At 39.2% G+C, this 213,765-nt stretch overlaps 1 protein-coding gene and 1 pseudogene across 5 annotated transcripts; one reads left to right on the top strand and one right to left on the bottom strand.

Moving 5' to 3' along the window:
- Positions 1-29,024: 29,024 nt before the first annotated feature.
- Positions 29,025-153,234, bottom strand: ADD3 (adducin 3). Of its 5 annotated transcripts, none has more exons than XM_029244755.1 (15): positions 152,887-153,234; positions 56,137-56,360; positions 45,670-45,808; positions 43,534-43,685; positions 42,467-42,547; positions 41,488-41,637; positions 40,864-41,007; positions 40,653-40,751; positions 39,345-39,527; positions 38,526-38,783; positions 37,107-37,226; positions 36,583-36,669; positions 33,634-33,757; positions 31,898-31,993; positions 29,025-31,293 (listed from the first exon to the last, which is right to left on the bottom strand). In XM_029244755.1, exons 2-15 carry the CDS (start codon positions 56,329-56,331, stop codon positions 31,001-31,003), a joined length of 2,121 nt encoding a protein of 706 aa, XP_029100588.1. In that variant the 5' UTR covers positions 56,332-56,360; positions 152,887-153,234; the 3' UTR covers positions 29,025-31,000. The 5 variants fall into 5 exon arrangements, with proteins under 5 accessions (XP_029100588.1, XP_029100585.1, XP_029100590.1 ...); XM_029244752.1 differs by lacking the exon at positions 152,887-153,234 and adding an exon at positions 150,758-151,112; XM_029244757.1 differs by lacking the exon at positions 31,898-31,993.
- LOC114908511 lies at positions 132,834-134,375 on the top strand (annotated as a pseudogene).
- Positions 153,235-213,765: the final 60,531 nt, after the last annotated feature.

Here is a 213,765-nt window from a genome sequence, read left to right as displayed (position 1 = left end):
ACCTGGCTGCAAGTCCACAATTTTTTTTTTTTTTTTTTGTGGTACGCGGGCCTCTCACTGTTGTGGCCTCTCCCGTTGCGGAGCACAGGCTCCGGACGCGCAGGCTCAGCGGCCATGGCTCACGGGCCCAGCCGCTCCGCGGCATGTGGGATCCTCCCGGATCGGGGCACGAACCCGTGTCCCGTGCATCGGCAGGCGGACTCTCAACCACCGCACCACCAGGGAAGCCCGCAAGTCCACACTCTTAACCTTTAAGTCCATCCTCTTCCCCACCCTCTAGAGGTGATGGTGTGCTCCCCGTTCCCAGAGGTATTCCAGAGATGCTGTAACTTGCCTGATCACAGGAATCATCCTAGATGTTCCTCAACATACAGCCGCCCAGGCCTCACCCTGGAACCACAGCTGAACCTCCCGGGAGGGCCCCAGAGTTTGTTTTTAACAGGCACTAAGCCAGCACTGAGGAAGCTGGACCAGATGCCCCTCAGGGCTCCCAACTCCTGTGTGGGCTGAGATTTTGTGATGCTATTTTTAGGCAGGTCTTTCCTGAATCAAAATGTCAGACTTTCTGGCACCTTGTGATGGCTCTCGGGCACCTGAGCTGTCTTCAGAGCTGCCCTGATGCCCCAGAGATACAAGGAGCCGGGCTGGGAGGGACTCTGGGCGCCAGCAGAAAGCAGAGGGAAGCCACATTTGCCGAGTGGAAGGGGGGTGGGGGAGGTGAGAGGGAGAAGACCTTTCATTTCCAGCTCTGAGGGGGATTCTTGGTTCTTTCCACACTGAGGCCAACAGCTGAGAGCCTGTCCTTGCTGTAACCCTCCCTTGCAGAGAAGTTATCCCTTATCAGAAAGCCTGGATGGAGGGAGGGAGGTTTCCATGGACCGTTTTCCTGACTGCTTTGGTGGGATGGAAGATGGCTTTTGGGAAATGAGTAGAAGGGACATTGTAGAGAAGTCCTGTTTCTAGGAACTTCTGCAGCACCAAAATGATGGGTGGGGATGGTTGCTGAACCTCCCTGAGTGCCTGTTTTGTGCCAGACACTATGCTGATCCCCGTATAGGGCAGCCTCTCAGTTAACCCTCATGAAAACCTCAGGAAGCGAGTACCACGACTGCTCCCATTTTACAGATGAGTTAATAACCTTAGAGAGGTAAGATTACTTGTCCCCAGCCCCCAGTACCTGGCAGAGCCTTCAGATTTCACTGGTGGGGATACTGCACTCCTAACCACACCACATGCTGCCTCTCAGGCCCCCAGAGAACCTCAATGTTTCTTAACCTACCTTTGGATCACTGACTTTTGAAGAAGTGCCAAAAGCTATTATTTTGTTGTCACAGCTAGGGATCAGTAATATTTGCCATGGCCCAAGTACTATGCTAGGTGCTTGGCAGGTACTGATTCATTTCATCCTGGCAACAACCCTATAGTGTATCACCATTTAACAGATGAGAAAACAGAGCCTCAGAGAGGTTGAGTAGCTTGTGTCAACGGTTGTAAACTGGCATAGCCAGGCTTCAAATTCGGTGAGTTTGACCCCAAAGTCTATACCATTAATCATTATTCTATACTGCTTTACCCCAGGAAAGCACGCACTCCCCTGCCATGCAATACACATACTACTGTGTACTTAATTTCAAGGGATATAAGGCTCTTCTGAAGTCCTCTGTTGGGGTCCAATTCTAGAGGGTCCAATTAATTGGGGTCCAATTAACAATAACTATGGATTAATGTTACCTGTCCAGGAAGACCACGTACTGGAGGAGGGGTGCACAGGCCTGGAGTCTTCAGCCCGGCTGCTCTGAAGCTCTCTTTCCCCTTTCACCAATCCTAGATCCTGGAGTCTACCTCCAGCCTGGTGAAAAGGTCAGCTCTAGCCACGCCTTTCTTTCTGAAAGGCCATGCTATTGGGCAACTCCATCTCACGCCTGTCCCCTTGCCCTGAAACGACTGGGCCTACATTTGCCTTCCTGCAAGGGTATGAGCCAGTGGTCAAGTCCAGAAAGGTGGGGCAGGTGAAGAAAGTTCTACAACTAGATCACAGGTATCTTAAATTTTAGTATATATCAGCATCACTTGCTCAAAAGCAGATTCCTGGGCTCCACCCCCCAAAGATTCTGATTGAGTCCATTTGAGATGTTTTTAATAAAGGTCTCAAGTATTTCTGATGAGATGGCCCAGTGACCAAGCCTCTGATCAAGGTCAGAGTCCACATTACCCTCCCTGTAGGCAGTTGCACTTAAGAGGAGGACTCTTGGTTAATTCTACTCATGCTTGGGGCAGGGCGGGGGCTCCTGGGTTTGTACACTGAGCAGGGAGGGAAGGAAGGGGCGGTCCTAGAACTTCTTCCTGGTTCTGCCTCCCAGAGTTTGCCCAACATCAGTCACTTTCCCTTTCTTCCTCTCTCCCCGTCACCAGTCGCTGGCCTTTATCAGGCCTTCACCTGAGTCCCTGCTCTGAGCTGTGAAAGCTGCTGAGGGATACAAGACTGAATCTGATAGGATGAGACATAGTTCCTGGCCTCAAGGGACCAAAGTCTCGTAGAGAAGGTGAATAAGTCAAGCGAGAAATGTCAGTGAACCTGGGGCTTTTGAAATCAGGGGACGGTGGGAGCCAGAGCCCAGCCCAGGGGCAGGAAAGCAGAGTGTTAGAGAAGGGAGGTGATTCCCAGTGAGAGGCTGCAGTGAACGCTGTTTGGGGGCATAGAGGCGAACGGTGGGGAACCTGGGAAGTAGGGTAAATAACTCTTTTTTTCTGGGGACGGAGGGGCTTCCCAGGACGCAGAACTTTCGGTGGAAAGTCCTGGGCAGACTCTATAGGGAATGCAGGTTGAGGTCACCTTCAGAAGGCCCCAAGTGTTCCCCCAAGACACACGAGAGCCCACCTGAACTCTTCATGGCACTCTCCATCCAGGGAGGAGGTGAAAGAAAGCTGGGGTATCTGGAGATTTGGGGACCCACTTCTGAATATGCTAGACTGTTTTACAAACCTTGAACGGTCCCTTGAAAGACACAGAGGCTGGACCAGTTCACCTCAAGTTTCAAGTAAACAGATGAATTACACTCCAAGAAACAGGAGGAGGAGTGGCAACTAAATTAGTTCTTAATTGAGCTCTTACTATGCGTCAGGACTGTTTTAAGTGTCTAATAGAGGCTGTCCCATCTAATCCCCATAACTTCCTGGTGAGGAAGATTTCATTACCCCCATTGGACAGATGAGAAGAAAGAGGCACAAAGGGAGCAGGTCACCTGCCCAAAGTCACACAGCTGGCCAGTCGCTGAGCTGGGACTTGGACAAAGCACACCTTAACTGAGGAATAAATTAAGATCCACAGGATATTTGCTCTAACTGGTCAACGTGAAACACCCCAACGTTTTAAATGATACTCACCTGTCACAGAGGATTAGAACCAGCATGAAGAAATGACTTAGGTCAAGGAACAGCATTTTTTTAAAAAAAGGAAAATCTAACAACTAGAGACATCAAGGTGAGTCTTCAGAGTTTAAGCTGCATTCTGAATGGCTAAGTTGAAGCAAGAAGCGAGAGCTTCAATAAACCTGTTTTTCTAGACAGAAAGGTGCTTTCTGGTTGGGGAGGATAAGCAGCGTTTGGAAAAGGAACGATCTTTCGGTTGAATTTCTGGAGCATGGTGAATAACAAAAGGGGCCTCTGTCATTCTCTGGGTCCGGCAAGGTGACACTGCTAATCCTAAAATCTATCCCACAATCGCACAGCCAGGGAGAGGCCCCTGTCCCAGGAGTCCTCACCAGATAGTCGAACAGGTTGAGTCAGGAGATGAGGCTACTCCTCACACGACAGTTTCCTTCTATCTGGAAGAGGAGGAACTCTATAGCAGTGTTTTTCAAACTTTCTGACCACAACCCACAGTAAGAAATATATTTTCTGGTATAACCCAGCATGTACATACGTGTACATGTGTTTCAGAAAAACAATACTCACCGTATTAAATGCAGTGTGCTCTGTTATTTTCCATTGTAACCAGATTCATTTGTTTGAAAGCTGGCTGCAACCCACTAAACTGATTTCACTACCCACAAATTGTTTATGATCCACAGTTAAAAAAAAAACTCCTCGCATTGTGAGCAGGGCCAGGGAAACTGAATAGGGGGTGTTAATGACAGGAATTTATACTGGAGTCATTATCTCTACCATTGTGCCTATGTGTTTACCCTACTTTTATCTAAACAGCATTTGTCAAACTGTGTTCCATGGATTACCTTTATTCCGGGAGATTTTAATAGGTATTTTCCTCCAAAGTGGTTCTGTGGTCAGAAAAGTTTGGGAAATTATACATACTATAGCCACATGTGAATGTCACAACGTAGTTAGCATGTTCAAGGCTCTGAGAAGGTCTGCAGTGAAGGACCTGATTAACTCTGTTTACCCAGGCTTTCCTAGACTTTTTTTTTTAATCACGCAGAGCCCTTTGTTCCTTCAAGGAGCACGGGTGTCCTCAGAAACCAGTCAGGGTCTGGCTGCTTCACACTCTCCTTTGTGATCCTTACCCTGTCCCTGTGAAGCTGGCGAGATAGGTATTATGGGATACTGTTGGAACAGGCAGTTCGCCTACTTATCTGCTCTCCCACATCAAGTTGGAGCCAGAGCTGGGACAGAGCCAGACCTCCTGACTCTCAATCAGATGGGGGAGCCCTGGGGCAGACCTAGGGCTCCTGAAGGACCGCTTTCCCAAAGGGCCACCCTGAGCTGCATCCGGGGCCAGTGGAAGGGTGCCAAGTGTCCCAGGAGTTCAAAGCTCAGCCTGAAGAACCTTGAGCTGCTCCACATCCCTGAACAACAGGAGCTAAAAGTCAGGGGAGTGGGTGGCTAATTTGTCTGCATAATTGCTGTGTGAGTTACTTAACCCCTGTTCAGGGGTGAAGGGGAGGCGATGACAAGGCTCACATCCCCTTCTTGTCTTCAGGGCAAAATGAACATACTCTGCACCCTGTCTGCAACTTACTTTTTAACTTAATGATGGATCTTGGAAATTGTTCCCTATTAGGACACAAGGAGGTTTCTAACTCTTTTCGTTGCTGTATATATTGTGGCCCTTTATGGGTGCATCATAATGTATTTAACTAGCCTCCCACTGATGAACACGGACCAACTCCAGTGCTTTCTACCAGAAGCGATGCTGCAGTGGGTACTTGTGTACCTAAGTTGTGCACACCAGTGTGAGCGTGTGTAGGATAAAGTCCTAGAAGTGGAACTGCTGGCTCAAGATACAGAGGCTTCTTTAGGTGATGTTGGAGGCTGCCTTGCAACGTTGCTCTGGCAGGGGGATCCCAGGAGGAGACCTGGGGTTTCCTTTTCTCATGTTTAATGTTTAATCCTGGCCAAATTCACACATTGACACTGGGCTTAGGAAACATGCGGTGTAGTTCTGCCCTGTCTCAGACCAGCTGTGTGATCTTAGGTCAGTCACATGCCTAACCCAAGTCTTTTCCCCTCCTTTGTAAAATCAAGGTGTTGGAGCACATGATATGAGGGCCTACCAGCTCCTTATTCTTTGTGATTCTGGTAGGTGTTCTTGCTGAGTTTTCCAGGAATGGGTAAGGGCAGCACGAAGTGTTCTTACCTTCTTATCTTATCTCTGTTCTGAAGACATTTCTCATTTATAAAATAGCTGGTTGGAACCAGGTTTTTGGCCTTATTCTTTGGAAGAAGCCAACTAGGCTGTCCTTCAGTAGGTAAATGGATCTATAAACAGTGGTACATTCAGACAATGGAATATTATTCAACACTGAAAAGAAATGACCTATCAAGCCACGAAAAGACATGGGGGAGCCTTAAATGCACATTACCAAGCGGAATAAGACAGTTTGAAAAGGCTACATACTGTATTATTTCAACTATATGACATACTGGAAAAGGCAAAACCATGGAGGTAGTGAAAAGATCAGCGGTTGCCAGGGGTGAGGGGGATGGGAAGGATGAGTAGGTGTAGCACGGAGGATTTTTAGCGCAGTGAAACTACTCTGTGTAACACCATAATGGTGGATACATGTCCTTATGCATTTGTCAAAGCTGATAGAATGTACCACATCAAGAATGAACGAAATCTAATGTAAACTATGGATTTGGGGTGATAATGATTTGTCAGTGTGGGATATTTGTAGCGGGGGAGGCTGTGGGGGGCACAGAGTATATGGGAATCCTCTGCACCTTCCATTCAATTTTACTCTGAACCTAAAACACTCTAAAAAGTAAAGTCCATTAAAAAATGTGAGGCACGTATGTATTTTTTCCATCAAAAAGTTAAGATAGAAGTCACATAACAGAAAATTACTTCCTTTAGTGGGTACAGTGGTTTTTAGTATATTCAAATGGTTGTGTAGCCATCACCACTATCTAATTCTAGAACATTCTCATTATCCCCCAAAAGTTTGAAACCCTATATCTGTGAGCAGTTGCTCTCCTTTCCTCCCTCTCCCCAGTGCCCTTACAACCTCTAACCTACTTTCCTTCTTTTTTTAAAAAAATTTATTTATTTTATTTATTTATTTTTGGCTGCGTTGGGTTTTCATTGCTGCGTGCAGGCTTTCTCTAGCTGCGGTGAGCGGGGGCTACTCTCTGTTGTGGTGCGCGGGCTTCTCATTGCAGTGGCTTCTCTTGTTGCGGAGCACAGGCTCTAGGCTCGTGGGCTTCAGTGGTTGTAGCACGTGGGCTCAGTAGTGGCTCACGGGCTTAGTTGCTCCGCGGCATGTGGGATCTTCCTGGACCAGGGCTCGAACCCGTGTCCCCTGCATTGGCAGGCGGATTCTTAACCACTGCGCCACCAGAGAAGCCCCTAACCTACTTTCTGTCTCCATAGATTTTATATGCTTTCATTTGTCTTGGGTGTATACCTAGAACTGACATCGTCAGATCAGATGGTAACTATATTTAACTTTTTGAGGAACTGCCATACTGTTTTCCAAAGTGGCTGCACCATGTTATTATTTCTACCAGCAGTGTATGAACTTCTCCATATCCTTGCCAACACTCACCTGCTTTTAGTTTTAGTTTTTGTTTTGTTTTGTTTTCAGCAGTCATCCTACCAGCGTGAAGTGGCATCTCATTGTGGTTTTGCTGTGTATTTCCCTGATGATTAATGATGGTGAACAACTTTTCATGTGCTTTCATGTGCATTGGCCATTTGTATATCTTCTTTGGATACCTTCTGTTCAGATCCTTTGCTCATTTAAAAAAATGGGTTACTTATCTTTTTATTATTGAGTTGTGATAGTTCTTTATATGTATTTAGAGACAAGTCCTTGGTTGATGAGATACATAATTTGAAAAGCCTTTCTCCCGTCTGTGGGTTGTCTTTTCACTGTCTTGATGGTGTCCTCTGCAGCCCAACAGGTTTTAATTTTGACGATGTGCCGTTTATCTATTTTTGTTTTGTTGCTTGCTCTTTTGGTGCCATATCTAAGAAACCCCTACCAAATTCAAGGTCACAAAGATTTATCCATATGTTTTCTTTTGAGGGTTTTTAGAGTTTTAGCTCTTACATTTAGATCTTTTGTCCATATTTGAGTCAAATTTTGTAGATCGTGCAAGGTTAGAGGACAATTTCATTCTTTTGCATGTGAGTCTCTATTTGCATCAGCACCATTTTAAAAAAAATTTTTATTTTATATTGGAGTATAGCCAATTAACAATGTTGTGATAGTTTCAGGATCAGTACTACTTGTTTAAAAGACTTCATTTCCCCACTGAATGGTCTTGACACCCTTGTTGAACCAATTGACCATAAGTGTGAGGGTTTCTTTCTGGACTTTCAGTTCTATTCCATTGATTTATATGCTTATCTTTAGGCCAGTACTACACTGTCCTCATTTCTGTAGCTTTGTAACAAGTTTTGAAACTGGGGGTGTGAGTCCTCCACATATGAATTTTAGGATCAGCTTACCAACTTCTGCAAAGAACCCATATGGAATTCTGATAGGGAATGCACTGAATCTGCAGATCAATTTAGGAAATATTGCTGTCTTCACAACATTAAGTCTTCCAATTCACAAATATAAGCTGTCTTTCCATTTATTTAGGTGTTCTTTAATTTCTTTCAACAATATATTGCAGGGACTTCCCTGGTGGTGCAGTGGTTAGGAATCTACCTGCCAATGCAGAGGACACAGGTTCAAGCCCTTGTCCGCGAAGATCCCACGTGCCGCGGAGGAATTAAGCCCGCGTGCCACAACTACTGAAGCCCACACGCCTAGAGCCCGTGCTCCGCAACAAGAGAAGCCACTACAATTAGAAGCCCGCACACCACAACAAAGACCCAATGCAGCCAGAAATAAATAAATAAACAATTTTTTAAAAAAGTTTAAAAAAATGTATTGCAGTTTCAATGTACAAATCTTGCACTCCTTCTGTTAAACTTATTCCTGAGTGTTTTATTTTTGACACTATTGTAAACGCAACTGCTTCTAAATTTCATTTTCAGACTGTTCATTGCTAGTGTATAGAAATACAACTGATTTTTGTATATAGATATTTTAAAATTTTAATTAATTAATTAATATTTTATCTGTGTTGGGTCTTTGCCGCTGCATGTGGGCTTTCTCCAGTAGTGGCGAGCAGGGGCCACTCCTTGCTGTGGTGCGCAGGCCTCTCGTTGCAGTGGCCTCTCTTGTTGCGGAGCACGGGCTCCAGGCGTGTGGGCTTCAGTAGCTGCGGCACGCGGGCTCAGCAGCCGTGGCTCACGAGCTCTAGAGCACAGGTTCAGCAGATGTGGCGCACAGGCCCAGTTTCTCTGCGGCATGTGGGATCTTCCTGGACCAGGGCTCGAACCCGCGTCCCCTGCACAGGCAGGCAGATTCCCAACCACTGTGCAACCAGGGAAGTCCCTGTATACAGATCTTATATTCTGAAAACTTGATTTGTTTATTAGCTCTAAAAGTAATTTTTTGTAGGTTCCATAGAGCTTTCTGTGTAAAAGATCATCTGCCAATAGAGATAGTTTTACCTCTTCCTTTCCAGTTTGGATGTCTTTTATTTCTTGTTCCTCCTAAGTTCTCTGGCTAGAACCTCCAACACAATGTTGAACAATGGTAAGAATGGACATCCTCGTCTCACTCTTGATCTTAGGGGAAGCATTCAGTCTTTTATCACTGATTATGATGTGAGTTGTGCACTAATTTAAAATTGGTGGTCTAGTAGCCACATTAAAAAAAGAAAAGGGTAAAATTAATTTTACTAATCTATTTCATTCAACCCAATATATAAAAAATACTATTTCAGGAGTTCCCTGGTGGCCTAGTGTTTGGGATTCCGGGCTTCCACTGCCATGGCCTGGGTTCAGTCCCTGGTCAGGGAACAGATCCTGCAAGCTGTGTGACATGGACAAAAAACAACAACATGTTATTTCAACATGGAATCAATATCAAAATTATTAATGAGATATTTTATTTTGTTTGCATACTAAGCCTTTGAAATTTGGTATGTATTTTGTACGTTTAGCGCATCTCAATTCAGAGTGGCTAAATTTTAAGTGCTAGTAGCTACCATAGTGAGCAGCACAGGTCTGGAATATGCCTGGATCAAAGCAATAATAGCTAAGAGTTACTGACTACTCACCACAGGCCAGATACTCTTCTGAGATATTTCATGTATTAACTCAATTTATCTTTACAGTAACCACGTGAGTTAATGAAGGCATAGAGAGGTTATGTTACTTGTCCCAAATTGCCTAGCTGGAGAATGACAGAGATGGGATTCCAGCCTGGGGAGCTAGATTTTTTATTTTTTATATCAGATTTACCATGGTCTGATTCACATAATATATAATTCACTCACTTCAAAGTGTAAAACTGGACGGTTTTTAGTACATTCACAGAGTTCTGCAATCATCACAATCAATTTTAGAGCATTTCGTCACCCCAGAAGGAAAGCCCATACCCATTAGCAGTCATTCCCTAGGTAACCACCAATTTACTTTCTATCTCTATAGATTTGCCTATGGACATTTCATATAACTGGAATCATACAACATGTGGTCCTCTGTGACTAGTTTCTTTTATTTAGCATAATGTTTTCAAGGTTCATCGGTGTTGTAATATGTGTCAGTACTTCATTTCCTTTTATTGCCAAATAATATTCCATTGCATATGTATACCACATTTTATTTACTCTTTCATCTGCTGATGGACATTTGAGTTGTTTTCACTTTTTGGGTATTACGGATAATGCTGCTCTGACCATTCATGAGCAAGTGTTTGTGTGGACATATGTTTTCATTTCTCTTGGGCATATATCTAGGAGTGGAATTAATGGACCATATGGTAACTCTGTATTTTTTTTTTTTTTTTTTGCAGTACGCGGGCCTCTCACTGCTGTGGCCTCTCCCGTTGCGGAGCACAGGCTCCAGACACGCAGGCTCAGCGGCCATGGCTCACGGGCCCAGACGCTACGCGGCATGTGGGATCTTCCCAGACCGGGGCACGAACCCGTGTCCCCTGCATCGGCAGGCGGACTTTCAACCACTGCGCCACCAGGGAAACCCGGTAACTCTGTATTTAAGTTTTTGAGGAACTGCCAAAGTGACTGCACCATGTTACATTCCCACCAGCAGTGTATGAGGGGTCCAGTTTCTCTATATCCTCACCGATATTTGTTATTATCTTTTTGTTTCTAATCATCCTAATGGGTGTGAAGTGGCCCAATGCCTAAACTCTTAATTATTATTCTACACAGGAGAAAGTCAATGAATATTTTTTAAATTAATGAAGAAATAAACACATCTTGTCATTGTCAGTTATGTGTTCTGAATCATAGAACAAATGGCTCAAAGCTCACTAAAAAAGAGCTTTAACAGAAGAGAAGAGTGTTTTCCTCTAAAATAGTGATCTCCTGGTTATATCTGAGTCACCCGAGGAGAGTTTTAAATGTGCCGATTCCCAGGCCCCATTCCCACAGATTGATTTGGTAGGTAAGAGGAGGGCCCTGGGAATCTGTATTTTTAAAAAGCTTCTGCAGGTGATTCTGAATGCAGCCGGGTTTGGGTGGGGCCCAGTAAGCTAAGAGGCCATTTAGAGTATAGGGTTTACATTTGCAATAAACCAGTCTCTGGAGTGCCTTTCAGAAAGGCAAGGTTGTGGGAAGGGCAGGAATTGACCTGGCTGAGGTTTGGGAGCTGAGGCCCTGCTCAGGGCCGTATCGCACATGCCAGAGGAAGAAAGAAAAACAATAACGAAGGCTCATTGAAAGCTTACCTCGTTCTGCCTAAGTCTTGATGTGGAACACCTCATTTAATCTTCCAACCAAGATCTTAGGAGGAAGGTGCTCTTAATTATTCCTCCGTTATAGGTGAACAAACTGAGGCTCAGAGAGATTGAGTTGCCCGAGGTCTCACAGCTCGGTAGAGCCAGGCCTCCAGCAAGGTCTGTTTGACTCCACTCTGCTTCCCTCCCAGGCCGTTTCTCTACCCTGGATGCACTCCAGCATTCTGGCAGAGTCAGGACACAAATTCAAACACGTGGTAGCTAGACAGGCCAACAAAGAAAGGAGCGAGATGCTTGGGGGGAGTGCATGGAGTGGTTCTGGGTGACATGTCGGTGTGAGGAAGGGCAGGGTGGTAACAAACAGGAAAAAGAAGTGGTTCTTGGTGGCACTGCCTCTGTACAGTTTATGAGCCCTACAACCGACCCCATTCCTTCCTGCAGCATTGCATCCTTGCCCCAGAATGCCCTCCCACCTCTCCAGAGAGACTCGGATACAGCACATATTCCTTAGCATCTAAGAATCAGTAGCAGACGCTTTCAAATGCTATAGCTCACTTAGACATCATTTCTAGATGAGGAAACCAAGGCTCAGAAACATTGAATCATTTGCCTAAACTCACACAGCAAGTAAGTTTGCAAAGCAGAGGTTCAGGCTTTGTTTTCCACTCCCAGTTCATGCTCTCTTCCTTTTAGTAGTGATCATTTTTTTTAATTGAGCTATAGTTGATGTATTACATTATGTTAGTTTCAGGTGTACAGGATAATGATTCTATATTTGTACACACTGCAAAATGATCACCACAGTAAGTCTAGTTAACATCTGTCACCATATATAGTTACAATTGTTTTTTCTTGTGATGAGAACTTTTAAGATCTACTCTCTTAGCAACTTTCAAATATGCAGTACAGTATTATTAACTATAGTCACTATGCAGTGGTTCTTAATTTGGGGCAGATTGTGGGTCCCTTGGAGAGTCTGAAGAAAGCTTATCTTCCCAATGTTGTGAGTGATCATCCTGCATGCGTGTGTGTACTGGGGGCTCATTCACAATGCTTCAGTTCTAGGACAATACCCAGACCCTGGTTAACATGCTCTGCTTTGCTCATGCTTTGAGGGACCCCCTCCCAGGAGCAGCAGTTTCACAAGAACATATTAACACCTCTCAAAGACAAAGGCAACTTAAAAGAGCTGGTTCATCACAGAGCTGAGTCCCTTCTTCACAGACCCAAGGAGACCCGGAAACCATCAAAAGCTGAGGCTGGGAAACCCGGCTTCCTGCTTCTGGCCTCAATTTCTCACCACAATTACCACCATGACCACTAAAAATAAGACTAAACCCTACACACGCCCTCCCCAAGTCATTCTCCTTGTGATTTATCTCCTTGCTTCCTGTTGATTTTGAAGGTTGTTTTATTTCACAGCCTCTGACTTCTGTTCACAGCCCACTGGGCACTCCCCCAGCTTGAGAAGAAACAACATTAAAAAAAGAAAAAAGACCGAGAGAAGGTGAAAGGTGGGAAACAGCAGGGTAATGAGTGTCGATGTCCTGCCTCTGTTCATCCACTTTGCTGGGAAAGTGGGAATCCCCCTCCGACCTGCCAGTGTGGCTGCTCCCAGGAACCCTGGTCCAGACCCAACTCAAAGGCTGCCAGGGCCAACCTGGATGAATCTTGGTTACTGGTTTCACAAATGTCCCCACTGTCCCACCAGTTGTTGTGGAGATATGGAAGGCATGAACTCTAGGTGAAATTATTCCACAAGCTTCGGGGAGGACTAGGTTACAAGACATAGGATTTGGGGGACAGTTGATGAAAAATGCCCTTTGCCCCTCTCCATTTGTCCCCTAGAAAACCACAGACCATTGGCCGAGTTTTCTGATTTGCCCCCCCAAATGCTTCTTCCAGCCACGATTTCAAAGTTCGTCCCTTCCAGGAGATCTCCCTGAGGCCCCTCAGTAAGACTAACTCTGCCCTCTCCCAATCTCTTAGCCTCCCCTTTGCAACGTTCATATCTGTGAGCACTTGCAAGGGCATGTGTGACCTCTTAAACACTGTTTTTAGAAATTACACAACTAGTAAATGTTTGTTGTGTGGAAATATCAGAAAATCCAGAGAGACTTCATCTCCAAAAAAAAAAAAAGACAAAATTTATCCACAAAGGCTTGTAACATTTTGGTGATCTTTCCATTTTCCTATGCAGACACACACACACACACACACACACACACACACACACACACACCACATTTACTTAGAGCTTGGAGTGGAATCATATATTCTATTTCGAGTTCTGTAACTCCTTTTATGCCCGCTCAATAATCTTAAGACATTTTCATATCAACATTTTATACTATTGGAAATCACTGCAGAGTATTCCATCCGACAGGTGTAACACAGTCTTCTCAACCAGTCTTATATTGCTGGACATTTAAGTTGTATCTAGTTTTTTTTTAACAGCTTTATTAAGATATAATCCACATGCCATAAAATTCATCCTCGTAAGGTGAACAATTCAGTGGTTTTTAGTACACTTACAGGGTTCTGCCACCATTACCACTAACTAATTTTGAACATTCTCTTCACCCCCAAAAGAAACTCCATAGCCATTAGCAGTCACTAGACCCCTAGACCCTGGAAACCTCTAATTTACATTCTGCCTTTATGGATTTGACTATTCTCGACATTTCATATAAATGGAATCATACAATATGTGGCTTCCTTCATTTAGCATGGTGTTACCAAGGTTCATCCGTACTGTGTCGTGTATGAGTACTGCCTTTCTGCTGCTGCCGAGTAATATCCCATTGTACATATAACACCACATTTTGTTTATGCATTCGTCAGTTGATGGACATTTGAGTTGTTATACTTTTTGGCCGTTACGAATAATGCTGCTCTGAACATTTGTGTACAAGGTTTTATGGGAAAGTATTTTTCAGTTATCTGGGGGATATATTGAGGAGTAGAATTGCTGGCTCATAGGTTCACTCTATGTTTAACTTTTTGAAAAACTCCAGACTGTTTTCCAAAGTGGTTGTACCGTTTTACATTCCCATTAGCAATGTATGGAGACTCAGATTTCTCCACATCCTTGCCAGCGCTTGTTTTTGTTTACCTTTTTTTTTTTTTTAAACCAATTGGTTTTTAACCCCACACAGCACCCAGACCCGTTCCTTGAATATAGGAACTGCCGAATCCATGTTTGCTTGGCTGATCATGTGCTTTTCCTGAAGCAATTTTTGCTTCTTCGAAACTCATCTACACACCTTGTCCCCCAAACACTGAGCCAGATCCAGCCTCCATCCCTGGAGATGGGGAAGGCTTTGTGGAGGAGGAAGAGTTTAATCTGGAAGACAGTTGTAACAAAGAGCGTGGATTTGGGAACAGGATCAACCGCTTGAGGCTTTAGTTCCATCACCTGTTAAGTGGGGGATGATAATAGCACCTACCTCACGAGATGACGCAAATCAAATGCTCAGCACAGTGCCTGGGAGGATGAGGAGCTGGTTCTCCAGTTCGAGCTGGGGAAGGACACGCCACTCTGAGGAAAGAGCACTTGCAATGACACGCGTGTGAAAGCAAGTGTCTAGAGCCAGGTGAGCAGCTGAAGTGTGGAAATAAAGCCAGGCTGGTTCCCCAAAGGGCTCCTGGAATGCAAAGGAAGTTGGATTTCATCTTTGCCGTAAGTCATAGATTCTGGGCCGCGTGTGACAGGACCACGATTTGCTCCCTCTCCAGGAGTGTGAGGCTGGAGCAGAGAAACCAGTAAGGACACTGTTTAAATGAATTTAGGTGAAAAATGAAGAGCCTAGACTAGGGCCATGACAATGGGAATAGAAAGAGGGGCCAAAAGGGGGAGAGATTTAGGAGGTAGCACCAATGGATACAATGGCCATGTGGCCTCTGTTATAGCAGAGCGCTCTACAGATATCACCTTACTAAATCCTCACAAGTCTGCAAGGAGGTACCCACTTTCCCAGTTACAGATTAGGAAACTGAGGCTTGAAGAAAGTAAGTGACTGGCTCAAAGTTGTAGCACAGGTATAAAATCTGAACCCAGCTCGGCCTACTCTCTTTGTCTTTGTGTCTCTCTGGGCAGGACTTAGCTGTATGGTAAAGCCTGGGGCACAGTGGAAGGGTTGGGAGAGCAGCGAGAGGACAGTTCTTCTCCTTGAGAGGCTTGGCTTGATTGGCAGCTCAATCAAGAGAGAGGGTGAAATAAGAGGATTTGCCCAAAAGGAACTGAGATGTTTCTGATCCCCTCTCTTCCCCTGGGGGCTGGGCACAGCATGAAGCCTTGGAAACGAAGTGTGTTCAAGGTAGACCATGACCCAGCCTGCCCACGTCTGGAGTAAGGGTGATGGCGTGTGGGCCCGGGAGGAGGGCAGGCAACCCCTACTTCCTCCCACGTTTAGAACCCCATCCTGGAGTGAGACCTAGATCCTCTGGGCTTGGGGCCATGCTGGGAAGTCACAGGGCTGGTGGCTGAGGCCAGGCTCTCCCAGATAGCCTGGGGCCTCTTCCTGAATGCTGCCAGCAGCAGGGGGGCAGAGACCCCATCCCCTTGCAGGAAAAATGAACACTCCCAGTGTGTGGAGCTGTCCCAGGCCTGCCTCATAGGAGCAGGTGAGCTGAGGGGCCGTGTGGACATGGCACAAGATGCCCTGCTCACTGAGTCGGGAATGAGGGAGGGGCACCTGGAGGGGGGTCCCAAGCTGCCAGGCCTCACACAGAACGGGGAGCCCTTTGCTTCCTCTTTCCCCCAGGCCCTACTCCCCATGGCCCCCTTCATGTGTGCATCAGCCTTTGTCCACGAGGCCCTGATCACTCAGCCTGAAGTTAGTGGAGGCCCAGATGGGGACATGGCAGGGAGCCATCTGGTCTTCTCCCAAGACCCTCAGCCCCCACCCCCAGTGCCTCGCCTGCCTCATCCCAAAACCACCCCCTGCTTCTCTGCCCCAGGGTCTTTATCCCTGTTTACTATCTTTCAACTAGGCGGCCTCAATACCCTGCACACAGAAAGCCAGCCAGCCGAGCGTGGCGATCCCAGGGCCCCCTCTCCTGCCTCTCTTTCCCTCTGGGTTCAGGGACTGGGGCGGCAGGGGGAGAGAGAAAGGCAGTCTGCAGTCTCCCCTCCAGCTAAAAGTGACCATGGCCGTGGTCTCTTTGCAGTCAGCTGTTTCCGCTGGACCACAGCTGGAACTCCTGGGGTGGCGGTCGGTGGCAAGCAGGTGCCTGTGAGTGAGGGGCGGGGTGGTGGGTCGGAGGCCCGGGGTACGGCTGTCATGGGACACGTGTCCTCTGATTGACTCCGGGCCTGGCTCAGTTAACCCTTCCGCTTGGAAGTGTTCTAGGTCACCAACAGGTGTGTCCAGTGACCCCTCCCAGAGTGTCACTGGACACTCAGCCACATCTCTCTGGCCACACGGAGGCCCCCAGCCACAAAGAAGGGAGGGGGAGGCAAAGAGTGAAGAAGGAGGAAGAGGAAGGAGACAGAGTAGGAGAGGCACAGTCGGGGTGGCCGTGTCCCAGGAGGAGCCTCACAGGCCCTGCAGTGACACGCGGATGCCTGGAGCGCCCCAGTGGGCTCACACTTGCTTAATCCCCAGCATCAGCCCTACACGGCAAACATGCTCACGCTCACTTTAGAGCTGAGAGAACTAAGCTTGGAGAAGAAATCTGCCTAAGGTCATTCAGCTGGTCCTCGGCAGAGCTTCCGGCTCCAGAGTTCACATGTTTGCTTCCTTCTCGGCCGCTCAGCCTCTGCCTCGCCTTGTTCCCTCCCCCAGAGTGGAGTCCACGATCACGGCCCTGCACACCCACGACCCAGCGCCTCCTCACCAGGCTGGGCCCTGCCCTCTCCAGGGACGCACTTGGCCCGGTTTCAGGCCCCAGATCTGTTCTGGAAAGGCCTGCCTCACAGCAGGGATCACAGGAGCTTCCCAGCGTGACAGGGCCCAGCCTCCGTCCTCGGAGGAAGCTAGAGCAGAACAGATGGCTTCAGAGAGGCAAGACTTGGGGGTCCCATGCATGGAAGAGGTGACTTCTCTCAGGAGGGACCTAGGAGCTCGAAAGGGTCGGGAGTCAGAGACACCAGCCTTTGAATCCTGATCCCCACTTACCACTGTCTTGGGCAAGTAGTTTAGCCTCCACTGGTCTGAGGTTCCTTACTCAGAACAGGGTGAGTAATATTGCAGCCTGTCCCCAGGGGCATTGTTGGGAACACAACCGTCTTTATAAAGCACCCAGAGCGCTGCCTTGGACATGGTGGGGGCACCACGCATACTAGCAGAGGTTATCATTCCTGTACTTTCTACCCCCAGACTGACCTCTCCCGGGGCCACACCACACACTCGTGGGCTCTCAGGACAACATGGCAGGGTTTTGTTCACCTGCACACAGCATGGTCTGGCACTGATCTGAAGCTGCCCTCCTGGCAGGGTTGTGGGCTCACCTGCTTCATTCATCAGTGTCAGATGTCCTGGGGGCTTCCACGTGAGGGATCAGCCTTAGCTATAAAGAAAGGGAAACTTCAACCTAATTGCTGACCAAGGTGGACAGCCAGCGCTAGTTTATGGGTTCGGTGCCTCCCAGAGTCTCCCTCTATCCCAGCGAGGGCAGCTCTGGTCCTCTGCAGAGGCCCTGCTCTGTGTCCCAGGCACACACTGCTCCAACCAGGGCAGACAAGCCCTGGGTCCTTGTCCATGAGCCGACAGCTTGGTGACGGTACCCTGCCGATAACCTCTCAGTATTTGTTGCTCCTTTTCTTGGAGAGGAGGCTGAGCACAGAGAGAAGGGTGGAAAACCAAGTGGGGTGGGGTGGGGGCAGCACCGGGCTTCAAATGCACAGACCACACCCAACGAAAAAGCCCTGCTGTCCACCAGATCTGCACCTTTGGCAATAAATTGATGCAAGAGGTCTCAATGCCTTCCCCTACCTCGAAGTATTTCCTCACAGTATTCTTTCAGTCACAAGTGGTTGAAAGATACTTCCTAAGAAGTTGACATTCTTCTTCCTTTTTACCTGAAAGGATGGTTTTGAGTGCCCCTATGGACTGGAGCCCCGGTTAATGGCCCGACTGACCTACATCTCACTCCAGCTCTGCCTCTGATGACAGCACTGGTTCCTTAGCTTCCAAACCAAGGAGAATTCTCTGTACAAGGAAATATGCCTTAGGAGACGAGATACCCGTGGAGCAGAGTTCCAGGGATTCCCCAGGCATGAATTCTCAGCAGAAAGGACAGTGTTGACCAGAGAATCCATCAGAAGTTTGTTTCCGAAGAGGAATGGAATGGCTAAGGCTGAAACGGAGAGTGGGGTAGGAGAGGTAGGGATTCAGTGCTTTCTCCTCTAACCCCAGCCGGTAAACCTGGCACGCCAAAGAGCTGGTCCTGCCCTGGATCAGGTCCCATCTCGCAGCAGTGAGGAGGCCACCAGCTACCTTTGGAGAAAAGTACTCATGTGACAATCAACGGCTGGGAGGGCAGCATCGGGAGAAATCTATATTTGGAAGAGGACACTGAACTGGGTGGGTGACTCCCTGGCTTATCAGGGCCCCACAGTCCAGCATGGCACCAGGGCAGATGGGCTGTCTGATCTCCACCCGATTGGGCTCGGTTCAGTCCCCATAAGAAGGAGGGCCTTGTCCTCACACACCCCTGTGCTGTGTCATCTTACTCCATTGACCCCACTGGCCTCCGTATCACAGCCAGCTGCAATGGGAAGAGAAGTTGGCTGGCTTTCAAAGTCAGGGGTGAGCAGAGGCATGGCCCGGCCCGGACTGGGCACATACTGGCAATGGCAAAAGGCAGAGGAGGTGCTTCTGCAGGAGAATTAACACATTTGATTCCAGGGGATTTAAAAGTGAGTTAAACAGCTCTGTAAGAATTCATTCAACTTGGAGTATTAATCACATTTCTCTCTGGTGAAAAAATAGCCATGGCTTAGATAAGTCAAGGTAGCAAATAGTTGAGAAAGCTTTCCATCCCCCATGGAGATGGCACAGCTGTGACCTCAGGCTGACATGTGCTTGACATGCACCTCTGACACTTACTAGCTACTACGTGACCTTGGACAAGTTATACATCCTCCTTGGGTCTCACTTTGCTCATATGTAAAACGGAGAATAAGTTTTGATGAAATTAAACACAATCATGTATGGGAAGGACAGAACCTAGGACATAGCAGGTGCTGAATGGGTGTGTCCTTCTTCTAAAAGCGACCTTCCCTTATTTCTCATTGTCTTTACCATCTCATTTAACTAATTTGATATTGATTGACTAATTCTGATGATTTATTATACCCTGTGGTGGTTTTTAAATACGACGACAAATTCTTTGACACCCCTCTCTTCAAAAGGTGAAGCTGAATAGCCCTCCCCCTGAAGACTGGCTGGACTTGGTGACTCACTTCTAATGAAGAGGCTATGGCAGAAGTGAAGGTGTATGACTTCCCGGGCGAAGTCATAAAAGGCATTGTGTCTTCTGCCTTGTTCTCTCTTGGATTGTCTGCTCCATGGGCCACCCTGTCCTGAGGCAGCCTGTGGAGAGGCCCATGTGGGGAGGATCGAAGGCCTCCCACCAATAGCCAGCACCAGCTTGCCGACCCTCCTGGAAGCAGGGTCTCCAGTCCCAGTCGAGCCCTCAGAAGACAGCAGCTCTGGCTGACATCTTAGCTACAACCTCTTGAAAGATCTCAAGCCAGAATGCTCCTGAATTTCTGACCCAAAGAAATATAATCTGTGAGATACAATAAATGTATATTGTTGTTTTAAGCCTCTACATTTTAGAGTAACTTGTTACCTAGCAATAGCTAACTAATACATATCCATTGCCTTCCAAAGAGGTTTTGAAACTGCATCTAGGGCAAGGCATAGCTATAACTAAATGGAAAGCTATTAGAACAAGATTTGAAAGATGAGAGCGGAGTAATAAATGGGGTGGGTTTAGTTACGAGTCTGACTGTCCCCTTTAACCAGACAATCTGGTTGAAGACAAAACATAGCTCAAGCCTTCTTGGAAGCCAAGGCAAAAGTGGAAATTTGATGGGTCATATTAAGACTAATTTTTTTTTCTTTTGGCTCTAAATGAGGATCCGCATTTGACATGTGGGCCTTTAGATAAACAGCCCCACACAGTGTGGTGGATGGTATCGTGGTATCTTGCAGACATTCTACCTACTGTAGATCACACAGAGCATGTTTGAAATGGTGAGCATATAGTTCACTTATAATGATGTGTTTTCTGACAGTTTTCAGGAACACTTGACATTACAAAAATAGGGGAAAATATACTGTATTTAAAAAACTTTTTACCAAAAAAAAAAAAAAGTAAAAGGGTTTATAGTGAAAAGTCTCCCATCCCTGTCTCCTACAGGGCAATTCCCCTTCCCATGGTCAATCCTCTGTGACTGATTTCTGGCTTAATTTTCCTGGGATATTTTATATACATACAAATAATGTATATTGTTTGCTTCGTTTATTACATGACTGGTAGCATACAATAGGCACTGTCCTGCTCTGTGCTTATCATTCAATATTGAGATATGACTTGAAAATAACATTTACCCTAATTATCGTAATTTTTGATTTTCTGAGTTTTTAATATTTTAGTCAAAATTTGGAAATATAAAAGAGTCAAAAAAAATAAAAAGCACACGTAATCCCAGTACCAAGTTATCACCACTGTTAGACTCACAGATACAGAGAACAGATTTGTGGTTGCCAAGGGGGAGCGGGAGTGGGGGAGGGATGGATTGGGAGTTTGGGATTAGCAGATACAAACCATTATATACAGAATGGATAAACAACAAGGTCCTACTGTATAGCACAGGGAACTATATTCAATATCCTGTGACAAACCATAATGGAAAAGAATATGAAAAAGAATGTATATATATGTATAACTGAATCACTTTGCTGTATAGCAGAAATTAACACAACATTGTAAATCAACTATAAAGATAAATTAAAAAAAAAAGATATCACCACCGTTAAATATATTCTGTTTGGGTGTATTCTTTCCTGTCTTTCCCCTATGAATACGAAAGTGTATAATGTGTTTTATTATTCAAACTGTAGAAAGAATTTTACATTCTGGGCTCCCTTCCCATTTACTTTTACGTAACCCCTTTCCCTCTCCCTCATGTTAACAATTATATTGTGAGCATATGCAGGTTTTTCTCATGAAGCATCTTTATTTTCTTACTAATGTTTTGCCCAGCCCAGGATTGATATGAACCTGCCTTTTCTGGGATTTCTCCATGGTGCTCTGAGAACAGTTCAGACTAACCTCTGTCACCAGAGCATCCCCAAGATGCTGAAAACTGAAAATTGTGAAGCATCATTTAAGCTTGTTCATAAAGGACTTTCTTCGATTTCCAAGATCAGACAGTTAGGGCCACAAAGGCTGCAGATAACCAACCCCCTATGTGATGGCACTCGGCTTTCAAGGGACAAAGAGAGCTAGGAAATGTAATCCTTTCCAGCAAAAGCCCCAAAGTCACTTGCTTCCACGAATACACCTTAGAACCTACAGGATTCTCCCTCCCCCACTGTAGATTAGTGATTGCAGTGGCGCTGCCCAGGCAGTCTGCCTTGGGTAAACTCTTCGTCACTTAGAAGCCACTCTAGCCATGAGAGAGACAGGTTGGGGAAGGCTCCTCTGACATTGCTGCAAGTTCTAACGCCTGAATTTTCTACCAACTGACAAGAGGGTTGCATTTGGTGAATAACCTGACAAAGAGTAAGAAACAGACTTGGGCTTTGAATCCTGGATTTGCCACTTAATATGTAGCGGTATGAGACAATTTATTAGCTTCTCCCTTAACCTCAGGTTCCTGTCACTGCGGGAATGGGGATTAAATGAGATAATGTAATTCAAACATGTAGTACAATGCCTACGAGTGGTAGGCACTTGATAAATTGTAGCAATTATTATTATTATTTGCTGTGCAGATCAAACTAGGAACTCCAATCAGGATTTTCACCTCAAGCCACTTCCTGACTTTGGCCATTTAAGGTATATGAGAACATCTTTTTGCTATGTACATATCGTTAACTTGTACAGTAGTGTCCGTCATAAGCAACAAAAATGTAGCCTCTATGTTTGACCAAGCATGGTGGAAGACAAAAGGATGAACAAGGTGTAGTCTCTGCCTTCCCGGAGTTCACAGTCTTGTAGGGGAGACAGATAATCAACAATGGTAATTTAAGACAGGCTGAGATAAGTTTGACCCTAAAGTGCCATTGGAGTTTGGTAAAGAAGGAAGTCATTTTGGTGAGAGTAACATCTTTCATCAATGGGGCCAGGTGGAGGATGCCTGGAGAGCTGGGAAGCTACCTGAGAGGCTGCAAGCCCTCTGCGGGGTAAGCAGGTTAAGGGAGATGGGTGTAAAGAGGTTCTGTTTGTCAGGGAGTGGGAACAGGTGCTCTGTGGACAACTACTGGAGTAGAGGACAGAATGATTCAAAGAGAGGATGATGACCAATCTGAGCTTTGACAGGTAAGGGCCCGAGGAAGCCATCCTCTCTAGTAGCAGGCTGGAGGAGTGGACTGAGGGGTCATTATGTGGGCAAGTGTGGCAAGACAAATCAGTGAGGCCTTCTGACTCAGGGGCAAAAGGCTGTAACCACAGCCGGAGGGTCTGGAGGACGTGCCACGTGGAATCAAAGCTGTTTCGGGGCTTCCCTGGTGTCGCAGTGGTTGGCAGTCCGCCTGCCGATGCAGGGGACACGGGTTCGTGCCCCGGTCTGGGAAGATCCCACATGCCGCGGAGCGGCTGGGCCCGTGAGCCATGGCCGCTGAGCCTGCACGTCCGGAGCCTGTGCTCCACAATGGGAGAGGCCACAGCAGTGAGAGGCCCGCGTACCGCAAAAAAAAAAAAAAAAGCTGTTTCGCCAGCCTAAAGTCAGAGCCTCACTTATTCCAGCAGCAGCGGCAGGAGGAGGAAACGCAGACCACACGCTGATCCTCTTCTATCCAGGTAGTACTCTTGAGGAGCACCTCTCCTAGTGACCCCCAGAAGAGGGGCCAGACTCGTCACTAGAGCTCATTTTTCTGGGGTGAAGCTGTGCCTTCAGATAGAGAAAACAGGAGTTCCCAAGGAACACAGGGCCATTTTCACAGCTAGTGTTTCAGTAGCACTTGGCCCTTGTCCTCCCAGGTAGGTTCTGGTGTGAAATATTAATAACCCATTCTGGCTGCCCTGCTGAGTCTTGCTGTCACATGGGGCTGCCTCCATTGTGAGAGTCAGGCCAGGCCCCTGCCTGTCTCTGCAGCACTCCCCTCCCTGCTTCGGCCGGAGCCACTTGACCCCCTCCCGTGGGTGTGGGCTCCAGGACGAGTCCTGATGAGGCAGGAGCAACTAAGGTAGCTCTAGTTCCAGGCTCTGGGACTCACTCACAAGAAGCCACAGCTGTCTCCAGGCCCCTCATGACCTTGTGTCTTGGCTCCGAACCCTGCTTTGCTCCTGGGATCCTGAGCAGTATCACGTACCTCAGCTCTGATAACAGGATCCCCATCTGTCATTCTCCTTCCTTCTGAGTTTCTGTCCTGAAGCCTGAACTGTACTCAGGCCCCATAAGCCCGAGGTCCTGCCTTGATCTTGCCCTTGCCCCACAGGAAGTGGAGGAAGCGTTGCTCTTGAAGCTTAGGCTGGGGCTGGGGCTCCTACACGTGCTACAAGACTTCTGCAGTCCTGCTCTCCTGCTCCGGTGTCTGACGGGGACTTACATTTCCCAGGTGCGACCACTTTACCGGATTGTGCTCTTGGTTAACTGCCACGTCTCCAGATTCCATGCTTCACCTGCCGGGATGGACTTCCTACTAGCTGGTTCAGCTTAAGCTGTTGCCCCAACGCCTGACTTGGCTCGGTGACTGGGTGGAATTCCGGAGCTTGCCCCACCCAGTCTGCCCTGCTCTGCAGTTAACCGAGCCATGCTCAGCTTGACTTTAGCAAGTACATGTGCATGTACTCTTGCTCAATACCCACGTAAAGGTCAAAATGGAGACATGAGACCATACTTACACAAAATCATTTCCCAGACATGCTTCTACAATATAAAATTACTTAAAAGATATTTTAAAAAAGAAACATCTCGGGCTTCCCTGGTGGCGCAGTGGTTGAGAGTCTGCCTGCCGATACAGGGGACACGGGTTTGTGCCCCGGTCTGGGAAGATCCCACATGCCGCGGAGCGGCTGAGCCCGTGAGCCATGGCCGCTGAGCCTGCGCGTCCGGAGCTTGTGCTCCGCAACGGGAGAGGCCACAACAGTGAGAGGCCTGCGTACCGCAAAAAACAAAACCAAAACCAAACAGAAAAGAAACATCTCAATTACCACACAACATATTTTAAAGGGCTTAATACAGCCAAGCATCCAGTTGCAGTGGGAGCCTCACCCCTCCCTCTCCCCCTCTTCCTCTCAGCACCGAGGCCCGGTAGATAATATTTGGAATACATTTTTAGTTGTCTGAATAGCCTCAAATGACCTTTATTTCAGCTGAAACAATTGAAGCCAACATTTCCAAAATAGAAATCAGGTAGGAAGTAATGTTTAACCTTAACTTGTTAGTCCAGTAAACACCTTTGGAAGAGTAGGCCTGTGCCTGCCAGCAAGTTGTCTGTATCTCCATGTTGTCTCATAAAACCGAGGAGGTCATCTACTCTGAAGTCAAAGTCTACCAAACCAGTCCCCACTGAAATCCAGCCCCTAGAGCATTACTCACCAGGAAAGGGCTGAGTTATAGAGTGCAGCAACGACTTCCTCCAGAGCTCCTGCTCAGTAAGAATCTTCAGAAGCTATTGCTTTTGGAAAAAACAATTAGTTTAGATCCTGCTTATGAAGGAAAGTGCTCTTACGTTAAGGAAGGACACATGCTAGTCTGGCAAATCGTTGAAAGGCGTCTAGCAGCACTGCAGCTCCAGGTCCAGGCTGGGACTGTCACTACCACTTTTTTTTTAAACCCAGGAAGTATCATTTAAGTCAAGAGGACCAGTGGGAAATCCACAGAACAGTCTACCTCTTCTAACCAAACCACTTCCTCATTTCCATCCCCATCGGTTAGGATATTACTGCTTTGGGAAATCCAAGTTTTTTTCTCGAAAAATCTCAAGTCTAAATATCAACCTGATAGGACATTCTTTGGTCTAAGAAGTCCAATAATTAACACAACAGATTGGTCCTTCCATAGGGCTCACATACTTACTGGCCTTTCGAGGGACAGTCTAATATAAGTAGACAGATAATGAGGAAAAATCTTGTCTATAAGATTTTGTGCTACAAATTGTTTCAAAAGCATATTAAAAAATTTAGAATCATTTCTTAGAAATTTATTATTTGCGTGTGTGTGTGTGTGTGTGTGTGTGTGAAAGCAAGTTTATTTAGAGAGATACACATTCCACAGGCAGAATGCGGTCCGTCTCAGAAGGCAAGAGACTGAATGATTTCTTAGAAATTTGATATTCTTCAGTGAACATCCAAATTGGATTAATAAAATCAATGCTATTAATTTTAAGGTATAGAGTTTAGTGAGGAACTAGTATCTTGTCTAGTGACAGGAGTTACCTGGGACTGAAAATAAGGAATTTTTTTTTTTTTTTTTTTACTATTATAAGCAAGGTCAATGCTGGCCTGAGAATGACAAAACCTAAAGTAGTCTGTGTAGGAGTAAAACAAAAGCTAGCTTAATCAATAACCTTCACCATTGCTTCAATATCAAGACTTAACCAACCAGAAATTATATAGGCCTTAAAAATAATTGTTGACCGGAGACATATCCATCTATCTGCTAGCTAAGACATATAACATTTTTTGCTATGGAAGGAATATCTAAAGGTATCAGTTTGTCATTTAACGTATAAATGGCATTTGAAATATTACAAGCTGTAGCGCTAAAGAAAACATCATCTTGAGGGGAAACATAGAAGACTGTAACAGAGCATCTAACAGACTTGAAATTTTAGGAAAAACAATTATTGATAAATAATATACAGCCTCCATTCTACAATGTTTCTCTTAACTATTCCCATAATAAAGTTTTAAACATTAATTTGCAGGGAATTTTAGATAACTGTGTATCTGTTCCTAGGTTACGATCCAATGGGCTTCCAAGAGAGACTGTAGCATAGCAGACAAGTGTGAGACGCAGACTTGAAGACCTTTGCTTGAATCCTGGCTAAGCCATCTCTGAACTGTATGTCAGGCAAGCACAACTTCTCTGGAGGACTGATTCTTCCTAAGTCAGAGCAAGATAACTAGGCTGTAAGCATGAATGAAGTAATTTGGTATGTATAAACTTTCCTCAACCTTATTCTGCCTCTAGTAATGCATAATCAGAAAAAAGTTGCAAATCCAAGCTCATCGATATTTTGAAGGAATTTCCCTCAATTAACTAAAACTAAATATAGACCCAGGATTGCCCCCTAATGGTCATCTCTTAGAAATGAAATCTCTTTGAAAACTACTGAATTTGCAAATTGTTTTTTCTATCCAGATTTCTCCCAAAGTCTTGCTTATCCTTGTTCCGATCTCCAGCATGTACACTAGATTTTTCTCCAAGAAAGGTCATCTCCAAGTATGTTCATCGGAATAAAATTGTAAGTAGGTACAGTATATTTCTTATCTTTAAAACTGCTTCATTAAGCAGCCTTTTCAGGTTTTTAAAGTAACTTTCCTTAGAATGTCTCTCCTTGCCCCCAACATTGGAAATTAAAAAAAAAGCAAAAGAGCGTCTACCCAAGCCTTTTTTGCGTCTTACGCAAGAGTATAGATATCTTATCTTCCAGGTATTATGGTGAAGGTTCAAGAGCTGGTTCTTTATCCTAAAGGATGATGTTACCACAGGTTGTTCCCACTTTCCAGGTATTCATCAATTTCTTCATTCTTGGGGTCATTTGTTAAAAAAAAGTCTTCCAAATCAAAAGTTAATGTTTTATCCCAAATCTATATCCCATCTTATATCAAAACATGAATTCACCATGGCTGGACTTATAGTCCACATTAAGTAAACTGCCTCTCCCCCCAGAAAACGTACACTGGAGGCACATAGGGTCTGGCACTAGCAATTTTAGAAATCTGAATCTCTGAGTGAAATACTAGCACCCCCTTTTAGTTTTCTGCAAGCCTTAGTCTCTATCATCTACAAAATGAGGATAATATCATCTACTTTCTTAAGATGTTGGGAAGGCCAAATGAGGTAATACATGAAAAGCATTTAGCATAATCTTTGATAAACAGAAGGCATCAAAAAATGACAGATATTATCAGTTATCTCCCCCCCAAAATGTCAGTTATTGAAGCAGGCATTATATTACCACTCACAGGCACGAAAACTCCTCTGAGGAGTTATATTCTACCGTGGTTTCTTTCTGAGACCACACCTCAACAATTTTCAACGTGTTCTCCAGAGGCACTGAGTCCCTGCTGGTGGTATTGGTATTGGTGAAATGGGACCTGCTGAGACAACTAGGTTGAGAACAGTCTAGAGAGGAGAATGATAAGCAACAAAGTCTTCTAAGTTCTGGGTATTTCACAACAAACATGCTGGTGCCTAGCAATTAAGAAAAGGGAAGTTAAGTTCAAGGACTAGAAACATACAGGATTGTTAGGTCTATTCCACCCTCTAGTGGCCACAAAGAAGATTGTTCTTTTTAAAATCCTAGTTTGGTCAAGATTGCAACTTTGATGTATATACTTCATCCTGGAGTGTAAAAAATAACCCACTTGCCTTTATGTGTTTTCTGCCTGTGTCAAAAAAGAAAAAATGCTGATGTTAAGAAAAACCAATGCTGTCACAATTTGATCCATTTGCTTCTCTTTATTCCCTGCTGAATGAAAATACTAATCAATAGAGGAAAAGACACAGGCAACATTACCTTTCATGCTATATGGACTCTCAAGGGAGAACTGAAGATAATTGCCTTTGTTGCTTTATGAAAGGGAATTTTGAAATGAGCATCTTTCTAAAACAGCAGTTTTTCACCAAAGGATTATTTACAAGCCAAGGTAATACTTAAATATGTCCAAGACTATGAATCTACCCTCTGCCCAAACCCTTCATTTTTTTAACGGGTAATTATAGTAAAAACTTCAATTAACCAGAACCCTCAATTAACATGATTTCCCCTCTTGCACTCTATTTTTAGGACAAAGTTGTGGAAAAAAATCACAAGAAATCACTCATGTGAGGGATTTGGTTTGAAAATCTTCTAGGACAGATTATGCTATGTTTAAGTAGAAAAAAAATCTTGAATAAAATGACACTCACCCCATGATAACCAATACACAGGAAATACATACAGAGCTGAACAAGAGCTAGAAGGGAGTGAAATATTTTGTGGAATGTTAATGTGGTGGAACTGTAACCTTTCTATTCTCTCTACTATCTTCTTTATTGTTACATTGTTACATAAATAAAAATCAAAGAGAAGTAATCTATAAACTCAACACATATTCTGCAACATTTTCTATTCTACATCCATAGATTCTGAGACTGAGAATCAGAATCCTAAGTCCTTCAAAGATCTCTAGATGTCAGAGAAATAGTTAAGGTTGCCATAGCCTATCAAGAAACAAAAGTGGGTAACCTGGGGAATATTTCCTCCAAAATGCGCTGAAACAAGAAGGGTTTTATATAGTTGATTTTCAACTAATTTGAAAATAAATGTATTAGGACATTCGTTATTCAGAAGTGTCAGTCAGTCTTACTCAAAATCTCACTGCAGCACAAAACTCAACAGTCCACAAAGCAATTCAGGATAAGTAACCACCCTTGAACTGAAAGCTCTTGATACCACGTCCATCTATTTAAAATACTGTTTATTTGTGATTTTACATTAATTAGCATTACATCTAAGAGCAATATCAGATAACATTTATACATTTTTCCACATGACACAGAGGTTCACTGGCTCATTCTTTATGCCAAAGCAAGTAAATAGAGGCATTAGCAAAAGGTGCAAATAGTTCACTGTTGCATTTAAAAAATATTTATGCACATTGCATTCATTTTATATATATTTTTTAAAAGTTATGGAAAAGCATAGTTCACAGGTTACTGTTTCTACATACGTTGCAATACAACATAAATGATGTAGAACATAAAAGAATCCTCAAATACAGAATTAAGCAACTGAAAGTTTCCGCTAAGATTAAAACACTGATTCCAGTAGTTAGTGAGATCTAGAATGAACTTTCCAGGCTCCGTTTCAACTTTGCATCATCATACACTCACAGTCTAACAGAACCAGCCCCAGAGCACACTATCATCAGTGTAATTTTTTTACACGCCAACTCACCCTTCAGAAATACTTTGGATTATTTTTACCCACTGACTATTTTGGATCACTGATTTTACATTGATTTGTGACATGACTTGGGTGAAAGGGAAATAAAACTATATTAAGCCTAGGTTTAAATTTGTATTTACATTAGAAAGAAAGTTAACTGAAAAGATAAGAAAAATTGGTAAAAATTAAGAAGTGGTAGTTTTCTCACGGTGGGGGTGGGATTAGACCCACTGATTTCTTCTTGTGCTGCCTTCTGAAGATACGCAAGCTAAAAGGAGGATCTGACCCTTTTTAAAACCCAAATATCAACTAAGAAATAGAATGATTTTGGCAGAGAAGCAGAATTTTAGAAATTTGGGACAGGCGTCAAATAAATGACACTTCAAATCCTATCATGACTATGAATCATTATCGAACTAGAATTCTTCTTCTCATGACACCTCTCTTGTTCCCTTCATTTTTCACTTTCTCTCTCATTCTTTTCCCTTCCGTTTGGTTACCTTATGAGGGCTTCTTCATTCATTAGTGATACTAAGAGAAAAATACATTATAAGGTTCAAATATGAATCCTGTTATGCCTTTAAATGCTCTAATCCCCTTTTGATACCAAGTCCCTGGATTCTTTAATTATATTTAAGTATACTTAGTACCAAGCAGCCTCAAATGTGCTCTACTGTTAAATGATTGGCTAATATGCTCAGACACTTTTATACTGAATGGTATACAAACATCTCAACATACAAAAATCGTTTTTGCCAGAGTTAAAGTAAATAACCCATGTTATGTGTATAAAATCCCCTTTGTTGAAAAATAAGGGGCTTTCTAAACTAATAAAAAAGGAATTTTTCAAAAATTATAGTTTACTAAAATGATGTGTTTTTTTTGCAAACAAAGTTACTTCAGGTGAGGAAATTTTATACTATGAATAAAATTCCAAATGAATCTTTTCTTAAATTTAAAAAAACAATTATGTGCCAGTGTATACTAATGCTATAGATTCTTATCTTAGAAGCTTTTAAAGCATTCTGTTAATGCCCATTTTAACAATGGGAACCCAAAAGGGACAGTCAATAATAATGATAAAAAACTATAATCTGCTTACCAAGTGAAGCAGGTTTTGAGAAACAAAAATTCTCTCGCTTGTTCGCTGGCAATTTGTTTCCAACAGATATTATGTAGAAGGCCTGAAGTAATTCAGACAGATATCTGTTTGTGGTGATTATAATAACACTTCATGAGGGCAGAGCTAATCAAAACTAGCAATTGTTTAAAAATTCAAAACCTTTTTTGGACATACAAAATGAGAGATGAATTTGAAAGTGTTTTTCATAATATGTTTTTCTTTTAGTAAAACCTCTTTCCAGTTCTTAAAGTCCAGTTTGCTACATACCCCCAATCTGATCTACCACTGCATATTAATGATCAACTTAAATGTGGTTTTTAAATGTGCAACGTCACATTGTAATAATAATAATTACAAAAAGACTTTATTTAGGCTTCAACTTTCTCCTTTTTTTTGTTCTTTTTCAGAAAAGAAGGAGTGCGGAATTTCTTCTTTTTCTTGGATGGTGATTTTGAAGGTGAGCCTTCAGGTGACAGGACTTCTTCAATTTTTTCTGGAGACTTAATGGTAATCTCGACGTTTTCTATGGCGGTGCTTGTAGTTAACCTGCTCACTCGCTCAGCAAGCTCGTCTTCAACACCATGCACGTCATCCTTGCCATTCACTATCAGGACAGGCATGTCCATGGAGATGAAGCTCTTGGAAAACAGCTCATGGTTTTCTACAAAAGGGGAGGATTTTTAAATTTTATATAGTCAACATCCTTGCTTTATTTTACAAAACTGAAATGTTTAAGCAATGTACTTTAATTCCAATAAAGATAGATCATTATTTTAATAGACTATGGGCCTATTAACATAAAGCTAATGCTCTTAAGTGGTATAAAGAGGACAAAGTTGTTAGACCAAAGAATGAAGGCTGGATAAGTCCAGTTTGATGACTTGACAGTTTCATTGTAAAGCAAGTCAGTATAAATGAGGAAGACAACATACATATATTTTTCTTTAATTTTGGGGTCACTGGGCAATCAAAACTGAAAAAGATTTCATGCTTCTGTTTGGAAGACATACGACAAAACAAATTTAATTTCACAAATTCTTAAGAACTATAGGTTGCCAATATCCAGATTAAGGTAAGTCAATAGAAATGTTGAACAAAAGTAGCACCCCATTTAATAAAAAATATAAAATTATTGGGAGCTTTAAGTAAAATCCATGGTAAACTTACTGTATCAGGTGTTCAATTTCTTTATATGAAGACAAATGACAGAGGGACAGACTCTAAAGATTAAGTCGGTGAAGGCTATGGGAAATTACATTGAATACCTTCTAATTTTTCAGGGATATTTTGCGGTGACTGAGTTTGAGACTGAATTTGTGAAACAGATGAAGCGTCATCTGAGAGTAATTCCTGCTCAGCATCTGTTGGATAAGAGTTTAGTTAAAAGCCATGCAAAACAAAGAAGCATAAGATTTCAGGGAGGTTAGTGCATACGTCAAATACCTGCATACCCAGGGATGATAAACTCTTCAGCAATGAGCTGAGCATGCTACCAGTTATCCCACATATCGATAACTATGCAGTAAGAGGAGGTTAATGTGTTAACATTTCTGGCTGCTACTGGTAATTTTATACACATGCTTTATGGAAGCATGGCTACTGGAAGCCCAGGCAAATAATATGTATGCATTTAACTTTTGCTAGAGTGTTAGAAAATCAAAACACATTGAGCAGCCAAATGAAAAGAAATATGAAAGCTTCACCAATGATGCTACATTAATGAGGCAGAATGCCTCACTGAATTTTTGATCAATATCCAATTAGTGATTCCTGTCAGCAATATTAGTGAGCTAATACAGGTCGTAATGAATGTGGAAGAAACTACAAAGTTATATATAAAAGGTGATGGTTCTATTGTGCAATATTTGTTACCTGGCATCTTTAGGCTTTCAAAAAATAAGAGATTAAAGAGGGACATTTTACAAAATACAAAATCAGAGAAAGTTTCCAACCTTATGTTAGAATAAACAAGTTGAATAGTATCACCTAACATTTAGTGTGATTACATTAATGAGTCAGGTTGACTTCCTTTTGTGACAAAGACACTAACACACTTATAAAAACTGTTCCCTGGATGATCCAGATGTCATTAGTTCTTTCTACATGATATCTAACTGGGACAAAGATTCTTTAACTACTGGTTCTGTTTTGCATAAAAATTTCAACTGTACGTTGAAGACGCTCTAAAGCAGAGGCTCTTACCCACTTTTGGGGGTTACAGACTTCTTGCCCTCCACCTTGCACCCTTGCCTTCCTCAAATCTGTGTTGCACAAAATTAAGCATATATTTTTCAGATGACTCATGGACTGTCTAAAGCTTATCCAAAGACCCAAGATTGAGAACACTTGCTATAAAGAATCTCTTATTCTTGAGAAAAAGGGAGCTAATATTCAATTGGCATTTTCATGAACAATTCTTAGATACAACCCTTGCTTAGGGTTCTGAAGTCAGATAAAAGCGACCTCACTAGAGTGCCCATGTACTTAAGGAAAGTCACATAAAAATTCTAGCAGTTTGTTTTATATTTTGATTTTGACATTAAATATTGACATCTTGAGACATCCAGTAACAATAGAGATTCTATAAAGCATTAAAGCCACATACTTGTTAATCTATAATTATGTCAAAGTAGAAAGTTTTTTTTAAAAAAGCCACATATTCTGAATGTTTAAATCTATTAATGTATCTACATTTACTCTAGCTAGTGAGTCTTTACTCATCCGGGGATTTCACTTTACTATAGAAGACTTTTTGCTAGCAATCCGATTGCTTTCTGAGGAAAACAGTCTTCTCTACGTGTTAACATAGATGGTGTGTGGTAGCTATTTGCATTTCAGTCCTACTTATTACTCAAGTAAGGACCGGGAGAGAGGATATGGAACAACTGATTGTAAAAGGAACATTAAAAAAAAACAACACCCTGACTGCCCTCTATCATCCAACTCAAGAGGCTCTGTTAGCAGTGTGGTTATCCTGGGCTTAATCTCAAAACGAACTGACCTTCCAGTCCTTGCTGTTTACGTTCAATTGCCTTCTTATACTCTTCAAGTTCTCCTTCTGTGAGATGACTGAAGGGGTTGGGAGGAGCTGGTGGGGCATGATCGTCATCTTCAAACTGCATGGTCTTGCAAAGAAAAGCACTGACTTGTTACCAAGAGCTTTACTTATATCTATATATTTATTTATATATATTTACATATATACACAATTTCACACACACACTTAAATGTATATATGATGTTTGTGACACCCCACCTCACAACAATCATTAGAAATGATAAAGTAACATGCTTTGTTTAAAATATTCATATCAGATTAATGCTTTTAGACTACTGATCCAATAGGCTAAAATTGCCAGTGATGGTTCCTCAATAAGCCTGCATAGGTCAATTTTAATAACTCTGAAAAAAAAACTAAGCCAAGTTCTAGAAAGCTTCATATAACTAAGAAATATCTTAAAAACCAAGAATTTCAAAAAGCCTTTGAAAAAAGTCTTAGAAAAATGAAACTGTACCAAAAGAACTTTAAATTTGCTACGAAAATAAACTTGTACCTATTTGCTCTAGAAGAGAAATTAATGAGACTTACAGCTAAACCTGGCAGATTGAACCCATGCATTTTAAAAAATTCCTCCCCAAACCCCACTAAAATGGTAGTAAAAGAACAACAACAAAAAAGTATAAACTTTTAAGGACAAAAGAATGGAAGATGAGACAACAGAGGATGAGAAGTCATAACACATTGTTGGAAGATAGAAAGCAGGTGGAAGAATGGGTGGAAGAGCTGAGAAAGTTGAAGCCTTAGCCTTGCAAAGGAGAAACCTGCTCATTTGCCCTGTGGAGGCCTGGTAAGGCTCAGGTATCACAGAAGGTGCTGTGAAGAAAAGCTGAAAAGCGGGGACAAGTTAGAAGTGTAAATAAGGAACAGATAGATTCTCAGGTCCCCTTCCCTGTTCCACACAGCTGAGCATTTACTTCTCTCTCATCTCTGCAGAAGATCAGAGGCTTATTCTTCAGAACAACTGATTAGGGGACACAAAACATAGCTGAGGGTTCCCAGGATGATGGTGGGAGACTGGCAAGAGACTAGAGAATTCTCTGGATAAATTAAATGACCCTAGATAAAACAACTACAGATACTAACATCTGGGCATTCCTGAAAGAATCAACCTGGTCCACATCCAGTCACCCTACGGTGGAGCTCGCCAGTTCCCAAGCTCTGCACACATCTGAAGCTTCTGACTGGCTTTCAGTGCCTCATTCTTAAATACAGACAGACTACCACGGATTTCCAGACACTTGAGGAAAGTTTCCAACATGGAGGAAACCAGAATTAAAAAGAAAAAGGGAACTCAGAAGAAACAGACAATAAAGGCAGCCAAAGAAAATTTAAAATTGATTCCCTTACAGCAATAAGAGAAAATACTGTATCCAGAAAGACCAGGATGTTATATAAAAAGAAAAAAAAAAAAAAAAAAAAGGAACATTCAGGGAATAAGAAGTCTTAAAAAGTAAAAAAAAAAAATCAAAATAGAAAATTAAATAGAAGGCTTAGAAAATAAAGTCAAGCAAATCTCCCAGAAAGTAGGATTAAAAGACAAAGAGATATAAAATAGGAAAGAAAAAAATCAGAGGCTTAGTCAAAGAAATCCAACTAACAGTATATATATCCTGACAGAAAAAGAAATTGAAGGGAAAAGGACTACTTACCTGAGAAATACTTTAGAAAATTCCCAGGACGTGACTTTGCAGATTAAAAAGGGTTACTACATGCTAAAAGTGGAGACTAAATAGAAATTACTACAAAGCACACCATCATAAAATTTCAGAATAGCAGGAATGTAGCAAAGGTCTTTAAAAAAAAAGCCTACACAAAGGTACACGAATCACAATACTCTCCTACTTCTTAACAATGATATGGAGTTAGGGGATAATACGGTGATGCTTTTCATTTTATTTGTAAACTAGAATTCTGTATCTATTACATGCACATTTGAAGGTAGAATACAGGTTTTCAGACTGTTACCTCCTATGTATCCTTTCCCAGAAAGCTATTAGAGGATGCGCTCAATGATAAAGGAGTAAGAAAGGAGTCTCCTTTCTTCAGTAGGAGACATACGCTGCAGGAAACAGGACTACATGGTGAGAAGCACAGGGATCCTCAGGATGGGCCTGTACATCTGGCCTGAAGAGCACCTAGTCCAGATCTGGACCAGAAGGACAATGACAAAGGGCCAGAACTGAGAGATTACCTGTTACCTCTGACCCCATGGAAAATAATATTAAGAAAAGTTCGGGATGAACTAAGCCCAATGTATCCTAAGTACTAAGCCAATGAAAAAAGGAGGCAACTTTTTCTCCAAGGGGAGAAAAGTTGTATAAGAAAGGAAATGTCATCATGGGATACTACCTGGCTCAGCAGTAAGCGTTTAAAAATATAAACACTGAAAGCTGACTAGACAAAACATTGTGGAACAACCTTACTGGGAGAATGAAAAAGGGAAGAGCCTTGTGTAAACAGGCTAGATCCTCACAGTCCATAAAAGAAGTCACTACTGTCTTTCATTAATTCTAAGATGCACTTTTCTCCCACATTTTCTGATCCTGAAATTGGCATTCATCTTATAATTAGGTTTTTTTCTCTTTTAGTGATACATAAAATAATGGTACTTCTCATAGTTGATGAAATAGATTTGATGAAATAAAGTTGACATCTAAAACTGATAAACCAAGAAAAAGCAGAATAAAGATGCTCTTTAGAAACAAAGGTATACGCTAGAATAAAGTCCATGCCCCTAGAAATTGGGAATTGAAGGTGACATTTTAAGTCTTGTGGATTCTTTGACTTTTTAACTTGTGTTTGTATTAACTTTAGTAAAGACAGATATTCATATTTAAAAAGCAAATAAATTAATGTGAAAACAAAGATCATATTGCTTTATGGACTTACAGAAGGAGGCTTATCCACAACAATTCCAGCAAGCAACTGAGATTGTGGTCCTGCTGTTTTCAAGTCATATCGATTTTGTTCTCGAATCTGAATTGAAACACAGTAACAAGTTCTTGGGGGCAACTCTGCAGGTGACCTTTGGCTTACTATTTGACCACCCCAGGGTAAGAGCCTCTTTAATTCCCACCTCCACAAAGCCCTCTTTTACCATCATAACAACTCACATTAATCTCCACTCTTCTTGATGTGCGATTTCCTATTGCGTTACATTATCAGAGGACTACATTTTTCACTAATACAGCAGAAATATGTCTAATACTTCTTCCCCGTATAGCCCGCTCACCAGAAGCTAGAACAGAGCTGGAGGTACTCAATACAAGCTAAAATTATACAGAATTCAATTTCAAATTCTTCTGTATTTAAACCTCTAAGCGTAGCATTAATCAGATTCAGTCACCAGTGATTTAAACATAAAACAGCATAAAAAGGCCTCCTCTAGTCATAGAAGATCGACCATGTCTTACCTTATTTCTCTTTTCTAGTACCTCATTCGGGTTTGTGTTTAAAGGAACAAACTGATTTGGATCTTCAATTTTGATAGGTGTTCCACTACTAACTTTTGAAGAGTCCTCTGCTTTCATCCACTAAAGAATCAAAAATTTTCTAGAATGAAGCTTTGTGTTAAGGAAATATGGTAGGTTCTTGACAACTGTTTATTGACTCCAGTGGGTGGGTGCATACACTGCTAATATGTTAAAGAATTTCACTGAGTAGTTTTTAGTGGTCAATTAGTGTACCTCCCATACTAGTTAGAATCAGCATTCACTTAAAAAACAAACAAATGTCATTACTATTCACATGAATATTAAATTATGCCTATTTAAATTTTTTCCTTTTGGCATTTTAAATATGTTGGTGAAAATATTTCAAGCATATAGAGCTTGATCTCACATTAACTCACATTCAGAGTTGCCACCTGCATTCAAGTTTTAAGTGATGATGGTTAAGAAGTCATCAAAAAGGACTCAAGAAATCTCTTAAGATTTAGTTTTCCAGATTTCATTTTTATTTTTGGCTGACAGAATGGGCCAAGCCCCTGACCAGCATTTTACAAAGGGGATAAGCTTGTAGTAATCTATAGTATAATGGCACCACAGGGGTGGAAGAGCCTTAAATAATTCTTCTCATTTACCCGTTATATCCCTTAAAGAAAGCTAATATTCATCAAGATTAATGATGACTGGCCATTAGTTTCTGTCAATAAGATTAACTCTGGGAAACTTATGTTCTTTTACTAGGAGATAAGAAATCAATATAGACTAGGGGAAAAAAAAAACTTTGATGCCTAGGTATTTCCATATTGAATACTACTGATTTATACGATAGGATGAACCAATTTTGAGTATCTATAGAATATTTAGTGATAAACACTCCAAAATTAAACCAAATCTGAGACAAAATGCTGAAAAATTTAAGATAACCTGTTTCTTTATCTACAAGATCTTGCCTATGTGCAGTAATTCACAAAATCTGGCACCGTTAGGTGTTGATAACTTTTATAGTTCTGATTCACAAGTACAATATAAACTACAGAGCAGTATCATGCAATGGGCAACACTGGGCTCCAGAGTCAGACTGCCTGCATTCAAACCCTGATTCTACCATTCACAAATGATTAATTAATCCCTCTGTGCCTCCGTTTTCTCATCTATAAAATGGAGGAGGAAAACAGCATCCTTTCCATATTAGGAGAAGTAAATGAGATAATTCATGTACGGCACTTAGAACAAAGTGCCTTGCACAAAGGTTACCTGATAAGTTATAGTGATGTTATTGTTAATGTTATATTCTACTTCCCCAATATTTCAACATAGACCATTCAATTCATCAGTAAACTAGGCAAAATATTTAGTAAAGGCAAACCACGTAAAGTAGGGGCATACTGTGATTTTGGTCCTGGGACTGGTCTCCCCATTCCGAGACTCCTCAGGCACGTTCACTTTCATGTAGGTATTTGGTGAGTTCAGCCATCTCGTTTTTTCACGCTGCTGCCTCTGTGCCATGTATTTGAGAGGAGAGAGTGGCACTGTATCATCTTCAAAGGAAAAGGCAGTCACAGTTGCTGGGATCTCCACATCACTCTTGTGCCTAGGCTTTTCTCGAATGAGAGGATGCCTGTAAGCATAGCCTGTTCTATATCCCTAGGGGAGGGAAAAACCACATTTGAAGCTATCAAACTTGTACCAAACACAGCATTTAGAGTCTAATTCTTTAAACAAATGATTCAATAAGACCCTTTTACCGAAAAACAAATAAAGGGAAGATCCTTCCAAACTCCATATAACCTCCACATAACACTGGAGTTGAAAATTAAGCAAATTTCAAGATCTGGTTAAAACTGATTTCAGCTGACAAAGCAATTTCCACTCACACAACTGTTCCTGACAAAGGTAATTTCAAAACTGCTCACCAGAAACATGTTCCTAGATATAAACTGGTTTTCTGGAGGCCAAATCTCAGTGCTCATTTAAGTATTTTTTCCTGGGTCTGAAGGCAATCTGCCTTCTGACTCTTAGTGCAAGAGGCTAATAACTAAGATAAGACGACAGTTGCATGTTTCACTGATTCTTAAAATACACTGAATTCCTTACTAGGGTCACACTCTGGAGTAAGGAGCATGTTCCAAAACCAAAGGGAGATGGAAACATCTGCTCTTGAATCTGGAAACATGAAATCAAGGTTATGTTCAATTTTTCACCTACCAAATTGTCCAGAGTCCTCATCAGCCCTTCAAACTCAATCTCGCCAACCTTCCATTTTTGATGGGCACCCATATTCACTCCTCCTCCTCCAGATGCTGCCACAGCGTGAGTGGAAGCTTTATACTTCTGAAGATCCAGTACAAGCAGATTGTCTACTCCACCTGCCCCTGCTAATGCCCGCACCTGTAATCAATGGCAAAATACAGAGGCACAGGACTGTAAAGACTAGAATGAGTAATTTCACTTTTAAAGAGGCATAAGGTTGATTCAGCAAATATCTGTAACACTTTCCTCCGGGCTGCCAACAAAGAAATACACTTGTGAAAGCAGGCAGCTGAAGTATCTTTTCCATCTATCTATACCTTCCAGGACTCTGACCCTCCCTGATGGAAAACACATTTAGAGCCATACCTTTTAATATATTTCAAGAAACTGAATTCTCTTGCCAAATTTTAAAGTTCTTTCCTTGCAGTTTTCCCATGGCAATCCAGTTAATACTTTTGTTGACAGTTATAATTTTAAAGGAATATAAACAGTATACTGTGAATTTAAGAATATTTAGGCAGAAGTCAGCTCATTATCTCAATATAATTAAGCTTTTCATAGCCTCATTTGAGAAGAAGAGCGACCATTAAAGCAAAAAAAAAAAAAAAAAAAGGTGGTTGTTAAGACAAGTTGGTAGAAAAAGTTTTTTCCCCCTTTTTTGCAGCCTTTCCAATAAATTCAGATTATTACCATTTGCTTCAAGAGAATCTGCTTGATTTTTCTTAAAGGGGGAAATTAGGGCCATTAAATGCATTCAGCTTCTCTGGGGAAAAAGTGGTTAATAAGTAATCCATTATAATAATGAGGCTGAGGCTGTGGCACCACTGGAAACCGCATAAGTTCATAAAACTTCTGGCACTGCTCTTACACTTTTTATAAAAGTGTCCACAACACAGCTGGTCTATTTTGATAACTGTTAGTCACCTTTCTCAATTAGCACCATATCACTAGAGGGTGAAAATGGAGAAATGTGCAATTATACCATCTTAAAAAGTAGGATTATGAGGAAAATGATGCTTATGAAGCACTTAGATTTGGTGTGTGTGTCTGTATATGAATTTTAATTTTCTTTCCTCCTGTTTTCAATTCAAGAGATACCTCAGTTGACCCTTTTTTACTCAAATGAAGCAGAACTTCTCTTAAAAGACAAAACAAAACAAGAAGCCACCAACTGATAGAACTCTGGAAATAAGTAAACACAATACCCAACATAACAAAGCAAAAAAAAAAAAAAAAAAGAGGGGGGTAAACAATTTTTCTTACCTGAATCTCACAGGCTATCTGCACATTAAAAATGTAATGAAAAGCCTCCTCAATTGTTTCTCCAAGTGCTACCACACCATGATTTCTGAGTACCAGCACCTAAAATAGAATCCCAAAGCAATCACTTTAAATAACTGGCATAGCTCACACTGCTTTCATCAACAGTAACAGCAACAAAAATAGCTCCTTAGATAGAAACTCTACTACATACCTTACAACTTGGCCCCAGAACTTTCTGCAGTTGAATTCTCTCCTCCTGTTCATCAAGTGACCCTTGGTAGTCATAATAGGCGACATCTCCCAGGATCAGGGACTCTTGAGAAATTGGAAGGATCCCACACTTCATGGAGGATACCTATTTGGTTGGGTTCATGCCAAGATAACACAGTTACTAACTACACCTTCATAGGAACTGGATTCTTCAGTCAGCTCAGGGAGCGCTGGCCTATTCACTGTGTTCACCATTCCAGCCCACCTCCCACTTTAGTTCTTCACTTCTTCAAGAGAAAAAAAAAAGACCTTTTGGGGATACTATTCAATTTACATGCTGTGCCAGATATTAGGAAAGAAGGCTTGCTCTAAAGAACTCAATGACCCCATTATTAAACTGATGAGTTCAAAAATGCAAATGCTATCTCTCCAGTTGTTTCCTAGAACAGGAGCATTTACTCCAAAGGGACTTTTGCTTTCTGGATATGCAGAGGATTAATACTTTGAAAATAACTTCAAATGGTGGGGTCTGAAAGAATGAAGATTATAAAGTATCATGTAAGGAAAGCCATGAAAAAATACACTTCCCAGGGTCATTGTTGATTTTGGCCCTTCAGTGACTTACAGCTGCCGTTGCAAGGGTATGGATGTGTATCACACACTTAACATCAGGACGTGTTGAATAGATTGCGGCATGGGGACTGAAGCCTGTGTGGTCAATTTTCAAATTAGTACTTCCCTGATCAACCACTTCTCCTATTATATTGACTTTCACCTGGAAAAATCAGAAAGACACAGTTAACTGGCACACATGCATCAAAGTTTCCTGTGTTTCGTGAGCTAAACCAGGGGGTGGCAAACTTTTTGTCAAAAGCCGGATAGCAAATATTTTAGATTTTGTGGGCCTCTGCTGCAACTACTCAACTCTGCCACTGTAGTATAAAAGCAGCCACAAACTACTGTGAAAGAATGGGTGTGACTTTGCTCCCATAAAATTTTATTTACAAAAACAGGTAGTCTGCAACAAAACTTAGCATTTAGCAAGAAGCACAGTTTCCAAGAAACTGAATAACTTAAGCTCTTCACTGAAGGTCTGGATAAGTCTGGCATTTACTGAACTGGCTGGAAAATGTTCATTTGCTAATTAACACTATAGCACCGGAACCAACGTAGTTCCTACTCTTCTAGAGGCCAATGACAGTGGCTCGGGGTACAATCATCGAAAAATAAAATGCTAGAATGTCAGACCCTATACTCACACCAACTGAACTTTGTTTAAATCTAGCTATAAAATATACAGACTTTGTTTGTTTTTTGAAAAAACAAATTACAGAGTACAGGGTGAAAAAAATCAAGATTCTCTTCAAAACATAAATAGGTTAACTGATTTGACCAATTCATTTATAAGGCTCTTCAACTACCGTTTTTCTTGAACGCTAAAGTTTTTCTTAAAAATCAACATTAGCTTTCCAAATTCTTCCCTGTTCACTAGTAAATGTTCTTCCATCCATACCTTTTCTTGTTCTGTCCTGTATTAAAAGCTAAAATCTGTCAGAAAAGTACAAGGAAGCACAGAAAAAGTAACATAGGAATGAAAATTGTACCAAATTGGAGGCTGTGGCTTCAGAAAAAGACAGGCCTCTGGGAATTATTATTATGTGGTCTTGCTCCTTACTTATTCTTACCTGGGAGAAAGAAAAAAAAACCAAAACAATACAGATTTACTATGAGGTGTTCATATTTTGCAGTGTAAACATGACTAGGAATATATTTACAATGAATAACTGTAAGATATCTGGGGGGAAAAACAAAGCAGAAATTAAAGCTGTGCAGCATGAAACTTTCCTTGAAAAGTTTTCTTCCCTCAAGCCCTCAAGTACTTGCTAAAAAATTCTGACATTAGTTTCTCATTTACTGGACTTACCTAAAAGTGTTATTTTGGGGGTTCTGAGGTTATTTAGGGTCAGCTACATGCAGGAGAAACGAATGCCAGTATTGTTCAACCCAATACAATATGGAAATTAAGGGGAAATGGGCAAAGGAAAGAGAATAGATTCTCTTCCTAGGAACGAATTAAGGTGGAAATGGAAGGGGAAACCAAGGAATAGCTGGAGGAAGGGATGAAAAGTTGTAGGAAGACTGCACCTCACATCTGTGCCATTTTCATCACACAATATTTTCATACATTTTGCTTCCAAATATTGTCTTGTGTCCAAGTGGGGCAACATGAAAACAAGATGATGATGAATGGGAAAAATATATTAAAAAAATAAAGACGAGAGAGGAAACTTCCCTGGCCCCCTCTATTTTCCCTGCCCCAAGTGGTTTTTAAAGCATTTTTTAATATCACTGACTCTCAGATATAATTATTTTTTAATATCACTGACTCTCAGATATAATTAACACAGAGAGAGAAAATTCTGCCAGGAGGATTTCTTCCTGGATAGGTTCTGCGACTGGTCTGAATTAAGGAAACGACACAGATAACAAATGGAGAAGAACGTTGGGGTAACTGCAGCCTCTCCCTTAAACATAAGGTTTATATCAGGATGAGGTTGTGGTCCAGCGTGCTAGGTTCAGAGAATACCAGACTTCTGAGTAAAGGTGAGGAGAGTATAGTTGCCTTTAAGTTGGGATTTTAAAAAAAGGAACTGAAAGACGAAGGACTCACTGAAATATATGTATTTGCCAGGTGGGCCCATCCAAACAAATCTGCAAGTCTGTATAGGCTGGCAAGTTTACAACGAGTAAGCTTTTCTCCCTTCACGTACGAGGACGTATCTGTCCCAGGAAGGTCATTGATGGGTGTGACCATGCCGAGACCTAAAAGAGGAAAAACTGTGGATAAAGAACCAGTTCAAATAATTCCTTACCTGAAAATTAGTTGCCAGGAAGCAGCCTGAGTCCGAGAGTATCCCAGCCTGTAAATGATGATCTGAAACCTATCAGCCCACACAATGTTGCATTAGCTTATCTTGCTTCAGAGAAGTACACTGAGAGTAAAAATACGTATCAGCTATCGCCTTGCTGTTTCATCTAGTACTTGTTCGAGAGTGATGTTAGGGAGTCAGGCTCACACCACTGGGGAAAAATGGTCACAGGATCCCAATGGTAAAAGTGTGATTAACACTGAGGTTATTGCTAATTTTATGATGAAAAGATCTCAACAGAAAGCTATTGTACCTTTCTAATACCTCTTTTGACTTTTATTCAAACAAAAAATATTTAAGAATGCAGTCAAACAGCAGTCTGGTTTCTGCCCTCACCAAGCAACAAAAACGAGTCTTAATCTCTAATGACCCAATTGCTGAATTCAACTTTCGCTCAGTCTTCATTCTCCTGGACACCATTTCCCACCTCTTTCCTAGACTTCTTTTCCAGGCCTGTGTGGTACTATCGTGGACCTCTTATCCCTTAGCCCTTATGGACTCTTGTTAGGATGCATGGCACACGACAGATAATCAATGTTATAGAAAAAGTGAAGAAAACTAGCTCAACATTTTAACTTTCCTGTTGATTCTGACAGAATGTTTCTCCCAAGCTGGAAGAGTGAGTGATTTTGGCACTCATCATTCTTCTCACCATCCATCTGCCACCCCCACCATCACCACATTCAAACCTGTTGCTAAGTCTTCTCTCCTCTTCCTTGGCTATGCCTTTCTCACTGATCTCTTCCTTCTTTTACCCACAACCACTACTTTAGTTCAAGCACTTATAATTCACTTTGGGACTCTTTCAAAGATTCTTTAACCAGTATGTATGTCCCAACATACTGATCCACTTAGGAGTTCTACCCTCATCTGGCACGTTCCCACCATCATGTCTCTTTTCATACCATTCCTCTATTTGGGAAGTATTTGAATTCGTTGAACTCCTGTTTGTAAATCTTTAACCAAAAAGAAAAAAAAGGAAGTAACAAAGGAAGAAAGAGAAGGAAAAGAAAAGTCCCTGATGGTCTGGGACTCTGTGTACTGCCCTGGTACAGCAGTGAGTTCTCTGAGATGTAAAGTGCTTGGACTCAACGCCTTATGATTCTTGGTATCCTTAGTGTTCAGTCCACCAAATTGGTGCTCTCACTAAAGAACTGTTGAATGAATAAAATGTCCTAAACCCTTTTACACCAAGCTCTAACTGCTCCATCCTTTAAAGTCTGGTTAGTTGAGGCCTCTCTGCTTCCACAAAGTTCTCTCAGTCCACTTCAGCCAATAATCAATTCCAACTCTGAGTTCATAGCTAGATGACTTAGAAAAGGTCATTAGACAACTTCTTACCAGCTGCTTTGTAATTTTTTCCTCTACAGTTACCTTGCAGTTTTTTTTTCTTTCTTTTTGCAGTACGCGGGCCTCTCACTGTTGCGGCCTCTCCTGTTGCGGAGCACAGGCTCCGGACGCACAGGCTCAGCGGCCATGGCTCACGGGCCCAGCCCCTCCGCGGCAGGTGGGATCCTCCCGGACCGGGGCACGAACCCACGTCTCCTGCATCGGCAGGTGGACTCAACCACTGCGCCACCAGGGAAGCCCTACCTTGCAGTTTTAATCTTTTGTGCATTCACTGTATGTCTCCTCAATTCAAATATGCATTTATCTGGGGGCAGGGACCACATTTTATAACTATTTTGTAATCCTCACAAAGTGTAATAAATGTCTGGTTGGTATGAAAAAGTAAGAGATCCTAACACTATGTTACTCTAACTATTAGATGTTATAAACTTAAGGACTGAACCAGATCAGAACATGCTGCTAGAAATGTGCAGTGTACAAATTAGAGATGAAATTACTGTCTTTTAAACTTTACGAAACTGACGTACTGAGGGGAGGTGAAGTAAAGCCCGAGAAAGAATTGGCCATGATGTAATCTGCAATCTGTTGTAATGCTAGTAATCCAGTTGGATTGTGGCCTTTCTTCATCTGTTCTTGAATAAGGCATTCCAGGTCTTCCCGAAAGGCCTGTAATACACAAAAATAATCACTGAGCACATGCCTCTCGCTTGGAGCAGAACGACCCAAACATAACTTGCTCTGATGTAACCAGTCTTCTTCCCCCATCCCTCTCTTGAATAGCTTTCATGTACATTATTTTAAAACAAATATAAAACACAAAATAATAAAATTAAAACACTGGAGGAAGAAGCAAGAAGCTTGCTTTCAGGGGAGGGAAAATCATCAGGCATTCTTAATCTCAAAGCAAATGAGCTATACTACAACATCTATAATAGACAGGTATAGGTAAAAGCAACTTTGTTAATAATATGCAACTAGAGCACCAAGTACAGACTGATGTAAAAAGAGACCCATTCCTTGCCCAGCAGCTCATTATCTAGGTTAGGATAGAGTTCTTATCTGAATGAGGCATGACTCTGACTATAGCAACTCCCAGCAAAAGTTTTCACTAAGACATAGTAAATCATGGCTTCCATTTTACGATTTCCATGGCAATTCCGTAGCTCTATAAACTCTGCAAGCAAACTTATAAAAGCTGAGAGTTGATTACTCCCCTTATGCAACACTGTGCTAAAGAAAGAACTTTTCCCCCCAACTTCGGGTACTGTATGTTCCTGTTCTGGAGTGCTGCTTTTCTTTCTTTTCTTTTTCTTTTTTTTTTTTTGCGGGGTGGGGGGGGGTATGTGTGGCAGAAGCAGTATTTATATAAATAAAAATACTGAACATTAAGAGAAAATTTTCTATTCCAGTAACCCTTGAGTTGCTAATATGATTCATCATTTGAAACATCTCCCAATCCTTCACATTAGTTGAAATAGCTGGTTTTGTATTTCTATCACACTCAACCAACACTTATTTTATTAAATTCGTCATTTATTCTCTTGCTCATGTTTATATTCATTCATCCATCTTAAACATGAAGGCTCTTGCAATATAAACCATCTAGACCTCGCTCTTCTGTTTGAGATTGGTTACATGTATAGCAGAATGCACTGCTGGAAATTAAATTCAGTTTGTTCCCACCTCACCTAAGAGGGAGAAGGCAGAAAACTGCTTTGGAAACATTACCTCCAAGAGGGGTAGATATAAACACCATGGAGATAATTGGGAAATCCTCCTTAGAAGAGTGACTCTCCTTCAAGTCGCTGAGAATAGCCCTCCTCAGAAGGCTGGGAATAAGATCTCCTGGAGCAGTTGCTTAGATGTAGCTTTGCTTAGAGGATGGCTGAACACCTCTGAGGTTTTCAGAAGGGAGAACTTTTTAAAAAAATTTAAATAATGGCAGCGAAGCCCATGGTGAAAGTGGAAATGTGGTTGTGAGGCTATGAGGTGGTAGTACATATTACAACCAGTACTGACTCATGCTTGTGTTGCTTTTAGAAAACTTTCTGCTCATACAGCAAATGGATGTTTGAATGATTAATTTTAAAAATACTAGCTGTGACTTTATTTGAATTCTGAGTTCATAGAGAAGTTTATACCAGTTAAACATGGTTTTTCTTTCACAAATTCAAGGCTTATTAAATATAAATCCTTAGCATAATTATAAAAAAAATTCTAAACATCTAATTCCGTTGACTTTTATCTAGTTCATTTAAATACATGATTTAAACCGGAGAAACTATCGTATAAAATATTCTCTACAAAGACACGTTATATCTATCAGAAAACTCCATTAGTACATTTCTAAGACCTTGTGAACACAAAATGGTTGTGAGCTGCATATAAGATGGATGGACGCATTCATACTGATGAGTAACATGAGTGTTTTACCATATTTAAGGCTGAAAGGAAAAGAATCTTCCAGATATACTCATTTATCTTTACATAAACTACAGAAAACTTCTAGATACCTGACAATGGGCCAAAATGCTTTTCTGAAACTTTATCTTCCCTTCAAAATCAAACTCTAAACTTTCCACAGTTCAAAGCAGCTATAACCAATATTCTGTGATTTAGTGTAAAAAAAAAAATTTACACCTACTGTATGTATCACAATAGCTCTGAGAAGTAGGCATAATTTATTTTATTGAATGCACCTTATGTTATTCCAGGAAGAATTTAAGGCAGATTCCATAGATTAACATGACACAAAAATAAATTAAATATAGGTAAGAAAAATCAAGCTAATGAGAAAATAGGCATATGAAGGTAAGATAGAGCCAGGAATGAGGTTAAGATACAAAGAGCATACTATAAAATTGTATCATTTGCTAGAGATGGGCCAACTTTTATCTAAAGTCTCCAGCAGCCAACATGAATCAACACAATCGCTCAATATGCTGGTTTACGAGGGTTTTAAGAAATAAAAAAAAACCCCAACTAGTTGCTCAAGAGAATCACAACTATTTATGACCCTGATGAGAAATTTTTTCTGGGTGAATTGACAAAGCTAAATGAGAAAGGTTGAAAAATTCGTTCACAGAGGTCACAGAGCTGGTAAATGTCAGAGGCAAGGACTCAGGTCAAATGCTTTTTTTATCAGTGAAAATGCTTTTTTTACTTCCATTTATCCCATAGTATGATGAGTACCATCCTAAAGCTTTGAGATGATCCATGGTGTCACAGAGGAATGTGAAGGAAAGCCCTTCTGTAATTAATTAAGAAAAAAATAATGAATTTCCCCTTTAAGACTAGTGAATTGCTTCTATGCAGTATAGAAGAAGAAAATAATTTTCAAAGTAAATGAAATGTCCCCAGCCTTTTTATATAGTTGACAGTGCTTCAACAGATATGAATTCTTCTATTCCAAAAGATTTAATATTTTTTGTCATGAACATTTATAACTCAGTTATTATGTTCCAAATATTTCTGAAATATTGTTCAGATAATTACCTAAGCCATAAAACAGTCAGTATAAAATTTACTAATGATATAAAGTTGTTTCAGCTGGTTTTTAAAATTTATCAGTAAACTTAAGCTTTCGTTAAAATAATAAAAATTTTGTTTGTCTTTATGGTGGATAGTTAATCATATTCCTACTAAAATTCAATGTTGATAAAATAATCCTTTACAGTTGACTCATTTGAATCTCACAACCAAGTCCTGAAATAGGCAATGACTTGCTCACGGTTACACAGCTAACAAGTAAATGGAATAAAGATTCAAATCTCGAACTCTCAGTTGGGCACAGATATTTGCCTAATTTTATCAGAGATGGGTTGTATCACTGAAACCAAACACAGGCATACCTTGTTTTACTGCACTTTGCAGATATGGCGTTTTTTACAAATTGAAGGTTTGTGGCAACTCTGCCGAGCAAGTCTATCAGTGCCATTTTTCCAACAGCATTATTTTAAAATTAAGGTATGTACATTGTTTTTCTAGACACAATGCTACTGCACACTTAATAGACTACAGTATAGTGTAAATATAACTTTAACATGCACTGGGAAACCAAAAAATTCGTGTGACTCACTTTATTGCAACGTTTGTCTTATTACAGTGGTCTGCAACTGAACCTGAAATATCCCTTAGGTATGCCTGTACAACTAATAAGGCAGCAGGTGTGCTGTGATCAGAAATATGAGTAAACCTCTTAGGCTAGATTAGAGCATTAGGTTATAATGATAGATAAAGCGAAAAAAATTACTCAGCAGATCTTGGAGTACCAAAACTTGCCCTCTTATAGCTAGGAATTCTCCCACCAAAGCAGAATGAGAAACTCAGTTATAAGCAGGGCAGCAAGATCACATGCTGGGGCTTCTGAAGTCAGATTAAACCAACAATTCCCTAGGGTCTCTACTAGAGAAGAGTCAGGTTAAAATATCAAACAACACATACACATATGTGGTTTTACAGCATAAACCGTCTTCCTTCTCAGATAGAGAAGAACAGAGAAGAGAAGGCAGTCCCTGAATACATGAATACATGAACATGAATAAGGCAGAGTGCCATCGGGGTGATAGATTCCTTAAGGCCTTCAAAAACCAAAATACAGTCCAATGAATTATGATTATAATCTTCAAAGTGTTGTCACAAAAGCATAAAAATGCTTTAAGTTAGCGATATTGTATTTAACCCTATGTATATATTTCCACAGAAACAGTTGTCTACTATGTGCTAGGCACTGCACTACATGCTTTTATGTTATTTCATTAAACTGTCACAACCACCATGTGAGGTCCATTTTTACCAACAAGGAAAAGTGAAGCTCAAGTTAAGTGAGTTTCCTAATGTCACATAGCTATTAAGTGGTGCTGAGCCAAGATCCAAAACAAACACTATATGCATACATGCATGTATAAAACATTTATATAAACAGATTAAAACTGGTAATGATGAGAAAATGGGCTGACCTCTAACTTAGGTCACAATAGTCTGGCACTCCAGGATCTCTACAATCTGTTAGGTCAATTTTTGGCTCTATCTCCCATTACTACCTCATGCTCTGGTAGCCTATGAGGTTTGCTGAGCATTCTCTGATCACAACTTGTACTTTTCTATCCTTGCTCACTGTATTTCGTCAAATGGAAATGCTGGCTTCTACTGTTCCTCTAGCAGATGAATTCTTACCCTTTACTCAACACTCATCTTAAAATGTCACCTTCTCCTTGAAGTCTCTCCTTTAATCACCACAGTTAGGAGGGATCTCCATATTTCTTCTCTTCTCACCCCACTTTGAATTATTTTAACATTTGCCTATACTACATTTAGGGTAGCTACCATGATTGTGATTTATTTTTCATACTCTACTATACAGTAATATCTGATGGCTGGGACTGTGTCTTTCACACTTCTAGAGTCTCCTGGACACAATTATTCAGTGCTCAATTATTATAATCGTAAGTTAGAGCTTCTTTTCTATATTTTCCTAGATAGAAGGAAAGAATGCGAAGAACCTGATCTCCTCTTGAGTTAATGATAGCAAAGATCCATTTCATAGGTTATTAGCACTGGAATCTGAAGTTCTAGAATACAGTCTTATCAGTCTGTCACTTGAATGAGAAATTCCTCCTGTGTAATAAGGCTTGTCCATCATCTAATGGGAGAAATTCAGTTTTTTAAAGTAAGAAATGAATCTTCACAGAAGTTTATACATTTTTGAAAAGTCATTTAATTCTTCAACTCAAACAAAATCCTACTTGAAAACTTGGTTTGTCCTCAGAACATTATAGTTTGGACAGCTCTCTCATCAAACACATGTCCAAAAAAGTGTGGTTAAAAAAAAAAAATCACTAGGTGAAAAACAAAATGTTTAGCTTAGAGAGAGGGTGCCTGCCTTTAAAGCCTTCTCTGAATCTCCCCCGTTTCATTTGATACTTCTCCTGTCAATGTTGAAGGAGTGATCCTGTAAACTTTGAATTCATAAAGGTATGGATAAAAATAAACTTGTAAAAACACAAAAGATTCAGAGATTTGAGATTCAGGTAAGGTCAGAGTATACTTTAAGTATACTCTTAAAGTATATACTTTAAGTATATACATATTCACGTATACTATACACCAAAAGTAGGAGTAATTTGAAACATCAGCTCTTAAGGCTTCTGCATCTAAGATCAGAACTTTCAGGAGAAAGTGGCAATAGATGAAAGATTTTTTATTTTTAAATCACAGCAAAGAGAACCAATTTGATAAAAGAAACTGACTTGATATGATTATTTTGGTTAAGGCTAAAAAAAATTACATAGACTGACCTATAAGTAATGTCTAACTTAATGAAAATCAGTTAACAGAATACTGGTAAGTATCAGAACTGGATTTTAAATATCCACATCTGGATGTTCTACCTCATAATAATTACTAGAAAGAAAAACTGGAGCAAAAAGAAAAACAGATTACAGACTTGCTGCTCCCAAGGCACCCTGCAATTATGCTATTAGATCTCTCCTAAAGTGGGATTAGGAGCATAACAAACTTACTTAGAATTTTTCCATTAAGAAATGTATGCATTTGGAAATAGATTACCACTGGTCCTGTTGAAAGGAGAAAACACAAATCAACCAAATCTTCTTCTGGATGATCTTTCTCCTGTATCTATGTGTCTTAATTAATATAAAGCTAAAAGTTAGAATAATATCTTTTCTTAAAGCTGGTATAAAATAAAAATGCAAACAAAGTTAATGAAGAATACTTGTATCTGAAACTTCTGAAGTGACCGGATAAATCATGGTAATTTTGACCAACTATTCTAACTGAGGTGATCTGTTAACATTTTAGGCCTTGATTACAGCGAGATTCTAACATGTATATGGCTTTGAAGTTTCTCCTATCTTTAAAATAAGTTTGAAGCATTACACACTGCCCTTTTATTAAGAAATGTTAGTGTGTCATGTGCCTGACCAATCACCACCTACACTCCTGTTGTCCTATCTTTCAGAGTAACATTGCACACTTCTGTTAACAAGTCTAAATTGCTTCTTATAGTGATATGGCTTAAGAACGTTCAGTCTTTTTCTGAAACCCACCAACTGATTGTCATTTAAGCAGTCAAGTTCAGTAGGAGCTTGTTGGACAACATTAAAGTGTTTAATGACTCAAAGCCCACTCAGCTATTCATATATCCATCCATCCATGTATTCAGAATTTACTAAATATCTACTATGCACAATGCGCTATTAGTTTTCAACTTACATGATTCTTTAACTTTGATGAGGTCCATCATTTAATTCTAACAGTTTGCCCTGGGCACTTCATTCCGAGACAAGGGCAATCATATATATGTCATCAGAGACATATATATGAGGAATATATTGGTCAAAGAAAACTTATGGATTCTCCCGAGTGCATTAACAAAATCTCTAGCTAAACAAGTTTACTCACCAGCTCTTAATTTCTAAGACAAATACTTTCTTAAATTAAAAAAAAAAATGACAAAAGTATGTGAAATTCCTAGAAAGAAGTAATAACTTGGAGTTAGGATGAGACAAATTGCTCTTATTTTCTCAGCTCAAGGCAAGAAGGTGTCAAGTTTGTTATCCAAATTTACAGACACCAAAATGTCTTATGATTCGAAACTCTTCTTGAGTTGGGTTGAATTAACTTGAGCAAGAGAATTTCAAGAAGAATGAAACAATAATATATGAGTGGAATTTTTTCATAGTTATTGAATGCTTTAAGTGGTACAGCCTAGTGTGTAAGGGTGTGAGCTTTGGAGTTTACATCCAGACCCCACCATTTAACTAAGCTTGTAAAAACTTCTGCAAGTTATTTAACGCCTCTAAGTTTCAGTCTATTCCACTGTAAACTTGGGATAGTAATACTTCTTTGATTGAGTTGTTTTGAGGATTAAATAGGATTTGGTACATAATAGGTGCCTGGTACATAGTAAGTGCTTTAAAAAAAAGCATTATACTTTGCTTTTATTAGTTTTTCTCCTGATTTCCTTTCTTCCCAAATGAACTCAGCAATTAAAACAGAAGGATTACAAATTTGTTTCTTACGAACATGAATTAGTAATACCTTTGATTTTGATCTTTATTGGTTATGGGTTTTGTCCAACAGAGTGAACCCCAAAATTCACAGGAGACACACAAAGGTTTTAAGAAAATTATATTCACAGAAACATTACAAGCTTGGACTTAAAGAAACAAAGAGAGTACAAAAAGGAAAGAGGTCTTTGAACTCTTAAGACCTCTACAAGTGGAACCAAAAGCTCAGAGGGCAGAGCCAAGAACTAGGGAGACTCATTCCTACTAAGTAGAAGGACTGAATCTTCATCAAGGGAACTGCCAAACATTTGCCCAGGTGAATTTCAGAATTGCTATGGACCAGTGACTTCTTTGTACCCCCAATTTTCTCCCTTTTTGAACAGGAATGTCTATAGCAGTTATCTTTGCCTGTCCCACCACTGGGTGTGTGTGGGGCAGACAACTTGTCTCTTTAGTTCTCCGGTCTATAGATTGAGAGGAACTGTACTTAAGAAATTACACTTGAGGAGTATCATCTATACCTGGACCATATTTAGATGATGATATTCTGGATTCAGGCTAATGTTGTAATAGGATGAAACTTTTGCAGGGGTGTTAGGAGATGGTGAATGTATTTTGCATGTGGAAGGAGGAGATGGTGAGTGTATTTTGCATGTGGAAGGAAGGTAAATAAATTGTGGCAGACTGTGATACTTTTAAAATAAATTGTCATCAGAGAGTGGACAATCCTCCCCTCAAAAGGTGGAGCTTAATTCCTCTCCCCTTGAGTATGGGCTGAACTTAGTGACTCACTTCTAACTAATAAATATGGTGGAAGTGATGGTGTTTAATTTCTGAGATTAGGTCATAAAAGGCACTGCAGGCTCCTCTTTGCTCTCAGATACTTCCTCTGGGGGAGAACACTCAAGCAGCCTCAGGTTAAGGTCCATGTGGCAAGGAACTGTAGCCTTTTGCTGACAGTCATGTGAGTGACCCATCTTAAGATCAGAAACTTCCACCCCAGTCAAGCCTTCAGATGCAGCATCCTTGACTGATGTCTTGACTGCAACTTTATGAGAGACCTTAAGCCAGATCCACTCAGTTAAGCTGCTCCTGAATTCCTGACCCACAGAAATGACAAGCTAATAAAAGCTTGTTGTTTTAAGCTGCTAGGTTTTGTTATTTAGCGATACAGGCCACCATGTATCATTTCCTGTGGTGAAAAGTTTGTTGTATTAAAAGAAATTTGAAAGCCATTGTCCTAAAACATGGCAGAAAGACAAAATGTATACACTTTTCCAAGTCTTTCACAAACAAGATTTTAAATTCACTAGCAAAGATCTAGGGGAAAAATGATCAATCCACAATTCTTTTAAATTTTCTTTGTTTCTCTCTGGGCTAAAAATTATCACTCTTGCTATATGAACATGGAAATGACAATCTATATACCTGCCCTTTCCCATTCTTTCATTAAATTCCCCTGGGCATAAGTAAAATTGATACTTTTAAGCCAATCTGCAAGTAGCAATACACAAGTAAAAACATTAGGTAATCTCCTCACTGTTATACTGTCATTAGTTTAGTGGAGAAATTATTTTAAAAAAACCCTGGCATAGAAATGTAGTTTGGTACTTTTTCCTTTTAAACTTTAGTTAGAATTGAATGATCCTCTTTGGAGCACTTCCCAAAGAAATCTCAATATTTAATAATCTTGAACAAAATCTGAACTTCATCTCATTCTTTCAGTTACTTTATTCTATATATTACCATAATCCTTTGGCTAATGAGTTTGTTCTTCAAAGTGGAGTTTCTGTATAGAAGGAAATATATCTATATAATTAGCATGCTCTTCAAGTATTTATAAACATAGAAACTAGTCTGCATAAAAGAAGGCACTGAACATTTAGTCCCTCATGATGACTTTTCTGGTTAGTCTCCTTTTCATTGGGAAAAGGTTTCTTTAAGGGTTTATTTAAAGGACAGCTTTACATTTAAGCTATACTTAAATTCCTCAAAGCTTGCCTTGCTTTTATAACTTGTACTTGCTTTTATCTAGGCCACTGTTATATAAGAATTACTCAGGAGTGGAATTCCCCTTTGGCTTTGGACTCAGCCTCTGTGATTAAATCCACAAGGGCGCAACAAAAATGATGCACCAGGGCCACCTCAGGCAGTTCTATGTCTTGGTGTTTATTTTAGTACCTAAGTTGGAAATCTAATAGAACCCCAACCTGGGCATCGTGTGTCTATGTATGCTGAACTCTGTCTTGAGGGGCCCATGATCTTCATTATACATAAAGCTATGAATTCATTTTGCATGTTAAATCAAGCTGTTCACTCATTTTCTAAAACTTATATGTGACCTTTACAATTCCACTAAAGGTTTGTAAGAAACTTAACAAATCACTTGAATATGATTTACAAAGTCTGGATATTACTGTGCAGACAGAATTTTCAGCTTGAGTTAAGGTTAGAATCCATGTTTAATCTAGTTAGTTTGGTGCGTATGCATGTATGTGTGCCTACATTAGGTGTATGTAACATTAGGCTGCCAAATCACAGACATCCTCATGAACCTTAAGTCTTCCTGTGCTGCTCTGAGTGTCAAGATACCCAGAGGAAGAAGAAAGTATGTTCATGGGGTGTATCTATTTCTTGGTTCCTAACACTTCACTCATACCTTTATTTTCTTCACAGATATTCAGTCTGCAGTGGGGATCCCTGAGTTCAGTAGCATCTTCTGTCCTCCTTTAATGAAACATTACACTCAGAAATCACTCAAGAAAATTTATCCTACCAAGACGATACCAGTTTATTATTAAAGCCTTGCAAATTAAATTTATAAATTAGGTGCTTATTTTGCCTCTGAAAGACTGGGGACAACTAGTCACTCTTCCTCCACCCCTCTTCTAACCTGAGAGCATCACTGTATCAAGGTTTCCAAAGAGGAAGAAAAATTATAGCCTTCAAATTATTTTGACTCACCGGACTTTGCAAGATCTGAGTAACTCGTTTCCTCTGCTCCATCATATTGAAGTCTTGCCGTAGATCAGGAGACATGTTCCTCTCCCTTATGTATTCTGGGTCATTTTCATTGATGCGGTCAAAATACCTCTCTTTGTGAGGCACGCTGGGAGGAGGAGAAGTAGTGACCACGCCTTGGCTAGCATCTGAACTCATGCTTCAAGTCTGCCAATTCTCCTTGCTATCTGCATTAATAAACACAAAGTAGGACATTCATAATAAATTCATTATTAAATTCAAATTTTACACAGGTCATGCAGCACTTTTTTTTTTTTTTTGCCCTCAGAGTAACAGTGGCGACTTTCTTTAAAAAGTAGCTTTTGAAAAATATTAGAACAATTTTTTATTAAGGTAAAAACATCTTAGATTACAATGCTAAATTGGAAATTGATATTTTCAGAGCTAGTGGCAACTTCTGGTTCAATTATAATAATGTCATCAACTGCTATATGAATTTTTTAAAGAAGCAGTGATCAAAATGTCCAATAGTAAAATGCCACACCTAAGACAGCAAATTTTCACAATTGGTGATTACTGTTAGTGGAGATTCTCTTTCCTCTCTTACTCATGCTTTTACGTTAGACCAAACTCTGGCCATATTTAATGATCATTATTTTATAGTGAATGTAGTTTTAGTTTATTAACACGTGAGAGAAACACAGTTGTAAGCTTTTCAAGTTCCAGGGAAAATGTAGGAATTATTAAGGTTGCCAGACTATATAACTTTAGCAGATAGTGCTTCAAATGCAAGTAAGAAAAAATAAAAAGCCGTTCAGAAAGCACAGGAACAGCTGATTCATTTAATTATTACTGACACTTAGGATAACCCTTGACTTTATGCCAGGGAAACAAATTCATTTGGGCTTTGCTACAGCTGAGCACCTAATCAACCAACTGTAGCTAGATCAACAGGACAGTTATTTAACATGCATCCCCAGCCCCAGGCTGTGATGGCTTGTGCTAGAAGTTGATGAAGTCATCTAACCCGGTGCTTCTCAGATTGTCTGTGGTGAAGGACTTTCTCCAATTTGCCGTAAACCAGTATTTTTGTAAAATACAAAATAATGCATTTAGGTGTCACGGCAATGTCAAACTGCATGAAGTTTCTAAATGCTTAATATTATATTCTGTACTTGTCACGGACTGCAGTCTGCAGACTGGCACCGGATCCTGGACCACACTTAGAGTATCACTGACCTAGCAGAGAGTAACAGTCACTGCACACTGAAGGAATGCTTCCTCTAACTTTTAGATGCGATTTGGCAAAAGCCTAAATCAAGAGAACAGGACACCACTGATTAGTGTATCCCTTTACATAGTTGTTCTTTTGAACTGAATGTAGAAAGTGCAAAAAATGTGCAACAAGGAAGAAAAAAAGGAAGCGAATTTTAAATAAGAAATTGTAAAGAGGGCTTTGCTTAACACAGTTTTCTCTACAGGTGGTAACAAATGCAACCTGTTCCATATAAATGACTGGGTAACAGAAAAAAACATTCTCACTACAAAATGGTATTTATTCAACTGATTATTTGCCTAGTAAGAAGAATCACTTCATAATAAGGGAAATTAAATGTGAAAAATTCCAAGTATTCTTTTTCTATTTACGTAGAAAACTAAGGGGAGAGAAATATCTGTGGACCTGAAACTCTGAAGATTCTTCACAGCCTTGGATTCCTTCTCAGCAGAACAGTTTCTAGGTAGATCCAGAAGGGAAAAGGCAAGGGCCACCTTTTTTCTTAGGGATCTAAATCCCTGATAAAGACCAGAGATACCTGATCTCATCTTTTAAACACAATAACAACCGGTGAGGTTACTATATTTGTCTCTAATAATAGTCTTCTCTGATAGAATTCATTTCTAAAGCTGCCTTGACTCAGCCCAAGCAAACTCATTGCAAGACATTAAACATTCTTGCATTAATTCTGGTCCTGGAAATGTAAACTTATTCTGTTAAATAATTTTTGCAAAACAATGTTGAAACTGTTTTCTTTTACTTGCCAACAACAATCTCATGAGAACATTCTAAAAGCTACCTAAATTATTTTAGTGTACTACCCCAAAAATTCATGAAATATGGTTAAAAACACTTTATATCATATGGCTTTAATGAAATTCTGATTTTATGACTAGAAAGCAACTAATCAGTGAAGGAAATGTGAAAAATGAACTTTTCTATAACTGAGTCTTCCACATCTTAATTCATTAATTTAAAAATTGGGAGAAAACACTCAACTAAAGGATGAATATCTGATCATTATATGTGTTCTCCACAGGATAAATGGCCATTTTTTCTTCTTTTTGTATAACATCCACTGTTAAGGAATGATCCTGGACATATTATATTCTTCCAAAAATTAGGTTTTGCTACACTGTTATTAGACTGGCACTAGCCTATGGTATTTTATGTATGTATGTATGTATTTATGGCTGCCTTGGGTCTTCGTTGCTGCGCGCGGGCTTTCTCTAGTTGTGGCAAGCGGGGGCTACTCTTCGTTGTGGTGCACGGGCTTTAGGCGCAGGGGTTTCAGTAGCTGTGGCTCAAAGGCTCTAGAGCACAGGCTCAGTAGTTGTGGTGCACGGGCTTAGTTGCTCAGCGGCATGTGGGATCTTCCTGGACCAGGGCTCGAACCCGTGTCTCCTGCATTGGCAAGTGGATTCTTAACCACTGCACCACCAAGGAAACCCTAGCCTATGGTATTTATCATCATCTTGCTATTAACCAAAACTGTGGTGCACAGAGCACCAACTGTAAGAGGCTTTTTTTCGTATCCAGCTGGGTTATCAGCAGTCTAAAGGTCTAATCAATCTTTGGAACGTAGTTTTCTTAGAAGCTTTTTATAATAGGTCATTTGAACTCCTTAAAATAGTTTACTGCTAGCAGATAAAAATTTCAAGGAGAATGAAAGTTTTTTAAAAAGCAAACAAACAAACTCACACATATTAGTAAATGTCATGCTGCTCTGGCCAAGTACAGACTAAGTGGGTACTCAATAAATGGGACATCAATTAATAAAGAAATCAATTCTGTTTAGTTTACCACACTAGGTCACTGGCTATGAATAAGTCACTTTTAAAAAAGAAATTCCACAAATATTGCCTTCAGTTGGATTTTAACCTATTCCTCAACCGCAAAAAGCTCTGTTAAGCCTAATGGAGGAACAGAGTTAGATAATGAGCTTATGTCTAACTGAATTTGCTGATGCTTATAAACTAATTTTATTAAAACACAGCAAAAAGCAAGGAACTGTTGTAGTAGATTCATTTTGTTGTCTCAGCACTGGTTTAAGAAACCGATAATAGAAACATTGATAAGTAAAAGCTTAGAGTTTAAAGAACTCTTGATGAATGCATTTTTAGATGAGTAAGGTAAAGAGGAAAATATATCTAACCACCCATTTTAATAATAAAAGAACGTATTATATACGTGTAACACTTTATATGGTTTATACCATGCTCTTACACCTTTCTATCTTATTTTACCTTTGCAACTACACAATGAGATAGAGGTTAATAATCTGGAGGTTCAGGGGGTTAAACATCCTGCCAAAAATCACACGGCTTGTGTCACAGGCAATATTCAAAGTCACAATTTCTGTCTCCTAGTCCACTTACAATGAAACATATCATAAAACATAAGAGGGCTACAAAATTTTGAGACTTTTAGTCGACATTCTGTCCTAAATATTAAACAATTCAGAGTTTATAGAATCTGTCAAAATTGAGGAAATGACACCAAAAAGGGGAAATAGGATTAGAAATGACTCAAAACACTCAGACCTTTTTAAAACTTCAAAAGCTCATTATTGAGCAGACTTGTGGTTGCCAAGGGGGAGAGGGGTGGGGGAGGGATGGATTAGGAGTTTGGGATTAGCAGATGCAAACTATTATATATCAAATGGATAAACAACAAGGTCCTACTGTATAGCACAGGGAACTGTATTCAATGTCCTGTGATAAACCATAATGGAAAAGAATATGACAAAGAATGTATATATATGTATAACTGAATCACTTTGCTGTACAATAGAAATTAACACAACATTGTAAATCAACTATACTTCAATAAATTTTTTTTAAAAAAGCTCATTATTTAGCATGGCTTTTTAATACAAGAAGTTTCAAAGTTTTATGTACTTGGAATAAGAATTGAGAATTTATAAGAAGGATATAGAAATAAAGAATAAGAACACTAGCTTGCCATTTTGGTGCTCTTCTATACCTAGATACTCAACACTAAGAGCTTTACACAGATTTTTAAGCCAATCATAAGCAACAACTGATTATTTGCAATTTTACATACCAAATACTACAGACCAAAGTGTTATTTCAAGCCTGGAAAAAACTTAGGATCCACAAGATTATCTGAAATAACAGAATTCAGAAAAGAAAATAAGGGAAGCTTTAAGCATTATTTACAACAACCAAGACATGGAAACAACCTAAGTGTCCATCCACAGACAGATGGGTAAAGAAAATGTGATATACACACACAATGAAATATTACTCAGCCATAAAAAAGAAGGCAATTCTGCCACTTGCAACAACATGGATGGACCTTGATGGCATTATGCTAAGTCAAGTAAGTCATATAAAACAAAGAGAAATACCATATGATATCACTTATATGTAGAATTTAAAAACATCAGACTTATAGAAACAGAGTAGAACGGTGGTTGCCAAGGGCTGAGGGGTGGGGGTAATGGGGAGATGTAGGTCAAAGGGTACAAACTTTCAGTTATAAGTTCCAGGGACCTAAGGTACAGCAGGATGACTATAGTAACAATACTGTATTATATATTTGAAAGCTGTTATGAAAGTAGAACTTTAATGTTCTCACCATAACAACAACAAAATAAGTATGTGATGTAAGGCTGTGTTAACTAACCTTATTATGGTATTTCACTATACATGTATCAAATCATCACATTGTATACCTTAAACATATACAATGTTATGTCAATTATATCTCAATTATATAGTTACCCATAAGACACATATCACCAAATACCATTCTGGAAGATTAGCATACCAAAAGGAAAAGACTTTTTACTCAACCTAATAAATTTGCTTATACAATATAAAAATAAGTGGTTTCTATGCTTAGAGAGAACTCCTAAATTAGTCTGAAATAATGATAAATGGGCCACAGTTAACTAACGTGCTGTATATAAATATATGTCAGAGGTCCTCCTTCCTTCCTTCCAAAATATTTATTGAGCATCTACTATGTGCCAGGCTTTGTACTAAAGGTATGGCTGGAATGTTGAATCAAATCCTTCTGGGAGCTCCTAGAGTAGTTCAGAGGTTTCTATAACCCAGTGAAAAGGACTCTACCCATCATAAGGGGACGCTTCCTAGAGAACATAACATTTTCTTACACTAAGGAAGGTACAGGCCCAGGGAAACAGCAATGTGCCAGGGAATAAAGTTGGCAACGGGATAAACAGCACATCTTACAGAAGCAATTGCTTAAAGATTTGGTTAAAAATCAGTCCTACAGGTAACTTAAAGCATTTAAATACATTATTGTTATAATAAAAATTACATGAGTTTTAAAGAAACAGGTGAATTTCACACTTGCTTAGAAGGCAATGCAAACTTACTAACAGACTGATAATGCAAGCCAAGTAGTAATTTCCCACCATTTCTCAGAATTTTGTACAATATCAAGTGAAAAATTGGGTTGTCAAAGTGAAAACTTTACACTTAATGATTACTCTAGTAATCACTACTTATTAATGCATACACTCTATTCTCCTTCACTAAAAAGTTGACCCAGAAGTTTTTTCATAGCATTTTGTAATAAAGTTCAGTGGTTTTACTAAGACTAGGAAATCAAGCCTATTTCACCCACTACTGTTAAAATATTCTTTTCTGGGAGCAGGGGAATAAAGTAGTCTAAGGAAAATAACAATATTAATAGGCCCCTAAAGATAGCAGCTAAGTAGACTTCTTTAAATAGAAGTTTTCTCCTCAAGCTAGTTTCAGGAGTAAGATTTTAGGTCCTTGAGCTTAAAAAAATTCAACAAAAACTAACAAGTCATAAGCAATATATGTAAAGTAGTGCCAGCTTTATTAGTCTGAGGCTGATTTTTCTCAAGTTGTTTTTCAAGCTTCTAAGTCAGAAATGCCGCAGAAAATGCACGTGAGTTCACTTAAACCGGGTGTGAAAACCTTTCTACACATTTGTGTCAGTCTTGCCTGACCAGAGCCCTTATTCCATCCTACCAAGAGTTGTCGTTCTTAAATTCCATCTTTTAATTTGATCTGATTACGTCTGTCTTTCTTATAACCTTAAATGGCTTCCTGTCATCCATGGGATAAAACTATTCGTGGCTCACTTGTTTTCTCTTTCCCTCATCACCTCAATACATAGAAAATACAATTGCTTTGTCTGTAATAGAAACATCCAAGCTTAAACTTTCACAAATATAATGTAAAGAAAACCCCAGTAAAACCCACCAAACTATCTTTACAATGCTCCATTTCAAATTCTTTTGCTTTTCTTCAAAATTACTGTATACATACAGAAATTCTAGTGATTCTCCAAAAGCTTTACAATATTCTTTAAAATGGCCCTTGCAAGAGAGCCTTCTCAAAAAAAATGGTGAAGAAAGTGTACATCCATAGGTAAAGAAAAAAAGAGAAACAGAACCTCAACCTAAGTCTTATACCTTATTAAAAAATTAACTCACTTCTAAATATGAACCCAAAAGAACTGAAGACAGGTATTCAAACAAAAACTTGTACGTGAAATGTTCATAGCTGCACTATTCACAAAAGCCAAAAGGTGGAAACAACCCAAGTGTCCATCAACTGATGAACGGATAAACAATAAATATGGTGTTGCCACATAATGGAATATATATCCATAAAAGAAGTGAAGCACAGATACATCTACAACATGAATGAACCTCAAAAACATTAGCTAAGTGAAAGAAGCCAGACACAAAAGGCCACACATATTATACGATTTCATTTACATGAAATATCCAGAACAGGCAAATCCATGGTACAGAAAGCAGACTGATGGTTGCCAGGGGCTGGGTTGTGCGGGGGGCAGAAATGGGGGAATGACTGCTTAATGGGTACTGGGTTTCTGTCTGAGATGATGAAAAAGTTCTGGATCTAGATAGTGGTGATGGCTGTACAGCATTGTGAATGTACTTAAGGCCACTGAATCATACACTTCAAAATGGTAAATTTTATGTTATATGTATTTTACCATGATAAAAAATGAACTCAAACTAGATCAAATTAACTCAAAATAGAAACTATAAAGCTTCCAGAAAAAAAAAAGAAAATCTTCAGGATTAAGTCCCAGGCAGTGTTAAAACATGGTCCATAAAAGGAAAACTGATAAATTGAACTTCCCCTAAATTTTAAATGTTTATCTGCAAAAGACCCTGTTAAGAGGATGAAAAGACAAGCCATAGACCATGAGAAAATATTTGCAAACCGTACATCTGACAAAGGACTAGTATGTATAATATATAACAAACTCTCAAAACTCAACAGTAAAAAAAAACCAAACAATTCAATTAGAAAATGGGCAAAAGACATGAACAGCCATTTCACTGAAAAGGATACATGGTAGAAAAGCATATGAAAAGATGTTTAACATCATTAGTCATTAGGGAAACACAAATTAAAATCACAAGATACTACTACACAGGTCCCAGGATGGCTAAAACAAACAAAAAATAATGATAATCTCAGACGCTGGAGAGGATGCAGAGAAACTGGATCCCTCATACCTTGCTACTGGGAATGTAAAATGGTACAGCAACTCCAGTAAATAGTTTGGCATTTTATAAAACGAAATATGCAACTATGAAATGACCCAACAATTGCTCTCCTGGTCATTTAATCCAGAAAAAAGAAAACATATGTTCACACAATCTGTATACAAATAAAGCTACTATGGACATTTGTAACAGTCAAACACTGGAAATAATCTAGATGTCCTTCAACAGGTGAACGATGAAACAAACTGTGGTATACCCATCCTATGGAACATTATAAATATAATAAAATGGAATGAATTACTGATACACAACAGCCTGAATAAATCTCCAGTGAATTACACTGAGTAAAAAAGCCAATACCAAAAGATTATATACAGCATGATTCCATTTATATAATATTCTTCAAGTGACAAAATTATAGAAGTGGGGGATAGATTAGTGGTTGCCAGGGGTTGGGAAGGAGTATGCTCTGGAGAGAGGGAGGGAGGGAAGGAGGGAGGCAGGTATGGTTATAAAAGGAGGTATGGCTATCCTTGTGGTGATGGAATTCTTCTATGTCTTGACTACGGTAGTGGATACATGAACATACACATGTGATAAAATTGCACAGAACTACCACACAAACATACATCCATACAAGTGACTTACAAGCAAAACTGGGAAAATGTGAATAAGACCAGTGGATTACCACAATGTCAGTATCCTGACTGTGACATTACACTATGGTTTTACAAGATGTTACCATTGGGGGAAAGTGGCTGAAGGGTACAGAATCTCTCTGTATTAATTCTTATAATTGCATGCAAATCTACAATAATCTCAAACTTTAAAAGTTTAATTTTAAAAAAGGCCATTCCATAAGAATGTGATCAACTATAGAGCAGAATAAAGCTTATATTGTAGTTATTTTTAGATATCTTTTGTACCAGAATGTATTTTAAAAGCAGTTCCGTCAATACAACTAAATTGCATCTGAATAAAAATGCATATTCTATTAGTGTCGACTGGTCACTGCAAAATACTTCTCATCATGATTGGTCTAGAGCAACTTTGGAACTTAACATCTGCTTACATAGCAGTTTACTCAAGTTAAGGACAATTAGAACATGAAGCCCCCGGGAGACAAAATAAAATACTGTAAAAAAGCATTTAACGGATACTGTTCAGATTTCAGTACTAGGCTTTATAACCCAGGGCACACAGCAAGGGGAAACATTAACTCAACTGTTGGCTTTGTAAAGGAACTTTAAAAAATCTTGCTGTGGTCAGATCAATTTAAATATGATTGTTTTCTATCAGAAATTTTCACTTAGTTGAAAATAGTTAAAATGTTCTAGGAGCCTTAGCTGATTATCAGACTAAAAAACTTCTAATTATATTCTAAAAATTTCCTTGTATGTAATCCTGTCAAGAAGAAAGCAGAATGGTGCAGAGTACTGGACTGAGGACAAAGAGACCAGGACTCAAGTCTCTGCACGTCCACCAAGTACTGTGTGACTTTAGAGTAGCCATGGCACATTCAATCAATAAGTGTCTGAGCATCTACTACGTGCCAAGGTCCTACTATGTGGAGATAAAAATGGCAAATAAGACACAGTTCTTCCTGAGGTTTGCAGTCTAGTGAGGAATACGAAGAAGTAAGTAAGCAATTACATCATAAAGTTCCCAAGATTAACTGTAAAATAAAAGGGCTATCTCAAAAGACCCTTTAGATTTTCCTAGCTCTAACATCCTATGGTCCTACTGGTATCCCCTGATCTAGTCCCATAATGAGGCAGATAAGGAACCCTGATATAGCTTGATATTCATAACGGCTAGAGATTTTCCAACAATAACTAGAAATTCCTTACTTTAGAGATGGGTCATCACAGCATTTAGAAACAACTGTCAGTGCTGAGCTCTTGCTATGTGCTAGCGGCTGGAATTTAAAGGCATTAGCTCATTTGCTCCACATAATTCTATGAGGTAGGTATTATTATCTCCATTTTACTGATGAGGAAATAAAGTCACTGAGAAGTAACTTGTTTCAGGTCCAAGAGCTAGCAAGTGGTGGACCAGGGATTTCAATCTAGTCTGTTGATCTCTAAAGCTCATGGACTTAATCACAACTCAGACCCAGGCAGGGGTAACTAGTAGTTTCTTTTCAAATGCCAATTCCAGCTATTCGGTGGCACTGAGGGGTTGAAAAGGTTTTACTCAGGCCCCAGAAGAAAAAGTACCAGAATTACCATGGCTTAGAAGGGAGTCAGGCATCTTCACTACGGCCCCCTAAGGAAGGATGTTTTAAGGGAAGTAAGTGGTAGATTCTAGTTCCTCTTAACCCTGAACAACTAATTCTAAGCATAAATATTCCTGCTTCCAGGTGATATTTGGAACAACTCAGTTCCAGGACTCCTTCTCTTTAAAATTAACCAACCCTATTTTTTAATACCACATATACACAGTCATGCTTTCTACTAGTTCAGAACAATATAAACACCAGTGCAAACCAGTATGAACTACAGTAGGGGAAAAAAATTAGTCTTTCAACAATGTTCTCTGAATTGAAAATGATGCAGAAGACAGATTTTTTAAAAAAATAATGTTATAAAACTTGTTAATACTATGGGTTTTCCTCTGGCCATGCAGATTAGAAACAAGATACCAAGCATAAACAAAATTCTAGCTTTAAAAACACTATCCAAATATTTATGCAGTAACTATACAATATGCATGTTTAAAGAACATTAGGTTCAAGACAAAATTAGATAAAACACTTTAGAATGATGGCTTTTGAACTTTTTAAAAATGGTAATCCACAGTAAGAAATACATTTTATATTGTAATCACATACAAATACATGAGATGTATACCTGAAACAAATTCAGGACATGATACTTTCCCTTACTATGTAGTATATTCTGGTATTTTCTATTTTAATCTCTTCCTTTTTTAAAAAAATTCTCATCAAATTGACTTATGATCTATTAATAAGCTGTTATAATCTACAGTTTGAAAAACACTGCCCTAGGAACTCTAAGTCATGGTCAGATGGGAAATAGAAAGGAAAAGAAGAACGTGTGTGTGCATGTGCGTGTACGTGTGTGTGTGTGCGTGTGTGTGTGTGTGTGTGAAAGAAAGAGAGAGAGAGAGAGATGGGGGAATGAACATGTGCTAGAGCGATGGAAGGGAATAAGAAATGATTCTTTTTTTTTTAAATATTTATGGCAGATTATAGCAATAAGATCCTAGTGCTTTGTGGGATAACTAGATTTTCCTCCATCTGGGCACTTAGAAAGTACCATCTGTACTACCCGACATCAGGTTTTTTTTTTTTTTTCCTTCATTTTTCTTGACTCATATCTACTTCTAGCTCAATTTTCAAGACCTCTTTGCTTATGTTTGTAGTCCCCACAACAGCAGAATACTCCACAGCAGCGGCTGAATTGAATTATTTTACTATATCACAACTCTTTCCAAAACAACCTTGTTTGTGTTACTTCTAGACTGGGAATGGTAAAAACAATCCTATGAAAAGTTATTACTTATAAAAAGTCTTTCCAAACTTGAAATTCTTGGTAGTTTTAACAGCTTTCTCTAGAACATAAGCAAAAAGATGGCTGTACTCTCAAGTACCAGGCCCATTGTTTGATATTTAAAACAATAATCAAAGATATGCCGAGACTTCAAAGCAGCATATTTGGTTAAAAACAACAACAACAAATGCTAGTTTATTTAGTTTTTCTTGATGAAAGTTACTATAAAATTTTGAAGGTATTTAAAGTTCTAGAAAACAACTTGCACTCTGCATAAACGATGACAAGCCACATCAGATCGACCACTGAAATTTTATTCATTTTAAACTGCAAAATACATGAACTACTTTCAACTGCTAGCCAAAATTTTATATACAGCTGACATAGAAATTGATAGATATGGAAAATTGAACAGAAGTAGATAAAAGTCAAGAAAAATGAAAAAAGAAAAACAGGCATTGAGTGGCAATGAGTAATACAGATGGCACTTTCTAAGTGCCCAAACGGAAGAAGATTTAATTATCCCACAAAGCACTAGGATCTCATTGCTATAACGGCTACTGATTCTATGAGAGCTCTCTTGGAATTTTTCAGACTAGATTCAAGGAACACATTTTACTGATGAGAGGAAACTATAATCAGAGGTGTTGAGTAATTTTTCTAAAGCTACAATTTTTCTAAAGCTCAAGTATCAGATATTGCTATAAAATCATAATAATGACATTTATTAGTATTACCATATCATTCACAGACTGCCCCATGGCCATAATTTACCCTCAAATGAAATATAAGAAAAAAACAAGGCCCACCACACACAGTTTATGCAGGTAATTTATAAATAGTATTGACTGAGAAGAATAGGCTATAAGGAAAGCCTAAAAATCCTAGTGCTTCTAAATAGACTTAATGTTATGATTGTCTTTCTGTCTAGCATGCACAGAAAAGTAGATGTACAAATGAGGTAGTTGTATAGTGGTGGTTTGCATGACTTAAATACCTAAGGAATACACTTTCTTTAAGTAACTAGATTTTTAAAGATTAAGAAGTATCTACTAACATATTACCAGTAAATTAAGGATCTGTCCTTTCACTTAAATTCTTTGAAGGCTTTGAAGCAAAAATTAAGAGAACAACCAGTCCAAATCTCTTGTTTTCTAGATTAGATAACTAATGAAAGAGGTCTTCACACAGAGACATGCCCAATATCATACACCTAACATCATCAGGGTGATCTAAGTTCTCCTAGCTCTTTATGCAACACAATATTGCCTCCTCATAATTGGCCTTCTTTTCTATCAGTACTTAGCAAACCAGATAAATAAGATACATAAGGACAAGGAGTATTAGGACATGGGCAGACCAAGAAGCTTAATGAAGTAGGCAAAGATGAGTAGTATCATAAAACATCATGGAACATTCCACAAAATTTTGAGTTCCAAACAAAGAGGAACTAAATACATGCAGGGTAAGGGCCCTTAAACTGGTTCAAGTCCATCTGAAAACACCACCACATGGGCAATGATCAGTATGTTGGAAGTCGTAACTGTTAATCTAGCAGATAACTGCTATGTCTTAATTAGAAGTTATCAGAATGACATTGACTGTGCCCTGGGTAAGAGTAAATTATGTTCAAGTTTACATTTTTATCTCTAAAGTTAATTTAGCATCATTTTGAAAAGAGTTGAGGGCCTTTAACTATTTATAATGAAACAAATCAACCCTCAGAAAAAGATTATGTTGGCAATAATTCCACTGTACAGATTAAAAAAACTGAGATTTAATCATTTGCCTCGGACTACCAAATATTCTTCACCAAACAAGGAATTATTCATGGTTATAGATCTTAATTAGGTGTGGAAGAGTTGACCAAAAAAGATGGAACGGCTCAAAGGACTGTTATTTCCTAGTATACACAGCTATTACAAACTTAATTACTGTCTTTCTTTACTGGGGCACCTGAAAATATATTATAGGATCACAATATTCAGCACCAAAACAGAAATGGTAAATATTATCAAAGTAGTAAAATAAAAAAATCTTGTATGGCTACCAAACTGGTATAAATGTGAAAATTTAACTCTCTGTGGTCTATTGCCAGAATCCTAAAATTGATCCAAATGGTCCTTAAATTTCTGAATACTTTTTTTTCTCTTCTGAAATGACTTCTGTTGAGTATATCTTTAAAATAAAACTATAAACTCTAAGCTTCAATACAAAAGTCTAGGAAAAAATGAATCTATAGTTGATTAGCAAAAGATACCATTAATCTGGGCCTGAGTCAAAAATGCAACTTAACTCAAAAAACTAAAAGTAGAATAACAGGGCTTCCCTGCTGGTGCAGTGGTTGAGAGTCTGCCTGCCAACGCAGGGGACATGGGTTTGAGCCCTGGTCCGGGAGGATCCCTCATGCCACGGAGCAACTAGGCCCGGGCGCCACAACTACTGAGCCTGTGCTCTAAAGCCGGTGAGCCACAACTACTGAGCCCATGTGCCACAACTACTGAAGCCCATGCGCCGTACTCCGCAACAAGAGAATCCACCGCATTGAGAAGCCCACGCACTGCAACGAAGAGTAGCCCCCGCTTGCCACAACTAGAGAAAGCCTGCGTGCAGCAATGAAGACCCAACGCAGCCAAAAAAAAAAAAAAAGTAGAATATCATGTGATCCAGCAATTCCACTCCTGGGTATATATCCAGAAAAACGAAAACACTAACTTGAAAAGACACATGCACCCCAATGTTCATAGCAGCACTATTTATAATAGCCATGATATGGAAGCAACCCAAGTGCCCAGCAACAGACAAATGAATAAAGAAGATGTGGTGTATATATATATATACAATGAAATATTACTCAGCCATAAGAAAAAATGAAATTCTGCCATTCGCAGCAATGTGGATGGACCTAGAGAATATTATGCTTAGTGAAATAAGTCAGACAGAGAAAGACAAATACTGTGTGATAACACTTGTATGTGGAATCTAAAAAAATACAAATGTATATGCAAAACAGAAACATACTCAGATATAGAAAACAAACTAGTGCTTACCAAAGGGGAGAGGGAAGAGGAGAGGAGCAAATTAGGGGAATGGGATTAAGAGATATAAACTGCTATGTATAAAATAAACAACAAGGATGTATTGTACAGCACAGGGAATTATAGCCATTATCTTCTAATAACTTTTAATGGAGTATAATCTGTAAAAATAGGGAATCACTATGTTCTACACCTGAAATTAATATAATATTGTAAATCAACTATACTTCAATAAAAAAAATCTGACAAAGTCAAGGAAAAAATGCCAACAATAATAAAACAAACTAGTAACAGTAACAGCAACCCTTTATGTTTCTAAGGGTCTTGTACTTTTAATGGAAGTTGATAGCTGGCTCAGCATTTACTAAAAAAACAGATATAAGAAAAGTATCAACTGGAGGGCACAGCTATGAGAGCATTTTGGTCTCAAACTGTTTTAATAATAAAAGCAATGCTGCTAATTAACATAAACTACTTTAGCAAACATGAAAAATACATCCTGTGCTAGTATAATTGGAACATAGTAGTAGTTCAGTATAACCATAACACACATTGTTTAAGTAGGTGCTTGCTAGGTCACACTGAGCAGGGTGATCCGAAGACCAAAGGCATTCACTGCTGGATAAGGCAGAAAATGAATCTAACTTCTTTCTCACTAAGGTATCAGTAGTTGATGAAGAATATTTTATTGATCAACACTACCTGTTGCAAGGAACAGAGAGCTGGACTTCTGTACGTGAAGAGTAGGGGCTGGGGAGAAGAGAGTCAGTCACTTGCTTAGACATTGGTAGGAATGGAAATAATGTTCACCGGTGACTTGGAAAAAACTTTCATTATAAATAGGTCAAATTTACCAGTTGTAATGGCCATGCGAGGGACAGAGTTATAAACTTGAAAACATGTACAAGAAGTTCAGAAGAAGTGTATTTTCTTGAAGCCTAAACTCAATCACTTTTTAGACTTAGCTCAAATTGTTCCCAACGTGAATCATTCGGAAAAGCAAAGACTGATTTTATATATATATATATATATATATATATATATATACATATATACATATATATATATCTCTCTTATAAAATGATGAGTAAAACAATCAACCAGAGAGAGAGGCAATCTCTCAAGTATCCTGCAGAATCCAAAAACACATGGCCTCAGTGCCTTTACCCTCCTTTCTACAAAACATGATGAACGTTCTGTATATATTCCCTTAGTCATCATTTGTCTTCAACATGGAGTGTATTGGAAATGGTTGGGAAAAAACCAAAAGGTGGGGTATTTTGGTTTTTGTTTTTTTCCCCCTGAGAGAAAGTTGACAGAGACCAGTGGATTGATTACTCAGATGTGCCTCCAAGACATTTAGTTTCTGTTATTATGTCCCCTGGTATCAGTGAAAAATTTTAAATTGAAATCCAGGAAACTATCCAGAACTTGACAGCTCATGATAAATGAGAGGTTTAAACAAGTGGAATTAGTGGAGATTATGATTTTTAAAGAAAGATTCATTGCTCTCAATTTCTGGAGATACCTTAAATCGTTGGCTCTTTACTATTTAGTAGTCCTGGAAAAAAGCTTTTTTAAAAAAAGAAAATTACATGTGCAACATTGAGCTTGAAAAATTTAAAGCCATTGCTTTTGACATTTTCTTGAGAGCAATGTTTGAGGAAAAATCACTCTTACCTATTACTGCATGTCTACTCTGAAACCTCAGGAAACTTTTTCCAAAGTGAGTATCAGAATACAAGTAATATAGAAAACTTAACTCCCTCAAATTCCAATCTTACATATACCTATTTTTCAAAATTTCTGAACTCAAGAAATTCTAGTTCCTCATTCTGAAAAAATGCAAATGATCCTACAAAAGCTCATTATTAAAAATGAGTTGAGTTTTCAAATCAAAACATTCACCCAAAAGGCTGGTCTAGAAAACTGATTTGTTATAGTGGATGGTACTTCTAATGGTCCATTCCTAACGTGATTGTTGTGACCAGTGAGGGACAGTAGGGAGGCTGGCACAAAAAATATGAGGCAAAGCTCCTTATGTTAAAAATTGGAGGAAAATATACAAAAAAATCTTAAAGAACACAAGGTATGAGTACGTTCCAAGAGTTCATTTTGATCTACTATCAGGTATCCCAACTAAAGACTTCTGGCTTTCATGATTATAACTTATAAAATACAGCTGCAAAAGCCAATCCAAAAGCTGTAGGTAACTTGTTACTGCAAAGAAGTCATTTGAAGGAGTTCCTACCTCTAGATTTGGCTGGTAAGGAGGATTTCGAGATCATCACAACCTCATCTGTTTTCTTTCTATGGAAAGTCTAATACTGAGTCATGAAAATGCAATTTTATTAAGCATAGGTAATAGTACTTGAAAATTATTTCCAAAAATACTGGTCATAACCCGCCATTTAAAACTCTGATAACAGTTTTAAGTGGAAATCCATGCAAAGAGATGTTTATCAACCTTGAAAATCTGTTTTTATAATAAAAAAAACTGTTTTGGGGAAACTAGCTTTTTCAAATGAATTATCCTTTAAATCTAAAGTTTGATATTACATCCTGTACTGGGGTTGAATAGTGTCCCCTAAAATTCATATCATTACCTCAGAATAGGACCTTATTTGAAAATAGGCTCTTGGGACTTCCTTGGCGGCACAGCGGTTAAGAATCTGCCTGCCAATGCAGGGGACATGGGTTCGAGCCCTGGTCCGGGAAGATCCCACATGCCGCGGAGCAACTAAACCCATGCGCCACAACTACTGAGGCTGCACTCTAGAGCCCACGAGCCACAACTACTGAAGCCCATGTGCCTGGGGTCTGTGCTCTGCAACAAGAGAAGCCACCGCAATGAGAAGCCCACACACTGCAATGAAGAGTAGCCCCAGCTCGCCACAACTAAGAGTAAAGCCTGTGCGCAGCAACGAAGACCCAACGCAGCCAAAAATAAATAAATAAATATATTTTAAAAAAAAAGAAGAAAATAGTGTCTTAATTTGTAATTAAATTAAGATGAGGTCATATTGGATTATGGTAGGCCCTAAATCTGATGACTAGTGTCTTCATAAGAGAAAAGTAAGAGAGAGGTGGATACAGAGACACACAAGGGAAAAAGCCATGTGATGATGGACAGAGGCACAGGCTGACCTGATGCAGCCACAAGCCTAGGAACACCAAGGATTGCTACCAACTACCAGAAGCTGGGAGAGAGACAAAACAGATTTTCCTCAGGGCAGCCAAAAGAAACCAACCCTGCTGACACCCTAATTTTAGACTTCTGGACTCAAGAACTGTACGAGAATAAATTTCTGCTGTCTTCAGTCACTCATTTTGTGGTACTTTGTTATGGTAGCCCTAGAAAACTAATATACATACTGTTCCAATGGAATTTCCATCTTAATAATACCTATTTTAGGAGGCATTTCACCATCACAGCAGTGTAGATAGATAGCACACCTTTGCAAAATCAAAGTCAGCTCTTTGGGAATAACAGAAATCAAAATAGCAACCTGAATGACATTAAAAAAAAAATTTATTTATTTTTGGCTGCATTGCGTCTTCTTTGCTGTGCACGGGCTTTCCCTAGTTGCAGTGAGTGGGGGCTACTTTTGTTGCAGTGCACGAGCTTCTCACTGCAGTGGCCTATCTTGTTCCCGAGCACAGGCTCTAAGCCGGCGGACTTCAGTAGTTGTGGCTTGTGGGCTCTAGAGCACAGGCTCAGTAGTTGTGGCGCACGGGCTTAGTTGCTCTGCAGCATGTGGGATCCTACCGGACCAGGGCTCGAACCTGTGTCCCCTGCACTGGCAGGCAGATTCTTAACCACTGCGCCACCAGGGAAGACTCCTGAATGACACTTGATATACCATTTGATATACGTAAGGGCAACGCAACATAGATGTCTTGCACAATGGTATGACTTTTGCAAACTATTACCATGTTAGATCAAGAAACAATGTTTCCAAGAAAATATGAAGATGATATGAATGTTCTTGTCACATCAGATTCTGAACAGAAATTTCTTTGTAAAACTCCATGAAGATTCACAATGAACATCAACCACAAATTAAAGATGCAGTGAGTTCTACTGGTTCTATCATAGTTGAAACACTTAAAGCAGTTATCAAATTTTAAAATATTCCAGTCTGATGGAATGTCTTTTCATTAAGCAAGAGTGGATTTAAAAAGCCATTCACTCTGTTTATCAGGTTTCTTGCCATGTGTACATACAAGCTGCATTTCTGCCCTTCTCCCCACATTAGGGACCACTAAACCCTAGCCTGCAGATTCAGCATCATGCCAGGCTCTGGGCCCCCAGGATTATGAGAAACCTTAAGAAACTAGTTTAGCAGCTCAGCATCAAGTTAGTCTTGCTGCTGTTCCTCCCATTCTGATGTCTGACTTTCACTTTAGCAATACTTTTATCTGATTGTTAATAATCAAACTCTGCTAATCTCTTAGCCACTCCACTCACTCTAAAGCAGCCTAAATCCTTTTCTTGTTTTTCTATCAGGTAACTCCAAATACTTTCAAAACTGAAGATCTATGCCTGAACCCTCTTTCCCAGGTCTCAGTCTTAGACCCTTCTATCCGTTTCTACCATTCCCTAAGGTAACCTGATGGCTCACACCCTGGCTTACAGTAGGGGATTTCTGATGCCATGCAAACTTCCCTGGTATTAATTCCCCATCTAGGCTTCTACCAATTGCCACCCTTTGCCAAAACACCCTGTTCCTACGCACTGCCTACAGGCCAGGGCTTGAAACCTACTGCCCAACCTCCCTGACAGTCCATACACCTGGGCTTTTTCCTACTGCCTGTTGCTAGGAATCTGCCCTGTCCTCAAGGGTCTGCCTGGATTCCAAATCTTTGTCAGGCATTCAGCCACTCCGACTCTGTTACTGACACCATCCTTCTTAGTAATTTAGCTTTTGTGTTTTTCTATTAAACAAATTACATCAGAATTTTTAAAAACACAATTTTTGATGAAAGTATGTTTTTATGGGGAGAGAGGATTAATGGCCAGTAGTCAACATTTCCTGAGCATCTACTATTACCTAACATTGTTTTAAGAAGGCAGCATGTTTTAACTCATTTAATCCTCATAATAACCTTAGACAGGTAGGTGCTATTACCATACTCATTTTACAGACAAAGAAACAGCATTACAGAAGTTACGTGTACAAGGTCACATACCAATATGTGTGCAGCTATGATATAAATTCAAGTAGATGGGCTCCAGAACCTGTGTTCTTAACCACTACACTATATTGCTTCTCTACCTTCTGCTACCCTATCCCCATCCCTAAACTCCAATGATGTTTTCAAATTTTAAGTCATTTCAAATTTATACCTGTTAAGATCCTCCAGTAAATGTTTCCAACTCCTCCCCTACCCAGCCCCAAATCTAAGTTCCCAACTTAGATATATGTTTTCATAGGCTGTATTTTCTTACGATGAAGCTTACCTGAATGTAAAAGCATGAAGTACAGGGTGTGACACTCAGGAATTTGATGATTAAATCAGTAATAAATAAGTAAAATCCCCTGGCCATTCATCAAATTTCATCTTCTACAAAGTGTAATCTAAATTACAACTATAATTGTGAGCTTTAGAAAGAGGTGAGGAGGGGAGTCCTCTGGATCCTACTACCTAGATTATATATGCCCCATTATTTCATCTAGAACTGTGTTGGACATTTACTGCCATACAGGTTTGTCGATTCATTTAAAGAGGTCTAGGCTCTGACCTGGTATAAAATAAGATTTAGCCTTCCAAAGTAGGCCTAGTCAATATAAATAACAATCCTGAAAATGTGAGCAGACATTTTGATATTTTATGACAATTCATATAAGAGAAACGAGATCAAGATTCTTTTCTGACATGAATAGTGAGGAGACTGAAGATAATAAAGAGACAACCACCCAAGCCTCTAATCCACAGGTGGAAACTGGTCTTAATAAAAAGTAAAAAAAAATCTGAAAGAAGACCTAAAAAGGCTAACTGTCCAATTCACGCGAAAAGAGAAAGCATTAAAAGAACTCATTGTTTAATTTATGGAGGAAAGTTTATCAAAAACAGCTGGCTGAAAAATACCTTTGTAAGAATAACAGAGAAACAAAACATTTATAAGTCCATATAACAACTCTTCCAAGAAATAAATACTGCCTTCCTTAATATTATCTAATTACAGCCAAAAGAGGAATAGCATCTTTAGAATTTAAAGGTGTTAGAGCTTAATAGGATATAAGGTATTATTACATCTAGTACTACCCCTCATTTCTCCACATGAAGAAACAGGTCCCAGGAGAGAATCTGACTTGTCCAAGTCCCTCACTTTATCTTACTCAAGATTTTTCATATTATCTAGAGCAGCATATGATACATAGAATGTAGATCATATGATCTATCAATGTAAGAAAAGATTTAAATATGAACTACATTAAAAAAATTCCTTTAACTAAAGGTTTTGGCAATAAACTAATTTCAAAAGCTACTGTACGTTAAATAAAATGTTAACTTTCATGAAAAAGGAAAATCACCTAATGCCTCAAGTACCGGTTTCTTGATTTTAAGGGGTTTGTAGGTATGCATTCAGAGTTAAAAACACACAAAACAAATTTTCTTAATGTGTGCTTTCATAAGAATTTAGAGTCATTTATACCATTTTAAAATAATGAGAACACTTCTCTGTTAAGCTTTCATGGTAATTCACTAGAGAGAGTAAATTTTATGACTCAGCTTTTTGTGCTCACTCACACATGCCTGAATGGTCCACTTAAATTGCTTGCTATATTTTAAATTCAGGCCTGGAGTAGGATTCTTGTTTCTCTGAGGCTCACAAAGACTAGACTCACAGCTTAGTTCTACAGTGCCTATTTAGCTGGACTTAAAGCCTACATCAAGTAGTTTATTGTCAAAAGAAAAAGCAATCTTCATGGAGCTTAGTAACTTAAGTAGCTCTCCAGAGTTTGGTAAATATTTTGTGTCTACTTTTTATCTCTATTGTCAAGGAAGGGTTCTATAGAGTGGTGAAGTATTATTTTACACATCTAAAAGGTACTATGGATACTACAATCCTTCAGGTTCATGGTTACAACTGAGAAGCACAAAGCCACCTACCATAATTTTCCAAACACACAATTTTCTTAGTCATTCCCAAGGTTTTCTGTTTTGTTTTTTAAGCATCCTGGAGTCCCATCTTAATCAGTCTGGGGTTTTTAAAATTCAGGCTCTGAAAATAGCATGGAAAAGGCTTTTAAGTATACCCCACAGACTGAGAGGAAAATGATGACCCTCCCAAACAGAAGCCATTTCTCTAACTAATGCTTTGCTCACCTTATTTCTCACACACTTGGACTGTTTTCCCTGCTCACCTCCATCCATTCAAGTCTTCCACACTTTGTGGTGTGTTCAAAAACCAACTCCTTCCACCATGGCTTCCCAATCTCCTCTATCAGAATTAGCCCCCCCCCCCACCCCTCTTAGTGTTCCCAAAGCACTTTGTCATAGTCTGTGTTGCTTTTGAATTATCTGAGTATGTCTTTCTGCCCCAGTATCTGGGCCAACATCTTTTTCCTTTCTTCACTGTCTACTAACAGTAATACTCAATAAGGGTTTATTAAACTGAGTGAGGTGAGTAGGGCTATTGACTCATAATATCCCATTCTCTAGTCTTAGAGTAAACTAGGGCAGAGAATCTACAGCAACTCTTGAAAAGTGGGCTAATCATGGTTTGATCAGAATGGCCAGCTACCCAAGATGGTTGAGGTAATGAAAAAGTAATCACAAAATAGTATGAAGGTATAAAAAGAGCAATTAAAAAAATCTATACCTACTGCTGTGTTCTGAGACCAGATACAAATGGTGCTACAAAATGTCATCTTAAAATAAACAAAAAACTACTTATCCAGTCAATCAGTAAACACTAATACAGCTGTTAGGTGAAGAATATAAAGAGATATAAAGCACAGATCTAGGTTCTGCCCTTAAAGACTTCCCAGTTTTAACTATTAAGAACTAAAATTCTCTACTAAAACTCTCTATTGACCTCATGGAAAGAAAACTGATAATAAAAAACAGTTTATGGGACTTCCCTGGTGGCACAGTGGTTAAGAATCTGCCTGCAAATGCAGGGGCCACAGGTTCAAGCCCTGGTCTGGGAAGATCCCACATTCCGCAGAGCAACTAAGCCCGTGCACTACAACTACTGAGCCTGCGCTCTAGAGCCCGCAAGCCACAACTACTGAGCCCACACGCCACAACTACTGAAGCCCGCGCACCTAGAGCCCATGCTCCTCAACAAGAAAGGCCACTGCAATGAGAAACCCACGCCCGACAACAAAGAGTAGCCCCCGCTCACCGCAACTAGGGAAAGCCCGTGCACAGCAACCAAGACCCAACACAGCCATAAATAAATAAACAAATTTATTAAAAAAACAGTTTATGATAAATGCTAAATGAAAGATAAATATAAGATATCCAAGAGTTGTTGAGGATTGCTGATAAACAGAATTATGGATTAAGATAGTAAGGGAAGATTTCAATGAAGAGGTAAGGTCTGAGTTTCGCGACGTATAAAATGAGGTGGTTTGAAATAGATGACCTCTGGGCTTACCTTCCAAATCTGAAATTTTATTGTAGTCTTATCACATAATTATATCAATAATAGTGACTTGATATTAACTAACAACCCCCTGAATAGAGTTTTCTTCTTAATCATTATGAAAGTAACAGCTTTTAAAAAGCTGTCAGTCCTCAAGTAAGCAGTTTTATCGAATCATTTTAAATATAAATATCCAAAACTGAATGTGATATATCTCACAAGAAGGTTTGGTATTTTGTAAGAGAACTTGAGTTGGAGGCTTTTTTTCTTTATACCAGTTTCTTGGTGTGGCTTCCAAAATTCAAAACAGGCTTTTAAGTGCACACTTTTTCATACCCAAAAGTTGTATTTGAAATCATTTAAATTATTCTTGTCTCTCTGTGGATAGGAAGTGAATAGAGTAAACCTGCAAAAGTTCATCACCACTATTAAAGCACTTTTTTCTTTGTTCTTTTTGACTGTCATGGCTTTTGTACCCAGCAGTTACTGATGATCAAATGTATTCTGAAGTTCAGCCAAAGTTTTTTTTTTTTTTCTTTTTTTTTTTAGGGCAACACTCAAAACAAAGCAAATATTGGCTTAGTTATGACACTTGTTGTTCTAATACATTAATAGCCTATTGTCCACTGTGGTTGTCTCAACAAGATAATACATTGAAAAACAGCATTTCCTGATAGGAAGTGAATTCCCACTGTGTGTCACAGGACCCTAGCCAAAAGCTGGGCTCTAAAGGAGAAAAAGCAGTCCCTTCTGAGATTGCATACATAACAGACCAGAGTAACGATTAGACTTTTTCTTCCCTCTTGTTTAAAAAGGCTTTCTGCTTCAGCTCAAACTACAGTCTATTTGACTGATTTTGCTATCATAGGACTGTTTTTCTAAAATGGTTTCAAATATTTCAGACAAAGTTTGTTCAACATCCTGTAGGCAGCAGTATCCTGCATATTTCTGACTCTAGAGAATTTCCTTAGTCGTAAATGCCACAATGGATAAGGTAACATGACAAAGAAGATATTGGGATGTGTCATAAAGACACAGTGTGACCATTTTCAAGCTTAGTTTCATACAAGCAATTGTTTAAGCCATTATAATATACGAGGTACAATAATTGCAACGGTACGCAAAAATTGGGGCTCAATTAATCCACACATCACAAATGTGTTTATTTCATTTAGAATTTGATTAGTGAGAAACTGATGTCACTAGCAGATCCACACACAGAAGAGTAACTGATACTGCCCTAACAAGGCATTAGTACCCCTTTTTAAATACTGAAAATGTACTTTTTTTCCATCTATTTTCACAGACTCAAACTTGGAGAACTTTCTCTGCCCAGTTCCACTTACCAGTGGATACTGGAAAACTCCAACAATAGAAGAACTAGGAACAGTTGTCATTTTGGTACATTCCAGTGAGACTGTCTCTGTCATCTAGGTACTCCCACCCTTTAATGCAGTGCTTGCCTCTTAGAAGGTCCTCAACACATTTTGCTAAACTGAACTATGTCAAACAATTGATATGAAAATTAACACAGAATTCTAGCATTATTTGGATAACAAATAATCTCTCGGGTTTTAGGGAAGTATACTTATTCAAGGTATGTCAAGCCTTCTGCTAAGAAGCTACGGACACCAGCATGAAAACACACAGACTCCCCTACCTCCAGGCCAAGAAAATGTCTTTTTATCTTCCTGTTGTAATTATATAAATCAAACGATGAATTCTTATTCCATGTTGCTTTCAGGATAGTTGTCGTTTGATGGAATTATAACAATAAAATTGTGAAACAGGTAATGTTAAACAACCTACATGTGATGCAGCAAAAATTCCTGCTTCGGTTACTTTATAACTTTGCTGTGTAACTTGATAACTTTGCTGGCAGGGTGGTAGTGCACAGTTCACCTCTAAGGCTGCTTCCTCAGCACCAAGTCAGAAAACTTTAGCTATGTCAAGCAACATCAATTTTAGCATTCAGTGAAACAGAGAGATGGATCAGAGGGCTAGAATGTGAAAACAATTTAAACAAGGGGACTGAAGCCAAGTTTCAAAGCCCTCAGGATTAACTCTGAAGGGCTGGATTCATTGAAAATTACAAAGATCCATTTTAAAAACAAACATCACCTCAGAATCTTCTCCTCAAGTATTCAAGCTTGATAAAAAGATTTGCTTTTACTTCTGGAATGGATTTTACACTTTTGAAAGTGATTTTTTTAGAAAAGGAGAGTTTATGTAAAATATAGTATAATATTTAACTTCTCTCTCTCTCTCTCTTTTTTTTTTCCACATTCTTAAACTTTCAAATAGCTCAGGCCATATGGCAGGTCAAACAAATTACAGACCACACAATATACACAAAAGATGTTTTTAATTTAAATAACAGAAACTTCATACAATTTGGGCTATAATAGCTTAAGTCAATATTAAAAATAATACTATGTAACTATTACAGCTGGAAGGGACATTAAAACTCATCTATTCCAATCTTTCATTTTATACTCAATAGATGGTAAAACTGAGGATCAAGGGGGTTAAGTGACAGGCTCACAATCTCACACTCCAGTTACCAGACTTTGAACACAATGTTATTTCATTAATCTGCTGAAAAATGACTCCTAGGGCAGTCTTACCCACTCATGAATGGCTGGGACAGTGGGGCCTACTTTTGGTGTTCTAGCCAGAGGAAGAGAAGTTGGTGAGGGGTTTTTCCATTTCCACACAGCACTATCACCCCTTTCCAGTAGCACCTAGGTTCTGGGTTCTGTCCCAAAATGGAGGTAGGAGGGAAGGCTGATAGCCTAAGTATATCTGATGGGGAGAAAGGGAACAACTTGGAAATAATCCAGATACCTATCAAAAGATGAATGATTAAAAAAATTATAGTATACCCATCCATACACTGAAGTACCATACAACCATTAAAAAGAATGAGGCAGATACATAATGGTGTGTGTAGTATAATTTTATTTGGATTTTTAAAAAAGATGTCCACTCATATTCACAGAAATTTTCCGGAAAAATAGAGAAGAAACTCCCCACTGGGGCACAGCGTTCAAAGATTAGGGTAAGAAAGAGACGTTTTGTCATATGCCCTTTATATTGTTTCATCTTTTTACCATGTGCATTCTTTAAGTTATAAAATTAATACTTTTTAGAAGTACATTAAAGCAGAGAGGGGAACTTCTCTAGAGCCCTGGGAAAGCCCTGAGGAAGACAAAGATGGGGTCTATCAAGGGTAATTTGATACTCTGTATCTAATCTATGTGACACACAGTTTATTTCTCTAGAAAAGACTTCCTAACCCTTTTCATGTCACTTTAGTTTTCACTAATACAGTGTGCATAAATAAAATTTGTATAGCATACTGGAGTAAAGAGGAGGGGGTTTGGGGGCAGCCATATGATAGGGCTAAGTAAAAAAAAAACCCACTCCATTTTCTCTGTATTACATAATTATTACAAGAAAAAAATAAGATAGAGTATTATTAGATATTGGCTATTGACTTTCTACAAAATTTCCCAATAAAAATCTATCTAGAAAATCTTCTAATTTCAGTATTTAACAGCAAACTAGTTGGCAAGCTTTGCTCTGGAGCAACTATAAAAGTCTAGGAGTAACTATATTCTCCTAGAGTTCAAAGGGACAGTAGAGGTCATCTAGCTCAGTGGATTGAAACACATTTTAAAAAAATAAACCAGAACAGAAAATATAGCAGTATGTTTTTTGCACTGTTAAGAGAAATTTATTTTAGAGATTAAGTGGTGTGTATGTGGTACATGTATTGGGTCGTGACGCAAAATATATTAAAAAAAAAAAGATTGAAAGCCACTTACCCAAGGCTATACAACTAATAATTGTACACTGAGTATAATAGGCAATGTTTAATAAATGTCTACACAACACCTGTGGCAAGAGGTTCACCTAGTTCCTGCTTGAAAATTTATTTTCTTGTTGAGGACATCACTTATATACTAATTCTACTGCTCAGATATTAAACAGTAAATTTCCAAAATTTCTGATATACACAATTTATTTGAAGCAAAGCTTTAGTTTTCATGTCATTTGTAAGAATGATTCTGGGTTAACATCTAAACATTTTTTCTCAAATCTAATACGTTCCCTTTAGCATCTCTGGAATAGGCATGAGTCTTTTACCAAGAAAATTAGGGTATTCTAAGCTGGAAAAGGTCTTAGAGAGCTAACCCAAATTCCTAATTTTACAGATGTAGAAACTAGTGTCCAAAGTAAAAGCCTCTTAATTCCCAGGCTAGTGCTTTTTTCTATTATATCAGGCTTTTACTTTATTCTTATATCCTTGTGATGTTAGAAAATAGCTAAACACATTACTACTACCAAAGAGTAGTAGTTCAGCCAAGAGGAAGCTGAAGCAAGGAAATGATAGGATGTTTAAGTCCAGAAAGGATGACACAATGCCACCCCTGCAAGCTTTACAGAAATCTGCCATTTTCAACCCGCAGCTTTAGATTTCAACTAAGGCAAATGATTCAACTTGCTTGTACTGAATGGGTGTGTCTGCCCCACAAGGGGACACAATGAACATGCAAGAGAGGAAGACAACAGTACAGACATCACAAAGCACAACCTCTCTCTCAACGTGCCCACTTTGATCAGTGCATAATCAAACACTTCACAGGCATTTAAAACCCAACTACAAAAAGAACTCCAATATGCGAGAAGGTTAGACCCCACTTGCAAAGAAATATTGCTGAATGTGGACCTCACTGAATAACAATCAATCTCCTATAGTTCAACTTACCGTTCACGTCACAAACTCTAGAAAGAACACAGAGGCACAGACAAGGCACAGAGCAGAACTCTGGGCTGCAGCCTTCCCCAACTCCTCTGACAAATACCCAACAGCAGAAGGACAAAGCATCATTATGACAGAAATAAAGGCTCTTTAGATGCTGCCTTTTTTTAATTCAATGAACCCACTCTTACACACAGAGTTCATGCCACGATGTCTCGAAATACAGTATTGCCAGATTATGCTATTAATGAGTCCAATAAATTCAGTGCAATATTTTTAAGCATTTTTATCTTAAATAATTAGCACATTTGAGAGACTACCAGTATTTTCCTTAGTCAATGTCATCCCCCAAACAATTAAGAACAATTCAGTAAACAGTTCAAGAGGGGTAAAAAGCAAACTAACAGGAAAAAATTTAATTGAGTGATAAAGCCACAAGCTCCTCCCCAAGAAGAATATTGCACATTGCTAGCAGCTGGCACAAAATTAACCATCTATCTTATCTATGCTTCTCCCTAAGCTGTGAGCTATCGGTATTACAATAGACAATTTTGTACTTACTTATTAAAAAGAATGGAAGCTGCTGCACATATCTTAAGCTGGTTTTTGTGTAGCAATTCTGATGCAATGCTGCCCTAAAAATGAACTTTGTTTTAAACAGTGAGATATCCACACAGTGCGGTTAGAGCAGGGGTGGAGCCCACTCTGGGGGAAACAACACACCCAGGCCGACTTCAGTGAGAGCAAACGGCACGTTAATGTTGCCACAACGTTTTTCAGTGCCTCAGAGTCAAAATTAATTGGGTTAAACCCTCTTCATAGAAATGGGGGGAAAGTTCAGCTTTCCTGCCATGGAATGAAATATAGACATTTCTTTTTCATGAGGAAAGTAAAGATAAAATGCAAGGTAGATCACGCAGCTCAGCCAACAGAATGTTAGGTGGAAGTGGACTACTGTAAAGGAAGTCCAACCATGCCAACTGCTAAGTTTAGCAACAGCAGCTTCTGCATATCTCAAGGTGTCAGCAACACTGCTCTAGAACTTGACTTTGGCCTAGGTGGCCAAGACAGGGGACCTGAACATTATCAAGCATTACTTATCCTTCTCTACCAATGCTCTAGTTCTTCTGGCAATACAGAAACAATAAAAGCATTTTCTTATCAACTAATTAGCAAGAATTGCCTTCAAAAATAAGGGATTTGACTGATGCTTTAATATTGAAATAAACACATAAAAGGGGAAATTATTTTGATGAAAATCATTAATATGAATACTATGCTTTAAAAAATTTGCAATCACCCACTTTTGCAAATAATTCCATAAGTTTTGATTTTTAATTTTTTTCTGATTTATTTCCAAACAAGATATTCAGGAGGATGTATACGTACTGTCTAAAAATCTTTAATAGCGTTTAAAATTTCAGTTATTGAAACTATTATTAAACATCCGATTATTGTTCAAAATGATTTTAATCAATACTACTTTCTGTATGCACATTCAGAGACGCACCAACAGTTACTTTTAACGGAACTCCTATAACCCATGAAATTAAAAAATAGGTTTCTCAGTAGAATACCCAAGCATGTAAAAAATAAGCTATATAATCATTTACATAGAATTTAAAACAAATAATGGAAATAGCTTTGGGAGAAGACTAGGAAAATATTTTTAATGATACATGTTGTCACATTACCCTCTCCAACTGCTACTCCCTCACACTGGAACAATAAATCAGTCTGGAGTATTGAATATTTCAATATTTTGAGAGATGGCCTAGAACACCCTCTTTCAGGATCCTGCGGGTAGGTGCTAACTGATTTCGTCTGTTGTTGGATTATGAGGTCACTCTTGCCATGATAAGTTAACCCATTCCAAAATCCTCCTTTCATAGTCCAAGTGCCTGATATAATTATGTTTTTCATCCATATATACATCATTATGAATTGCCTGCTGCTATCCCTTGCTCTTCCCCACCTAACCCCCAAACTGAACAACTCAAAGGTAGCAGTTGGATATTACATTTGAAGAGTCCCGTCTTGATACTTTCTGGATTTGCACTGCTGGAAATGTCTGTTTTCAAGTCAAACTTCACTTTCACAGCTGCAAAGGAAATGACAAGAGAAGAAAAACACAGCCAATACATATCAGCAATTAATTCCATCCACAACTGCCCAGCTGTTTGTGCATGGAAGAATCAGTCTGTTTCCTTTTGGGGCTTTCACCACTGAAAATTGATACTGCATATTCAGAGACACAAGCTGTTTGTAACATGTCAGGAATGTGCGCAAGATCACACAGAGTTGAAGAGACAAAATGAAATCCAGATCTAGTTTTCTTGGGACTTGCCAGTATTATTTCATAGCTAAGAAAGAAAAGAAAAAGAAACCATAAAAACACCTCCATCACAGAGAGAGGAAAATACACACAAAAAAATTATCCTGTCTGAATATCACCCTACCAATAAGGAGGAAAATCTGCCAATGACATCAGATTTAGTAACAAGAATAGACACTCTGATTTATTGGCATAGACAAGGTGTGACATTGCTCGGAATCCACATGCCCGTAGTACACTAAATCCAGCCAATACTTTCTGGACTACACAGCTGCTTGCCCAATGTGTAGTTAGTCCTCAAAACAAAATCCTTGTAAACGTGAAAGTTGTTGGGAACCAATGCTTTCACCAGTCATGCAGAAAAGCAAGTTTTTCTTGGTTAGTTCAGACATTATTTGGCACTTACAAATACCTGCCCGTTTCAGGGATTCAGGTAAATTTACAGATCCAATCTTCTAGTGTAACAGTCAAGTAATCAAATTTCTCCTTTCCTCTCCCATTCAGTTTTGTGGGTTTTAAATAAAAATACTCTCTACTGAGTGCCAGAGACTCATGTGCAACTCAAGAAGTATTCTATCCCCTTCTCTCCCTGCACTCCAACTCCAATTTTATCTCAAAATGTCTGTTTCACTTAAGTCTTGTAAAATGTCATTTTGTTACATTGTATTTTCAAACATACAGTGAGTCAAATAACTTGTGTTTTCAGTATGTAAAATGACTTGTGGTTAATTATTGTCATGAAAGTTAGAGAAAAGAAAAAGATGACATTTTTAGAACAAAATAATTCAAAACATATTTAAGCTATTTTACTTTTTTTTTTATATGAAACTAGGTATCCTATGATTGAATTCATTGTTCTAAGCACCTCCCCTCTCCCCTTTTGCTGCACAAGAGTTCATGTACTCCTAATGCCAGTATATTTTCAAGCACATCTTGGATGGCACACTCAATTTGGGCACCACTAGGGGATAGGGCTTAACCAGTGAAAAGAAGAAAAGCTCTCTGCTGCAAGTATGAGAGAGACATTCTGTAATCTTCAGAATGAAGATGCTCTCAAGTGCCAGAACTCAAACCAGCACAATGAGAAGCTGTCTCCAACTAAAGTGCTGTGAAAGCACGAAGTGTGATTTGTTAAAGAAATAGAAGGCATCTCAAACAAGTGGTAGACTGAAAACAAAGCACAAAACCAAAAAAAGGGTTTTTTCCTTAACAAACACCATCTGATCGAGGATATATCTGGGGTAGGAAAGGGGAGGAGAAGAAAAGTTTAACCTTTGGCTGATGGTGACACTAACTTATAGAAATATGGTATAACTATTAGTGACTCAAACAGCCACAGAGACGAGCTTTGCTTGGCAAACTTCAGCTCTGTGGGACACAGACTAGTTTGAAATGTCTAAGGGAAGGAACTTCCCCACCTACAAGGCTGGCTGAGGAAAGAAAAGGTCTCTCTGAGCTGTTGAAATCAGGTCACTTAAACTCATGATAGTCTAACTAGAGCCTTGGGTAGCGTTAACAAAGACCGTTCAGCAGAGGAGGCTGGAGATACGAAATTGTCAGCTCATATTTAAAGTGATTTTTTTCCCTCAACAATTTATTAGGATAATATTTAATACTAATATATATGGATTTACTATTTTAGTCTTAAAAATTTTACATATACAGCAAATTTGAAAGAATTTTACAGCAAGCACCATGTATGCACTAGCTAGATTCTATCATTAACACTGTTCTATACTTATTTTATCACGTATCTCTTCAACTACCCATTCCTCTTTCCATCCATTAATCTATCTCACCTTTCGTGCATTTAAAGTAAATTACAAGCATTAGTATACTTCCCCCAAATACTTCAGCATACATATCATTACCTAGAGTTCAGTATTTGCTTATCGCTTTTTTCTTTTATGTAAAACGTACATCCGATGAAATACAGAAATGTAAGTGTACACTTGTATAACCCCAACTAATGTCAAAATACAGAATGTTACCTTCACCCCAGAAAAGTTCTCTCATGCCTCTTCCCAGGCAATCCCCTTCTCCCACATTCCCAGAGGCAATCACTATTTTGATCTTAAAAGTGATTTTAAACAACTCCAAGTAGTCATGCCTTCGCAACCTGTGCAGCAGAACATTCTCCACTACATCACATAACTTACACTTGGCTGAACAAAATGATCAGATATGAACCAAATAGATGGAAGGAGCCAAAGAAGAAATCATAAAGTTAAGAGGAAGTGTAGACTCATCTGCTCCAATTACTCAATTTCTTAGGTGAAGGAAACAAAACTTAGAAAGCTTTGGCTGCCTGTACCAGTCATCCAACTACTCAGTAATTTACTGGGTGGGCCTAGTCTAAGGCTTTTAGGCAGCAGCTCTACACTTCATTTTAGGGTGAAGAGAACAAACTTTGGAGATAATGCTGGTTCAGAGGAAGAGCTCAACCACTTACAGGCTATACATCTTAAACAAGTTTTTTGGTTTTGTTTTTTTTAAACTCCTTTGAGTCTCAAGTTTTCTCATCTGCAAAACAAGGAAAAGCTTAATTCATAAAGTTTTATGGATTAAAAGAGATAACATTTGTAAAGTGCCCGGCATATTGTAAATGATCAAAGGAAGGAAACACAGGAAGTGGAGGGAAAATTGACAGTACGAAGCACAGTTCAAGAATATGCACTTTCACATATTGCTTCTAAGTCCTTGTGCTACCCCGACATTTGCTCTCATTTTGCATATACATGCAAAGAAAATAACAGCACTGAGGCAAGCCGTTTTTCACATCTAAAAAAAAAAAACAAAGGCTACTCCTTTTCTGTTTGCGTTTATGACAGAACTGGAGTGGTGGGGGGAGAGAAGCACAGACTTTTGACTTCATAGTGACCATATGTACCTTATATCCTTATCTGTCTTTGTATAAACAGCTCCCTTTTCCTGGACTGATCTTCCTTTTATCCACCAAATGAGAAGGTCCAGTTAAAATCTAACGTGCTTTCCTGATCTACTCAGAACAAATTTAAAGCTCCTTCATCTGTGTTTCCATAACGCTTTAAAGAACAGTATTACAGAACTCCTCATCCCAGCTGGCTGCTTCCATGTGTTTCCCCTACTTGAATGGCAGCGCCGCTGCATCCCAAAGCCTAGCACAGAGCTTAGCACACTGAAACCATCCATAAGTATTTGCTGAATGGATATGCCTGGTTATGGTCAAAGTAGCAAAACAACTAAGTCTGAACACTCACCAAAAAAGGAAAGCAAAGTGCCAGAAAAATGGGGGGCAGGGAGATGATCACAGGGCATATTAAAAGGCATGAAATTTAGAAAAGATTAAAAGCCAATTGTGTGTAAACTTTTGTGTTCTCAAAGAAGTGACTGCCACTAAGCAGCTGAAGTGCCACTGGAATAATTCAGTGTGCTGTGTGTTTTATATACTTATCCCATGCACCACCCACGACAACCCTATCAGGCAGTACTATTACGTTCCTTTTATAGATGAGAATACTGAGACTCAAGGAGGTTAAGCAAATAAGGTCACACAGCTAGTGGCAATGGAGATAAAAAGCAGAGTAGTGATGTTTCATTACAAGCCATTTTCATATTAGGCCTACTTCACACACCGCGTGGGGAGGCTATGCATTAAAGAAGACCCAAACAGTTGAGGGGCAACCAAATAGTACAAGAGATTCAACAGAGGGAGCAAAAATCAATGGCAGAAAAAAAGGCGTAGACAAAAAACAAACCAAAGCTGTGGTGATAAGAGGCGTGTGACTTCTACGTAGGAGTTATCTTCACAGAACAGCTCGCCGCCCGGAGTCATGAAACATAAGCCAGAGATGGCCCTAGAACACGTAGGAGTGCGAAAGAGTAGCTCTTACTCTCGGCATGGTTTTTTTTCCCCCAAACTAATTGTTCTCAGAAGTGATAATACAACATGGATAAAAATGCTGACCATGGTGTTCATGCTTCAGAAGATAATGAGAGCCTCACCAAGTTGATGAAATGAACTCTTGTCTGCAGGCATCTCTGGCTACATTCTGTAGTTTCTCCTTGAGGAATACCCTGGTTTTGCCTCCCTTGCAAAGATGGATTTATGAAGGAAAGCTTCCTAGAAGCCTCCACCTTGAAGTTTAAAGCCTCAAGTCCCACAGCCCTCTGGCTTACCTCCAACATAGCACTCATTACACTGGCTCACAATTGGCTGTTCATGGATATAGTTCTCACATGTGCTGTGAGAACCTGCAAGAGAGGGTCCCTCAGGACCTAGCACAGGGCAAGTTCAAAAAATATTATGGATGGTAAATGAATAATGTCCTTTGCCTATTTAATATTTGATAGATGGTTATCTGTCAAAAGAGGTAATACAGGATTTAAAGAGGAAGCAATTATAAAAAAGTCATATTATAGAAAAGGTTGGGGATAACTGAGACTTGGTTAATGTTCAAAACAGGTCTTTTTTTTCTGGATTAAAAAGAAATGTATTCAACATAACATACAACGATTGGCGAGTTAAGTCTAACGGAGCTGAGGCTGAAATTCAGTAAAACATTGGGTCTAAAGATTAGGCATGATTCCAATTTAAAACAAAAATTAACCGAACTAGTGAGCTTATATTGTATCTGAAGGTTGCCAAACTCCAAGTGGAAAAACATGTGACTTTGACTCAACTATGGCATAATACTTCCAAAAACAATGCATTTCATTAACCACCTCTTAAAAGATGGCAAAGACTACACGAAAAGAAAAAAAAAAAACAGCCACAGAAAAAAGTGAAGAATAAATATTTACGTGCTATTAAAAAACGTGCATTCACAAATAATTTTTGCTTTGAGAAAAAGTCCAAAAACAGAACAGATGACAAGCAAAAATAAAATGTAATATGGCCATGCAACATACGAAACATTCATGACACATGCAATTTCTTGTTAAAAGTATTACTTTTGTTTTGATCTGCACCATCTAAGGGTACGGGACTATGCAGCCATTTTTTAATTGTTGCTTTTTCTAAATATGAGGAAAAAACTCTTTAGTTGGAAAAATATGCGTCATATTTCAAATGACTTACCCAGTAAAAAAAGACATACCAAATTTTTTTTTTTAATCTTGGGGCATTTAAGTATTCTCTTCCTTCCAGATTCAAGTACTTAGCTTCAAAGACTGCTAATAAGATAGGTAGGAGGCCAAGCTGACAAATCACAGGATTTACAGGACTAACAATCTTACTTCTCCAAGATCAAGCTCTGGAGCAGGGGTCTAGCATCCGTGGCCTGTTAGGAACCAGGCCTCACAGCAGGGGGTGAGCGGTGGGCGAGTGAGCAAAGCTTCATCTGCTGCTCCCCATCTCTGGCATTACTGCCTGAATCATCCCCCTCCCCCAACCCCAAGGTCCGTGGAAAAATTGTCTTCCAGGAAACCAGCCCCTGGTGCCACAAAGGTTGGGGACTGCTGCTCTAGAGCACGTGCTGCCCATCCATGACAAGAACCACATCCCATCCTCTAAAACTAAAACAGCTTTGAGTCACCAAATCCCATCATGAGCTCTTTCCAAGACAGGGCAAGAGACAGGTTTAGGAATTTTCTCCCCATCTTCACTCCCATTCCTCAATGCCTCAGTGAAAGTATCCATGGATGGTTGGTGGATTTGCCAAATTTCTATTTCCTCAGGCAAACTGACAGCATGATAGGAGGTTTAATTAAAATAAAAACAAACACAAAACCAAAAGTAGCCTATAAACACATCTCTTCTTTGCATCTGGAGACACTTCAGTTTACTGCATCATACTTCCTGCCGCCAAATATTACTAAAGGTGGAGAATATCAACTTGTTCTGTGCCAAATCTATACTATACTGATTTAAATCTACTCTGATTTTAGATTTTAAAAAATTATCTTTAAATTCTAAGTTGGTTAGTCAATTCATCAACTAATTTCTCTACTTTTCTGCTTATATTCATTTATTCTTTGAACAACAACTCATTCAACACCTATCATGTGCTACAACTGAGGAGGTGGTACAGTTGGAGAACGCAAGGCATGAATGAGACATGATCCCTGATTCTAAAATACTAGCAACTTAGTGGGTTCGGGGAGGAAGAAGGGAGAGACAGCTTCTTAAAAATTTATATAGTACACTGTATTATTATAGATGTATTACAAACTCAAAAAGGAGCCAATATGAAAGATTCCTGAGAAGTTACACTGGAGTCTGGTCTTAAAAGGATGAGTAGGTATGAGGGGTAGGGGGCAGACAGGTATGCAAAGCAGCATACTTAATAAACCTGTCCTTTATCACATGGTTTTACTTTAAATAAAAGTATTACAGATCCATTAATACAAAAAGGAAATCAAAATTGTCACTAGTTAACAGCTTAACAGTGGTTCGTATAATTTAAGCTAGAGGAACCCTACAATCTACTAGCAAACCATACAGTTTTGTACCATGTGCTTTTGCTTCCACGCTAATCTTTTGATTTGCATGCTAAGAAAAGAAATTCAAAAGCCATTTATATCCTTTCTTGGAACAATGCTTGTTCTTACACTGCACTAACCAATGACTTAGAAATAATTAAGACCAATTATCTTGAAGCCAGTCCAACTGCAATCTGCCACCGTATCATCATGAAAGGAGGCTTAAGAATGCCCTAGGTTAACACAAAGGTCAGTAAATAAAGACTTGGTCAACCTGGCACAGATATACCACACCCTATGAGCTCAAAGCCTTAATGGTTATCAAGCATAAAGCATGGTTGATTCAATGGGAGGGGCTAGGAAAAAAAAGAAAAACACAACTGATCACAAGCATTGTGTTTGTAAGGCACCTAAATGCTCAAGTTCGCTGGACCAGAAAGATGCTGATACATACGTGGTTGGAAAATTTGGCTAATCTGATGAAAGGTGAAAAGAATGCCATGTTAAATTGCTGAGAATAGACCACCCATTTTGATCAAGTTACTATTGATGTGAAAATGCCGCAAAGTTAAAATTTAAGATATGTTTCCACATCAAAGTACACATAAGTAACAAATCTCCCATTTTTATGGAGAGTATTATGAAGATCATTTACAACGCACACTATATGACAGCCTGAGTGAAAAAAATCTAAAACAGAAAAATTAAAGTAGGATTACTTATATTATGTGACTTCTTTATTCTAAAGATTCCTTTGCCAGGTTCTTTTAAATAGTAATCTCCCCCGCATTTAATATATTATATTAGGATACAGCCAATTTTTTAGAGCACATATTTTACATAAAGCAAGCACTATCTGTACTTTATATTCATGAATTCACACATATAATACCTAAGCTCTGACAAAAAAGAAAATAAAGACCTCCTGCAAAATGTTTGAACTAAGAGGTTTAATCCTAGTGTAGGAGTTTCGCAGTGAAACATGTATCTTTGGACAGTGTGTAAGTAACTTCCTCAAAATATTGAGAGAAAAGGGAAAAACAAAACCTTATGAGAACTGCTCTTGAGCCTTTGAGAAGGGAGGTGACTAGAGCAGTATAAAAACTGGGTGGAAGAGGAAAAAGGAGGAGCTAAGACAGTAGATGAAGAGACAACTATGGAGCCAAGAGATAAGGAGGATCATGTAACTGTCGCAGCAGTCTGAGGCCGGCACACCCACATGGAGCTATGCGGCTTATTTCAAGGGGGTGGAACACTGAGCAAGTGAACAATTTTGGTTTTATTTAACTGAAAGGTTGAGCAATCCTACAAATGGGAGAAGGAAAAAGGGGTGTTTTTCTAATATAGAAAAAGGTAGGATATAATAAATGGCTATCATTTTTAAAACTATTAAAAGAAAAAGAGAAGTAACTACCTTATATATGAAAATGAAAAATTGAGACCTTTGAGGAAAAACACTATAAAGTCCATGTAAATCCAGGGCCACGTCATTTATTGATTGTCACGATAAAGCTTTTTATCCTGTGGACTACACCATCCTTCAGACAACAAGATGCCGGCAAAGTATACTGATGAGAATTTGGGGGGATGTGGATCAGTGTAGTTTTTCTTCAATCCAACTTTTGATTTGGCAGCTTACAGAAACAATTCTCAATGGCTGAGTTTTAAAAACTTACTCCAAGATAAGCAGGACTGTGACTCCAGTGGGCTATTTCCAAGTTGCCAAGCCATTAATCTAAAACAGCTCTCAAGTCCTTTAAACTGATTCCTGCTGGTCCAATATAATAAATGACATGATGTTTTAAATAAAAAGGGGAGAGGGAGGGGAAAAAGAAGGTCCAAACAGTACCTTTGGAGTTGCTGTTAAGTTAAAAAAAAAAAAAAAAAAAAAAACTGGAAGTGGGAAGCAATAAGATAATACACATTTACTGCTATATTTTTCAATCATGTGGCTACAAATTACAGAACGGATTTTGGATAGGCCTTCTACCACAAGCAAATTACTCTCTTCAATTTAAAGTTTAACAGCTATTCATTACATTTGCTACACTCTCAGAAATGAAAGCTGAAAACAACCCCCATAAGAGATATTTCAAGCTTTTTGCAGATGATTTACTCCATTAATCACATCTCTTCGTTCGTCTAGGCATCAATGAACACCTTCCTACAGGAATCGGAAAAGGGATACTGTATAGTCAAGTGTTTGCCTTTGTCATGACACAAAAGATGTACCTGATAAACCAGTTAAGCCATCAGTGCACCCAGACCAGTGTTTTTAGTACAGTCAGAACAGAGCTACCAGCTGCAGCTTTAGCATTCTGACTCGGTTGAACAACAAAAATTTGTAGATAGGGCTCAAAGGAGCAAACCTCTCTCAATATAAAGTCATTACATAGATCATACCACTATTAAGAAATACTCATGGAAATACACTTTTATTTCAATAATTTCAAAAAAACTAGACATTTAATTACATCACAAAGCAATACAAACAGCTTAAAACTTATGAAAGAATTCCTAATCATAGTCAATCAATTTACCAGGGTAAATTGGATCAAAGGGAAAAAGTAGAAGTTGCCTAGTCTTCTGAAAATGGTGTTATGAAGAAAAAACTGCTAAATTAGAAATCAGGTTTTCTTCAAGTCACAACTTACAGGGGTAGACAGAAATAGAGTTCTTTCCAGAAAGTAGGGAGGTGTTATTAGACCGCCCTGCCACCACCCTCCCCTCAGAAGTCAGAATCCTGAAGGGTAATACCCTCAGTTAAAAGGTAGACCAAAACAACAACAACAACAAAAAAACAATCTGTCCACAAACAGAGGGAATTAAAAACACACACACACACACACAACCACCAAAAAGCCTTATCTGTCTTCTCCAGAGCACTGAGTGGGAAAAGAAAAACCTCTCCTGAGAATCTGTAACAACAGATCTATCCTCCCAAGAGCTCGGGATTTGAATTTACACACCATCATGGGCCACAAAACCCCACGCCAAGAGAATAACCTGAAATGGTCTTACACCCCCCACCAGACACCTGGCGAAAAGGAAGCAGATGTATTTGGAGAAAGGTGCTCTCAAAAGTGGGCCACCTAAGGATTCCCACAGATAAAATCCTGCCAAGTTCAAAATTCAGAATTACAAAGCACATGCGTAAACGAACCACATTAAACAAAAGTCAGCAGAAACAACAGAATAGAATTTGACACCTCCCCCATGCCCAGAACTGCAGACAATAGAATACTGAGACATAGACTGTAAAATGAGTATTTTTACCATGTTCAAAATCCTTAAAGATAGAATTAGAAGCATGAGAAAGAAACAAGTTGTTATAAAGACCAATAGATTTGAAAAACTACTGAATTAATTGAAAAAAACGTAATGAATGGAATAAACAGTAGACTAGACCCAAGTGGAAAGAGAATAAGCTGGAATACAGATTTGAAAAAACTAGCCAGACTGAAGCACAGAGAGACGGAATATGTAAAAGAGAGGCTAAGAAACATAGAAAATAAAGAAGCCCAACGTACTGGAATTCCTAAAGAGGAAATAGGACAGAGGTAATGTTCGAGGAGATCATGCCTAGAAGTTTTCCACAGCTGTCCAGAGACAAATCATCTGAAGGACTGACAATTAGATTTGCAGTGGATGTCAAAAGAAAAACTAAATATATGTCATGAGACAGAAATAATATTTACAAAGCGCTGAGAGAAGATAACTGTCAGTCTAGAACTGCATATCGAACAAAACTATCAAGAGTAAGTAAAATAAAACACTGTCTCACTAAAGTGTTCGATAAGCTCATTAAAGGAACTTTCAAAGGATTAATTTCAGAAAGAAATTAAAACTGGAAGGAAGAGCTGAGATGGAAGAAAGAGTGAGGGAAGAAACTGGTAAACAAGTGAGTAATTTCAAAAATGTTATATAAAACAATTCCAACAACAAATGTAGGGGGTTAAAAACAAGAACTAAAACCCCATCACATAAGATTGGAATGGAGAATAAGAGTTAAACTGTTTTAAGATCCTTATATTGGTCAGAAGGGGAGAGCTATTACCTTTGTCTAGAATATTTTCAAAACCACTAAAACCAGTACTAATAAAACATGACACCCTAATTCTGCCTATTAGTAAAAGATCTGAACAGGCACTTCACAAAAGAGAGTATCTAAATGACCAACAAATACATAAAGAAGTGCCCAACATCATTAGTCATCAGGGAAATACAAATTAGAATCATAATGAGATACTGCTATCTACCAATAAGGTTAAAATGAAAACAAACACAATAGGCTGTTAATATCAAGTATTGCCAAGGATGTGGAGCATCTGGGACTCCTGAACACTACAAGTCCTTGTGCAATTAGTACAGATATTTTAGAAAATTGTTTGGCATTATCTACAAAAGCTGGACACACACCTGCCCTGTAATCCAGCCACTCCTCTCCCAGGAACAGATTCAACAGAAAAACATACATAGGAACACCAAAAACAACACAAAAATGTTCATGGCAGAATTGTTTTTAATAGCTAAAAACTGGAAGCAATCTGAATGGCCATCAACAAAATGGGTAGATTATTGTATGTTCATGTAATGGAATACACACAATGAGAATGAACTATTGTTACATGCAACAACATGGGGAAAAAAATGTTGAGCAAAAGAAGCCAGATACAAAAGAGTAGACAGTGAGTGATTCCGTTTATACAAAACTCAGAAGGAAGCAACGCTAAGCTATGGTACGTCAGGATTACAGCTACCTTGCAGGGAGGAGGAAACGCCTGAGAAGGCATATCAGGGTGTTCCTGGTGTTCCGTTTCTTGATCTAGGTGAGGTTACACAGGGTTCACTTTGTGTATATTCACCAAGCTGTAGTATCTTATGATTTGTGCATTTTTCTATGTTATGTTTAACTTATACTTGAAAAAATTAAAACAATTTAAAAGAGAGAAAAGCCTCCTCTCTGTAGCAAAAAAAGCATATACAAATATTGAATCATTATGCTGTATACCTAAAACTAACACAGTGTTGTATGTCAATTATATCTCAATAAAATAAATAACTATATATATTTTAAAAAAGCAAACAGTTCATCCTTCATTATTCCAGTCTATTTGCTATGGTAGATCTCCATACAAATGGATATTCCTTATTTCTCTACAAGCACCTGGATTTCATCTGTGTATTACAGCAACTATGTGCATTACAGGAAGTTTACTCTGTGTGAAGTATAGCACCAATTTGCTTCACTCCTTATAAAAATACTTCTTGAAGATGCTCTCATTCTGTGTTCCCAAAGGAAGGCTTAACTCCAGTCAATTCTCTCACTTAAGACTTCCCCAAGGCCAACTAGCAGTAAGAGAAAAAGAAGACAATCCTTTTCTGCAATGTCCTACTCCAATAAAAGTGAGTGTCACTGAATAAGTCAATCCATTAGCCCCTACCACCAGTCCACTACCTACACTGTCAGGAGGCCATCAGCCTTACCTGTGTCTACTTTGGCTGTAGTTTGTGGCTCTGCTGGATGGGCCTAACCATCTGGAACACTGTGGCTTCCTCCTTCTAAATCAAAAAGCTCAACTGGCTTACCTTCTTTTCATCTTTCATATGATATAGTGGGTGTTTGGAGAAATAGCCATTAACATAATGAGAGAGACAGCTGCACTTTGTTCTAGCAGAGAACTCATGCTCCAAAAATGTAAAATACACCTGAAGGGACCTTTAAGGTCATCTAGTCCAATTCTCTCTTTTCACCTGTGAGAATTCAGGGCCCTAAGGCTGCTACCTAAGGTCACACAGAGTACTCATCTCCTGACTTCAGGCCAGTACTCTTTCCACTCTTACCATAAAAGTTAAAGTTGCCATTAAGGAAAGAATGCTCAAATTGGAATCCTCTTTCCTATGGAACTTGTTGATTGTCATTCTGCTGAATCATCAATGAACCATTCCATCCCAACTGAGATGAGATACTGAAAAACATTTCCAAGCTATCTGTTTAATGTCAAAAAATGAATTTGCACTGTTGAGAGCAACTTATCAGTGTAACAGACATTAGAATATAAATCCCAAAGAAGGAAGGAGCTCTGGGTAATTAGCATTGTTCCAGTGGCAATCAAAGATTTTTAGGATGGTAAGATGAAAGGTGTAATATCCTGAGGTTGTTCTGAGGCTTTAAGAGAGAATAAAGTGGTAGAATAGTTACAATACAGAGCAAGTATTTAGTTCTTTGTAAAGGAATTATCTGGTTTATAAAAGAAATAGAACTGCTTCAATTATAGCATGAAAACTTCTAAATGTTCTTGGGACCTTCTTTAAAAAATTTATTCAGTCTTTGCAGCACACATATTCCATATTTAATTCACTCTCTGCCTCTAACCCAGTATTTTACTAATGTTCACATTCTAATCTGGGCATATATCCAACCCCTTGCTCCATGCGACACTGGAATAAACTTTAATATATTAGGAAATTAGAAAAATGAACAGGAGGGAAAGCAAATATATTTTCACACAAAGTACAGGATACAGCTGTGATCTGTCAAGCTTACGGGACTATCTCCTTAGCTAACAGTAAAGTTATAGGACTCTCCTTAGCTGAACAGGAAGTAGCAATCGAAAAAGTATAAATATTCCCAAGCCCCAATTCTATTCCCTTCCCTTCACATATCCAGCACACACTCACCCTTTGACCAGGCCTGTGTTGAACACATCCATTCAAATAGCCTTGATGAAGTGTCAGTAGTCTATGGATGACAAGTATTTTTGAGAGTCCACAAGAATAACCTTTAACCATGACGTCCCCAAATAAAAAACCTATGTTGGTTGTACTCCTCTGAGGAAAGAGGTTGTAGTAAGAATGACAAAACCAGCCTTGGCTCTTAAGAAATTCATATTTGTATGAATGATCTTTAGTTTCCCATTTCTGAAAGTTGTTTCCATGGCATCAAAATATAACTTAAAAAAATAGAATTTCCTTTCATATCCTTTGCAGGACACTATGTAAGCTCACAAACAAGACACCTAACCCAGGTCCAGGGCAACAGAGGTGGAAAGGGAGCATTTCATAGTGGAGCTAACATGTGATTATAATATATACAATGTTTATGAGACTTATAAATTATATATATTTGATTTATAAACTATAATTTAAAAGGATAAGAGTTAGCCAAGCAAAGAAGCAGTGAGAGAGTGTTCTAGGCACTAGCAGCAGCATGAGCAAAAGCAACGGTATATCTGGGACCAATGATAATTTAGCTGTAGTACAGCAGATCCTTCCTATAGCTCCACTTGATTTTTTTTTAGTTAATTTTATTGGAGTATAGTTGCTTTACAATGTTGTGTTAGTTTCTACTGTACAGCAAAATGAAATAGCCATACATATACATATATCCCCTCCCTTTTGGACTTCCTTCCCATTCAGGTCACCACAGTGCATTAAGTAGAGTTCCCTGTGCTATACAGTATGCTCTCATTAGTTATCTATTTTATACATAGCTGCACTTTAGAATGGGTTTGATACTGAAAAAGTCAGTTAGCTGGATACTTGGATGCTGATTAGAGGTGCTCAGGTGAATCAACAGGAGATCATATTCCAAATGGCAATTCTGCGTATATAAATAAGACAGGCTCAAAACAAAGGAAATAGGGATATGCTCAAATGGGTGTGCTTAGAGAAGGGAGGAAGCGGTGAGCATTTTAACCAAGAAAACACTATAGAATTACTTTCAAAAGAATACCCCTTTTAATTGCTTGATTTTCCCAGCTTACCTTTTAAATCAACAGGAGGAGAGCACACCAGTGTTGCCACAATCCTTACAAAGTGTTATCACCATGGGCCTGACACACAAAAACAGAGCTCACTCTCAAACAGGAAGTCAAACAGGAAGTCACCATCTTGTCAATTAGATGGTACACATTAGAAATGAAAAGATCAGCTGTATGGAAAAAGCAATAAAAAAAACATGTGGAATGGAGAGAAGGAACTCTTTCTGAGATTTTGCCCTCTGCCACCACAGGCTCCACAATTTATGAACAGCTGGGAAATTTCCTTTTCACAGGAAAAGGATGACTTCTTAGTTCACATTAAAGTGGAAATGACAAAAACTGACTGTATCACACAGAAAAAAAGGTGTTTCCTGAAGAAAGGAGACAGAGCACAGCCTTTATTAAAACACACACATGCATGCACACACACACACACACACACACACACACACGAGAAGCAAAATACATGAATACAGCAAGCAGAAAAAAATCTCTTTCAAGAGATAAAGGAGAAAACAACTAAACCATGGAAATGTTTCACATGGTAGGAGTTAGCCTTAGTGGGATAATCATTTTGCCCCAGTGGGTTATCTCAAGTGCAAATAGGCTTAAGGGGAATGATAAGAACCTATTTGCACTTTATATTCATGCAGGGATTTTTATATATATTAAAAAAAATAAATGTCTAGTTTCAGTTTTTCTTCCACACACACACACAAAAAGGATCCATGTTTTATCACTAACTTATCACAAGTTCTTATAGTTCAGATTGTTTCAAAGAATTGATGCTTAAATGGTTTGTTCTTTAAATAAATTACACTAATTCTTAAGCATATTCTTTCATTCAGCAAAAAGTATTCTCTGAGTGCCTACCCTGCACTAGATACCAGTTTACATGTTTGAGACACAGTGGAGTACAAGCTTCCTGCCCTCTCTGAACTTAAACTAGTCACAACTGTGAAGGATATATTTTAAAAATTGCTTTGTCTAGTTTTGTTGTACTGAATAGTAGCAGTGATTTTAAAACTTTACTGCAAAACAGAATCACATGAGGAGATTTTAAAAATCCCAGGCTGCATCCCATTCCATTTAAATCAGAATCTTGGGGGTGAGACCCAAACATCAGTATTTTTTTAAGCTTCCTAGATGACTTCAAAGAAAAGTCATATTTGAGTACCAGTGAACTGGCACATCAGTTCTCATTGAAGAAATGAAGATAAAAATAAAGAATCCCTAGAAATAGATTCCTCTATGTTCTTCTCCCAATCCTACCAACCCAAAGTAAGAAGATTCATTGGGCGTACAGGACAATTTTCTTAGTGGGGAGGTGAGATTTACTTGCTATCCACATCAGCAACTCCCCCACCCCTCACCCTAGTCAAAATACAATTCCTGCGGGGGGGGGGCTACCAAGCGTGCCTTTTCTGCCTTCTGCTAGGACATCTGGGATAAGTGGGGACAAAAGAGTCATCTTGGAATATGCTGACACACATGAAGCATATAGAGGTGCTTCTATAATATGATAATCATAACATAAGAACTTAATTGTTTAAAAAATTCTGCTTATTGGATCATTTTCTTAAATCTTAGGATCAAAAAGTCACACTGAGGTTCAAATTAGCAAGAAGGGGTTAGGCACCATTAACTCAAGTATATGTTTGATAAAACAAAATAATCCAAAATCAAGATGTTTTGGTTCTCAATGGGAAGAATACAGGTAAAATCATTAGGAAATGCCCAAATCCAAAGGTAGGTATTATTAATAATGTTGTGGAATTAAAGGGAACAAAAGACAGACAAAATTAGTCCTTTATAAAGCAAAATATAGTCCCTTTTTCATATTTCTATATGTTTATTTAAAAAGCAATTTAAATTAACTAGTAAGAGCAAAATGGAACTAAATTTTTCACCATGAAAGGTCATTCCCTGCACTTAAATATCTCATAAAAGCTGATTTATAAAATTCTGAAGAGTTCCCATTCTAGACCTGCACAGATCTTTCTAGAGAATATACTTGATGATATCTTAAAAGTTCCATCTAGAAAGTCTGTCATCACCTAGTTTACAAACCCTTGTGCTCCTCCAGTTCACTATATCCATCAGACTTTACAGCCAAATCCTTCAGGCATGTCACTGATCCCTTCCTGGTTGTTTTCATTTCACGTGTGAGTCACAGGCATTTCTCAATATTTATACCATGTGTTGTAATATCCACCACACTCAGTTTTTAGTATACATCTTTTCTCTTCGAAGTAAATATTCTAAATGCTTTAAGCATGTCCCATTAGTATGTCCCAAGAATGTACTTGGTAATAGTCCATGATTTAAAAATAGCTATTGGAAAAGTAACATCATACACAGACACCACAAAAATCACCATTTCTAAGATGGTAGAACCATTCATTATAGTATATTGCCTGTTAACCAAACAATATATTTAACCTCTTTTGACATGTTTATGTACAAAGTTCAACCGACGTTACACAGAATACATTCCAAGTTGAAGACATCTTTCTTTAATCTGTGAGTAGAGAGATAAAGAGGTCTAGTGGCAAAAAACAAAGACACCTTTTGGTTAAGTAAAAATGCTTTCCCACATCTTTTCAAAGGAAGAAGTTTCCAGAGCAAGCTATTAGGGAAAATTACTGGCAATTATTTTTGGCTACATAACAACAATGTAATACACAGAGAAAGGTTAGTTGTCACATAATAACCAATTAGAAAAGTGTTGGGTGGGATGGGGTAGTGAAGGGGAGAGCTAGGGGTGTAAGGGAAGAATATGCAAGTATCACAGATTTCTTAAGAGTCTGTGTCACTGAGTGTCTACCCTCACCCCACCTCTTATCAATAAAGGCATCAAAGGATTTTGCCACCAAAGAAACTCTTGAGGAAATCATTGGAAATAACCTATTAACCACTGTTAATAACCTAGTGTTTCCTTATAACACTGACCACAGGAATCCAAACAACTTTCTAATAAAGACATGGGTCTGGAAAGAACCAAAATAATCTGATTATAATTCTATCTTCCCATTAGTATCGCCACTGTCCAAACAGTCCTTTTGGAAGCTGAAGAAAACCAATCAAAAGAAAGAGTTCTCCATTTGTTCTAGATACATGATGAGGGTACCTCTGAGGAAGGTGAGCTATAAAGTAACTTCATCAAGTTTCACTTGGGAGGGGTTGGAGGGTTGGATTTTAAATTTATGCCAGTGTTTTAAATTCAACACTTTTGTGAATCTATTCAGTGTTGACTGGATGAAAAATCTGATTTGTCCATTTCCCATTGCCTCTGTTAACTCTTGGTCAGAACAAATTAACACCCTAAACCACAAAGTGCATTTTTCACTTTCTATACCAAATCCTGGAATTATTTTGCAAAAAATTATATTTCTTCCCAAAGCATAAGGAAAGGTATTCTCCTACTTCTAAAAATTGTATCTACTATTGTTTGTGAAGGGGGGAAAAATCCTCAACTTCAGCTGGGCTGTAACCTTCAAAATAATTTTAATTCCCAATATAAAAGGAGGTCAAGACTAATTTTTTTTTTTTTTCGGTACGCGGGCCTCTCACTGTTGTTGCCTCTCCCGTTGCGGAGCACAGGCCCCGGACGCGCAGGCCCAGCGGCCATGGCCCACGGGCCCAGCCGCTCCGCGGCATGCGGGATCCTCCCGGACCGGGACACGAACCCGCGTCCCCCGCATCGGTAGGCGGGCTCTCAACCACTGCGCCACCAGGGAAGCCCCCGAGACTAATTTTTTTAAACCTTGCTAGGTCTCACCTGTACTTTCCTGCTTTTTATAAGTATTACTGTTTGTGCCTGAAATTGATCATTAAAGGAAACAGCTGATTAGAAAACATACCATTCAATCCAGGAACAGAAAGTCTGGAAATGCAAAATGGAAGTCACTCTGGTATGCAATTTATTCATGGAACTAATTATTTGAGGCTCATCAGAACCCTTTTGAATTATGTCAGCTCAAGGATTAAGGCTTTCCCTCCAGGTCTAAGCCTTGGAACAGAGGGAGGGTGACAGTTATGCAGCTAGTCATCTCATTAAGAACATTTGGGGTTGTGATGTGATTTTTGGATTAATGTCTTTGTTGATGTATAAAAACCTGTTTGCAATTCAACAGCCTTCCGGTCATAAGCTCGTATGCTACCACAGGCACTATAATAGTCTGCATGTTTAGCTAGGCCAAAAGATTTCTTAGTGGTTAGCTTGGATTTACAATAAGTGTTCCATTTTACCATTACTGTCTAATTCCATTAAGAAAATTGGTATGATGAGCTTTTATGTCATCTAATAAAACATACTGTGCAAAGAAAGTCTAGATTGCAAAAAGATTACATAGCCCCTTTTATGTATAGTGCCTTCTAGTTTACAATACACTTTCATATCTATTGTTTCATTTTATGCTCAAAACAACTCTAAAATTATACCTCCATTACACAGATGAAAATCTATCAAGGACACAGAGTTAATAAATAGCATGATTAGGACTGGAATCCAAGTCTTCTGATGCCTGCCTCTTTATTCTTAGGCATACTTTAGAAACTTAAACTTTCAGCATATCAGTTTTTTAAATTAAGGTTTCCTTAGACTTACAATATGAAAAATCAAGTAAAAATAATAAGTTATTAACATTGTAAATATTTATAAAGACTTGAACCTTAGATAATCCCATCACCCCAATAATTTATATTGTGAAATTTTTTCAGTTTTGTTTTATTGTGATAAAATACACGTAACACATAATTAACCCTCCTAACCATTTTTAAGTGTACAGTTCACTGGTATTAAATACATTCATAATGTTATGCAACCATCACTACCATCCATCTCCATAGCTCTTTTTGTCTTATAAAACTGAAACTCTATCCCAATTAAGAAATAACTTCTCGAGCTTCCCTGGTGGCGCAGTGGTTGAGAGTCCGCCTGCCGATGCAGGGGACACAGGTTCGTGCCCCGGTCCGGGAAGATCTCACATGCCGCGGAGCGGCTGGGCCCGTGAGCCATGGCCGCTGGGGCTGCGCGTCCGGAGCCTGTGCTCCGCAACGGGAGAGGCCACAACAGTGAGAGGCCCTCGTACCGCAAAAAAAAAAAAAAAAAAAAAAACTTCTCATTTCCCCTCCCCAACCCCTGGTAACCACCATTCTACTTTCTGTCACTTCAAGTGAAAATTGTAGAATCTCATATAAGTGGCGTCATAGAGTACTGGCCTTTTTTTGACTGGCTTATTTCACTTAGCATAATGTCCTTAAGGTTCATCCATGTTATAGCATATGTCAGAATTTTCTTCCTTTTAAAGGGTGAATAATAGTCTATTGTAAGAATATGCCATATTATGTTTATCCATTCATCCACTGATGGACACTTAGGGGCAAACCAGATTTTTGATTGACTCTGCCAAATATGGAACACTGTACTCAGCACTTAGCCCAAAAAACATGTATTTTAAAGCAAAGTAACGTTCAGGAAGTACCACATGTAGTATCTCTGAAATTAAGGGTAAGAGTGATAAGCAGCTGAGTGGTCTATGTAAAGACACTGATTTATCACTATTTTCTACATCCACACAATGCCAAAATAATTCAGAACACTTGGGCAAGAAGTTCAACAGTTCAATCAAATACTGTGAATACATCTGCCTGGATGTTTTTATCACTACAGCTTTCTCCTGTTTCTTGTCTTTCTGGTATTTTTTCCAGTTTGACATCATGTCAATCAAGGAAGATTTCAGCAGCATTTTAACAATTAATACTATTGGGAACTCACTAGATGCTAAGCACTTTACTTGGATTTCATTAAAGAATGAGAAAATTAGCTCCTAAAGACTGGCTTTCTTCAAAGTTTTGTCACAAGTTGGGTGGCAGTTCCAGAATATGAATCTAGGACCTCTAACTCTAAATCCAGTGCTCCATCCATTACACACAAATAATATTAGCATTATCTATCTGATAGTACTAAAATATTTTGTGACTAAGAGTTACAGCTCTTACATTTTATACTACATTCTTGAGTTCTGAAAATGTATTATTATGAAAACCATACTCATATTTACATACCATTCCCCAGAAATAAATTTAATCACAGTTTCTGAGGTTTCCTTTCATACATTTTCTCAGCATATAGAAACAGAAACATTCTTGTTCACACTTTTTTTAAAGAAAACCTCATATTATATTGTATATTCTGTTCTACACCTTAGTTTTTAAATTAATAATTATGTAATGGACATTATATTCTAAATCAGTATAAACAGAATGATGCCATTCTTTAATAGTTACGGTGAATGATTATGTCATCGTCATCCCCCATTTTCAGGTTTTTTGTTTTTGTTTTTTTAATCATAACCAACTCTGCAGTAACAGACATCCTTGTACATATAACTTTGCACACGTTTTGGAAGTAAAATGTAAGGTAAATTCCTAGAAATGTCATTGATGGGTCAAGGGTTAGGGACATTTAACCTCTGATAAATATTGACAAATAACCTTTCATGAAATTTGGACTTATTAACAGTCTCATCACCACTGTATACATTAGAATTAAAGTTTCACTCATAATTTCTGTTCCAGGGGAATCTTACTCATTTCTTTACTCAGTGAAAACATTAATGCTCAAGGAAAAGGAATCAGTGGTTCTATTAACTTTCCTGCAAGATTAGACTACTAATTATCAGTGAAGGTTCCATTTGCTGTTTTTAAGTTAAAAAAAAATCAAGCTAAAAAAACAAATAATTCAAGTACATTATGTGATATAAACTTTGCTACTTTAAATTTGTAGAAAAAGAATAGTCTTGGTATTAGACCATAGCACTTGATTCTAATAGAGTATTACTAGAAATGCTGACATAAAATACATCTAAACACCCAACAGTGACCTTATAAAATCCAGAGAGACATTTTCTAATAGTAATAACCAAAAAGATAATATATTAAGGAGTGCTCACTGAAAAGTGAAAAGCTTTCATATACCATATTATTTGCCATAAAAAAGAAATATTCACATTAAGTCCAAACAGAAACTGGCATTATTTAAATTCACCTACCTTAAAGGGAATCTAAAAGCATCCTTTTTATTACTATTGAACTAAATGGGAAAATGTAGAAAGACGACTAATGGTAAATTGTTGAGTTTAGTTTTCCCCCTTCTGCTATGATCTTATGCTCTCAGCCATCTGGATTGTATTTACTGTCCTATTGGGAAGCTATATTTGCTCACTAACAAAAGTAAAAGCTCTATCTTTCCTATTGTGTTTGCACAGTTATTCCCATATGCCAGGCCAGGTATTCTGCCCACCTCAGAATGGATTCTTTAAGGCCTCATGATTATTTATTAATGCAACAGAATATGCTATACTTCCTTACAATATTGTTGTTTCTGCACTACAGTTGAACAACGGTTTCTCTAAGCTGTAAGGAAATTCCTTTGTCCTACTCCACCTTCTCCAGCAACCCTGTCACTGTAAGGGCCTTAGTGCCTGTGATAGTTAATTTTATGTGTCAGCTTGACTGGCCACAGATGTCCAGATTAAATGTTATTTCTGGGTGTGCCTGTGAGGGTGTTTCTGGATGAGATTAGTATTTTAATCGGTGGATTTAGTAGACTGCCCTCCCCAATGTGGATGGGCATCATCCAGTCCTGTGAAGGCCTGAATAGAACAAAAGGTGGAGGAAGGAGGAACTCGCTTCTCTTTCTGCCTTATTGTTTGAGCTGGGACATCTCATCTCACCTCCTGCTCTCAGACTGAGATTTACAGCATGGGCTACCCTGAGAATTTTAAAATTAAAAATTAACTTATTTTTAAAATAACTATACTTCAAGAACACTGCTCCTGCCATAAAATTCCATTCCCCAACACCCCTCTGTCTGTTCTCTGTATTTATGACTCTGTTTCTGTTTTATCTTTGTTCATTTGTTTTGTTTTTTAGAGTCCACATATAAGTGAAATCATTGGTATTTGTCTTTCTCTGTTTGACTTATTTCACTTAGCATAATACCCTCTAGGTCCAACCATGTTGCTACAAAGGCAAGATTTCATTCATTTTTATGGCTGAGTAATATTCCATTATATAAACATTTTATATATATATGTGTGTGTGTATGTGTGTGTGTATGTGTGTGTGTGTGTGTGTGTATATATATATATCAATATACCAATCACATCTTCTTTATCCATTCATCTATTGATGGGCACTTAGGCTTCTTCCATATTGGCTATTGTAAATAATGCTGCAATGAACATAGGGCTGTATATATATTTTGGAATTAGCGTTTTCATTTTCTTTGGGTCTTTACCCAGGATTCCACTGTCTTTAGGATGACAAATACTTCATCTCAGTGGTCATAATTTGTGACCTATGGACAAGCGTTATGACATATGGTAAATATTACTTCAGAATCATAACGGATCTCAGCAGTGCTTGGATACAAACTCCATAAAACAAATGAAAAAAGGGACACATTATCCTGGATTATGACAGTATTTCAGGTTTTACTCTTTTCCAATTTTAAACCAATATTTTCAAATGAGTATTTTATAATGCTTCATCAAGCGTTATATGTATGAAGTTCTGGAAGCACAAACATAAAAATATATGATTCTTACTGTCAAGAAGCCAATGGTCTAATAGGCCAGAAGACACAATAATACAAAATGATAAATTCCCGCATAAGGTCTCCCATAGGATATACTCAAACTATGAAGTCTAATTTCTATAACCATAAGTTTCCTTTTTCTACTAAGTATTTAGCAAATTTTCTTATAAAAGATACATAAGAATATGTTCTCTAATTCTCATTCCTTCCAAACCAGAAAAATCAATCCTTCCTTTGAACTACCACAGCTGTTGAGCTGTACCTTCTCACCACTTTGTACTTTATACCATAATTACTTAAGTACACAGCATGTCCTCTCCAAGCGACTTGATATTCCTTGAGGAAAGGATCTATTTCTGATTTATCTTTGTATCCTGTTTAAAATATTTTAAAGAATTAAAATATTTATTGAATGAAGAATTCAGAACCCCATGAAATAATTTGAAAAAAAATCTTAGTTTCAAGGGATTAATGTAGCTTTTAAAATTTCCCCTAGTCTACTCTTGAGAGAACTTATTCAGGGGAAAAATGTGGCTTCCAACGGTGATATTTTTCCCCCCCTCAAAGAAAGGTAGGTTCTTTTCACCCTGTCATTCTTCCCAGGCTATTCATCCTTGGTTGAAACATAAAAATAAAAAATCGGACTAATTTAACCATAAAAAGAGTAACAGCAAATGGGTAAGTAAAATATCTAAACACACTCAAATATAACTTACACAGTAAAGGTAGAAAGTCATAAGGAAAGACTAGCTATACTTTAAAAATAGGGTTGTTAGAAAATACTAAGGTGGGGGATCAATTTCTTTACATGATAATGTTATAGCTTTCTCTGAAAACATTAATTCAGATACAGTTGAAAATAAATCCTCCTTCTTTCAAAAATATACATGCACAGATTTGAAAAGTTTCTACTGCATGATTTTAAAATATCAAAAAACTTGATGAATATATTAATCTTATTTTTTTTCGTGCTTAAAGTTATTTCAGGAAAAAAAAATTCATCTGGATTTAAAGGCTAAGACAACCTCAAGTAAAGTTACAGTTACTACAAGAGCAGAAAGTGATGTCCACCTGTAAAGAGCAAGCAGATTGACTAAAAACTGAACTGGCCCAACAATCATACAGACCAAGGTCTCCAGCACACAACTGAAGTGCAAACAAAATTACTATGTCCTCTCTAGGCTATTCCACAGCCTGGAAATAAGTTTTTTAAATCAACATTCTTGACCACTGAACCAGGATTAATCATTACTGGCCCAGTGCATGTAATTTGCCGAAAAGCTTAAATACATGATAATTCATGAAAAACAAAATAAAAAGTGACCCATTAAAACTCTGAAGTAAAAAAAAAATGCATTCTACTTTTTTTTCTCAAAGTTTTAATAACTAGTTTAGATCAAAATTAATTTAAATTTTCTTTGGTAGGTATACAATTTTAGACAAAGAACAAAATCAAGTTGTTTTACCATTAGTGGAAACCTTCTTATGAAATAACCGGATGATGGAAATTGTTGAAGAAGTACTTATTTGTAATTACCAGGATAATTAGATTTTCCTGAGTTTAAGACATGAAAAAATTGATGGAAAAAATTACCAGACAAAATAAGTTATGAGTAAGATTATTATTAATATTGTATTACTGTGTTAAATCTAAATTAAAATCCACATTACATGTAATTCCAGAATATTCCCTGACTAATAATAGCATTATTTTAATTGAAATGAATTATTTTTTCTCCTTTTAAAACATGAGGTTTTTCTGTAAAAATATTTGTAGGATTATTTCTCACATAGGATTTCTCTTATAGGATTATTTTATTTATAGGATTTTTTTCTAGTTCACCTAACATATATTCCTAAACACCTCCAAGTCACTTGGGCAAGACCGAATTTGACAAACACGTTGCCATGAACAAGCAAAACACTTTTGTACTAGTCAAACCTCTTGAATGCCTGGGCTCTTTGTAACCTTCTGGCTCTGCCTGCCTCCCGAGATGATAATATAGAATGTTAGTATAAACTAACTAATAGTTATTTTAATATAGTTGTGTTTTTAATCACCTTATTCTTCTTAATGTTAATGTGGTTTCTAGTTCGCCCACAGAATAGGCAACTGTTTTCTAATTATGACAAGCTCTGATACAAACAATAATGCCTTTAAGAAACAACGTTGTTCGAAAACTACGACAGAATTCCTTACCTACAATTATCTAATCACAAAGTATATTTTCAAAAAGAATGAGGCCTCCTTTTGCAACATATAAAGTCATAAAATCTTCGAGGAGAAGATTTTTCTAAGATAAGGAATTTAATACAGGGCTCATGGATCCCAAGAGCTTCCATGGATAAACTTCAGAAAAATTAATTTGGATTCTCTCAAATTAAATACAAAATTATATGTGTACTTTTCTGGGGAGAGTCCATAGCTTTCATCAGATTCTCAAAGTAGCCTGTGACCTCAGAAGAGTTTAGGAAGTGATCTAACTAGATTGGGAGTTTTAAGTATGGTTTCTTTGGTACATGCCTATCAGCTGTGAGGTTATCTATCACGAGTAACTTCTTGCTGATTTAAGTACTCAAGTTTGTGAAATATTTGCTTTTTGAAATATATAATGGAGCAGACCTAAAATTATCTTTATATTAACATAACTCTCATTTACTTGCATTTCTTATATGATAGAGAGACTCAGAGCAATGAATTTGCCCATAATTCTGAACACACTTGTAGAAATGTGCTGTGCATGTGAACATCCTACGTTACACATAATCCTGCAGAAAAAAGCTTGAGAATATCTGATTTGAAGCAATGTCCTCATTTTATAGATGAAGAAACTTAGGCTCAGAGATTTTAAGTGATTTGTTCAAAGTCACAGAGGAGTCCTGGTACTTGTACCTATGTAACCTCAAGTAGGGCTGGGATTAGAACGGATCCCTACAATGGTACTTTTTAGTCTGGATTGTAGCTATAAAAAGAATGACTTTAGACCTTGGTATCTGACAAAGTTCCATCCTGGGCATACTTCTTTCACTCTCACCTTCACCTTGGACAACCTCATCTGCCTCCCATGACTTCAACTATCACTCTCCTCTCTCACTCACAAATCTCTATTCCCAGTCCTGTCAAACTCCTTGCTTGCGCTCCAGATCTATATGTCTAACTGCTCACTTTATATCTCCTACTGCTGTCCAACTCTCAACCTTCACATGTTGAAAAATCAAACTCCTATTTCCCACACATCCTTCTACAGAGACAGAAGAGATCTTTGCCACAGTTTTCTTTCTCTATGCCAGAAACCCCAGAGTTTCTTTAACTGGACCATTACCTCCTACCTCTGGGTAATAACCAACTCCTTTTGATTTTACCATTTTTCCTCTCAAGGCTTTTCCTCTCTCTCCTTCTCTATCCCTGAGACTGCTGATGTATTTCAGGCACTCGTTCTCTCTCTCCTGGAATACTGTAATAATTTCTCTGCCTTCAAACTTTCATTCCTCAATCTACTTTCAATATTGCTGCCAACATGAGATTTTTTAACCAATCTGACCACATCACTCCTTTTCCCATAAATTCTTCAATGGCTCCCCATTTTCCAAAGAATAAAGTCCAAATTCCTTAACATGGTAAGTAAATTTCTCCATGATATAATCTTTGCCATAAATTACTATCTGCTTTATACTGCAATGAAATAATGAGTACTTAAATTTGCAGTTAACTCCTAATTATGGACAACCATTAAAAAATTACTGTAGAAGTATACATATATTAATTGGTTGTAGATGTGTGCTATATAATGCTGCCAGTGTGAATTTGTTCAATCATGTTTCAGGTAAGCTGGCCCATTAATCACCTCTCAATCTTGGCAAAAGTGTTACATGATCTATCTTCACTAGGTAGAGAAAAAAGCTATATCACATTTTCCCACTGAGTGTATTCTCATCCAAAGCTCACTCAAACAAGCATCGCTGGCAATGTCTAACATCTCTTTATAAGATAAAGGTTGGAAATCTGTGAAAATATTAACTTCCCTAGTGATTTACCTAAAACCACCATTAGTATTTGTGGTGGGCAGCCTCTAAAATGGCCCCCAGTGAGTTCACCCTCCTGGTGTGTAGTATAGTCCACTCTCACACTGTATTATGATTGGCCTGAGAAAGCAATAATAGCATATGACAAGTGATGGTATGCCTGCAAGATCAGGTTATAAAAAGACTGTGGCTTCCATCTTAGATCCTCCCTGCCCCCACTTACACCCCACCCATTCATTCTGGGGGAAGCCAGCTGCCATGTCTTAAGGACACTCAGACAGCCCTGTGGCAAGACTCACGTGGCAAGGAACTGAGGCTCCAGGCTTGAGGAACTCAGGTGTGCCAACAACCAAGTGCATGAGGCTGGAAGGAGATTCTCCAGCCCCAGACAAGTCTTGAGATGGCTGAAGTCCCAGCCAGCAGCCTGACCGCAACCTCAAGAAAGGGCCTGAGACAGAACCACCCAGCTAAGCTGTTCTTGAATTCCTGACCCACAGAAACCATGCAATAATAAATGTTGTCTTGAACTGCTAAGTTTTGAGGCGATTTGTTACATGGCAGTAGGTAACTAATATATAGTATTTTGGGTTTTGCTTATTTTAACATCAGAGAGTGCTCATGTATGCTTTCCTCTTGGAAGCAATGAGGCACACAAATTCTTTACCCATCTCTAATATTTTACCAGAAATTCCTTAAAGCAGCATTTGTCAAACTTGAATAATACACCAACTTTTAAAGGAAAAAACCCAAACACTAAAAAAACAGAACCAAACATGTGACCTTATGATTTTGTCCCATAATGACTAGAAATGTATAACTTTCAGCCTCAAAACATACAATAGGGAATGTTGAGTAAATCAATATATAAATAACTCTGGCCATATTTTATCTTCTAAGAATAACTTTACTAATTTTATTGATTTTATAAAAATGATTCATGCACAATGTTAAAATTAAAAACTACTAAAACATTTCTGAAAAATTGATAAAAATCACAAATCTAACAACTCAGAGATAAATTACTGTTAACATTTTGGTAAACATCCTTCAAGCACACATAAGGACATCTATCTCTTCTTATACACATACACATTCATATATTCAGTTTTACATACTATATATGCTACCCTGAAACCTAGCAGTCTCATTTGTTGTGACATTTTTCTAAGCAAATAAAGATCATCATTGTTAACAGCAGCACTGTATTCCAATGTCATATGTACTTATCAAAAGTTATTTGAGGGCTTCCCTGGTGGTGCAGTGGTTGAGAGGCCGCCTGCCGATGCAGGGGACACGGGTTCGTGCCCGGGTCTGGGAAGATCCCTCATGCCGCAGAGCGGCTAGGCCCGTGAGCCATGGCCGCTGAGCCTGCACGTCCGGAGCCTGTGCTCCACAAGGGGAGAGGCCACAACAGTGAGAGGCCCACGTACCGCAAAAGAAAAAAAAAAAAGTTATTTGATCAGTTCTTTTCAAACAAATTCAGGTTTTTTTCCAATTTTTCACTATTTTACAGATATAATTTTCATCCGTATGCATACAACTTTTTACATGTTTCGTCTGCTCCTGAATTCTTTGGAGTAGGATTTAGTCAAAGAGCATAAAACATTTTAACACACACACAAACCTTCAGAAAGGGTACATCAAGACCATGTGCTTTTAAAGAGCATCTAGAGTACAGCAGCTATCTTTCACATCTGTTTTAAAACAACACTTAATAATGGGACAGTTTGTAAGGGCTGCATAATATTCCAGTAGTACTTAATGACTAGGGGCAAATGATAAGCAAATGTTTTAATAAACAAGATACAAAATTGTTTTTACACTGCTGTCCCAGGTTTGAACACTAGTTCTTAAAAGCTACTATGGGTTCCTTCATTGTCTCTCTCTTCCCTCACTTACTGGTCAGTTGCAAAAGATCCAAGATCCAGTGTGGGATCCAAAGGCCCTGAGGGATGGAGCCACTGTTTGGATGGGCCTGGATCTCAGAACCACCCCTCTCCCCATTTACAGTGAACTACACATAGTGAAAAGTAAACCACTGCATTAAGTCACTGAATTTTGGAGATGTTTATAAGCACCGATAGCCTACTGTAATATATTAGGCTCTTTCTGTGGGATGATTTATTCCTGGTTTTTATTTACTAACTTGTATCTGTAGTTCCTAAACATTTTACAATGGGCTTGTATTATTTTTACAGTCAGAAACAAACATTATTTAAAAAAATAAAATACACACATGCACACAATATATGCTATGATATGGCAGCAATTTCTCTGGATTTACATAATTTTTAAATCACCAAAAACATTATGATTTTAAAAATAAATATTATATGCCATTAATCTCTTAAGAAGCTGAACTATGTGGCTAGTTACTATCTCAGTATGCCACAAAATTTCCCTTCATGCCAGTGGCAAAGAGCAGCAGAAGCCCTGCAGCAAGACGGAAACAGTGGTCAAGTGATTTGTAAATGGCTGGCTATATGACTATGACCTTGGGAAAGTCTGGGAAACATTCCACTTCCTACCATGTCAAGTGAGAAAGCTGAACTAGATGACCTTTAACATCTACGAACAGTTCCTGGCACGTAGCATTTTCTTACTTTCTTATGATGCACCTAGTGCTCCTATAACTCTCCGTCCCCCAGAAACCCACCTGCTCGTTCTCAGAACTCAGTACCTGGCCATTTCTGGAAAGCAAAAAGCACTAGTCCAATTAACCATGGGCCAGGAAGGGACTGAGATAACAAAAGAATCTGTCTTGTTCGCAGCTAAAGCAACAGTTGCTTGAAGAGGGATAATTTGATTCTCCTTACCTAAATTCTCACTCCAGCAGGCTAGTCGTGACACTACTTTTGATTGCTGGGCAATGACCTGCACACCCCTCTATGAAACACTATCCTCCTGCCTTAAAATGCCAAAATGAATTTAGAAGATCACATATATGACAGTACCACAGAGAGTGGGAATCATCTATTTAAAAGCTGAAATGAATGGTAACTACACTTATGGTGATCACCTTGTAGTATATTCAGATGTCAAATTATAATGCTGTACACCTGAAACATATAAAAAAAGAAATATAGGTCTTTCTGGAAAGGACAAGGAGTATGGAGTTGAAGCAGCACAGGTGATCTGAAGCTGCTCACGAATTTCGTGAAGTCTATGGTAGAAGTTAAGAATGACAAGGCTGTCCCTGAAGCTTGAAGCCTGGACATGGCAGTGCAAGCTGAGGCCCCTGTGCCAGTGCTACAGAGCCCTTCCCTAGCAGTGAAAGTAACACCAATCTCCTCGGACACACCCAGTGGCAACTGCCTAACAAGTCATTCCTACAGCTATTACTACACCTCTATGGAATTACCTTTTGTTGCACACACAGTCACGCTTCCCAGCATGGCCCAACCCTGGAGGCTGGGCAGGATCCACTCCCGGCAACCAGCTCACAGACCCAGAAGCTCAATCCCACCTCTCAACGATGAACTTTTTTGCCTTTTCTCAAGCAGGGGCAAAGCACCTTTCTTATTAATCTCTCTAAACCATAAAGGACCCTGTTGATGCTGCATATACATGACTCAGGAAGGCTACTTACATGACTTTGCCTAAAGACTTTCTGGTAGAGCCTATGCTGAGGAGCAGCGCGAGCTTTCTATGGGTGGAGCCTTCTCTGGGGTAAGCCTTCTCTAGCCAGGGGGTTTTAACGTTCCCCTGAAATAAAGAGTCTGACCCCATTTTTGATTGACTAATTTTTCCTCCCAGTTTTATTGAGTTATAATTCTTATTTTAAAAACCTGCACATAACTAATGAATACAATTAGATGAATGTGGATGTATGTATATACTCATTTTCCCCATAGCCAAGGCCTTGTTCTTTCTTTTTTCCTTTTCCTTCTTTTAGGTTGGGGTTCTGTTTTACCTTGCTGTTGTTGATTCATTTATATTTTTGAATTCTTTTTTTTTATACAGCAGGTTCTTCTTCTTCTTCTTCTTATTATTATTTATTTTTGGTACGTGGGCCTCTCACTGTTGTGGCCTCTCCCGTTGTGGAGCACAGGCTCCAGACGCGCAGGCTCAGCGGCCATGGCTCACGGGCCCAGCCGCTCCGCGGCATGTGGGATCCTCCCCGACCGGGGCACGAACCCATGTCCCCTGCATCGGCAGGCAGACTCTCAACCACTGCGCCACCAGGGAAGCCCCCTAATATATTTTTTTTATCTCTTTAATTTAATTTAATTTTTTATTCTTTGTTATTGTACCGCTCCTTTTTTTCCTTTTCTTTCTTTCCTTTTTTTTTTTTTTTTTGCTGTGCCACACAGCTTGCAGGATCTTGGTTCCCAGGCTGGAGGTTGGGCCCGAGCTCCTGTGGTGAGAGCGTCGAGTCCAAACTGCTGGACTAACAGAGAACCTCAGACCCCAGGGAATATTAATCAGAGTGAGACCTCCTGGAGGTCCTCATCTCAGCACCAAGACCCAGCTCTACCCAACTGTCTGCAAACTCCAGTGCTGGATGCCTCAGGCCAAACAACCAGTAAGACAGGAATACAGCCCCACCTACCAAAAAAAAAAAAAAAAAATGAAATGACAAAAAGTATGTTACAGATGAAGGAGCAAGGTAAAAACCTACAAGACCAAATACATGAAGACGAAATAGGCAACCTACCTGAAAAAGAATTCAGAATAATGATAGTAAAGGTGATCCAAAATCTTGGAAACAGAATGGAGAAAATACAAGAAACGTTTAACAAGGATCTAGAAGAACTAACAAGCAAAGAAACAGTGATGAACAAAACAATAACTGAAATTAAAAATACTCTAGAAGGAATCAATAGCAGAATAACTGAGGCAGAAGAACAGATAAGTGAGCTGGAAGATAAAAGGGTGGAAATAAGTGCCGGAGAGCAGAATAAAGAAAAAAGAATGAAAAGGATTGAGGAAAATCTCAGAGACCTCTGGGACAACATTAGACGCACCAACATTTTAATTATAAGGGGTCCCAGAAGAAGAGAAAAGGAAAGGATCTGAGAAAATATTTGAAGAGATCATAGTTGAAAACTTCCTTAATGTGGGAAAGGAAATAGTCAATCAAGTCCAAGAAGCGCAGAGAGTCCCATACAGGATAAACCCAAAGAGAAACATGCCGAGACACATATTAATCAAACTATCAAAAATTAAATACAAAGAAAAATTATTAAAAGCAGCAAGGGAAAAGCAACAAATAACATACAAGGGAATTCCCATAGGGTTAACAGCTGATCTTTCAGCAGAAACTCTGCAAGCCAGAAGGGAGTGGCAGGACATATTCAAAGTGATGAAAGGGAAAAACCTACAACCAAGATTAGTCTACCTGGCAAGGATCTCGTTCAGATTCGACGGAGAAATCAAAAGCTTTACAGACAAGCAAAAGCTAAGATAATTCAGCACCACCAAACCAGCTTTACAACAAATGCTAAAGGAACTTCTCTGAGCAGGAAACACAGAGAAACCCACTTTCTACATGAAACCCACTTCAGACCCAGGGACACATACAGACTGAAAGTGAGGGGATGGAAAAAGATATTCCATGCAAATGGAAATCAAAAGAAAGCTGGAGTAGCAATACTCATATCAGATAAAATAGACTTTAAAATAAAGATAGTTACAAGAGATAAGGAAGGACACTACATAATTATCAAGGGATCAATCAATCCAAGGAGAAAACATAACAATTATAAATATTTATGCCCCGAAAATAGGAGCACCTCAATACATAAGGCAAATGCTAACAGCCATAAAAGGAGAAATCGACAGTAAGACAATAATAGTGGGGGACTTTAACACCCCAGTGACACCAACAGACAGATCAACCAGACAGAAAAGGAATAAGGAAACACAAGCTTTAAATGGCACAACAGACCAGATAGACTTAATTGATATTTTTAGGACATTCCACCTGAAAGTGGAAGAATACACTTTCCTTCATGAAACGTTCTCCAGAATAGATCACATCTTAGGTCACAAATCAAGCCTTGGAAAATTTAAGAAAACTGAAATCATATCAAGCATCTTTTCTGACCACAACACTATGAGATTAGAAATCAATTACAGGAAAAAAAACAGTAAAAAACACAAATACATGGAGGCTAAACAGTGCGCTGCTAAATAACCAAGAGATCACTGAAGAAATCAAAGAAGAACTCAAAAAATACTTAGAAACAAATGACAACGAAAATACGATGATCCAAAATCTATGGGATGCAGCAAAAGCAGTTCTAAGAGGGAAGTTCATAGCAATTCAAGCTCACCTCAAGAAACAAGAAAAATCTCACATAAACAATCTAACCTTACACCTAAAGCAACTATAAAAAGAAGAACAAAGAAACCCCAAAGTTAGTAGAAGGAAAGAAATCATAAAGATCAGAGCAGAGATAAATGAAATAGAAATGAACAAAACAATAGCAAAGATCAATAAAACTAAAAGTTGGTTCTTTGAGAAGATAAACAAAACTGATAAACCTTTAGTCAGACTCATCAAGAAAAAAAGGGAGAGGACTCAAATCAATAAAATTAGAAGCGAAAAAGGAGAGATTACAACTGACATCGCAGAAATACAAAAGATCCTAAGAGACTACTATAAGCAACTAGACACCAATAAAATGGACAACCTGGAAGAAATGGGCAAATTCTTGGAAAAGTACAACTTTGCAAGACTGAACCAGGAAGAATTAGAAAATATAAACAGATCACTCACAGGTAATGAAATTGAAACTGTAATCAAAAATCTTCCAACAAACAGAAGTCCAGGACCAGATGGCTTCACAGGTGAATTCTTTCAAACATTTACAGAAGAGTTAACACCTATCCTTCTCAAACTCTTCCAAAAAATTGTGGAGGGAGGAACACTCCCAAACTCATTCTACGAGGCCACCATCACCCTGATACCAAAACCAGACAAAGATATCACAAAAAAAGAAAATCATAGACCAATATCACTGATGAACACAGATGCAAAAATCCTCAACAAAATACTAGCAACCAGAATCCAACAACACATTAAAAGGATCATACACCATGATCAAGTGGGATTTATTCCAGGGATACAAGGATTCTTTAATATATGCAAATCAATCAATGTGATACACCATATTAACCAACTGAAGAATAAAAACCACATGATCATCTCAATAGATGCAGAAAAAGCTTTTGACAAAATTCAACACCTATTTATGATAAAAACTCTCCAGAAAGTAGGCATAGAGGGAACCTACCTCAACATAATAAAAGCCATATATGACAAACCCACAGCAAACATCATTCTCAATAGTAAAAAACTGAAAGCATTTCCTCTAAGATCAGGAACAAAACAAGGATGTCCACTCTCACCACTATTATTCAACACAGTACTGCAAGTCCTAGCCACGGCCATCAGAGAAGAAAAAGAAATAAAAAGAATACAAATTGGAAAAGAAGAAGTAGAACTGTCACTGTTTGCCGATGACATGATACTATACATAGAAAATCCTAAAGATGCCACCAGAAAACTACTAGAACTAATCAATGAATTTGGTAAGGTTACAGGATACAAAATTAATACACAGAAATCTCTTGCATTCCTATACACTAACAACGAGAGATCAGAAAGAGAAATTAAGGAAACAATACCATTTACCATCGCAACAAAAAGAATAAAATACCTAGGAACAAACCTACCTAAGGAGGCAAAAGACCTGTACTCTGAAAACTATAAAACACTGATGAAAGAAATCAAACATAACATAAACAGATGAAGAGATATACCATGCTCCTGGATTGGAAGAATCAATATTGGGAAAATGACTATACTACCCAAAGCAATCTACAGGTTCAATGCAATCCCTATCAAATTACCAATGGCATTTTTCACAGAACTAGAACAAGAAATTTTACAATTTGTATGTTAACACAAAAGACCCCGAATAGCCAAAGCAATCTTAAGAAAGAAAACTGGAGCTGGAGGAATCAGGCTCCCTGACTTCATACTATACTACAAAGCTACAGTAATCAAGACAATGTTACCGGCACAAAAACAGAAATATAGATCAATGGAGCAGGATAGAAAGCCCAGAGATAAATCCACACACATATGGTCACTTTATCTGTGACAAAGGAGGCAGGAATATAAAATGGAGAAAAGGCAGCCTCTTCTATAAGTGGTGCTGGGAAAAATGGATAGATACATCAAAAGAATGAAATTAGAACACTTCCTAACACAATACACAAAAATAAACTCAAAATGGATTAAGACCTAAATGTAAGGTCAGATACTATAAAACTCTTGGAGGAAAACCTAGGCAGAACACTCTATGACATAAATCACAGCAAGATCTTTATTGACCCACCTCCTAGAGTAAGGGAAATAAAAACAAAAATAAACAAATGGGACCTAATGAAGCTCAAAAGCTTTTGCACAGCAAAGGAAACCATAAACAAGACGAAAAGACAAACCTCAGAATGGGAGAAAATATATGCAAACGAAGCAACTGACAAAGGATCAATCTCCAAAATATAAAAGGAGCTCATGCAGTGCAATATCACAAAAACAAACAACCCAATCAAAAAATGGGCGGAAGACCTAAATAGACATTTCTCTAAAGAAGACACAGAGATGGCCAACAAATACATGAAAAGATGCTCAACATCACTAATCATCAGAGAAATGCTAATCAAAACCACAATGAGGTAATACCTCACACCAGTCAGAATGGCCATCATCAAAAAATCTAGAAACAATAAATGCTGGAGACGGTGTGGAGAAAAGGGAACGCTCCTGCACTGTTGGTGGGAATGTAAACTGATACAGCCACTAGGGAGAAGAGTATGGAGGTTCCTTAAAAAACTAAAAAGGGAACTACCATATGACCCAACAATCCCACTACTGGGCATATATCCTGAGAAAACCATAATTCAGAAAGAGACATGTACTACAATATTCACTGCAGCACTATTTACAATTGCCAGGACATGGAAGCAACCTAAATGTCCATCAACAGATGAATAGATAAAGAAGATGTGGCACATATATACAATGGAATATTACTCAGCCATAAAAAGGAACAAAACTGAATTATTTGTAGTGAGGTGGATGGACATAGAGTCTGTCATACAGAGTGAAGTAAGTCAGAAAGAGAAAAACAAATACTGTATGCTAACACATATATATGGAATCTAAAAAAAACAAATTGGTTGTGAAGAACCTAGGGGCAGGACAGGAATAAAGATGCAGACATAGAGAATGGACTTGAGGACACAGGGAGGGGGAAGGGTAAGCTGGAACGAAGTGAGAGAGTGGCATGGACATAAATACACTGCCAAATGTAAAATAGATAGCTAGTGGGAATCAGCCGCATAGCACAGGGAGATCAGCTTGGTGCTTTGTGACCACCTAGAGGGGAGGGTGGGAGGGAGATGCAAGAGGGAGGAGATATGGGGATATATGTATATGTATAGCTGACTCACTCTGTTGTAAAGCAGAAACTAACACAGCATTGTAAAAGCAATTATATTCCAATAAAGATGTGAAAAAACAATGTGGCTTCCAATGGTGATATTTTTTTCCCCCTCAAAGAAAGATAGGTACTCCAATAAAGATGTGAAAAAAAAAATTGAACATAATTAATGAGTACAATTAGATGAATTTGGATGTATGTATATACTCATTTTACCAACACCACTGTCCAGGTAATAAACACATCCACCACCTCTCCCCAAAAATGCAACAAGACTTTAAACTTTAAAAGGAAGATGTGTTTTCTAAACTATGAAAGGGGATGTTTACATGAGAAATATCAAGGCTTGGAGAAAGTATAAAGAATTCCAAGACTGGTAAAAACATTGTACAGTTATAAATTGACTCCACTGTACAATGCTGTCTCACTGTAGATGGTTAAAAAACATAAAGGAAACCAATGTAAAAAAAAGCTAATAAGAAAAGAGGGCTTCTGGAACAGTTCCATAACAGAAGACAGCTGGCTTTGTTGGGGACAGCGGGTGGCATGAGGGAGGAAAAGGAACGAAAGGAAAAGAGAAGATTCAGAAAGATTTCCTAGTCTAGGAAAAAAACAGTGGTTCTCAAATTTGGTCTCCGAACAGCAACATCACCTGAAAATTTATTAGAAATTCAAATTATTGGGCCTTACTCCAAACTGCTGAACCAGGAAGTGTGGGGTGCAGTCCAGCAATCTATGGCTTAACAAGCCCACCGGCTGCTTCTGATGCAGGCTGATGTCTGAGAACCACCAGTCTAAAAGGCTTCACACTATCACTGGCAGTAAGAGAGCCGGTCCCTCTACAGGTAACTGGGAAAGTTAGTTCCACACATGCAGTTTCTCTTTCGTCAGCTCATCTAACTTGGCGGTAAAATTTTTGATCCTGTTTCTGTTGCTGAGCAGCTCCTTTCTGGTGGAGTTAGTTATCACTATAATCTTTAGGCTTCCTCACTAAGCAATCCTATGGATGAAAGGAAACTGTGTGGATAAGATATTTACTTTATCATCCATAAGAGAGCAAGTTTAAGGATCTTGTACTGTCTAACATAACACTAAAGGGAAAAAAATTTTTATATTTCAGTAAAAGAATCTCTCCCTCAATTCCATTTGGGGTTTGATGGTCTAGTCATTAAATACTACTTAGTTTTAAACATGCCATTTTTAGTTATTCAGCAAATGGCAAGCCAAAGCTAACAGAAACATGGTCTTCCAAATACAACTGAAAATAAAATATGGTTTAGTTTGGTGGTTAATGGGTAAGACAGCTATTTCTTTCTTTTTTTTTTTTTTCTTGCTGTACACGGGCCTCTCACTGTTGTGGCCTCTCCCGCTGCGGAGCACAGGCTCCGGACGCGCAGGCTCAGCGGCCATGGCTCACGGACCCAGCCGCTCCGCGGCAAGTGGGATCTTCCCGGACCGGGGCACGAACCCGCGTCCCCTGCATCGGCAGGCGGACTCTCAACCACTGCGCCACCAGGGAAGCCCAGCTATTTCTTTTCTTGTAGGAGGTTATATTTATACATTACATATCCCAAAACCTGAAACATGGCTGGTTAAGCTTTTTTGGTTTAACTTAATGTATGCACTGGCTCACACTAAGCTTGAATATATTTAGTATTTTTTATTACTCACAATACGACACAACTTTCCAGTTTTCCAACCTGGGGATGATTCAAAATCCATATTTAGCTGTAACATTTTAAAAAATTCTCAGATGTCATTTTTAAGGAATTCATGAAAAGCAAGAAATGCTTAAAATCCATGATGCATATTCAGGTTAGAGAATATAAATAGGAGGCTTTGATATAGATAAGTAATTTGTTCATCTGTAGAGTGTCATTGTCTAAGTTGACAGTCTCAAAACCTCATTTCATAGAACAAATTTCATAGCAGTATCTTGGGTTACTGAAATCTTTGATTTTCCTTCCAGTTCAGGTAAAAACAATTACAGACTAGTTTAATTGCTACTAAAATGTCTCTTTACCTGAGAGTTGAATTTAAAACAATTACATTTTATTTTATTCTTGAAACAATATATAATTAGAAAATAGCTTGCTAAAGAAATTATCTGGCCTATCAAAAGTAAATGTAAATTTTAAGGTATAAGAAAAATTACATTTACAAAAAACATCAAAATGCCCCCAAAAGATATGAATATCAATGTAAAGACATACCTCATAGAAATGAACATTTCTATGTAAAATTATAAAATTTCTATGTAAAGTTGTCTTATAATTTTAAAACAAAAGTTTTAAACACAAGCATTCTATCCCCCAGGCTAAGATATCTATAACTGCCAAATATAATTTTAATTGTGATTTTTTTAAAAAAAGAGTAATCACAAAAATAAGCTCTGAGATCTGCTAACACATTACTACTTAAGGGCATTATTTCCCCCCAGTATATTCTAAGAAACAAGAGTTCCATGGGATATTAATACATTTTATTAGAGAGACTGATTGATTTCCCTGGTCTATGTGACATATTTAATTCCCGATACACTGAGGTTTTTTTTTTTTTTTTTTAAGGTCAACCCAGTACTTAGCAATACTTCTCAGTCTTTGCTATGCTAATATTCATTATGAGCCTTTAAGAGAAAGAGTGCAGAAAATAGTTTCCCAAACATATTTGGAACTATTTTTCCTGGGAAATCTTTTAGAACTAATGATCTACAGAACATACTGTGGGAAATGCTACTCTGGGGCATGAGGTTTCTAATGTGAACATGAAAGTGTATATTAACACTTATACAGGTTAACTTTGAGGATAAAAAGGAGTCATATTAGTTCTTCAGGTCTAATCCCCATGTATGTTGTTTGAATTCTTTTTCATTTGTGCCAAGTTGTCTTTCACTAAGCCTATCTACCACCTCACCTTAAACAGAGTATTAGTTTAAAGCTAATTCTACACAGAAAGTGAGTTGCCTACCTTTACTAGGTTTAACCCATCTGCACTTCAGTATCTTTCTTGTTCATAGAGATTAAGGGGAAGCAAGTTATGATCCCAGGAACTCAAAATAGAAATTAAAAACAAATGAATACAATACAATGAACCTACTGTTCCTGCTGTTTATTACTTATAAAAATGCATGAAGTATCTGCACTACATATATTACAATGTTTATACTACATACATTTCAATACAGCACATGAGAATTTTAAAATTAAAATTTAATTTATTTAAAAAATAACTATACTTCAAGAATACTGCTCCTGCTATGAAATTCCATTCCCCAGAAATGGGCTCATCTGATTAGCACAACTGATCTGCCAGCTGGATGGATCCCAAGTAAATTTCAAACTGGCATTTGGCAAAATATCCCTGTAGCCAGCATTTTACATGGAATACAAACTAAAGATGCATTCCGGGATTGCCCTGAGAACCAAACAATTGCATGGTAAGATGAATATATACAACTTATCCTCTTTATGCTAAATTTACAAGATAATCAGTTTAAATAATACTTCAAATTCTGTGCTTCAATTCTGCTTACATTCATTCTGTGTAAGTCTGTTGGTGTCTAACACTGGATTAAGAAAGACTGCCATCTGGTAGTTATAGCAACCCTTTACTAACTTGGTCAGAAGTTGAAGACCATGAGCCTCAAAGAAATGCAAACCAGGTTTATTACTATGAATATATCAAAATCTTTTTTAAAATAGTCATGGAATAGCGCTTTTCACTTAAAGAGAAACATCGTGTGTGCTTTCACACTCATGCATTATATAATCGACCTACAAAAGTCAAGTTTTAAAAGGGGTTAAAAGGATGAGTGAATTAAATAAGCAATTAGGTCCACATTCCCTTCACCCACAAGGCTGCCACTGTCCCTTTTATAAAGCCTAGGGATGTGAGCCAAATTAGTCCTACTTGTTGGCCGTTTAACTCTAACTTCCCTTAATCGTGTGTGTTCTTGGGTACCCATTTTCTCCTCTCAATGAAGTTTCACAGGTAAGCAACACTTCAGATGAAGAGTAAATAACAGTATAAAAACACTAAAAACATGCATACAGCACATGAGCATACCCAAAGCGTTTTCAAACTCATCACAATCTTATTAAACCATGAAGGAAAGTCGGAGAGGTAGAAAGACAATGAGTATCTCAGATTCTATAATTTCCTAGGGTTACACAGTTAGGGATGGTAGAGCTGGGAAAATTGAATCTACACCACCTAGTTAGAAATGTTTTCTTTCTAGTATATCACAGTTCCTTTCCTGAAATAACAGTATTTTACAGTTTACACAGCTTTTAGTATTATCAATATAATGTGTGTACATGTATAAAAGGGCTTTGCATTTTTGAATTTGCCCAAACCTCTCTGTGGCCCACCTCCAGTCTAGTTTCACTCCTTGAACCTCTTCGATCTTCCTTTTCTCCCCTTATTTTTATTTTCAAAGTCAATACCACTTGCTTGATCCTAAGTGAAGGCAGCAGAGTAAATGCAGCATCCAGCCTTCCAGAGCACTCATGAGTTATGACTATATCTACTCTAATTTATAGACAAGCATGCCAACACATGGACTATTTCCCTTGCTCTCATTCTTAATGCAACAATGTCAAGGACACAGCCATTAAACGATGGCCTAGGATTATACAAGACTTATCCAGCTCAATACGCTTATTCTATCCCATTATTTTACTTCACCCCCTTTGTCTATAAAAAGCCCCTTCCTTATATGGCCAGTCTCTGAAGTCTAAGATTTGATATTCCTGGCATTCAGAGTTCTCTTCTTGTATCTCTTCCTGAAGACATCTGAAACATTCTTTGTTGATTGACTTTAGAAGGGATGCTCTTTCACAAGAGGCTTTTAGATTATCTGTCCTGCTCAACAGGCTGTCAATAAGCTTAAGTCTCTCCATTAATGTCTGGGCCACTCACTAGGTACTAGACAGGGGAGGAAAGTGACCTGGAGTGAGGAGCACTGAAGTCATTCACCAAGACAAAGGAAATCAACTTAAAGATCAGTCAACACCATTTGGCAAGAGACCCCTTTATAGAGAGCACTCTGTTTCAGACTAAAGTACACACATAGTTAATGGAAAACATGAGTAGAGCATAATAAAGCAGAAAGAACAATGGCTCTGGAATCAGAGAGATTTGGGATGGGATCCTGATTTTGCCACATAGCTGCCACTAGCTGACCCAGGGCAAAGTCACAATGTATCTGAATCTCTTTTGTCATTTATAATTATCAATCTTGAAGAAGTGATGTTAGGATTCAAGATTTTATGTAAAGTACCTAGCACAGTGTCTGGTACATGGCCAGTGCCCAATAAATAGTAGCTATAAATTAATCTTTTTAATCACCTACCTTCAAGAAGAAGCTAGTCCGGAGATAACAACCATTAGAGGTTGTGGGCAGAGTAATTTTTTTTTTAATTCCTCATGAAAATAAATAAATACATACATACATACTTCATGAATTGGGAGAGTTAGAGAACAAGGAGAGACAGTGGCTGCTTGTAGGCAACAGCTCTCAAAACAGCACTGTAATACAAAGTGGTCCAGCCAAGTCAGCTGGAATAGCTGTAGCTAAGGCATCCTGAGGGAGCATTTCCCTGAACCTCTGCAAGCTCCCAACAGTAAGAACACAACATAAACTTTCTTGTCCTTATAATAGCATTGTCCAATAGAAATAAAATGTGAGCCATAACTGCTTTTATTTTATCTATTTATTTTTTAAAATAAATTTATATACTTATTTATTTTGGCTGTGTTGGGTCTTTGTTGCTGCACGTGGGCTTTCTCTAGTTGCAGCGAGTGGGGGCTACTCTTCGTTGCAGTGTGCACGCTTCTCACTGCGGTGGCTTCTCTTGTTGTGGAGCATGGGCTCTAGGTGTGCGGGCTTCAGTAGTTGTGGCATGCGGGCTCAGTAGTTGTGGCGCACGGGCTCAGTAGTTGTGGTGCACGGGCTTAGTTGCTCCATGGCATGTGGGATCTTCCCAGACCAGGGTTCAAACCCTTGTCCCCTGCATGGGCAGGCAGATTCTTAACCACTGCGCCACCAGGGAAGTCCCCATAACTGCTTTTAAATTTTCTAGTAGTCACATTAAAAACGTAAAAAGAAACAGGGTAAATTAATTTTAATAATATATTTTATGTAACCCAATATATCAAAATATCATTTCAACATGTAATAAATATTAAAAATTGAGTTATTTTACAGTCTTTTTCTTGTACTAAGTCTTAGAAATCTAGTGTGTATTTTACACTTAACAGTACATCTCAATTAATTCTAGCCACATTTCAGGTGGTCAGTAGCTACACACAGCTAGTGCTTGCTGTATTGGACAGTGGGGCCCTACAATCCTGACACCAAGCCTGGGCCCAGTCCACAGAATCTACCCCAATACTTGTTACTCACTATCCCACTAGGGACCTTGAAAGCCTTGTTATTAAAAGATCTCACTTTTAAAATGTAAACATCTCAGGAAAAGCAGTGAACTAATTAACTAACATTTCAACAGAGATTATCTGATACAGGTTAGCCACCTGGAAAGTCAAGAGGAAGAAAGCAAAAGAAAGCAAAAGAAAGCAAAAACAGGGGGTGCTGAGAAGGGAATCTTAAGGAAACCAAGCACATATTTTGCCTAGTTCACAGGTTAGCCTAGATTCATACCACTTAATACATGGCACAAACCTTCTCTAGGTTGCCTAGCCCTAGATTTCTATTATTATATCAAAAGCTCACACAATCAGTTATGACAAAGATCTACACAAGAATGTAACTACTAACACCTGTAGGGAGCTGTAAGAAATTGGTAAAGGAATGCCAATCACGTCAATTAACACCATTTCATGATTGCCAATCAGCACAGTGTATTCCAACCAGGCCAGTGCCTTCAAAATTCCACAAACCTTAAAGAACTTTTAGTAAATAAGACCTCTGTCAGGGGTCATTAGAATAATGAAAAAGTCTGGACAACTTGAAAAGCTGGTAACTATAAGAATCCTCTATCTCAGGTGTCAGTGATAACAATCCATGCATTTGGACAATTATGCCTTTAGTTACCTTGTTTGTTAAAGTTCACCTATAACTGTAAACAACTTTCAGTCAGGTAAGAAAATGTGTCATGTGGTTTGCTCTTTTGCAATTCAAAAACTACTTTCAAAGTCTGTAATGCAAAGTGCAACCAGATGATATTGGCAAAGAACTGAATCTTCAAATGTGACCGATTTCCAAGAACATTACCACAGATGTGGGCTACACGTTGGGTGCACACAAAGCTTTGAAAAGTTCATATCTAATCTAATCATCTGTTCAGAACACTCCACGCTTTCCCACATTTCAGTGAATTATAAATTTCTCAAAATGCATAGCAAATCAGAAATATATGTATGATTGAAAACTCCCTCCTAAATAGATTCAGAACATGCTATACAGCTAATGACACAGAAAGTCCCCGTTCTATCTAAAAATACAAATTGATGTTAATGCCTGAGCAAGAAGAAAAGGTCACTTGCATTGTAACATAAAGCTCAGTCACCAAGTGGCAGCTTTGCTTCCATTTAGAAAAGTTTTCCTCAGTTCCAATTACTACACAAGTTTACAATCATCAGTATACTATCACTCTGAAGACAAGCCTTCTGAAGTAGATGCAAAACATAAATTCCAAATTGCAAAATCCCTTGTGGTAAAAAGATAAAGAGGTATCTTTAATAATTGAGATTTTTCTCCTAAATAATTGAAACAAATTTTAGAAACATTTGCAGGTTCTATTTTTACTGATTATTGAAATAAGTATACTGAAATAAAATTGACAAAATTCATTTCTATTTCAACAATGTCGAGTATGAACTATTTCACATCATTACTTTGTGAACCTTTCAGATAATGGTCCTGAATTTAAATCTCAATTAAACACAATGCTTAGGGGCTAGTTTGTTCTGGACAAACATTGAATCCCAATCAGTTTAGAAAACAGGATAGGTTTCTTTATTTCGACTTTTAGGCATACCTACCTCCTTCCTTATTCCTATCACAAGCAGGGATTTGGGAGTGAGGGACATAAGCAAGCAACAATCATTTACTCAACACAAACTTATTGAGCACCTCATAGGTACCAGATACATAGGACATACTTCACATACATCATCTTATTTAATCTTCATAGCAACTCAAGAGATAGGTAATTTTATCCCAATTTTACACATGAATAAAGTAAAAAGGCTCAGAGAAGTGAAGTAACTTGCTCAAGCCCAGCAGGATTCAAAGTGAGATCTGTCCTATTTCCACAACCCAGTGCTGACTCTTCCTTTTCTACCCCAGCTCTCTTCACCTACGCACACCAACTGAAGCTGCCCTCTAAAGTTCTCATTCAGTAATACTGGCATTTCTTCAGCAGCACTAGTTTCTGTAAAGGCGAAAAATTGTTAAAACAAATATGATTGAGAATTGTTTTTTCCTCTATGGAGTTTTTCATTTTCCACTCAATTATAGAAGAGCATAGATAGAGATAGATGGCAAGACTGTAGTCCCCCAAAAATAAATTTCTAGTGGAAGAATCCTCAACACTGATGTGGGACAAAAGAGAAAGATGTTCTAGAGCTGTGCTGTCCGATTTGGTAGCCACCAGCCACATGTGACCACTGAGTACTTGAAATGCAGCCAGTATGAACTGAGATGTACTAAAATGTAAAATATGTACAGGATTTCAAAGACTTGGTATATTAAAAAAAGAGCAAAATATTTCATTAATCTTTCACTGAATCAATATTTCAATGAATCAACACTTCATTAATATTGATTACATGTTGGATATTTTTAAATTGTGTTCAATAAAATTCACGTTTCTTTTTTTTTCAACATGGCTACTAGAAAATTTTAAATTACACTTGTATTTTGGGGAAGGGGACAGCAGTAGTCTAGGGCCTTCATATGAGACTTCAAATAAAACTGTGTACAAAAACCATCCCTGAACAGAAGGCCCAAACCCTTATGACTAAACCTCTTAAAAGAAAATGTAGTGGGTTATCAAAACACTTTGGAGAAACCCATAATTAATTACTCTGATCATAAATGGTAAATAAATGTCAATTCTTACAGTAACCAGCCAAACATGTGGCCTTCTCACTTATGTTCCTCCAAAATCTAAAAGCCATCATTCCAACTTCTGGTTTCATATACATTCGTAAATACATTTATCTTTATTGCTTAAGACTTGTGCAAAATATTACAGTTTTCCCTCTGAATGTTGATTGTAAGTACACTAGACCAAAGAAGATACTGGAGTCAAAGTGCGCTGACTTTAGCACCCACGTAGAAGTCATTGCTTCCAATACATCCCTGAAACTCCCTTGTGTGCTTAATCATTTGGTTCTCTTCCATTAAAGGACCCAAGGAATTTCAGGTAATTGAAGCATCTATTTAAAAGACATTTTATTCTCTATAGACCAAAATCTCAGGGAGAAACACCAATAGAAGCTTTTAAAAAATCAATAATTAACTTAAAAGAAATATGACATGGTTTTCATAAAATTGACCTATAAGATTTTAAATACAAATACTGTCATCATGAAACACAGCTAGCCTCCAAGTAGTTTAAATCAGCTTAAAAACTGAACTCAAAGTTCTCCAGTAAGTACTCTGACCTTGTACCTACTCCTATTAACATTGGTTTAAAATCAGAGCAAAACACATCTTTTATACCCATAGTAAAATCAAAAGCAATTATATTTCATTTACACACCCACCATAATAATGAGTCTTTTCAGTTCCTGAGAAGGATGTATTACATAAGGCCATATGTAGTAAATATTTTGAAAAGACCAGGTTATCTTGAACACTGCCTACTGAAACTGTTGTCATGAAACCAAATGCTATAGCAAAACACTGAAAAAAAAATATGATAGATTCCATTCAAAGTCCTTGGTATGATGCAACATATGATGGCTAAAAATCTTATTTGATAACTGAGTTTAATCACAAAATTATACTAAAACATTAACATTTCTATGACCAATTTCTTCCTTTGATGTGCCTTATGTAATGGGACACTTAGTTGAAAATAATGGAAAATTGGGGCCATAAATTCTATCATCTATTTTACTGAAACAAATGACCTAAAACTTTTTCTTTTCTTCAGAGGGTGGAACTGTTTCTCATTTAAATATGTTCTTTTCCAGAAAGAAAGAAAAAAAAAAAAATCAAGGCAGCCAAATACATCTAGTTTGAATTTTCAATATAATGTTCCTAAACATGTCAGTAACACTTACCATGTACATGACTTGCTTCAGTGGTGAGTATGCTTAAACTGGAACAATATATAGAAGATCAGCATAGCTTTTTGTCAAGATAACAGGAAAGTTCACGACATGGTCCAGATTTTTAGAAGAAAAACTTCTTTACAATACAATCCCTAATTCAATGAAAGATTAAAACAAAGAAAGGTACCAACTATTTCTTGAAAAGCAGCTTCAAATCCCTAAGAGATAAAGGTCTCCCATCCTGCCTAAACCCTGCTCTAAGGAAGGTCAAGTGGAATTCTGGTGAACTCCCTCACCCCAGAATTGCATGAATGGGTTAAGATGGCTGGTAATGTAATAAAGTAGAAGAAGCACTAGACTGAGAGTCAGGAATCACAGTTGTGAGTCTACATCAGCCACTCTGAACATGTCATTTCACTCAATCAAACGAAGTCCTTCGCCCATAAAAATGAGGTGAGGATTTCCAAAATTCTATGAGTCTAGATTTCATCCTCCTCTTTACTCTCCCAAATTTTGCCTCTCCAAATGATAAAGTTTACAGAGAATTCCCACTTCTGCTCATAATAGAAAGTCTGAATGATTCAACAAAGGCAGAATTTTAGCATCCAATGAAACCTGCAAACCTGTGGAACCCCAATTTCTATTACTGGGGAAAATTCCTTTTTATTGGGTCATGGGGGCAGAGGTCAGCTAGCACCAGTTTGCTGATCCCTGCCTCTCCCATAATTATCACCTCTCTCCCATCCACCAACATATAATTGGCACAGCTGAAGGGTGAGGTCTCTTCCAATTATAATGCAGCTAAATTCTTCACTTTGAAATATGTATCAAAGGCCGTAGGTTCTGTGTCCCTTGTCTCAATTCCTGGGTCTTGAATGTCAATCATAATCTTTGCTGCATAATACAGACCTGTATAGAGGGTTTCAAATTACAATCTTGATTAGGAACAGGAATAACAGATTTTGTACCACCCAAAATCTTGATCTTAATTTTTCTGATCTAGGAATATAGGAGGGGGAATGGGAAGTTATTGTTGAATGGGTATAAAATTTCAGTGTTACAAGACGAAAAGAGTTCTGGAAATTGATGTTGGTGATGTTTACCCAACATTATGAAAGTATTTAATACACTGAACTGTACACTTAAAAATGGTTAAAATGGTAAATTTTATATTATGTGTATTTTAGCACAATAAAAAGTATTGGCAGACACCCAGGATGCCAGGATGGCATCAGGGGCTTCCCTGGTGGCGCAGTGGTTGAGAGGCCGCCTGCCGATGCAGGGGACACGGGTTCGTGCCCTGGTCCGGGAAGATCCCACATGCCGCAGAGCGGCTAGGCCCGTGAGCCATGGCCGCTGAGCCTGTGCTCCACAACGGGAGAGGCCACAACAGTGAGAGGCCCGTGTACCGCAAGAAAAAAAAAAAAAAAGATGGCATCAGTTGCACCAGTGAAAAAGAAACTCATGGATGTTAAAATAGGGGAGCTGCCAAGTTGGATGCTGAGGCAGGATTTTGCCCCTAAGGGCATTGCTGGAGTGTTCCAAAGAGGTTACCAGTGGTATGACAACAGGTATGTCAACGTGAAGAAAGTTAACACTGCTGGGGTTTCTACAGTACTGGCAGCTTAGGTGCTTTTCAACTACTGCCTTTCTTAGAAGGAACTCAAACATGAGCAACTCTGCAAATACCACTGAAGAAGGCCCACCGCAGAGGACACACTGACCATGACCTTTGCCTGAAACTCCTCCTTGAGGAACCTGATCACTGCTGAATCTTTTCATACCCTAATTGAGAACAATGACCAATAAAAGATAACCAGTACAAAAATTTAAAAATACATTGGAAAACTTTTTAAAAGGACCCTTCCACACACAGCACAAATATGAAACTATTATTTACAGTATCTGCATAGGAATGACATTCTATTAAATACCATCTAAAGACGAAAAGAAACCAAGTCCAGTATCAGAAAGTTTAGAGTCAGGTAATCCCAAGGCTTGGGAGAAAATCTTATGACTTGGTGGACAGCCAAAGGCAGAGTCAACAAAATAATGCCAAGTACTAAAAAACTAAAAGTAAAGTTTTAGAAGCAGTCCAGTCTAGCTGGCATAACAGGGTAGATGCACAAAGATGGGAAAGGCTGACCATTCTTTTCCTTAGGTACTAGAGAATGTTTTTGCATGGGAGCACTTCTCAGCTGGAATTTGCTTTGTTAGCACATATCATTCCATAAAAGTTACTTGTCATTGCCTAGGGTAAAATATGAGTGAAAGATGATTACAATTACCACCTCCCGCTTTCCATACCTTTGCCTTAAGTGGAGGGGAAGCTAGGAAAGCACACTCTTTAATAAAAAGAGACAATGAATCGAGAAACCACACTTATGAGAAGAACAGGGCTGGCTATTTCGCCAGGTTGTTTTGAGCCTACAGCTATTATTTATTTCTTTTGCAGCAATTCATCCACCAGGTGTAGGCAGGCAAAGCCTTGATTCAGGATTTTAAAAATAAAGAATGAAAAATATCTCTAGAATAATATACAAGGAAGAAAGAAAGTGTAGTAGTTCAGGGATGGAGTGACAACTTACTTTCACTTTATACTCTTTTGTGCCTTTTGGATTTTGTTTCATGTCCTCATATTTCATACTCAAAAGTTAATTTCAGATATTTTAAAATGAAATTGATTTTGTAAAAATGTGACTCAAATAGTAAGTTTACCTTAGAAATCAAGTTAATAAAATCATTCTTGCTTTAAAAAAAAATCAGCGAGTGCTCTTGTTTCTGATTTTTAAACTTTCATTATATTGTAATGTCTATAAAATATTTTTTAATTTTATTGAGTTGCTTTTGAATAGGTTATTTTAAACATTACTTAATACTTAGAATTTTTAAGCACGAAAGCAAGTTTTATACTGTGATATTTTAGAAGTCAGTTCTGTCAAATCTGGTATTTTCTTTCAGCCATTTATAAAATCACTGTGTCCTAATAAAACACCCTCTTTGCACATGTTTTATTAAAGGGAATTACAAACAAACAAAAATGGCCAATCATGCCTGTAAATAAGCGATGAGAAACATCAGAGGAGCCAAATCTTATATTAGTTGTTTCATTAAACAAATGTGCAAAAAAGTCTTATTGGATTGGATTCTCCACTAAATTTACACAGAAAAAAACAAATGACTTTGCACGTACTTCTTTTGACATTTCTAATTGTTTCTTACAGGTGCTTACCATGTGTCACTTTAGAATTTACAAGATAAACCACTAAATGTAATAAAGGGGAAACTTCAAGATGGCACAATGACTTCCTGTAATGACAGCGTACAATACTTAATATTGCAATGCCCAATACTACCTTCAGCTCTTTTTTATTATTCCACTACACAAAAGTTTAAAATGAAACACAAAAGCACAGCACAGGGAGGCAGTTTCATTTGGAAACAAAAATACTATTCTTTTGCCAAAATGATGACTATTCAACCATTTCCAAATGCACAAATGAAAACATATCCAAAGATTGGAAAATTGAGTAATAGCTGACAAGCAGTAAAAATTAAAGAAGATTATGAAATAGTCACATTTCTAAAGTCTTTTATGTATAGTAAGGAAAAGATACATTCAAGATTTGCTGAATCTACCTAATTTCTAGTTTTACAGGTGTATCTTGCTTCTGTCATAAATCAGAGTATTCGAAATGGAGTAAAACACAATATTTAAATTTCTATCCCTGGTGATCAAATGTTCTCTCAACATATGAACTGTTCAGCAAGTTGTATGGATTTCTGTCTCCAAAATGTCCCATTCCTCCCTTTCTAACCTCAAAGCCATTGCCTTAGTTCATTTGCTTATCTCTAAATGCTTCCTAACTTGCCTCTCTGCCAACACTCTCTATCACCACATTCTTCACAACAACAAATCTCAGACACATCTGATTATGCCTCTCTTTAGCTAAAATAAGTGCCACAGAATAAAATCTAAATTTCTTAAAATAGTACCCAAGGCCTTCATGATCTGGTGCTCTCAACCTTACCTTCCTGTTTTCTCTCCCACCACATCCATCCACAGATCCACATGCCTTTGCATAGCCTATTATTTCGGTCAGTAATTTACTATCCTCTTCAACATTTAAGAGATCCTCTAAAGCTCAACTCAAATTCCATCCTCCTCCATGAATTATTTCTTCCTATTGGAATAAACATTTCCCTTTTCTGTGCCCACCTGCACTTCCTTTAAATTGTTGCTATAGCATTGCTCTCAGGTTGGTGCTGGAGTCAGTTACATAAGTGTCTCTTTTTCCCACTATGGTTCTGGTCTGGTTCTCATATGCTTCCCTTAAAATGCTGAAAACTTATCAAGCCACTCAAATAATATGGACCTCTGTTCTCCAGACATTTTTATTCTAATAAAGGAATATATATATATATATATATTCATAATAAAATTAGGGGGTAAATTTTATGGTATGCAAATTATGTCTTAATAAAAAAATAACATTAGGGTAAGCGGTACATGAAAGTTAAAGACAATCCTTTCCTGTACTTCCTCAACAGGCAACTCTTTGATGGTAATAATGTTTTTAAGAAGGTAAATATCATCTTGGGTTGTCTAAAAAAATTGTTGGGAATTGAGTTCTCCATATTTTTAAATTACAGGCATGGAGAAAAAAATTAAGCCATCTTTAATGACTTAAGACCTAATAAACTTATTTATAAACTGGTTCCTGCTCTCTGAAACCCACATAAATGATAATAATAGAGCCTTCTTTTGCTTATCTAGGTCATCTCCATAAAATTGGGTATTTAAAAACATTTAGATTCACCCATGACTTGCCACCAAATAGGATCACAAACTGCTTCCTGATTTCTACCTGAATGATCTAAGTATCTTAACGCTGCCTCTTTGAGCAAACCAAGCTAAACCAAGTTTAGTGCGGTAATTCTTGCTTCATCAACTTTCTACTGGGAAAACAGTTTGATTTTAGGAATAAGATCCATGTAAGTTGTTTCAGTTGTTCTTGTGTACATATGGGTGCACACATACACTTTTTTTCCTGGTGTCTTCCTTTAAAAATTGAGATATAATTCACACACCATAAAATTCACTCTTTTAAACTGTACAATTCAGTGGTTTTTAGTATATTCACAATGTTGTGCAACCATCAACATTATCTAGTTCTAGAACTTTTTCATCACCCCAAAGGGAAACCCAGTACACATTAAGCAGACACTTCCTATTTCCCTTATCCCCTGCCCCTGGCAACCACTAATCAATCTGCTTTCAGTCACTATGGATATGCCTATTCTGTGCATTTCACACAACTGGAACCATACAATATGTGGTGTTTTGTGTCTTGCTTCTTTCACTTAGCATAATGTTTTCAAGGTTCAACCACGTAGTAAAATGTATCAGCATTTCATTCCTTTTTATGATTGAATAATATTCCATTGCATGGATATACCACATTTATTTATCCATTAATCAGCTGATAGACATTTAGGCTGTTTCCACTTTTTGGCTATTATGAGTAATGCTGCCATGGACAGTGGTGTACAAGTTTTTGTGTGAACATGTTTTCACTTCTCTTGAGTGTATAATGTAGGAATAGAATTGCTGGGTCATAATGGAAACTATCAATATGTAACTATTTTTAACCATTTAACCATATTAACTTTTGGAGGATCAGCCAAACTGTTCCATTTTACATTCACATACATATTTTTTTTTTTTTTTTTTTTGCGGTACACGGGCCTCTCACTATTGTGGCCTCTCCCGTTGCGGAGCACAAGCTCCAGACGCGCAGGCTCAGTGGCCATGGCTCACGGGCCCAGCCGCTCCGCGGCATGTGGGATCTTCCCCGACCGGGGCACGAACCTGTGTCCCCTGCATCGGCAGGCGGACTCTCAACCACTGCGCCACCAGGGAAGCCCTCACATACACATTTTTAAGGGCAGTAACAACACTTTTTATTTTCACATTTTGCTTAAAAGTAAATTGTTCTGTCCCTAGAGGAAAAGATTTCCTTTGGGACTAAGTGTCCTTAGAAGTCAAAGTAAATTCTAGATTTTACAAGACAGATTAAATCTCTCCAAAGAATAAAGATGTATACAGCAATACATCAAACCCTTACTACAGCAAAGTTTATTCTAGTCATCAAAGGCATTAAATATGCAAATATTTTTAAATGAAAGAGGAAAATAATGACAACTCCCAGTTTTATACAGTCAGCCAATAACTATGCACTGATCTTCCACTCACAGAAACATCTACTCCAACATCACTCATAGACATTTCAAACTTAATATGTCTCATGGGACTTCCCCAGTGGTCCAGTGGTTAAGAATCTGTCTTGCTATGCAGGGTATACCAGTTCGATCCCTGGTCAGTGAACTAAGATCCCACATGCCACGGGGCAACTAAGCCCATGCACCACAACTACTGAGCCTGCATGCCACAACAAAGAGCTCGTGTGCTACAACGATAGATCCTGCATGCCACAACTAAGAGCCGACACAGCCCAAAGATAAATAAATAAATAATTTTTTACAAAAGATAACAACAAAAAAACCTTATGTCTCAAACTGAACTTCTGTTCTCTACTACTCCCCAAAACTGTTCCCCCTGAAAACTTTTGCCTACATCCCAAACCTTGGTGTCAAGTTTGACTTCTTCCACTCACCTATACCCCACATCCCAGTCAGTAAATTCTATTGATTCTATCAACCAAATACATTCAGAATCTACTCAAATCTCACCACCTCTATCAGATACACAGTCTTTCACCAAGATCATTGTACCACTATGGTCTAGTGTCAAAACACAGCCAAAATAATCCTTTTAAAACATAGGTCAGATCGTGTCCCACTTCTAAGGGTCATCCAGTGGCTTCCCAACACCAAGTACCACATGCTTGGTACTCCCTCTGCCTGCCATGATAGTCCCCTTGATATTACACAGTCATCTCAGTACTCGAGGGGGATTTGTTCCAGGACCCTGGCGATACCAAAATCTGTGGCTACTCAAGTCCTTTATACAATATAAAATGGCCTAATATTTGCATATAACCTACACACATCCTCCCATATACTTTAAATCATCTCTAGATCACTTATAATACCTAATCCAATGTAAATGCTATGTAAATAGTTATAAATACTATGTAAATAGGCTCTGGCACACAACAAATTCAAGTTTTGCTTTTCAGAACTTTCTGGAATTGTTTTTCCCAAATATTTTTGATCTGTGGTTGATTTGATCTGCAGATGCAGAAGCCACAGATACAGAATACCGATTGTACGCGTTCTCTTACCTTCTTCAAGTCTTTGCATACATGTCACCTCCTTAGTGAGGACTTCACCTAGCCACTCTATTTAAATTTGCCATTGCCCCCTAACACTCCCTTTATCTTCCTCCCCTGCTCTATATTTCTCCATAATATTTATATTAACAAAATATATACTTCACTTATTTATTTCTCTTTACCTCCAAGAATATAAACTCCATTAAGGCAGGAGGGTTTGTCTGTTTTACTCACTGCTGTATTCTCAGCACTTAGAACAGGGCCTGGCACATAATAAGTGCTCAATAAATATTTGTTGATTGACTAAATGAACAAGTGAAAGGAAGCATAAAGCTGCTCAGAAGAGCTAAAAAGAGGCCAGAGAAATATTTATGAGGAACTAATATACTAAACATAATAAAGTTGTGATGGGAATGGAAAGCACCATTTCTAGAAAAATATGCTACAATGTTTCTATAGTTGGCTTTAAGAAAAATTGCTATCCTTGACTATTTCATTGTTTTCAAAAAGGGTCCATCCATTGTCCATTGCCAAGGGCCCTTAGCTTCTGAAGAACTGAAAAAAACTCTGGGAGTTGACAAGTTCCTAGAATGATGATGTCCTTTTCTAAACCGCCACATATACACGGAGCCAAGGACTTTCATGGTCTTGGCTTTCTATTAGATCTATTCCCAGGACCATCATATAGTACAATCATAGGTTTCTTGGCCACCTTCCAGCTAAAGCCACTAATTGGTAAACTCACCTTCCTTAGAACTACAATCACAGCATCTTCAAACTAAAATGGATCTTAAAATGATCTCAACCCCTTACATATTTTATATATTTAAAAAACTACAGTGAAAAAGAAATAGTGACTTGCTCAAAATAACTTGAATAGTTACACTAAGTATTTTTCAAATAGTAAGTGATAAATACTATTAAATCTAAGAGAATTCAGACACTTGGAACAAATTCTCTAAAATCCAAAACCAGACAATGTTATTTATAAAAGCTAAGTTGAAATTATACCTCATAGTATCAACAACTCTATCTATCCACACATTAAAGTTAAAAGTTATAACAGAACCATCAATGAAACTTTGGCATTCAGCAAACAGTAAATGATGGATAAATTCGGATTTTAAAAAAAATGTACACCTCTTCCCCAAAGGAGGCTTTCCTTGTCCAGTGTTGGGAATGATGAGGATTTCTAAATTCTTTTTCAAGTAACAACTTTCCTAAGCATTACTGGCTTCAAAATAGCAGTAGAAAAAAAAAAAAATAGCAGTAGGAGGATGTTTCTATGAACCAATCATTTTCACATGGAGTTCAGAGAGAAAATCTGTTAAAAGGTACATGATTTTCACCACACATACCACTCTCTCCCCCTTCCCCGGCAATATTCTAACACACCTCCTAGGGAAGTGTGTCCTCAGCACTGTTTCTGATATGAGTATGTTGCAGCCTTCAAGTGCCTTACAGTGAGACGAGATTGTGAACCACGATTATAAACTATCTCCTGTCATGCTACACAGAAAGGATTACTATTTTCATGGACAGTACTTTCTTGCCAAAACCCTTTCCATGGTCTGCATCTAGTGAAATCCTACTGTGCCTTTAAAGGCCCACCCTTATTCCTCTTTCCTGGGACCTTTTTCTGACCATTCCATCCATGGTGCTCTTTTCTTGACCAGATGACCTATGGCATTTGTCACCTGTACCTGTCATTTAGCATTCATCACACACTGGCAAGTAACATCTTTTGTACAGTCGTCTTAGTTGTTGCTGGCTATTTTTACGTTTGACTGGATAGAGTCAGAATCCCGAAGAGTTACATAATTGATATTCCTATGGGGGTTTTCTGGACAATAACGCTTTATGCTCTTACATAAGAAGGGAAAGAGTCAGAAGTCCCAAAAGAGTAACTGGGTTTTAGAATACACAGCACAACCATCAATGACCTATAATTTTAAAAGCTTTGGGTTATACCAAAATAATGATTTCCAACCTTTTAAAGTAATAAGGATGCCTTTTAAAAACAAAATATGTTTTAAAAAACCAAAAACATATTCAATATTATTCAGGTGTTAAATTTCTTTTAACTGAGAATACATGCATTCAAAAGTATAAGTACACAGTGTCAGGTATGGTACTCATCTGGTCTACAGAGCATACCTGATGTGCACAAGAAGCTGAGGTTCCTCCAGGACCAGACTGGCACATGGTTGAATGTTACTGTGCTGTGGACATGGAATATTACTGCCACATCAAAAAGTACTACTACCTAAAAGTATTTAGGAGCAAGCAAAATATAGAAATACTAACAAATCCCTCCCTACTCCCAACCCTGCTCCTACCCCCAAATCCAGAATAAATTCCTTCAGTAACTTAACCCTTCCTCCCAAGAAGTAGCAGAATTTAAGCAATGTGAAACAATTCAATGTTTCAATAATAAACTTTTCTTGTGGTTTCAAGTTAATAAATAATATAGCAAAAGGAACAACAACAACAAAAGAACATTATAGACAAACCAAATAGCAAATATTGAAAGTCCATCTCTCATATATTTCCTGATTCTAGTAAAATCTCAATCCCATTTACCCATTTCATCACCCTCTTAAAACAAACAAACAAAAACCACCAATATTTTCCAGCAGAGGTAGAAATATCATTCTAACCTCAGTTCAAGTCCTTTGTGCAGTCACCAACAAGAATGAGCTTAAATAAACAGCAGTAGAGCACAGCGTTTAAAGGAATTAGCCCTGGGCTCAAGTCTTGGCTCTGTCACTTATTAACTGTCTGATCTTGGGCAAGTTACTTAACTAAACTTCAGGTAATTTACGTAAAGTGCTTAACATGACTCTTGGCAGGTTTAAGGGGCTGAGAAAAGTGGTTACTGATTAATTAAGTAATTATATATAATAGATATATAACAAAGATATTCTTCTTATCATAACAATTTCAAAGTTTCCATTCAATTCCTTCTTGTCTGGCTCTGACGGGTCTATTCCAGGTATCATAAACCTCCACTCTTGACCTATAACTGGTTCTACAACCTCCAATTCTACCCATGGCTACTACCATAAGCAGTTTCTGGAAGTTAGGGAAAACATAACAAAAACCAAAACGGGAGGCCACTTGAGCAAGCCAAAACAAGAACAAAATCCACTTTGAAACAGTGAATTCGCTCAAGTAGGAATAACTGCCTTAGAACCTGAGACAAAGAAAAAGGCAAAAGAAAAAAACAAACCAAATTATTCAAATACTTTTAAAACCCTTACCTCCAGTTAAACAAATGATTGACGATTTGAAGCCCAAACAAATTTTAAACAACATTATTATTGTCTGCAGGACCATCAATAAACAGCACTACTAATGAAACATGCCTCATTAAAATACCTTTCTTTAACACTTTTAATTTAACAATGATTTAACCATTGCTAGACTATTTTTTAATATTAAGTCTCAACAACTTCTTCAAGTTTCTCCTTTCCCATGCATTCCAACAAGCAATGAACTAGTTCTTCATCATGTGTTTAGGCCTCCTGCTGGGAAGCATAATTAAAATTAAGCAAGCAACAATTCCACTTGGTGCTAAGATCCTGTCAAATCCTTCGATGAAGTTGAGTCTGGTTTCTCCAGGAGCCAGCTGAAAGTTCTGCAACAAAAACTTGGGGCTGCTCACCTCGATGCTGGCCATTCAGTAGATGGCACTCTTTCCTTTGGGCCCAAATTACAAAAGCACCAAGAAGCATGTTCTGTGACATTCAGGTGTGATACAAAACAGGGATTCCCTCTTCAAAGCACTTAACTGGTCGTCACAATCCCTCCAGAAACCCATTCATCAAAAGCTGATGGTCCAACCAGACACTTTTAAAGAGCCCAAGGAAGTTCAGATTATAAAACATCAACTACAATATAAAATCACCTAACTCAAGTGATTACCAAGTAATCAGCTTCTCAGAGCCTTTTCTATGTCAAGCAGATACACTTTTTATTCAGGCATAAAATTTTCCTTTCCTATTACATTCTGCTACAGAGGCGACAGTCTTTCAGTGGCTAGTGACCAAATCTTGTCTATCAAATATCTCATTAAGGTATTTAACAATAGCAAAGTGTTTAGAGAACTATGATTTTGTCATTATTAACATTCACTAAGATCAATGAAAGATATATTACTTTTGTATTACTTTCAACATTTTTGGTTGAAAAAATTCGTGTAATCTTTGATACCCACTTAAAAAGAACCAAACATCCTAATACAAAATTACTGTACATCTAGTTTTGCAAAAAAAACGGGTTTAAATAATATGGATTTCTGATTCATTAATGATATGTCTTTTACTTTAATACATAATGGCTCCCAACTATTACATGACAAGGTTTCTTACACTTCTGTTTCAGAGATCTTTTTTTTTTTTTTTTAATTTAAAAAACAGACAGTTGTGGAGAGAGATGGAAGGAAATTCTTTTTAGTGCAACCTCCAGGTGAAAGCCAAACTTTTCAGCAGTCACACAGGGATCACCTTAAAAATTCCACCTTTCTCTAGGAAAGATAAAACTCAGTCCTAGCAATAAAAGTCAAAGGAGAAAGGCAAGGTAAAAGGAACACTGTTTTAAAATTTAAAAAAGAAAAAAAAAAGCATTGGGAGTAGAGACAAGAAATAAGAAAGATATATCGATGTCATTGCCAATCTCTTTCCTCTGTACACTCTCACCCTATGCACTTAAGCCCATTCACAACTCCACTTGAGCTCTATCACCCTTCCCCAACCACTTCCTTAGATATTAAATGGCTGAACTTACAAAATCTTTTTCTTATGTACTAATAAGACAAATGAGATTAGAAGTAACAACGCAGCTTACAGTTGCTGGCTCTAATTTATGTAGGATTATAAGTAGAGTTCTTATAAGTTCTTAAAGAAGAGTCCCTGGGGAGGCCTTGATCCCAAAATATACTTCTTTAGACATACCAAATAAGCCTAACTACCTTCGCCATGAGGATACTGAGTAAACCTATCTTTTTGCTATGGCATTTAGTCATTCCAGCAGATCAAAAGATGACAGGATAAGAATACTGTATGGAAAAGGGAAAAGGAAATGCTGTCCTTGCACAGGATGAGCTGAGCCATTGTGGAAGAACTTCACAGAAACATTGCTGATGGTGACAAATTAAAGGCATATACTAAGTCCCCAAGACACTGATAAAACTCAGCACTTCTCCAACCTGACTGCTTTCTACATTGTTGGAATTCCAGCTCCCCTAGCAGGCAACCAACAATAGCCATGAGAGCTGAATTAAACAGGCTCCTGAACTCACACATGCACTGTCCTTTCCTCTTCCATCCAAAGTAAACACTTCCTTGGTGGGGGAGTGAAAAATTACAAGAACAAATTCAAAAGGGTATAAGAGCTAGCAAAAAGAATAAAGTAACAATTTCATGTACGTTACTTAGAATTAAGTTTTCATATTACTTGCCTTAATGCGCATTGTGAGCATCAAATTTTTTCAAATTGTTTTATTAATATATACGGTGTGCTTCTTGAGACATTGGTTTTAAGAACATATGTTGTTGTTATTGCCCTTAAGTTTATAAAAAGTGTTTTTACCCCCTGGCTGGCTGGTTGTGGGAAACTTTTTTATCTTATGGACGTCAGTATGCCTATGGCAGAAAAAGTGAGCTGCATAACCCAAGGTTCAAACTGTAGTCTTGTTTGAGGAGGTAGCAATCTTAACTGCTAGTTAATGTACTGCTATACACCAATATCCTTAGGCCCAGTTTCAGGCAATTTAAAACAAGAGGTTTCAAAGTTCATCTTATATCAGGGAGCCTTACCATTTCCAATCAAGCTTTAACTAAAGCCAACTTTTAAACAAGTAATTGTAAAGTATATGGTGGTGAAACAGATCAGCTTGACATCAGGTAAAAAGCTCAACTTAGATCTAACCTCATTATAAAGATATAACTACATGTCAAAGCCTAAACATCTTTCATAATAACATTTCAGCTATGGCATAGTTAAAAACTAGTCTATACAATCTTCCTAAGAGGGAAATTTACAAAAACAAAAAGCCTTTTAATATCAGGGATGGGTTTCATCCATTTTATACCTTTTGGTGACCATGCAACTACTTTTTGAGTTATGCTAGACAACTCTGAAAGCCACATTCATTCTTTAAGGTTTCTAGGATACTCTTTATTAAATTGTTCCTTCAGTGTAGTAAGTAATGTCCTAGAAACCTAAAAGAGATTATTAACGCAGCTTTTCAAAGATACCCAACAAAAAATAGTTTAAAGAAACAAGAGACTGATTCTCATTATCTATGCTATCGTCTAAGTCTTTAGGGTAAGTTAAACAGTACTTTCTTGACATTCAAGTATGTTTTCAACTGTGCAATTAACTTACTTTTGAACTTGATTTTGCGATCAGTCCACATATAACAGACCAACATTAAAATACACATGAAATAAACAAAAAACCCACACACCTTTTTTTCTCCAACACTTTCAGTTAATTTTCAGTTAAAGCTGCTGTTCTATGCATGCTGTTGGTATTCAAATATTCACTGCATGAATGCCAAGTGAGTCATTTCTAACTAACCTGAAGGGAAGATCATACCCCAAGTAGTATGCTTACACTCATGTGTGTCCATAACTAGCTACTGCTAGAAGAAAAAAATAAATTCATCTAACTATTATACATAAGGGATATACAAGGGGTAACAGACTTTTTTTCCTTCAAGCCATAGTCAATGAAAGGCTGATAACTTATATAATTTAGAGAAGATTCTTAATATACACAACCTATTGCAGTAAAAAATTGAGATTGTCTTGGCTTTCGGCCAAGACAATTTAGTCACTAGCAGGACCTGAAAGACCTCATAACAATCGCATCTAGAAATACTGGGGCATGGACCCCAAGATCAAATGACAAAGCATTAACATAGAAGACATGAAATAAAGTATCAGGGCACCCATTTTGAATCTCAATGACAAGACACAGTCTATGACTGCTCAATTAATTTCAAATAGGGTGTCCATGTTTAAAAGAAAGAATAGTACTCTTGATTAAACATTTAAAATGTTTTCTATTCAAACTCTACAAGTTTAATATTTCCAACGGAATCTGAAACAGCACTGAATTTTAATTATAGCAAAAGCATATTAGCATTTTTAGTATGAGAAACAGATTAGTAACCTGTGTCTTCAGTACCATGTGAGTTTTCTTGATTCAACGTATACTTGTTTTTAAGCATTTTTTCCTAATATTACCTTTCACTAAATTGCCAACAAAGGACACATTAACTCTCTACAATAGTTATTCTAAACATTACGTAAAACAGCTACTAATTTAGGTTATAATTAATTTGCTTGACGTATCCACTACACTGGTGAAGCAGCAACACCCAGTTCCTTGAGGAATGTGAGTGACAAAGTAAAAGCCACAAGTGACATCTTTCCATGTCAGGCTAATTTTAAGAGGCAACTCGGGTGGAATTTCGAACAAACTCAAGTTAAAATTCACCTCAGGTTAATATGGTGGTGTTGGTAATCAGAAGACGAGGCCTACCGATTTAGTGCAGAACCAGAATCCCTCCAAGGGCCCTGCTGGACAATCTGGAGCCCTACACATCTGGCAAGCTTGAAAAACAAAAAAGACTTTAATCTTTAGTAATTAAAAAGATAACATACTACAGCCCAAATTCTAGCATCCTAGCTAAACATGTGTTGTGTGAAAAGAGAATCCTCTTCCAAAGTCAAAAGGTGATTCTACTTAACGCAGATTACCACCATTCACATTTAAACACAACTTGGTGGTACTAACACAGGAGGGTGTTACTAAACAGGGCATATGCACACCTGTAGTCTTGGAGATACTGTGAAGGTACTTCATTGATTTGCTAGAATTACCACAAGTGTAATAGCAGCAGGGGCTACTAGTTATGCGGGTTCACTCTCAAGCCAGGCTCTGGGTTCAGAACCAGCCCGTCTGTGCCCAGTAGCCGTACAAAATACTTAACCTCTCTATGTCTGTTTAGGCACTGGGTTGTCATGAGGATTAAGTAAATTAAATCATATAAAACTGTGCCTGGCACAGAGGAAGAGCAAATAAATATTGGCTGTTACAAATATCTGCTGAGTCTTCACTTGCTGGGTTGCATGATACAGCCACCTTCAGAAAAAATGTCATCTTATACCGACGATGATAAGCACATAAAACACTGAGTACCAGACTATATTCTAAGCACTTCCCATATAACAACTCAGTTAAGATTTCGATATTATCATTCCCCAACATTTTACAAACCCAATTAGTTCAGAGTTGGGTTTTTATGCTTTTATGTGACTTCTGCCTTCAACAGAAATGCTTCTTATACTCTGACGACATACCTGAGTGCTGCCCTGTACTGCTAACCAACTACTTTGAGATAGGAGAGATTAAACAGCTAACAACCTGTATAGGCTTGAGTGTGACAAAAACACTCAGACACGACAGACCTACTTCAGGAGGCCTCACAACCCCAGAGGTTGGGCCCCACCCTGTATTTAGGTTTTAGGATTGTGTGTAGGAGGTCGGCTGATGCTGTGTCCTCTTAGTCTCAAAAGACGTTCTGGTTTTACAAAGACCAGATCCACACTTCAAACATCATTGAGCAAAACCCACATTCATCCCAGTGTAACATTATTGAAAAAGGGGGTTAGAAATAGCAAAGAGTACAGTATAATTTTCTCATTCATTTTTGGAATGTAAAACTTATATTCTGAAAATACAATCCTTCTATTATGCAAAATAGTTCCTAGATGTCATATGATCACATATGAAATATGTCAAATGTTTACCAACAAACATTTCCTTCTATCATACCTGTAAAAAGCTGCAACATGTTGAATGCCTCATACCCAACTACCTCAAGAACTCTTAAATTATGTTTAACATTCGAAACAGATACACCATTTTTTTTCCTTAAAAGCAACTATTACCAACATGCCAACATTTGCGGTCAATTTAAAGAGTTTTAAGAGCACAGACTGAACTCTTTGGAAAAATGAACACTTAAATATAGCAAAAGTGGCCATTTTTCTTTCTGGTCTTCCCTCTGCAAAGTTAATCTGCTCAATTTAAGCAGAAGAAAATGAGTGAGTTACAGTGTAATTACAATGCGATGGAGACTCAGATATAAAAACTTTATACATAGCTAAAAAGTAACTTAACCCTATAAATGAATAAGTCCCATATCTTAATTACATATTTTTAAAAACAGTCCAGCATCTTATTTTAAAACGACAAATTACGCTGTATTCTTAGTTTACTCTCTTTAACAGTCTCATTAGAAGTCTTCTAAAGTCAAAATTAGGATGTACCCAGTATGATGCAGTTGCACTCCATTCCAAGAAAAGCAACCATTTCATACTGCTAAATCTAACATGTCGTACAATTTAACATAAACGTGCCTGCACGTTTATGTAGCTGATTCCTACCCCCTCCCCCAAACCTTATCAACTCCTTCACCAAACTTGCATATAATCCTCACTCAAAGCCTCTTGGTTGGGCTTCCCTGGCGGCTCAGTGGTTAAGAATTCGCCGGCTAATGCAGGGGACATGAGTTTGACCTTCCTGGTCCGGGAAGATCCCACATGCCGCAGAGCAGCTAAGCCCGTGCACCACAACTACTGAGCCTGCGCTCTAGAACCTGCGAGCCACAACTACTGAGCCCGCGCGCCACAACTACTGAAGCCTATGCACCTAGAGCCTGTGCTCTGCAGCAAGAGAAGCCACTGCAATGAGAAGCCCACGCACTGCAACCAAGAGTAGACCCTGCTCACTGCAACTACGGAAAGCCTGCACGCAGCAATGAAGACCTAATGCAGCAAAAAATAAAATGAATAAAATAAATAAATTTTAAAAAAATGCCTCTTGGTTGAGTTAAATTCCATTTCTCTCCATACCCCTCTAGCAGGTCAATTGCAACAGCACATGTGCCAAAGAAATGAGTGGTTTTACTCACGCTCCCATTTTAAACGGGCACCTACTTGCAATTAAATCTCTGCAACAAAAAAGTTTACCTGAGGCCATTCTTGCCATTCTAATAGAGGCCTAGCTTATTCTACCTGTCTCTGTGGTCTTGCCTCAGCTATAACAGCATACCCCCAAAGAGGCTGGACACCAGCAAAGCGGACCTGCTGCCAACTCTGCCTGTCACCCCGGGCAGGAAGCGCAACCTAACATGTATACGTTTGTAGGGGTGGGGTGGGTGTGGGTCGGGGGGGATGGGAACGCAAATTACAGGAGAAAGGTTTGGTTGAATACTTTCAACTTGTAACAGAAGTTGTTTAAATGAGGAAAACAAAACTAACCAACACTCCCTCCCTTACCTCCACCCTTTCCAACCGCGGGAACCTACCACCTTCCTGGAGCGCACCTTCAGTGCTTAAAGTACCCCGGGTCATTGACGCTTCAGCCAGCTCTTGATTTTTAGAACTCCCAGTCCTCCGGGAGAAACCAGAGGACGCCCGAAAGACTCGGGCCCACCCCGCGGCGTCCCGAGATCCTCCCCTGCAGGTCCACCCTCTTCGAACCAACCCGAGGCTCCCATTCCAGTCCCGGAGGAAGAGGGGTCCACCTGAGGCCGCAGGGGCAGCCAATAGGCAGTCCCCTCCACCCCGCGAGCCTTCACGTTCCCCACCCCCGCGCGACCCCCTGGAAGGGTCCCCGCAGCCCAGCCCGCGCGGGCGCCCGCCGTCCCCGCCGGGAGGAGCGGCGGGAAGGCCGCGCCTTCTCTCCTCTCAGGATTACCTCGCAGCGCGAAGCCGGCTTTGTGCTTCCCTCCCTCCTTCTCCGCGGCCGCCGGGGCTGCAGCGGCCGCGCGATCCTCCACCGCCGCCTCTTAAGCGCCGCACGGCTCCAGAGGGAAGGGCAGAAGGGGAGGGGGCGTGAGAAGGGAGGGACCTGGGCGCCGAGCCCTGTGTAGCAGGAAGCGGCGACACCTGGGTCGCTATGCCTCTAGCTCTCGCTCTCTGTTTTTAAAAAATATAATTTAAACCCCCGTCTTCCCCCTCCCGCCCAGCGGCCCCGCGACCGTTACCGGCAGGCGGCTGGCGCTCTGGCGGGACTGGCCGAGAGCCCACCGAGCGTCCCCTGGCCCCGCCCCTAAGGCCCCGCCCTTAGGCCCCCGGCTCCCCTGGCTCCACCCCCACAGGCCCGCCCCTCGCAGCCCCCAAATGCTCATGGCCCCGCCCCTCGGAATCACAGTACGTTCCTGGCCCCGCCTCCTCAAGGCCCCGCCCCGCGCGGCCCCTCGGCCCCTCCAAAGCTTTGGTGCGGCCCCCTCCTTACCTCCCTCACCCTGTGTCTGAAGCCGCGGCCCCGGGCCCCTACTGGCCTGGCCTCTGGGAGGGCCTGGTGTGGGGCAGCTGCCTAGCATCTATCTCTTCAACGTCCTCCCCGCTAGGCAGCTTCGATTAGCGGCGTCCCCTGAGGGTCGGAGGAGTAAAAGACCCCGACGGAAACCAGACTACAAGCGGGAGGAGGGGAGCCTCGGCGATGCCGCCCTCCCTAACCTGAGCGAACCACCCCGCCACCCCCCGGCAACCCCAGCTCCCGAGGCTGAGACACAGCTTTCAGAGTCAGCTTCAGCCGCCCACACGGCCTGCTGGGTCTTCAGCGGGAGGCCACTGCTAAGGTTCCACCTCCTCACGCCCCCCGTAGGAGGGGCCTGGGTATTCTCAGTACAGTTGCCTTCGGGGGCGCCTCTTTCCCCTGCTCACCTCCACTGAGAGGCTGGGCAAGGGCCCTCTCCATGAGCTCCACTTGCATCCGTCGAGGGTTTTCACCCCGACGTTGGCCCCTGGCCTTGAGACCTTATGAGAGCTGATCTCTTGGAGGTGAAAAGTCAAGGCACCGACAGCCTTCAAAATGAATTCGGGGCCGGGTAAACTTTGCACTCAGTGGCAGGGATGTGGATCCATCCACAGGTGACGCTGGGCCGCCCACCCCGGCCGCCCAGACACGACCTGCTCTAAAAATAGACCTCCCAGCAACGCACACCTTTCTCTACTACCCACGACTTGCACATCCCTCCCGCATACATGTCCTCCACAGTCACGAATCCACTACCAAGCACACTCTCCGAGCGGCATTCCGGTTATTCATGGTCCCTTGGGTCAACCCCACCCTAACACACAACAACAAACTTCACTCCCCACGCTTATCTCCCTGCGTTTCCAAGGTACTGGCGACAGTCCCCTTCATTTCCTTACTCTTCTGCAGACTCTCTTCTTCCCCCTCAAATACTTCATGCCATCCCCCTCATCTTCATTCCCTCCCTCTTCCCTAAAAATGTGCTAATTAAAATGTAGTTTCCTCTTCCCACATACGAAGTGTGGGAAATGAATCTTGGCTTGACACAAACTGTGATTCATTTATCCTCGTTTTCTCTCCCCACTGGACTAAAGCTACAGAAATTTTAGTCTACCACCATCTCCCATATGCTCAAAATCTAACCATGCCTTATGGTTTTTAAATACCCCTAACGGATCGTGGGTAAGGCTTCCTGGCTTTGGGAAGAAAATATTTAGAAAACGCTCGGCCTGTCATTTTATGTGGCGTTTTAAAATATCTGCAGTATTTGAGAGAGATACTGGGAGTGGCTAGATGTTTTCTTGCATTTAAAAAGCAAAAAACGAAAAAAGCTTGGCACACATCAAGGTTAGCCTTTTTATGAATAGCCCCCCAAACATGTGTTAGGGGTACATATCAGACAATAGTCTCCACTGTACAGGACATTTGCCAGTCACAAATCTAGACCCCCCTCAAAGGAAGACAAATTAACATAGTCCATTTTAAGCACGTCTGATGAGCAATCCTTTCCATGATCACTCCCTTTCCCACAGTTTCTGGACAAAATGGATAAAAGATTTGCTTACCCACTGAGGATCCAAGGCTTTCTTGTGTCCAGGGTAGTAGACGTGTGTATCTTCTAGGTATGGATTCTGCAGTGCTGCACGGAAACCCACTGCAGCCTCAGACCGGCGGTGGCAGCGGCAACAGCAGCAGCGGCGGCGGCAGCAGCAGCAGCAGCAGTGGCGGCAGCAGCTTCTCCCAACGCTGAGTAGTAAAGTGAGTGACTTTGGTAGAGACTCCACAATTACCATTAGGCACTTGCTTATGAGAGAGGAGGTGGAATCTTTCTTAAAGGAATGGGTTTTGTTTTTCCTCTCCACTATTGCTTCATAAAAGGCAGAAAGGGTGGAAGGAGGGAGTTTTTTTGGACTGAGTAAGGCAGTACAGCTGTAAGAGGTCAAGGTTAAAATTAACTGGGTGATCGAGGGACCAATTTAGTGTGAGTCAATGAAATGCTAGAAGCATTAGTTTTAAAGAGCCCTGCTAACTTCAAACACTGGGGTCCATGGCAAAAATAAAGCCATGTGCCTTGAAACTGAATAGTATTTTGTGTTAATATTTAATTTCCAATCATTGCACTACAATGATAACTATATAAAGGGAGGTTATTTAGTATTTAATACAAGAATGTGAAAAGAATAATACATAAAATAAAACTGATTTACATGATTGGGAACAACAGAGTCCAGTCTTACTAATACTTATAAGCATATCTGGAATTTCAATGAATGTCAGTATTGGAAAATATATTATTGTAAATCAACTATACTTCAATTTTTTAAAAAAAGAAAATATATTATTGACAGATACCACTTTGTACTTATAAAAATCACAATATTATTTATAGAATAAACAAAAAAATCTAAAATAATTTAAGAAAATAATAGCAGGGTACTATTTCAGTGACAATTCAAAATTCAGCAAAATTAAGGAGCTCATAAGTCGATAACTTTAAATGCATGCAAATTTACTGTTTATACTATTAGAATGTGATGTGTCCACATATGAGGAAATTGAGTCTGCATTATAACTTTAAATTTCATTTTAGACAATATTCCTCAATTTAAGCACTCAACGTCTGTGATTTTTTTCTTCATAGGTAAATGAGGAGGTGTGGTCCCAAAATATGAATAGAGAAAAATATGGAAAATATTCTGCAATTGATGTTTTTGCACAGCCTTTGTTAACTACCTGTGTGATCTTGAGCAAGTAAGTAAACTCTTTTGTTCCATAGTTCCCTATTTTGTGAATTGAGGATGTTGGATTGAAATTTTCCTTAGCATCCAATAGACTATGATTTTATGAGATTTAAACATTTTTGTGTGTGATTTAATGCATGTATGTTTCGGTCTACACTACTTTTCCTGAAAACTTGGATTAAAAATAAATTTTTATTTAAAATGTGCTGCCAGAGTTTGTTATTTACCACCATTCCAAAATTATTTTGCAAATCAAGTATCGTTTTTGTAAAGTGAAAAAACAGTTTCATCTGACTTATGATTTTGTACCCAACTATGACAAGTTTTCCTGAAGCAGGACCCTACAGTATTGCTAAGGATACTGACTTGGCTGGAGCACAAAATGTATGTTTAATAGTGATGAGGACATAGTTAAAAAACTGGTGTATCATTGGATGGTAGAGTTGGAACAGAATTTAGAGCTCACCGACTCCAGCCCTGTAATTTCACAAGTGGAAAAAATGGAAACCCAGAGAAGCAAAATGGGGACACATGGAAGTTAACTCAGTCTCCACTCTTCCCATACACACAAGTCAAATAAACAGCACGTATGACCATATACACTGTTTCACACACCCACACTGGGGGCTGAGCAAGACCTGTTACAGCAACAAAAAAGTAGTTTCACTCAGTGACACTATTTGTGTACATGTAGTATAAACTAAAGAGATATATCAAACAAGTGCTTATAATGTGTGTAAATATTAACACAAGTTTTGCCTTCAGGCTTGGAGAGCTTTATGCTAGAAAGTAAAGAAATTTGTCCAGGGGAATTTTTTTTTAAGTGACCTCTAAGGAAACTCACAACAATTATTTGCAAACTCTTACTTACCTTCCACACAAATGACAGGGCCTTGCGCTTGTTTCCTTGCACCCATTGGTGCCTCTGTTCCCTTTAGTCTACATCCTCAAGCATACCTGCCAAGAGGAAAAGTTCATTTTGGAGCCACGCAGGGGAAAGTACTGTAGAGATTTAATTCTGGCCTTCAGAGATGCTTTTTGGAAGTTGCTTTTGGGGCTAGATTCTAACATTTTTCCTTAAATCCTGGTTTGGTATTCCTGATTAGGAACCTGGCACTAACCTAAACCCATCCTCCCTAGTTTCAAAGGGGCATTACCTTAGATTAGATGACATAGCAAAATTAGTGTTTTGTATACCTGGCAAGACAATTTGTCATCAACATTTTTTCTTTAAAAAAGCCTCCTAGGGACTTCCCTGGTGGTGCAGTGGTTAAGAATCCACCTGCCAATGCAGGGGACACGGGTTCGACCCCTGGTCTGGGAAGATCCCACGTGCCACGGAACAACTAAGCCCGTGAGCCACTACTACTGAGCCTGCGCTCTAGAGCCAGAGAGCCACAACTACTGAGCCCATGTGCCACAACTACTGAAGCCCGTGCGCCTAGAGCCCGTGCTCCGCAACAAGAGAAGCCGCCGCAATGGGAAACCCACGCACCGCAGCGAAGAGTAGCGCCTGCTGGCCGCAGCTAGAGAAAGCCCGCGAGCAACAGCAAAGAGCCAGTGCAGCCAAAAAATAAATAAAATTATTAAGTAAATAAATAAATAAAAAGGCCTCCTATAGGGAGAGAATTGAAGGAAATTAGTTGCCCAGTTTCTTCATCTGTTTTTATCTTGCTCTTCTGCAAGGAAGGCATTTCATTTCATCTACCAGGTGGTAATGGACAATGAATAAAATGGCTGTTGTTTCTATAATTCAAAGGAACCCCTCAAAATTAAATGCATTTCTTTGTATCTTCCCCAAAGTACTGAGCACAGTCTCTTATATAAATGCACTTAATAGATACTTTAAAAAATGAATACACAAATTAATGAAATGAATAGCTCCCAAAATATCCAGAAACTGATTACAAAGTGTTTTTGTTTGCTTGTAATTTGGATTGTCTAAAACAACTGACTCCATCCTCTACTTCCTTTTTCTAACACAGTCATGACCTAAGAGAAACAAATTCCTTTCTGGAGAGCTCTTTAGGCATGCCTGATTTGTATCCTCCAATTAAATTGTAGCCACAAATCTCCACGTGAACTCTGGGTAGATCAAGCAGTAGTGGGACAGTCTCTCTGCCAAGAAAGCACTGGATTAAATTTCAAAATTCCGGTGCTCTAGTTCTAGTTTGGAAACCAACTGGTTATGTGACCTCGAACAAGTTTCTCGACATGCTTGTGCCTCAGTTTAGCCATCTTTTAAGTGGCTGTGGTGTCTTATAATACCTGCTGTCCCTACTTCATAGGGTGGTTATGAAGTTCAAATGATAATAAAGGAAAAAAATGCTTTGAACTTTTCAAAGTACTTTGTAAATAGAAGGTATTATTATAGGCAGATGTATTTAAAATCAACTATCTAGTTCAAGGGACTTTACCCTAAACAACCTGTTTTACTACTTACTGGTTCGGAAAGCAAACAGGTTAATCTCTCTCCCTGTGTGCGTGCGTGCACACATACACACACACACACGCGCGCGCGCGCGCTCGCGCACACACGCATGCACCCTGCTGCTCCCAATTTAACAACTTATCAGCTTTGAGGCTTTCCCCTTGGGTCGGGAATAACATCTGCAATATGAAGAGCTAAGAATTTATATAGAGATCCCTCTTCCATCCTTTCCCCCCAAATGTACCTTTTTAAAGCTCTCGACCGAAAAGTAAACTCAGTGAAGCACAACAGCCTTTTAATACTTCCTAATGTCATGTATTCAATCAGTGGGGTTAGATGAACCATTCATTTTGAAACTTGGCCATGCTACATACATTTTGATCACCCTTTTGTGTCGAGCGAGTCTGGAAAGTAGTTGGGGAACAGAGCAGGAAGGACTGACATGGAACTCACGCCAATGAGTTCTCCACTCCCCAATGAGATATAATCGGGGCGCGATACTCAAGGATTCATCAACATATTTTATTAGCACTATGTGACCTATATGGTTTATTTTAAAGGAATTACCTCAGTTAAATGCCTGACAGGTCCTTATACAACTGTTTAAGTAATCAGGCCTGATAAATTTCTGTAACATTTATAAACTATCACCCTCAGAGTCCTCCTTTTTTTCCTAAAAGTATTTCTTGTCATTTATTCATTTTCCATTTGGTGAGTCTTTTAAAATCATCATGGCTAAATAAATAACTGCTAATACACAAACAACTAATAAACAATTGCTATAAATAAGATACTCCAAATTAGAGGCCCACACATAGGTAAGATAAAAACTCACAAAAAATCAACTTACCAGTTTCTGTGGAGAGAAATGTAAAATGAATACAAAGTATGCAATTGCTATGTTAAACCTAAAATACATCATTTACCTATATATCTTATCATCTCATGCCTTAAAATTTCAGCTGCTAATCTTTAATATATATGACATGATCTAAAACTGGGTGTTTTAATCCTTATGATACTATTTCTAGAATGTGATCAGGAGCTACCTGCAACAAAATCACTTGGTGTGTTTCCTGAAATTCTGGTTCCTGGACCCTATCCTTGAATTAGAATCTTTTAGGATGTGGCCGTAGATTGAGGGTTTTTTCCAAGCATTCCAGGTGATTCTTATGTGCACCAAATTTGAGTACTGCTATCCTACAGAAACAACGTACTGTGTGTAGAATCTCAGAGACAGGATGAGAGAAACATAGGTGGCTCCTTGTTTATTATGTGAGAAGGGTTTAGAGAAGGACTAACACTGGCTCCACCCTTTCTATAGTGTAAACTTGGGCAAAATTTTTAATCTGTCTCGGTCCTAGTATCCTCATCCATAAAATAATTCCTGTTCAACCATGTTGTTGTGAGGATTATGTCACACAACATGTCAATCATAACATATGGAGAGCTTCTACTCTAGAGCCTGGCCCATAATGGAACTTAAGTATATGTTCATTCCTTCTCTCCTTGTTCAAAAATGGTTTTCCAGGTGGTTTCTTCTTGTCCAGTGTTTTAGTATGCTTGGTAGAGGAATACAAACTAGTAGTTTAATGAGAGCTAATATTCTGAGCACTTATGGTATGCCAGTGCTAAATACTTTATACTCATTATTTCATTTCATACCAAGAATAATCCTTAAACATAGGGACTATTATTATTTTTGGTTAAAGAAACTGAGGATTGTAGAGGATAAGTAACATGCCCAGAATCTCAGAGCAAAGAATTAGCAGAGCAGGGATTCAAACCCAGGCATTCTGGCTCCAGAGCCTGTTTATAATGCCGTATGTTTTGAATAGTCTCTAAGTGGCTTAGATTCCAACATATGAGCCAGTCTCTTAGAAGGAAAAAGCAACTGCAGAAATGGAGTTTATAAACCTGCCAGAAATACAGACAAATGAATGCCATCATTTGCCTATCTTAGAAGCCTTTGCCAGTTGCCTATAACAGAGGATGGCACATAGTAGGTGTTCAAAAGTATTGAATAGATGTACGGCAGACCTTTCACCAGCATACTATTTAAGCAGGTGACATATCTAAGCCCAAGTTTTAAAATTTCCAGATTTTCTAGATCAGCTTATATTCTGACATAATGCAAGTCACTAAATTTCAGAGCTATGGATAATCTTATCATTTGCAACAAATGGTTCTTGAGCACTTGCAATGAACTATGCACAGTTTGGCACTTAGAGGATTATTAAAAAAAAAAACACAGCAACAAAACCTTGAGACATAGCTAGCCTATACCCTAAACACCCAGCTGGAAAATAAAACACAAATGCATGAAGCAATCAGACTGCAAAATCACTACATATGAGCTAATAAATGTGAAGCTCCTAGCAAAGAGTAAACAAGCAATAAATTTTATCAAAAATATTATTACCAATATTATATTATTGTTAATTATTATCCATAATATTATTTTATATTTTAATAATCATTGCCATAATTATTATAGTTTTATTAAAAATAAGAAGAAATCATAATTGTTATAGCTACCATTTAATGAGCGATCATGTGCCAAGTATTGTGCTTGGTGTTTTATATGTATATATATATTTAGTCATCTTATCTATCCTGCTAAATTAGTACCATTAACCATATTTTTTAAATGAGGAAACTGAGGCTCAGAGAGGTTAAATAACTTGCCCAAGGCACATATTTGATACGTATTCCAGAATCAAGGTAAATAGTGTACTCAAAGAATCCAAAAGAAGTCAGGGAAGAGAGAGATCAATTCCTGCTGGAGAAAACAGGGAGTATGAAGGGCAGAACTGTGACAGGGAAAAGATGGAGGAGAAGCGCCTTTGATGACAGAGGTGGCAGGAGCAAAGGTATGTGTGTGAGTTTCCTGAGACAGGTCCCCCAGCACTTTGCTCAGGCCATGCTCATGGTGAAGCACGACTTGGGTCTCTTCACTGAGCAGAGAGGAAAGTGTAAACAATGTTGGCAGAACAGCAAGTAAACCTGTCTGCCTGGAATGAAAAGTTTGTGTGGGGCAAAGTTAGAATACATGTAGTCCCCAAACATGACCCTGAAAACTCAACCTTCATTTATTGGATAGCCTGTTTAAGTAGCCCCATCTCGAGTTACTTTCCATTAATACACTCACTTATTTTGATTCATTGAGGCAATAGCATTTTTTGAACTCCTATTATGTGCCAGCCACCAGGTGCTAGGGATAGAACAATGAATAAAGCAGACAAAAATCCTTGTACTCATGAAGTTTTATTGTACTGAGAAAACACAGATGTTAACATGTAAACAAGTTGACAAGTCAGGTTATTTCAGATGCTAAGGACTATAAAGAAAAGAAAACATACCATTGACAATGACTAGTTAGGAAGGATGAAGAAGGCCTCTTTGAGGAGGTGACATTTGAGCTGAGACCCAAATGACCTCAAGTTGTCAGCTGGAGAGAAAAGCAAGTTCAAAGGTCATGAGGCAGAATAATCTTGGTATGTCTGGGAGACTGAGAGAAGGGAATGGTGGTTGAACACTGTGTGCAAGGGACAAAGCGCCCCAGAGGTGGCCAGGGTGCTGGGGGGTGGTGGTGCTGGGCTGGATCATGCAGTTCTGGGAGATCAGGGTGAGAGTTTGACTTTTGGGAAGTTTTAAGCTAAGGAGGGATAGGGTCTCATTTACATTTTTGGAATTTTGCTCTGGTTGCTGTGTGGAGAATGGGCTCAAGAGGGAAGTGGTTAGGGGCTGGGAGGCCAGTTAGGAAGTTATCAAAGCCATCCATGCAATAGGAAATGGGGTCTCTTTGCAGGGGTGGCTGTGGGGATGAGAAGTGAATGGACCTGGGGCAGGTTTTGGGAGTAGAGCTGACATGACTTGAGAATGGATTCATGTGGTGGGTAAGGAAAGGGAAGGAAAGAGAGAAATCAACCCAGAATGACCTCTAGGCCTTTGGCCTGAGCATCTGGGTGCAGAGGGCACCGTTATCTAAGACAGAGAAGACTCGAGAAGAAAGAGCATGACAGGTAAAAGTGAACACTTCTGTTTGGTCATGTTCGGCTTAAGATCACCCTGTTTCTTCAGAATGCTTGTTCCACTCTAACATTATCTTGTTTATTTTTTCTATTTGTTCATCATTAATTTCCTCCCTGTAAGAATCTTTGAAAGAGCAGGAACTTTGGTTATCTTGTTCATTGTTGGATCCCTAGAGGCCAGAACACTGACCGGTGCAGAGTATGTGCTCAACAGCTATTGGGATTTGTTGAGTCCCATTCAGTGGTTCTCAAACATACATCAGAACCACCTGAGAAGCTTATTAAACGTTCAGTATCAGCCCCTGCCTGAAGCCCTCCCCACCAGAACTCGGCTTTAGTGGGTCTGGGATTGTACTCAGGAAACTGCATATTTAGTTAGGACAGGAGATGGGCAGTGAGATACAATCTAAACCAGTGGTTGAGGTATATTAGTATTCATTCAAATATTTACTTTAGAAACCACATTTCAGCACCATCCCAAAAGACTTAAAAGTGTGGCTTTAAGAATTCAATGGTATTCTCAAGTGCAGTTAAATCATAAGGTGTTCATTTTAAAGCTTTTGAGAGAAAACCATTGAAAGAATGCTGGGGTCCCTCCCATCTCATTTGACTTATGTGCTGTAATTGGAAAGGGTCTCGTAGGATGCTCCTTCATGTGAAGTAAAATGGCTACCTGAGTGTGGAGACAATCCTCCTCTTCTTCCACATCTCCAAAGTGTGTCCCGCACCCATTGACAGGTATGTGAAATGCCTTTACTTGGTGATTATAGTAAATGTATGTTTTTGTCTGCACAGCATCTGTTCCCTTTTCCGCTAAGAGTGCCTCAGTATTCCTTTGTGGAACCTTTTTTCATCCCATTCTTGCAGTGAGACCCTTCCCTTTCCCTGAGCGAGGGGTTGGCCTCAAGCTGGACCAACCAAATGTTCTCTCCCTAGCATTTAAATAACGAATAGAATGACACAAAAACTTAAGGAGATGAGTTCATTTTGAATGAGGTCCCTGAGGAGAATGTGATTAGATGCTGCTGCAAAGATCTTGCTTGACTTGGCTCCTGTCCTTTCCAAGACCTGATTCTTCAGCTTTACCTTCAATTTTATGAGCCATGAGCCTTATTCTTCCAATAAATTCCTTTTGTGTAAGTTAATTAGACTGGTCTCAGTTGCTTGCAATATAATCTATGACACAGCAATTACAAACCTTGCAATCTGTCATTCGAGGTAAAACTTTCAAAACAAACCCTTCCTGAAAGCAGTAATACATTGACCTAAGTTTTCATTAAAGTGTAAACGTCTTATAGCAGAGACTGAACAGGCAGATGAGAGGGAAAGGGCTCCGTGGCTTGACATTGGTTCCACCACTGAGGTACGAAAGAAAAGGATGGCTGGGACATGACACGTAAATCCCACTTTACAAATTTGCCCTGAATTTACACATGAGATAAATAGCTTGCTTGAAACTCTCAACACTTTTATTTCATAGTTCCTACTCAGCTCTCCCAGCTTCTGAATTTCTATCTTCAGACTAAACTTTCAGAGTAAACCTTTCCAAAGCAGGGCATAATTACTGGGACACATAAACCTAACACATCAATTTATGAACATGAGAACTCATAATATTAAATTTAGTTCTCATTTCCTTCTGTGGCCCCTAGGGGGAAAAAAAGAACATCCTGTCCTTTTAATCATTTCTGTTAAATCCTAGTCATTCGTTGACCTCTCCCCTCCCCCCATTTAAAAAAAGACCTGTAACTCTTTAAGACTCTTAAGAAATTAATAATTCATGTGTTGTAAGCAATATTTTCTTGAACAAGTTTCTCACACCCTCATTCTTAGTGATTGCTGGGATTAAGCCACAGCAGACAGGATGCTGAACAAAGCCAAGAGCGTGCTGAGTGTGAACCACATCCACGGAGGATAAGGAACACGTTATAGTTTAACAGGAGTGATAAAAATGACATCTAATCACTTGCAGATTATACGCAGTGTTAGTGGAGGTCAAATGTAAAAAACAGTCTCATTAATTTAAACATTTTAATTTTTTTTTTTTTTTTGCGGTACGCGGGCCTCTCACTGTTGTGGCCTCTCCCGTTGCGGAGCACAGGCTCCGGACGCGCAGGCTCAGCGGCCATGGCTCACGGGCCCAGCCGCTCCGCGGCATGTGGGATCTTCCCGGACCGGGACACGAGCCCGTGTCCCCTGCATCGGCAGGCGGACTCTCAACCACTGCGCCACCAGGGAAGCCCCAAACATTTTAATTTTTAACAGTGGTTGCTATTTGTGAAAACTAGCCATAACAATATTTGGCTATAAATCTGTACAGAGTCTGCATGGTCATTTTCCTTTCAGATGAGAGGGGTGGATCACCACTCTCATTATTAAAGCATAAAATAGTGTTACAAGCATTTGCTGAACACTTACTATATTCCAGGTACTATTCAAAGTGCTTTATAATATAGGTATCTCATGTAATCTTTACAACAGCCCCATAAGGTATTAACCTATTATTCCTGTTACAAACAAGGGAACTGAAGCACTGAGAAATTAAGTAATTTGCCCAAGATCAAAGAGCTGGTAAATGGCAGAGGTTGGGTTTTAAATCCAGGCAGTAAAATGACTACAAAATCTGGGTTCTCAGCCCCTTCTCTTACTGCCTCCCAACACTGCTTAGCCAATTAGTGAAATAACACCTGGTCTTTCCTTCCACCTGTACTTGAGGCCCTTCTAACCCTCACTTTGAATGTTTAAAACTACATTTTGAAAACTATGTGAACTAGGTAACCAAAATAATTAGGCTTTCCAGATGCCAAATTACTTGGATATTAATTGTTAACTAAATGGTGAGCCTTTCCAGCAGCCTTGACAGAAATTTACTTACCCAGATTTTACAGTAAGTAAAATAGCAAGAATTTAGAGATCTAAACCAAGTCAAGTCTCCAAATGCATGAGCAAGGCCTTTGATTTTCAGATTCTGTTGAAGCGTTTATAAGCTGTTACAGTGGATTTGGGATGGAGGAATGGGTGGTGATCTCTCACAGAAAAGTGGGTTCTTTTTCTGATAGGTGGGTTTTACTTCTTTGCCAGAGAGATAATTGAGAGACCAGCCTGGGACTTGCATCTGTACTCACCTGGGTACAGAGTGAGGGTGACACATACATTAAACAACTTATTCTCGAACATTCAGAGGCTCTGCAGATACAGCGTAGATTTTCTGAGCCGGTCTCCCTGCAGTCTGGCCATGGCACAGCGTGCTTCAGCCCAGAAGGTGGGTAGTTTCTTGAAGACTCTTCTTACTCTTTTTTCTTTTCCTTGAAATGAGTTGTAGAATTGATCCAATCCTGACTGCTGTCTAAAAGACTGACAGAGTTTTTACAGGATGTACCTCTAGTTGGGCTTGGCTTTTGTTTTTTCTGGGAGTATGCCAGCTCCTCTTCTCTCATGCCATTACTTTCTTTACATACAACATTAATACTCTTATTACTGGATTAGGAATCCAAGGCGTTAAAAAAAAAAGAGAGAGAATGTAGGGTGACACCAAATGGTCCTGCCCTTGGTGACTTTGCTCTTGGAAGAGACAGGAGGAGGGAAAGAAAGGAAGAGATGGGAGGGCGAAACAAAGGCATGACTCCCTGCCTCTAATCATGTATTTGTTGTGGGGTATCAAGGTGGAACCTAGGTGAGCTAAAGGCACAAACAAAGGAGTGCAGACATATCTCGGAGATATCATGACTTCTGTTCCAGACCACCAAGATAAAGCTAATATCACAATAAAGAAAGTCACGTGAATTTTTTGGTTTCCCAGTGCATATAAAAGTGTGTTTACATTATACCCCAGTCCATTAAGTGTGCAATAGCATTATGTCTAAAAAAAGGTACATACCTTAATTTAAAAATACTTTATTGCTAAAAAGATGCCAACCATCATCTGAGCCTTGTCAGTAGTAATCTTTTTGCAATAGTAACATCAAAGATCACTGATCACACGTCACTATAACATATATAATAATAATGAAAATGCTTGAAATATTGTGAGAATTACCAAAATGTGACACAGAGACATAAATGAACAAATATTGTTGGAAAGATGTCATCAATAGGCTTGCTAGACGCAGGGTTGTCACAAACCTGCTATTTGTAAAAAAAAAAAAATTGCGGTATCAGCAAAGTGCAATACAACAAAATATGTCTGTAAAAGGGATTCAAAATTATGTAGCTGAGTGCTAGAAAGGCTACAGTCATGGAAGTATGTGTGTTCAATGGAAAGGTCAGTGGAAGAGTCACCATGATGCTTGGGTTCCACACTAGTTAGTTGTGAACTTGAGCAGGTTACTTAAGGATTCTCAGCTTCTGTTTTCTGATCTGTGAAATGGGTGTGGGAATCAAATTATACATTTGTAGACTTGGAAACGGACTCAGAGGTCATTTGATCCAGGCTCTGATCCACTGCAAGGATTTTGTCTACAGTATTTTTGACAGAAAACCAATCACCCAACCTCCCATGAAAGGGCGCTCATAATCTCTTTATTCTCCTTAAACTGAGCTAAGTTCTGTGTACCTCAGGAGGTACGTCAGGACCTCCATTCCTTGGCCATGGTTCTTTCCTATGAAGTTCTGAGTTGGCAACTTGGATGGCAACAGAGATAATACAATACAGTGGAAAGAGAATTGGATGAGCCTGAGTCTGGATCCCAACTCAAGCACTTACCTAGCTGTGAAATCTTGACCATTGCATCAGTTCTATGAGGCTCAGTTTCCTTATGTGTCTAATGGAGAAACTGCAACCCACCCTGCAAATTTGTTGGGACAATTAGAAATAATTTATGTAAAAGGCTTCACATAGAGAGTACTTAATAAAAAGACCATTAAGAGGATTCTTCTTCTTAGAATATAATAAAATCAATATCTATTGAGGCCTGAGGAGTTTATGGCATGTCCTTGTTACAATGGTTTGTTCTGAGATTTGTTAGATTTTCCTCTTGTTCCAGTCCTAAATAAATAACTACTTCCTATATATTTCAATGCATTTCCCTTCCCAATAAATCTTCTGCTCCTTGTACAATTAGAAAAGGAGAAAGGAGCTTGAATGCAGACTTAATGAAATTGTAGGTGAGTGTATGCTAACCATTTAGGGAAAAAATCCACAGTAGAGGCGGAGTTTAATCTTCACTCTGAAACATGAGCGGCTTCTGAGTTTTGCTGTAAAGAAATCATTTGCTTCTGAAACAAAGCATAGCTGCTTAAATGTGCACCGGGAGGAGAGATTGTGGCAATATAGAGAGCATGTTCACTTTACTGGGGTGAAAGGAATTCTGTGAGTTAACCCAGAGCTGTGGATCCCACAGTCAGTCAAAACCTCATAGAGAGTTTCCTTAGGAGCAGAAGCTTCAAAGTGTCCTCTTAAATTTGGTCATAACCGTCAAAAATTAAAACATATGACTCTTTGATTAAGTAAATCCACTTAAAAGACACTACCCTACAGAAATCCTTGTATGAGCATTTGAATGAGATAATTACAAGGATATTCACTGCCATGTGGTTTCCAATAGCAAACAAAAGAAACAACAATCCAAATCTTTACATAGGGGAACAGCAAAAACAATTTTAATGGATCCATAAAACAATACTATGCAGCCCTGGTGAAGCATGATGTTGACCTTGATATACTAACCTGGCATGGTGCCCATGATATATTGTTAAAGGAAAAAGTAGGTTGTAGAATAACATGCTGAGAGTAATGTCATATTTGTGTACATACATACATACATATGTGAAGGCACATATAGTTGCATGTGCAAATAGGTATAAATATATGTTTTAGAAAAAGGTTTAGAATGTGTACATGAAACGGTTAATGTTAACGTAGGTATTTACTTCTGAGAAGTGGGATTAGGAGGGTGAGGGACACTTTGATTTTTTAATTTAAATGTTATATATTTGAATGTTTTTACATATGTAAATATTATTTGTATCATTTTGAAAAACAATGACATGAGAATAGCTGAATTCAGAAACACATATTTAAGCTCTTAGTTACCTTTTCCTAAGTTTCAGGAGTCCTCACTCGGAGAATACCTTTTCAAGGGAAATGGATAAAGTTAATCTGTTTCTTTTGGATGAAAAGAGTCTCAGAATTGAAAAATCATACTGTTTAACTCCCTAGAAATATACCCTCCTATCCAAATCCTCAAGTCAAGGGGGAAATCTGGAACCCCTGACATCCCAGGATTTCTTCACACTTTTCCACTGCTTTCTTTGGACCTCAGAGACGGCCAAAATTTTAACTAGAGTGCAAGTGTCTTCCTTGAAAGGAAGTGAGATTTGGTCATCATATAACTTTCCACAACCTGATGTGTACACTTGGGGTTAAGGGCTGGTTACTATGAATAAAGCTCTGTGGCCCAGGAGCTCGCCTTCTCAAGTTCAGCACTGGAAACATCCGTCAACTACCATTTGCTAGATGAGAGCTCAGTTGATTAAAGAACGATGTTAATGAACACTTAGGTTTGAGTTTTTTCCCAAGGGACCAAATTGCCTCACACACAAAAAATACTCTTCACTAAATCAGACTTCATCGCTAACTCCAGCTGGTTGCATCTTGAAACTATTCCACTAGTTGTAACGGTTAGGGAACTAGAGGGTGTGTGTGATTGGTTAGTCATCAATTTGTTCATTCAGTTATTCATATATCTCTTCATTCAATTGTCAGCAGTAAAATATTGTAGTTAGCAGTCAGCTGGCGGCTTTGGAGTCAGAAATACTTGGGATTGAATTCCTGGCCTGACACTGGTTATAGAATCTTGTCAAATTGCCAATCTTGTCAAATCTTGCCAAGCCTCCATTCCTCATCTATAAAATAGATGGGGTAGTTATCAAAATGTTGTTGTGAGGATGTTTAGAAGAGCATTTAAAGGGCCTAGCACAGTACCTGGCACGTATTATACACACAATCAAAATTTACTACTGTCATTTAAAAAAATATTTATTAAGCACCTAGGGTGTGCCAAGTTTTGTGTCAGATTCTGAATTTTTAATATGATTAGGATATGATCCTTGCTTTTAAGAGGGTTAAGTTTAGATCAGAGGTGAATTCAGGGACTTCCTGAACTTGGATGGGAAAAAAAAAATCACATATCTATTTTTCACTAACCTCTTAACTGAAATTTAACATTCTTTTAATTATGAATTTATACAACAAATCACAGAGGAATTCACAATATGTGTGACTTTGTCACCCACAGAAATCACAGACATTGTCATAGCACATTGTAGTTTTGCAGAAATTTTATTTAGTGCATCATTACTTCAAAATTAGAATAGTTATTAGACCCACTGCTGCCTCTGGGAATTGTGTTAATAAAGAAACATAACATAGCTATATCTAAAATTTTATAATTTGAAAACTATATATTAGTTTATTTATTTTGTGGTCCTATGTATTGTATTTTATGCGTTTAAAAACATTGTTTTGAAATGCATACATAACGTACATTTACCATGTATGAGGACATGGTAAATGTATGAGGCTGTCCATAAAAGCACTATTAATCACAATGAAAAGCAGAACAAAACTACATCTTCATCAATAGAAGAATGGATAAATCAGTGGTGGTATATCATACAATGAAATACCACCCAGCAATGAGACTGAATGAACAATTGCTACATTCAGCAATATGGGTGAATCTCACAAACATAGATTGAGAAAAAGAAGCCAGATGTAAAACGGAGCACACTGTATGATTCAATTCATAAGAGGTTTAAAAACAGGCTAACTAATCTCAGGAGTTAGACATCAATATAGTGTTTACCCTTTTGTGGGGTGGTGGCTGGAATGGGTATGGGACTTTTGTATTATTTATTGATCCAGATGTTAGCAATGTCAACGTGTTCACTTTACACAAATGAATTGAGCTATCCATCTATAGCACTTATTTATAGTTGTTGTACTTTGGTAAACATTTACTTTTAAAAAGAGGGGTCCATAGGCTTCACCAGTCTGCCAAAGGGATTCATGGCACAGAAAAGATTAAGAACCTCTGGTCTAGGTGGAGACACAAATCCAGAGAAATTACTATAATACGAGTTTCATACACATCCTAGACGTTCTAAGCCTTTCCTGATCCCAGTGTTCTATTGATCTCTTAAGTATAATTCATACTTTTGAAACCAAGAATCCTGTATTTGTACATTGAAAGTATGGTCACTGCAGCTGTAGGAAAGGAATTACAAAGTACTGTGAAAACACAGAGAAGGGAACCATTAGTTTTGCCAAGGGTGGTCAGAAACAAATCTCATGGAGGAGGTGATATTTGAGTGGAACCTCAAAGGATAAGTCGACTTTCAACTAAAGGGCTTCCTGTCAGAGGGAGCAGCATCAGGAAAAATATAGGAAGCATTCTGTTTGGAGAACATTGAGTCATCTGGTGTGGCGGGATCCTGGGGAAGATAGTTGGGGGTGGGGGAGGAGGGGGACAAGTGGGAGATACATGAAAGACTGTGTGTCATGCTAAGGGGAAGCAACCAATGCTGGCTGTTTGTTTTTACTTTTTGTTGAAGGAAAAGACATAGAGAAGTGTGCCTAAAACATAAGTATACAGCTTGATAGATTTTCACAAAGTGAACACATCTATTTTACTAGCACCCCAATCATGAGATAGGACATTAACAACATCCCAAAAGCCCCTTTCATGATCCCTACCAATCCCAACAATTGCTCCTCACTTTATTGAGGTATGATGACATGTAAAAAGCTATACATATTTAATGTATACAACTCAATGAGTTTGGAGATAAATATACACTATGAATCCATCACCACCATCAAAGCCATAAGCATATCCATCACCTCCCAAATCTTCCTCCCACCCCATTTATTATAATTATCATTGTGTGTGTTGTAAGAAAGTTTAACATAAGACATACTCTCTTAGCAAATTTCAAGTGTACAGTACAGTATTGTTAGCTATAAGAACTATATTATATAGTAGATATCTAGAACTTATTTAATCTTGCAGAACTGAAACTTTGTACCCTTTGACTATCACCTCCCCGTTTCACCTTTCTCTAGCAATCACCATTCTACTCTATGCTTCTATGAGCTTCACGATTTTAGCTTCCACGTATAAGTGAGGTCATGCAGTATTTGTCTTTCTGTGTCTGGCTTATTTAGTTTAGCTAATGTTCTCCAGGTCTATCCATGTTGTCGCAAGAGGCAAGATTTCCTTTTTTTTTTAAAGGTTGGTAATATTCCATTGTGTGTATGTATCACGCTTTCTTTATCCATTCACCTGTCGACAGACACTTAGGTTGTTTCCCTATCTTAGCTGTAGAGAATAATGCTACAAAATGAACATGGGAGTGCAGGAACTCTTTGGGATCCTGATTTCAATTCCTTTGGATAGATACCCAAAAGTGGGATTGCAGTGTCATACAATAATTCTATTTTTAATGTTCTGAGGAAGCGCCATACTGTTTTCCATAGCGGCTGCACCAATTTACATTCCCACCAATAGTGTATGAAGGTTCTCTTATCTCCACATCCTCACCAATACTTATCTTTTGGGGCTTTTTAAAGAAATAGCCATCCTAACAGGTGTGAGGTGATATCTCATTGTGCTTTTGATTTGCATTTCCCTCAAGATTAGTGATGTTGAACACCTTTTCACATACCTGTTGGCCACTACTGTGACCTCTGACACCATAGATTGGTTTTGCTGGGTTTTGTGCTTTATTTACCATATGTACTCTTTTGTGTCTGGCTCTTTCACTCATGTTAAGTGAAACATGATGTCATTGTATGTAGTTATGGATCATTGCCACCTAAGTTTTAAGCAGGAGAATGGCTTGGGCTGACCTCTGTGTTAGAAAAATCACTCTAGCAGCTTGGAGGAGGGTGGGGTGGAAAGATAAGAAAGAAGTTCCACGCGGGAGCTAGAGCAATAATCGAGGTGAGAGATGATGAGGGCTTGACCCAGGGCGCAGGCAGTGGGAATGGAGAAGAGGCGGACAGATCAGAGTCACCCTGAGCTCTGGAGAAGCAATTCAAAACATATGTGCCATTTACAGTGTCCTTCAAACACAGAGGAGAGAGCTCAGAACGAGATCAACATTAATTGACCACAACATTAGTTTGAGTGTTTGTCAAGATTTAAATGAAACAAGCTACATTCCTCTAAGAGTCTATTGTCATAGATGACAAGGATGAGACAGACCAAAAGCCAAAGCAATGTGGATAAATGAAGCCTGTCCCGCGAGACTTTAATGACCTCAAATGATATTGGAGGACTTTTGCAGTTGAGCTATTTTTCTTAAATATTTTTTGAGTAGTGGAGTTTCAACATAAAATTTAGATTAGTTAGAAAAACAAAATCAGGATTGAAGAGACAGCAGGGATAGGGGAGAATTTCAGCTGAAATTTGGGAGAAATGAGGCTGATGAGGGTATGAGATGGGTATGTAGGGTAGAGAGATGGGGAGATAGTTGATGAAGCATGAAGTGAGAGCATCTATCTTATTGTTATGCTTCTCAAACTCAGGTATGCACACCCCTGACGACATGTCAGGAGGAACCTGAGTCATCTGATAAATATGGTACATCTTGCTGGAGTGTCTCCAGGGTTGAGGAGAAGGATGCCATGTATATGAAAGCAAACAATAGGTTATGGAGTAGAATACAAATTTTATGTGAAGTGTCAAGATAAAACACAAGACTTCAAATAATTTTCTAGCCAAATTGCTTTGACCGAGGACTTCCCTGGTGGTCCAGTGGTTGAGTACCTGTCTTGCAATGCAGGGGACACCAGTTCGATCCCTGGTCGGGGAACTAAGATCTCACATGCCTCTGGGCAACCAAGCCCACGTGCCACAACTAGAGAGCCCACACACTCTGGAGCCTGCGTGCCACAGCTAGAGAGAAGCCGGTGCGCTGCAACCAAGACCCGACACAGCCAAAAAAAAAGTAAATAAAACATTGCCTCTGCTTTAAAAAAAAAAAAATGCTTTGACCTTCAGGCCCAATGCTCCCCTTTGCATTCATTACATGGAATTCAGAGGAAAAGTTTTAAGAAGCCTCATCTCCATCACTCCCAACTCCACACTGCACTCCAGGATACTAGGACCTCCACTGAACTCAGTTCCAGATTGGGTGTTGTTACTCATCCAGTAACATTCCTCTCTTCCTTTACTCATTCATTCCAACAATATTAAGTAAGAGCTTACCACATACTAGCAGGTGAGAGTTGTTTTTCTCGTATAATATTGTAAGCTCCAAAAAGGACTGTGCCTTAAGACAAACAAACAAACAAACAAAACTTAGAGTCCCCTTAGCATTTGTCAAATCTTGCATATATCAGATGTGCTATTTGTTGACATGAAATGAAATGAGATCTTTGCAAAAACCCGTGGAGGAGTTAGGAGAGAGACAATAAAGGAGAGAGAATGGGATGCGTATATGTGAACTAACTGCTAACCATATGAACCAAACATATTGTTTCATCCATGAACAACTCTGAGATAGACTTTAAATTATATCCATTTTATAGTCATGGAAGTTGAGGTTGAGAATGAATAAAGTAACTTGTTTGAAGTAACACAGTTAGTGACAGAGCACAGATTCAATCCCAGCTTTGTCTGATGCTAAAGTCCATGGAGAACATTTATGGAAGTGTAAAATGCATACCCCCTTTGACCCAGTAATTCTACTTGTAGGAATTTATCCTCGTGATCTTGTGATTTATAATAAGAAACATATATTTGGTCTACGTCCCATTTCTGGCACACAGCTCCTAAAACTCTTGGAATTTCCTAAGTGATGAGAGAGATAAAGATGTCTTTTGTTCTGTTAATGAGGTGACTTGTGTATCACATCTAAGGATGGAGTCTGGTTGCCAGAGGAGCAAACCACATGGTTAGAGGGTTGGAACTTTGAGTCACAGCCCCTTCCCTTTCCCTGCCTTGAGCTTAATCACCAATGGACAATAATCTTCATTCCTCTGTAATGAAGCCTCCCTAAAAACTCAAAAAGGATGGGGTTCAGAGGGCTTCCTGTTTGGTGCATATGTGCGGTTTCGCGGAAAGTGGTACTCTCAGAGAGCACGGAAGCTCTGTGCCCTTTCCCCATACCTTGCCCTGTGCATCTCTTCTGTCTGGCTGTCCCTGAGTTGTACCTTTTATAATAAACCAGTAATCTAGTAAGTAAAATGTTTCTTTGAGTTCTGTGAGCTGCTTTAGCAAATGAATTGAACCCAAGGAGGGAGTCATTGGAACTCTGAATCTATAGTGGTCGGTCAGAAGCACAGGTCAGAAGCATCTGGAATTGTGTCTGAAGTGGAAGTCTGAGCCCTTAACCTGTAGAATTTGATGCTATCTCTAGGGTAGATGGTGTCAGAATTGAGTTGAATTGTGGGACACTCAGTTGGTGTCAAAGAATTGCTTGGTGGTGTGGGGAATACCACACCCCGCCTCCACATTGTAAATTGGGTGCAGAATCGATAATCCTGTAGATATACTGAAATAGGTGCTCAAAGATACAAACACAAGAATGTTCATTTCAGTGCTGACTACAATAACACAAAACTGAAAATAATCGAAATATTCTTTATTGGTGAATTGGTTGAATAACTTAGGGAATATCCGTACAGAAAGAGGCATAGTCATATATACTGATACGGAAGGCTATTCAGGATACATTGTTAGTTGAAGAAAAACAAGTGTAGAACAGCATACATTATTTGATTATATTTTCTCTTTTAAAAAACAAATGCATAAATCATATATGCATGCATGTATAGGCACCAAAAATTCTGGAGGACTACCCAACTTTAACAAAAATTCCTCTGGGGAAGTGATGTGAAACTCTGCTCAAAGAGAGAGAGGTCTCTTTTTTTCCACTTTATTTTCTTTATAAATTATGTGAAAGTAAATCTTAAAACGTGACTATGTATTACTTTCATAATAACAGGAAACAAGTTAATAAATTGCATAAAAATAAAGCCTTTTTTTAACACTCCATGATGCATGGAGTAAGTAAAATTCCCAAGGACAGGGACACAGGAGAGAAGAGAGTTGGAAAAAAGCAGAAGGAGCTAAGAGGCCAAAGAATCAAGGAAAGGAGTAATGTTAGCATTAGGGAAGCTCATGCCAAGGCTTTTATTTTTATTTTTTACTTCTTATTGGTTTCTATTTAAACAATGGAAATCTAATGTCTCATGGTTCTGGGAACTACAAGTCCAAGATCAAGGTATCGGCAGGGTTAGTTCCTTCTTGGGGCTTTGAGGAAGAAGCTGCTCTCTGCCTTTCCGCTAGCTTCTGGCAATCTCTGGTATTCCTTGGCTTGTAGATCTCTGCCTTCATGTTCACATGGTATTCTCCCTGGGTGTGTGCCTGTTTCCAGATTTCCTCTTTTTATAAAAACACTAGTCATATTGGCACCCACCTTACTCTAGTATGACCTCACCTTAACTAATTACATCTGCAAGGACTCTATTCCTGAATAAGGTTACTTTCTGAAGTACTGGAGGTTAGTTAGGACATGTACATATTTCAGCCAGGAAGGAGGACATAAAATTCAACCCATAAAAGCAGATATAAAAATTTTTGTGATCAGGGGCTTCCCGGGTGGTGCAGTGGTTGAGAGTCCGCCTGCCGATGCAGGGGACACGGGTGCGTGCCCCGGTCCGGGAGGATCCCACATGCCGCGGAGCGGCTGGGCCCGTGAGCCATGGCTGCTGAGCCCGGGCGTCCGGAGCCTGTGCTCCGCAACGGGAGAGGCCACAACAGTGAGAGGTCTGCGTACTGCTAAAAAAAAAAAAAAATTGTTATCTGTGTCATGTGCAAAGATTTGAACTTTAGGATTTTGGATTTCTCCACTTTAGAGATAAACCAATTTTTTCCTGTGAAATAATCAACACACTAGTTTTAAAGTTTTGGTCAAAATCATATTTTATGCAAAGGAACTCTGGGAATATTGAAAAAACTGGAAGAACAGATATCTCAAGTTGACTGGAGATCAATATGAGCTGAGTGGAAATTTGAGATACTGAGAAGAACAATACGTAAATACTTGGTTCTGGTTTTCCTTCATTTGCTGTCTACTTACCCTGCTTTAAAGCAGGCTAATGCTTTTCGCTGCCTTAATGCTCTGAGATTTTGCCAGTGAACCTTCACAATTTTACTGAAGTATAATGAGACTATAATAACTGTATGTATGCTTGTAACAAACTGTACAGAACTTAGACACTTCCCATCTCTCTCTCTCTCTCCCTCCCTCCCTCTCTCCCCTCTCTTCTTTCCTATTATTTTTTTTTAATTAAAAGAAGCTTAACTGTGGTAAATACACATAACAATAACCATCTTAACCATTTTTAAGTGTACAGTTCAGTATTGTTCAGTATCTTCACTTTGTCTGCAGCCAATCTCCAGAACTTTTTCACCTTGCAAAACTGAAACTCTATACTACCCATTAAACAGCAACTCCCCATTTCCTAGTGCCCCCAACCCCTGGCAACCACCATTCTACCTTCCATTTTTATTAATTTGGCTTCCTTATATACCTCATATAAGTGGACTCATACAGTATTTGTCATTTTGTGCCTGGCATAGCGTCTTTAAGATTTCTCCATGTTGTAGCCTGTGTCAGAATTTCCTTCCTTTTTAAGGATGAATAATATTCCATTATATATATCACATTTTATTTATCCATTCATCCATTGATAGACACGGGGTGCTTCCAGTTTTTGGCTGTTGTAAAACATACTACTGTGATCATGTGTGTACAGATATCTCTTCAAGATCCTGCTTTCAATTCTTTTGGATATATACCCAGAAATGGAACTGCTGAATCACATGTAATTCTCTTTTTGAGGAGCTGCCATGCTGTCACAAGGCTTTTAAATTGTTATATACTTACTGCTTGGTTAGAAAGATAGAAGGCAAGAAGGTGGCTGTTTTTTCAATATATAAACCACACAACACCCAGGGAAGTAGCCTTGCCATCAGTAGAATCAAGACATTTTTTTTTTAAAGAACTCTATGACACCTAAAGCAAATGTAGGAGTATTCTCTAGACTGTTTCCCTGAGAAGTAGAGAAGGAAAAGCAGTTGCTGACTAAGTTGCTTAAGGATCTAAGTATTTTCTACTAGGAAATATTTATCCATTTGGTAGAGCTGCAAGTTCTGGGGAGTGCTCTCATTAGAAAACAGTGATGATTCCAGGAAAACTTGGAAGAATCACCATGGTGATGGAGAGTGACCCATTTAAAGTGTAAGGCCTATTGTGAATTGAACTTCAAAAGATGTCTGTACAAAAGTTTCTGTTTCATTTTTCGTTGGACAAATGATATGAAATAAGGTAACATTATTATTATTATCTCCATCTCTCTTGCAGTCTAATGTACTAGGGAGATCCTTCAGCGTCTAGTCCTGGCTTGGCTACTCCGTGGCTGCCAGTGAGTTGAGCAGACCACTTAAACTCTCCAACCTCAGAGGGTTGACCTAAAGTACCGCTAACATCCCTTTAGTTTGTGGATTTACTTCTATGCATATTTATAATTGCTTTTTTTTAAATGTTGGGGGTAGGAGTTTATTAATTAATTTATTTACTTTTGCTGTATTGCGTCTTTCATTTCTGTGCGAGGGCTTTCTCTAGTTGTGGCAAGCGGGGGCCACTCTTCATCGTGGCCTCTCACTATCGCGGCCTCTCTTGTTGTGGAGCACAGGCTCCAGACGCGCAGGCTCAGTAGTTGTGGCTCACAGGCCTAGTTGCTCCGCGGCATGTGGGATCTTCCCAGACCAGGGCTCGAACCAGTGTCCCCTGCATTGGCAGGCAGATTCTCAACCACTGTGCCACCAGGGAAGCCCTATAATTGCTTTTTGTTCGCTACTTACTTTCTCTGGAACTTGGCTGTTAGGCAAACTCAATCAGACACAGTGGAAAATGAAGAAATAAGCCAAAAGATGCTGAATGGACAAGCACAACATCAAAGTCCATGTACTAAAGCTCCCTCACGTTATTGCTTTCCTGGGACCTCAGGTGCACAGGGTTGTGTTGATCACACTCATGGGTTCACGCAGTGTTTCTTCCTTAGTCTGGACAAGGCCCTTCCCTGTTTATCTTACTCTATTATTTTCTTCTCCTTCATCTCCTATCCCCCTTCTCATTTCCAGCACAGTGCTTGATGGTATAAATGGACTATTGTATTTAATTCTAATGGCAATGCTTTAAGGTAGACAATTGTGTTACCCCCATCTTACATATGGGGAAACTAAGGCTTATGGAGATTAAAGGGCAGGGGAAGAATTTCATCCAGATAGACAGATCCAGAATCTACACTTATAAACACTACACTGTCTAATCAGAAAACTTGTTTAAAATACAATTTGTCTCTAAGTTATTCTGAACTGCATGTAGGAAACTCCCCCTTCCATTCTTCAAAGAAAATGTTAACAGATCTATTTTGAGGCACTTTGCTTTTCCTCATTCATCTTTTGCAGAACTTGATCACCAACTCAGGTCACCAACTCTTTGGATTTCCTCTTCCTCCTTTCCATTTCTCTTGAGAAACTTGGAGTTATGATGGTCAGCTTGGCCCTTGACTCTATTGCTTGCTGGGGACATAACTGAAATGCTAAAAGATAGCATTTTCTCTCCATAAACAGAACACCTTTCCTCTCACATTGTTCTCTTTCTGCATGTCACTTGTAAGAAGACGATTGCTGATGTACAGAACATGCTCTTGAAGTCACCTTTCTCCCCTGGATGAAGAGTGTAGGGATTTATAATAGAATGGAGTGCGCGTCACCTTTTAGGTAAATCCACCCCAAATTGATGGTTAGCTAATGTGATGGCCACTTGACATTCCTGGCATTCTTAACACAACTCTGATATGAGAAGGTACCAGATTGTTGGGGTAGGCTGCATTTTCTTTGCGAGCCCTCGTGGGAGCGGAGGACGTTCCTGAGGGAGATGCAGGGGCAGAAGAGGCCAAGGGCTTTGTTGATTAGGAAGATTCTTCCCACAGTAGTCTGAAGGTGGATTATCAGGGTGGGGAGGTCAGATCATAGCTGAGAGGAGCCCAACGACAAATATTAATGATGATGATGAGCTTTGGATCCAAGGTTTAAGGTAAAGATAGAATGGGAGAATGCCTTTTGAAGGGGGTGACTGAGAAGATCTACAGTGGGACCATATAAAGGTGCCCAGGTCTGGGCACCTTGAGTGGTTCAGGATTTTACCCATATGTGGAGACAGAGGACCCTGGGGCGGCCCTCCTGACTGGCGCCAAGCATCCATGAATTCAGGCCAGGGCCACACCCTGTCCCTAAAATCATCTCTTTACTATCTTCTTCCCGGTTTTAAGGCCATGCTGTTATATAATTTGGATATAACAGCCAGAGGTAATTTTCTGCTTGAGACAATCATATTTTATGTTGGGTAGGTTTGACTGGGTAAAAGACTTCTTTCTTCAAGTGAGCATTTTATGCTGTTCTTTGTAGAAAGTCCTTGTGGAGACATTTTTGCAAATGATGGAATCCAGCTCTTCCCCTAAGAGAGCGATCCCTAAGAATTCCCAGACCTTGCAAGAAAATCATGCATCCCCAGCACTAAATTCATTTAGAGTCCCATCAGAGCATTCTAATGCAATTTTTATAAAGTGTCTTTTATTTTGTACTTGGTTCCCCTGTAACAAATGAGTCAGTGATTTTCAAAAAATTTTAAATGTATCCAGAACCATTTTGGTCTTTGTTTTGAACAGCCACTCAGAAGCCAAAACCGGTAACCCTGTCCTGTCTCCCCACTGCTTTGCTGTAAAGATAGCTTTCCTCTGTGCGGATCACCATGGTTCCTCTGACAGGAATGAGCAACTCTCAACCAGCCAAACTGTTGACCAGGTGAAAGAAGCACCTCACAAGTCTCTGTAAAATATTGCCCAGGAATTATCTTTAACACTTGTGTGCTCTGTTCCGGGAAGGTCCGAAAACAACAATAGTTTAAAAGAGAACTTTAGGGCCGATCTCGGTTCCCTTTGTGATTCACGAGGTATTCTACACTAGGGTTTCTTTGGAAGCCTCTTCTTGTGAGTTTAAGTAGGGAAGCCGACTGGAGCCTCACCATTAAACGGTGGTTGAGTACAATAAACCCCTGAGGACTAGTCAAAGACGGATTCACTTGATGCCAGATTCTTTTCTATCACCCAAGAGTGGCCAACGAGACCAAGGGTGGGAGTGGGAATTCACCAAGGTTTTCAACAAAGCGTTCCAATAAATTAAAAAACAAACAACCTTTGTTAGAATGAAAAAAAAGTGTTTTTAATGCTTGTTGGTTAGAGCGCCCTCATGTGTCTCAGAGTGGTAATATCATCTCAGGGTTTTCAAAGGGCATAAAATGCTCTTCTAGTCATGCCAACACCATTTAATGGCATTCTCTTCCTTCCCATTTGTTTCCAGGGCCACAAATGAAGCTCCTTCTTCTTTAGGTGTTAGAATTTCCAGTGTGATGATGTTTTTTTTTTTTTACCAGAGGCTGCAAACATAAATAATTTCAGTTTTCAGAGTCTACTTATATGCATGTTCAATAAATACTTGCTGAATTAGTGCTCATTTAAATCTCAGTTTCTGCCCCAAAGTGAAAATAATCCCAATGCCCATCATCTGGTGAATGGATAAATAAATTGTGGTAACCCATACCATGGGATGCTACTTAGTAATAAATAGGAAAGAACTACTGACATATACAACAACAAAAGAGTGCATATTGTAAGATTCAATTTATGTGATACTCTGGAATACAGACATATCAAATCAGCGGTAGTCAGGGGCTGGGAGAAAGGGGGTGGGATTGGCTGCAAAGGGTTACAAGGGCACTTTTGGGAGAGATGGAAATGTTCTATATCTTATTTGATGTTGGTTACCTGATTGTATACATTAGTCAAAACTCAGAACTGGCATTGGTGGTATGATGTTGAGTATAGCTTCTAAAACTCATCGAACCATACACTCAAGAAAAGTGAAATTTACTGCATATAAATTATACTTCAATAAGCCTCACTAAAATTTTTTCAATTCCTTAAAGAATCACCATGGACTTCTTCCAATCTACAAATCCCCAACGCTTCTGGGTTAGCCTCTTGGCCTCCTTTTCTTTGCCCATCTGTAAAAGACACCAGGATGAACTCTTATGAGTCTGCAAGTTCTAGCCCAATGCAAATCCCCAGTGGGGCCAGACTGCATTCCAAACAGTCTGCTCCCTGACTCTGCCATCGTGCCGGAGACGGTGTGTGCAGTGACACGAAGCCTCCCTGGTATTTGGATATTGAAAAGGAAAACTTCAAAGTTCCAGGCCAGTGCTAGCCCTGCTAGCAACAAGCGGGAACCCACCGAGGGAAACTGAGATCTGGGCCCTGAGGGCAAACTTGTACTGTCAGTTTGCTGGCTTCCCTCCCTGACAGACAACAGCCAGTTGTTCCTGGGCAGAAGCTGTGCCTTGTTCAGACCACCCATTAGTCACAAGACTGAACATTCCACCCTAGGCAGCACCCAACATCTGATTCTAAAGCAAACAGCTTTGGTTCAGTGGCTCCCAAGTGTTCTACCCACCCTCACCCCCAACAGTGATGACCCACAAACGTTGATCCAGGCCAGTGGTTCTTAAACGTCACCGGGCTCGAGAATCATCTACCGTGCTAAGACACTAAATCATATATGCTCTCACCACACCCACACACACAAAAGTAACTATGTGAGGTGATGGATGCATTAATTAAACTGATTAGTAATCAATTAGTAATTTGATCAATTAGTAATTTGATTAGTAATCATTTCACAGTGTATACAGTTACATTAAATCATGTTGCATACCTTTTAAAAATCACAGCCCAAATATAACCAATTTTTATTTGTCCATCATACCTCAATTAAGCTCAAAAAAAGAAGAATCACCTAAGGAGTATATTTTCTAAATAACAGTTTCCACTCATACCTGAGATTCTAGTGCAATAGGTCTGGGAGTGGTCTCTGAAAAAGGTATTTTTAAAAAGTGAATATTATATAAGGTTCAGGTGTACAACATAGTGATTCAATGTTTTTATAGCTTATACTCCATTTAAAGTTATTATGAAATAATGGCTATATTTCCCTGTGCTGTACAATAATATATCCTTGTTGCTTATTTATTTTATACAAAGTAATTTTTTTAAACTATTGGAGTATAATTGCTTTACATTTTTGTGTTCATTTCTGCTGTATAAAAAAGTGAATCAGCTATACGTATACATATATCCCCATATCTCCTCCCTCTTGCATCTCCCTCCCACCCTCCCTATCCCACCCCTCTAGGTGGTCACAAAGCACCGAGCTGATCTCCCTGTGCTATGCAGCTGCTTCCCACTAGCTATCTATTTTACGTTTGGTAGTGTATATATGTCCATGCCACTCTCTCACTTTGTCCCACCTTACCCTTCCCCCTCCCATGTCCTTAAGTCCACCCTCTACGTCTGCGTCTTTATTCCTGTCCTGCCCCTAGGTTCTTCTTCTATTTTTTAAGATTCCATATATATGTGTTAGCATATGGTATTTGTTTTTCTCTTTCTGACTTACTTCACTCTATATGACAGACTCTAGGTCCATCTACCTCACTACAAATGACTCAATTTTGTTTCTTTTTATGGCTGAGTAATATTCCATTGTATATATGAGCCACATCTTCTTTAACCATTCATCTGTTGATGGACACTTAGGTTGCTTCCACGTCCTGGCTATTGTAAATAGTACTGCAATGAACATTGTGGTACATGACTCTTTTTGAATTATGGTTTTCTCAGGGTATATGCCCAGTAGTGGGATTGCTGGGTCGTATGGTAGTTCTATTTTTAGTTTTATAAGGAACCTCCATACTGTTCTCCATAGTAGTTGTATCAATTTACATTCCCACCAGCAGTGCAGGAGGGTTCCCTCTTCTCCACACCCTCTCCAGCATTGGTTGTTTATAATGATGGCCATTCTGACTGGTGTGAGGTGATACCTCATTGTAGTTTTGATTTGCATTTCTCTAATGATTAGTGATGTTGAGCATCCTTTCATGTGTTACAAAGTAATATTTATCTCCTAATCCCCTTCCCCTATCTTGCCCACTGGTAACAACTAATTTGTTCTCCATATCTGAGTCTGTTTCTGTTTTGTTATAGTCATTTGTTTTATTTTTCAGGTTCCACATGTAAGTGATAGTGCAGAGCATTTGTCTTTTTCTGTCTGATTTATTTCACTAAGCATACTACCCTTTAGATCTATCCATGTTCTTGCAAACGGCAGAATTTCATTCTTGTTTATGACTAATATTCGTGTGTGTGTGTGTGTGTGTGTGCACACATGTATCAATCACATTTTCATCATTCATTCATCTGTCTGTGGACACTTAGGTTGCTTCCATATCTTGGCTATTGTAAACAGTGCTGCTATGAACACGGATGCATGTATCTTTCCAAATTAGTGTTTTTGTTTTCTTCAGATATATACTCAGGAGCAGAATTGCTGGATCATATGGTAGTTGCATTTTTAGTTTTCTGAGGAACCTACATACAGTTTTCCATAGTGGCTGCCCCAACTTACATCCCCACCAACAGCATACTAGTGTTCCCTTTACTCCACATCCTCAGAAACTGCATTTTTAATAAGCACCTCAGATGATTCAGATGTAGGAAGTCTAAGAACCACACTTTAAGAGATGATATAGACCAAGAAAACTTTTATTTTTAGGCTTTTGTTTTTACTTCAGAAATTTGAACAATTTCCTTTGGAAATATATGATCTACAAAGTGGTTGAACAGCGTGATTAAGAGTGGGGCTCTGGAGTGGAGTTCCTGACTTCAAAGCCCACCTCCACCTATTTTTACCCGTGAGGCCTCAGACAGCTTACTTAATCTCTCTACAACATGTGTGTAATAGGGGGTAAGATCAAATAAGCTGACACTTGCAAAGCACTCAGAACAGTGCCAGAAAGCATTAGATAAACATCAATTATCATTCAGTCTGGATCAATAAAGACTGAGGGGAATACTGCAAACTGTGAACAAAGAGAGTTACTTCAAGGAGCTTTTCATTTAAAGCCTGGACATCTCCAAATACTTCAAATGATAGAAGTAAATATAACCACTTTATGTATGCCAACTTTCCTGCATTCTTAATTTCTTTGCCCTGTTTTAAATATTAAACGTATAAGCTGAAAAAAAAAGCTGACTTTAGCAGTACACTTCTTTGATTGATAGCTTAAGACATCTCATATATTAGCTTACATAATATATGTAAGTATAAGTTGTATGTAATCTTTGGTGATTCTTTTTTTTTTTTTTTTTTTTTTCTTGCGTTATGCGAGCCTCTCACTGTTGTGGCCTCTCCCATTGCAGAGCACAGGCTCCGGACGCACAGGCTCAGCGGCCACGGCCCACGGGCCCAGCCACTCTGCGGCATGTGGGACCCTCCCCGACCGGGGCACGAACCTGTGTCCCCTGCATCGGCAGGCGGACTGTCAAGCACTGTGCCACCAGGGAAGCCCTCTTTGTTGATTCTTAAACAGAGATGCAAATCAGAATCATGTGTAGAGCTCTTGAAAATTACAAAATTTGACTCATTAGAAATTGGGGTGGAGCCTAGGGAATCTGAATTTCTAAAAAGTTCTCTCCGTAGTTTGGCTGTACATTCCAAACTACTGTTACAACAGGTGAAGGCTAGGATAATCTACCTTATTTTATATCTTAAGAAAAAGACCAAACATGTCAAATACTTTGCCAAGGTCACTCAGTGAATTATTTGTGGAGGCGGGAGTTGGATTTTGGTCTGTAGTTCTAAGGTCAATATTCTCTCCACTACAGTTTATACTGTAGAAGCCACTTGTATAGGGAGGGATAAGCATAGTAAAATTTTATCTGCTTATGACATAATAACTCTGATCTGAATTTTAAATTAGAGCTGCTGATCTGGGATTCTGAATTCCTTTTAAATTCCACCTTTCACCCTCTTACCTGCATGTCCCCATTTACTGATTACCCCCATTAAATCCCTGGAAGTGTAAGAGAGTCAGCTCCTGTGGAGCCTGGGTCAAATCCCAATGGGAAATATGCTCATGAACTTGAGGATCCTTTCTTCCTCTCCACTCTTAGAGCATGAGAAACTCGAAGACTACGGTTTCGTCATGGACAAATCCAAGATAAACTGGCACACAAAGTTAGGAAACGAGGGTCCCCTAAGATCATGATCCTAAGACCATTATCCTGTAAATCATCAACTGACAAGTTACTGGGACATGAATCAGGAGAATATCCCAAAGGCCATTCTAGTGGTTAAAGGCCGTGGCATTTTGGTGGCCTCTACTCTGGGCTGAGGTTTTTGTGGGCCTCTTTTTCATCTTGGGACATATGTGTGACCTATAAAGTCCCTCAGAAATCATTTTCTTTCATGCATTATCAGAGAAGAAAATCTGTCAGTCTGGGTGGGAAGGGAGGTGGCCACCAGTCAAGTGAAATCGTTCTGCTGAACTTGAGCCAGGGCACCAAACTGGGGCAGTATCATTTCACTTGCAAAATGGCCCAGCAGGCTGGACTCCCTGCCTGCAGACCTTCACACATCACCAACCCCTTGAGAATAAAACAGATCCTTTATTAGTTACTTCTTGCCATCCATTGGCTGCTTTCCTTTTACATTTTCTGTTGCCCATATTTCAATATCCCGCCTTTGCATTCTGCTCCTGCTCTTGTTAAAATACTGTTGTTGGTTTTTTTTTTTTTTAAAAAGATCCCTTTTAATCAGATAGCTCCTGCTGGCATGAGCTGTCAGAGGTATTCATTTCAGTGGACTCTGGCATTATGCAGCATTACCGTGGCAACAAGATTTAGAGGCACAGTCCTGGCCTTGAACTTGTCATAGCCTCCAACGATGTGAACTCAGCACATATTACTCTCCAGCATATCAAGTTGTCATGCCAACCCCAAACAATAAAATCCATCTCTCTCTTCTAGGGTTTTAATTCAATAACTTTTCAAATTGGTTCCTTTTGTAATTCAATTGGCCTGAAATGTAATATATGAATGTGTGTGTGTGTGCAGGCACGTGTGCATTTAACCAGTCACGAATGGTCTTCCACTAAATGATTGGAGATTGGAAATACAATTTAGGACAAAAAGTTCATCAAAAAAGCAAAGAATAATCAGTGCTGGATCTAACAAAAGGAGCCTGCAATTTTGGAAATTCTGACACAGAGGTAACTATACAAAATCTTAAGAACTGACTTCTGCCCTTAGTATGTATGGGACTCCATCAGCATTGCTGCATAACACATTCGATACCCAGGGTAGCTGCACCCCCATATGTATTTAGAACTCCTTTGATTAGTTTTTTTAAACATCTTTATTGGAGTATAATTGCTTTACAATATTGTGTTAGTTTCTGCTGTATAACAAAGTGAATCAGCTACATGTATACATATATCTCCATGTCCCCTCCCTCTTGCCTTTGATTAATTTTGAGTACAAACCAACTTCAATTCCTTAAAAGCACTCTTATTTTTATACTTACATTTTATTTTCCTCTAAACCAGAAAGCTTTGTAGGAAGCTGTCCCCTTAGAAAGTCTCTTCAGGCAGGCAACTGTTTTTTATCATTTTAACCTCACAGAGTAAGGAATGGAGACACAGAGAAGTTAGACAGCATGTCCACAGCCCCATGGCTAGTAAGTATCAGGACTGAGGTTCAAACCCAGCAGTGTGGTTCCAGAGTCTGAACTTTGTATACTGCTTCATTGGATTCTGGTTGACTGTTTGAGCTTCTTTGCAAAGTTTTATGTAAGAAACATCGATTATCTAAAATCACAAACTCCTTGAAAGCAGAGACCAAATCTAACACTTCTATGTCTTTCTTAGTTTCTAGTTGAGTGCCTTTCACATAATAGTTATTCAGAAATATGGTTAGCTTGGTAAAGATTGATCTAGGAGAATCCTAGAATACCAAATTCAAGGCCATTTTGAAAATAAGTTTAAGTTGTAACAATAGGCTATGTAACCCATAGCCTTCTAGAGACAAAACTCAACTGAGAAGAGAACCCGTGTTTCATGGTGTGATGGATATTTTTTTTGGCCTCACCAGAGATACTTTCTACCTTTTCCCTCTGTGTTCTCTGCCCAGGACATGGGACTTTTAGAGACTATACCAACTGGGGTCTGTTGCCCTCTGGCTTTGCACCGGGCTGAAAGAAAATGAGAGAAAGGTTGGGGTATTTATTCCAAGCATGCTCCTTGCCAAGGCACAGTTTGGTAATATTTGCTTCCCTCTAACGAAGACCATTGGTTCTACTGAGCAGCTCTGTAGCATTGTCCCAATGCTATAGCTCTTGCTGGGACGTAATAGCTTTCTGCTAGTATTAGTTCCACGATGCTTCACCATTCTTCATTGGTGTCCTGTAACGGAGTGAGTTTTTTTTCATGTTTTTTAAACTGAAGTATAGGTCATTTACAATCCTGTGTTAGTTTCAAGTGTATAGCAAAGTGATTCAGTTATACGTATACATATGTATATTATATTCTTTTTTTAAAAAAATATTTATTTATTTATTTTGGCTGCACCGGGTCTTAGTTGCGGAATGCAGGATCTTCGTTGTGGCACGTGGGATGTTTTAGTTGCAGCATGCAGACTTCTTAGTTGCAGCATGCGGACTCTTGTTGTGGCATGCATGTGGGATCTAGTTCCCCAACTAGGGATCAAACATGGTCCCCCTGCATTGGGAGCGTGGAGTCTTACCCACTGGACCACCAGGGAAGTCCCTATATATATATTCTTTTTCAGATTCTTTTCCATTATAGGTCATTACAAGATATTGAGTATAGTTCCTTGTGCTATACAGTAGGTCCTTGTTGTTTACTTACTTTATGTATAGTAGTGTGTATATGTTAATCCCAAACTCCTAATTTATACCCCCATGCCTCCCCACCCAACTATCCCCTTTGGTAACCATAAGTTTGTTTTCTATGTCTGTGAGTCTATTTCTGTTTTGTAAATAAGTTCATTCGTATCATTTTTTTAGATTCCACACATAAGTGATATATGATATTTGTCTTTGTCTGACTTACTTCACTTTATATGATAATCTCTAGGTTTATCTGGGTTGCTGCAAATGGCATTATTTCATTCTTTTTATGGCTGAGTAATATTCCATATATATATATATACTACTTCTTCTTTATCCATTCATCTATTGATGGATATTTAGGTTGCTTCCATGTCTTGGCTGTTGTAAATAGGTGCTGAAATGAACATTGGGGTGCATGAATCTTTTCGAATTAGTTTTCTTCAGATGTATGCCCAGGGGTGGGATCGCAGGGTCAGATGGTAACTCTGTATTTAGATTTTTAAGGAACCTCCATATTGTTTCCCATAGTGGCAGCACCAGTTTATTACATTACCACCAACAGTGTAGGAGGGTTCCTTTTTCTCCACACCATCTCCAGCATTTGTTATTCGTAGGCTTTTAAATGATACTTCATTGTAGTTTTGATTTGAATCTCTCTAATAATTAGCAATAGTGAGCATCTTTTCGTGTGTCTGTCGGCCATCTGTGTGTCTTCTTTGGAGAAATGTCTATTTAAGTCTTCTGACTGAGATTTTATTAATAGTCCCTCCAATAAATACATCATTTATCTCCTGACAGGATCCTGGCTCTTAACCCTGTCATCTGGTCCAGTGCTTCTCACATGAGAATCACCCACAAATCATGTTAAAATGCAGATTCTTATTCAGAGGACTGGGGTGGACCTTGAAATTCTGCATCTCTAACAAGCCCTCAAGTAAATGGATGCTCCACAGGCCACACTTTCAGTAGCAATCTACTTTCAGTAGAAATCTAGTAGATGGTCTATAGTTGTCATTCGATAGGTATTTTAAGTTGAATAAAAGAATGATTAAATGAACAACTTAGAGGCAATGCTGCATTTGTTAACACTGGTGGAGGAAGCCATGCCCTTGCCACACCTGTCATGGAATAACTTACCCCTGAGGTCCCAGTGTGTTTACAGCAGACCCACCTGGTCACACCAGGAAGCTCATGGCTGGCTGGACATCCTTATCTTTGTCCTTCTCATTGCCAGAGCTATCCTGGTGATTCTCATCACCCCTGGTTAATACTGTTTATGAAAAATAGCAACTACCACAACCAACCTCCAAGAAATTGAATTCACACACGTGAATTTTTTTTCTTCACAGATAAAAGTAAAATATATATTTTCAACATCAGAATTGATCCCCCCAAGGGACAATCCTTGCTGAGTGAAAGATGGTAAAGAAGTTAATGGTTTGCCAAACAGTAATTCTTATTTGCTCAGTTTCTGTACAGTCTTGTACAAACAAGTTCTATGGGCAAAGGTAAGGTCACGCTCTAAGAAATTATTCAAAACAAGACCCAGCTCAAGGCAAAATACACCTAACTGTGCCTGTAAGCGAATCAAGCTTTCAGGAGATCTGAGTTCCCTTTTACATGTAGCTTAGCAACACACACTTTTTGAACACCTACTAAGTGCCAGGTGCTTTGCAGGCCATGATTATGTACACAGTAAAATCTTACTAATTTCAAATGTGAATAAATTGAATATTGTAATAATTCAGGCAGATGCTAACCTGCATTTGATTAACTAACAATGTGAAAGGATTTACTTTGCCAATAATAGGTCAATAAGTTGGCAAAAATACTGCTTAAGAGAATAAATGATTTTCAAGACTTCTTAATTGAGTTGTTTGCTTTTTTCATGTTGAACTGTTTATATATTTTGGATTTTAACCCCTTATCCATCATATCATTAGCAAATATTTTCTTCCATTCAGTAGGTTGTCTTTTTGTTTTGTCAACGGTTTCCTCTGCTGGGCAAAAGCTTTCAAGTCTAATTAGGTCCCATTTATTTATTTTTACTTTTATTTCCTTTGCTTTAGGAGACAAATCCAAAAAAATATTGCTACGATTTATGTCAAAGAGTGTTCTGCCTATGTTTTCTTCTAGGAGTTTCATGGTTTCCGGTCTTACGTTTAGGTCTTTGATCCATTTTGAGGTTTTTTTTTGTGTATGGTGTGAGAAAATGTTCTAATTTCATCCATTTACGTGTAGCTGTTCAGTTTTCCCAGCACCACTTACTGAACTTCTCAAGTGTTTTAGGAAGGCATATTTAGGTTTTGACCGTGGAGTCACTAATTGATAGATTAATAATGTTGATTGTTGTGCCAATTAAAAGCATTCTGCTAAATGCTATGTGATATCCTAGATTATATCTTGGAATAGGAAACTGTGAAATCTGAATAAAGTGTCGAGTTTAATAGTAATAGATATGTTAATAGTAATGGTAATGTGCCAAGGTTGGCTTCTTAGTTTTGGCAAATGTACCAAAGTAATATAAGATGTTAATGTAAAAAAAAAATCTGGGTGAAGCATATATGGGAATTCTCTAGACTACCTTTGCAACTTTTCCATAAATATAAAATTATCCAAAAAAGTTTAAGTTTATTAAAAAAAATCTTGCACATTCATGAAGTTTGATTCTCCAAGAACTCCAAGTAGCAACAACAGAAACTGTTTATTGAACCCATACACTGGTTGGCATATTGCAAAATGTCTTACTCATGTGCTCACGAACTGTTATGAAGTAGGTGTGGTCAGTTATCTTCATTTTCTAGAAACTTGCCCAAAGACACACAGATACAAATTGATGGAGACAGGATGTAACGAGCTCTGTCTAATCCCAAAGTCTGGGCTCTCAGCAGCTCCACCACTCCACTGTTTTGCCTCTCTTAGTTTGAGTTTCTCTGGGTAAAAGAGAATTATCACTTATTCACATTGACACCCATCTTTCATTTGAGTTGGTGAAACATGAACCCAATTATTTACACTGTATCTTTAAGTAAACCAGAGTATCACTTTGAAAGTAACCAAACTTAACACACGGTCAAGTTGTCCACCTTTCTGCTTTGTTAAATTGGGCTCTAATTTTTCTGGAGGAGGGGCTGGGAGGAGAGGCTGAGAGATGCATCTATTCCAAGGAGCTTAGAATGCTTGCAGAGCTAAGTAACTGGCCCCTTCCCCTTGGCTTCTGTCTTCTTTTGCCCATCATATGCTCACCTTGGGATGCTGGGCTTGATGCCCAGGATTCTCCGAGCACTTTTTAGTCAGACTTTGGCCATGGATTGTTTACTCAGAAATGGAAAAAGGTAGCATGCCATGGCATGATACATGGTCTAGGGTCAAGAATGCAGCTCTATATGCAGAGAGAGAGAGAGAGAGTAACTGGTTCCCTTAATACAGTTACTGGAGAGGCCCTAGAATGGTCTTTGTTCCCAAATATCACTCCCACAGGTCCAGCAAAGTGCCTGTGATCAACTAATTCATGTTAAATGCAGTGCACCATCTGTCATGGCACACATTCTTCTCACAGTCCCTCATGGTTTTGCTTAGGTACACCTCTTCACACATTCCTTGGGTCTGTGCATCCCAGCTGGAGTTTAGCCCGCTTTAATCCATCATTCATTCATTTGTGAAGGGACAAAAATTATTACACAGTAGAGTTCCCACCCTTTCCCTGCTCTTGACAGCCAAAGATGATTGTGTAATTGTGAATTGCTCTGCCCTTTGAGAAGAATCCTGTCACCGCCAGCTGAATTGTTCTTTGGGCTTTCTAGATACAGAATCAGAAAGGAAGGGGAAGAGTAGGAAGAGGCATATTAACCAGCAAGAAAGTTTTTGAAGAAGATTGCAGGGTGGGGGCAGTTTTAGTGAATGAAACACAACAGTCTTTAAGGCCCATAAGAAAGAAGTGGGGCTTAAAGAAATATCGCTCTGTACTATTTTTCCGTTCTTGGTGTTCAGAATCATACAGATTTAGGACCAGTCTTTTTTTTTTATTTTTTTTTTTGCTTTTTGGCTGCATTGGGTCTTTGTTGCTGTGCACGGGCTTGCTCCAGCTGCAGCGAGCAGGGGCCACTCTTTGTTGCGGTGCGTGGGCTTCTCATTGCTGTGGCTTCTCTTGTTGCAGAGCACGGGCTGTAGGCACACAGGCCTCAGTAGTTGTGGTGCGTGGGCTCAGTAGTTGTGGCACACAGACTCCAGAGCGCAGGCTCAGCAGTTGTGGCGCACGGGCTTAATTGCTCTGCGGCATGTGGGATCTTCCCGGACCAGGGCTCGAACATGTGTCCCCTGCATTGGCAGGCGGACTCCCAACCACTGCACCACCAGGGAAGACCCAGGACCAGTCTTAAATGGATTACAGACTTGAATATAAGACCTGAAACCATAAAACTCTTAGAAGAAAACATAGGTGGTAAGCTCCTTGACATTGATCTTGGCAACGATTTTTTGGATTTGACACCAAAAGAAAAGGCAATAAAAGCAAAAATAAACAAGTGGGGCTACTTTAAAAAGCTTCTGCACAATAAAGGAAACCATCAACAAAACGAAAAGGCAACTCATAGAATGGGAGGAAAAATATTTGCAAATCATATATCTGATAAGGGGTTAATATACAAAATACATAAAGTACTCATACAGCTCAATAGCAAAAACAAACTAATTAAAAAATGGGCAGAGGAACTAGACATTTTTCCAAAGAAGACACACAGGGACTTCCCTGGTGTTCCAGTGGTTAAGACTCTGTGCTTCCAATTCAGGGGGCCCGGGTTCGATCCCTGGTCAGGGAACTGGATCCTGCATGCCGCAACTAAAGATCCTGCATGCCACACAAATGACCAACAGGTACATGAAAAGATGCTCAACATCACTAATCATCAGGGAAATGCAAATCAAAACTACAAGGAGATATCACTTCACACCTGTCAGAACACCTGTCCTAAAAAGGCAAGGGATAACAAATGTTTCTCACCAATGCTTGTTATCTCTTGACAGAATCCTTCTCCAAGGGCAGAACCGTTCACAATTACACAATCCTTTTTGGCTGTAAAGAGGGGGGAAAGGGCATTACACTCTGCTGTGTAATAATTCTTGTCTCCTCACAAATGAATGAATGTTGGATTAAAGCAGGCCAAACTCCAGCTTATCTCCAAGGGTTCCCTTGGAGATAAGGGAACCCTTGTGCACTGTTGATAGGAATGTAAATTGGTGTAGCCACTATGGAAAACAGTATGGAGGTTCCTCAAAAAAATTAAAAACAGGACTACCATATGACTCAGCAATTCTACTTCTGGGTATATATCTGAAGGAAATGAAATCACTAGAAAAGATATCTGCACCCCTATGTTCATTGCAGCATTATTTACAATAGCCAAGACAAACAACCTAAGTGTCCATCGACAGATGAATGAATAAAGAAAACGTGGGATATATCTATTATGTATATAATAGATAATTATATGTATTATTTGGCCATAAAAAAGGAAGGAAATCCTGCCATTTGTGACAACATGGATGGACCTTTAGGGCATTATGCTGAGTGAGATAAGTCAAAGAGAGAAAGACAAAAACAGTATGATCTCACTTACATGTGGAATCTAAAAAAAACTGAACTCAGAAATAGAACAGGGACTGCCCTGGTGGTGCAGTGGTTAAGAATCCGCCTGCCAATTAAGGGAACACTGCTTTGAGCCCTGGTCTGGGAAGATCCCACATGCCGTGGAGCAACTAAGCCCCTGCACCACAACTACTGATCCTGTGCTCTAGAGACCGCTAGCCACAACTACTGAGCCTGTGAGCCACAGCTACTGAAGCCCGCGTGCCTAGAGCCAATGCTCTGCAACAAGAAAAGCCACCGCAATGAGAAGCCTGCGCACCACAGTGAAGAGTAGCCCCCGCTCACTGTAACTAGAGGAAGCCCACGCACAGCAATGAAGACCCAGTGCAGCCAAAAATAAATAAGTAAATAAATTTATTAAAAAAAAAAGAAAGAAACAGAACAGATTGGTGGTTGCCAGAGGCAGGGAGAGGTGGTGGGGGAAATGGGTGAAGGTGGTCAAAAGGTACAAATTTCCAATTAGAGGGTAAATAAGCTCTGGGGATGCAGTGTACAGCATGGTGATTATAGTTAACAATACTGTATTATATATATGAAAATTGCTAAGAGAGTAGATCTTAAAAATTCTCATCACAAGGAAAAAAATTGTAACTATGCTAGGTGACGGATGTTAACTAAACTTATTGTGGTGATCATTCTGTAATATTTACATGTATCAAATAACTGGGTTGTACCTCAAACGAATACAATGTTTTATGTCAATTATATCTCAGTATAACTGAAAAAAAAATCATTCCGGAAAAGCATAACTTTGGGGTAATGGGTCTCTGAAAATTGTTAGTGGTCCAAAGCTGGGAGAACTTATCTTGTGACTCAACCTTGCCCAGAAGCAACAGCTTACCAAAAGACAGTGAACAAAAGAGATGGAAAAACCAAAAACATTAAGAGACTTGGCATCAAACATCAGTGGCTGCTAACAGCACAGAAAGGAAAGAATTAGACATTAAGTCCCTTCTGATGAAAATAAACACTATGAAATAGTCTTTAAAAAAAAATCAAACCTGAATCTAATCAAGGCTTCAGATGTAATTTTCAGGTTTTTTTCATGACAAGATGTTCAACTTTATCAATAAACAGGAAAAAGCAAATTAAGACTATAATGAAATACTATTTTTAAAAATTTATTTATGGCTACGTTGGGTCTTCGTTGCTGCGCGTGGGCTTTCTCTAGTTGTGGCGAGTGGGGGCTACTCTTCGTTGAGGTGCACGGGCTTCTCATTGCAGTGACTTCTCTTGTTGTGGAGCATGGGCTCTAGGCGCACAGGCTTCAGTAGTTGTGGCATATGGGCTCAGTAGTTGTGACTCGTGGCCTTTAGAGTTCAGGCTCAGTAGCTGTGGCGCACGGGGTTAGTTGCTCTGCAGCATGTGGGATCTTCCCGAACCAGGGCTCTAACCCATCCCCTGCCTTGGCAGGCGGATTCTTAACCATCACGCCACCAGGGAAAACCTGAAATACTATTTTACATCCACTGAACTGTAAAAAAAAAAAAAAGGAAAAGTCTGTAGTTTTCAATTTTTAGGAAATATAGGGGTTAGGAAGGAGTGTGAGGAATATGTTAACTATGTCACAGGGAGGCAATTAGCAAAATCCAGACTGAAGGAAAGAAAGACACTTCAATAAATAAGTTGCAAGGGGGAACGGGGGAAGAGAAATGAAAGGAGATCCTACTGATTTTTTGAAAAGGTCATTGCAATGTGGATCTTATCTGTATCCTGATTCAAATCATCTGTTAAAAGAAAGTAGACATTCATGAGACCATTGGCATTGGAACACTTATTGGACATTTAATGATGTTGAGGGATTATTGTTAATTTTTTAGGGATGGTAGTAGTATTGCAGTTTTGTTTTAAAAAGAATCTTTATCTTTTAGAGATATATCCTGAAATACTTGGAGATGAAATGATATGGTTTCTGGTACTTGCTTTAAATAATACTGAGGAGAGGTGAAGGGAGTGTACTGGGAAATTGGCCATGAGTTGATAATTGTTGAAGATGATCATAAGGTTCATTATGCTGTCTTTCTACTTTAGTATATGTTTGAAATTCTCCTTAAAAAAAATTCAACAAAACAGAAAGTGAAAAAACAGGAGAACATGATGTATCAGTTTTGCCATCACTGTTTAAAAAAAAATCTTACGATGTCTCCCTTTTCAAGATGGTATAAGTCACTTCTTAAAACTTATTTCAACAGCACTTATTCAATAACACTTATACCACTTTTATCTTTTCCCAGTGTAGTTGCAGAAGAGGCCCACTCTCCATTTCTTCCCATTTACAGATAGGATTTGGGTGGGAAAAAAAAAGGAAAGAAATACTACTCTACACTGTTTTTCCCTTTTAGGTGTTCAGAAAATGCAGGTAAAGGACCAAAGGGTTGATTTTTTTTTTTTTTTTTTAATTTTTTGGCCACATGGCATGGCATGCGGGATGTGGGATCTTAGTTCCCTGACCAGAGATTGAACCCGTGCAGTGGAAGCATGGAGTCCTAACCACTGGCTAGCCAGGGAATTCCTGAATTTTCTTTTTATTTGTCAGACAGTATTTCTTTGGCCAGGACCCTACCTCTCCTGGACCACAAAGCATCCAACTTTAGCAACAATGGATGTACTTACCACCAATCTCTTCCTCTCGCCACCAGCCGCCCCTCCCCTCCTGCCAGCTCTGCTTTTTTGCCCGCAACACTCTGCTGAGCTCTGCCTGAATCTTCTAACTGATCTTCTAACCGCTGAAGTCAATGCATACTTTCAGCTTTTACTTAATGTCACCTCTCTGCAGCATTTCTCTGCTGCCAACTCTCGACAGCTCTCCCACATACTGACAATCTTCAGGTTCAAGGCTCCAGGTGCTTTCTATTCATTATTTACTTAATTAATCCTCACAACTTTAGGAAGGAGGTTTTATTTCCCACCTCACCCTTATTTAGTTTTGCTAAATAAGGAAACTGGCTCAGAGAAATTAGTAACTTGTCTAAGTTCTTAGAGCTAGAAAATGACAGAAGTAAGGCTTAAGCCTAGAACTATTTGATTCTGAAATGTTTACTATTATTATTTAATAGTTTAACAAACGATTACTATAAAATATTTTATTATAAAATGTTATAATACTATAATTAATTTATTAGTATTATATATATTACATATTTATTATTATCATGCCAGCGGCTTCAGCTTTCAGATTTCTTGGACTAGAAAAAAATTTTCAACTTTTTTGGGTCTCTAATGTGAGACTGCCGTGTGTGAGTGTGTGTGTGTGTGTATGCGTGTATAGTCATCAGAACATTTAAAAAATACTCAATTACAATATATTATCACTATCATTTAATTAAAAACAGATTTCCCAAATGTATTGATATGGAAATATCTTTACAATCTATTATTAAGTGAAAAAAGCAAGATGCAGGATGCTGCCTGCTGTATTAAAAATGAGTTTCTATAAACACATCTGCTTGTATATGCATAGAGCATTTCTTTTTTTTTTTTTTTTCAGTACACGGGTCTCTCACTGCTGTGGCCTCTCCCATTGCCGAGCACAGGCTCCGGACGCGCAGGCTCAGCGGCCATGGCTCATGGGCCTAGCCGCTCCGCAGCATGTGGGATCTTCCCAGACCGGGGCACGAACCTGTGTCCCCTGCATCGGCAGGCGGAATCTCAACCACTGCGCCACCAGGGAAGCCAAAACATTTCTGGAAGAGTAAGAAATCAGTAACAGTGGCTGCTTCTGGGTTTGGGAACTAGAACTCTGGGGTAGGAGCGAGGTGGCCTACATAACCAATATTGGAGGTTTTCTCACATTTTGAATTTTGTGCTAGGGGCCTCATGTATTAGCTACTCCAAAAATAAGTAAGTAAATGCAAAATAAATCTCTAAAAGAAAAGATATTGCTGTGGTCTGAATGTTTGTGTCTCCCAAAAATTTGTTTATTGAAATCCTAACCCCCAAAGGTGATTACAAGGTGGGGCCTTTGGGAGGTGCTTAGGTCATGAGAGTAGAACTGTCATGAATGGGACTAGGGCTTTATAAAAGAGATTCACTTAAGATCCCTAGCTCCTTTCGCCATGTGAGGACATAGCGAGAAGGTGCAGGCTATGAATCAGGAAGGGAGCTCTTACCTGAAACCAACCATGCTGGCGCCTTGATCTTGGACTTGCCAGCCTCCAGGACTGTGAACAATACATTTCTGTTGTTTATAAGCTACGCAGTCTGTAGTATTTTGTTACAGCAGCCCAAACAGACTAAGACAGGTATTTTAACATTTCCAGAAATATATGGCTAACACAATCAGAAAATACTTTGAATAAATTTAACTTTACCCTTATTTTTCTCTTTTTGACATGGCTTGGTGAAAACTTGGTTAAGGTCTGACAGTAGCCTTCTAGCTGACCCTCTAGTTCTCACTGATCACTCCCCGGGAATGTATAGATGTGATGTCCTTAAGTCTGCCTGACCCACAAGTGAAGTCATCTCTTTTGATTGTCCCTTCTAGGCACCCCAAATTCAAAACAATTTTCCCAGCATTAGAACGTAAATAGGGGAGTTAGGCCTCACTGGATTCAGTGGTCTGAGATTAGGAACCTGGATTTGAGCAGTTCTCATCCTGCTGCAAATTCTTGAACTTGACCACACTTCAGAATCAACTGGGTAGTTTGTTAGACTAACATCCTCTCAGAGACTGTCTCAAGGTAGGGCTGGAAGTCTGAATTTTAAACAAGCATCCTGGGAGTTCTGATGTACCACTATTTGAGAAGCATGAATAGCTCAGACTCTGTATCCTCATGGACTGATGATGATGACTGAGTTTTAGTACTAATTCAAGCTTTTCCTAAAAAAAGAAAAGAAAGAAAAAGAAAAAAGAAAACAACAATGGAAAGTGGAGGCCCTGGGATCAGTGACAGTCAAAAGTCAAACAGAACAGTTCCCCTCCCCCTCTATGCCAAAGGTCAAACAGGATGTGTCTCAGATGGAGTCCACTGATGCAAACAGGGTCTGGAGAGAAATAGCAATTTTTCCTTTTCATTCTGAACCTCCATCCGAGCAGTTCCGGAAACAGTCCTGATTAGAGCATAATTGATTCGGACTCGGTGAGCAGAGCAGGCCGTCCTGCACACGGCCTTCCCGCACAGCGCAAGCTGTGCAGGATCATCTGACTCTTTACTGCATTAAAAACAATGTGATATGACATGTGCTGGTTTTCTAACAACATTTGCAACCTAAGTAAGATTATATAGTCAATGACTGTGCCAACCGTACTTTAGAGAAACAGCAGGGCATTTCTACCCAGCCCCCAACAACAGCAAACGAACTCGAGGCATTGTAGTTGCATGAATACTAACTCTGGTCACACAGGATTTGGGGTCTTTTGCTGGTCAGGAAATGAACATGTATTACTTTCAAAGTTGAATCCGTTATTCCAGTTTAAACAAGGATTCTAAAGAGTTTGCCTTTTTGTTTTTTTCCATAACACACATCATAGAGTGACTATAATTCAAATTTATCGGAGATTGAAAAGACAAACCAAATAAACAAAAAAAACCCCATCGTACCAGAAGCCTGGGAGGAAATGAATTGAGTCAGAGAAGAATTCCAGCAGGGACTTTTTGGTCAGTGTGTTAGACTTCTTACTTTCAAGCAGTTGTTTCCTCTTTTTGCCCCAGTCTGTGTCAAGACCCCACTGAATGGCAAACAGGACAGCAACCAACCAAGGAATAACTGCTAGTCTGAAGCATCTCTTAGGTCCACACCATAAATCCTACTGCCTGAATTTACTGTTCCCCAAAATTAAGTCTACACAATCCAATTATCCCAGAAAGAGAATACAAACGGTGCTATAAACACTTTATCAGGGAATTTACAGGAAAGCATAGGCATTCTGTCATGAAATATTCTGATATACAAGAGGTTTAATCCATAGCTCCAAATGGCTTAATTTTGCCAGTGTGCCATTTCATTTTGTTCTATGTATACCTGAAACCAATGTCCCTTATGATGAATAAATTAAAAAAAACCCAGACGTATATTCTATTAGATCCTTGTTTGTATCTTTTTCTATGATACAAAATAAATATGTCTGTGATAACTTTAATTTAAACCTTTGTATTATGGAAAATTTCAAGGATCATATATAAAGGTAGAGAGACTCATATAACGCTCTCTAAGTTTATGGCCGATGCCCAGCCTCCACCCCTAGCTTATTTTGAAGCAAATCCACATCATATCATTCATCTGTAAATGTTCAGTAGGTAGTTCTAAGAGATAAAGATTCTTTTAAAAACATAAACGCAATGCCATTACCATACTACAAAAATTAACGTTCTCTCTTTAATATCAACCAGTATCCAGTCATCTATTGATTTTTAAGCAGAAATCTTACAGAAAGTCATGCTGATGAAAATCTAACAGTTCCTGCGCTGCTACTGGAACTGTGTGATTGCCCTCACCCGCAACGTCCCAAGGCAAGGCTGCTTAAGAATCAGATGCACAAAAGTTCTTTCAAGGACTTGAGGCTGAATTCATGTGTCCAAACCTCGCTGGCTACGGAAACCGGGTTGGATTCTCCAGCACTGTTGACTTTGGTCTGGATGTTTATCCATTCATTTTTCAGACCTCCAGTCGCTTGTTTATCTTGGCCATCCCTTTCCAGCCCAAGACTTCCCACACTCTGCCATCTGGCACCCTCTCTGGTTTCGTTCCCACAGCCCCAGATCTGAGTAGAAACCTCAGCGGAAGCCCAGATCTTGCAAAGGTCCCGAGTGCTGGGCCCGTGCTTTGGTACCCTAGTTTTCCTGTAGAAAAGACGGGGGCAAAAAGATATTTTGGAGAGGATTCCCAAGGTTCATTACCAAAAGACTATCAGTTGATAGATTTATAGTCATTAAATATCTCAGTGCCTTGGTGAATATTATCTCATTGTGATAAGCTTAGGAATCAAGTGTAGAAGTGTACCTGGTGGTTCCTCTTTAAAAAAAAATCCACCATATAACTGAATATTCAACTTGCATCTTTAGACCTATAAACTGCTCTAGTCAAGATAGCAAATTTTTTTAGCTCTGAGGACTTCAGGTTTAACAGAGCACTTTAGATGGTAAAGAAAATTTTTAATCAATCCCATGCAAACCGAAGCAGCAGGGGTGCTGATTTCTGGCCAACAAGTCTATTCGACATTTTCTAAAATTGCTTCCCACTTTCCTGCTGTCTTGGGAATCACCCCTGACTTGTCAAACTTACCTATCCTTGAGGGTTCTATTGATTACTCAGGCTAAAGAGCTTCCCTCCTCACTTCCAACAAGAGTGACACCATCTCCATCACCAGATGTCTTTGACAGTTTCTGAGAACTTACTATGTGCTGGGCACTGTTCTTCATCCTTAGTGTATTATCTCACTTATCTTTATTGTGTTTTCTCCATTACACAGCTCCAGGAGAAAAACACATCACTTTACAGATGAGGGGGATAAGGAAAGAGTAGGTAAACAGCCAAGGGCACAGGGACAGTAAGTGACAGAGCTGGGTCACATGGCTTAGAGGACCTCCCCTCCATCTTTAAGCTGTATTGCCTTAAAAAAAATCGTATCCTACCCTGTGTATCAACAACATGTGTATGTACACGTGCCCTCTCCTTAACATAGGCTATATAAAATTAATTAGTGCAGCATCTGGCAAATACAGGTGGTTGATGCTCTATAAATGTTAGCTATTATTAGTGTTGCTGTTACCAGCAATTATTTTTGCCTGGCGCAGAATAGTCTCACTTCCATGCTGGGTGCAGTGGTAGATGCAGAAGCATCATAGTCTGGCCTTATTGTTGCCAGATGTAGCAGATAAAAATATGGGATGCAATATATGGGGCACACTTATACTGGGAAGGTATTTGTTGCTTCTTGGAAATTCAAATTTAAGTGGCATCCTGTATTTTATCTGGCAGCCTTAGTCGAGGGACTTAACATCAGTCAAAGAGGTGACCACGGCACTATGGAGGAGGGGGAGGAGGAGGAGGGGGGAGGGGGGGGGGGGGGGGGGGGGGGGGGAGGAGGAATGTTCCCTGCTCAACCATATGATGCTTATTAGAAGTGTTGCAGGAGTCCTGAGAAGGGAGGGCAGATTGGGTGTTGGGCAACCAGAGGGGGCCTCACAGAGGAGGTGGGGCTCCCAAAGCAGGCAGAATGGGCATTTTAAAGGCTTATAGGCCAAAGAAAGGATTAAGCAGCAATAGACCAAGTGCCTTCTAAAATGTGCTTATTATGGAAATAAGTTCACGGAGCAGAGCTGAAAGAAAGGGAGATGTCCCTTTACGTTGTTTTTGAAAGTGCACAAGATGGTAAGTAGTCCCTGACATTGATCCAGATGTGTTCAAACAGCACGGTTCCTGCAAGGCCAGAGGTGTCCACATTCCTGGTCTCTTGTTAGGAGAAGTGGAATAAGTACAGCTCTAACCTCTGAGGCTCACTAGGCCCCAGAGTAAAGGAGTTCAGATGCGCTGAAGAGTAGGAGCAGTGTGACCTTTGCTGGGGGTGAGGGGGTACGGATAGCATAACTGCCATCTTGGAAACATGCTCCCTCATAGGCAAAGGTGCTGCCTTAACCCTCTCCTGTGGAGAGTGAGGACCTTCTGCTTAAAGATCCCATGATGCATTGCATAGGGCAGAGCATTTATTCAGTGCCTGTGGAATACAAGGCATAATTTAATTCTCATAAGAATCCTATTTTCTATTGGAATCCTCACTTTATAGAAGAAGAAACAGAGGTTCAGAGAGCTCAGATATTTCACTGCACATCACTCAGCTAGCAAGTGGCAGAGCCAGGTTGCAGATTTAAGTCTGCCAGATTTCCAATCCTGTTCCCTTTCTCCTCCACCATCGGCATGTGAGTCAGTTCTCTGCCAGTCATCTTTAAGGAAACACTCCTGTCGTCTGTCGGTCTCCACGTATGTGACAATGACTATGTTCTCACTCCTGGTGAATGTCGTCTTTGGCTCAGATTGGTAACTGGATTACTCCTGGGTACTCAAGACTTCCTTTTTGACAGTGGGGCACGTCTGTGAGTCTTCACTCCCATCCTTGTGCCTTTGGGAGGGCAAATTCTTCCATGGTGCTTTCATCTGGATCCCTCAGGCATCTTTTTCTAGAGTCCTGGGGGGTCCTCGGCACAACGGAAGCCCCCTAAGAGGCCTCCGTCTGGTTTAGTGACTCTGAAGACCCCACCTGCCCCCAGATCCTCTGTATATGGTGCCTCCACCAAAGGAAGAAGAGGAATAAAAATGCATCTAATTAAAGTAACTTTCCAGGTGAAGGGAACAAAATCCAGGCTGATTACAGGCCAAGGGCAGGCTAGCTGCTTTTGCAGATGGCTAGAAAGAGCCCAATTATGACAAGGAGTAGTGGGAAAGACACTTCCAACCATAAAAAGCCAAATGTTGAAGTTGAAGGGCTATGAAAACAATCTATCTAATTTATTGGAACATGTTTTTCTAGCAACTTTGGGTTAGAGCTGTGATTGCCTCCTGCAGGGGTTTGTGACCTCATCCTTCCTTTCCCCCACTCCACCTCCCCCGAACTGTAACTATAGGGTTTTCCCGTTATAACCTAACATATGGTTTGCAGCAGGAAGTACGAAATCCCAGTTATGAGTAGAGGCTCAGGTTTCAGACTCAAGAGAGACTCAGGTGAGCTACAAGGAATGGCCTTTGTTTCCTATGAAAACAGAGTTGAAAAGAGAGTGTTTCATGACCCCTTGGCTTGGAATGAGGTAATTAATTCTCCAGAAACTCCCTCTAGTTTCCTGGGCAACAAAATCAATGTGTTGTTGATAGAAAAACTGGGAACAATAAATTGGTTTACATTACAGATTTTCTTCTTTTTCTAAAATAGGGATTTCTTGCTCAACAACCCAAAATATAAAACAAAGCAAAAAGCAAACAAAAAATTCAAACCATACACACAGCATATAAACACACACAGCATACACACACACACACGCACGCACACGCGTGCGCATGCACACGCACATAAACTTAACTCTTCCTCACACCCTGTGACTCAGCCTCACTGTTTAAAAAAAATTTAAGTTTAGTGCTGTGTGAATATTACTGTGCTCGAGAAGATAGGGAAAGAGAAAGGGATCCAATCCCATGCATAGCTGTACACAGAACAAGAACATTTTGGGGTAATCTTCAGGCCGAAGACTCTCACTCTGAGTGGGGTGATGGCAGGGTCAGCATATCAGAATTCCTGGGAGGTGTCAGAGGGAGGCAACTGGTATGAGATTTGTCAAAAAGTGTTGAGGATTGAAAAAAGACCGAGAAACTGGCTTAGACGGTCTTGGCTTTTTTTTTTTTTCCCATTTCAAAACCAAGTAAGTAAAGTTTTGCTTTTTAATGGCCAATTTAAGAACTAGGTAAGTGGTGTGGTCTTCCTGGAAATCCTATCCACAGCACTTTCTGAACTCCTGGTTGAAATCAAAGTGTATTTTCCCCCTACGCCCTCCCCGGGGCAGCAGGAACTTCTCACTGTATGGCCTGAGAACATAGACTCCAGAACCAAACTGTTTGGACTGTACCCTGGCTCTCTCACCTTCTGTATCTCATCACATTTAAGATGCCATTGACTGTAAAACAATCATTATTTTAAGCCTCACTAAGAAAAAGAGCTGCCAACCAAATCATGACACAATGCTAACATGCCGTCAATTGCAGGAAATATCCTAATTTCAGTGATGTTAAAATATGACAAAAATTTGTCTTAGAATTGATGAACAATGGCACTTGTTTAGCAAATTTAATCTTTCTAACTTAACCTCTCTCTGTTTCACCTTCCCACTTAAAAGATAAAAATAATAATGGTACCTACCTCATAGGGCTGTTGTGAGGATTCAGTGAGTTGGTTCACTTAAAATGCTCAGGCCATTCCTTGACACATAATAAGCACTGAAGCTGCTATTATTATATTCAATATACACCACTCTAATTGACAGATACTCGCTCACATGCAGGGTGGAGGTTCTCGTGGTTGTCATTTCTGCTGGGGGAAAAAACAGCATGGTAACACCCACACATTGCACATTGTGATTTTAGAGAAATGAAAGCAGGCCAAATTAGAAGAATGGTAACAGATCGTTTCTCTCTGCCTTAGTCTCTGGGTGATTTCTTCAAGTACACCCTGGTTCCCACAGAAAAGTACTTGGCTTGTCTGATAATTGTTCTGTTGTGGGGAGAGTTTTTGTGTTCATGATGCTCTTGTGGATTATTTTTGCCAATTTTTTGTTGCTCTAAGCACTTCCTGGAGGCACCCCAGTCACAGGAGGGTTCTGAACTCAGAGGGATGCCAGGCAGGTTTTGATGCAAACGATCCATGCTCTGCGTGGACCAGATGGTTCCACACAGCAAGCACCGTTATTTCATTGACAAAAGTCAGAAATAAGCTGATATTTCCACTATAGCCCTAATAAATGGAAAAGTGAACAACCCTATCTTGATAAGCAGGCCCATGTGGAGGCAACTCATTTTTGCAGATAGATGAACATGAGTGCAAATGAGAATTCCCAAAGTAAATACTGCTTAGATGCATTTGACTCAAAATTAAAACCCGTAAGGGCAAGGCTCCAAGTCCACATATGTTTTCCAGACTCTTGGAAACGCTTGCATTTTGTTGTTGTCCTTAGCCTTCTGCTATCCCTAACTTCCTCCTCAAGTTATTGAAGAAATAGATATTTGGATGAATAGAATGTGATCTAGCTGGCACTAATTTAAAGGCACATGTCTGTCTTTATACCCAACCAAGTTTGATCAAAAACAGAAATGGTGTGGGAGTTGGCACTAGGGCTTAGGCTGCCTAGCTCCAGAGTTTGAGAAAAAGCATTGACTGGGCTAGGAGACATAAATCCTAGACTCTCTTTTTGGCCCCAGGGTCACTCTTCACCATTCTCTGCTTCTTAAATTCCTCATCTATAGAGTCTCTCCTAGCCCCAAATCTTTATGATGTAAGGAACTTGTTTCTGCTGGGTACCTTTAAACAACACATGACAGTTAATTTTGTGTCCAGGTGTTTGGTCAACACTAGTCTAGATGTTGCTGTGAAGGCACTTTGCACTCATGGTTAACATTTACAGTCAGTTGATTTTAAGTAAAGCGGATTACTCTTTCTAATGCGGGTGGGCCTCATCTAATCAGCTGAAGATCTTAAGAGCAAAGACTGAGATTTCTTGTGATATAAGAAGGAATTCTGCCTCGAGACTATAATACAGAAATCTTGCCTGAATTGAAATCCTATCGGCCTGCCCCGCATATTTAGTATTCAAGCCTGCAACACCAGCTTTTACTTGGATTTCCAGCTAGCTGGCTTCCCTATGGATTTCAGAGTTGCCAGCCTCTACAAATGCATGAGTCAATTTCTGAAAATAAATCTTTCTCCTCTTTCTCTAGATATATATATTTCCTACTGGACCATTTGCCCTGACTCACCTTGCACTTGACCTCCCTATGTGACCTTCTCAGTTTCTGGCTGATTTTTCTACACATGAACTTGCTTCACTTCTCACCTCTACATTTCTAGTTCCAACCTTGTGTTTTCCTCCTAGATGACCAAGATTTAAACTTTCCCTTTTGGCCCAGCTACTGTTTATTTCCTTGAATAAAACTTCCTCTGATCTGCCTCCAGCTCTGAGACCTTACTGAGTGACCCCAAGAGACCTGAACAGGTATGACTGAACTCAGCTAGGTACACGCACAGCTGTCCGCATGCTCACAGCCTCCAGGGCTCCTGCCTTTTTGTGCTTCAGCAGCTTTATGGCGTTCTTGCCCTACATACTTCTGCTTAGAAACCACATTCTTTACACAATGTCCCCATACTTTTACAAAGGGTTAAAAAGCAGCTGGACTCATTTCCATCTCCTGGGTATTGTATTTCTTGTTCATGTCGCAGGATATATGTGGTTATAGAAGGACATATTTATTAATTAAAAGGGAGTATGTATAATTAGTTTTCGCTTATTCGCAAGGGAGATTTTTAAGTATAGTTGTATGCCTGTGTGTAAAGTTATTTGACAGCAAGTGTTTGCAAAGCTCCTGGAGAGCCACAAAGGGAGGTTGCTTGGCCAATGCCAAGAATTATTAGAAACACAGGCTTTGCTATTGTTGACTCTACTCTAGAAGACTCTTATCATACAACAAGAGTTTGCCTTCATAAGGGGCACCTCACAGTAAGTCTAGGGCATATTCTTTTTTTTTTAAACATCTTTATTGGAGTATAATTGCTTTACGATGGTGTGCTGGTTTCTGTTGTATAACAAAGTGAATCAGCTATACATACACTAGGGAATATTCTGACTTCAGTGCATTGCCTGTTGGAATCTAAAGGGGCCTATATATGGCCTCTCAGTCTGCTGTGTCTAGAAGACATTATACATTTTGTTCTCCCTTGTATTGCAGTGGAATCAGGCCGAGTTTGTGTTATATAACACCGCCGTCTCACTCTGTAATGAGTAACTTCTGAGGAGGAGGCGGCAGGGGGAACAAAGCCACCTGCCCTTTGCCAACCCCTCCATGCTCTGCCAGTGCACCTGCAGAGAACTCCAAGGCCTCGGCCTGGAAGAGAGGCCGCTTATTATGTTTCATTGTGTAGATGACACAGGGCCTTTCCAGGACAAGCCAGACGGAAAAAAATCTCTGCTTTGTTTCTTGGCCAGGTTTTACGCAAGGTCTCCTAGGGCTGAGGGATCATTGAGCAGCTGCCTCGCTGAACCCTTGCCTTTCACTTCACCTGCTTTTAGAAATTTGATCGACTCAGAGAGAGACATGAAATATTCAAAGGAAGCTCCCTGCGACCAGTGTCTCAACAGCTTGCAGTATTTAAATTGGGGGCGTGTCACACGTTGGTTACACCTCAGTAGCATTTGTCCACAGTTCAGGTCTGACCCATTGGTGTGCTAAGGCAGACTGAACTTTCGTCACTGTTCTTAGTTATAAGGTAAGCATCACTCTCTCCCCCGTGGTCTGCCACCCTAAGGTGGGAGAGGTTATCAGATGGGGCCCTTTCTGTTGAGATAGAGACCCAATTCAAACTGGTTTAAACAAAACAGGAAATGTATTAGATCAAGTAGCTAGAAAGCCCAAGGCTAAGCTGGCTTCTGGGATGGCTGGCTTCACGGCTTGAATGAGGTCATCAGGACTTGGTTTCTCTCCATCTCTAGGCTCCGCCTTCTGTTTGACTGGCTTCATTTTCAGCAGTCATGTGGTGCGCCCCAGCAGTTCCAGACGCCCCCTTGTGGTAGGAAGGTGGCTGCGATAGTTCTAGCCTCCATAGTATAAATCCGGGGTCAGCAAAACGTTTCTGTAAAGGTGACAGATGGGGAATATTTTAGGCATTGTGGGCCACACAGTTTCTGTTGCAGCTTCCAGCTCTTCTTTTAAAGTGCAAAAGCAGCCATAGATAATACGTAAGTGAATGAGTATGGCTGTGTTCCAATAAAACTTTATTTAAAAAACATGCACTGGGCTGGATTTGGTCTGTGGGCTATAGTTGGCAGATCCCTGGAACTAGAGAGTTGCTATTGGAAAAATAGCTGCCCAGCCAGGGGCTAATCTCCCAGCTTCCCTTATAATTGGGTGTGGCCACATGACTGAGTTCTAGCCAACACAACACAAGTGGAAGTTACGTGGACCACTTCTGGGTCAAATTTTTAATAAGCCGCAATGCCCCTTCACACTCTCTTTACCCTCTTGTTACTGATCCTTGTCCTTGGACTCTTTAATCAACAGAAATTGATGAGACCAAATGAGAATTTCAGGCAAGGCTTTAATGGGGCTCATGCTACAGCACAAGGGAGCGAAAGCAAGAAGCAGGTACCCTTGCCTGCTTCCCGAGAGGAGGTGCTTGGGTCCTTAAATGGGATAACAACAAGGGTGAATCCATGGGTTAGGCAGGTGGTCTGTCCACCCTCCTGGTGGTGCTGTGTGCAGGGATCACGCGAAGCACCCTGCTTTTTCTCCCGGCACCTCAGAAAGGGCAGTTTGTTTGTGGCCTTTTTGTATCTTATTGCTCATAATTGCCCCAACTGCGCAAACATGCAGTTATTTTTAGTCTCTTATAGTTTCTTTGTATCCTATTGCTCAGGGAGAGGTTTGTTCAGGTGCAAAGCACTCCGGTAGAGGGTCCCAGGTCCCAGCCTGTCTCACTCTGAGACTGGACACAGACGATGAGGAAGTTCTAGGAGTGGCAGAGCCACAGGATACAGGAATCTGATTCCTGAATCACCGTGTGGAGGGAAGCCACTCAATTGACCAGGAACAACTGCCTTAGACTACGAGGCGAGTGGGAAATAAATTTCTATGTTGCTCAAATCATTATACACTTCACGTCTATTTTTAACAGCAGTTTACCTACCTTAAGTAATACAGAAATTGATGTTAGAAAGGGACTGCTAAGTAAGAAACACCTACAGTATGTGGCACTCGTTTAGCAGTTGTGCAATGAGAGACAAGAAAATAGAGTGGGCTGCAAAAATGGTGACCCAGGTCATGCAGTGGCAGAATATTTGTTCAGCTGTTGCCAGCAGTCATTTGGAATGCAGACCAAGATGAACCTGTAGCTCTAGGGGAAGCCATTAAAAAGAGACAGAGCATTAGCGTGTGTTAGAGTTGAGCTCCTTGCTACTTATAACAAGTTACTACTAGAAAAATATGAGCCCTGGCAATAATTGGCCAGTTTATAAACAGAAATAAAAGGGACTGAAGAAAGCCTCTGAATTTGAAAAACCTGATTCTGGGTCTCAAACAGTAAGAAATAAGACCAGAAGAAAAAAACTAAAACCCCAGACTTGGAAAGGACAAAAGCCTATTAAGAATTCTCAGTTAAATATAGCAGTTCAACCCCTGCAGCAAAGATCAGATTAAGGGTGTAGCCTTTCCACTTGGGTCTATTGTTCAGATGGCCTCAAGGTAGCTGCCATTAAGTTGTGAGAAAGCTACAGAGACTCAGAACTACATCCAGGAAAGAATTTTGGGTGTGGTTATTGGCATTTGGAATTTACTAGAAGCAAATAAATGAGAAGCTTACCAAATTTTTTGAGGGGATTGTATTACTACTGGAGTCACAAACCTGGGTGAAATAATCTTAAATTGGTCAAGCCTTACCCTTTGGTCCTAAATTTGCATGAGTAGAAAGTAGACTAGGAAGGCTGTGGAGCCTTCAAGGAGGGCATGTCAGGAGTGGCCAAAAAGAATAGTGGGCAAGGAAGGATATCAGGAGGGTGGAGTAAAGGGGCCTAGACAAAACTAGACAGTGAAATCCTCCCAAAGAGGCGATTAAAGGACTAAACAGGGAACTTACCCTTTCTTACCAGGCAGAGTGTCTTCATACTGTCCACCTAGCAGGGCTCCATCATGCTATTAACCAAGGACTCTGTTTTTCCCATTCTTCCTTTTTCTGAACTGGAGTCTTATTGCAGTTATCAAGTCCTACTCCATCATGTTAGAGTGGATGTGTGTTAGAGGCCAGATAACTGGTCTTTTAGTTAATAAATCACTGGGCTGTGAGGAACCACATACAGACCTGATTAAGAAAACATTGCATCCTCAAGAATCCCAGACTCTGAGGTGCATGTAGTGACTAAATGGAGCTTTAGGTTGTCTTCCTTGAGAAGGACATGAGTGCAGGCTCTTTATGTGGGAAGAAGGGTGCAGATGGTCAGTTAGTGTCTGGAAGGGTGGACTGTGATAGACTGAAGCTATTTACTAAAAATCTATTTCTTCTTCTTGAATGCATAGCTAGACCACACTTCCTGGGTTACATATGCAGTAGGACACAGCTACATGAGTGAGTTCTAACCAAAAGAATGTGAGTGAAAGTGATGTAAGCCATTTCCAGGCCAAGAAGGTTATATGTCACATCCTTGCTTCATTCCCTTTCTGTTGGCTGGATATAGATAATGATGAGATCTTAGACGCTGGAGAGTAGTGCAGCCACAAGCTAGAAGGAGCCTGGGTTTCTGAATCAGCACATGGAGAAGAGCTGTCTTCAGATTGCTGAGTAAGCAAAAAATAAACTCCTACTGTTTGTGAGCATTTATAAAATTTTGTCACCCCAGCTTAGCCTGCTTAATTAATACAAGAAACAAAATAGTCTCTGTGTCTGCTTAACCCTTTCTCTCTCTGAAGACTGGCTTTCGTTGCTCCTCTGTGTGTAACTCAGATGTTAGCTGGAGCTTCCCTCCTCCCTGAGTTCTAGGTGAAACTGGAATGAACTCTCAATTCCTTGTCCTGTGGTTATCCAAAGACTTTTCTAAGATATCTCTGAATTCCCAGTGGAGCTTCTGTTCTTACGGATTCCTTTCCCTCTTGAGGTCCTCAGTTCTCTCTTCTGTTCCATTGTGACCAGACAAGAAACTCAACCCTTTTCTGACTTATACACACACATACACATCACACACACCTCTCATTCACACAAATTCCTTATGAGCATGAGAGGCTGTACAGAGAAATTGGTGAGGAAGAAATGGAGGAAGAGCTTACAACCACGAACTGTAAAACTTCAATGAAACAGTAGGTGTCACCTTTCTTAAACCACCCACCCCTGGTGAGTTTCACTAGCCCTTCACTTCACCTTATCTCCTTAGTTTTTACTCTTCTCCCTTCCTCTTTCTCTTTCCCCTTTACTTATACCAAGAACCAGACAAAAGCTCTTGGATACAGTGGACAGTTTAACAATTTGTCACCCTGGGAAGACTGATAATTGGATGACTTTTCAAATCCATCTTTGGAGGGGAGGCAATGCCTTGCATGGGGTGCATGGGGGGAGAACAAAAGAGGAGCATCACACTCAGCCTCTGCTTTGTCTTCCTGAGCAATTCCACTCTGGCCCCAAACATGCACAGCTCACTGAGTAAAATAAAATTATTGTGTTTAGCTTGACCCACTATCCTAAAAAGTTGTTTTAAAGCCAATTCTCTGTTTTTATACAATCATGTTCCTGGTGGCTCATCCCAACCTATGTGGCTTATCAGAGTATCTGTTGCAAACTTACACTTTTGTATCTGAGAGAAGTTTTGGGAACCTCAAATTTCCCATTTCCTTCACATTTCCAGTGGCATTTTTATAGTGTGGCTTCACTGCTGTTTATAGGTTGGCATTCCAGGCTGTGGCCTACCAACTTCCTCCTAAGACAGCATTGCTCAACTGTCTCCATTTTAGGAGAAAAACCAAGAAATATTTCCCTTTGTCTCAAGCAGTGTGGTTTTCTTCCTCTTCTGATGTCTCGGCACCAACTTTGTCATTGAAGGATTCCCTAAGTAGCTTGTCGAGGTACTTTCCCATACAGAGATAATTTTTTTTCCCTAAAATGAATTCTGGTAATAGCATAAATATGTTTTTCACTTTATTTTACATGGACATGATGGAATATGGCCTTTTTAGCCCTGGAACGCAATTAACTTTGAGCTCCAGAAGGGTTGTCATGTACAGTTGTACAGGTTGTACACCAAGTGACTCTAGGGGGCACCTTTTACGCTATGACCTATGTGCTTGGTAATCCCTAGAGTTGTGTAGTCTACAACCTGTACAACCATATGTTACAGACCTATCTCAAGGACCATCCACCATCCAACTGTCATCTCAATGGTCTAATTTCAAAATGGTCATCCATTGTGTGTCAGTTCATTCCTGTCCAATCAGATATGCCCAAGTTAGAAACATCATGTTATAGACACATGGATCCAGAGTTTCAGTCCTTTTGGGGAGCCTATGTGGGGGCACTGGGGTTATACGGGAGAGAAGGTATTAGATGGGAAGGATAGATGTCTCAAAACATGGCACCTACTGAAAGAATTTGGCATTGGCATTGCCAAGGGCAAGTGACAGGAAAAATGAATAGCCAAAAGGCATATAAATATTGTCAAGCCAATGTTTTTAAACTGTGAGCTATGATCCATTAATGAGCTGTGAAATCAATTTAGTGAGTCACACTTTTAAAAACATAAAAATGAAATTGAAAAGATTAGAAGCAGAGAAGCCACCTCTAATAATGGTAAACATTGTTTTGTGAAATTATGTTTTAGTTATTTGTATACTGGATCAGTATATAAAGTGTGGATTATGGTGCAAAAAATTCAAAACGCCAAACCAAAATCCAAACCAGATGGTGATCCACAATCTTACTTGCCAACCGACAGGTTTGATGCAGGTGCCCTGGGACATTTATCTCAGAGCGTGTCTCTGGACCTTGTCTCCCCCACTGCTCCTGCCATCTCACCTGATCTGCTGAGCTGACCCTTTATTTTGTATCTGGTTCTTGCTTCCCAGTCACCCATGTCTCAGACTGTCTTCCTCTCAGCTCCATGCCCAGCTCCAGCTCTGGGGAGTCCAGGCTGGCTAGACTCGCCAGCATCCCCAGAAAGGGAAAGTTGGACAAAAGACAGCAGTCAGAGTCTTGAAGCCCAGCCCTCTCTTGTCCACTTTTCTCTGGTTCCTGAGCCCACCGTTATCTTGGCAGATGGTAAGTCAGAGTCTCTAGCCTGTAGAAGTAGGGTTTCAAGTTGGTTGTGCTCATCAGGGTCCCATATCCCAATGGCAGTAGGTATGTCTCAGAGACTCACTTGTTCCCTGAACTGCAACCTATTGCTACCTTTGCCTAATTGAAACGACTGGGCTTTTGCTTAAACTTTTTGCTGTACTCTCTGTGCTGGGGTGCTGCCTGGTGCCTAGATCTTGTAAACCAAGTTATCCTTGGAACTGGACAACATCCCTAACATCTCCTACCCCAAAGTCATAGCTGATTAGATCACAGATGAACACTTGTCATGAGGGAAGCTAGTCTACAGGCTCCCCAAAGCAGCCTATAAGGTAGCCTGGTACAAAAGTTTTGCACAAGAGGATTAATAGTGATTAAGTAAACCAACCAGATGTTCTCTTTCAGAGCTTTGAACTCAATAAGAGAAAGTGAGAGAGTCAGTTGGTAGGAGGAACAACCCTCACCCCACAACCCCTCAGATCTTACTGGCAGGGGAATCTCTAGATACTGAAGCGTGCTGGGACCAGCCTGGAACTTTGGAACCTGTATCTTGTGCCTCTGCCTGACCCTTGGAAATCTTGGTCCTGGCATCATCCTGTCCCCATTGACCTAACACTTAGCCCGGCACCTGGGTCAAGCTAGAGGTCAATGGATGCACATATGAATGTCCTCCACCTCTTTTGGGTTGCGGTGTCTGTGGTATGAGCAGTTAGACATCCTGACTGTGAGTCCTGGCTCTGCATCCTCCTATCTATGTAACCTTGGACAAGTTACTGGAATCCTCTAAGCCTCCATTTTCTCCTCCGTAAGGTGAGCGTGGTATTATTTACCTCTTAGGCTGTTGTGAAGTTTAAAATAGCAGATGTGTGAAAGCCTGTATTTAATGAGCCCTCTAAAAGCATTTGGTGCACCTGAGTATAAGGAAGTTACATGTTATATGAGGGTTGCACTCTGTAAGACCTCATGGTAAGTAAAAAACAAACAAATTTCATGAAGCAAGACTCTTCCTGGCAAAGGATAGCAGCCATCATGTTGGCCAGCTGGCAAGAGAATCAGCAGAATTTCCAATTCGCTGGGGCTCTCGGGTGAAAAATTTTGCAATTTTGAACAGATTTTGAATTTTAGAGTATTTTCAAAATTTCAAAAAAAATGTCTTTATGATTACCTTCACATTATGCACTTTTAAATATACCCCCAATCAAATTTGCTTAAAATACACTGAGCTCCATGATTTGAGAGAGAAGAAAATAAAAAATGAAAAATGAAAAATGAAAAATGAAAAATGAATGGTTCTTCACGGTCCCGCACAGCTGCATGTTCCCGCATCACATTAACCTCTGGATCTGCTCAGCCTTCACTCTGGAATTTTTTAAATGTCATAACAGTGTACTTTCAAAATAATATGCTTGTGTATCCCCCCACTTCCCCAAGTGTGTAATCTTGTCAGCATGTTTTATCTGGTGCCATATATCATGCACATGAAGAATCCATTTCCCCAAACAAAACATCACACATGTCCACAGTGTCTATAAATTTTGAATCCTGACATCGATGTTATTATCCTCTGACATTTGGATTGGCCTGACTTGGGCATAATTTGGGGGTGATGTTTTTAAGGAATGAAGGGGATGTCACTCTTTTCTTCCTGATGGGTCCCCTCTGGAGAAAGTGATGTCAGGAACATGCAAGACTTAACCCTGCTGGAGAAGAGGCCCCAGATGCTCTCCCCAGGGTACCAGGAGATTAAGCAGGCCTGATCTGTAAGCATTCCCACTGCAGGGGTGATAACAAGGTCATTCTGTACTTAGGTTTGGCTTTATTATGATACATCTGGCATCGATAGAGTTTCCTTCTTTCCAAGTGCTTTCCTACTTATGATCTCATTTTGCCCTCACAGGAGGAGGAAAGGGAGCTGCTTGGGATGAGCAAACCTGAGTTTCTCCTTCTCTGGGTCTCGGCAAGTCGCTTCTCAGGTTTAGTTTCTCCATCTGTCAAGTGGTATCAGAATTGCTATTGGGTGCTTAGGGTTGGATACGTACAAATGTGCCTGTGTATCCCAAAGCGGGGAAGTGCTTTGGGAAATCCAAAAAGCTATGCAGGCATACCTCATTTTATTGTGCTTCACTTTATTGCACTTCGCAGATGCTGTGTTGTTTACAAATTGAAGATTTGTGGCAACCCTGCGTTTTCAGATGATGGTTAGCATTTTTTTAGTAATAGAATATTTTTTA

This window comes from Monodon monoceros, unplaced genomic scaffold, assembly GCF_005190385.1.
Source record: "Monodon monoceros isolate NGI ecotype Baffin Bay Population unplaced genomic scaffold, NGI_Narwhal_1 Super_Scaffold_4, whole genome shotgun sequence".
Lineage (NCBI taxonomy): Eukaryota > Metazoa > Chordata > Mammalia > Artiodactyla > Monodontidae > Monodon > Monodon monoceros.
The sequence above is the reverse complement of the archived record's forward strand: the minus strand, read 5'-3'. Positions and strand labels throughout refer to the sequence as shown.

Bases quoted from the DNA above. Each gene is read 5' to 3' on its own strand.
- ADD3 (XM_029244755.1), bottom strand. From the start codon at position 56,331: ATGAGTTCAGATGCTAGCCAAGGCGTGGTCACTACTTCTCCTCCTCCC. The intron at 43,686-45,669 runs GTACGTCAGTTT...TTCCTCTTTTAG, and splicing joins CTTTACTTCACCTCCCCTCA to GTCTCGGCATGGTCACACCC. The intron at 38,784-39,344 runs GTAGGTGAAAAA...TCCCTCCCCTAG, and splicing joins TGAGGACTCTGGACAATTTG to GGATATAGAACAGGCTATGC.